General features: G+C 38.8%; 1 protein-coding gene and 1 pseudogene across 14 annotated transcripts; one reads left to right on the forward strand and one right to left on the reverse strand.

Annotated features, from left to right (window-relative positions):
- Positions 1-2,688: 2,688 nt before the first annotated feature.
- On the reverse strand, positions 2,689-227,138 carry MITF (melanogenesis associated transcription factor). Of its 13 annotated transcripts, XM_025376103.1 has the most exons (11): positions 226,872-227,138; positions 127,281-127,319; positions 86,875-87,124; positions 34,348-34,575; positions 33,214-33,297; positions 30,952-31,047; positions 23,095-23,212; positions 20,284-20,340; positions 14,588-14,663; positions 11,689-11,836; positions 2,689-6,185 (listed from the first exon to the last, which is right to left on the reverse strand). In XM_025376103.1, exons 3-11 carry the CDS (start codon positions 87,070-87,072, stop codon positions 5,784-5,786), a joined length of 1,407 nt encoding a protein of 468 aa, XP_025231888.1. In that variant the 5' UTR covers positions 87,073-87,124; positions 127,281-127,319; positions 226,872-227,138; the 3' UTR covers positions 2,689-5,783. The 13 variants fall into 13 exon arrangements, with proteins under 13 accessions (XP_025231888.1, XP_025231883.1, XP_025231880.1 ...); XM_025376098.1 differs by lacking the exon at positions 127,281-127,319 and having other exon boundaries at positions 86,875-87,121; positions 226,872-227,132; XM_025376095.1 differs by lacking the exon at positions 127,281-127,319 and having other exon boundaries at positions 20,284-20,358; positions 86,875-87,121; positions 226,872-227,132.
- Positions 18,628-19,179, forward strand: LOC112618709 (annotated as a pseudogene). Its single transcript, XR_003118115.1, has one exon. The product of XR_003118115.1 is annotated as a translation machinery-associated protein 7 pseudogene (transcript).
- Positions 227,139-288,358: the final 61,220 nt, after the last annotated feature.

Here is a 288,358-nt window from a genome sequence, read left to right on the forward strand (position 1 = left end):
GCATTTCCCAAAGCTAACTTCCTCAAAATTAACTACAATATAGCATTTCCCCACCCCAGCCCACCTCCAAACCCCCATTCCTCAAAGCAACTTCTGCAACAGCTTGTGGAACTAGCTCCATAAAGTGAAGTTTGGGAAACACTAGTTTCGTGGTTTCTATTTACATAGATTTTGCTGTCTGAATAATATGTAAGGAATTTTGAGTGACAATTGCACCCATTTGGATATATCTTCAACTGACTCCATAATTAGAAATTTAAAATGCAAATTTTTCAAAAGCAAACTGTCTTTACCATTTAGATGTGTTGCTGAAATTTATTTGGTTTTGTGTATACTCATATTACTTTCTAGTGTATCTGGTATAGGTAATAGGCTCAAAAGACCTACAAATATTGAACAGAAATACAATTAACCATGTCTACATTTTATGCTATATACAGGACCTTGACAATTTTAATATGGCAGGTTTACTCCACACTTTTTTTGAGGGAGGAGGATATATGCCTCTTGGAAAAAGCAGGATAATCAAAGCTTCTTCACTTACACTCTGTTCAGATGTGTATTATGGATTCATGTTATTATGGGTGCAGACATAAAGCCACTGCTATTGAGCCTCAGATGTGGCAGCAAAGAATTAAGAGATCATCACCACTTCTCTCTAAATATAATGAAAATCTAACTTTACAACACTCCTCTTAAAGGAGCTTTCCTCGTGCTACTTGGCTATGCATTAAATCTTGGCATACACAAAAAAATAAAAACAGGGTAATTCTAACAGTTCATTTATGTAGGCTGGATTAGGAAGATCAACTTCTCAGATGGTTTTCCAAAGAAGTCATCAAATGTAAGTACAATTGAAAATAAAATCCTGAAAAACATTTCAATATTGATAGGAAACTGAAGACAGGATATAGTCAAGACACCACTCTTAGCTGTATTATCAGTGTATATCGCAAAGGATTAAAAAGTTTAATTTTTCAAAAGAATATAATAAAGATTTCAGCTTCAGTAAGGCATGTTTTATGAAAATAATATAATTATTCTCATGGCAGAAGCATACATGCAGAATGTACGGTTTAAAACAATTTAAATTTTAGGTCATTTGTGCTGAAGTTATTTTAATGTGATACATTGAGTTTATTATTAATTCTCTAAAATATTCCTACCCTAGGTCTTACAAACAGCAAGGTTCCTTTCTCCAAAATGGCCTGGGGCTCCGTCCCCTGGCCGGTTTACACACATCGTCAATCTATGTTGTAATTCAGTGCTTTGCCAAATGTGGTGTGCATGTCACTGCTAATACAGGTGATGATTTTAGTTGGTCCAGAAAGTATTTTCCGTTTTAGTAATGAAGGTGATTAGTATAAGAAAAGCTATCCTTTACTGAGCATTTACTATGTGCTATCAAGCACAAATTCTAGTATTATTAACTCGAATGGTCTTCACAAGACCACTATATGGTAGCTACTTTTGAGGCACAGGGAGGCCAAATAACTTGTGCAAAATCACAGAGCAAGACATGGGCAGAGATAAGGTTCAAACCCAGGAAGATTAACTGAGAGGCCATGTGTGGTGACTGAACGGATGTAATTTATTTGAAAGTGAATTAGCTTAATAAAATTTTAAGAAATTAAGTCTGTGGATATCAAATGAAGTCATACACATTGCAGGCAAATGTCCAATCTTCAGGTAACACCATTATAACACGTAATTGTGTGTGTGTGGCGGTGGGGGGGGATGAAGGATCCTTATGGGCTGTGAAATGACTGTTTACTGGTAAATACCAGGACAGAAATGTGAGTGAAGGTATTTCTGCAGATCCCCCGGAGATGAAAACCCCCAAGTTTCAGCTTACTTGCTTTTGATTGTGCCCAGAATATTTTCTCTTGTTCCAAAAGGAAATCTTCCTACTTTTACATGTTTTTAAGGGGTCCTACAGTTGTACTTCTAGGGAAAATAAAAATAATTCCAATAGGCCTGAAAAAGAAAGGCCTTGATTACTGTATATTACAATTTAAGAAGAAAATTAAACTTAGGAAAAAGCTGACAGCTCAGGAGCATTACAGGAAGTTTCTTGCTCATTTTCTCCAGAGGTTAAACCAGAATATATTTTTTAAAAGGGCAGAAGTTTAAGGTCTAGCTAGGGAATAAAGACATGTTTTGTCTGACACTTTCCAATTCAAATCCAACATTTATCAAATGATTCTTAAGTAGTGTATTAAAAAAAAAAAAAAAAAAGCAACCAGGAGCTGGCAGCCTGGGTATATTAAGCTTTCATTATTGTAAATTTGTATTTTAAAAACCCAGTATCTTTTCTGTAAATATGCAAGGGTTTCTCTGACAATTTCTCTTTTTTAAAGCCACCTCTCACTGAAACATTTTAAATAAAACTCCTATATCTAAAATGAAGTCTTGGCATTTGGGAGTTTAAAATCTCCCCAAATTCAGAGGGGGATAAAAAAGCTGCATAATTATAGCTCATCTGAGTGTAAGTCAAAAAGTAATCAAAAATGTTTAAAACCAAAAAGTAACATCTTAGAGTGGCATTTTAAACAAAAAAAGTACTTACTGGCATTCTCTAAATTTTCATGCAATTTGTTATTCATTAAATCAGAAGAAAATGTGCACTACCATTTTTTGATAAGGCAGATAACATTCAAAATTGGCATTAACACAATAGGCCACCACTATGTGAAAAACCAAATGCTTTAATGAGGCTATCAAGAACAAGTCGATTATTTCATTGGATACATTAATATCGATCCATAATATACAGTGCTATGGACCATACAGAAATTATTGCTGCATCCAACAGCAGGTGACTATTATTAACATTACAGTACCAAGCATCTGCAAGAGACAGTCATTTGTCATTTTTATCAAGAAATAGGGCTGTTTTATACTGTTATTGACATCAACTTTTTCCCAGTGCATTTTTCAAAAATATTAATAAGTTCATTCCTTTGTGCTTTTAACTTCCTATGTATTGTATTTGTTCTTATTGCTTTATTGTTTAAAAACAACCAGAAAGAATTTTGTCATCCTATGTATGACCAGGTTGCTTGTATGCTTTTTGGCAAAGTCAGAAGGTTTGGTATTTCCATTGCCCTACTCAGAGGCAGACAGACAATTTTGGCATTTTGGTCACTCCATACAGAGGCCCAACCCCGAGTCACAATTCTGCACCCGGGAATGGGGGGAGTGGTGTGGATCATTTTCTCGTTACAAACAACAAGCCCAAACCACTGCCTCTTGGCTTAACTAGCCCCTAAAACGAATCCACACTCTATTTGGCAAAAAAATAAATAAATAAAACCACCCCCAAGATTGCAGCATTCTCCTGGGTTTGCTCACCTGCCACCTGCAGAAATTGTCTCTTAAGAGAAGGGGACGGGGAGGCAGGCAATGGCAAGGTTAGGAGTTGCGACAGTCAGGGCAGTGGTATAAGATGCCATACTTTCTTTCAACAAAGCTTTCTATATGGTTGCTAAACCATAGTCCTGTTCCCTTGGCCATAGGTTAGTCAATCTTGCTTTATTTTTTAAAACCCTCAAAATCAGCTAAGGAAAACTAACATCATAGCGTCACGATCTTCAACTTTTGCATCCAGTGCCCTCCCCCCCATATAAATATGAAGAGAAAAACAGACAATGCTATGATTGTATCAATGAACACTATGGTACAATTAGTTGTTCATGCAGATTTGCATCACTATTCTAGGAAAAGAGCAATACAGTTAAGGGGGTTGAAAGAATGGGAACTAATTTTCCCTACCCCCTTAAGTAATAAAGCTATAAAACTGATAGCATCACCAATGTTTCCAAGGATTCTCATTGCCCAGCGTGCGTGGGAACTATGCAGTTGATTATTTTCACTTAAACCATCCATTCACACATCTGACGATCACTCCTCTCTGAACCCTCCATCACCCATCACCAGTTCACATTTGACATTTAAACACTTTTTAAAAACCCTCCTGAATAAGGTTTCCTGATGAAAGAAGTTGGCACTCTGTCACTAAAATATATTTAATATTAAAAATATCTGAAGGAAAATTGGAAGCTCTTATATTGTCTACATAGGCACCATGCTACATGTTCCTCTTGACTATAGATACCATCGTGAAACTTTCCCCTACATTACAGTTCAGTCAGTGCTAGTCCAAAAAAGACTACTGCTATATTTAAGGCACTTCATTCTGAATGGATATGCTTTATGCCACTTGCTATTCAATTGTAGGCTGCTACTGAGAAATTCCATTCAACAGCCTGGCTCATAACACTATATGGCATCTGTATAAAACATCTAGGCTTGATACATGTAACACTACTGTTATTGCATAGGACTACACAAGTAGATAATGCACTGAAACTAACTTTACAACATTGCTCCTTGTTAAAACATTGTTATCAAGTAACAGTAATTTGCCAATACAGTATTTCTTTCTTAAAAATAAATTCAGCAAGTTTGCTGAAATAAACCCCAATTTAAATGACCAGAATGGGCGTATTAATGCTATGGTTATCGGTCTCCAAGAATATTGCTATTTTCATATCCTAAAAATAAATATGTAAGTTTATTCTTTCTAGAAAGCCTGGTTTTAACCTATTAATACTACACCTTAAATGTGTCCAAAAACAGTTCTGAGTGAGACTGTAATTTACAAAATATTCGCAAAGCTGTCTTTTAAACGCAAGACCTTGCATAAAAGTTTTCTTTCATGGGTGTACAAAGAATGCGGAAAACCACCAGTGAGTTGTAAAAATATCGAAAACTTGCCATTTGAAGATGCATATTCTTACAAATTAATACAAACATATTGAAAAGAACAATGATAATAAAGAATCTGTACAAATCAAATGAACAGTAAAACATAATTTAAAAATAAAAATAGTAAAGCCAATTAGAAATATGCCCAGTTCGGTTTTCTTATCAAAAGCAAAAATGAAAAAACAACAACAAAAAAGAGTAAAACATACTTTCAGTGCTCCTCAATAGTTTACTTTGAGAGGACATTAATTTCCATTTCAAAATAAAATATATCTTATGAAAAACTGAATCACACTCATTGATGAAGAAAACTGTAACAGCACAGAATAAAAGAGAGCGAGATTAGACTTTAAATTTCAGAGCCTTGGTCTAACTCCCTTCAGTTTCAGTTGGTATCAGTTATGTTTTCTAACCAGACGATCTTCATGAAAAGACTGCATTTTTTTTTTTTTTGTCTTTTACAGAATACAGTATTTCTTTAAATAGTTTGCAGTATAAAGACTAAACAAAGCTAGAGGGGTACTGTATCTTTAAGGCAGTACCAATGAATCAATACATTTATAAAATGGAAAAGGGTTAGTATGGATTTCTTTTCCTCTTTTTTTTTTCTTTTTGGTTGCTTTACATTCTTTCAATTAAACTTTACATTTAATTTCTAAGGAAGTCACAGGCATAAAAATCTCAAATCAAGTTTCCCCTGAATAAAAATGGACAGACATTTCTCTGACGCAAAATCCTCTTGCTCAGAAAGCTCAAGTCTGTGGTGAATTCAGTTCACAGATACTGCACACTTATTTGTACAATACTTTGGAGGCATTTGTAGTTGTAAAATAGAATATACAAGTCTGTTTCACAAAATTCTAAAAATAAAATATATCCTGGGCTATTGATAAAGCATGAAAAAAAATTTCATATTAAAGGAAAAGTATCAAGAAAACCCCCTCAGGTAAGTTATTAAATCTACGAATCAAGAAAGGAAGCAGTTTGTGCGAATGCAGTGCAGGGAGGATTCGCTAACAAGCATGCTCCGTCTCTTCCATGCTCATACTGCTCCTCCGGCTGCTTGTTTTGGAGGCTCCGGGGGACACTGAGGAAAGGAGTGGATCAGTGACACCAACGGGAGAAAGAGTGTCATCCATCAGGATGTCTTCCAGTTTGGATCCCATTTTCGTGGGGACACTATAGGCTTGGTTGGCCTCGGTCCCAGTTCCGAGGTTGTTGTTGAAGGTGATGGTGCCATCCGTGAGATCGAGAGTTGTTGTACAAGTTAGGTCTGCGTGATGCTGAAGGAGGTCTTGGCTGCAGTTCTCAAGAACGGGTTCTTGCTTGATGATCCGATTCACCAAATCTGGAGAGCAGAGACCCGTGGATGGAATAAGGGAAAGTCCATGAGCTCGAGCCTGCATTTCAAGTTCCTATAATAAGAGTAAAGATAAAACACTGAAATAGGCAGAGCACAGAGGACTTTTAAGCCCGTGAAACCACTCTATCTGATACTGTAATGGTAGATGCATGTCATTAGACATTTGGCCAAACCCACAAAATGTACAACACCAAGAGGGAATGTAAAGTATAGACTTTGGAGGGAAATGAAATGTCACTGCGGGTTCATTGATTCTAATAAATGTGCCACTCTGGTAGGGAATGCTGATAATGGGGAAGGCCGTGCATGCTTGGGGGAAAGAGGTGTATGGGAAATAGCTGCAGCATTATTTCAATTTTACTGCGAACCAAAAACTGTCCCAAAAAATAAAGTCTATTATTAAAAATCAGATACTTGGAAAACAATAAATCCTCAAAATAAAAGTTTTTTTGTTCTTTTAAATTAATAAGCTCTGTATGTTCTAAAGTATAGTAGAAGTACCACTGATAGTATATGAAATAAAGTTTTAGGTGTTTTATAGATTTGACTATGTATGAAAAACAGAGAGAGATGGTCTCTCGCAGATATTAATGTTCCCACTGAGGATAAGTTAAAAAATACAAAAATGAAGTTTTAAATGCAAGCTGATAAAAATATTATTTGGGAGGCCGAGGGGAGTGGATCACCTGAGGTCAGGAGTTTGAGACCAGCCTGGTCAACATGGTGAAACCCCCGTCTCTACTAAAAATACTAAAATTAGCCGGGCATGGTGGTGCGCGTCTGTAATCCCAGCTACTGGGGAGGTTGAGGCAGGAGAATCATTTGAACCTGAGAGGTGGAGGTTGCAGTGAGCCAAGATCACGCCATTGCACTCCAGCCTGGGCAAGAAGAGTGAAACACCATCTCAAAAAAAAAAAAAAAAAAAAAAAAAAAAAAAAAAAAAAAAAAAAAAAAGAAAGAAAGAAGAAAAACGAAAGAAAAGAAAAAAGAAACATATTCAATAAAGAGTAACATAGTTTCATGGTCCTTCAGCTTTCATGGTCCTTCAGCTGTGCACTGAGGTCCCCATGGGTGCTGCAATGAACTCACAGAGCACTGGAGATAGCCTAACATTTCAAGGGAAATGGCAATACTACCTGAGAACTACTAAACTCAAGATAGTTCTCTTTCAGCATCAGACTGTGCTATACACTTTTCAACCACATCATATCATTGCAAAGTTGGGCTTGTGGCGGTTGCTGTGATGAAAGAAAAACAAGTTTCGCATGAACATCACTGTGGACTGGGCAACAAGGGTGGTGGTGTCCAGTCTGATTCCAAGAGACTTTAGAAGTTGTGCAGTGCCCAACAGGCACAGACATCCAGTTAGTAAGTAATATGGTTATTTAATAACAAAATAAAAATGCTATTTTCCTTTTAATTTATATGTTTTATTTTTTCAAATGGCTACCAAGTTGTTAAAACCTAAATACTTAATAAGTTGTTTGGACCTAACAAAAAGAGTAGGTATTTCTTTTGGTCTAGGGGGATGGTAAAAAGCTTGCTAAAACACTAAGAGTGCCATGAAGTTAAAAAGTTTTGGTAGCGATAGCAAAAGCTGTGAAAGTTCTATGCAAGTAACTAAAGTTTTAGAAGCATCATTTAACCCATTTCACGATGGCAAAGGGAAAGTATGTTTTTAACTCAACAAGTAAGTTCTCATCTATAAGATGAACAACTTTTTTCCTTTCCTTCCTCACATACATTCCTATTATTGGCTAAATTGTGTCCTGGAAAAAATTTGAATGTTGAAGTCCTAACGTTAGTACCTTGGAATGTGACTGTATTTGGAGATAGGGCCTTTAAAGAGGCGATTAATTTAAAATGAGATCATACTGGTGGGCCTAAACCCAGTAGGACTGGTGTCCTTGTAAGAAAAGGAGATTGGGACAGATGCACACAGAAAAAAGACCATGTGAACACACAGGGAGAAGACGGGCATCTAGAAGCCAAGGAGAGAGGCTTCAGAAGGGACCAACCCTGCTGACAACTTGATCTTGGACAACAACTAGCCTCCAGAATTGTGAGAAAATAACTCTTGTTTACCACCCAGTCAATGGCATTTCACTACAGCCGCACTAACTGAGTAATACACTTACTAAATGCCATTGATTCCCCCTGTATCATTGCAAAATGCCTTCCAAGTAAGCTCTTTCTCTTTTTCCTTTCTGAGTATATCTCTAAAATGAACCATAGAGACTTTAATTGATTCCTGATAAGCATTCTGCTTCTCCATTCCAATGCTATCCCTTCTATGACTGTGAAACAATAATATGTAGCAAGAGAATATAAATTTGAAGCAAGTCACCTTTCCTTATCAGAGAGGGGAAGGACTCTCCACATGACATGGCCTCTCAACCTTTGCCCACAAGCTGAGAAACATATGTGCTTGAAAAGCCATGTTTCAGTCTAAATTCAAGGTTTTTAGATCTGCAAAATCCTTCTTTGGATGCGATATGAGTAAAAGCCAGGAGCTTGAGATGTCACACAAGTACCTTCAAGTTCCTTTAAATAATCTTCAGAAACACAAGTTTCTTCAGGCATCATTTGAAAGCCCTGGGCTATTTAATAAAATGGCAGTTTCACTGATATTAAGGATTCATGCTCTTTCTTCTGTGAAAACTTCTGCGTGCATCACTTAAGAGTGAAAATGAAAGAAAGCCCTTAGGCCCATACTGAAAACATGGACTCTTGTAAGTCTACACCAACATGCTAATAAGAACAGCACCTCCACACATGCAGATTGTCTTTTCAGAAAAAGAATAATAAAGTTGGATTAAGAGAGGCAAACATCTTACTCTAATCCTTTGTTGTCTAATTTAAAATATTTATCAGCTGATTAAAGCATTACTCAGATTTCTAAATAAGGTGATAAATCTCATCTAGAGAACTCTGGCTTAATTGCATTGCAGAACTTTCCTAATTAATAATGTTTTCTGTGATATGCAAAAGTTCTAAAGGCTGCCTCACATCGTCATTGGAAGAAAATCAAGATATCGTCACCATGGAATTTCCAATGCACATATTTCACAATATTCGTATTTCATATGAATATACATGTTTGGAACCCTAAAATAAAACAAAACCTAGCTACTCTTTCAAAATAGTTATTACATTTTAATACTTGTAGAAGGAAACGACACATTAGTACAAGCTGCTTTTTCTGTTTGTTTTTTGATACGGAGTCTTGCTCTGCAGCCTAGGCTGGAGTGCAATGGCACAATCTTGGCTCACTGCAATCTCCGCCTCCCGGGTTCTCCTGCCTCAGCCTCCTGCTCCTGAGTAGCTGGGATTACAAGCATCCACCACCACGCCCAGCTAATTTTTTTTTTTTTTGTATTTTTGGTAAAGAGGTTTCACCATGTTGGCCAGACTGGTCTCGAACTCCTGACCTTGTGATCCACCCGCCTTGGCCTCTCAAAGTGCTGGGATTACAGGCGTGAGCCACTGCACCCAGCCACAAGTTGGTTTTATTTTTATTTCTATTTTTTAATTTTTTTTGAGATGGAGTCTCACTCTGTCACCTAGGCTGGAATGCAGGGGTGCGATCTTGGCTCACTGCAACCTCCACCTCCCGGGTTCAAGAGATTCTCTGCCTCAGCCTCACGAGTAGCTGGGATTACAGGTGCTTGCCACCACATCCAGCTAATTTTTGTATTTTTAGTAGAGATGGGGCTTCACCATCTTGGCCAGGCTGGTCTTGAACTCCTGATCTCGTGATCCACCCGCCTTGGCCTCCCAAAGTGCTGGGATTACAAGCGTGAGCTACCATGCCCGGCCGACAAGCTGCTTTTATAAATAGGTAGACTACGTTCAAGAAATTAAATACCTATGTTTTTCAACCTCTGTTGAAGAGACAGAACATAAAACCAACAACCAAAGCCAAAGTAGAGGAGGGGAGGGGAAAGGAGGGCTTTCAAATTACACACAACCTCTCCTTCACTACCCAGAGTCCTAAAATGCACTCCAACAGGGAAGTGGCTTCCCACCTCCCCGACCCGCAGCTGAGGAATCGCTGCAGTGAATGAGAGATGTGAAATTTCAAAATATAAGCATTCAGAAGACTGGAGACCATTATTATAAGTGAATTGCTCTGTTTGAAAAGTTCAGCGTCCAGGAGGAACACCATTAGGTGAAACACAATGGTCTCTAGGGTGTCATACTTCTCACTGCTGTTTCGTAAAATAACTCCATGAATGGTTGTACTGGAAAAGTTGAAAGACAACCCTTGCTTTATGGCAAAATCTAGTAAAAGGTGGGTCAGCCTACTCAAGAAGAAGGTACGGTGTCATTGACTCTTACAGATAGGTTTTGTTCAAAGTCAGCAAATTAAAATTACCCTCACAAACCCCCTTTGGTTCAAACAGGGAGTCTGTTTTTGAGGATCATTTCAGAGGAAGTCGTGCCCTTTCACCCAACAAGAGAGGCCGAGCACCTGAGAGAAGTTCCAGGAGCTGACACTGAAGAGGAACTCCCCATCTCCCGTTTACACTGGTGCATGTACCCACTGAACAGGGTGACGCACAAATTGTACATATTAATAAAATGAGTATGTCTTCCTCTAAGGGTGTATAGTTTAAGTTAAAGATATATGTTACAATTCCACTATTTATAACTATCTCCAGGAATTATGTCCTTAATATAAGATCCTCTGGGTGTCCCCAAGTTCCTTATAAACATAGACTTTGATCATCAACTGCTTCCTAGACCCTGCAAATACTAAGGCATCTTCTTATTTAACATGTATAGTCAGTGCTTATGTTTTTTATGTTCTACAAAGTCACTGTGAACACTGAATGGGTGAACAACACTGAAGCACTGTTCCCAGGGCAATTACAGGTTAGGTTCCTGTGAGACCCCAGTCACGACACTTAATCTTGTTATATGTATATTTCTGTTGGAGGTCACCTTATGTAATATATGTTGTTGACCCGTGAATATTAAACTCACAGCCAACAGAACTGTAACTCATGCCGGAAAGAAGCTTATCCAACACCTGTGTTTTCTCTGTAAGACACATCACGGCCTTCTTGCCCTCAGGAACTCTAGACATTGCTTCCGCATTATGCTTGGGGGTCATTTTAAACAGCGAAATCACCAACAGAAACAATAATGTAGAAAGCACTGAACAGACCACGAAAGGAGCACTTGTTTAGAGGATGAGAGCTGAAACAAGAAAGCAGTCAGCCAGCCTCGGGCAGGGTCATTCGACCTCACCTGGAAATGCGTGCCATGGGTAGCTCAAACTTGCCACTCTGCACATGTCTGAGAATGACTGTGGGCACGCAGCTCAAACTTGCCACTCTGCACATGTCCAAGAATGACTGTGGAAGTGCCACAGATATTGATTTTGGGGTTACAAGTAGGCAAATTCACACATACAGAATCCACAAATAATACGGACTGACTGTGTTAAGATCATGTAAGTCAACTCCCCTATGGCTCATTATATCCATCTTTCTACTGTCTTGAAGTTGGTAACAAGCAGTAAACTTTACACAACTCAGGCTGTGTACCTGTATTCTGAGCAACAAATGCCGGTTGGCGTGCTCCAGTTTCTTCTGTCGGTTTTCAAGTTCTTTGGCGCGTTGCTGTTCTCGTTGCAACTTTCGGATATAGTCCACAGATGCTTTTAAGATGGTTCCCTTGTTCCAGCGCATGTCTCTGCAATGGAAATGGAGGAAAACAGACGTTTTTAGGATTTGAGGCTCAATGAAAATTCAATATTCAAAGCATTCCATATCTCTTTTTTTGAACTTAAATTTTTTTTTTTTAATTTTAATAGTTTTGGGGGAACAGGTGGTGCTTGGTTACATGGATAAGTTCTTTATTGGTGATTTCTGAGATTTTGGTACATCCATCACCCAAGCTGTGTACACTGTACCCAACCTGTAGTCTTTTATCCCTCACCCCCATCCTACCCACTCCATCCCTTCCCCGCAAGTCCCCAAAGTCCATTGTATCATTTTTAAAAGCATTCAATTTTGAAAATGAAATAATCATACATTAATAATAGCTACCATTCATGAGTGTTTGCCACGTGCCTAGTGTTGCCCACCCAGTTTGTACACATTGTCTTACTTAACCCAGACAAGCACCTTGTAAGATAAGAGACTTTGTGCACATGTTGAAACAGAGACAATTCAACTTGTCCTAGGCCACACAGTACCACATGGTAGAGTCAGGACTTAAATTTAGGTCTGTTGATTACAGTTTCCTTAAACATTATATTAAACAGTTATAGGTTTCTAAAACTATAAAAGTTAACTCAGAGTAAACGATGGTAAAACAGATCTGTGAGATCACACTACTAAATTGTTTGTGGCATAAACTCAGCATCCTTCTATTTTTTTTTTTTTTTCATCAAGAATTATCCCAAGCATGCTATCTAGCCTCTCTCTATCCATTTCCTCATCTACAAGTATCAGGTGGAATGGGTGAATAGAGGGTCGTTAAACAAGTCACCAAGTAATTGATCCTCATATGGGTTACATTAAGAACAAAACAGAAGTTCTCCCATAAGAGGGACAGTTCCAGCCCCCAGAGAATTCCCTGGGGTTGGTCCCTGGGTTCTGAACACCAAAGATGGCAACCCAGGGGAACGTCCTGAGATACCCAGAGTGAGCACAGACTTAATATTCAGAGCTAAGATCAAAGTAAGAGAAGTAACTTTAGCAGCCAGAGAGAAATGTAATTAAAATAAATGATGCTTCACGTAGCCCAGCAAGATGAGAAATCAGAATTGGGATATGTGAGGGGTCACTCAGTTTAAAAGAAGTGATTGTTTCAACCAATTATCTTGGGTTTTGCTTCCTTGTGAGATCCAATCAATCAATTATGCTTCTGAGTTTAAGAAAGGGTTTTCAAACTTTTTTTTTGTTCAGTAATAAGAGGGACTCTTTTTTCACAGAATACTGTATATAGATCTCCATTATATAAAATCAACAAAAGCAGACTTGCTCTGGTGGGAGAAAAGGTACTGGGCTGAGACCCCAGTCTATGAGACTGCGTCTGCATAACAGCCCCAAGGCACATTCTAGAAACCTGGTGTGGGAAAACCACCATATAGATTATAGTCTGTTTTATCTTAAAACAATGCCTACAATTAAAGATCTTTATCAGTTCAGATTATAAACCCGCAAGTATTCTAATACAATGGGGAAAGAAGATATGCAAATAGAGGCTTTCACTGCAGCCCCATAATTTCATAGTATGTTGCTAAAGAGATTCACATGCTACAGTTTAAAAGAATATGCTAAAAAGTGAAAGCTGATAAAGAACAGGAAAATGGGAATTCAATTTCAACTATCATGCAAGACTGACTATAGGAAATGAAGGTCACAGCCCTTTAGTAGGATACATTTGTGCTGTAGAACTGAGAATCTGAAATGTTTCGGGTTTGAAAATGCCTTTCCTTGAAACCTGGGAAGGCAAAACATTGAAGATGGAATTGTGCTTGTACATTCATCAAAACCACCTCACAATAGGTAATGGTTTTATTTTATTTTGTTACAAATTCTCTAACAATAATGTGAATAGCAAATTTAATAAGCCTTGCATGAATAATACTTGATTTCATCTTTACATTTTATTAGGTAGCTAAAAGGTCATATTCAAAGGCTAATTTCACAGAATGCCTGTGGGGGCCATTAAAATGTATATTTTCTAGCCCCTTGCTTCAAATGAGCCAATTTCTAATGGATAAAAACTGTGTGTTTGTTGTCCTATGTGCTGACGTTGCAGGTAACTATAGGCTGGTAGGAAAGACTTGAGAAAATTATCTTTACAGCTGTTATCTCTGAAGGGGGCAGGGTGGATAAAGAGAGACCAAAAGCTGAAATCCAAATTAGCTGACCTGTATTTAATAAGAGGATTAAAACATTACTTTTTTTCCCCTACAATGGTAAAACATACACAGAGCAGGCAAGTTTTCATAAAAGCAATTGACCTTTCTTTGTCTGTTGAGTATCATTAAACTTGAAGTCTCTAATGTCCGTTCATCAGTGCCTATTTAGAGATGCTGTACAAGTCGAAGAGCAGTCAACAAATCTAGCTTTAACAGCTATTGAAAGTTCTGTTCTGCATGAATCATTAAAGGAAATATTTTTTAAGCTCAGTATTTGTTTGCAAAGAATTCTTAGGTTTCAGAAAGTCACCTCCTCTCAGAAAGCCACCTCCTCACAACCAAAGCATCTAGTGTCCAAAGATCATTTGTACAATTCAATGCTTTTGTCTTGAAATTTTAGTTTGATGAGACTAACCAAAAGAAAGGTGTAAGAATAATTTAGGAACAGAACCAAAGGGAGAGGAGAGACTTCTTTACTTTAGTTTTTACAACTGCATTTTTTACAACATATGAAAAAACATTCAGGTCCGAAAAATATATGATGCAGATTAACACGCAATTGTACTCACGGATCATTTGACTTGGGAATCAAAGTACCTAGTTCCTTAATGCGGTCATTTATGTTAAATCTTCTTCTTCGTTCAACTTCAAGAAAAGAGCACAGGAAAGGGCTATTAGTAACAGTACCATGTATGCATTTAGCATATCTCATTAAAGGCATGTGCATATTAACTTCTCAGGTCATGACAATGGAAACCTGAACCTACTTTTCCCCTATTTTTACTATGTTTTTGGTATTGCAGTTAAAAATGAGCTACCTTTCTTTATCATTTCCAAAGCCCTTAGATACATACGATTTCTCATTTGCTCCTACAGCAACCCCGAAATCAGTTACTATCCTCAGTTACAAATAATGAAATTGCCTTGGAGATACCGTTATTAGGGACTTGGCAAGGACATCCAGCAATATCTGGTGAACAGCCCAAATTCTAACCTAGCCCCTTAGAGCAGAAGTCAGCAAACTTTCTGCAAAGAGCCAGGAAGTTAGTACTTGTGGTTTTGTGAGATAAGTAGCAAAATTGAGGATATTATGCAGATATTTACTTAACCAGAGGGAAAACAAATTTCCACACATTTTTTACTGACAAAATTCAAAATATAACATATGAGTACAATTTTTCGCAAGGCAAATCTAATGAAAACCATTAGAATTTACTTGTCATGCTAAAATTTTCATTGTATATAATTTTCATGTCACTTTTTTTTTTTTTTTTTAGCATTTATTTATTTATTTATTTATTTATTTATTTATTGAGATGGAGTCTTGCTCTGCCACCCAGGCTGGAGTGCAGTGGCACGATCTCGGTTCACTGCGACCTCCATCTCCTGGGTTCATGAGATTCTTGAGCCTCAGCCTCCTGAGTAGCTGGGACTGCAGGCACACGCCACCACACCTGGCTAATTTTTGTACTTTTAGTAGAGAAGGGGATTTCACCATGTTGGCCAGGCTGGTCTCGAGCTCCTGACTTCAAGTGATCTATCCACTTCAGTCTCCCAAAGTGCTGGGATTACAGGCGTGAGCCACTGCACCCAGCCTTTTTTAACCATTTAAAACTGTAGAAAACATTTTTAACTCATAGGTCACACAAAACACCCATGCTCTAGCCTAGTGCTACCCAACAGAAATATAATTTACATATGTAAGTTTAAGTTTTCTAGTAGTACTATTTAGAAAGTAAAAAGAAAGAGATGAAATTAACATTTTATTAAATCCATTATATCCAAAATATTATTATTTTAACAGGCAATCAATGTAAACATTTACAAATTAAATACTTAACATTCTTTTCTTCATTCTAAGTTTTTGGAATCCAGGGCGCATTTTACACTTTAATTTTACATCACAATTTGGACCAGTCATATTTCAAGGCTGAGTAGGCACTGGTGGTGAATGGCTGCTGTACTGGATAGCACAGCCCTAAAACTGAAGTCTAGTATTTTTAGCTATACCATGAATCTTCACAGCATTCCTATTTTATAAATCTAGGTGTAAGTTCAACTATCACCTTTTTAAGGGAGGATGACATAATAAGGCATATGAGATGATAAATGTCTCTAATTAATGTAGTCAAGCAAATAAATTCCAAATAATTTGAAGTCTAACAAACTGGATTGAAGTTGTTAATATTTACTCTAAATACCATAATGTATGTTTCTTTTTGATCCACTAATAGTCTGTACACTTAGATAAAAAAATGTGATTCCCTGCTTTCCCAATATAAATTGTTTTGGCTGAGGGATTATTCCAATGATGAAATCCGTTTTATATAATATGAAGTCCTACCATTAGACTTCTATAAAATAGAAACCCTAAGTGATGGTCAGTGGTTTTGGAGAAGGAATTGTGGGGTCCTTGATCCAGTAGCTAACCTTCCCCAAAACTCTTAAGTATGTACTTTCTTCTTATTTTTTTCCAAGCACATAATAATCATAAAATTCCTCTAGCCCCTCTGGCTCCTTGCTATTCCTCACGCAAGCCAGATACGCCCCATTGGTGGACTTCATATGGCTGTTCCACCAGCCTGGAACATTGTAGCTCCAGATATGTGAATGGCACTGCACTCACCTCCTTCAGGTAGACTCAGATTTACCTATGAGACTTTCTGGTCATCCTCTTTGAAACTGATCCACCACCTCCCATGTCCATGCTGACACTATACTCCCTTGCCTGCCCTTTGACTCCACGAGGAACTTTCTGCCATCCCATATTCATGTATCCCATTGATCTATTTGTTATGTTTATTTGCTGTTGCATACCAAGTAACCGTGTGCATCTGGCACATAGTACGCTCTCAACAAATATGTGTTAAATAAGAAACAAAACATTTAGAGTGGAATCATACTAAAAATGACTCTGCATCTTTTTTTTCACTCACCAGCATACAGCTGACATCTTTCACTGTCAATATTTACGTGTACTACATTTTGTTTTTAGTTCAGTGACTTCCCTTTCCAATCATTTATTAGAAAGATGATATAAGCTAGTAAAAAATTTTAAAAAATACAAAGGTATATTAAAGAAAAAGTAAAAGCCAAGTCTTTATACCATCCAACATCTATATGCCTGGGCAAATTGTCACTGATAAGAGTGATGTCTAGATAGTCGCCCAAGCACATATACATCCATATAAACACATACACAAGCACGTCTCTCCCCAGTGTGTTCTTTGTACACAATGGGATATTATATGTATTATTCTGCCCCTTGTTCATCTCACTCGGTAATACGTGATAGATGACCCCTAACTCAAAGGCTAGTTTCTCAGGATGGGAAACTCATTTTCTGGTTCACATTGTAGAAAAGTGCCTCACACAAAACAGGGGCGCTCTTTCTCTCTCTGTCTCTCTCTCTCCCCCCCATATATATATATGTGTGTGTGTGTGTGTGTGTGTGTGTGTATACGGCTGAGTGAATGAGTGAATAATAAATGAATATATCCTTTTGTACATTTTGGCAAGTATTCTTACAAAATAAATTCCTAGAAGACGAACAGCTTGACCAATGGGCTATCTAACCTTGATTATTAATTCCCAATGGTTGGATGAGACTTTTAGCTTGCTTCATAGCCTTCAGAGTTTGAGCTGATCATGTTTGCACTTTACTGACAACCTTGACCTTGAGAGTTCAGGTGCCTGATGATAGGTATCTATTGTTTTTGACAAGATCCAACTCAGTTTTCCACATTTCACTTAAGTAGTTTTGGGTAATGCCTAATTATCTTGTTTCTAAGGTGTTTTAAAAGAAGAAATATCTTAGGGTAAAATTACTGAGAAGCTGGAGGAGGCCTTGGAGATAACAGTTTATCTGTTTTGGTTAAAAGAAAAGGAGAGCAAGGCCGGGCGCGGTGGCTCAAGCCTGTAATCCCAGCACTTTGGGAAGCCGAGGCGGGTGGATCACAAGGTCAGGAGATCGAGACTATCCTGGCTAACATGGTGAAACCCCGTCTCTACTAAAAATACAAAAAAAAACTAGCCGGGCGCGGTAGCGGGCGCCTGTAGTCCCAGCTACTTGGGAGGCTGAGGCGGGAGAATGGCGTGAACCCGGGGGGCGGAGCTTGCAGTGAGCCGAGATCGCGCCACTGCACTCCAGCCTGGGAGACACAGTGAGACTCCGTCTCAAAAAAAAAAAAAAAAAAAAAGAAAAGAAAAAAAAAAGAAAAGGAGAGCTTCTTACACTTGACATGAGAACTGGGGAGGGGTGTAGCTCTTAAAGTAAAAACCAGCTCCCTCAGGACCCAGCAGTTCCATTTCTCAGTTCCGTTTCTAACCTAGAGAAACAAACTTTCTTGTACACAAAGAGACACATATAAAAACGTTCACTGTGGTATTGTTTATAACAGGGAAAAACTAGAAACAACATAAACACACAGCAGTTTGGAAGTTACTAAATATCATACAGTCACACTGTAAAATACTACGCAATTAGTTTTCAAAAAGTAGATAGGTCTAGACTTCTAACAGCAAAAGGTCTTCAAAACATACTGCTCAGTAGAAAAAAATCGACATAAAATGGACAATATGACATCGTTTGTGTTAAAACACAGAAATCGGGCAGGCGCCATGTCTGGCCGCGAAGGTGGCAAGAAGAAGCCACTGAAACAGCCTGAGAAGCAGGCCAAGGAGATGGATGAGGAAGATAAGGCTTTCAAGCAGAAACAAAAAGAGGAGCAGAAGAAACTTAAGGAGCTAAAAGCGAAGGCCGCGGGGAAGGGGCCCTTGGCCACAGGTGGAATTAAGAAAACTGGCAAAAAGTAAGCTGTTCCTTGTGCCTGAGGAGATGGTGACCCTTTATTTCATCCTTATTTGAACATCTATATTCCCTGCCATAACATCTTTTGCCACCTAAAGCTGGAATTAAGTGTTGTCTTGGAGCTGTTGTACATTTAAGAATAAACTTTTGTAAAAAACAAAAAAAAATAAAAAAAAAAATCTTACAGTGGCTCATCATCTCTTTAGTTGTTTTCACTAAGTCATTCCTACCATAACTGTGAATTTAAAGTAAAACCAGCTCAGAACCTTGCCAGAGTCTGCTCTTTGGTCCTTGTTCTACCCTAAACTTTGTATCACCTGAAATTAAACCAACTCGTTTGAAAGGAAAAAATAAAATAAAATAAAATAAAACATAGAAATCCGTACGATTTATTTTCTGTGTGCGTATGTCTATATTCTTAATACACAGAAAAAGGTCAGGAAGAGCAATGCCAAAATGAAACCAACATGCATATTGCTGGGGACTAAAGGAGAACTCTGGCCTTATTCTATCATTTTTATAAGGAGAAAGTGTTTATATATGACTCACATTCTTAAAAATCAATTCAAGAAACAGACAACATGAGGCCATGAGATGAGAAATTCACACCCGATTTCCTACCTCCAAGCTCAATCACTTTATTAAAAAAAATCTGTGCAGCTTGTCTTACTGGCTTATATTAAACAAAAATTAAAGTATTCTTAGGAGATAATTTGAAGATTTGATCAAGAGTAAATTAAATGCGTAAAAAATATTTCAAATGCTTTAGGACTATTTTTTTTTAAGTCATGAATAACGTCAGAAATGTAGGAGGCTACCTCATCCATTTACTCCCCTTCAGATCTCTCTTTCTTTCTTTCTTTTCCTTCTTTCTTTCTTCTTTCTTTCTTTCTTTCTTTCTTTCTTTCTTTCTTTCTTTCTTTCTTTCTCTCTTTTCTTTCTTTCTTTTTCTTTCTTTCTCTTTCTTTCTTTCCCTCTCTCTCTCTCTCTCTCCTTCCCTCACTCCCTCCCTCTCTCTCTCTTTCTTTCTTTCTTTTTCTTTCAAATCTCATTGGAGAAGATGCTCCCCTAATCCCCTTTTGTTAATAAGTTCCTGTGTGAGCAACACTTATAATTGGGTAGTTGGGGATCAGTTCTCCCTCTCACCAAAAAAAAAAAAAAAAAAAAAGAGAGAGGGAGAGAGAAAATAAAAAACCCACTACTATAAACAAGAAAAATAAAAACTCTTCAGAAACTGAAAATAACTATATATACAAAATTCAATTTGATCTGAGATAAAATATGGGGAAAATATATACCTTGGTTTCTGTCAAATACAATTTTCTTCCAGAAGAGATAATTTTAACAGCTGTAGAAATCAACTCTCCTCTACAGAATTTCTGGGAACATTTTTGATATATGGGGGAATATTAACTCTAATATCAAATGTCATGAACACAAATAAAACCAACTTACTCAGGTTGTGATTGTCCTTTTTCTGCCTCTCTTTGGCCAGTGCTCTTGCTTCAGACTCTGTGGGAAAAATACACGCTGTGCACGTGAATGAAGTCATTAGAAGTTGGAACTGTTTGAAGTTGCACAAAATGTAAACTACAAAATATCTCATTTCCCAAACATATGGAAGCTTATCTGACTTGACTCTAAGTAAAAATACGTTTTTTTAAAACGATATCTTTTTAAAAAGCTTGCATGTTTTCAAAAGCAATATATATCAAATATACAATATGTAAAAACTGGGCTTCCACAAAATGGTAAAAAAAAAAAACTCGGTAAAAATTATCTATAGCACACTGTAAACATATATAGATACTAGCAAGAAAGATATCGATAACTAGAAAACTATGTCAATTTGCTGTTGATACTTTATTATCAGGGGTCTGATATCTTTTCTTTTCAGGCCATAGAAGCTTTCAGTCCTTTTTTGATGCCTTTGTAACATGCTGATATAAAAACTGAGTAGAGGCCCAGCATGGTTGCTCGCACCTGTAATTCCAGTACTTTGGGAAGTGGAAGTGGAAAGATCACTTGAGCCCAGGAGTTCAAGACCAGCCTTGGTCTTTACAAAAAATAAAAAGTCCAACATGGTGGTGCATGCTTACAGTCCCAGCTACGGGAGGCTGAGGTGGGAGGATCACTTGAGCCCAGGAGATCAAGGTTGCAGTGAGCCGTGATCATACCACTGCACACCAGCTCAGGAGACACAGAGACACCCTGTCTCAAAAAAACAAAACAAAACAAAAAAAACCTCCCAAATTGGATCTATCTTCTGACTAGTTCACTAGTTCATAGAATGAACTCATTTTTTCAGAAGTTGGTGCCAGATTCTGTTAAAACCTGCTGTAATGAAATCATCTAACAACTTAGGAACAACTATTTACTAGCTTGAGTCTATACAAACAAAATAGGAATAGACGCACTCGGTGGCAACTCCAATTGGAAAGTTCTATTTGCATAGCAACTCTTGTGAGATCTCTGGGATAAGAGACTGCTTTTTGCCTTACAGAGAACAAAACAAAACAAAACAGAATTAAAAAAAAAAATGTTACTTGACCAATCTTGGGATTCAGAAAGCTCTGTTATTTCCTTTTCAGAAGTGATAGCTGAAGCATTACACTATCATAATTTAGAATTTTATCTCAAAATAGAAATCATTTTAGCATAACTTATAGCAACTGAAGCATATATATACACCATATATATTTATTATATGGGTGTTATGTATGTATATATGCATATATATATGCATACATACATGTATATATGCATATATATGCATATCTATGTGTGTGTGTGTGTGTGTGTGTATATATATATATAAAACTCAGAAGTTGAATTCTTTCAATTGTGATGGTCAATCCAAATCATTTTCTAGTTTTTTTTTCCTCACACAGAAGCATGACTTATATACCCTCCACTTCAATGATTCCTAAGTTGTTGTTGTTGTTTTGTTTTGCTTTGCTTTGTTTCGAGACAGGACTCATTCCTCTTGCCCAGGCTGCAGTGCAGTGGTGCGATCACAGCTCACTGCAGCCTGGAACTCCTGAGCTCAAGCAATCTGCCTGCCTTAGTTTCCCAAAGTGTTGAGGTTACAGGTGTGAGCTACTGTGCCTGCCCGACAATTCTTGCTTTTGCTGTTGTTGTTGTCTTGCAGTAAATTTCCTTTTTGGTAGGGTAACTAATTGTGTTTTGGCTTTGGATGGTTTTTACTTATTAGTTACTCTTTTCACTCAAATCCACGGTTTTTAAAAAATGTCTTTCTCCTGCTTATTTTCTGAAAAAAAAATTTTTAAGACACCCTTGACTGGAACAGGAATTCTCTGTACCAAATCCATATTCCATATTCTCAGTCTGTTCATCCAATCCTGCAGGATGCAAGGATCAAATAATAAAAGGAGGGGTGGGGTAAGGGCCATAAAATTCACCATGGTAGAATGCCAGTTCTAATATAGTTACCGCCATGTTTTAATGACCAAATAAATGCCTTCCCTAAAGCATTAAGCAAAGTAGAGAAATAGGTAATTTCACACTTGCCTTAAGAACAAATAATACCCATTGCTCCATTTTATAATTTTTCCCCCCTGTGTAATAAATCTTTTGCACACAATACAGCAAAAGACAACAGGAGGCATCTGAAGATGTAGGAAATATGTTCTCTTGCTATCCCAATTGTGGGCTCGAATGTGTTCAAAGGAAAATTCAGATCTGGGTTCTCAAACTCCAATGCCTCTAGGGGCTTGTAAGAAACATACATATTGGGCCGGGCGCGGTGGCTCAAGCCTGTAATCCCAGCACTTTGGGAGGCCGAGACAGGCGGATCACGAGGTCAGGAGATCGAGACCATCCTGGCTAACACGGTGAAACCCCGTCTCTACTAAAAAAATACAAAAAACTAGCCGGGTGAGGTGGCGGGCGCCTGTAGTCCCAGCTACTCGGGAGGCTGAGGCAGGAGAATGGCGTAAACCCGGGAGGCGGAGCTTGCAGTGAGCTGAGATCCGGCCACTGCACTCCAGCCTGGGCGACAGAGCAAGACTCCGTCTCAATAACAACAACAACAACAACAACAACAAAGAAACATACAAATCAGGTAGGGTGGAGACAGTTACAGCTGAAAGAGTTGCCTACTATCCCCAGTGCAAAGGGGACCTTCATCATAGATACAGTGATTGGTGACATGTAGTAATTGTGGCCCCGATTCCCAGTATCTCAGGAGATTTTCAAGGATCTCCTTGAAATCTGCAGTAAGAGGTACATTTGTTAGGTGTTTACCTGTGAGCTCCCTTTTTATGTTGGGGAGGTTGGCTGGACAGGAGTTGCTGATGGTGAGGCCTGGTGGGGGCAGACCTTGGTTTCCATAAAGATCAATCAAGTTTCCCGAGACAGGCAACTAGAGAGAGACCAACAGTAACAGAAATTAACTGTTGAACAATTCCCACGTTTTTTCAGATAAAAAACTATGATCCTACTCTAGGATTTATTTAAGAAAAATTATTTGATACAAAAAAAATCATTTTTAAAATAGGAAAATATGAGATGTTTATTTTTTCATTCGCTTGCAGATATGAAAAGAGAGTCACAGGATCTCCTCAACTAGCTCCCTTTGTGGGAGGAAAGTACAGTCTCACACCCATAAAATGATTACACTAACTAGCCAGTGGGCTTATTTTGAGCATGGAGACAATGAATAATGTGGTGAATGCATTATCTAGTACAACTAGTAGCATACAGAGGATGTTCAGGAAATGTTGGCTATTATTGTAAAACAGGATTGTATATAAAATGACCTTTTCACCAAATAGGACTTTCCATTAAAGTTAATTTTGTTCCTTCCTTCTCGTCTCCACCTCTTCTTCTTTTCCTTTTACAAGGAAAAGCAATGAAAGTTTTTATTTATTTGTTTTTAAATTGGAAAAGAAATGATTTCCTTAATGCTAGAGGGAAAAAGCATTTTCTTGAAATTGAAATTTTCCACAAAGCCACAAGAGGGAGCCCACAGACTTTAAAACAGAGCAACAATTTACACTTTAAAAAAAATTAAAAAAATAAAAAGTAAAAGAAATAGTTAGCCTTCCCCAAGCTAGCATCAGAGTTTTTCCTCTGGTTCTGAGTGGGATGTTTTAAAGCAGCGAGCTCTCCTTTGGTTGTGTATGTGCATTTCTTGGTAACTAGCTGGTTGCAGCAGTTTATAGGCCTGTTTTTGTAGAAAAGGCCCAAATGGATCCCCCTTCCCACACCCTGAAATACAGTTTGAAATAGTAACTATGGAGAAATCATTGAGTGACCTCACTCCTTCCACTTGCAGACATGTACCGTTACTAGACTGATTCAAACAATTTCTATAACCATGATTACTGGGTAAGACTTTTATGTTGTTTAGCCCTCCCGTTTCTTGATTACACATTGAATTGTATTCTACATCTGAGAAAAGTACATTCAGAAAGCATTTAGGTGTGATTAAAATGTTTAGTGACTGAGAGGTATCTAGTAAAAACTGTATTCAACAGAGTACCTTGTATCCTCTCAAATGACCACTAACATACAGATGAAAATATCCCACAAAATACGATTCAAATGTGCTTCCCCTCATTGGTAGCCATTGCATCAATTTCTGGGATGGCTTCTAAACATATACTCTATGAATTAAACCCCTAGCTAAAGAGATTTGGGTGGGAGGCAATGGACATGGAATAAGATACTTCTTGACGGGTGAATCAGACACTGGCTCAAACAGGACTGGGGTGGGCAGGGAGGACAGACAAACCAGCAGAATACAACTCCCTCTTTTGCTCCTTTTTGAAAACAGCATTTATAGTATGTGCATAAAACCTAATACACATACCCCCATACACATGCACAAAAATAGACATTGTGGTCATTTAAAATGCCCTTGTATCGTATTTCAAGGCCCTTTAAGGAATTGATAAAAAGTGACTTTGATTATTAGCTATCATTTCACTAAGTGGTTTTATTTGAAATAGGTCACCTTCTCAGGGTCAGCCTTGCTCTGTGTGTGTGTTTAGTTTTATTCTTGTCCAATTTAACGCAAAGTGAAAGGCACTCACATGTTTCAAAATAGCCCTGTAAAGTACCAGAGAGACTAAACTTATACAGTTGTCATGATGTCTGGTAACTCCTTGGATTCCAAAGCTTTATTCCCCTATCTTTTGAGAATTTCAGGTTTTGGGAAAGCTTCTGGGTTTTAACAAACCAAGAATGTGACTTGAAAATTCAAAGCAATAAGCTAAAAGAAAAATTATTCCCCTTGCTCTAGAAAGGCAAATCACATATATGGTTTTCATATGCAAATTGTATGCAAAACTCACTGTGTTATTATGAAGATTTGTTAGGGATAAATAATAGCAACTGATACACATCTCCAAGTCATTGATAGACCTATGTGGAACAGACATCTAATTCTAAGCTTCTTCTGGACAAGAACATATTTTCTAACTATATTCTAAAGAAGAGATATGTACATGACTGAGAGAGAGAATGCTTTCTGCCATAGACAGCCAGATGGACAGGGTGGGGGAGACAAAGAGCAAAGTGGGGGATACCTAGTGAGAAATGGATTGAGACAGGTGAAAAACTACAGAAAGGACTGCTGTGATTAGCATCGATTGATGACAGTGCACACCAATAAGGGAAATGAATTAAAATCCCTACAGCAAGATGCCTCATTGGGCACTCTACTGAGGTCAGACATCATTACTTCCAGTTGAAAAAGCTTATAGCCCTCTATCTACTTCTCTGAAAGATTTCCTGCTTCGGCGGCTTTCCCCATACTTACTGATTAGGAGCGGGAAGCAGAAAGCATGCCAGAATATTTTGCTGGGGGTCATCTCATTTTTTGGGTGCCTACTTTGGGCCAAGCACAGAATTAAAATGGCACTTTGTGTATGGCATCTTACTGCTTTTTACAGAAAGAAAAGCCAAGGTTTGGCCATTGCCAAATGGAGGTTTTTGGTTGGAGGCTCAGGTCCCATGTTAACAGCAGAACTGGGGGTGGGGAGAGTATCAACATGCTGATATTAACCAATTAGAAACTGCAACTTTCAATTCATCTCCAATTAGATCTGAAGAAATAAAAACCCTGCCGCTTATTAGCCAAATGTGGATACTCCAATCTACCGATTAATGGTGCAGAACTTTATAGCCTGTGCTTAGGAGTCAGAGATCCAGATTAAAATCCTGCCTCTTTGCTAACTTGCTATGTGATATTAAGCAAGTTCTCTGAGGCTTAGTGTCTCCAATTGAAAAGCGACAACCATTCATCTCACAGGGTTTTCATAAGATTTCATAGAGATAAAGTAGGTGAAACACAGTGCCTGTTACTTCAGTGATCAGTAAGTGGTAACCACTATGATTAACAACACGTATTATAATTTTCTAGGGAGTACTGGATTCCCACTTTACAGTTTTGACAGGTGAGCTAATGTTCACTTTGATCAACAAAACCACTTGCCATGTTAATTACTAAGTACATTGTCAACGATTAGACAATTTTTACCAGACTGCAATACAAATCTAGGAACAGAAATCAGGGAATCTGCAAGGCTGAGGTGACCAGTCATTATTCCAAGTCAGGGCTTCTACACTACAGCTGATTTTGTTTCCCCCGGATCAATGTCTGGAGGTATTTTCAGCTGATGCACCTGCAGGGTATTTGCTGCTGACATCCAGTGGGTGAAGGCCAGGGATGCTGTTAAGCATCCTAAAATGCACAGGACAGTCTCCCACCACAAAGACTTATGCATCCCAAATGTCAACAGTTCCACAGTTGAGAAACTGTGTTCTAAATGGTGGTGTATATTCTTTGTATCAACAGCTCTTATTTGCTGAAGCTACTAAAAGGAAGGTTGATGGAAATAATTTAAAATGTGTCTCCTAGTCATGCATTTTAAAGAAAGGATTCTGTGGTTGGTTCTTCTGCATTAGAAAACTTCCCCCATAAATATAGTTAACATCACAATTAGGTCAAAATAACACCTTTAAGAGCTAAGAAAGAGGAAGAGACTTCTTCTATTAACGTGTATATTTCACATCTTTGTTGGGTTTTTATCCAGGCCATTTACCTAAATAGCAAGATTTCACTTCCAGAGCACAAACTGCACCATGGACAGACGAAAGCCACAGTCTAATTGGGACAAAAAAACTGAAGGAAGATGCGGCTGGGTCTATGCCCCCATATTGGTCTGAATTGAGTTCTTCAATGTTGTGCTCCACCAAAATGAATATTTTCCCAAGTAAATGATAATTGTAAAATGTTATTATTTTTTCTCTCTGGATGGTCCCCTTCTCCGAATATCAATTGAGCACTGTTAACACAAGTAAACTGGGACTTTTATTCTTTGTTTTTGATAGTACAAGAGGGCCCTTGTGCTCTCAGAATAGTTATTTCTAGACTTCAATTCCCTTAGGACAGTTTCCTTTCTAAGTGTTCCTTCCACTTTATTTTTTTCTCAGTAGTTAACTTGAAATAAAGCATTTCAAATAATCAAATAAAAGAAAAAAAATGCCTAACATGAAGAACATTAAATTTAAACTTTACTGTGGGAAAAAAATTAAAATGTTAATAGGTTATAGTAGCTTTGTTACTTAATTTTGACAACTAAAACCCAAGTTCATCAAGAATAAGAGCTAGTAACTAACTTTTAGTGAGAGCTTATCAGGGCCCAACTGTTCTAAATGCTTTTTGTGGATGACCTCTTATAATTCTCCCATTAATTCTATTGCAGTAGATGCTATTATGATCCCCATTTTACAGACAAGGACACAGAAGCAGAGAGGTTGAATCACTCACTCAAGGGTATGTATTCAGATGTCTGGTTCAGAGTCTGTGCTCCTAATGTTGAAGTTACATTGCCTTTCCCCTAATGGCAAAATGCTGAAATAGATTTGTTGAAAGAAGACTCTAATGGAGCCACATTTAGCCTTTCTAGCATGGGGAAATAGAAGAGAGGTGGATGCCGGGATAAAGTCAGTGACTTCTAAGGGTGGCTGCAGGGGACTCCTCTCCTGTCTGGGAGTTAATTCAACTCTGCCCAGAGGATCTTTCTTATCTGGAAATTTCCTTTGAGATGGCCTCTCTGCTCCTGAATTGTCCTTCTCCCCTCAAGGGCTAAAAGAGTCTCCCCCTTCTAGACTGGTAACTCCCATGAGAACCCCCCATGAGAACAGGAAACATACCTTAGTCACCTTTGCATCCACAGCACCTTGCCCGGTGCTGCCCACCTATTAGGCATATTAATAAATACTAAATTAATCTTTAATATAGTTTAGGAGCAACCATATAATGAAGGAACAAGGCCTCAACGCTAATGTAGATGGAATGAAGAGGTATGAGGATTCATTCTACTTTTTTATTTTTAAATGTGTTTTTTAGAGACAGGGTCTTCCTCTGTTGCCCAGGCTAAAGGACAGTGGCATGATCATGATTCATTGCATCCTTGAACTCTTGGGCTCAAGTGATCCTCCCATCTCAGCCTCCTGAGTAGCTAGGACTACAGGTATGTACTACTACCCCACCCAGCTAATTTTTTATATTTTTTATAGAGACGGGTTCTCTCTATGTTGCCCAGGCTGATCTCCAACTCCTGGTCTCAAGTGATCCTCTTGCTTCAGCCTCCCAAAGTGCTAGGATTATAGGCGTGAGCCATGGGCCCAGCCAGGTATTCATTCTAAAGGACAGAAGCATATATGGGGTCATAACAACTGTCTTCAGAAGGGTTGGTATGTGAAAAAGTTCTCCATGAAGCAAACTACGACTCATGCTGCAATTTACAGCGTTATTTACTGTGAGGGATATTCTGAGATAAATATGTCTCACAGATAGCTAACATAGAGCTGGATACATTATAGGGGCTCAATGAAGATCAGCTGAATACACAAATACTATCCATATTATTTGATATTATAATTAATAAGTTATATTTAATAATTTAGAATACAACTTGTGTTTCCAACGCTAAATACTGTAGATACTTTATCAAGTGTGTTAACCACATGATATAGGTATATTTAACAGCCCCATTTTACAGATGGGGAAACGTAGGGTTTCAGGAAGCTAAATAACATGCAAGGTCACAGAGGAAATGGCAGATTCAGGATTTGACCCCAGATCTGGTCAGAAATCTCTAAATCCTAACCATTGTGCTTTGCTATTTCCCTAGTGAGCTAGTACAGATCCTTTTTTGGAGGCTTTCAAGAAGCTGGATGGCTTGATTTTTTTGTGGAGAATATGAAGGAGATGCAAGAGAAGGTCAGGCCAGGCATAGTGGTGCATGCCTATAATCCCAGCTACTTGAGGGAGGAAGATCACTTGAACCCAGGAGCTCAAGATCAGCCTAGGCAACAAAATGAAATCCTGTATAAACAAACAAACAAACAAACAAACCACAGAAAGCAAATGGATTGAGTACTAGGTTAGACCAAATGACATCAAAGGTCTTTGCCATTACAAAAAAAGTCAATGATTTTACAGAATCATATCAATTCTAACAGCCCACTTGAGGGTGCCCAGGGACCCATTTGACACCACTAGCAAAATGACCACTCTTATGGCAAAGTTCTTTTGAAATGACTGGGCCATTGCTAATTAATGCTGCTAGAGCAATGTAACGTAAATATATGTCTTTGGGTATATTTATAAATTCCCCAGGGCATGCTTCCCCAAGTGTTTCGCGCATGTTCGTCCTAAGATTCTGACTGCTAGACAAGTGTAGTTGGCCTCATGGGATGCACCAACTTGTAAGCAGAAAGGTTCCACAAAAGCCAACCAAGGATTCCAAGAGGTTGGGATAGTTTGGCAAGAAAACTTTTATCAAAATGGCAGAACACCTGGTTCTTCCAAAATCAGGGTGTGGGTTTAAATGGGTGGAAAGTAGACAAACTCCAAATATCACAGAAGAAGCTTGAGGTTTCAAGGGAAGTCCTCACCCCACATGAGTTCAAGGCAGTGAACTTGAAGAACTGGACCGAGATGGATTTAAAAAAAAAAAAGTGCTATTATAAGACTCAATTTTCTGAGGATTCTGGTGTAACTAAGTAAGTGCTATTTTGTCCCCTGGCCAAGGGAATTTACTATTGGAAGTTAGTCGTATCTTTAAAAACTTTCATCATGGTAAAAAACACATACGATAAAAGTTGCCATCTTAACCAGTTTTAAGTGTATGGTTCAATAGTGTTATGTATGTTCACATTGTTGTCAAATAGATCTCCAGAATTTTTCATCTTGCAAATCTGAAACTCCATACTCTTTGAACAACTCCCCTTTTCCCTTTCCCCTCAATAAATATTGGTCTTTAAAACACTAGTTATTAAGAATATGATAGTCTCATAGCATTGCTCTCAGAGAAAACAGAAAAGGATTGGAGAAGGCATTCAAAGACCTGCCAAGCAGGCCTGGCTCTGATACACCCAAGCTATGTAATCTTGCATAAGACCGTCTAACCTAGTTACAGTTTAAAACTGAGGGCAATGATACCATCCGAACTTGACTCACAGAATAATTGCAAGGAATAAATAAGATCTGCAATAAGACTTTGGTGAAACAGTAACATAAGGCTAAAATGTAAGGAATGAAGGAAAATAAACAATATAGGCAAGTCTCTAAATTACAGAGAAAAACAAGTAACATATAATAGCAAACAGGACCATTGTTTATGAACTGAAGTTGGAATAAATTTTGCTGTTGGATAAGGGTAACCCCAATGTCCCTCTATCACCTAAGAATATGAAAAAACCTTCTTGAAAAACTGCACAACCTTTTTCAGGCTGACTAGAGCACCATTGTGAATAGTGCAGTTCATAATGGTTCCCTTGGCTGCAGTGTACTGGGTTGGGCATTAGATGTCAAGGGAATTGGAAGGGATAATGTCCTATCAAAACTGCTCTTGGACTCCAGGGAATGTAGAGTTTTATCATGGGCTTATTCATAAACTCATAAAAACTTCTTAATTTCTGATGTCAAAGTCACTTATTTGTGATCCTGAGATAATTCTCCATTTTACTATTAATACATTTCATCAGTGAACCAGTTACAAAGATACAATAAAAGTTTAAGAAAAAAGAAGAGAACCCTGGAAACACCTCAAGATTTTCTACTTCAAAAAAGGTTACCAATACCGTATTCGCCATTTGCAAAGCAGGATCCATCAAGCCCAAGATTTCCTCATTATAACTTGATTCTAGGCTAATGATGTCATCGATTACATCATCCATCTGTAGGAAAAAGGGCAACAGAAGAGAGACAAAAATAAATAAAACTATGCAACATAACCTAAAAAGAGACTCATGGTCTTTCTTTACCCAAAGCAATAATGGTCTTTAGTTAGATTCTAAGAAGTAACTGTCCTCTTTCCACTAAAATAAAATAGTATTGAAGACCATTAACACTAATGGGTGATGAGAATAATACTTGTAGCCAGCATTTAATGAGTGATTATGAGTTGCCAAGCACTGGGTTCAAGGATTTTCATAGGCTAAGTTTTTGCCCTAACGAAAACCCTATCATGGCAGGTACTATTATTACAGCAATTTTCCAGGTGAAATAAATGAGAAGCAGCTCACCCAAAGTCACACACTGAAGAAAGACTGGAGCCACGATTTAACCCATGCTTTCACAACTATGCTAAACTGCCTGTCCTAAACAGGAAAGATGTACCAGAGCACTTCATCTTGAATGACAGCTGTCATTCTACTTTTTCCCCCCAAAGACGATGGCCCATACCCTTTTCTTGCAGAAGGAAAACACAGATGGTAATTCTGCCCTTTGGTTCCACAGGGAAGCGTGGACATTGTGTCTTGCAGGCCACTGGCTATCCCTGCACCCATCTTACAGTGACTTGTAAAATAAGTTTCTCCTTGTACAGCTGCCAGTGTGCTTGGTACTCCCCAAGGAGTACACCAGGCCGAGGTTATCATTACAGTCATGGAGCTGACATTCCCACTAGATCAATTTTATTTCTGAAGTACCAAAACATCAGTTATGATAATAAACAACAGTGATTACATGTGCATTGCAGCAGTTGCAAAGACAAGTCTGTGAAAACATTTCTTCATAAACACCTTATGTATTTGAGCTAGTTGGTATGTCTGTGCTTGGGTCTTAACAGTACTTCATAGTTACACAATGAAATCACAGAACTAACAGGGATGCTCTTCTATCTCTTTTGCCACTTCCATTAAAGAGGAGAGACTCCAACATTCATGGGTTTGAGTTGGAATCCCAGTTCTCCTACTTTCTAGATTGGGGCAAAGCCTCCGATCTTTTTTTTTTTTTTTTTTTTTTTTTTTTTTGAGACGGAGTCTCGCTCTGTCGCCCAGGCTGGAGTGCAGTGGCCGGATCTCAGCTCACTGCAAGCTCCGACTCCCGGGTTCACGCCATTCTCCTCCCTCAGCCGCCTCCGATCTTTTAAAGCCTCAGTTTCTCAATCTCTAAAATGGGGGTTAATAATATTTACTGTCTTATGGATTCTTGTATGATTTCAGGACAAACTGTACGGAGTGTTCAAAGTACCAGGAATATAGTAAACACTCAAAAAAGGAGTCTTGTTAAGTGACCCCTAAGAAAAAAATAATTGGCCAGTTTTGAATAACTACTATCCACTGTTTGTTAGATTCTATTTCTATTGACACCACTTTTATTTGTTTTGTTTGTCTTTATATGCAAATAGGTTAGGAAACTTATGAACAAAGTTTCCTTGCCATTTTTAATTTTGTTCTTAGAAAAATAAAATTAGTGGGTTTGATGTAATAGCATTTTTAAAATAATTTTTTTCTCTCATGACAAAAGTAATGCAAGTTGATGACAGGAAATATAGAAAGGCAAAAAATTTTGTTGCTTATTATTCTATATCTATATACATGCATAGATATATAAATAGATATAGCATAATTTATATATCCATTAAATAGGATGTAATAGAAGAAACTTTAGTTACTTGGGAAAGCATCCATTACATATTATTAAATTAATATAGTTTCAAAATATATGCTCGAGATACCATTTAGGAAACAATATCTAGATTATACGCACACATCTTGGTTTTACTAATACAAAAATTGCTAACCCACAAATTTGTATAACATACATTGATTATGTTAAATTACATATTTCGTATCTTATTTATTAAAATTTATGTACTTCAAGAAGTTTTTAATCTTTGGAGCAACTTAGGGGAAAACCATATTTTAGTTTATTCTTCCTTGTCATTATTTAATCATGAGATACTATGAAGAAAAAGGCACTGTTCACAGCTTTCTCTATAAAAAAAAAAATCAATGGGGGAAAAAATATCCTTAAGTTTTCAGGAAGGTGTGATCCACCACAAATATAGATTCTAATTACAAAGTGTTACATCCTCAGGCTGCCAAGTCATTCAGTACCTGCATACAGGACGCTCGTGAATGTGTGTTCATGCCTGGGCACTCGCTCTCTGCCCTGTTTTGCTCTTCAAACTTATAAAACCCCTGCAAAAACACAAGCAAAAACAGCCTATAACTTGGATTTGCAAATGACTTTTTAAATGACCTGTTCACACAAAGCTGATGGCACAGCAACAAGATGAACTAAGCTTTCAAACAAAGTGGAATCTGACCAAGAGATGAAATAATGAAGGAAGAACTTGTGTCAAATCATCTTGCTAGATGACAGATTTGGGTACAGAAAAATAAAGCAGTTGGTTTGGGCAAAGGGGCAAAGATTTTAGTCCCTCTAGAAATTAAAATCAATCCAACTTTAGAAAAGTTGCCTCTGAATTTGCATAAACACTTCATAGTACATAGTACAGTAAATCCCACTGAGATGAAGCTCATCATCTCACAATTCGGAAATAATGAGCATTAAATCACAACTCTCAGGTATTCATATGCTCCAAATTTTGATGCACCAATTAGCTTGAAGGTAGTTTGAGTCTTGTCTCCAATCCAGCCTTTACCAAAGCAGATTTAACGGGCAGCAGCAATTTTATTATTGAAACATAATGTATCCAGCAATTAAACCTTTGCGTTTCCGTTAAAGTCTCATGTGCTATATGATTCAAATCCATCCATGCACATTCCATGCGTTTTCCCCCCAACTCAGGGAGAAATAAAAATAATATTCCAGACATTCACAACAAGCGGAACTTCTAAACCGCCTGTCCCACACCTCTTCTATTTTTGCTTTTCCTTTTCCACCTCCCCTTCTCCTCTCTCTTCATTTTCACTGCTTCATAAACTGAAAGGCATGGAAGAGAAGAAAGCACTCAGCTAAGGAAGAAGAAGCAAGTGGCAAAAGTGTCCTCGCCTCCACGTTTCACTTGGAGAGGGCCAGGTCTCCCGTCAAGTGCCGTACACCAAATAACCCAGTGACGGGGACAAGAGGCTGGAATGCCACAGCCATGATGGTGAATCAGGAACAAAGGCTGGTAAATGTGACCACAAGGACAAACTAGAGTCCACAGTTAAGTGTGGGAATCATATTCAACAGACAAGTTATTTAGCATAAGAAAACAGGAGAGGAGAGGAGACATGAATTACCTCTTTTTCACAGTTGGAGTTAAGCGTAAGCATAGCCATGGGGCTGTTGGGTGCGCTGCTCCCCGGCACCGGTGGCATGACATGATCGCCAGGCTGGTTTGGACATGGCAAGCTCAGGACTTGGTTGGCATGTTTATTTGCTAAAGTGGTAGAAAGGTACTGCTTTACCTGCTGCCGTTGGGCTTGCTGTATGTGGTACTTGGTGGGGTTTTCGAGGTGGGTCTGCACCTGAACATAGCCATGGAGGGAAAAGAAGACAGCGCTGTTATTTGTGAGTTTCAGATGGCTCTTCTTTCAGGCACAAACGTGAAACTGACCAGTCCACCAACAGAATAAATTATTAAGCCTTTGTTATGTACCAGGCACTGTGCTAACGGATTTTGATATTACTGAAGTTTAAAGTCTAACTCGTAGGATTTGGGGTAATACTTTGCCCTATTTTGTTTCCCTGCTAATTAACTATACATCTCTTTCAAATCTTCTTCTCATATCTGATAACTAAAAGTTTGAAATTATCTTAGGGCAAAAACTTCCCCAACACACATGAAAAGGTTTATTAAGAACAAAATAAAAATGTAGAAGAAGGGGCATAACTCAGTTTGTTTCACTTTCCTTGGAAAAGACAACAGCTTTCTTTTTAAAACATACACACACACACACACACACACACACACACATCTCCTTAAGAACCAACTGTGTAAAATGGCTGTAGAAAATAAATAGAAATCTTCCAGTGATTAAATCAACCAGTTGTGGATTAATTCTCCCACTTCCATTTGGACATGATTATTCAACATTTTAATTAAGAAAAAACTCAACATAAAAAGCAATTCTACATTAAGTAGTTTCTTTCAAATGCATAACACTTACACGTATGTGTTTTAAAAGACATGACTATTAACAAGTCAAGAGGATGTTTTTTCTGCTTTCCTACAGACAGTAATTTAGAATGAGAAATACTTTTCCCCCAAAAACAACATTATTCAATTTTAAGTCACTTTTTTCCTGATAAAGACAATTTAATCTTATGAGCAATGAACAAGAGCTGATGAAGACAGTTTAGCAACACACTAGGCAAAAAAAAAAAAAAGAATCCTACTAATATTTACTTTGTTCAAAACTACATTGGATTACTTCTTATGGCATCAAACAATAAACAGCATTAAAAGAGTAGATTTGTACTTATTGAAAACAGTATGTTTATTACAAAAAAAGTGTATTAAATCAATTTATTACATTATATTTCAAAGACTGAATATGAGTCAGAATAAAGCTCACCTGATAGTGATTATATTCTAGCATTTCCAGCATAACAACGCTTTAGGTGGCCCCAATCCAATGAGAGATGGTAGACTATCCCTCCCTCTACTTTCTGTAATTCCAGTTTGAAGACGGGCTGGCATAGAGAAGGCACTATAAACAAGGTATCCCGAGACACCACCGGAAACTTTATCACAGAAGCCCTGCTTATAATAACCTAAGCTAATTAGTTATGCATGAAAAAAAAAAAAGTTCACACAAGGGCCTTTTTTTTTTTGGAAGCCCTACGAGTTTGCTCTTAAATGTTGATATCAATTTTTCCCCCTGGCTTGACGTCATGCTTTTTTTCATAAATATAAAAGAACCTTTTTAAGTGACGAGCTATCAAAGTCAAACTCACTGTCAGATCAAGTCCAATTCACTATTCATCTTTAGTTCCAGTAGTATTAATAGACAATGGTATTTCTCTTTCAGCAATAGGTTAAGAGCAGGATGCCCCTTTGGAGGAGACATCATCTAAAAGCTACTATTACATGAGACTTTTCCAATGGCCGAATAACTGCCACTTCCGACTGCAGGATGACTATCTTTTAGTATAGAAGAGAAGAGACTCTGGGCTGAATGTTCAAGTTCAACAGCCTCTTCTTGCATCCTGGTTTTAATATGCACCTTATTCTTAGCTACGTAGATTTGTAACCTGCCTATTGACCTCACATCAGGAAGACCGGGAACTATCCTAAATAGAACATAGCACACACAGAAGTGGATGTATATTTGTGCGGATAATAAGAACTAAGTATCTCCCCTATTTAACTCTCAAATGAAAAAGCATGAGCCTTTTTGCCAAGAATTTTTAAATATTATTCTTAAGACTACAGAATAATGAGTTATCATATACACAACCGATACGTTTACATATTTATTCCTTTATTTATTCATTATTGACTGTTACGTGCTAAACACTGTACAAAGCATAGAATATACATTGTGAACAAACAGATATAATTTCCAGCTTTATGAAACTTATATTCTGGGGTGAGGCAAAAAAAGAAAAGAGGCAAGCAAATATATACCTATAAATTGTGATAAATGCTTAATATCTACTGTTGACAAATGTTAAGCATAAAAATTTGAAATTCAATAATGTTGTCTAAATGCCCAGGATAATGCAGTCCATCAGGTGGCCAATCTCAAATTGTTTCAAATGACTGATTTAGCATGTACACAGAGGTTCACAGAGACTTTGCTTTAATAAAGGGTCCAGACATGATAATGATGAGGACAATAGACATTACTAAAATAAACACAAAATGAGGGCAATGAGTGGAATGTGCTTATTTCACTATTATACTTGAAAAGAGATTCACGTTTAAAAATAAATGTTAATTTACTGGCAGATCCTAATTCTTTAATGAATCCGAATATTATGCTTTGGTAAAGAAAGAAGCAATTTGCTTTCCAGGTGGCACTGTCAGTGAGGTCTTTATTACATCCAGGTTTGGGTAAGCAGAATGGGATATATTTGGCTCTTTTACTGTTAATAACTTTTTATTTTTAGGTTGAAAGCAGATGGCCTATAAACACTATGCAGTCGACAGAACATCTCCAGTTGTTTCCAACCCAAACACCTCAAACAGGCAACATAAATGAGGAACATGAGCTATGAGGAAGGTAATAAGGAGTAGTGAGGTCTGTGGCAAACCAGAGGACACACTGTTCCTAGCAGGAACAGCAGACAAAAGCTGCAGCTGATTGTGGACATGTGGGAATACGAGTCCAGCCTAGCTCAATCTCCAAATTTTTCAAGGGTGGCTGGCAATCCAAACTTCTTTTTTTAGTAAAATCCTCCAGGTTTAAAAATCTGATGCTCAACTGTTTTGTGTTTCACAGAATACAAGCCTCAGCCCACAAACCACTAGAAAATAATCTCTATTTTACACTGTCTATAAGGATGATCTTCATATTTACATTCCCTTGGAGATAGCCTAGGTTATGAGAAGTTAGTGTCCGAATCCAGCCTTTTCCTGGTGCTTCTTTGACAGACAATGTGCCTGACAACACAGTCAGCAGAGTTCTTAACTTGAAACCTGGGTTCAAATTCTATCTTTGCAACTTACTACCCCTGTACCTTCTGCAAATCATTAACTTCTCCAGGTCCTCATCTCCTAGCATATTGAATGGGAGTGACAGGAGAGCTTGCCTCATATGTGTGTTTTCCGCATTAAATGAGATCATGTTTCTAACGGCTTTAGCACAATATCTAAAACAGCAATTCTCAAACATTTTTGTCTTAGGATCCTTTTACACTCTTTAAATTTACTTTATTTACATAGATTATGTCTATCAATATTTAGCATATTAGAAATTAAAATTGAGAAATTTTGAAAACACACGATTATGCATTAGTACATATCTCACAGGATGTCAGAACAATGACATCTCAACACGACATGTAGCCTTTGGAAAACTCTACTATATACTGGTGAAATCAGAGTGAAAAAGGAAAACAATACCTTAGTGTTATTCTGAAATAGTCCAGATCTGGCAGAACCCCTGCAAGGGTCTTAGATACAACCAGGGCCTTCTGATCACACTTGGAGAACCCCTGATCTAGAATGTGGTTGGCATTCCAGCATCATCACTGCACCAGCAGTGTCACTCCCCACTGTGGACAGGTGGTGTGTGACATAGCCTCTATATGTCCACTTCCCTCCCCGAGAAGATGCTGGAGAAAGATACTAACCCTGCCCGAACTCCCTCATAGCATTATTATGAGGCTCTATAGTCCTTTGCCAATTTAAAGAGCCATATAAATGGCTCTTTATATGGAAAATTTTCTGTCTTCAGCCATCCTTATTCATAGCTTTTTAGTTAATAACTTTGCTTTCATTAATTTTTAAATAGCCAATCAAACAAGTATGCAAATAAGAACATACATGTAGCATTAAAGAGGATAGAAACATCTTTATGATTTCCTGATAATGTTTGCAGGTTTTTGACCTTCCAGATGACTAACCACATTAAGGAATTCAGATAGCAAAAGTTGAGTACTGTCGAACATCTGAAGTACAGACGGTAAAATAAAGCTAGAATACTTTACCATAAAATATTATTTATTGATATAACTTATATTTCATATTAACTATGCTAGCTATCTGAGTTAAAGGGCAAACACCCAAAGGCTTTGCAACTTTTATTCATTGTTAGCGCTCCTATCATTTCACTCATTTCCTTTCTTCATTCAGATCTTAAATTGATAGCAAGAGAATCGGAATGGATCACCTCCTAAGTGTCACACTTCAGCTTTACCACTTCCTGGGTAACACTGACAGGTTATTTTCCATCAGTTTCATTCTAAAGAGATCCTGGAGCACATCACATGTCAGTTTAAGATGGTGGCTGTAGATACTACCATCTTGGCTGACAACAGAATTTACTGGGGAAGAAATACCCCTATCTAGATATCCACTGCTCTTCTATTCTCTCTACTATTTGTAAACCAGAATTCGAGTAAAAGTGAGTGTAGATTCTTTTAATCCTTTTAGTTTGCTTATTTATTTATTATATTTTTAGAGATAGGGTTTTGCTATGTTGCCCAGGCTGGAGTGCAGTGGCTATTCACAGGTGCAATCATGGCACACTACAGCCTTGAACTCCTGGGCTCATGGTATCTTCCCACCTCAGCCTCCTGAGTAGCTAGGACATGCTTCTATACTCAAATGGCTTTTTTTTTTTTTTTTTTTTTTTGAGATGGAGTCTCACTCTGTCACCCAGGCTGGAGTGCAGTGGCCGGATCTCAGCTCACTGCAAGCTCCACCTCCCAGGTTTACACCTCGAATGGCTTTATAAATATTTTTTTAAATAATTCAACACAATGTTCAGATTTATCACTTATGTTTAGAGAGATAATGTGTTCTTTTGCTCAATCAGTTTAAAGAAAACTAAAGGGATTAACCTTTAATCAATTGTTATCTACCACCACACTACTATTCTTTTCATACTGTTTTTAAAATGGCAATCCATAGAGAAAGTCAGTTATGTGATCATATTTCCTGAAAAAACTGGTAAAACAGAGAAAGCTTTCTTAAATAACTAGGATAGTCTTGCATAGGGTCACATCTGATTAAGTGGCAAGGTTCTTTTCAGTCCCACAATTACATTACCACAAAAGAAAACAAAAGCCCAGAACACATGTCCTTGGACATATAATCTTGTTTACTGTACAATCTGTACAAAGGTGTCCTTAACAAGAAGTAAAAACAACAAGGGTATGAATCTTGACCTAAAGGAGAAGAATCAAAATCAGATGCAAATGCAAAGCAAAAGAGTCTTAAATAAAGAAAGGCTCAAAATGGCTATGGTTGACAAACCCAGTGCTTTTTCTCTACAACAGGAGTCTGTCTACCCCTCAGCCTAACTCGGTCTGCTGCCTGTATGGTCTATAAAGTAAGAATGGATTTTACATTTTTAAATAGTTGCAAAAAATGAAAAGAAGAATATTTCATGACACATGAAAATTATATAAAATTCAGATTTCAATTTGAATAAATAAAGTTTTATCGGAACACAGCCACACCCGTTAGTTTACATGTTGTCCAGGGCGGCGTCCTTGCTGCAATAGCAGATGTGAAGAGTAGCAACAGAGTCTGTGGGACCCCCAAGGCCTAAAATATCTACGCCGTGGCTTTTTATGGAAAATGCTGACCCCTGCTCTCTAGGAAAGTTTCACCAAACTAGAATTGAGCTTTCCTACTCAATAGACATTTTAGCAGATTTGAAGGAAAGAATGGGGTGATTTTAATAAAAAGAAATAGTATAGGTATACATAATTTTACAGTTGCTTTTCCAACTACTGTCTTAACTGGACGAGCATCTTAATTACCACCCCCCCTTTTAAAGCTACAGAAATAGAAACTGAGAGGAAAACTAAACAACTTGCCAGGGTTAGAAACCAGAGCCATGTCTCCATTATTCTGTGCATAGAGGTGAAATAGAGAAGCACGCTCTGCTGTGGGTCAGTTCTGATCTAGGGCTTTAACTGAATAAGAAGGGAAGATAAAATTGTGTAAGTCCAGAGGTGTATTCACATATTCCAGGTGTGCACAAATAAATACATATAAATTTATATCGCATATTTATGGGTCTGTATACTTTCACACTACTTCCTGTCTTATTACTTTGCAGGCTTCTGAATTCAGAGAATTGAGCTGTAAATACATATAAAAGAAAAGGATAACAAATGTACTTTTCTGAAAATTTGATGTTAAAATAGAATAGACTAGACTAGCCCTACCAAAAATTCCCAGCAAGTCTTTTATCCTTAGCTAATGACGTATAAAACAGCACGCTTATTATAAACCACAAGATGGGCATACTTTGATTTTAGGACAAACAATATTTAGTAGCCTCAGAAAGAAAAGATGTTATCATGAGAAAATCCCTAATATATATATTATTTTTTCTCCCTCAGGCTAAAATAAGCTAAAGACCATGATAATAAAAAGAACATGTGGTTTTATCTCAGCCGAATAGACGTAGGAGGGATTTAGGAGTGGTAGCCATCTGCCTACAGAGTATTGATAATCGGAGAATAAAACACGACTTTCAGAATCAAATTCCTATGGGAAAAGAAGCAGCAAGGCCAATACACTTAACCCATCACTCACTTTAAGAGAAAACCATTTCTCTTAAATGAAGGTCTCAGAAGACATTATGAGTGAATATGTTACATTAAATAGCAGGATGTATTAAAATATAAAGAACGGAATTAGTGCTCATTCTCTCAAACTTGTCTACCATGTACCAGATGCCATGCATTTTATATGTACTCCTAGCTTATGCCAATTCAAAGTAACAGTAAGAAAGATATGTGGAATAACCATATAAAATAAAATAAAAGTAAAAATGATATGGGGATAATCACATAAAATATTCTTGAAAGTCTCGACACACAGTTTTCTTTTGCTTTTAAACTGTATCATAACTTTCTGATTGAATACAGAAACAACTATTGAAGAGACTTGATTTTGATTCTTTTAACTTCTTACTTTGAGCTGTTCCCATCTGAGAGAGTATACTCAATTGTCCTCTTGCCATTCACAGAAAATTAAATACAGGATTGGGAGCAAACGTTAATGTGTATACAAATCACTTGAGGATCTTGTTAAATGCGGAGTGTGATGCCACAGGTCTGGGCTAGAGCCCAAGATTCTGAATTTCTAACAAGCTGCCAGGGGATGCTGACCCAATCGGTCCAGGGAACACGCTACATCCCAAGCAGCAAGGCTTTAATATGTTCTCAACTGGACTGCTGCCTTCATCAAAAGTTGTATGTTCACCATTCAATCAACAAATATTGCTTCAGCACCAATGAGATGCCAGGCAACTATGCAAATCTTACACAGTGTGTTTAGGTAAGGGCCTCATAGAGTATGACACTGACGCCCAGGCCTGAAGTTGGTGAGATGAGCCAGGCAGATTGGCAAGAACAGCATCCCAGCCAAGAATACAGTCCTCAGGTGTGAACAAGTCTTGGTTGTTCAAAGAACAGCAAGGAGGCTCTTAATACACGTTATTTACTTGGCTTTCAATTTACCACACTTGTCTGGTTTTTCTCTCACCTTCTTCTTTTCTTCTCACTCTCCTTAGCTAGCTTTCTCCTCTTTTCCCCCCTAAATGTCAGGGTGCCTCAAGGATCAGAGCTTGATGTCATCTATCTACACTCACAGCCCTGGTGATCAAACCCAGTCACATGGATTTAAGCAGCCCAGAACAGAGGTCTCTGAGAACCCGACTCATCTCCACTGGCCTACAAGATGGCACCATTTGGAGGACTGCAGACATCTCAAGCTCAGCATGTTCATTCACTCTTCCAAATCAGCTCCTCCCACGGTCTTCTGCATCTTCACAGTTGGCAACTCCATTTTTTTCTATTAGGTTGAAACATAGGAAATTGCCATTTTTGGGGGGTAGGTCAAAAAATGGTCTTCCTCTGGCTTAACCTAGTTGCTCATTCTACAAACCATGGTCATCTTTGACTCCTTTCTTTCATACCCTGTATCCAACCCACCAAGAAGTATTGTTTCCATCTTCAGAAAATATCCAGAATTTGATGGATTTTCACGCTCCCCTGTTACCATCTGATCCAAGCCACCATCTCTTCAAACTTAGATGACGGAAAGCTTCCTGACTCTTCTACCTGCTTCTGTCTTGACACTCTGATGGTGTATTTTCAATACAATGAACAGGGGGATCTTGCGATATTGTCAGATCAAGTTATTTCTCTATAGAAACTAAACCAAAACAAACAAACAAACAAAAAGAAAAACCCCACCTCTGTAATGGTTCCCTACTCATCTCTGAGAAAAAAAAAAAAAAAAAAACCAAAGTATTTGCAATGGCCTAGAAGTCCCTATATCAATGCTATTCACAGTGCTTATTAGAACGGCACATTCCAGGGCCCCAAACGAGAGCTAATGATTCAGAATCTCTGAGCATGGTGTTCAGAAATCCACACTAGCTTGTTAGTTCTCCAGGTAGATTCTACAGACCCCTGTCCACTGTGCCTACTTCTCCCACTCCAGCCCACCCCAGGAGCATTATCTCATTGACCTTGTCTCCTATAACTATCCTGGACATATTCACATATCCAGCCCACACCCTACCAGTGCTCCTGATCCTCCCTCCTTTGCTCTGCTTTGTCCAGAACACAGCTTGGCACACAGTGGGCACTCAGCAAGTATTTGGTACATCAATGAAGCAATATGGAGCCAGTGTGGCTGGCATGCATGGATAAAGGGCAGACCCGAAGAACAAGGGGCCACACTGTGTAGGCAGGGGTTGTATGCTAAGAGTCTGACCACCTCTGGAAGCGTCCTAAGGAAATGGAGTGTGACAGTCCCTCAGTCTTCCTAAGTTAGAAAGCTCTAGAGGAACTAAGTCTTCAGGCCAGGCAGTTGAGTCACAGCTTGCCACTCTACTTCACATGATAAAGCTTCCTTTTCTATCAGGGGCTGCCCAAAGACCGCCAATTCTTACAGCTCTCATCTAGCAGTAGAACAAGCCAGCAGGGCCCTGTGGGTCTCAAATGCCCGGCCAGAAGCCTGAGATTTGCTTTCACCTCTAGCTGTAGACCCCTTGATAAGTCACAGTTATTCCAAGGTCCCCAAGCTGGCAGTCCATGGACACAAATCACAGACAAATCTGTTCACATAGACAGAATTTAGTGTTCTATGAATTTGTCACCAACGATGAAAAATGGAAAGTTTTCAAACCAAAATTTGGTTTCTGGTTTCTCAAACCAGAGTTTGGATTTCTCTTTTCTGGTTGATAAATCAGAAGATCTAGTGATACCAAACTGCACTATTGGGCCAGCAACTTATCAGAGTTGAAAAGCAACAGAGTTGAGAAGTAGCTTCTCCTTTTCAATGAGCACTTACTCTTCATTTTGCAACACTCCCATCACTCTTTATTCTAACACTAACAACCAGCCTGCTTTATTCATCAACCCATCTGATTCCTGAAGACTTTTAAATCTGCAAACCCCTACCTTACCCATTCACACTTCATATCCCTGAACATGGTTCTAAATCTGACAGAATGATGGTGGCACAAGTGTATTCAGAAAGCTACATTAAATGAACAATCTCATATGAGAAAATAAAATAAATTGGTAGAACTGTAAAAAATAAAATAAATGGATATAAACTTTAAAAAGATACATACATGCCTATGCAGCAATGGCTCTTTTCAAGAACTTTTCTAAGGATATGATCAGATATGGGACAAAGATTTAGGTACACAGACGTCTATTAGAGCATTATCTCTAACAGAAGCAGGTGGACTACTGCCTAGGGCATGCTGCCCGTTTTTGTCAACAAAGTTTTATGGGAAAACAGCCATGCTTTCATATATGTATAGTTTATGGCTGCTTTCAAGCTATAACAGTATAAGAGCATAGTTGAGTAATGGACCTGATGGCCCCCAAAGTCTAAAACACTCTGGTTTTTTATAGATAAAGTTTGCCAGCCATTAATTTCTAATAAAAAATTGAAAACAAGTATCTAATAATAGGCCATGGATTAAATTAATTATAAAGGAGCCATATAGTTCAGGCTTTTCAGCCTCAGCACTATTGACACTGGAGCCAGATAATGCTTTGCTTTGGGGATGATCTGTGCACTGCCTGCTCTCTCCCAGCATCCCTAACCTATACCCATTATATGCCAAGTAACACAGCATGTCCCACTCCAGTATGACAACCAAAACTGGCTCCAGACATTGCTAAATGCCTTCTGGGAACAAAATAGCCCTCAGTTGAGAACCACTACATATAAACGGATCCTGTGCAGTCATTACAATCCACATTTTATCCAACAATTTTTTGTTTATTTCTTGTCTAGTACACTACATTGAATTTCATACATCAAATTTATTTATTTATTTTGTACTTTAAGTTCTGAGATGCATGTGCAGAATGTGCAGGTTTGTTACATAGGTATACACGTGCCATAGTGGTTTGCTGTACCTGTCAATCTGTCATCTAGGTTTAAGCCCCGCATGCATTAGGTATTTGTCCTAATGCTCTCCCTCCCCTTGTCCCCCACCGCTCAACAGGCCCCGGTGTGTGATGTTTCCCTCCCTGTGTCCATGTGTTCCCACTGTTCAACTCCCATGTGTGAGTGGGAACATGTGGTGGTTGGTTTTCTGTTACTGTGTTAATATAACAGTATTTCATGAGAGGGAAAGTTCATTAATGTAAATGGGAACATACAGCAGGTTAAAAACACTATATATACTGCTATCCAAAATTGATTTTTAAATGCTATTTCTATACATGCAAAGCCAAAAAAAAAAACTAATGACAAATTATTCAGTCAGGTCTCAACAGTGACTATCCCCAAGTGGTAAATTCTCAGTGATTGCTATTTTATTATTTTTCATAACTAACATGACACTGATTTTATAATTTAAACAAGCTAGACATTCCATGAGAATGAAAGCCTACAGATCTGGACAAATAAAAATATATTCAGGCAGAAGTCCTCTACTGAAAATTTTGCAAACAACAAATAAACCCACGAAGTGGTTACACAATGGTGAAATACATATGCCTTGTTTCAACTTTTTCTTGAACTGTTTGATCACATGGAGAGGACTTCGTTTTTTCTGAGATTTTTGGTCTAACATGCAAGCCTATACAGTTTGCATTTGTATAATATTTGACACATTTTTATGGTTTTGTAAAGGGCCACAATTACGTGGTTCAAGAGTGCCTTTATAATGGCCCATTGTCAGGACCATCCAGATCCCCCCTCCTCATGGGAGCTGCCAGTGCAGCATTCCACACGCTAGAACTTTTCCACGTGCCCCAGTTTAGCCCTGCCTCAGAATCGCAGACGTCTTTTTGTTGTAGCATTTCCCCCCTCAAATGCCCCCATTGTTTGCAGTTTATCGGGTATTAGAGATAATTACAGCACAGGCAGAACAACTCCTTCTGTAAGTACCGACACTCTTAAGAAACTGGCAGTGGTCAAGTTTGTCAGAGATGAAAACATTGCCTTGGGCCTAAGCAAAAGGTCAGAAAGCCCCTAGGCAGAGATGAGAGCTGCTGAATGCTACTGGTTTGAAGGTCAAGCCCATAGAAGCTAAAAACTGTCAAAAAGCAGCCACCTCATAATAACACAACTTCAGGATCTATATCATGAGACTCAGGGTCCATCTGGTTTTTGAGAAACTGCATTGTCTTGGGAAATTCTTAAAACTTGCCTTGTAGATTATGTTATGATGAAATTCAAGATTGGAATTAACCTCACCAACAACAGCAGCAGCTCGGGAGTGCTTTCCATGCACTGTGCTGAGAGCTTTGCATGCAGGTTTAATGTAACCATTCCCACTTAACAAACCATTCATTCATTCAACCAGGATTTACTCAGCACTCGTCTAGGTGTTACAGACTGAGCAGCAACTAAAGCACAGGCCCTGATCCCATGAAGATCATATTTAAGGTGGGGAAGCAGAGACAAACACAGAGTAATGAACCAACAAAGGAATAAGAATCTCATACAATGAGAAGTGCAATGCAGACAATAAAAGAGAAGAAAAGGCCATTGCAACAAAGCTATTCTAGAGGCAACATGTTGAGCGGAACCCCAATGATGAGAAGCCAGCTGTGGTGAGGCACAGAGGAGATTAGATACTGAGGTAGGAAGCACAGTCCAGCATATTCGATGAATAAGAGCGAGATCAACAACCACAGAGCCAGCACTGTTGGAGTACTGACAAGGTCAGTGAGTGCCCTGAAGAGGATGACTGAGTCAGATGTTGTAGGGCTTTGCAGGCCATTGAAAGGAATTTGATTTGTAGTCTCTACTACTTGTAAGAAGCCATTCAGATGTTTTCATAGAGAATCAACATGATCTGATGAACACTTTAAAAATGCCCTTGGCTTCTTCTTGGCTTGCACCAAGTCTAACTTAAAAACAGCACAAACATTAAGAGACTTTCTTATATAATGCTCTGAAATGCCTCACACCACCATGAAGAAGTTGTTATAAATGGTGCACACAGCTATAAAATACTCCACATATGCCTGCTTGGGACACATAGCTAAGAATATGACCCACTGTCAGAGTACAATGGAGAGAGGTGGTTTAGTATTGCTAAACATCTGAATGGAATTTCAAATAGATCTGAGTTCAAGTCCTGGGCAAGTTGCTTAAATGCTTTGGACTTCAGTTTTCTCTTTACAAAATGGGCTTATGGATCCTACCTACCCAATAGTTGCTGGAGATGCTGATACGCTTAAGTGATGAGATGCATGAAAAGTACTTGGCACATAGTAAATGCTCAATAAAGAATGTTCTCTATGATTGTTAGCCTTGGAATTTTTGCTTTCACATCCAAGTGGATTAGTGTTAAATCATATAGCTCACATTCTCAAAAAAAACATAAAGCCACCAAGAAGGAGAGGAGAGGACCTTAAAAGGTGAAGGAAATATTCAGCCTCTTTCCTGTATCCTTTTATCTTTTTCTCTTTAGCTAACTCAGACATCACAGATGGATTGTGAGAGTAAGAGACAAAGGGGAAAAACAAGAATGTTAGAGCTGGGACACCTGCAGGCCACAGTCTCATACAGAAGGCTTTCGTGACATCTTTCCTCTCATACTTCCAAATGAGCTGGCTCAGTCAATGGTTCTTTAACTGGGTTTTAGGGAAACTGTAAATTCCTGAAAATTGTATGCAAACTTTTGACTGTACAGTTTTCTGGAGAGAAGTTGAACAAACTACGAGAGATATTTAAAGATGAAATTACGTCTAGGATTTGCAAGTTAGAGGGAGGTATCCGTGAAGCAGGGTGAGCCGAGTCAATAACTGTCGAAGCTGGGTGATGAGTTACACGAAGGGTTCATCTATTATTCACTCTGCTTTCGTATACATTTGAGACAACCTGTACATATTCACATAGTGCACACACATTTATGTATTCGATATTTTACTTTTACTTATTTATGTCCTCTTTCTCCATAAAAGGAAAAGCGTTATGGTAGCGAGTTTATTAAGCAAGCACTTAGCGCATCTATCAGCCTATTACAAGTATCAAATATCTGCTTTTTAGCTTGCTATTCTGGACCTTCGCCAGCTATTTTGCTCTAAGGGATCTAACTTGGTGTTGCGTGAATTGGTTATGGATTCAGGATGATTCCCGCGATTCTTCTGTGGCGTTTTCAGCACAAGAACTCAGAGAAACATCGCGTTAACAAGCAAAATAAGCTGGATTTGCCCATGGAGTGCTCTCATTGATTCAATCAGGAATGTGTGTTTTAGCCACAAAGGAAACATTTTTTGAAAAACTTGCACAGAGGGTACAGAACTGAATTCATATCGACTTTTTCAGATCAAGAAAATCAGGACTACCTCTTTCAAACAAACTGGCCAATGATTTACATGGATGTCATCTAAAACATGTAATCACCTAAAACTTAAGCTTATATAGGTATTTAGGTGGAGCTTTATTTTTCTTCACTATAAAAAGTATATTTGCAAAAAAACACTATGATTTATCATACTCTACAAAGCAAATTCTCAGAGATTTAAAATTTTTTGAAAAGCTATAAAAATCTGTAAAGGGAGGACACACCTATACCAGGCCAATATACGTGCTTTGGATAGTCCCATTTGGATTTGTGTGATAAAAATAAGGGATAATGCATATAAAGAGGAAGAGGACAGACTACTTCTTCGGAGAATATAGGTAGGAATTTTAAAGGAGGTAGGAAAAGGGGAAGATATAGAGACTCCTCATAATTAGGAAAAGAATTAAAAAGTGAAAATAGGCTGGGTGTGGTGGCTCATGCCTGCAATCCCAGCACTTTGGGAGGCCAAGGCAGGCAGATCACTTCAGGCAAACATGGTGAAACCCTGTCTCTACTAAAAATACAAAAAAATTAGCCAGGCTTGGTGGTGTGTGTCTGCAGTCCCAGTTATCCCGTTACTCAGGAGGCTGGGGCAGCAGAATTGATTGAACCTGGGAGGCAGAGGTTGCAGTGAGCCAAGATCGCATCAATGCATTCCAGCCTAGGTGACAGAGCAAGACTCCATCTCCAAAAGAAAGAAAATCAAGCAATTACTGAGGGCTATGTTATAGGTAGTTTTTCTGAAAGTTTTCAATGGATTCACTTATTTAATCCTCATTACAATCCTACGAAGTACCGAATGTTATTATCTCCATTTTCGGGATGAGGAAATTGAGGCTTACCCCTCAACACTTTGTGAAACACTACCAAATTGTGAGTTATGTATAGGATTCATATATTCAATGTAATTATTTCTGGTTTTGAAACTGTTCAGAGGGTCTATGTAATCACTATTTCTTCTGAGTATTTGTTTTTGTACCTTATTATAAATAAGGCTTCTCCTGAAAATTTGGTCCTCAGGTGGGTGGACACTGTTGTTAAACCAAAACGCTACCCAATTCCAAAGTGAACAGAATCAGCCCCTCAAGCCAGCAACGGGTCAACAAGGACAGGACCTAACAACGGAGAAAGTCAGTATGGACATTTGTTCTGGGAAAACTGCCTTAGGACTTTGACTAATTTAAGGGTTGAGGGTTTCTTTCTTTCTTTCTTTCTTTGTGAGAAGGATGAGATGAGGGGGCTGGTCAGTCGGGAAACAAACAGTCTTCCAGACTCAATGGCAATTTTTGTTAACCAAAAGCATCTCAGTATCATGAGATTTGTAAAGGAAAGGTTAAAATATTGTATGATATAGTAATGTCTTTTATAAGAAAGAAAATAGGCCACTGTACCACTGAAGTACCAGTTGTTACATACTCAGTTGTGAACCAGTAACAAAAACGGGAAGAAGAGAAATGCCAAGATTGCCCTTTTATTTAAAAATCCACTATATTATGGGCTTGGATAAAAACAAAAACTAAAAAGCAATGGCGGTCAGGCACGGTGGCTCACGCCTTTAATCCCAGCACTTTGGGAGGCCGCGGTAGGTAGATCACGATATCAAGAGATCGAGACCATTCTGGCCAACATGGTGAAACCCTGTCTTTCTAAAAATATAAATATTAGCTGGGCGTGGTGGCACATGCCTGTAGTCCCAGCTACTCGGGAGGCTGAGGCAAGAGAATCACTTGAACCCACGAGGCAGAGGTTGCAGTGAGTCGAGACTGCATCACTGCACTCCAGCCTGGTGACAGAGTGAGATTCCGTCTGAAAAAAAAAAAAAAAGCAATGGCATAGTCAATCCCCAAATCTCTATACATTGTGTGTTAGAAAAGAAAGTGGGACCTCAACATGAAAGAAAATATCTCATTTCTGTCATCAAGGGGCTTACAACTGAAGGGGTAGGTGGGGGAAACAGGAGGGTAACCCACACAGAAATTTACATTAAGGTGCTCCTGCCTATTATGGGGGCTCTCTACAGGCAGTTTTGCCCTTCAAGGAATTTTAGGCAATGTCTGGAGATACTTTTGGTTGTCTTAACTATGTGAGGAGTGGGTGCTGCTACTGGCAGCCAGTATGCAAGAGTCCAGGGGTGATGCTAAACATCCTACAATGCACAAGACAGACCTTCAAAACAAAGACTCTTTCCTCCCAGTGTCAATAATGCCACAGTGCAGAAATCTTACCCTAAGAGAGGCTGTGCCAGTTTCCTTCCCGACTCCTTTCAGTGGCAGATTTCAGAAAAGGCAAAGAAACTAGTCAAGCCCCAGGAATGGCACAGGTATCTCATGAACTATTGACATGCTTCCTTCTTACATCTGACATTCATAGTTATCAAGACTTATTTCACATCTTGTCTTGACACGCAAAGGAGATGTTTCTAGCTAACTGGCAGGTATGGCAGACGTCATCTTCACTGTAAATAGCCTAATTCAATACTCAAGAATTCATACTGATTTGAGTTCTGGATAGTCGCACAGACATGAAAAGCTATGCTATAAATGGAGAATGATCAATTCAACACAATAATGATAAACTATGCCCTAAAACCATACAGAATGAAGCTGAACAATTCTAATGAATCAAAAAGCACACTGGGAATCTGCTTTTGGTGTTTCTGGGTCATTCTGAAAATCAACTATAAGTGCATTATTCATATCTGAGAGTGTCACTTAAAATTCTCTTATGTCTGATAAAATAGTAAATAAAGAAACGCTACTATACTTGCAAACAAAACCAGAAGTTGGCTATTGCTTAGCTTACATAAGCTTACATAAGTTTCACATATATCCTCCTTACTCTCTCAAACTCTCCATGATAAAACAGCAAATCAGCTGGGTGCAATGGCTCATACCTTTAATCCCAGCACTTTGGAAGGCCCAGGCAGATGGACTGCGTGAGGTCAGGTGTTCGAAACCAGTCTGGTCAACATGGTGAAACCCTGTCTCTACTAAAACTACAAAAAAATTATCTGGGTGTGGTGGCATGCACCTCTAACGTGAGCTACTCGGAAGGCTGAGGCAGGGGAATTGTTTGAACCAGGGAGGTGGAGGTTGCAGTGAGCTGAGATCGCGTCACTGCACATCAGCGTGGGTGACAGAGTGACACTCTGGTTCAAAACAACAACAACAACAAAAACAACAAAACAGCAGCAACAACAACAACCAAAAACAGCAACAACAACAAAAAAACCCCAGCAAATCATTTTTCATCTGTTCATTTCCCACAGTTAAAAAAAAAGGAGTTACTTCTTTCCAATATGTTTTTTAAACTTTCCAAAGTCATTTGTTCATAATTTTGTAAATAACCCATAGACTTTTATTTTCTAACTGCTCTTAAAGTATGATAGAAGTGTGCCCAATGCTCTGAGAGATGAGGCAGGAGGCACATCGTGCTATTCTTTTGTATTTATTAGAAATTTTCCTTAATAAAGGGTTAGAAGGAAAGGAAAAAGTGTAAATAGCTTTTAGATATATACACACACATGCACATACATGCACAAATGTTGTCTTGGGTGTTTACAAAAATAATTCAATCCTAGTGGCTTCAACGGCGAATTCTTTGCAGTTTTAAGATTCTAGATCTAGTTTTATGTTACTATTTGCCTCCCTAGAAAACTATCTACAAACCACTTAGAAAAACAAAAAAGCTACAGTAGTAGAACTAACATTAAACAAGATTGTTCCTGCAAAGTTCTTGTCTCAAATGATGCCCATGACAGGTAAGTGAAGACCCAAATGATCTTAAATGAACTTAAATGGGCTCTTACTTTTAGCAAAATGGCAAGTGGTTTCAATCGCCAAGGTGAAGCTTTCTTGTATTATGTGTATTATGCAATTAACACTTTGGAAAATGCAGTGTGGTCGCTGAATTTGAGGGTTCTCTTCTCCTCCTTTTTGTATTGAAATATGGGATGATGCAGTTATACCTTTACCACTGAATATGCTTACAAAGTCAACCTTGGATATAAAAGAGAACGAAAGAGAAGAGACAGAGATTTCTTGAAATAATAAAAATGACTATGGAAAAACATAAAGGATAAATAATGCAAAATTTTGTATTCTTTTTCCCTAATATAGAACATGATTATTTACCTAACAACAAGCCATGCCAATTTCCATATTCAAAAGAGTTATTGGAGAGTATGAGAATAAGTTGTAACAATTCTCATCTTCTCCCTTCAGAGAAAAGAAAATGAGAGAGGAAGGTTAATCTTTATTGATCATCTCTTACATACAAGGCATAATGCTCAAGCCTTTTCATGCATTAATATTTCTTGATGCTCACAATGAATGTAAGTGCTACCACTAGTCTCACTTCACAGATGAGGAAACCGAGGACAGAGGGTTACATAACTAGCCTGACGTGACTTGCCTGCTCTCATATAACCTGAGATCTGAACTCTGGGGTGCTGGACTCCAAACCAACCAAATATGCAGGATGCATCATGGCTTCATTTCTCAGAGGTAATCAATGCACTGCTATGAGTGATATGGCAAACATACTTATTTTAAAAGTCCCAAAGTTGTTGTCACAAAAAGGAACATACGAGAGAAAAACCACAAAGGAAATTTTATTGAATTAATCTTGTCATCCTTAATACCAGGAAAAAACAACAATTTTATTACTTTCCTTAGTAAAAATATAATGTAGGCCAGGTGCGGTGACTCACACTTGTAATCCCAGCACTTTGGGAGGCTGAGGCAGGCAGATCACTTGAGGTCAGGAGTTCAAGACCAGCCTGGCCAACACTGTGAAAATAAAAAATTTAGCCGGGTGTGGTGGTAATCCCAGCTACTCCTGTAATCCCAGCTACTCAGGAGGCTGAGGCACAGGAATCACTGGAACCCGGGAGGCGGAGGTTGTAGTGAGCAGAGACCACGCCACTGCACTCCAGCCTGGGTGACAGAGTGAGACTGTGTCTCAACAAAAACAAAAACAAACCCCCAAAACCCATAATGTACATGACTGGAGAACATTTAGAGAAAAGGATGAGCCAAAGGAAGGAGCAATATATAACAATCCCATGCTGAGAAAAAAACTCTGACAATATTATGGTATTTGTCTTTCTATTGATCAAAGTGGAATTTTAACGTGGTCCCCAATCATGTTACATGTTAGCAGAACTGGAGCAAAAGTTGTCTTATTAAAAAAACAAAACAAAACAAAAAACAAACAAACAAAAAACAAAAAAACCAGTCTCTATCTTTTCTAAAGGAGGTTTTATACATATTCCTAAGACATAAAATGTATCAACCAACCTGCCCACCAAGATCCTGAAAGATTATATCTGGTTTAACCTCTGGGAGTACGGTTCAGATTTGGATTATTAATTTAAATTACATTTTACTATTCTTGACTCTTTATATATTGTAGGATCCCAATTCCAGGGAACACCTGCAGCTATAAATAGCCCTTTGCTAGATAGCAAGGGATAGAAATGGAATCATCAGTGGGAAAAAGAATATAAGGAATGTTTTATAAGGAGAGATTTAATGCTGAAAAATCCTACGCTTTTCCCCAAGCCTTCTAATTTTGCTACGCTAATTCCTCTTCAGCGTCATACCGTGAATGAACCACCCTCATTGAAGAGCACAATCATAAGTCAGGCTGACTTTAAGGGCTAAAGATGTCAAAAAAAAAAAAAAAAGAAAAAAAAAGAAGAAGAAGAAGGAGGCAACTGTATCAAGTCAAATATCATCATATTTCAAAGTCAGGGATGGTAACCAATACCTAAGAATTTCCCAGTCCCAAGTCCTCAAACCATGCATACTAACCTTAATGCCAGTAACTTAAATATGCACAAAAGAGACTTTTCGGTCATTATTCCCAGAGCCAGTCTATTGTGATTTTTCAGATACACCCATACACATCCATTTCCAGACTATAATACCACCTGCTTGATTTAAGCCTCTAAATGGCAGGCCAGATGTCCTTCTTGTTTTTCTTGTTTTTATACCCTGTTACTTAATATGCTGCCCATCATGCACTGGACATGTAATATGGACACTTACTACAGTGTCCAACATATATTAGACATGCACTAAACATATGTCAAATGAACAAGTAACAATACCAGAATCTTTTTACTTTAAAAAACATTGAGGACCACGTTAACAGTCATATGACAGTCATCAGTTTATTATGATATATATCATATTACCTTGTTTAGATACAGGATATTTATTATTAGGTTATTTATTTGTTTTCCTAGAATTAAATTAAAAAGCAGTGCTATTTAGCAAACATTTGCTCAACAAACCTAGCTTGCCTACATATAATGTCTAAAAATGTTTAAACAACCCCAGATTTAACTCATTCAATTCCAAACCTGTAAAATTTCATATCAAAAGGAGAATTGTGTCTGTGTTTAAGTCAATTAAAGAAAGGCATAAATCAAGTATGCTAGTTTCATTATTAAAGACTCAAGGGTTGATAAGATTTCCTTCTGTGTTCTTAAGCCCCAAATACAACATTCAGATGTCGAACATTTAGATGTGAACATACTCATAAAATTATGTTTCAAAATAATGAAAATTTATCAGTAATCTCTGACAACAGAATAATGGCAAAATAAGTCCATTTATTTGAATTATTATGTGATTATTTAAAATGATATGCATATATAGCAACATAAAAAGCTGACAATGAAAATAAAATGCAGATGTAAAAGTATAAAACCTATGATTGCATCAATGTAAAAACATATGAATAGGAAAAAGACTGGGATAATTTTATTTTAAAATAGTTTTGTATCAGAACAATGGAATATGATGATGTTTTCATGTTTTCTGCCTGTCAAACTTTCTAGCATAATTATTGTAATAACAATTGGGCAATTGCTTTGGCTGCAGAGTCAGCCTCCTACTCTAGAAATGAGAAAATGCAGGTGTTTCTTTGCCAGCCTCCCTTGCACCTAGGGAATGAACATGTGACTGAGGATCCACCAATCAGGTGTTCTATACTGGACTCAGGTGCTAGAGATAAAGGATAAGGATAAGGGACAGGGACCATAGGAAGTGGGCAAGGCTGTGGGAAGTCTGAATTATTGGTGCAATAGAAACAGAGAAGCAGGCTTCCATTGCTCTCCAGACCAATTCTGCAGTGTGTCTGAGGTACTGCTCCTGGTTCCAAGCCTGGTCTTCTTACTGCCTAGCAACTCTGCAGGTAACCCAATATCCTGTCAATAAATTCATTTTCTTTCAAAGTTAACAGGAGTTGCTTATTGTTGCTAGCTATTACAAACTCTGATATAGGGTTATGGTTTTATTAATCCTATAAATACAGGTATTAGGTTATAAATATATATTTTTAAAATAGGTACATATTTAAATATATATAAATATGTGTACATACAAATATATTTATATATATGAAATGACAATATCATTCATTAATTTTCATGTATTAGGATTTCTTTATACAAATAAGAATTATGTGGTGTGATTTGTTTTTATTATGCTTATGATATATATTCTTGTGTTTAAAGGAATTCTAGTATAGGCTCTGGTTTAGAAAATAATTTTACAATATAGAAAATCTCAAATGAATGCATTCTCTTAGATTTCTTCCCATTGCAAATCACTGCAATGAGATTCTAACATTTTTCTCTAGGCTATATCTTACAATTACATGTAATATGTGGAGACTGGTAGTATCTCTACTCAGCTTTAGAGAAAAGTGTGATTGATTTATTATGCTTAATACCTATTTCTGAATCTACGTATTGCACAGTGATTGACCTACAGAACACAAGGGTTCCTTGTGACATAAAGGAATACACCTCTCATAAGGTGTTTACATTTCATTAGAACCTCTGAAGAACCTACTAAACTACGTTTTATATCTCCCCCTTGTGCTTAGTGGAATACATTACTCATAGCAGACATTCAATAAATATCTATTCAAATGTTGACTTTATATGAACTGTCCTGAATTGCTCATTATTTTTAAAGGTTGAGCCCCTGACTTCCTCTGGAATACATCTGTAGAGTATAACGGGCTTAATTGCTAAAGGAAAAAAGTCAGACAAAATGAGGTCATGGGTTGCAAAGGAAGCAGTCAGGCTCAGGATTCCTCTTCTTAATCTCCTATTTTGACAACCAGGTAACTAACACAGCCCATCCCCCTGAAGAACTACCCAGCTCTTGGCAATCACCCTTTCTCAAGTACTGACTCATCCAACACTGCACAATGATGACATCAGCCCAATGCTCCAGGGGGGACAGGTTAGTGTCACCACTGCCAACTCACAAGTAGATGAAGTATCCCAAGCCAGAAGAAGTAATAATTTGTGGAAGGACAGACAATAACTGCATGATGAAGTGGCAGGTTCATCTCCTGTGGAGTTTTCCCTGCATGACCCAATTGAAATATCCTCTTCTGAAATACAAAATAATTCCTCAAAAACAAAATTGTTCAGGCTGGGTGTGGTGGCTCATGCCTGTAATCCCAGCACTTTGGGAGACCAAGGGAGGCGGATCACCTAGGTCAAGAGTTTGAGATCAACCTGGCCAACATGGTGAAACCCCGTCTCTACTAAAAATACAAAAATTATCCAGTTGTGGTGGCAGGCGCCTGTAATTCCAGCTACTCAGAAGGCTGACGCAGGAGAATCTCTTGAACCCGGGAGGCAGAGGTTGCAGTGAGCCAAGATTGCACCATTGTACTCTAGCCTGGGTGACAGAGTAAGACTCCATCTCAAAAAACAAACAAACAAACAAAAAAGGTCCATTCTAATAGCATGATTTAATGGGCATATGAACCATGTGTATGTGACTGCCTGTCTAGCAAAGAGGTGGTAGATGAAGGCAACCACAGCAGAAATAAATGTAACAGGTCATGAAAACAACTTCTACTGAGAATAAGCATTTTGTTAATTCATATTTCAAAAAGGAAGAAAATTCCCCTTCTCATTTAAAGTGCCATAATCCATTGTGTCACAGTTAATAAAAAGCACAATATCAAATCTAGACTGCATTTCTGAAAGTCTGTTACAGCTTTATGTCATCTTGAATATGGGAAGGTTGAGTAGGCATCACCACCAAAACAAGTCAAGGGCCTTCGTTTTATCATGCTATTAACACGTTCGTTAGGATGATGTAAAATGACTGGCTTAGTTTACACACCCATGCAACCAGGGTACTACCCGGCTCTCCCCTCCTGTCCGATGAGCCGTACTATTATTTATATCTGAAAAGAGTAGACTGCACCATCATAAATGAGATGCAGTCAGTCACCGTGTGTGATGATCAGGCACCTCAAGGGCTGCAATCTGAGTCACCTTCATGCAAACTCAACTGTGCACCACTGTCACTGCTCCATTACCTGAGCTTTCTTTGGAGTCTTAGAAAAACCTTAGATTACTAACACAGGGCAAATGAGATCTCTCAAGGAAGAATTCATCTCCTAAAGAAAAATAGTGGTATAAAACATGAAATGCAATATATGACATGCTTCCTTCATATCTTTAGGCGGAAGTGTCATTCAGACATCAGTAATACTACTAACATTATATATTAAAATGAGAAAACAAGCTCATCAAAAAATCCTAAAAGAATAAAGACAAATATAATGAATACAAAAAGCCCCCACTCCCTACTCTCTCTTATCTCTACTCTTTAATCAATTTTAGAGTTTACATGTATTCTCTGCTTTATTTATAGGCTAATTCAAATAGAATTAAATAAAATATAATTATATATCTATATACATCCATTCAAAACAAACATCTGGTTACATGATACATATTTTTCTGTAGCTTGCTTTTTAAAAAATAATGATACATCCCAGACAACTGAGCAATTACTGTGTTTTGGGGCTTTGCTCTCATACATTTAAAATGTCCGTGGAGAGGTGACTGGTCTGAGGAAAACCACAGACTACTGAAAAAGAGAGCCAATGATCTAAGCTTAGGTAAAGCAGATTGTCTACCCAGACTTAACAGTGCTCAAAATTACCAGGGACAGACAGGTCAGGCCTCCTGCCTGAAATCCAGGGTGATTTCAAATAGAAATTTTGGCACCATAATATAGGCCATTTGACCAGGATCTGAGAGGAATACTACATCCTGCTTATGGATTGATTTCATCCACATGATCTCAAAGTTGTCCATCATGAATCTCTCTCCAACAGAATATAAATGAAAAAAGAGTTGTTTGCTCATTTGCTTGTTTCGCTGCAATATACCTGGCACCTATAACAATGCCTGTTACGTAGATACCCAATAGGATTGTGCTGAATTACACAATGAATAACTGGTTCTTTTATTTATTCAACCAGTTTGACACACAGAGCCCCATCTCTAAAACCCACATGACCTTTTCATCCAGTGATTCAGAAGCAATCATAGACAGGAAAGTTTTGGACATACAAAGTAGGAGTTCCAGAGCTCAATGGACTACTTCAGTTATATTTCAAATTTGAATTCCTTTCACTCTTTAGTATCAAAGGTATTGTAGCATAGTGATTAGGAATACAAGATTATGGAGGGAAAGGGGAGAGGATCAAACACTAGCTCTATTACTTCTGGTTGTATAGCTTTGGATAAGCTGTTAAACCTTTCTTCAGGCAAAACAAGGATTTACGGTGCCTACCTCACATAGACAATGTAAGTACCACATAGGACAATTTATATAAAGTATTTAGCAGAGTGACCAGCATATATTAAGTAGCCAACAAATAAAAGCTGCTATTTTTGTTGTGGATGTGTGGTCAAAGAAGTAGAAAGGGAGTGTGTTGACAGCTCCTATTTTCATTCACATCCAACAGTCTATAGATTGCTAGTCTCCATTCTAGATGCTCTCCATTTGGGTATATTATACAATAAACAAACAAAAACCCAATCATAGTCCTGGACAGATCCTACAACCCATTTCAGAATCTACCAGGTTTTAATCGGCCTTGTAACAAGTACTATGAAGTCACTTCCTAAGTGATAAATAACTGCAGCATTAAAGACCATATAAAATAAGACTTAGAAATGTTAAAGATTATACAAGTACACTTGCATATAATTCATCCCTCTGCTATTTGGGAAAATTCTGAAATCCTTCAGACAAATCACCTTCAGAGAAAGACAACTAGTAGAATGACAAATCATGGCACTTATTAACCAAAGTAATAAAGCAAAGTTTCAGTTTTACCTCCAATGATTGACATCATATACATGACTATTTACCCAATATATAATATTTTACTACAAAAAACAACAAAAAATAATTTGGAGGTCAGACAACACTTGACTCCAAGACTTACTTGCAACAGTAATCAAGAGAGTTTGGTATTGGTGTCAAGGCAGAAAAATAGACCAGTGGAACAGGACAGAGATTCTAGAAATAGACCCATACATATAATCAACTGGTTTCTGACAAAAGTACAAAGGTGATGAAAGGGAAAAAGGATAGTTTTTTCAACAAATTATGTTGGAACAATTGGTCATCCATATTTTTAAAAAACTTCAATTCATGTTTTATAACTTATATAAAATTTAACTCAAAATGAATCATAAAACTTAAAACTATAAAATTCTAAAAGAAAACACAGGTAAAATCCTTATGACCTTGGGTTAGGCAAAGCATTCTTAAATATGACATTAAAAGCATGATTAATTTACAAAACCAATGAACTTGGCTTTATCAAAATTTAAAACTTCTGTTTTTCAAAAGACACTATTAATAGAATGGAAAGACAAACCACAAACTGGGAGAAAATATTTGCAAAGCATATGATAGATCCAGAACAAATAAAGAACTCTCAAAACACAGACAAACAACCCAATTAAGAAATAGGGAAATGATTTGCACACACTTCACCAAAAGAAAATACAGAGATGGCAAATAAGCCCATGAGAAGATGCTCCACATCACCAGTCATTAGAGAAATGCAAATTTAAAAAACCCCAATGAGATAGTATTACACACTCATCAGTGTACAAAGCTAACAAAAAATTTTAAAGTCTGACCATACTAAGTGTTGGAGAGGATGTAAGGAAATGGAACTCTCATACATTGCTGGTGAGAATATAAATGACAAAACTACTTAGGAAAGCAAGTTTGGCACTTTCGTTAAAAGTTAAATATATGTCTACTATATGATTCAGCTGTTTCACTCCCAAATATTTACCCAGGAGAGATGAAAGAATGAATCTACACAAAGACCTGTACATAAATATTCATAGGAACTTTGTTTGTAATATTCTAAGACTGAAAAAAAACCCCAAATGCTGATCAAGAACGGAATGGATAAAAAACTGTGGTCTATCAATATAAAAGAATATAGTTAGCAATATAAAGGAATGAGATATTGATACATGCCACAAAATGGCTGAATCGCAAATTAATTATGCTGAGTGAAAGAAGCCAGGCCTCTCTCCCAAGAAACTACAAAAGGTATGAATCTATATTTTTTAAACTCTGGAAATTACAAACTCATCTATAGTGACAAAAATCAAATCCATGGTTGCCTGGGGACAAAGGAAGTAGGGCCAAGCTGGAAAGGAAGGAGGGGTTACAAAGAGGTACAAGGATATGTTAAGTTTCTTGATTGTAGGGATCATTTCACAGAGGTATAATGTATCTAAATTTATCAAATTATACACTTGTAATACATGTACTTTATTGTATGCTAATTATGCCTCAGTAAAACTGTTTTAAAAAATAACAAGAAATACCTGTTATCGAAACTGTACTATGAATGTGCTGCACTAACATTTCCAACAATATGCATCGTCTCACACACTCCTACCAGCCTGTGAGCTAGGTACTCTTTATTCCCATTTTACAAAGGAGCAAAGAGAGAAAAATCTCATTTGTAGACTAAATTTTTTTCTCTTGCTCTATGAACTCTGCATCATACTGACCACTTAATACATACCTGGGACTGTCTTAAGAGCCAGGAGCCTGCAAGATGTACAAGCCATATGGTCCTACACATTACTTATGGTTTATAAGGGTGAAAATAACTAATGGGAATACAGAGGATAAATTGATACGGACTATACATGGAATACAAGCCAAATTCTACAGAAGGAGTGAGTGGAAATGGAGGAGAGAGAGGTAGAGGGACCAGGAGGGAAAACCACAGGGCACCTCCCATGGAAAGCAGTGTTTCAGTGGGTCTTATTGGGTGGGCAGGATTTGGCCAAGAATGGATGCAGACAGAAGGACAGACCAGTAGAAGACACATGGAGGAAATTATGAAGCATTTCTCTCACTAATTGTCATTCTAGTCAGTATCTGGTATGGGCAAATTCACAAAATCTAAATATGATAAAACACTTCAGTTCCTCTCTCAGTCTTCAGTATGGTTAAATGGTGAGGCTGTTAAAATGCAGTGAAGCATCAATTTTTAAACTATCATTTATGTTTTGTCTCTTTTGTTCACTAGTGTATCCCCAGTGCCTAGTACCCTGCTTGGATAGTAAGTACTAAATAAGTATTTGCGAAATAAATGAATGGAAATCCCAGAGAGTGCAAAGGGAGGGAATAATTAATAAAAAATTATGGGTGATACTGGTTTAAGCTAATCATGACGATACCTTGTTTCTAGAGGTGTTTATTCAGAATTTGTGGTAAAAATTATAGTAATAATGCCAGCCACTGACATGTGTCGAGTGCTTACCGTTTCTGATGCACAAGCATGATCTCATATACTCCTCCGACAACCTTATATTAGTATTAAGGTTATTGCCTTTTTGTCAAAGGGAAAACAGAGGCTCTCAGAGGTTAAGTAATTTTGCTTCCAAGTTGCACATCCAGCGCATGGGAGCAGCAGAGTCAGAACCCAGGCAATCTGATTCTAGCACCTTCTGCTCACTTGCTGCTCAAACGCCCACCATGCTGACGCAGAGTAAGAAGCTACGATTTCTAGAAGTGACCTGGGTTTCTGAATTTTAGCTCCAGTAGATACTGGAAAAGACTAGTGAGTCTGAATTGGCTGGCAATTTAACAATATTCCTCTTGCTGATTTAAAAAAAAAAAAAAAAAAAAAAAAAGGACAAATTAAGAAAAAAGCCCCCAGTGACAAGGCTGTTGCTTGGCATAAGTAAAGAAATTAGCTGCCCTTAGACAAGATGACCCTACCTGCCTCATCACCTAAGATATCTGTATGGTAATTAAAATGGATCCAGGCTCAATGTCTCCCCTGTCCACACTCTCTTACCTACACCACAGCAAGAACATCCATCTCCAAGATAGTTAGTCAGGCTCAGAAAAAGGTCTCACTCAGGTCACAGAACAGAGGACAACCAATAGGCCAACTGACAAGTCATACCCATGACCTTGAGCTCATTGGTCTAATGTTCTAAACCAGGCTATGCTTACCATCTGAACTAAACAGGGAGTTTTTATAAAAACACAGATTACAAGGTGACTCCTATACTCTAGGACTAGACCCAGCTATTCTTATGTTTAAAATCTCACCAGAACAGTCCAAAGATTAGCTAATTTGAAAATCACTATTCTCAATGACAAACTCAATCCACATCACAGAGAAAAATTGTTCTTATGATACACATTGCATTTTCATCTCTATGGTTTCATAATAACTAAAAATAAAACCCATACATTGTCGTCTTTTTAATTCCCAAACTCTTTGAAGACTTAGAGACCATAGCTTATAACCTCTACAAACAAAATTGAAATAATAAAACATGATAGAAAATAGCATTATTGCATTCTTCTAATTACTGTATATTTTTATAAAACAAAAATAATACAAAGTAATTTAAGATTCAAAAACAAACCTATTTGGTTTTTTTTCCTGTGTTTTAACTTCAAAAAAAAAAAGCAGACATTAAAATGTTTCAGAGGCACTTCCCTAAATATCATGGGCTAACAATAACCAAGGCAAAGGCAAGTCAATAACCAAGTCAAAGACAAAGAATTGAATGTCTTACCATCTCAGTGTCCCAGAGGTTATGGATGTAACTAAAGACTGCACAGTAATTAAAAGTAGTATTTTTTTGTCTGAAGATCAAACCAGCATTCTAATGTTTTAAAAAAGGAAGAAAAGAGCCTCAGGCTGGTTTTCAAAGGGTTCTATTCTATACCAGAATAACCTATGAGCTATCTATTTATCCCTTCATGTGGAGGAAAATAAAAACCATCCATACAAACCCACTGGACAGCTAGGTCACTCAAAAGTAAGAATCAAAGGGTGGAGAATGAGTCACGAATTAAACTGTAAATTTATTCAAGAAGTATTTATGGAGTTTGTCATATGTCCTTTTAATATTTTAGGTGCTGGGGACCCAGCAGTAAACCAAATAGATATGTTTTCAGGAAGTTCAAAGCAAGCTTCAAGTTATTTAGTATGGGGTTAGTTGTCATGGCCTTATGAATTTACATAAATGGGAAAAATACATAAGGATGCAAAAGAGATGATAAGGATTATTCATCGCTGGAGAAACAAAAGAAAAACTAAAGAAAGGATAACTACATAAGATGAATGTAATTCTTATGTACTATGACTCACATATAAAAAGTCTCAAGTCAACTCATGGTCACCTCTCCATTTTTATTTTCACCAAATATTGGGGACATAATCTCGAATTAAGGTTCCATTTCCACTGCCAGCTGGAGTGCGGCCACAGCTCAGTTTCCAACGCAAAGCACAAAGCAAACCACATTACTACTACCCATTGCCCCCAACTTTGCCTGACTAAGCCAGCTCCCTCTACTATCCCCCTGCAGGCCCAGAATAGCAGACAGCTTCCAATTGCAAGGGTGACACATGCTGGGAGAAATGGGTCACTTAATCGCCTACACTACATGGACTCTTGATGACATAGGGAAGAGAGGCCATGCTCAGCACACACCATGTCATCAAGGCTCAAAGTACTGCCCAAGTCTTTGTGTGATCTCTGAATTAGACAGGGAGGGTCATTTTAAATGCCTGCTTTCAGAATTCACCATATTAATTAATGTCATCATCTGGTTGCAATCTATGCAGAACTGTGGTGATACACAGAGGGGAGGACCAACTATTCTAGGTCTAATATGTGATTAGACCATGGGCCGCTGGGAGAAAAAATAAGCAATAGGAAGTTTCCATGGGCTCAGATTCTATTCACTCTAAGAGCACTTTAACAAAATCTTAAAGAAAATTGAAGTGTGGGGGTTGAAGGAGGCATAGGAGATGAACAGAAGGATAGAGTCAGGGTGACAGGGTTAAAAACTTGGGTTAAGTTTAAAGGATTATGCTTAAACCCATGAAAATTATCTAAATCTTGGCAAAATGGAAATAGTAAAAATTGTTATAGAAAGTTATTTTTAAAGCCAAAACACTTGCATTATTAACAACACATTATATTTAGGAAAAGGGCTCTAAATGAAGTTAAATACAACTAATTTTAACACTGATAGTAACAAAGTTGACTTAAAATGTATCTTTTTTTAGAAAAATCACATTGACTTGTTATCCCTGATTATTTGGTTAAAGAGCCATTCTTTTTATCCAGCTGGTCCAGGAGTGTACTGCTTGAAATTACAACCAAAAACCAAGTCACAGAAATATAAACAGTTATACTGCAGCAACCTTCCTCCAAATGGCTCAATTCACTTAACACATGTCTCATTCCATCCTCACAGGTGTTTTGCTTTGTTTTGGTTTTTAATTGAAAACATCTTTTCTGGTAAATGAACATAGAACAGTTTCTGGTGCTCAATCTGTGTTAAACCTATTTTTCCTCTCTGGTTATTACTTTACCAGGTAAATTCTTCTGATTTTAATACTTAACAAATGCAAGAATTTCATGAAGTATGTAATATCTCTAAAATAGACACGGTATATCACTACTCTATCCATCTACCTTATTTTTTTCCTGATTGAGCATTGCTCCTCATCCTTTATTTGCCTTAAACATGTTACTTTTGTTCTTGAACAAATAATTTTGTCAAATATTCCCAAAGTATTCAAAGCAGAACTTCTTCTTAATATATTTACTCCTGCTGCTTTCTCCTTAATGAAAAAAGGGCTGGCTGCAGGCTTCTGTCTCTCCCTTTTTATCCTGTTCTATCAGGTTTTGTCAACTCTAGCTCGAAAAGAAGGTCACTGGTTTACCAAGTGTCAGCCAGTGTCACCTCATGAGTCAATCAGGATGAGCACAAAGAACAAAGACGTGGGAGGTGTTTGGTTAAACAGGGCCGAGAAGGAGGAGAAGGAATTCAGGTAATTATACCACACGTGTTATGCAAAACTAATTAAGGATGTGCTCTCCAAGCAAAAGGAAGAGAGAGTTGGTTGGTTCAGAAACAGGAGAATGTAGGCAAGAACCACAGGGAAGTATCACAATTTTTTAATTCCATGGAGGACGGTTATTATTGATGCAAAAATAAACAGTGTGCAACAGGATGGCTGAGGTGTGTGTCAGCTGGGAGCAGAGGAGAGGGTCACCCACTCTCTGTGATTAGAAGTGTGGCCAAGAAGGTTACTGTTTTCTGCCTCCACCCCCAATAGGGCCCACCATTACCTTCCCTGAAAATCTATTATTTCCCCACTCCCTCCCCTTTGGCAGAAATCAAGTCCTCCTAATATGCAAAGACTTCTTTGAATATTAAGGGGTACCCAGCAAGTCAGTTATTCTTAGCAAAGCTTTCTCTGTTCATCATATCTGAGGACAGAGTGGTGTATAAGTGGAGAGGTGTCAAAACGGCTTTTATAGAGAGAGGTCTCTAAAACACTTGCTGTATCATGTACCCTGGCAGACCCCAATGACAGACATCACTCAGAGGTAACTCCAGCCTAAAGCCCTTGAAATCATTTCGCTCAGAAGTTGCCTATGCTTTTTTCTTTTTGCCTGCAATTGTTTTAACCCAGAAATTCGTGTCTCCTGAGGTTACAGCTTATGCAGTCCTTAGAAGCCATTATTCTCCCCAGCAGAATTTTTTCCAAGTGGGTTTCAGGAGAAACCTTCATGTTCTTCTGCCAAAGCAGGTATAAGCTGCATCTGAGCTGGTGGTTTTCTGAGGAGCTTAGATGACTCCACACTCAGAAGAGGGAATGACAACCACTGGAGATGAGAATCCTTCTTAGGGCCACACACCCACGTTGGTTCAGAAAGGTCTAACAGGTTTACGCTGTCTCCACAAAGAGCAGACTATACTTCTTAAAACCCCAGTGTGGCTCCCCTAGCCTATACCTTTCCATGGCTTCCCATGGCTTCCCATTGCTCTTAAAATAAAGACAATAATCCTTAAGATGATCTTAAGGATTAAGTCCTGGTAACTTAAACCCTGGGCCCCTGGGCCCCTGGCCCCTGCCCAGCTTTTGCCCCTATATTGCACAATTCTCATCCCTGCTCTTCACGCATAACCACTCTGGACCTCACTTCTTATTTCCTGGAGCTTCTAAGCTCTCTGACACTGCAGGGTCTGAGCATCTGCTTTTCTCTACCTGCTGAACTTTTCTCTCACCACAGCCTTCACAAAGCTAACACCTATGCTTCCTTCAGCTCCAAGATCACTTAGTTGGAAAACTGTTACCTGCCCAAACACTTGCCCCATCCTCTGCTACATATTCCCACAGAACTTTCTTTCTTTCCTTTACAGTGCTTACTGTAGCCTTTAGTGTTCATTCATCTTTTTGGGTGGCGGTAGGGAGATTGTTTGACTAACTACCCACCTCTCTACTTAACAGTAAGCTCCAGGAGAACAAGGATCTTGTGTGTTTTCGCCCACCGTTAGATCCCTAATACAAAGATGTTCAAAACCTACTTGTTGGGTAAATGAATGAAGAAATGCTTGTTTTCATTTCCTCTTCCCATTCATTCAACAAACTGCCAGCTCCAGCCCTTCCCCTCCACTCTCCCAAACCTGTTCTTTCCAAGGTCACAGTGATCACACAAAAGACCAACCCAATAGACACTTTTCAATCCTAGACACGCTTGCCATAACCTTCCATTTCAAAAACTACCAACCTGGTTCTCCAAGCTTTGTTCCTGTTTTTTTCACACTGCTTCATAAGTTCTCTCCCTCTGTCCTACTGGCTGCTTCATAGGTTCTCCTCCTCTGTCCCACTGGCATGTTCCAGAGTACTTCTCAAGGATCACATCTTCTCTCACAGCCCTCTCACTGATGTATACAAAACACTTCTTTAACTACAATACTTACTCTATTACTGAGTCCCAAACTTGCAGCTCCAGTTTAGACTTGGCTCTAGAAGCAGACTGACTTCCCTATCTTGATCACAAGACCCCATGCCTATCTCTCCAGCCTCAGTCCTTACCATGATCCCCTTTGCTGTTGCTCCTCCAGCAAGACCAACTTTCTCTTTGTTTCTTGCCTGCTCTCTCCTGCCACAGGGCCTTTGCACATGCAGTGCTTGCTGCCAGAAATACTCTTCCCATATCCCTTTTAAACTAAAGTTCACTCACTCTTCAGATCACAAGACAGGTGAACACGGTAAAGCCTTCTTGGACTCTTTACATCACATCTTCCCATTGGCGGCTCCCAAAACTCTGTGCCCCTCTCCTGTCTGGTACCTGTTGAGGTTGAAACTGTGCATTCATTTCTGTGATTATTTAATTAGCATGTATCTTCCCTGTTAACAGTGAGTTCCACAAGGGCACATGAAAATCTGTTTTTCATTGTATCCTAAAACCAAGAACATGCCTTATACATTGTTGGCACTCAATAAATACATTTGTTTTGTGTATCAACTCCCATTCAACATCTTTGTAAGAATCAGTACAGAATAATAATGACAAGTGCAAGCTGTGACTCAAGTAGACCTGACTTCGTGATTTTATTAATTCATTCATTTATTTATACATTAATTCAATAAATGTCAATTTATGAGGGCTTACTATATGTTAGACACAATGCAAAATGCCCAGGATACAGTAGTGAAGAAAAGAAATATGATCCCAACTTTCAAAGATTTGAATCCCAGGTCTACTTATTAACTATGCACACAGACCAGCAGTCAGCAAACTTTCTCTATAAATGTCCAGAGAATAATTATTTTCAGCTTTGTGGGTCACAAGGTCTCTGCTGTACTCCTTACATCTGTCACTGTAGTGTGAAAGGAACCAAAGACCCTATGAAAGTGAATGAGGTGACTGTATTCTAATAAAACTTTACCAAGAAAGACAGTAGCAGGATTTGGCCCATGGACATTGTTTGTCAACTCCCAACATAGACCAATTTCTTAAGCTCTACTATGTTCAGTTTTTCTTCTATGTAAAGCATTATAGTATTATGCCTTCTTCTTTCTGTCTAACAAGGTTCCATACACTTTACTTCTTAATTTTCTTTAATCAGTGCTTTCTTCTTATGTCTTCTGGAGCTAACACTTTCATCACTTATTCCCCAAATCATTTTGATCGCCTCCCTACCTCCAACTGCATTCCTCCAAAACCAATGCCACCATCTCCACCAGCTCCCAGAGAAGTCTACCTTAACAACCCTCTTCTTCCCTAAAAGGAAAAGAAGACATGCTGTTGATGGCTACCCAATCCCGACTGCATCAGACCCAAGCTCCTGGCCCCTGCTCATCCATCCAGCATCAGTTCCTAATACCCTCCTAGTCCTACCTTCTGCTACCTTGCATTTCACTGCTTCACACCAAAATCCAGAGTATGCATTATTGCTTCATTTCTCTCCTTGTGCCATGCCCCCTTATCCTAGTCTTTTGGGTATAACCCTACTTGTTCTTCAAGTTTCCACTCAACACAAACCACTACAGGGATACGTCCCTCACCTTCTGAGGCTGAACTGCAATGTTAGAAGCATTCAACAGTACTAGCTAATACTGATTAAGCCCTTTCCTACTTGTCCTTCAAGACTCCAATCAAAGCCAACCAGCTCAGGAGCTGTGCTAGGTACTTACATACATAAATTTGTTTAATTACAGCTCTGAGGTTGGTTCAGGTGTTTCCGCTCTCACTCCATTTCTCACACACTATGAATAACAGGGCATATTAAGAAAAAAGAAGATTGGGGGCAGATCCCCCCAAACCTATGCACCTTTATAACCGGAGCACGAATAACAACAATCAGTAAACTCTAATTCAACACCAACTGGTTAAATTTCTACTGGATTCTGCAGCTAGCATCCCAGACAGCCTTAAACAATGGGGCTCCTGCTTCCTCTCTCAAAAGGTAGACCATGGATAACAAGTATAGATGCTTCTAATGTTGATCCTTTTTAAAAAAATTAAAATCTGATTTCAGAGATAGCCTTCTTTATGAATGTCCTGTGTTAGCACAGACAGTAGAGTCTCTGCAGCTGCTGCCTCTGTAGTCTCAACTTCTCCAGAAAGCACAGCCCTGTGAAAAGCCAAGTAATGCTTTATCTGGGGCTAAGGCTTTCTCTTTAAATACGATAAAACTTGTCTTTGACTACTTCAAGCATTAATATGCTGTGGGAAATGAACCAAAAGGATTTTCATGTTATACTGACATGATTTTCTTATTTGCCAACAACATGGATGGTTTTCATGTTAAGGAAACACAGCGCAACAGATGAGGGAACTAAGGTTTAGACTAAGTCACTTGCCCAAGTTTATCTAAGGACAGAGCTAGGATTCAAAGGAAGGCAGGAAGGAGAAAGATGGAGGGAGGGAGGGAGGAAGGAAGGGAGGGAGAGAGGGATCGAGGTAAATAGGGGAACGGGGGTGTCAGCATCTATAGAGGTATTCTCCAAGGATGGAAAAAGAGGAAAAGTTGAAAGATCACTGAAAATGGAAAGCCTTTGAGAGAAAAATTGTCAAAACACACACACACACACACACACACACACACACACACACACTCTCTCTCTCTCTCTCTCTCTCTCTCTCTCTCTCTCTCCCCCCCCATATTCTCTCTTAAGGAATGAATTAAAATTAAAATTAATATATAAACTGAAGGAAAGTGAGCAAAATATCTATAGAAGTGAATCACATTGTAAATCCCCCTTCTCCTGTCCTATACCCACTGACTGAACATAAAAAAGCATGCTTAGCCTTTATTTGTTTTCTGCTTCATAAAGGAAAGAAAATAAAGAGATACAGAACATCCTGTGACCAAAAATTGTATCAGAGATAAATTTTAATATTAGGGATTTGGCATACTTGAGAACTAAATATTTAATATAGACTTTAAGACATTTGTGTAAATAAACACATGGCAGTTTAGTTGACATCCTCACCATCTATTCTGAATAAGTCTGTGCTCAATCTCTACTCAAAAGACCTTCAGAAAAGTCTCAGAAATGCAGCAAGTGATAGCCAGAATTAATATTATTATAAATTGGCAAAACACACTTAGACAAAATAATAGCATATGTAAAAAACAGGCTTTTCTCAACTCACCTGTTGCCACCCTCAAGGAGAAACTGTTGACTTAAACTATAGTGGAACTTTAAGTATTATATACACCGATGTTCTTTATCATTACAACTGGTTTATGTATCTAACACTTAAAATAAACCTACTGTTTCTTTCAAGGGCTTTTAAATTCCTTTGTCACCTTGATCTTATCACAAATGAAACTTTAGTGGTCTGTAGGTGGGCGATTCTCCAGGAAAAAGGAGACGATTCACTGAAAGTCAAGGTTAGGAGGGAAGTCTGAGACTACTCAGATGGGGAGACCTACACCCAGAAAGGCAACTTCCCCTGGTTCATACTAGGGGTCCATGCAGAGGCATGTTTGATTTCATGGTTGCAGTATCAATTGGGAAGTAGTGAACTTTGCAAGACTGGTTGGAGAAAATGGCCTCTGGTCTTATCTGAAGATAGTATATATAATGGAAGTAAGATCAATGGTTTAATAGCAAAAATAAAGGTCAGCAAGTAGTTGGTACTGACTACAGAACAGTCAAGGTGACATGTTTCTAAAAGGTAAAAAATATAAATAAATAAATAAATAATAAAAAATTAAACTTGTACCATAAATTACAAGAGACTGGGGGTGGAGGAGTTAGGATAGCACAGTACAGACAATACAGTCTTTTTTTTTTTTTTTTTCTTCACTCTTGTTGCCCAGGCTGGAGTGCAATGGCATGATCTTGGCTCACTGCAACCTCTGCCTCCTGGGTTCAAGGGATTCTCCTTTCTCAGCCTCCCAAATAGCAGGGATTACAGGTGCCTGCCACCAAGCCTGGCTAATTTTCATATTTTTAGTAGAGCTGGGTGTTCACCATGTTGGTCAGGCCAGTCTCGAACTCCTGACCTCAGGTGATTCACCCACCTCGGCCTCCCAAAGTGCTGGGGTTACAGGCGTGAGCCACTGCACCCAGCCGGCACAGTACAGTCTTACACCAAGAAAATTAAATGGACATATCATGTAAGGAAGAAGTCAAGTAATTCCAAAGCAAATGAGTCAAAACACTTACACACTAGATAAAAATGATTATGCAACTTGATTAGCAATGAAAACACTCTGAACACAGATCATTTGTTTTCATCAGTTGACTGGTTCTGCAATGTAGGCCCTGTGGCTTAGGGGCAAAAGGCTGTGATCAAATGCATTTTGAACCTTCAAGTTGCCCCAAAATAATAAGGCTTTCAAAAGTGAACAGTTAATAAAATCATATATGGTCACTCCTATTTAACTTGAATTCTACAAAATTGTCGACTTCTCAGCTCATAAGCGAGAGTTTAATTTCAGAATCAGGAAACATTTTGATAGCCTGATGTCTATTAATTTTTCTTGAAACTTTAACCCCAATTTTTACCACTTTCTACAGAATTTTCTATAAGTAAGGATTTAACAGCTGCCTAATTTGACTGTCAATCATTAAAAACAACATCTAAGACTTTTCTGTAGTGGGTGTAATTTGGGATAAAGCTAAAAACTGTGGCCAAGCATCTCATTACTCCCTATCCCCAAAAAATTACTGTTAGGGGATTCTACATAGCCAGGCAGTTTTTAAGAATTAAAATTCCTTGCTGCTGCAATGTAATTCAACAGTAATTGATGAAAAGAATCTTTACACATCCCATGCATCTCTAGAGAAATTATTTCTAGATCGTAGGTAGAATCAACTTTCCTAACCTTTTACCAAAGCATTAACCTTTTAGTCACTTCTCAAGAACCCATTATGGGGCTCAATTACTGTGGACTGTGTGTCTCTGGTTGAAATGCTGATGAGAGTGATCGGCATTAAAAAGTATTGTGCCTGGCACAGTGCTAAGTGCTGTGCAAGCATCATGTCACTTACTCTTCAGAGCAACTTATGAGCTAGGGACCTTTACTATCTCTGTTATGCAAACAAGGGAATTCAGGTTGAGAAAACACATGAATATCACCCATCTAACTCCAGAGCCCATGCCATTCAACACTGCAACCGGATAGCAGGTGTAGGTATAATCAAATGCCTATGGGCAGGAGTTTTTTGAATGAATTTTAATTGAAAAATGCAAACCCTAACAGAAAAGAAAGGTAGGTCTAGGAAACAAGGTTCATGATCCAGTGCAGAAGTCCTCAGGGGATATCTTAGGGTGGTTTCTCCTATTCTCGTCTTACTAGGTGGACTGTAACTATGAAAGGGAGGTAAGAAGGTGAGAAGGAAATCAGTATCTGCTGGTGGAAGAAAAGTGCGCTTCATGGCTATATATCAACCAGATCTCATCTAAGGCTGGACTTGGTCAGCGTGCGTGGCATGCATGTTAAGGACTCCAGCATCAGAAAGAGTTGATCTTTCCCGCGGAGCTTCCTAAAATGACCGTTTGTTTTATTTCACCAGGCAGGGCAGGCTGGCCACATGCGCTGGATATACTGCCTTCAGGCAGAAAACTAATACAAAAAAAGAAAGGAGAAAGGAAGAAAAACACTTTCTCTTGGTGTCAATGCCCCAGTGTAAAAGACAAAGCCAAGACTATAGCCACGTCAGTAGAAAGACCTTTGATGTCAGAGACAGACCATCAAGGGCCTGCTGCTTGGGAAATTATAGATGTCAGGGGTCTGCAGACTCTGAAAGGACCGTTTTGTGCTGCCATTTATCTAAAATCCAAAGTTTTAAAAAAAGTAGCTTCTAAAAGTAGAATTTAAACAACTCTTGATAGCTAAAACACATTTCCTAAAGAAAAGTGGCTTTTTTCTTTACAGGAGCTGACAAAGCAGGGCACAGACAATTTTTATGGCAGTAAAAATACTGTGTATGATACTATAATGGTGGATACACGTCATTACACATTTTCCCAAATTCATTGAATGCACAAAACCAAGAGTGAACACTAACATAAAGTTTGGACTTTGGGTGATAATGATATGTCAATTTAGGTTCCCTGACTGCAGCAAATGTACCACTCTGGGGTTAGAAGCTGTGAATATGTATGGACAGGGATAAACGGGATATCTCCTTATCTTCCAGTCAATTTTGCTGTGAATCTAAAGCTGCTCTAAAAAATAAAGTCTAAAAAACAAAAACTAATATTTTTAAGTAGCTTTCAATCATTTTTAAAAGTCAAATATTTCAAGGCCCTATTTGATTACGAGTTGTGCTTTGGTTTTTGTTGATCAGGAAAATGCCTAAAAATAAGAAAAATAAATGAAACATAGAGCTCTGATATCAATTTGTACTTTATCATAGCAGCGTTTACATTTATTAGTAAAGGAGATCTATGGTACATATGTGACATATGCATTTAATTTACAAATATTTGTGGACAAATGGATTCACTGACCCTCAGAGTTCCAGGAAAGGCTCAGTGCTAAAGCAAGTCATTTTAGAGTTTCTTATTGTTTTCTTATCCTCAATTCACCTCCTCAAGACTTGACAGAATTAACCTTTTTTTTATCAACTTTTCATAAGTATATGCACATCATAGAAAGCACCACGTGTACAAAATACCTAAATAGCCACAGGTATTTTGCATCTTCCACTGAGTAACTCAAGGCAACATTTCCTTTGCCCGTCTTACTCCTCCCCTTTCTTCTCAAAGTGCTTGCTCACTGTACCACTGCTGGATATTTGCCATAACTCTTCACATGTTAAAGGATCTCAGAGACTCTACAGTAAAGAAATTTATTTGACTTTATTTGCATCTGCATTTCCCAATTTTTCTTACATTTCTTACAAATTAACCTCCAGGTTTCTACAGCAGCGATTCTCAAACACGAGCATACTTTAGAATCTTTCAGAAGGCTGGTTAAAACACAGATTAATGAGCCCCACCCGCAGAGTTTCTGGTTCAGTAGGCCTGCGAGGGGAGGCACAGGGAATCTGTATTTCTAACGAGGTCCCAGGGGATGCAGTGGCTACAGGTTCCAGACCACACTTTGAGAACCCCTGCGTTTCAGAATGCTTACCACCATTTGAGGTTAAGTTCTAAACACCTTAGCTTCATGTCAAACTGATGAACAGAGATTTTATATAAAAATTAAATGTCTTGTCAGAACGTTCAATTTGTCTTCCCTCTCTATGAGACATTGGGAGTCCCATGTGTCAATAAAAATGGGCACAATTACCCGTATTCATAACATTGTATTATGAGTTTTATCAAGATTCTTCTAATTCATTAGTTGAAAAATTCTTTGGGTATGTGATTTTAAAACAAACCTGGAAAGCTACTGGAAAACTGAAATCAACTTTGCAAAGGCCTGAACGTTTATTAACTTATATTAATGGAAGATAATAAGAAAATATTGAGATAAATAATACAGACTCAGAAAATAGATCTAACTCCAAACTAAGGAAATCATGAAATCTGACAACGTGACGATTTTTCTTTCTAGAGGTCAGAGCATGGTTAACATTTTTGCTCCCTTGGCTTTCTTGCTTTTTGTAATTGCACAAGAATGCGACTTTATAGGCTCTTAGTATTATATGAAGAACGCATTAAATCTCTCTAACACAGTTTACTAATTCCAATATAATTGACTCATTGTTTGCATTAGGAATGAAAAGGTGACTAACAAAATGTAAATTATCACTTAGGTATTATTTCTGGTTTAATAAGTGGTTGAAAATTACTATCAAAACAGAAAACTTGGGTATCTAATGAATTAGAAAAGAACTGTTTCAATGCATTATGAGCTGTGCTTTAATTTCCTAAAAATACACTGCAAGTTAACTAAGAAAGAAAATTGCCTAAGAGACATCAGCACAAATAAAAATCATATATAAACCCCACCAAAAAAACATAGTTTTCAATATCCTTCATGTTAATTAATCTATGTCCTTCATGTTAATTAATCTATGTAATGTATGGTAAAGAACAACTAATCTCCTTGTCCCCTAATGTCTGTCCCCTAATGTCTGTTCCACACCAAGAACATTGATTAAATGCTCATATATTTGCAAGATTTTAGACATCTTTAACACGCCAGACAGGTGCCATGTAAGTGTGATATGTGTAGGTTTGAAAAGAACCTGTATTGAGAGTATGAGTAAGATGTGTGACTAACAAGTTCAGGGCTGTCACCATGCTCAAGTCTGAATGGAAGGCTACTGGCAGAGATGAGTCAGAATGCCATGTTACCGAGGGTGACTCGTTGCTGCTTTCTCCTATAAGAGGCTGTTTTTGACAGGAAATGTCAACCATACATAAGATATATCAGCTAACATGGGGTCCAAATAATGAGCAAGAAAATAATGACTAATTTTTTTTGTGAGTTTTCTTTGTGGCGGGCAGTAGGAAAGCAGTAATACTGTGTAGGTATAATAGCAGCATATGAAGATGGCAACTTAGAGACGATAATAATTTCTATATTTGTGTGATTAATAATTGTAAATCACTATGTGATTTATTATTACCAACAGTAGAGCAGAATCCTTTCTCAAGCACTTTCCATCTACTTGGCACTGCGCTAATGCCTTCGTTCTGTGCTGTCCAATGCAAAGGCCACAAGCCACATGTGGCGGCTGAGCACTGGAAATGTGGCTTGTTCAGACTCATTCAGACTGAAATTTCATATTATTTAATTTAAATCTAAAGACATATTCAATTTATTTATTGGAAATCTTTTGAATATGTTTGAAACAAGTTAGGTATATGAATCTAACTTTTTCAACTATACATTTTATAAAATCTAAACATAGGTCAAACAAATTTTCTGATGAAAATTTAGTGTTCAAATTGGGGATGTGCTGGAGGTATAAAATATACATGCAATTTTATAGACAGCACAAAGACTTAGGAAAAAAATGTGAAAATATCTTGTTAATAATTTTTACACTGATTACATGTTGAAGTGATATTTTAGATATGTTAGGTTAAATAAAATACATTAAAATTAGTTTCACTTTTTTTTTTTTTTTTACTATTTTTAATGAGAGTACTAGAAACTTCAAGTTTATGTACTTGGTTCATATTCTATCAGACTGCACTGCTTTTGTGAATTATCTCATTTAACTCTCGCAAAAACTCCCCAGGGCAAGTACCATTACCTCCATTTTATAGATGAGGACACTGAGGCCCAGAGAGAACAGGAAACGTGCCCAAGTTCACACAGTTATGTATCAGAGACAGCCTAATCATGGAGTTTCAACAGGGACCCTGGTTAAAGTCTCATCTCAAAGCATAATGAGGTTCATCAGTTAGCATTAATGGGAATCTGGCATCCAAATTATAATATACTACAGTGCTTGGATACTAAGGGTAAGAGGCTGAAGTCATAAGGTTCTGTGCTTCTCATAAATTCAATCTTTTAAGATTAACCTGGCTGCCATAAATATCACCAAACATTTACTAATGCCAAAAAAACAACAACAACAAAAAACAAAACAAACAAACAAAAAAACCCAAAGGCCATTACTACAGCCTGTCCTACCAGACGAAGGATTCAAATTAAATTCCATCAAATCACACAGAGCCAATACACTTTGACAAGCACCTCACATCCCAAATCTCTGAGAGCCTGGATTTTTTTGTTTTTTGTTTTAAATTTGTTCCCCCTTTCTCTTCACCAAGACAGAAAAGAAAGCCCAGTAAAATGCTGAATGGGGCAAAAGAAAACGCAACAAAGTTAATGGGGGGCCATAGATGGCCCTTCAGAATTTGTAAAAACACAAAAACAAGAGGGCGCGTTTCCATCGCTGCACAATATTGCTTTTGTTTAAGAGCCAAGTCCCAGTCTTGAAACGTGTGGGTAATAAATCAGCAGGCATTATTTTAAATCAACCGGTTTTATAAAATAAGCCAAGAGTTGAAAGAGGCAGGACTAATTACCAACATTCCTTGATGAATTACTTAGTGGCGTGTGCTAAGTCAATGTACGTCTACGGCTTGATCCCCAATTTTATCCCGTACTTATTTCCCAGGAGGTAAAAAGAACATGTGGCTAATTAAGGCACTGATCTCCACAGCCAGAAGTACTCAAGGTAAGATTTCTTTCAAAAGAAAAAAAAAAAAAAAAAGGTTCTTTGCCTGGTACTTATTAATCTAATTTTTACTACTTCACTAGAAAAACAGAGCTAATCTTGTCACCTTTAGGGCAGTCTGAACTACCAAGCAGTGTTCAGAAAAAATGTTACATATTTGTAATTTAGCCAATAAGAATTTCTTAAGCCTTTCCTAACCGGCAGGAATGTCTCTGGTTTGTCACTTCCAATTAAGTCTCAACAAAATTTCCAGCCCCTAAATTTTAATTATACAAAACCCAGGGCCAACAGGGGAGATTACAACAGAGTTATGCATGGTAGTAAGGTAATAGAAGCCTGAATTTTGCTTTTCATTTTGGGCCTCTTAACTACTTTTAAAAATTATTTCCTGACAGGGTGATTCAAATCCTTTTGCTCACTTTTAATTTTCAGGATCCCTACACCTTGTTATCTTTCTTCTAGGAAAGACCACTAGAGTTACAAAATGTGTCTAAGTCTAGTAAACTGGTGAGTTTACACCTGACAGAAGAACTGTGCTCCTCAAAAAGTTGTGGGTGACTCTTAAAAAAATGCATTAGGACATCATTTACATAAAGAATGCATGCCTATGCTCTCCTAGTAAAAATCGTAATAATAATGATAAAGCCTTTGACCACCACCACTTCCAATCCCAATACTCATTCCAGAGACAGCTGGTAGAAACAATGGTATAGACTCACCTACTACTCCCTTTTCTAGGACATTCCCTATTTTTTAAAAGAGTAATTAAAACAATTTCTTTTTTAGGACCGTTCTCTCCTTTAACAGTCCTCTGCTTTACCTGATTCCTATGCTCCAATTCTGATTCATTTCCTTTTCATAAAATTATAAATTACTAAACAAAAAACATCTAACTTTATAAATAAGATCTGAATAACTGTTGTATTATCTGGAGCTCATTTTTTTTTTAAGTTCAAGCTGATCCTCAAAGAAGTCAATAAAAAGAGACACATTCAGGGCAAGAGCCAATATTCTAGTACTGATTGCAGTTATAACCTTGGGTGAAGCCAGTGTACTGATTTACATATTTTTAACACAGATCACACCCACTGATTTTAGTAGAACAAAGTTAAAATTAGATTTTGCTTACACATGTCCACAATCTCTGTTCAAAAGCGTGCTTACTGAAGAGTCTTTTAAAGTAAGTGGTCTTTCAAAGCTAAGTCCTTTCTTTAATTGTTGGGATTAAATAGGTAATATTTGTGAAGGAGACTCATGACCTTTTCAATATAATAATATACGATTTATCACCACTGACATTTACTTAAAAGCAAATAGAAAAACAACCAGAACTGAAGTTCCAGTTGTTAAGTGCTAAAATATGGCAAGAGCTCTAATATTGCAAGGTGTGTGGGGAAAGAAAAACTAAAAATGCAACCATAATTTCAGAAGAAAATTGATACCGAGTCTACTGCATTATTTCAAAAATCATCTAAAGCAATGCAAATATATTACTGAAATACTCAGCATATGAATTGTAATAGCATGGACCACCAAGATCTTTAGAATATAATTGACTTGAGTTATGATTTTTGGATGTTGTTACAGAAACTTTCACTGTAGTGCTTTTTAACCCATAATGATGATTATCAATAAGGCATAAATTACCATGGGGGACAATGTGGCCAGGAAGTCCTTTTATATAATAAAAACACATCCAGTTCTTTCATCTGGCATACAGTGGAGACTCATGAGGATATTTTAACTATTCAATAGGGAAGCCCCTGACTAATTCAAATGCTTAAGTTCATGTATCTTTCTGTTAAGCCTGTGAGACTCCTCTGTAGTTTCTCTTTGACCTCCCATTTTGCTCTAATATATTCTGTTACTGGTGACTCTTCAGAAATGTTTAGAGCATGTCCTTACAGTAGGATGTGTGGTTATAAGCAAATAAGGTAGTGTGTGGAGTCTATGTAACCAGGGACCAGTGATAATCTCTTTAAGCCTCAGTTTCCCTATCTGGAAAATGAGGATTATCCTACTTGTTTCCTAAGGTTACTAAAACAATAAATGAGCTAAAAGACATGAAGTGTTCATCCCACCATCCAATTCACCTTATAATTAATGTCCATGTTGTCAAGGAGGCACAATTGCCTTTCCTCCTCCAAGGTGCTTCAGGTAGTGTCACATTCACATCAGTAATTCCTACAAAAGTTTAAGCTATGGATTGAAGCTCTGTAGTAAACATTTGCTACAAGCCCCAAGCGACCGTGTCATTTGAGAGGCTGAACATTGCTATCTCTCCGTCCTAACATTTCTCAGGTCATTCCCTCCAGGAGAGGCACTACCACTAGCGGATCATGGAGTTCAACTACATGAGTTCAAATCCTGACTGCACCACCTACTTGGGTGACTTTCTGATGACCTAGTTGACCCCTCTGTGACAGTTGCTGCATCTGTGAAATGGGGTGCTAATAATAACTACCTCACAGAACAATGGTGGCATTAAATGAGTCAATACAGGTAAAGTTCAATGCTGGCACATGCTGATCGTGATTGTTCTCATAACAGTTCTCCTGGGGAGACACAGATCAGACAGAATATAAGCGTCACATCCATAGGAGCCTCCATAAATGGTCCCTAAACAAAACATAAAGAATTGGGAAAGATGCTAGTTCCCCCGCAGGAATGTTTCTCAATCTTTTATTCATTAGCATCCCAAGAAAAAGCCTTTTTAGACATTTTTCTCCTAATTGCTTCTCTTTCATCCCCATCACCATGAAATTTTAGAAGACAGATATACTGTTTATTGGTTTATGTACTGTGACTTTGGAGGTTTACAAACCTTTGTAACATCTAATACTTTTTTGCCCTCCAACAATCCAGTTTTGTCCTCCTTGTGGGGAGCGACTTCACCCCTGTTGAGGATGCACGTTCTACTGGTCTCATGACAATTAAAAAAGAAATTTACCATTCAGAGCCAGATGACACTAGGCCCACTCCAATTTTTAGCCCTCACTTTTAGGTCGCAGACCTTAATATTTTCCTTATGATACTGCCTTCACCTCCAGCAGTATGGAATTACAAGAACTGTGTAAATGAAAGGAGACTGCACCTATTAATATAGCCTCCTCTAACAGGAGAAAATAAGGAGGAGCCTAACAGGTGTCTCTTCTCATGGAAACACACAGGATGAATTCAGTGACTGCAAAGGGGCTCATGGAGAAGATGGCAAAGATTCTCCTACTTAAAGAGAGAGCGCCATGCTGCACGTCAGCCAGCATTTCATTACTAGCTACTAGTCAAGTGTCCACCAGGTACATCAGACCCTATCCACAACCTGATGAAATCGAACCCAGATTCTGCTGTACAAAACCTGGATTCTGTTGTACCCCTCAGTTACATGAAAATGCCCTTGTGGTCAAAAAGGGAGAAATCATTTCCATTTTGTGCCAATATTGCCCAATAAACATGTAATTAGAGCTGAAGTTCCAGTGCTTCCAGAAACTGGGATTAATTCACAGGCTTAGTTGTATAAAGCCTGAATATTTTGTTTCAGATAGTTGGTCTCATGGATCTGCTCTTTTAAGTAGATAAAACCTAAAAATTTAAGCAGAGGACTTTCTTCAGCCAGCATTTCATTACTAGCTGCTAAAAGCAGTACAGACAGAAAAACCAAGTCCAACATTAATCCACAAGCACTTACTGTGATTCTCGCACTTATTGTAATTCTTGCACTACTGAGCCTGTGTTAAGTTTGACTTGACCAAATAAGACAACTCTATGGAGCGCTTTCTTGTGCCAGTCCTGAGATCACTAAATCCTCACCTGCAAGTGTTCATAAAGCAGCCTGGGAAGCAAAGGGGCTGCCACTCAGTGCCGTGCAAGCTGGTACATACTTATACACTGAACCAATTAAACTGCTCTCAAGACGCAGGGTGAGAAGTCCTCACTGCACCTAGGGAAGAGTGGACCTTGAAGCAGGATTCTCAAAGATAGAGACAGCCCAGAAGGAAAATAAATTATATTTCTTTTGTTCCATTTTAAAACATGAACAAAGAAAACTAAAGGGTTTATGTCTACCTGATAAAAACTGCCTAATATATTTCTTCAGACCTTGCTTCTATAAAAGGCAACTGATGGTAGGGTTAGAAAACAGAAAATAATAGGAAGGCTGTACCCTAAACTGTTAACAGTAGCTCCTTTCAGGGAACATTATGGAAGGGAGGCGGTGGTAGGCGGGGTAAGATTCATATTGAATTATTCTGCTGCATTGTTTAAATCTGTTAAAAGTTAACAAGTATTGTCTGCAATTAAAAAAAATCAGTAACGTGAGTTTTAAAGAGCGAGAAAATTACCTTATGTGTGACACTGAATGATTCAGATTCTGAAGGGAAATGAGGTTTCTGCGAGGATGAAGAGCTGTTTGTTGACCTGAAATCTGAGTCCCTTTCTCCCCCTGAATGAGGATGTAGCCTTGCAGACACCAACATTGATTCAAAAACAAAAGGACACTAATGTTTATAAACGATCCCTGAAATCAAGGCTGACAGGTTGTTTGTGTAAGTCACACTACAGGGGATGTAAGTATATGCTGGTCCATGTGTGAATGGACTATGCTATTAGAAGAAATCTCAGACATAGTAGGTCTTCATCTTATGAGAGTACCACCTCTAGCAACAGATCCCCTAACTGAGGGGACCAAGGCAAGCTGATCCGAGACACACGACATCTGTTCTGGCTTCTTGCAGCCACCATGATGCTATTTAGGGTCTGTATTCCTGGCTAAATGAATCAGAAACAAAATATAGGGGTAGGTTGTGGGAGAAGTCCCTTCTGCCAGTGTGTAGCCCTTCAATCCACCTATAACTCCACAGATATTTTCATGTTTCTGTGTTATACCTAAAAAATAAATCACATCTTGAAAATTCGACTCCATGCAGATTTCATAATTTACAGCAAAAGACCAGTAGTTCAATCATTAACCCTTCCCCTCACTAGTGAAATACGAAGTGTCAGTTGTTGGAAGAGGGTGACAAGGAGCAGGACTTCCAGCCTACCTCGCTAGAATCTCAATCCAAATGAGAGGCAACTTTGATGAGATAACCACCAAATAAACGCCCAAGTAAATTAGTTTACAATGTAGAGGGTCCCAGAAAAAGTGCTTCTGTATTTGACAAAACAAACAGCAAGCATCATCACTAATTACAGAGCAATTTGCGCAACTCTTGAGATGATTTGGAGAAAAGGAAAAATTTAAAAATAAATTCCTTCCAAGTACTTAAGAAATGCCCAAAAGTAATAAAAAAATCTTTTCTTTTTAAAATTCATGTAACCTTTCTCTTAAGCAGAACAGAAAAATTCACTGGACAATCTGTTCCAGAGAAGATTTTGACTTTGCCTTCAAAATTGTAAATTTCAAGGTGAAAGGAAGGGAGGGAAAGAGAGAGGTAGTAAGGAATCCTTGGCAACTCCCTTCAGATTTCTAAACAGAGAAACATTTTCAAACTGTAAACTATGTGTTCAAGCTTTCAACCGTCAGAGCCCATGTTGGGAAGGTAGTAGGGGAAGAAATCCTGATGAACTTTTCAGTCCAGGATGAGAGCGACCAGTGCTTTTATAATTCATCAAAGTCAGAGAGACAAAACCATGAAAACAGATGCTTGGTGACCACGCAAATGATTAACTTGGTGGTTTGTACCGTGATGCTTTAGCTATAAGGCTGAACTCATCTATAGGTCTGTCCCCTGTTACTCTGTTTTTGTTTGAAAAAAGCTACATCAAATTTCAAACTTCAGGTGTGTATGACTTGCATGCCAGCAAAACTCACTTGTGGAAGAAACTGATTCCATTAATGGTTCTTGAAGACTTTTTTTGTTGTTGTTAATTCACAATTCAAATTACAGGGTGTGTTCACCATTACAAAAAAAAAAATGCATTATGCACTCCAGGTGTTGGTTAATTTATGGTAAAAGAGCATCCTTAAATTACAATGCCCAATTGGGTAAGGTTGTTCTTAAAAAACTTGGAGAATATCTTTACTATGTAAATATACAGCAATAAGACTCATGATTCCATGTCCCCCAAATGAAAATCAATATGAGGGAAAATTCATATATTATTAAATCAATATAGAAACCAGAGGCTAATCCTACAGAGATTCATGAACTTACTCACTGCACAATAACCATACGTTGAGGAATGAGTGATGCAGATTTTTGACCTCTAACCCAAAATCTGACTAGTCCTAAGTTTACCAGATGTCAATAATTTTTAAAAATGCTTTATAAAGCTTCATATTTTAAATTTAACTCTGCCAAAGAAAGGGATTAACCTGAAAACACTGCTTTAGCTTTTCGAAATCAGTCATTCATCCAGATAGTAGAATGCGGGTAACTTAACTGTGTGTGTGTATGAAAACTAAACTATGACCTTTTTTCTCTCAGGTTCTTACAAACAACTTGGGAGATGGAGAGATTTAACCAGATTCTCTAGTGCATGCAAGTGTGACTAATTGTATACATCTACCTCCACTGAGAAGCAGGCATGTTCTGTTTTAGCAATTTAAATCTTTAAAAATTAAATAAATTTACTCAGGGTATACTATGAGAAAATATTTATTCAGTATGATTTGTATCATAATGCATTCAATTAGTATACTTGACAATACCATTCTTTGGAAATATATATTCATGGAGAAATAAATGGTCCAACCTTAAGCATATTAACTGTTTTACTATTAACCACTTACTTCATAAAACTATGCTTATGATTTTAAAAACTATAAAAAAGAAAAAAAACCTTTCTCTCAGTTACCTTTCTGTAATGTTTCATAATACTTTTATACACAAAATTTGGAAAATAAGCCAACTATTTTTATGAAGTCCTAAGTCTTTAAGTATCTGAAGCAATCACTTATATGATATTCTCTTTTAAAATGTTGATTTTCTTAAAATATTGTCTTAATGAAATCATGTATTCTTATTTGTTTCTTCATTTAAGAATACTAAAATTTGTCTAAATAGCTATCAAACCTAATCATATAGCTATGGCAATAATTCTTTATTTTTATTTATATGACATAGTTTACTAGTTTTTATAACTGAAGTATAAATAAGCAGAAGTTAAATAGACATGAACTATATTCAGTATAAAAGAGAAATTTACCTAATTCTTATTTTTAGTTAGAGTATGTCATCCAGTTGTAACAATTTATTTGTGCTTTAACTTTGGACATTTTTCTGGCGTACATAAGTTAGGGGCTGTATCAATCCAGTGTCACCAGGACACAGCAACATATAAAAATATTGGTATGTTATTCAAACAACTTAATGTAGGTTTTAATTCTAATCATTTTCAAAAATAACATATTTACAATGACAAAAATATTTAGAAACTATGCTCATTTTTAAGATAATCTGGAAATGATGTTTCAACACATTTTCATTTGGGTAATTTCCTCTCTATCAGTTGTAGCTGCCTTAATAGGAATACTGATTTTAATAAATACTTTTTGACATAGTATCAAACGTTACCTTCAGTTGGATGTAAACCATTACTAGCCCAAATCCATGTCAACTCTTCTAAAATTTGTCCTTCAGATTAAAAAGGTAAACTATTATGATGAATAAAATAGACATATTTCTCCATATCTTGTTACTATTTAATTCATACAATTTTAAATAACCTAAGGTATACACAATAAATGTCACCCCTGCAGGCATGAGATAACAACTTAAATCTTAAATAATTCTTAAATCTATAAAAGCTTAAATAGTGATCACATCAATTTTCACCCAAGCAGAACAGAAAGATTCAATGCATCATCTATTCCAGAGAGAAAACCTTGAGTTAATAGAGGGGTAAAAAAAAAAAAAAAAAAAAAAAAGAGTAAAAAATCCATGAACTGTGGCAATATCCAGAATTTCAAACAATCACATTGGAGTAAAACTTTATGTTAAACTATTTGGATCTTTTTTCCCTAACCCAATTTCAGTTGGTTTCTTCACCTGAGTTCCATTATTTCATCACTACAGTTTAAGTCTTTGCAAATAAAAAATAATTGACTCTTGATTTGTTTTTTAAAGAATCTCTTTCCTACTTCCTGGTAAGGTTCACAGATTGATTCCTAATTATAACACATCATCTCTCTATTTACTTTAATAGTAAACTTTAAATAATGGGAGATGTTTTTTCTGTGCACATGAATGAATCCAAAAACCAATAACGAATCACCGGTCTGTAAAGTTCATTGTTTAATGAACAGTAACACTTGAGACTTTCCAGAATTAGGTAAGCAGGTAATAAAATAAAAAAATAAATTAAAAATAAGAAAATTCCCCTACTTTCCTTTTAACTTTCCTTGAATCAGTCATATTTAAGAACTGAAATGTTCATTCTTAAACAAGGAGTATCTCCCTATGTGATGTGGAAGACACATGTGTGAGATGGAATTCTATTCTTAGACTTGTTACAATTTTCCTTAGTAATTAGGAAGCTATATGTCCCTAATCGAATGATGCTAACAAGCTCCTGCAGTTTCTACTCTAGTAAGAAATCAAAGAGACCCAAAGCAGGCAACTCACTGCAGTAAAAGGATTATGCAGTCTGGTTATTAAAGCGCAGAAAGCTCTTCTTCAATCTTGTATGTGAAGAGCTTTCTAAAAGAGTTAAATTCTACAACCAATATTACATACTAAATAAAAAGAACAATGAAGAGTGGCTATGGAAGGTATTTAAGAAAAAAATATTTAAGATACACAAGTTATTAGAAGAGGCCCATCTCAGATAACTCTTGTTTTGAAACTTTCTCAAAGAAAGATGTCATTACGACAAACAGGTATGCCCACTTGCAATTTCTCATGGAACATTGACTCCCACCAAATATTGAATTGTACCATTACAGTTACAATGCGTTTGCAACCTTCTTTTAAAATATAAAGCCACGTAGGAATTAAGGGAGTTGGAGTTTTCAAGTATAATTCTGATGGGTCAGTCTAACGAAATACACGTTCAGATAAACAAAATACCTAGCAAATGGAAAATGGAAGAGTTTGGTCCAATGAACGAGTGCGACACTCAACGTACCTTAAGGACTTCCATCGGCACCTGGGTGGCAGAGGGAAGGGTGGTGGGCACACTGACGTTTATGGCTGGTGTCTGACTCACGGGCACTCTCTGTTGCATGAATTGGGCCGCCTGCAGCTTCTGCTGCTGCTCCCTGCGCTCCTGCTCCTGCATCTGCTCACGCATGAGTTGCTGGCGTAGCAAGATGCGTGATGTCATACTGGAGGAGCTTATCGGAGGCTTGGAGGCCCCAGGATGCTCCGCGGAACTGCTGTGGGAAAACCAAAAGGCATACAACATTTAGTTTCCTAATGAGACCCTTCGTTTGCACTTTGGGGTATCCTAAATTGCATCAAACTATAAAATGAGTCTGTGCAAATATAATCAAGTCACAGAATGGCACTCCACATAATTGAAAATCAAGAGGTGACAGGATTTAAGTCATTAGTAGTTGAATTAAAATAAGTCAGCTTGATTGCATCTACGCATTTTTATCAGGCGGCTTATCTTTTTTTTTTTTTTTTTTTTTATTTTATGCTGCACACTACTCATCACCACCAAATATAGCGCCACCATATGCACTGCCAAGAAGCAAAGCATCTTAATGGCACCCAAATTTTCACATTTAAAAATAAATTGCTTGATTTGCTTTTTTGTACAACTGAATCTAACCAAATAACTACTCCTACATGTTATCTAAGTTCTTTGAAGATGCCTAAAATGTTTACTAACAAAAATTGATTAAAAAAAAGGTGAGTTTTGCTAAGAGGAAACTTTTCTAAGATACGATAAGTAAAAATAATTAATGAAGGAAGCATTTGGGCCAGAAAGTTAACACTGAACTCGACCTCAGTCTTTCGGCAAAGGGGCAGAAGACGAGCTGGTCTGACAAGCCAATACTTCTCTGTCTGGTTTGCTTTGTGCCGTCTTTTCTTCTGATTCACCTTGGCATGCCCTCTACTACGTTACTATGCGTTCTCTGTGTGTTCCCCATGAGGACTACTTCTAATGGTTTTGGCACACACTCTACCCAAAATGGTTTGAAATTCTGAAACCCTACTCACAAATCAAAAAGAAAAGACTTCCTAATTTTCCTAAATACGGTTTTTGATAACTTATCTTGCCAGTTTTATGACATCAAGTTATTAAACCTCTCTCTGCCTTAGTATCTGGAAAAGAAGGAAAACAGGAGTTTTTTTACCCACTTACCATTTATAAAGGTGGGAGGTGTTCTTTTAAAATTTCTATTGTATTGTGTATATTTTAAAGCCCTATTTCCTAGGGATTTTGGGGGATTAAATAAAACAAGGCACATAAATCCCCTAGTACAATGAGTACCATGTAGTACTGGCTCAACAAATGTTTGCTGTCACCATTATTATAGCTAGAAAATGTTTCATTGTTTATCTCTCTCTCTATCTCTATGCATATATATATATATATACACACACACACACACACACACACAGATTAACATACACATACATACATATATATACACACACATGTATATATTAACGTCTGTGTTTAGGTCAACAGTTCAAAACCTTGGCACCTGGGACAGAAGAAAAGGAACATTTGAGAAAATATTCACTCTTGAGAAAGTCATGCTTCAACGTAAGTATCTGTACTTTGAACTTCCTTCTTTGAGCATAAACTCCAGTATTATCTTTTACCTTCTAATAAAAGGCAAAATAAAGCCTTAAATATCATTGACCATCCTAATGAACTCCTTAAAGGCAGGAACCTTCAGGCTCTGAAGGTAACAAAACATGCTAGGGGATGAAGAAGTGTTGGTTTTACCCTCACGCTATCCCAGAAAAACTACACAATAACAATTTAACAGTTCGCTTATTTTCACAACAGGAAATTAGTTCAGTATATTGTCAGAGAATCATAACGTAACATGATGCAACCATTAAAACTAGTGTAAAAATATATTTACTGATTTGAATAAAACTACACAATATAATGAACTTAGAAAAGCCAGATACAAAATAGCATTTAAGGTAAGATCCAAGGTTCTTATTTTGTTTTATTTTTTAAAATTTTTTAAAAAAACTGCCCATGACAAGAAAAAGCATAAGAATAATGTTACTCTACACCATTGCTGGTATATATTAAAACAGCTTAACTACGTTACCAAAAAGCTAAAAATTGTTCATGCAATTTGATTCAGAAATGTGATGGACAATTTTCCTAAGTAAATAGCTTAAATGTGCAAAAACTGGTATTACAAGACTGTTTACAAATTGCAAAATATATGAATAATCAAAAATTTGTCCCACAATATGAGAATGGTTAAATACATCATCATACATGAAGTTAATAAAATACTACCTATTTTTTTAAATTGTGCAACTACAGAACAAAGTGGGACATGAAGGTAACAAGAGGGAATTGAAAAGTAGGATTCAAAAGTATATTTACATTCTAATTTAAAATAAGTATGGTATATGCATGTACACAAGAATGCAAAATGATTAGTAGGGAATGTACAAAGATAATCATAGTTGCCAGGGTGAGAATAGAATTACAGGTAAATTTATCTTTCTATCATTTTACTCCCCTCAACTATAAAGAAGTCATAGTATTTTTTCAGTGGCAGAATATATGCCTCTAGACGCTAATTTAAGAACATGAAGAAAGGACTTGAGTGATCGAAATCACCATTTGGCTAGAAGAAAGGAGACAGAATCCAACATAGACAACATTTTGACAATACGATGGGAAAGTGGTGACTGTATCCAGTATATTGGCAAACTTGGAAGTGCTCAGCATTCCAGAAAATACAAACCCTCTTTCCTTCATGTTTTCCTACATTTTCTACAGACACATACAAACCGAACAATGTTAATACCTTGCTTATTATTTAATATCATGCACTCATCCACATATTAAGGACACCTGGCCGTTATTCTCACTCACTTAAAATAATCTATTCACTTGATACAGCTCTACTAAAAGAGCATTTTAAAAATGTATTTTCTCACTTTAGAGTATGTGTTCAAAGCTCAAATGCACCTTCCTGAGCCAAGAAAAGAAGGAGAGCTGTGATGAGGGGCATGGCGGGTGGTGGAGGGAAGCTGGGGGGAACAGTTATTTTAAAATAAATAAATAAATAAATAAGCGGCCTTACTATTCAAAGCCTGTCAGGTTAAAACATTCCCAGAGAGACTGATCCTTTTGATAAAAACAGGAGCAAACCTTTGTGCTGTAGCAAATGCAGCTGTGGAATAATCGCACTAATTAGCTGCTCAAGACGAGTCATTGGCTGTGATACGGAGGGAAGAAATCCTTTCAATTAACAGTAAAGCATTCTTAAGACATCTTAAATTAAAATTTCTAGTTATCAACCGCACTAAGTCTTCATACGTGAAAGTCGACAACAATATCATTTAAAGCATTTTCTGAAATATCCTGTCTGAAAAAAATACGTATGTTATGAAGTAGACCAGCATAAGTAAAAAGAAACCCCGCTAAAAAATATAGCAAATATATTTTTATATTTATATAAATATAGTACAGCTCAGTTAATTGACAGTGTTTTAATAAATCTTCCCCTCAAAAAATCAAAAGTGCAAAGGAAGCATTAGAGTTGCCTCACGGCACACACTCCCTGCGGGGTATTTCCACATTGTTAAAGATGACTCCCAGATTCTCAGCTTTGCTCTCAATCTTCTAAACATCCCTTTCTCTTAGAAGTAACTGAATCTGCAATTATCACCTTCTAGACAAAAATGAGGATCTCTGCATGTCACAATGTTAGCAGGACAAATGAGCATAATGTCTTAAGCTCCAAATCGAGGTTTATGTGAGAACATTACGAATGGCAACAATGCTTATTTTTTAAAACGAGGACATGATGCTGAAGCTACTAATGATACACAAGGAGAGATGTCCAAATGGATTTCAAAAAGCTAACTGAACTCATCCCAGGCCATGAAGCTGAGTCTTTGCTAGATAATCCTAATTCCATGAGTCTGATTCCTTTTAATCATATTATGTAAAGGTCATTTATTCAACAAATAGTTATTGCCAGGTGCTGGGAATACCTGGTTTCTAATCTCATAGAGTTTAAAGCCACAGTCACATAACTCTTCTGAAATGCCTTAAAATTAAGTCAATTACCTAGATTACAGAACTGTGATCGAGTTCCACATGGGAAGGTAGGCATCTCACCATCAGAAAGCACCCTTTGAAAGCCGATGGGCAGAGAGACAAATGCCTTAACTGGCGTGTACCGGCATCGCTGAAGCCAGGCACACAAGTCTGCTGAGAACCGGGAATTTGTCAGCAATGGCTCAAGGAGGAGGGCCACCGACTGGACTCAAGTGCTAGCTCAGTCACTGCTGAGCTGCACGACCTTTAATGAGCCACTTGACCTCTCTGGGCTTTTCCAAAACCCAGCATTTTAACGTGCTGCAGGGATTGGGTCAGTTAATGTTCACTAAATTAAAGTGCTCAGCACAGTGGCTGGAGGTATACAGACAATAGATGGCCACTAAATGTGACCTGAGTTCCTACCTCTATGGCGGAATTTACATTCTTAACCTTCAGAGTCTCCCTCTTCTCTATGATGGTATAGGTATTTTGGACATGGGCTTTGAACTATCTGACATATTCCTAAATCCCAATAGTTTATTCTACTATCTTCGTCAGCCACCTAACAATATCAGAAATTCCATTAAATTCAACGCTCCAGCATCCAAACATCTGTCTACCCACCCCTCACCTTTGACAGTGATGCCAATGTTCTTTTACTGTCTCATAGGGACTGGTCTTTGGTCTCAATATCACAGTCCTCTAAGGCAGTTCTCTTGTCATCGGTAGAAACCTAGAGACGCTAAAGGAATGTTATACTTTTCGTTGCATTTCCTTTCTTCCACTCCTCAGGCAGAGTCCAGCTCTGCTGTGCAGTAACCTTTGACTGTTAGTCTATCTCTGCACTTCGCAATACATCTGCCTCTCAGCACTGTGGTGAGGATTAAAATTTTTAATAGATATAAACAGCTTAGCACAATGACTGAAACACAGTCCAATAAATTGGAACACGGTTCAAAAATCAGTGGTAAAAATAATAGTATTAAACCATGAACATGCTTCTTCTTTTGGATACAAGGAATCTACTTTTTATATGCCTATGTACAAGTTTGGACCACAGAAGATATGTCTTGTAAAGTTTAGGCAATATCCATTTAAATGAGAGAACTCAAAAAACTTTTGCAGGGATGGAGAGAGAAAATTTATTCTGCAAATCTCTCATGAGCCATAAAGTAGGAATTGTAGCATTTTTCTTCAGTAAAAAATAATCTTCATTATAGTCATTTGGTTGATAGAGCTCAAAGCCTAGTATTCATTTGCACTAATAGAGCTCACACCCTAGTATTCGTTTGCAATTTATTTATGTTCAGGAAGCACAGTGGTTGATATTCACATACACAGTGGAGACACAGGAAGGTTCAACAGTATTAACCTCCTGTGCAAAGGAGAAACCTAGGTCATGGATGGGTTAAGCTACAGGAGTTTCAAAATGCAAAAGGTTAGCTGAAAAAAACAAAATTAGCTGAGAACTTTGTCTCAAATAAAAATGCCCAGCCTCATTCCTGGAAATTCTGATTTGTTTAGGTAAGTCCCAGGAATCAATAGGTCTACAAAAATTCTGCAGCCAAATTCTGACACTTGACTGATTCCAGTGTTTAGAAACTAATTGTAAAATACCCAGGATCACTTGTCTGCATAGTAGGAGAGCTGGGACATGAACCCGAATCTCTAATTCTTAGACCAGAATACTTTCTTCCTTGTCTGAGAAAATTTGCATTCCATTTCTCACCTCCAATCAGCCTTCCCAGAAGTCTGAAGAGTCCTGATACTGAATGCAACATGTTGGATGGGATAGAAGGAGAAAGACTACTCACTCCCGCCAAATAGGCTATGAGACCAAACAAAAACATCTATCCAGAAACTTCCAACGGCCCTTTATGGGTACAGCACAACCGCTTCATCATAAATGAAAGGAACTGAGAGGTTGAATCTACAAGAACTGCCCCCATCCAGTCTGTTCCACCAGCAAAAAGAAATTCTTAACAATCGACTGAAAGTGCCACCAACTGCACAAATCAGAGTTGGTAAATGGCTATATTTTTTGTAAATGGTAGTCTGGGTGTCTAACATTTCAGAGTGACTGGCACTTCTGTTATCTCAAACTTTCCATTCCTTCCAAAGTGATTCAGGATGACTTTTTCACCATGTATGGTGGAAGAAAATACTAATAAGAAACTATATCATCCGTTGTACTTAAAATAGCTGGGAGTGTAACCCATGTAAATGTGAAAGTACCAGATATCACAGTTTGGCTTCACACTGAGATCTTCTGGACTTCTGTCAACACCTAACTTGGGTTTTAGTCATCAAGAAAAAGAAATCAAGATCTGCCAAGATTCCACCTTTTCGGGGGTAACAAGAGCAGCTCAGATAATACATACTCCAGGTCTCTAGCATAGCTAAAATACAAAGGGTAACAAAACACAGCCTGCATGCCCCATGCGAATGCTTTCTAAACGCCAGGTGCTGCTAGACATGTAGGATATCATGGTGTCCTAACTGGACAATGCTCCTATCTCCAGAGCTTTGCACATTTCATGGTACACAGGGAGAAAAGCATTCTAAAAACTAAGAACCACCAATCATATATAAGTTAAATTCGGAAGTCTTTTCTTTCTAACACTGAGACCTCAATTCGCTGATAAAAATGGGAGATGTTTCATATCCATTCAGGATTCTCCATATTTTTTTTAAGCTGGACCTTCGATAGGTACCAGGAAAGACTAATCTCAATGACTGATTAGATAAAAATCAAGGAGAACCTTAATAAGGTTCCAAATATATAAGTATTCTCCAAAAATCCATACCAAAAATGACAACCTGCTTGCAGGAAGAAAAAAACTAAAACATCTCTTCATATATATTTTATATCATCATCTTTATTTTTTATTTTTGTACATGTTATATAATATATTAGTATAGTGGCACATGTACATAACTCATAAATCAAATTAAAATGTGTTGAGAAGGTTTTCTTGAAAGAAATTAACTAGGAAGAAGGATCAAAAATGTTTAGAGACCTTTGTAATATATGAACAATGCTCTTCTAGGCAATTTTCATCAGCAGATTTTAAAAAAAAAATTTTTTTTTTTACCAAAGTGTTTCCCACTTCTGTATACTCCAACTAAGAGGAATATCAAGTTCTTACTAAAAGATATTTTAAACTAAAGATATGAATTTTGCCATTTCCTCATTTTATGACCACAACTGATCTCCATTTTCCACAGATGCCACTATGGGTTGGCACACTCTTAACACTCAATTCCTTTCAAGGAAATCGCCTCTGAGAGCCAGACCATTGAAAGGTTATAAAGCAGATAAAGTTGAAGTGCCCCACACTCAAGTTTTCTGTTTTTCATATCAAGCTTCCTTTCACCAGACTGTACTCTAGAATTCTTGCTTACTCTGTCCAACTATGGAATCCCATTCACATCTAACTGCCATGTTTTAAAGGGCTTTGAAAAATTCATCCCTTAAAGTAATTAATATGGCATGGCAAGGTGCTCCACTGAGAGTATTTTAAAAGAAAAACCAATTTTTAAAAATCCAACACAATGACAAACTAATGACAGAATTCATTCATGAATGTGAAAGGAACTGGAAGGAACTTTTTAAAGGTAGAAAGCTCTTATATTTGTACTCAAATAATTGTCCCAATCACAGGGCATGCTCTGGCTGTTTTTCTAGACATTATAACAGACCAGAGAAAATTCAAAAGCCTTAGACCACCATCACTTAACAATCACTGCATGTCTAGCACACGTCCACCAAGATGCAAAGTTTCCAACATTGTGCTGAAATCAAGACAAAAGTACAAACTGTAATCTAAGGAGCAGTGAATGGGTGCACCTGTCATGGTTTAAGAGGCAACCTTACACATAGCAGTAATGATTTATGGTGGCCACATGGCATTTATGGCTGCCCAGCATCCTGTCCCACTTGTTTGGTAAAGTACCTGATTTAACCTTGAAGAACCAGCCTCCTTCACTTTCAGTTCATGAGGTTATGGTGTTGCCACTACCTCCAGACATGGAAGTACAACCCTGGTCAATCAGGAAATCCATCCTACTGGTCACAAAGACTAACCCAGGAATGTGCTTGTACCCCAAGACAATCAAGTAAGAGTCATCCCTATGCCTTTAACTGAAATCATTAGGTTAAAATGACTCTCTTTAAACTAAGGTTTGAAAAGCTGGTAGGATATAAATCTGGAACTTCCTGGATCTATCTGAGAAGAAAGCCAAACTGGAGAAAACAGTAAAGAAAGAACAGAGGATTAAGGAGAAGGAAGAACAAAGAAAGAGGGAGCCAGTGTTTATATGACATTGAGCATCTGTATCAAACCATCCCTGAAGTCATGATAGCCCTGGACTAACCCTGGACAATGACTTCACAAGGGCCAAACTTCATTTTTTTCTTAAGCCAGTTTGATCTACCCTGGGATACTACAGTTGGTTTTGTAACATTTAAAAAAATATCAGTAATACTGGGGAAAAAGTCAAAGTTTCAGCCTAAGACCTACAATTCATAAAACCTAGCACCCATCTATTTTCCTATTTTCTGTTTATTTTGGCTAGGCACACTCCCACTCATAGCATTTCCCAGCTTTCCAGAGCTAGACAGGCTACATGCTAAGTTTCGCCAATTAGATTTAAGTAGAAATCAGAAGTGCCAGTCACTCTGAAATGTTAGACACCCAGACTGCCATTATATATATATATCTCTCTCTCTCCAGGCGGGGGGATCATGAGATCAAGAGATTGAGACCATCCTGGCCAACATGGTGGAACCCCGTTTCTACTAAAAATACAAAATTTAGCTGGCCGTGGTGATGCATGCCTGTAGTCCTAGTTACTTGGGAGGCTGAGGCAGGAGAATCAGTTGAACCCAGGAGGCGGAGGTTGCAGTGAGCTGATATCGCGCCACTGCACTCTAGCCTGGTGACAGAGTGAGATTCCATCTCAAAAAAATATATATATATATATACACACACACACACACACACAAACACACACACACACATATATACACACATATATACACACAAACATATACACACATATATACACACATATATACATATATACACACATTGGGGTGTGTGCATATATATCCATTTACCAACTCTGATTTGTGCAGTTGGTGGCACTTTCAAAACATTTTTAAGAATTTCTTTTTGTGGTGAAACAGACTGGCTTTTTTCTTTTTTTGCCTTTTTTTTTTTTATTAATTCAAATACAACTGACCATGGCAACTGTACTACAGCATAACATAAATTAAAGATCAAACATATACATCTCCATGCTGGTTCTAGGTGAAGAAAAATAGGAAAGAACAAAGATCTTCAGGAGTCTTCTAAGACAACCCCAAGAACACCACGGAAACTGTTTTCTGGAGTTCTACGTAAGAGTCCATTTCCATATAACTTAAATTTTACATCTTAGGAGACTGTGGGATCCTCAGCTGGAGAAGGACACGGGGTGGGAGGTGCTGTGAAGCGGTCATACGAGGGGGAGGGGCTTCATACGACCCACTTCATAGTACCTCCTGAGGGGGAGGCAGTTCCTATAGATTCAGCCTATCGGTTCCTTTTGTTTATGACAAAGCAGTTGTGCTGTACCCACAAAAAGCCATGGGCAGTTTATGGAGAGATGTTTTTGGGTGGTTTCATAGCCCATCTGGCAGGAGTGAGTAGTCCTTCCCATTTGATTCCATCCAAAACACTGAATTCGGTATCAGAAGGGCTTTTCGGACCTCTGGCCAGGCTGACTGGATGAGGAACAGAATGTGAATCTTGTCAGACATGGAGGAAAGTGTTCTGGCCTAAGAATGAGAGATGTATGTGGGCTCATGTCCCAGCTCACCTACTTAACAAACAGGTGATCTTGAATGTTTTAGTATTCATTTCCAAACATGGCTGAGTATCAGAATCAGCTGCAGAAAATCTCCTTCAAATGATCCCCTTCTCTAAACCCTCTGCCGCCATGTCTCCCGTAATCTGGCTGCACTGGCTGGAGCTTCAGAAGCCATCCTGAGCCATGAGAATGAGGGCCAGATTCAGGTATGAAACTGATATGTGCCTGGTCCTTCATAACCTGGTCCAATCTGCTCCAGAAGGGCAGAGATTACATGTTTTATTTTATTACATGTTTTATTCACATATTGTTTCCCCAGCACATAGTAGAACAAAATAAATATTTGTTCAGTGGGTAAAGTTGGTGTCTGTCTTCTAACAAATACTCTACCTCATAGAATCAAATAGTACTAGAACCTTAGAGTTGGTGCACCCTTATTCAAACCATTTGCTTGAATCATCCAGGGATGGAGAACTCTGGACTCTAGGGATCTACAGCAGTTCTTTAATTCTAAGAGGAACTTTCCCTCCACATGTTAAGATTTCCCAAGTCAGAAGAGATCATATAATCAATGAATATATTTTAGTAGAGTTTCTTTCTCCCCCAAATAGCTGGGTTTTTTTTTCTTTTTTTTTTTCTTTATTTTGAGATGGAGTCTTGCCTCTGTTGCCCAGGCTGGAGTACAGTGGTGTGATTTCAGCTTACTGCAGCCTCCACCTCCCAGGTTCAAGCAATTCTCCTTTCTCAGCCCCCCAAGTAGCTGGGATTATAGGCACACGCCACCATGCCCAGCTAATTTTTGTATTTTTAGTAGAGACGGGATTTCACCATGTTGGCAAGGCTGATCTCGAACTCCTGACCTCGTGATCCACCTGCCTTGGCCTCCCAAAGTGCTGGGATTACAGGCGTGAGCCACCATGCCCAGCCAATAGCTGTCTTATAATCAATAGTGAATTGAACTCAGGGAAATACACCTGATAGACAAAAACCATGGCATCAGGACCAATCATGGCCCCTCAAAAGCTCAAATGAGTTATAGTTTGGTAATTCAGAAATCTGGGTATAGATGAACCCCGCTAGATAAAAAAAGCAGAGTAAGAAATATTGATTCATTTAGTATCTTAAGTGAAAATCCACAGACCACAACAGATAATAGCATTAAGCCCGGGAGACAAGATCCCTGGGTCAAATTCCTAGTCCTGTCACTTCTTAGCTGTATGACTTGGGCATGGTTTTTCACCTATCCAAGCTTCAGTTTTCTCAGCTGCAAAATGGGGGTGGAAAGAAGTATCTTCTTCATAGAGCAGTTGTGAAAGTAAATGTGTTAATACAAGTACAAAACTTAGCATGGTTCCCACAAACCATGTGGACAATGAGTGAAAGTCAGCCAATGAATTCTTCTAAGTCTGTGTTTTAATTCCTGAAATGGTATCCTCTGAACATGTTAATATCTAAAAATTAGTCAAGGCTGACAAGTTACTTTCTAGGGAGCCAAAATTCTAGAATGCTGCCTTCTGCTATCATGTTCCTTTTCTTTCCTAGAGGAAAATACAAAGCAATTAATTAACAGTGTGTGCCCTCCTAAAAGAACACGCACAGAAAAGTTAATGGGCAATAACTCAGTGAATAAGTTTTGTCAAACATGTTTGTGAAGAATTTCATTCTGAGAGTGTATAAGGGAAGCATGCTCTTATGACAAACACATTAGTTAACTAAAAAAATGAAATTCAAAATTAAGAATTAATTTGGCTGTAAATTCAGGTTTGACATTACTACTGTTCTTACGCTGCATCAGAATAGCAAGTTTCATTTGTTCATGCCATTCATTATTAATATTAAAAAAATTAGTAAGTTATAGAGTATATTCTTGTAGAGAATGAATCACAAAGAGTAGACATCATCTCCCCAGCTAGCATCTCATTTATAAGGCAAACATTTATCACATTTCTAGCATAGTGACATTTTAAACACATAATTACATATACTTTGTTCATAAAATGCTCTAACGTTTTATAGAGATGAGTAATTAAGCTGTTATAATGACATAAAGAATGAAAAAAATCTAAAGTATCCATTAAAACAAACTACAGCAGAAATAGGAGCTCGAGAAATTAGAAATCATTTTTAAAACTACCTTTTATAAGACCTTTTAAAGATGTATCCACTGAAAATGATGAACTTTAACCCACACTTAAACTTATGGTAATTATATATATATATATGTGTATATATATAAAAGAATCAAATTCTAAAAATAGATCTGTTACATCTAGTATTTTTCCATTATTCTTGCTGTCTTTAAACACACCTTCACAAGCTGCTGAACATAATGCCTTTCTGACTTAATCAGAACCTCTCCCATGACCCAGGAACGTTCAGTAAATAATTATTAAGCTCCAGAGGTGGCTTTTGCATAAGTTGATTTGCTTGAATGCCTATTCACTTGGGGACACAGCTTTCAGTATTGTTTTCAAATCTTATCACCTAACAGTGAAAGTAAATGTTAAAGGAGGTGGGGGGAACTATCCTCTGTTTAGTTTTTCTCCATTTCTTTGAAATTGCCATTTTTTAAACTTGTTCTACATTTATATGCCAGGCAGACAATTCTGATATTTGGATGTCTGTTTCCCCCTCCAAGAGAAAAAAAATCAATATACAAGAATGCAAAGAAGATGTTCATTAATGCAACTGTTACCATTCCACAGTTTGGGGGGGAGGGGGAAAAAAGGTCGGTGGGGGAAAAACCAAAAATTCAAAGTGTTTACAATGGGAGAGTTTTGACAAATGTTACTACTGTATTAAGCACACTGTTTTCCTGAAGAAAATCCTGTTTTATTCATAACAAAGCTGGGCTGCAGTCTATCTTGCAATCATAAATCAAGCTCTGCTCTAACTCAGCTTTTTCAAGCAGTCGGGGTATTTTTGTCATTATGAACTTAAGACCAGCATTCAATTTTAAAGGAGAGGGCAAAGATATTGGGTTAGCATTTCTATCTATCACCACCACACCCACCCCCAAATTAGTTGTTATCTTTGTCATAGCCACCTACCAGAGGTTACAGCTGAAGCTGATTAAAGCCAGTCAGAAGTAACAGCTTCAGTATTTTTAACTCCCAATAAAACCTTCTCATCCTCTATCCTCCCCCTTAAAAAGGAAAAAAACTGCTCCTCTTAAGTGGTCCCGGGATTATTTTCAGAATAAAACTTCACTTACAGATATAAGCTTTCAAAGGAGCATGGCATGAACATCTGAACTCTAAGCGCCTCCATCTTTTTTCCTTTAAGGTGTTCTGCAAGCCCTTGGCGAAGAGTGAAAGTCAAAGTTAGTTCTGGCACTGGCTGTGTCACTAGGGGTGGCTCCTGATAAGGCCCTGGAAACTCCAATCCAAACACAGCTCTGTGCTAGAACGGTGCCTGGTGTCTGTCTGCAACAGCAGACCTGTTTAATCCAGTACCTACTGTACCTGCAGGACAAAAATGCTGCCTCACACCACAAAGGGGGCTACTCAAGTACCCAGGCACAGCCAGGGAGGCAGCCCAGCAGCCAGGCAAGCACCTCGGGAAGCTTATTTGGCCTTATCCAGCTCAGGTACTGGCTGAGGCTTGCAGAGACTGCACATTATTAGAGAACTTAAAAGGAGAGGTAATTTCACATACCGGTGAATTGTTAACACTTACTGGAGTCACAGAATCTAGGAGGGAGGACTGTGGAACTGCTTGTGTGCCCTCTCAGTTTGGGAGATCTCGGGCATCAACTCATCGCACAGCTCTAGGTGTTTTGCATCTGTGCGCAGGCATTTTTGGAGCTTGATAATTGAATATGCCCCTCCTTGCTGACAGGCTAGAGATCCAAAACAGCATTCCTTACCCTCAGACCCCAAGAATATTAGAAGGGTTGTCCTTGCCTGGTTCTGGTGGAAGTAAAACACAAACTGCTTCTAATTATGGCCACCATCTTTCAGGACACACAACTTGTTAGGCCATAAACTGTGGATTCTTAAGATTGTCATCCAATCTAATTCTGAACACATTGGTATACAAGAAGAAAAAACAGCAATACATGTTCTCAAAAAACACTTTAAAATGCAGCCATGACAACATCAATATTGTCAAATATTTATGGAGCTCCTACAGGATGCAGTGCACCAAAGATGCCCTACAGAGTTATGAAAATATTGTATGTATGTTTCTCCCTACACACAATTCAAAGGTCATAACAAAGACATCTGACACTGACTAGCTGCATACACTGGGCAAGTTACTTCACCTCTCTGTGCCTACATTTATCTCCAAAGTAAATGGCTGGAAAATAATGCAACCTCTTTTAGCCATAATCAAACTCAAATTACATGATATAATGAAATTATCTTTTTTTTTTTTTTTTTTAACTTCCCTGTAATACTAGGAAATATCTAGCCAGGAGTCTCAGCCAAACTATTTCTGGTTCTGTTTATTCTCTGCTCATTTTATTCATTCTTTCTTTCTTTTGTTCAATAAATATTTATGGAACACCGACTGTGTCCCAGGCATTGTGTAAATTTGTGGAGTTTACAGTCTAGTGGGAAACACATACTAATCACATAAATATATAATGAAAAATGTCATAACTGCTGCAGAGAGGTGAAAAAGTTAAAATTTAAGAGTCAGAAAAGGCTTTCCTTAGGCAGGGACTTCTGGTCTGAGATCTGAGTTGAGGAGAGGAGGAGTATAGAAGAAAAGCTTTCCAGGCAGCAGTAACAACATATGTAAAAACTATGAGGTGGAAAGTTGGCAGGCAGACTCACTATCACTGAAGGACATAGTATGAGGGAAAAGCATGGTGCCCGTGAGACCTACACAGTGACCAGGGCCAGACCATGAAGGATCTGGTAGCCCAGGGAAAGGTCACTGATTCTGTTTCAAGATGAACAAGAAACCACTGAGAGATGGCAAGCAGGGGAGTGATGAGCTCAGATTTGAGTTTTTAGAAAGGTCTCCCTGGCTGCTATGTTGACAGCCAACTGGAAGACTGGCAGAGTTAGCTACTGCAATAGTCCTGGTAGGAGGTGATGGTAGCTCATGGGAAGCGGGGATGTGCAAAGTGGAGAAGAGCGGGCAGATTGCTCGTAAAACTAAGGACCAATAAATAGGATTAGAGGAGACAATTCATCAACAGCAGTCATTGAGCACTTTCTACATGCCAGGTACTGTGCCGGGTTCTGGGGTAAACAGATGATTAAGATGTTACCCTAGTTCTCTTACTAACCTATCCCACCTCTCTTTTCCTGCCTCTAGCAGTTTGGCATGGAAATCAAGAACATGGATTCTGATGTTTATTGATCCAGGTTCAAATCTCACCACTAACTAATTCTATGACTCTGTACAAATTTACTAAACTTTCTGGGCCCCAGTTCTTTCACCTGAGAAAGAAGAAATAAGTGACTACCCATAGGTTACTGTTAGAACTGAAAGAGATAACAAGTAATATGTTCAGCATTGTCTCTGATGCATAACAAATGCTCAATTTTTAAAAATCCTCTTACAATTACAATCATGGTTAGTGCTAGCTGTCCTGGATTAATATTGACCAATCTAGAGAACCAAGGGAAATGAGACAGAGTGAAAAAAACAAATGAAAAATCAAGAAAGTAGAGGAGCAAGAAATAAAGAAAAGATAGGGAATAACCGTATCAGAAACTTTAAGGGATTATTTTCTAAAAAATCAAGCCAGGGACGGTGGCAGATGCCTGTAGTCCTAGCTACTTGGGAGGGTGAGGTGGAAGGTTTGCTTAAGCCCAGGAGTTCAAGACCAGCCTGGGCAACGGAGTGAGACCCCATCTCTTAAAAATAAATGTTAATGAAATAAAATAAATATAAGTTCAGGACAGATTCTCTCTCTCACCTTAGGCACTATTTAAAGCTAAGTAAAGTTACAAGGCACTCGGGTACATTTTAGAACTGAAACTCTGATTTATCACATGCTTACACACAGGGAAAACCTGTACCCACCACAAGTTCTCAAATGTTGATCCTGAAACCAATGGTATCAGTTCCAGCCATTCCTGAAGGGGACATAATGTGGTGCCAAATGTTCCCCTGGCAGGTTCAGCCAATAACATCACCTGACTTTTTATGTTGGACAATCCACCACCTCAAGAAATATTTCTATTGACAAATTACATCAGTACTTTAGAAAGATCTAGCTTACACTACAGTTCTAAGGGAATCTTCTTGGATACAGCAATGAAATGTTCACCAGCAAATGGACCAAAGATTGACTTAAATATGAACACATGCCACCATATACAAAATTCATGAAATGTTACTTGCATTTCCCAGCACTAAAATACTACCCCTCAAGTCATCACCCAAATTAACAAACACATGTCTTCTGGATGTCAAGAACCATGTCCGTTTGGTTTAATGTTGTATCCCTAGAACCCGGTAGAATAAACAGTCCATGGTTTGATGAATATCTTTAAAATGAATCAATGTAATGTGTAAGCAACTGTCTTGGGCACATCTATACTACTCAGATGTGTTTCCTGAGTTTGTATACATACATGTATGCATATGAACACACACACACACACACACACACACACACACACACACACACACACCCAGAGGGAAAGAGAGAAAGAGAGAGTTTCCCAAATCCTAAGTTTAAACACAGACTAAGAATTTGTAGTGGAGTTGGGGAGGAAAAAATAAGATCAAAAAAACTGAGCACAGAATGCAGAATAAAAACATCACCTGTATTCCAATGCTTCTGAAATAATAAGTACTACTCTTTGTCCTAAATTGCAGCACATCAACTACAGTCATCACAATTCTTACTGACCCTTTAAAAGCTGAACCTTAACTAAAATGGGATTTAAAATAATGAACCATCCAAGTGACAGCCAACTTTTTCCTTGGAAGCTAAACTAGGTTTCAGAATCTTTTTGGAAGGAAAAATTCAATCACTACTTTGAATGGGTTAGAAAAGAGATAAGGGATTTTACTTGTTATCCTGTCCAAGACTTAGCTGAAGAAAAGTAATGCTACTGTTTTATCACAGCTCAGAATTCTTCTTATTTTATTTAGGCATTAAATGTTTTATTGCCCACCCCAAGCACACCATATTTTCTTATAGTCTTTCTTTTGATAGTCATTGTTCTTTTCAGTAAACTCATACTTCACTCACCAGCCCCACAACAGTTAACACTTGAGAGCTTACTATGTGCCGGGTCCTATATTGGCCCATGAACTACACACAATTTAAGAAGCATCTACTTGGTCTTGGAATGTTTCATTATGATCCCAGCCAATGGTTCCCAAACCTGTCTTCCTATCAGAAGCACTTGAGGAGACTTCTCCTTACCCTACCTCTTTAAAATAAATACAGGAGATTTAAGAAATATAAAGGTCAAGGATCTTTCCCCAAACAAATGAGTGAGTGAGATTCTGCAGGGGTATGGTTTGGAATTCTGTGTTTTTAAAAAATGATTCTCATAGAGGTCTGAAGTGAAGTCAAGTCTAGAAACCATTAATATATAACATTATAATATATATAGCTATATATAATATTATCTATGTAAATGGTCTGTTAAGAGTGGCAGGAAAATACTCAAGAATGGAAGCTCCTTTTATTTGTTGAATAAAGAAGTTACTCATACATTTTAATTCTTTAAAATATCCATGTGGAATGTTCAATGAAAGCCTTATTGTGGGGTAATTAGAGTTTCATCAAAGTAGTAATAAAACTCACAAAGTACTCTCAATGGTAACACACACATCTCTTTTCTCCACATGGCATCACACTTATGTTCTGGGAAAACTCAGATGCCACCGAAAGGCCCTTTAATCCAAACATTTATTAGTTTTCCCAGCATGTGTGTGAGAGGCACTGTTCTCAGTGCCATGGGGAAGACAAGGATGAAGATGCAAGAGGCTCTGCTTTCCAGGGGTTCATTCCAGAGAAACCCAAGACTCACACGCACATGTCAATGGGAAGAAGGTGCAGGGAGGACAGAATGCTAGAGCCTTCTTCTCCCTCCACTGCAACTCCTTCCCTGGCCTGGCCCCTCCTGACCTGGCAGGTGAAGTTTTGCAGGTCTTACATTTCTTCCTCAGAGAGATCTTCCCAGACCATCCTTCCTAAAGCAGAAACATCTACGTTTGTTTTGTGCTCTTGAAGCAAGCTTTTTTCTTTTATAGCACTTAATCCAACTTGTAATCCTTTTATTTATCTATTTGTCCTGTGTTCTTAAGGGCAGGTTCCTTGTACTTACCTTTTTCTCAGTGCCTGGCACATAGTAAGTACTCAAATATTTGCTGGATGGGTGGACAGATGGATGGACAGAAGGAAAGAAGAATGGATGAATGACTGACAAAAATGAAAAAAGGTCAGATAAGGAAGGATCTATGAAGTATAATCTCAGGATAGCATTTAATTAATTATGAAGAAAGTCAATAGGCATAAATGGGATATACAACCGTATACTCTTTATTTGCAAGCTTATAAAGGCTGAGCACAACTTACTTACATGGATAAAGTACTGGGGTACAAATTTGCAAGGAACTGGTCCAGCAGCTCTAATTTGAAAGCATTACAGCATGACTGAAGAAAACTTTTAATGACTACCTACTTGCAGAAATAACTGTGCAGTAGCACTCACTCACGTTTATCTCTTTCATCCTGTTTCTATTTTTTTCTCCTACCAAGAACACATCTGCCTGTAACAGTGATATTACAGCATCCTCTCAAAGACAGTTCATTGTCCCTGGAAACCAAGGAAGCCCTTCAAGGTTGAAAAGGAAAATAAGAACTAAGATGACCCCACGTAAACCTGATTGGGATGCAGTCCAACATTATTAAATAACTGTTAAGATGTTTATACAAACATCCGGAAGGAAAAATTAAATGTTTTTAAAAACTGTTTCAAAGAATCTGTCCAGAGGATAAAAATATAATCTACAAAGAGGCATCTCAAATTCTGTCTAAAGTGAATTTTTAAGCAGTTAACAAACAAAAATACATAAAATATTAGCTTGACTCTTTCAATTAATATAATAATCAATACAACGGATTAATCCCTTACCTTAAACTCTTTGATATTCTCTCAGTGTTCATTTCAAAATAAATACTTGTTCCTGCATTAAAGGTTATTTAGAGGCTTTCCTTTGTTATCTATAAATGGCAACCAGTATTTGCAATAAGAAAACTACAATCTAGAATATAAACAGAGTAGGTGAGACAACAAAAAGTTGGAGAGAACACACTGATGAGATTATGCTGCTCTGATAATATTTTTAAATGAGAAATTTAGTAAAAATGCAATTTACTATCTTATCAAGGTAAGTAAACAGGAAAAGATAAGGCCGTCGCCAGTGTGGGGGGCAAAGTTATTCACAAGATGACTTCACAATAAATAAAATCTCCACATCAGGACCTGAAAATCATGGAGTTTTAAGCTCTATTTATGGGTTAACTTTTTACTCATTTAAAAAGAAAAATGTGGACATATATTTTACTGTTAGTAACTTTTTAAAGTTACGAAATATTGAAGGACAATAAGAGTATGAGTGTCTCTGCCTATCTTTTAGGGGTGTTGTGGATTGAAACAGGAGAGTGCGTCACCATCATCTTCATCTACAACATCAGTTTCTTTCTTCTTCCAAGCAGGAGTCAAGATATTATAATATTTTAAAGCAACATGCAATTCAGCTGTAGAAGTGGCCTCCATGGACCACCTTAGCTAAGCCCACAGCCGCTGAGATGAACCCACCCTTCCTTTGATTCCATCTCATTAGGAGATCCCAGGACATCAGCAGTTCCATGGACCATCTAAATCCTTTCTGGTCAAAGGAGGAGCTAGAAGAAGGGACTGAGATAAAGAAGACAGGGATATTCTGTCATCTAGATTTTGTAGTCTATTCATATAAATTAAATGTTTGCATTCCAAAGGGTGAGCAGAAGGTAGAGAGACACTGTTTCTTGCAGACAACGATGCCATTGTGGAAGGTGGTATGGAGCTCACTGATGTGCAAAAACTCCAATTTGTATAAGATGTGGTAAGGATCCAGGGCAGTGGTTTCAACCTGTGGGCAGCAAACTTCTGAGAGGTCTACTATTTAATAAATATGTCCCTCCTATGGATATAAACATGGCACCACTTATCCAGTTGGAGACAGGATAGTGTGGTGATTCAATGCAGACACGCACACCACCCTTCGTATCCTACCCTTACTCTGGGTAAGGCATTCAACTTACGAATCTCGAGATCTGCATCTATAAGATGGGAATATTAATAATACCTATTTCATAGATTAATATTATGATTGAATGAGATAAACTATGAAAAGTACTTAACATGATACAGGAAAAATGGCACTCAATGTGACACAAGGGATGAGGACTCTATTTCAAAACATTGTTAAGTAATGAAAAGTTAGCCCTTAGAGCCTTAAAGAACTTTAAATTCTAGGGCAAATAAAAGTTATTATTTAGAGACAATGCTTAAGGTAGTTTTGAATTTTGATATCTTAAGATGTAGTACAGATTCAAAATACATGTAAGTTCAGGAAAGGTATAGATAAATTTGTGAATAATATATTCATAGTGCATAGCTAAATATTGGTGCTATCTATAACTTCTGATAGTAGACAACAAACTATGTCTTTTCAGTGGTTGTCTTAGCTACAAACCAAATTCTAGTCCAGGAAACCTTCTGCTCTGATTCAGTGTGTAAATTATAATTTTAATTTATATTTTTTCTTTTTTTTATTATACTTTAAGTTCTAGGGTACATGTGCACAACGTGCAGGTTTGTTACATATGTATACGTGTGCCATGTTGGTGTGCTGCACCCATTAACTCATCATTTGCATTAGGTATATTTCCTAATGCTATCCCTCACCCCGCCTCTCTCCACAATAGGCCCCGGTGTGTGATGTTCCCCTTCCTGTATATTTTTTCTATGTAAACATACCCAGGAGTCATGCAGGATGTCATGTATTTAAATAAGTAAAACTATAAAAACTCAAACCTCTTTATGCTAAATAAATCATCTTATGTTAAATTTTTGCTAACAGTCAAATTTCCCAAACTTTCAAAGCATCTCAAAACTTACTCTCATACTAATGACATCCTGTTACAGTTATGCTGAGCAAACAGGATTTAAATTGAGAAAAATAATATTTGCACAAAAATCCTTCCTGTCTGTTGATTAATCATAATAAACTCTAATCAATCATAATAAACTCAATACACATTAGCTTTCTGCATCTAATTGACACTCTAGGGAGTCTTACCTATAATCAAAGTATATATTAATGTTGATAGTAAAATATTCAAATAACCAATATTTTAAATTAATAGTCTGTGTAATTCCAATGAATATTACCATGAAATAATATAAAAGACAAATTAAATCCTTACTTAAAAAATTGTCATGTGTTCTTAAAAAAAAGCCTAAAAAGCTACCAAATTCTCCCCTTAACATTTACTACATATTAATTACATGCCAGATACAACAGGTAAGGCTGGTAATACAGATATAGAGAAAAATATAAACCCTAATTCAAGCTTATCTTGCTCCTAATATCAAGCAATATTGGTTCATTTTTAAAGGATGTTAACAAAACCATGAATAAAAGAAGGAAGAATCAAAATTATTAAAATCCATTCATTCACTAAACAAATATTTATTGAGCACCTACTATGTCCCAAGCACTGTTCAATAGGCTTAGGATGCATAAGTGATATATCATGATTATTAAGAGAAAAATGTTTTGGGGTAACACTGAATGCTCAAATTATTTATTAATTTAAAAAGACAACGTGAAAATTGCATGCATTTGCAACGTTTAAACACCATCTACAATGATATTCCCATTAACAAAGATGTTTAGTTTCTACACTTGATCTAGATCACTGCATTTTCATTTCTTAGTGTGTTGAGAAAGAAACGTGAAAATTCGGAAAAAAAAAAAACCCATGAGATCACGTCTCTGCCTTATGTGAAAAAAGAGAAGGGAGGAGAGAAGAGACATGGAGAATTCTTTATCATATTGTCACACTGACAACTGTATCTCATATTTGCATATCATACCTCATGTTTATTATTAAACAAATCTTTTTTTATTTAAAGAAATAAACAGGGGCAGGGATTGAGATATGAGTATCTTGTGCAAAATCAAGAGGTTAATATGCCACAGATCTGGAGTTGGAAACTCCAGAGCCCACACTTTCCTCTCTATGGTTCTCTGTTCCAAGTTTTTGTAATCTACCCAATGAGCACAAAAGCAAACTAATTCTAAAATTAGAACCTTGCACTGGAGTTGCCTCTTTACTTGTCTGTACCCCACACTAGATTCTGAATTCCATAAAGGCATGAACCATGTCTGTTTAGGTCACTACTTCATTCTTTCACCACATACAATTCCAGGCACAGAGAAGGCACTCAATAACTATTCATCAATAGGTTAAATGATTAATTAATTGACCATAATGGCTTCTCTTGGCCACCTCTAACGATGATCTGACTTAAAAAAACAAAAACAAAACAAAACAAAAAACACACACAAAAAAACAGAGAATGAAGCAGACTTCCCTGAATTTTTATACCCAGCATGAATTCAATTAATGGAATTTACTAGAAAGAAACAATGTTTGTCCTCAAATAACTTAATCTAGTCAGAAAAGAGACTAAGCAAATATGAAATTACAAGGAAGAAAAAAAAAGTAACCCAACATATCAACACAATTTATACTTGTTAATAGAAGAACAAAGTTCTCAAAAAAGGAAATAATTATTCAAAAAGTCTTTCTAGGGGAAACAAGGTCTTTGGAAATTTGGGGGAAAATGATAGAATTCCTTTGAGAAACATGGTAAATCTTGAGCAAAGCTTCCCAAAGTGTGGGATACGAGATGATCTCAAATCGAGATGCACAGACTTCACATTAACTAACCATGGAATCACACAGTGAGAACGGCCTTTTCAAATTTCTTCCATCTAAGGAAAGTCTCTGGTTGATGCTAATACATCTTCAATCCCTCAACACTTGCCCTTTGTTCACAATACAGCTCAGACCTCAGACACCCACCGCTCCAGACAATATACCTAGCAAGAATCTAACAATTTTCTTTCAATTTCATTATATTAATTTTAATACCTATTTCCATTCGTGGCTTCCATGTATTATAACATTTCCTTTAATACCTATAATATTTAAAGTTCCATGTGGTTTTTGCAAGCAAAAGTAATGAAGTTAGCATGAGAATAGTTAAAATTTAGGAAACACTGATTGAGAGATATAAAGAATGTGCTAGAAACTTTCAGTGGAAACAAGATTAAACACAGCCCGAAATAGTGACCCACTCTATTGTGGTGAGAGGCTAGTAGCTACAAAGAATTTCACTCTGATAAAGAAAACCATGTAGGGTTCTGAAATCATAGTAAGTGAGCCCAGCCCTAATCTCTCACTAACTGTGGGAAATGAGCATGACTCTCAGATATGATTCCATACAGAAAAAGTGGGAAGCTGGCCAAGTAGGACTGAGAATATCACAATGGAAGTTACACGCCGCGTTTGTTGATAGTGCCTGTAAATAAGACCTCTGCCCGAGGGGGAAAATAAAGCAAGGCTGTCAGAACAAAATGTCAGGCATGCTAGAGGTTGATGCTTCGATATATAGAGACCTCTCCTCTAATGCTGTGAAGGTCACTCTGGCCTGGGTTATCTATCTCCTGGAACATAAATTTAGCTTACAGTCCAGTTTTGTTTTGGTTGTTATCTAATTTCATAACGAAGTACCAAAAGACATTCCTAGTACAATTTTTTCCCCCAGTATTAGCTATATAGTACTTCATACACTAGATGGAGCCAGCTTTATAATGCTTTGGGATTCATGAGCAGGTTTTGTGTTGAACTTGAAAAAAAATCATTACACAAAGTTATGGGAGAGCTGTGTGCTAACTAAATATACTTTAAATGTTTTAAATTTTCATTTGAGAGGTCAAAAGGCCCTATCATTTCAGCATTTTCTATAACTCTTAAGCTTAAATTAATATCAGAATATCAGTAATACTATAAAACATGTATTTCAAATATGTACATCTTGTAACTCATTGGCATTTAACTTCTTTATTAACATGTATTTATTATTATAGATTTTTTAAACTGACAATTTCAAAAAGATACGTGCTTTTTTTTCCTTTCCTTTTCTTTTTTTTTTTTGCTTATGGGAAATGGAAGCAATTTTTAAATGCAATGCAATAAGCATGATCATCTCACTAGGACTTGTAAAGACTGCCTCTGGATTAGGAGGGGTTTAGGGCAAAGAGAGTCACACGTAGGCAGAATGTAGACCATGAGAGCAGAAAAATAGTCCCTGGGGGCGGGGGGTAAAACTGATAATGTGCTTACAACATGAGAGGGCTGGTCTCCAGGACCAGTAAAAGTCCACTACCAAAAGACAAAAGAAAAATACCACTGCTCACAGTCACCAACCTAGGGTTGGGATGGGGCAGCTGGGAAGTACTAAGAGGAAGGTAACAGCTATGATTCTCTCCAGTCAGTCATGGTAACTCAATGCCTTTCCATTGAATTTTAATACTTTGGAGCAGTAATTCTCAACAAGGGACAATTTTTTTCCCAGGGGCCATCTGACAGGTCTAGAGACATTTCTGGTTTTTGCAAACAGAGAAGCAAGTGCTACTGGCATCTAGTGAGTAGAGGCCAGGGATGCTGTTAAACATCCTACAATGCACAGTACGGCCTTCACAAGAAAATATATCTGGCTACAAAGGTCAATATTGCCCAGATGGGAAAACTCTATTGTACAGTAAGCACCTCTTTCATACAGAAAACAAAATACAGTCAGCCCCTCTGTATCCATAAGCTCCACATCCACACATTCTGCCAACCATGGATCAATAATATTAAAAAGCAAACAAAAACAATGCAGCAATAAAAAATAACACAAATAAAAACTCAATATAGTATAACAACTACTTACAGGTCATTTATGTTGTACCAAGTATTAGAACTAATCTGCAGGTGATTTAAAGTATATGTGAGGATGTACATAAGTTATATGAAAATACTACACCATTTTAAATCAGACACTTGAGCACCCATGGATTTTGGTATCCAAGGGAGTCCTGAAACCAATCCCCCAAGGATACCAAAGGACAACTGTAGTTCCACCTCATTGTAAACATTAAATTATTAACAAAAAATTTTAACTCTATGGGACACAATACATGATTTACCTCAGTCTATCACGTATGCCACAATACTAAAGTCAATGGGTCCAGGGATTAACGATTAAGAGGGAAGTGATCAGCCAGGCTCGGTGGCTCACGCCTGTAATCCCAGCACTTTGGGAGGCCAAGGCGGGTGGATCACGAGGTCAGGAATTCGAGACCAGCCTGACCAATATGGTGAAACTCTGTCTCTACTAAAAATACAAAAATTAGCCAGGCGTGGTGGCACATGCACCTGTAATCCCAGCTACTCAGGAGGCTGAGGCAGGAGAATCACTTGAATGTGGGAGGCGAAAGATGCAGTGAGCCAAGATCGCGCCACTGCACTCCAGCCTGGGCAACAGAGTGAGACTTTGTAAAAAAAAAAAAAAAGACGAAAGAGATAATAACCTGAGGAATAATATTAACACAATGCATCACTACACATCAGTGAACGTGAGTGATATGCCTCTATATGGATAAAATCAAAACAGATGTGGAATGAAAAAAGATGTCACATAGAATCTTGCCTTATGACCCCATTTATTTAAACTTCAAAGTATAGTTCAGCAATGTAGTCAAAGATGCTAAAACTATAATGAAAAGCAAAGGAGTGATTAGAACAAAAAGGATGATGGTTAACTAGGTAGGGAGTAAAGAGGAGAATGCCTCAAAGATGAGGCTTCCAGAGGTTTCTGTTTTTTTAAGAGGGATGGTGGGCACATGGTTATCCATTTTATTGGTCTTTATTAAACTGACAGGTATTACTTTATATATGTATATTTAATAATAATAATATTGAATATTGTTAGTAATGAAAAAGTTAAAAAATAAGGCATATAGGGAAGTAAAGAAATGGAGACAGCAAGTATAAACTACGCTTTAAAGACATTAAGGAGGATAGTAGTGAATTTTGACATAATTGGCTTAGGTACCACCAGGGTCAGAGGTATCTCTTACTCTTCCTTCCCCTTAGCCCTCTACTGAACAGTCACTTATCACATCTTATCTATCAACCACCATCTCTGTCTTCACAGATATTCTGACATGGTGAAACTCTGGCCTGGACTACTAAGTTGTTCTGACAACTTCCCCCAAAACATTCTACACCTACTACTAGATGACCCTTCCTAAAGCATTATTTTGCTGTTTTCAGGCAGCTATGGTCACAAAATTAATGGTTCATCACTATACAATGAATGATTTTTTGTTAAATGTTTTATTTAGACTAGCAATCAAGCACCAACTTATCTTTCGGGACTTATCTATTGTAATGATTCAAACCAATATAAACAACTTTCTCATTCTCTAACTCTAGCCGTACACTCTTGCTTGGGGTGTTCTCTTGCCTGGAATACTACTCTTCAGGCACTCACCATCCCTAGCCAAAAAACACTACGTATTCTTCAGTAAAATGAAAGAGAGATGTATCACCAAATGTTGGTGAGGAACAGAGCAAATGGAACATGCAGATGATGCTCCTGAGGGTGTAAATTCATAGAAAGACTTTTGGAAAATGGTTTGCAGTATCTACCAAAAGCTGAACATATGCATGCCTCATAACCTAGTAATTCCATTTCTTAGTCCAAACCAGACAGAAATTTATATGTGTGTTCACCAAAAAGCATATAGCAATAATGTTCATTGCAACACTGCTCATAATAGTGCAGAACTCTAGGCAAACCAATTCCCATCAACAGTAGAATGGATAAATGGTGATGTAATCATACAATGGAATATACTATGTGAATGAACTATTGCTACATACAAACAAGGGATGAATCTCACATACATAATGTTAAGCGAAAGAATCCAGATGTGAGAGTACATGCTGTATGATTTCATTTGTATGAAGTTAAATAATACCCAGACATGATTAATCCATGGTGTTAGAAGTCAGGATAGTGATTATACTTAGAAGAGGGGTTGACTAGGAGGAGGCACAAGGGTGCTAGTGATGCTCTATCTTAGAGATTGGGTGCTAGTTATCTGGTGAAAATTCCTCAGGCAGTGCATGTAAGATGTGCATACTTTTCTGTGGGAATATTATATTTCAATTAAAAGTTTACTAAAAATACTTTAAAAATCTACCTATTCTTTAAGACTATTCCTTGACAAACCTTCCTCACTTTCTTAACAATCTTCCTTGATTCCACCTAGATGCCTCTTTCTCCTCTAATGTCCCATAATGTAATTATAACCTTAAAATTACCTTAGAATTGTTTGTATATATCTGCCAAAAGAAATGGTTACATTACTGAGTGCATGGATCAGTATTTCCTTTAGGATTTCCCATAAATCACTGCATTATAGCAGCTCATCAATAAATATTTGTGAGGTTTAAATTAAATTTCTGGAATTTAAATTACATATATCAGCCTTTTCAAAGCAACCTTTGTGAGCATGTGAACATATTGTGTATATGCTATCATCTCCTTTTTTATTCTTTTACTTTTATTTAGATACACTAAAATTCACCTCTGTTCAAGTTTTGAGATGCACACAGCCATGTCACCACCAGCACAATCAAGATACAGAACAGTTCCATCACCTCAAAATACTCTCTTATGCTACTCCTTCATAGTCGAAACAGCCCCCATCTCCAATCCCCAGAAACCACCTATCAGTTTTCTGTGTCTATGTTTTGCCTTTTCCAGGATGTCATATAAATGGAATCATACAGCATTTAGACCTTTGAGTCTGTTTTTTGTCCCTTAGCAAGTGCATTTGACCTTCATCCACATTGCTACGGGTGTCGGTAGCTTGTTCCTTTCTATCATTAATTAGTATTCTATTGTATGGATAAACCATAGCTTGTTTATCCTTTCACTAGTATAAGGACATTCAGGCTGCTTCCAGTTTGGAGTAAATATGAATAAAAGGTGCAACCCATTTTTAAGATATAGCAAAAAAAGAAAATTTGCAAATGACTGAGCCAAGGTCACAGTTATCAATGATAAAAAGAAATGGTACATACTTAATAGCAACCTATGGGAAAGGTGTAAGTCAATATTCCTATGTCAATAAAATCCAGCTCATAATATATTTTCCATAAAGAGATTTTAAACTAACTTTTCTATATTTGGTACACATTAATGAGCCAGAGTTCAGAAGTATCCAACCAAAGCACCTCTCTAAAGATTCCTTCTTGCCAGTGTGACCCTGGTGACCGGACTATTATAAATAACTTTTATGTCTTGATCTATGTGTAACTATTCATCATTGCTGTGTAAATTGGCAATGACGCCTGATCAGCCTCCGCCTTTCATCTGACCTACTGTACTCATTTGGGATGCACAGAGAGGGTGGCAAGTGATGGGCCCAGCACTTGGGGGCTCCATGAGCATGCAAAGAAACGGGTTACTTAGATGATTATGCAGAGAGGGTAGCTACAGCTGCACTTATTTCCGTTGATTTAGATACAAAACAACATATGTCCAAATCCTCGGGGGCAGACTATCACAAAATTTCCATTAGCTGGCATTCTGGGTGCCTGTCTGGGGAGCCTGAGCCACTGTCTGTCCAGGGTCAAGGCCACGGGGAATGGAAATGCCCAAGAAAAACATTTTAGGGAGGGAGCTGCCTTGCACCTGGCACCTTGGTTAATGACAGCACATCGGTCCTAAGTCTTCAAGACTCAAAGGCGGCATGCAAACAATTTTTGCTTTGCAGGTTTTTGTTTCTCTGCAATAGTCGCTAGGAAAATCATGAGAACCTCATTCTTTGGCCCCTTTCAAAAGGTTCTTTAGTAATAATAATAATAGCAGCTAATTATGGAAGGTATGCTATGTATTCCCATGCTAAGCATCTTACATGCATTACCCTATTTTAATCTTTAACAACAACCTTCTACCTTTAATATTATTACAGTATCCCTTTTACCAATGAGGAGAACGAGACTTTGAGAGACTGTATCACTTGCCAAAGGGTTTGCAAAGAAGGACTTCAACCCAAGGCACAGCTGGAATCTAGATCCTATGTTCTTAAGCCACAGGCTGTACCACCTCATTGTCTAACTAGTAACTACATTCATTCATCCAAACACTCCAAAAATATTATCCTATTATATCCATCTAGGGAAATAAACATAAATAAGATATGCTCCTTTCCTCTGGGAGCTTATTATTTACAGGAGGGTGGGCGATCCTATAAACAATAACACCTTAACCTTTTTGGTCAAATACTTTTCTGGGATTCATATGAAAACTACAGACTCCAGAGAAAATTCACACAGGCATAGACACAAAAAACTCAGTTGACTGCTCAGACCACAGGTTAGGAATCCCTGGAATACTTAAGTAGCTGACTACAAACTGCATGGAGTTTTGATTAAGATAAGAACAAAATATTATGAGAATTCAAAGGAGAGACCCCAGGGTACAGAAGTCCTGAAGACTGAGAGGTATATAAGTCAGGCAAAGAAACAGGGATGGTGGACCTTCAGTGGAGAGGTACATGCTAGGAAAAAGAGCTAAAGAGGAAACAGGAGGAAAGCAGGGATAGGCAACAGGCCCCTGAAATGGTCCAAGCAAGAGTTTCCTACTTCTAGAAAGGATGTGGTGAGAATGAGGTATCAGAGCCCAGGCTCTGGGGTCAGACAGTACTAGCCTCAAATTCAAGCTCTTCCCATTTCTCATTAGCTATTCACCCAGGGGGAAATTACTCAAGCCCTCTAAGCTTCAGTGTCCTCATCTGCAAAATGAGCATAAGAACAGTCTCAACTTCACAGGCTGCTGTGGAATAATGCATAGATTAATGCCTAGCATGCACTTCGCACAGAACCTGAAGTGCAAGCAGTCAATCCACTGCAGCCATTATCATAAACATTATCATCGCCGCCACCACCACCTTGGTCACCAGAGCCTGATACGAACATGGCATCACAAAGGGAACTCCTCTAAAACAGCACCATAACTGAAATCCTTAATTTACATCCGGGCCATCCTGCTTCGTTCATAAACACGAGAGGTACTATAGAAGAATCTTTGCCCAAATAAAGTTCCAGTGCAAAAAAGCTCTCTCTCAGTATCCTTCCTTTGTATACTCACACCCTATTATTTATTCTTATTAATCACACAATAATGTGAGAAGTACATTCTAGAGAAGGGGGGAAATTATAGAAGTCTTTGGGATGTCTGTGGTGGGTTTGTTTTTGAACACCATCAGTGTCTGCTCTTTCCTTATATAAGGATAGAGACTGTGAGCCAAGCAGATGTTACATATGATGGTCATTGCCATCATGTTCACAACAAGCATCTGAAAACAAGTATTTTTGCAAAGCCCTTTTGCACTCAGTCTTTGTCACCACTCTGAGCATGATATTACCGTGCAGAAAGAGAAAAATGGTACAAAATATTCTACTCGATTCTTCTTCATTGTGTTTTCAGGAATCATTTATTTTAAATTCTTCCTGTGGTCTAAGAGCTAACATAAAAGTATCATACTGGAATCCATCCATGAGTGCTCGAGGAAATGTGTGGAGAATGTTGTGTTTTGATTCCTCAGCCATGGTAATAGACAGAACATTCACGAAACCCCTGCTCTTTAAAATATTCCATGGCCAGCCAATATTTGTCAGAGTGATATTGCCATAGAGTCAGCTCTGGAAAAATAAAGTCATGAGAAAACACAACCATTTTCATCTTCCCCAGAACGCTGGCCAGGATATCTGCTTATCTCTGCCATCTATGCTGACAACATCTACAAAAATCACAATGTTCCCCTCACTTGAAAGCACACAAATGAAAGGAAAGCGTAGGGTTCCAACAATTCTCCCTGAACCCAACAGACTGCTGTTACAAATTCGCAAAGCTTTCTTCCAGCTTTAAATTTGTTCTTCTGCAAGAGCATGGTAACAACTGAGTTCATTCTATCTACACTGAAAATAAGCAGAAGAAAACCTAATTGTTGATGAACAAGAATTTTTTCATGAAATAGAAAAGAAGGAAGGAGTTGAGGCTGATGGGAAATAATGTGGCCAGCACATCATTAAATGTGGAAGGAGCTCTTGGGCTATGAAGCATGTGGGATTGGGAAGATGGTAGTTAGGAAATACCCATGTGTTATCTGAATCAAAACAAGAATTCCTGTTATGAAGGGGTTCCCCAGTGCCTTTTAGAAAATCTGATATAAACTCTCAAGAAACTGAACCATGGCAAAGTCTTGGAGGAGTAAACAAGAAAACCAGAGAAGTGTTAGTTATGGAGTAGACCTTTCTCTCCATCTGACACCTGTTCCATGTGAAAGAAATGATTTTCACCAGAAAAGATTATCAGTCACTAATGCCACTAACAGAATCCATTGAGCCATTTAGTGAATGAATTCTTTTCATACTTCTGTTTCTGTAACTGCCAGTTATCCTTCTCTGTACGTAACATACTCTAGGAGTTAAAAATACAACCCCTGGAGTCAAACTACCTGGTTCTGCCACTTACTAGCTCTGACCTCATTTTCCCATCTGTAAGTAAAGACAATAACTAAATGAGTTATGCAAATAAGACATTACCAATAGATCTGGCCTTCCCGCCACTTTTCAGTCTTTTCAATCTCCTCTCGTTCTAGTGTGAATTTCTTAGGAAGGAAACAGGCAGAATGTGTGATGCCTTTCCAGTGTGACTCCAACACTGTCTTCCGAAAGAGCTTGAAAACACGTCCTTTGATTTTATTCACTCTTTACCAAATATGTACTGAGCTCTTAGTGTGAGCTCACAGTTACTATATTAGAAGTTGGGATACACTAAGGGAAAAAAACGGACACCACAACTCAGACACAATCCTTGCACTTAGTCTGGTTCCTACTGTCCCACTGTCCTTATAGCGGGTAACCAATATTTAGCTGAATTTAGAGGACTGTCTCCCAATCAGTGACACTAATGCCCTCAAGAGGAAACAAAGAATCCCAGGTCCCTTTCCTAGGTCATAATAATCCCCAGTTTAATGTGTAGATATGTCTTGCTAAGTGCAGAAAATATGGAATTATCATTAGAGAAATTCCTCGGGCACATGTTTCAGGACTTCTTTGTCATTAATCTCTGGGACTGTATTAAACAATCAGCTAAGATCCTACTTTTGAGATGCTTTATATTCCTTCCTTTTTTTTTTTTTTTTTTTTTTTTGAGAAAGAGTCTCACTCTGTTGCCCAGACTGGAGTCAAGTGGCACACTTTTGGCTCACTGCAACCTCTGCCTCCCGGGTTCAAGTGATTCTCACGTCTCAGCCTCCTGAGCAGCTGGGATTACAGGCGCACACCAACATGCCTGGCTAATTTTTGTATTTTTAGTAGAGACAAGGTTTCACCATGTTGAGACCAGGCTGGTCTCAAACTCCTGACCTCAGGTGTTCCACCTGCCTTGGCCTCCCAAAGCGCTGGGATTATAGGTATGAGTCACTGCACCCAGCCAAAACCATTGTTGTGTCCATCTGTTAACTGCACAAATATTTACCAAATGCTTACCAAGAGCCAAGGACTAGACTTGGCACTGGGTAGAAACTAGCAAGGCATGGTCCTTCTTCTACATAGAATCTTACCATTTTAGAGACGAGTTCCCAGACATGGTCCAGAAGGTCACAGTTCACACCATTAGGCAAGGCAGTATTTGAAGTAAAAGCAACGTCTAATACTAAATCCAGTATGATCTCTCCTCCGGGATTTTACTCCCATTGCTGCCCCTTGGTTCGCTATGCTCTTCCCCAGATAGCTGCACAGCTCACTCCTCATTCCTCAATTAATTTAGATCTCTGTTCCAAAAAAACAAACAAACAAAAAAAAAAACACACAAACACACACACACACACACAAAAACCTAGGCAGCAAGGTCTAACCTATCATCTTCAAATTAAAGACAAAGCCCTTTGGTGTTATTTTTCTTTATAGCACTTACCAACTCCCAGTAGAATGTAAACTCCAGTAGGGCGCACATCTTTGCCTCTTTTATTTACTGCTCTATCCCCAGCACCAGGACAGTTCTTGCCACAGAGTAGGTGCTCAATAAACATTCGGTGAATGAATGAACCTAGTGTTCTTTTTACCTACACATGCACACACAGAGCCATGACACTCCTGCCAAGGAAGCTTGCAACCCTAAGAGGGACATTAAAGAAAAGCCAATCCAGTAACTGCCAACGAGTAGAACATGCTTTGGCAGCAAGATCAGCTGGGGTGGTGGGCCAACAACGGGTTGCAGACCAAGAAAAATCAAGGAAAACAGGACAAGTAGCATTCAGCCTCAGTGTCATGGAGGCAATGGGGGAGGCAGGGAAAAGATGTGGTGAACTAGACACAAACACATCTAAGGGCTAACTGGGTCTAGTTGTGTCCTCTTATTTCTCAAGGAAATATGGAAATCCCAAATTGTATGTAAAAATTACTTAACTCTTCAGTTCTTAATGCAAAATCAGGGAGAGTCAAGCAATTTTAGGTACAAAACAACTGTATGTGCTGAATGTCTCATGTCTTCTCAGAGTCTCTGTGAGGAAATAGAAAAAAAAAGAAAACAAAGAATTGCAGAGCTCTGAATGGTACTAGAATCAAATAGACTCGAAAATAGGTCAGAAAAATAGCTGAAATCACTTTAAATTTACTAGGCTAAAAATAAAAATGAAATGATCTGGGAGAAAGAAGTCGTTCTCCTAATTTTAATATTTATATATTTAATACATCTTGCTTCTTTCTAAAAGAACTTAAAGCAATTTATGAAAAAGCACAGAACATCCCAAGATGAACCAACAATGGAAAATTCATATAAGTGGATGCAGGAAATAGAATGAAGGAAAGATAATTCAAGGAAAAAATAAAATGAGCTCAGGAACAAGATTAGTACACAAACGCAAATAAAAGCCCGCACATTTTCTAGAGGTGGGTCACAAATTGCTTTCTAAGCTGAGGGCTTACAGTTAAACATTTACAGGGGCCAGGCAGGTAAAATAAAAAAAGGTAAAACTGAAGAGTGCCTGTTCTATTTTAAGGAAAATGGCAATACTTTATTGAATCCCATGGTTGCCATAGAGACATGAGAGTGCAATGTTATCAGATCTGATTTTTCAATAAACCCCAGTAATTCAAACACGCTTGTGTGAAACCTTCTCAGCATCCGAATGCTGGCAAATAGTTTTTCTTTTTGTCTGAAAAAAAAAAAAAATGTTTAAGTTCCTTGTATATTCTGGATATTAGCCCTTTGTCAGATACATAGATTGCAAAAATTTTCTCTCATTTTATAAGTTGCCTGTTCACTCTTGTGATAGTTTCTTTTGCTGTGCAGAAGCTCTTTAGTTTAATTTGATCCCATTTATCAATTTTGGCTTTTGTTGCCATTGCTTTTGGTGTTTTAGTTGTGAAGTCTTTGCCCATACCTATGTCCTGAATGGTATTGCCTAGGTCTTCTTCTAGCGTTTTTATGGTTTTAGGTCTTATGTTTAAGTCTTTAATCCATCTTGAGTTAATTTTTGTATAAGGTGTAAGGAAGGGGTCCAGTCTCAGCTTTCTACATATGGCTAGCCAGTTCTCCCAACACCATTTATTAAATAGGGAATGCTATCCCCATTGCTTGTTTTTGTCAGGTTTGTCAAAGATCAGATGGTTGTAGACGTGTGGCGTTATTTCTGAGGCCTCTGCTCTGTTCCATTGGTCTATATATCTGTTTTGGCACCAGTACCATGCTGTTTTGGTTACTATAGTTCTACTATAAAGACACATGCACACGTATGTTTATTGCAGCACTGTTCACAATAACAAATACTTGGAACCAACCCAAATGTCCATCAATAATAGACTGGATAAAGAAAATGTAGCCCATATAGACCATGGACTACTATGCAGCCATAAAAAGAATGAGCTGATGTCCTTTGTAGGGACATGGATGAAGCTGGAAACCATAATTCTCAGCAAACTAACGCAGGAATGGGAAATCAAACACCACATGTTCTCACTCATAAGTGGGAGGTGAACAATGAGAACACATGGACACAGGGAGGGGAATATCGCACACCAGGTCTATTGTGGGGTGGGGGGCTAGGAGACAGAAAGCATTAGGAGAAATACCTAATGTAGATGGTGGGCTGATGGGTGCAACAAACCACCACGGCATGTGTATACCTTTATAACAAATCTGCAAGTTCTGCACATGTATCCCATAATTTAAAGTACAATAAAAACAAAAACAAAAACCTGTGTGGGTAAAAAAAAAAAAAAGTCTGTGGCCATAAAGAGGAAGAAAACATGATCAATTACATGACTAACTACATACATAAAATAAAAACCCAAAGTTGTGTAGAAGTACAGTCATTCGTGGTACTGAAACCAGAGAGACACTTCACCCAAGAGTCTTCATAAAGAGGACATTGTAACACCCACAAGACAGACACCCCATACAATAAAGATTTGTAAGGCTCTATCTTGTAATGAGATTCAGTAGGGGCAGAGGCATAATATTAAGTATAATCCAGTAAAACTAATTTCTGGGGGTGGAGGGAGGATGCACAAATTCTCAGGGATATCAAAATCTCAGAATAGAGATTTCTGCTGGTCTAGATTATTTCTGGTAGAGATTTTACAGATTTCCCTGAACTATTTTATAACCAATGACCCCTTTTGATAAATGTAAATTTCTCACACCTTCTTTCAATATTGACACCTTGGAAAATGATTTGTCAAACAACATACCCTTCCTTCCTCATTGTTGTTGGGTATCCAGAGAAACAAATGAACCTCTGTCCTTCACACTGCAATCCACAAATATTGGTTTTTCATAGTGGTATTTCATAAGTATTGAGTACCACTAGGTTCAAGGTTATAGTCCCTGGCAAGGACCTGGAGCAAGGTATTCTATAGGGTTTTCAGTTCAATGCCATTTGCTTTACTGGACAGCCCATCTGGCAGTGGAACTGAAAGTTGTAAATGCCAAAGTCCTTGGCACATCTCCAGACTCCAGCCAGGGAAGAATACGTAGGTAGGACTGAATGTCTCCACAAGAAAAATAACTTTCTGTGTCTGATCCGTGTCACAAACAAACAAAAAAAATAAAGTTTACACCACATGGCAATGCTCCATGGAACCCCTGAGGTGGCAACGGGGAGGCTGGGTTCTACACTGGGCTCTTGACATACCTAGAGCTAGTGCAGCTTTTCTTCATCCATCTCATACACAGTCAGTTCTGTTATCACATTGATTTTGGAAATGTAAATTTGTTACACAGTAAACAACTTGAGCATATCCCCCAAGAATTTCGGTTTGCTTGTGCATGATTCTGCCTTCAAGAAACAGTAGGTGAACACCCTGAAAACTACCCAGCTGCACCAAGCACACACTTCAAATGTCTACCAGCTACCTCAGTTTACTAAGAGTGTTATGCATCGTACGCATTCACTTGTGATGCTATAATTTTTGATCCAATTTCAGATAAGCTTCCTTCTACCACTTTATAATAACTCACCAGCTGCAACTCTTCTGAGGCTACTTCTACAAGCAAAATCCAGGTCTTATTCAAGGCAAAGTAGCAAGTTTGTTGTCATATTGATGTATTGCTTAAACATTTAAAGGGTGTAAATCCGTCTACTGTGTTTATTAGCTTCCTATCTTTTCTTTTTTAAGATGTCACTGATGAAATTTTTTAGCATTGTGCTTCTAGCCCCATTTTTCCTATACATTGTGTGTTGTCTACTGCATGATTTTGCAGTAGCCTGATGATTTTTTAGAAACACATATGTTGTGTTATAGCAGAACTGACTAACTGGGATTTTACACAAAATCTTATTTGAAAAAATGAATTTTGCTAGAATGTAAGTTCCACTCAAAGCTTCTATGCTGCCCAACTACAGACGAGACCACTCACATCATATATGATATGTATCATGTTTACTATTAATTCATCAATTGGAGATTTAACAAAGAGGTATTTAAAGCTTAACATACGTTGTGAAAGTATTATGCTTTGAAGAATGTATTCGCTCACTGTGGAAAACTAAAGGCAAATAAAAATGTATAAAAAACAAATTATTTATCATCTTCACAGGTAAACATTTTGATGCTTTTCCCTTCAGTCTTTTTTCTTTGTACATATAACGCCACTATCCCTGCTCTGTGCACAATTTCACTTGACCTACTTATCATAGCTTGGCTTTAAAATTGACCTGCCACTTCTAAATTAAATATGCTTTCTTTTCAGAGACGAAAAGAAGTACTGCCAAATTGACTCAATCATTGAACATTAATTAATTAACATTAATTTAAGATAGTGCATGCTTTCTGCTGAGCACTGTGCTCTGTGACACACAAATTAGAATATTCCATACTTGGTGCTTAACCACCAAGAGGACTTATTAAAGTTTCCAAATTTGGCACAGCTGCAACCTTTCTTACCCTTAAGATGAATTACTATTTTCATTCCAGTTTTAAGATTTGTTAAAAATATCAATTGTATAAATAGCACACTCAGAAAAGAAAATGGACTTGTATTATTAGTCTCCTGCAAATTACAGCTTCAAAAATTGCATCCTGTACTTTTTATCCATCACCTTTTCAAATATTGTACCACCAAAATTAATCATACAAAACGAAGCTGTGTTTGAACACTTTAAGCAATAAACATACACATTAAAGTGTCGTGAAGATTGCCTACTATTTTTCCCTCTTCTTTCTTCCAATAGTTATTTTAAGATCTGATTATTTTGCATGTGTGAATATGGATTTAAGGGTTTAATAAATTATATCGAAGATATATGTACTTAAGCCCAGTCTTGAATGTATTCTCATCTACAAAAGGTAAAATACGTCTGTCATTCCATAAGCTTAATTAAGTTTCTGAACTGGCAACACACAACTAGAAATAAAAAGCAGTTTAGGGGCCTGTGGTGGCTCACACCTGTAATTCCAGTACTTTGGGAGGCCAAGGTGGGTGGATCCCTTGAGACCAGGAGTTCAAGACCAGCCTAGCCAACATAGTGAAACCCCATCTCTACTAAAAATGCAAAACTTAGCCGGGCGTGGTGGCATGTACCTGTAATTCCAGCTACTTGGAAGGGTGAGGCATGAGAATTGCTTGAACCTAGAAGGCAGAGGTTGCAGTGAGCTGAGATCATGGCACTGCACTCCAGCCTAGGCAACAGAGTGAGACTGTGTTTCAAAAAAAAAACCAAAAACAAAAATGGTTTTGGGTTTCATCCTGAATCACCTTTCCATGACATGTTGAGAAATACTGACAAATGATAACAACAGGACAAAATCTGAAGAGGCTGGATAATTCACATACATAATAATCTGCTCTGAAATCATTGATAATTAATTTTCCTATCTCTTTTTTTTTTAAAAAAAAAAAAAGCTCTTTGGTAAGTCATTACGGAGGTTAAAGAATGGCAGAAGAGGTGCCAATCTCCACCACATTTTATTCTTCCCTTTCTCTCATTGAAAGAAACAATTGCCTTTTTATTCTAACCATTTCTGGATGGTAGCTGAGCCTTCCATCAAGATTCCTGTCCCTTTCAAAGACCTCTGTGTATATGTGACACGATGGATTAAGTGTTCCAGCTCACCCCAGGCAATAAATTTTCTCAAACCTCACAGTGGTTCACCTTATTGTGCCCACAGAAGTGTTCCTGGCACAGCCTTTTGAGAAGGGGTGAAAGCAAACTCCATCACATTTCTACCAAAGAAGATTTCACAGCAGAGGACAGAGGACCACCCTTGCAAGGAGGACCAGAAGTAAGGTCTAGGAGTGTAGTCTGGACTCACCCTTGGCAACAGAGACGTCTCTTAACAGTATCATATATTATCTCACATTCCATTCCATAATATACCCTTGCTTACATCAGCATTTAAAAGCCCCTAAATTACTGATCAGTTGAAATGGGATACTTTTGTACCCTTACCCAAAATATTCAAGAATTACTGGTGTCCCAGAAAAAGAGGCCACATTAACCTCCTACTTCACACAGCCCTTAGCACAGGCCTTCAGACTTGGGGAGGAAGGCTGTGGGGGGAGGGGGATGGGGTGCAAGTATTTATATGTGACGGAGCCACAGCACTAAGAACATAAGTGCTTTCATTTTTAAAGATCCTAATGTGAATGTTTTCATTTTTCAAAAAATTAACTGAAATTCCCTTACATGTTTTTTTGTTTGTTTGTTTTTTAAATATCAATTTCTTTCGTAGGTACTGAACATTAATGAATGAAAAGTCAGTTCCCTTCTGACCCCCCACATAGATATAACTACCATTCAGAATAGCTGTGGGCCACTGACATGCCCCAGCCCCTCATGGTGGCCTCCATGAGCAGAAGCGAAGTGGGTAGGACGGCTCAACCAGCCAATGGCTGGGAGGATGCAACTGAGCTCTTCCTTTGAAAGAGCACCTCAGAACTCCATTATTCATTACAGTATCCTAAAATAGACAAGAAGATAAAATCCTCAACTATGCTAGGCACCGGAAGAAAAAAAAAAAAAGTAGCCACAAAATGAACACTGCCTTTAAAAAGTAATTACGGTTAAACTTTAAAAAAAAAAAAAAAGAAAAAAGAAATTCACATGATTTGGTTCCTTGTACTATAGTTAATGAAAAGGGGCATTTAACTTCCAGTGGGAAAAGCAGTGTTTTTATCATTTCATCAGCGATTCCTACAAAGCTCACTTGTAAGAGCTAGGAGAATCTTCACTTTTTTATTCGAGAACCAACATTCTCTGGAGTTAGAATCCAGCGACTTATTCTCATGTCTAACATTCTCCCAAGTCTCTTTAAAGGAAAAAAAAAAAAAATGAACTTCACATTGACTGATGCATGACACTCTTTCAGTACAAAAATGAAAAAATGAAAAAATGTGCAGGTTGAAACCATTATTACATATCCTAAAGCATCAGTAATGGCCACTCAGCAAAATCTAAACCTTTTTTAAGGTCATAAACAAGCACATAAAGTGTGCTACACTAATTTATTGGAAAACTCCTCTTGAAAAGAAAGGGTCATGAAAGGCTGCAGCTCAATCATACTGCTCCCCACACTTCAGCCACAGAACTTACACACGACCTTTGCAATTCCCCTTGCAAATTCTTTCAGCACTTGGGCATTTGACTTTTAAAATTAGGGGGAGGTGAGGCAAAGCTATAAAAATCAACAGCAGGAACACCAGAATACGCTGAAATGTGACCAACGTCTTTCTTACAGAAGAAATGCAAGAAATACTGATTTACAGAATCGAATGCAGAGAGCAACTCGTCAGATCTCCATTACCACTTTATATTTTAAAATCAGAAAAGCAAAATAGACTTACCCCTGGAAGCCATCCTATAGGCTGACTCAGAAAAATAGCCTGTTGACAAGCCAAAAAACAGTTACCAACCAATGCGCCAGAAACTCACAGGGCCTAATCCTCACATCCACCTACTAACCCCTGCCACTACGTATGCGTCTGGCTTTTGTTAAAGAACTTCTGCAAACGTACAGTGGATGAGTAATCATTCAGACTTTGTAAAACACGCCAAATCCATCACTTATAACAGTTGTTTCATTTACTCATCACATTTTTGTGTGCCTCAATTTTTTTTTTTAGTAAAATTAGTGCTTTTGCTGATGTAAATTCCCTGCCACCAGGGCACGCACATATTGTCCAAAAGGCAGGAGGCCGCCGATTCTGTGTATAACTTTTTCTGAGTCTTTATCAGTTGCAATGTTGAACTAATGTGAAACGCATAGCCTACTTGACAAACCATCTTTTAAAATTAATATTACCACTATTTTCCTAAGTACAAGAACATTTCCATTCAATTCTACTGTATCTTCTTTCATTTAAAAAGACAATTTTTAAAATAATAATAATTAGAAATGCTAAAGAATATTAAACATAAATTCATTCCTATCTCCCCATCTAATCCATTCTGTAAGATAAAATCACTGCTGGCAATTTGAATGCACCTTTCCAGAACGTTCTATGTACATAGTATGCAAGTGTGTATACACACATACACACATGCATGCACACTTCAAAAAACCCTTGGGGACTGATGAGTCTTGAACATCAGAGTTTTCCAGATTTTATAGAGATAATAGAGGTCTTATACAGTATAGTATCTCTAATGAGATCAGGGCAACAGCTTGTAATCAAGTACATTAACATTTCTGCCAGGAAACATATGAATATTCAATTAAGTGGAATAATAAAGACTATAAATAGCCTTGTGTCACTTCAGGTCAGGTAATTATGCCAATGAGGTATCAGAAAAAAAAAAAAATCCTTCGACATTCAGGAAATTTTGGATTTCAGATTTGAAGATATTTCAGACCTATTATTTTTCTCCCAGTTAGATCAAGTTTTGGAAACTTTAACTATTTTTATTATAAATGTTCATGATTGGAAATTTTTTAAATACACATGAATAGAATTTAAGTCGCCTATCAAATCCTACTAGACAGATAATTCAGCTTTTATTCAGTCATATATTGAGTGCCTCTTGAGAGTACAGGCTCAGTACTCTGTAGGCACACTAAAAAATTAAAGCAAACACTACTCCTGTTTTCAAACAAGGTAGAAAGTAATACCTGTCTTAAAAAATCAGAAGGTATTGTGCTACTGAAGCTCAAAGGCAGTGTCAAGTGGACACATTATCTTTTAGGCTGCCCAGCACCTTTTAAGATACTTCCTGTGCTTGAAAAATTCCCCTTCTAATGAATGTAGAGGGAGATGGAGAGAGCTTTGACTTTAGAAGCCAAAGGTTCACTTTTCCAGACTCTCTTGTAGCTAGCATGAAGACATATGCCTTCAGGTTCTCAATCAGATATACCTAGGGCAAATAGTGTGAAGCTGTATGTACACTGGTAAGGAAAGATGCAGTTACATCTGGAAGCCCTAAGGGTCAGGGGCTTGGCTGTGTGGTCTAGTGGTCCACATTGGGGATGTCAATAGTGCAGGCTGCAGTATCTGTGCCCAGTGAGGGCAACATCAATATTTCCATTGGATCAGTTCTACAACATGCTGGGGGAATCAGTTCTGCCCAGTCAGCCTCTGGTTTGTTTCTCTGTCCTCCAGGGACCCAGAGCTCCTAAAAATCCTTTAATAACCTCTCTTTATGCTTAAACTAAGGAGAGTTCAGTTTTCTGTTGATACAACCAAAAAATCTGACTGCTACAAGGAAGAAATTTCATTTAACAAAGCAAGACAGCACAATGTACTGAAAAGCTGAAAAGAGCAGTTTCAAAATTTGACTGTTATCCTACCCTGTCCTAACTGACTCTGGACCCACAGACAAGCTTATTGAATTATTTGCTCATCATATCTATAAAATAATAAGATCCACTTTGTAAAATTGTTCAAGAGAAAGAAATGTGTTCTTTCATTGTATTCACTTGCTTGTTCATTCAAATATTTATTGAGCTCCTACAATATGCTACACACCCTACTTAACACCAGGTACTAGGGTTGTTGGATTTAGCATTTAAACCTACCAGAAATCTGATTAAATTTGAGTTTCAGGAAAACCACAAATAATTTTTCAGTATAAACATATCTTACATTTGGGATATACTTATACTAGAATATTATTTGCTCAATAATCTTGCAGGATACAAAAATTAACATTAAAAAATCAGTAGTATTTCTATATGCTAATAGTAATCTACCTGAAAAATAAATCAAGAAGATAATTCCATTTACAATAGCTACGAAGAAATAAGCTATATAGGAATAAACATAACCACCAGGGTAAAAGATCTCTACAATGAAAACTATAAAACAAGGAAGAAATAAATTGAAGAAGACACAAACAAATGAAAACATATTCCATGTCCATGAACTGAAAGAATTAATATTGCTAAAATGGCCATCCTATCCAAACCAATCTATAGCTTTATTACAATTCCTATCAAAATACCAATGACATTCTTCATAGAAATAGAAAAAAATCCTAAAATTCATATGAGACCACAAGAACACCAGAATAGCTAAAGCAATTCTGAGCAAAAAGAAGAAAGAAGCATCACACTATCTGACTTCAAAATATACTACAAAATTATAGTAATCAAAACAGCATGGTACTGGCATAAAAACAAAACACAAAGACCAATGAAACAGCATAGAGAACCCAGAAATAAATTATCACACCTACAGCCAAACGAATTATTACAAATGTGCCAAAAACACTCAATGGGAAAAGGACAGTCTCCTTAATACATGGTGTTGAGAAAATCAGATATTCATACGCAGAAGAATGAGACTAGACCCCTACCTCTCAACATATACAAAAATCAACTTAAAATGAAATAAAGATTTAAGGTAAAGCCTAAAGCTATGACTCTACTAGAAGAAAACACAGGCAAAATGCTTCACAACACTGGGCTTGGCAAGGATTTTTAAAATAAGGCCTTAAAACACAGGCAACAAAAGCAAAAACAGACAAATGGGATTATAGCAAACTAAAAAGCTTTGCAAAAGATCATTAACAGAGTGAAGAGACAACCTACCAAATGGGAGAAAAAAATTGCAAACTAAACATCTGACAAGGAGTTAATATCCAGAATAGCTAAGGAACTTAACAGCAACCAACCAACCAACCAAATAACTCAATTAAAAAAATAGAAGCTGGGTGCATGCCTGCAATCCCAGCACTTTGGGAAGCTGAGGCAGGTGGATTGCTTAAGTCCTGGTGTTTGAGACTAGTCTCGGCAACATGGCAAAACCCGGTCTCTACAAAAACTACAAAAATTAGCCAGGCGTGGTGGCATGCTCCTATAGTCCCAGCTACTTGGGAGACTGAAATGGGATGATGGCTTGAGGCAGGGGGTCAAGACTGCAGTAAGCCATGATTGTACCATCACACTCCAGCCTAGGTGACAGAGTGAGACTTTGCAAAAAAAAAAAAAAATGGCAAAAGACCAAGCTTAACAGACACTTTTCAAAAGAAAATATACACACGGCAACGGATACGAAAAAATACTCAACATCACTAATCATCAGGCAAATGCAAATCAAAACTGCAAGGAGATACCACCTCACTCCAGTTAGAATGACCACTATCAAAAAAACAAAAGAAAACAAGTATTAGTGAAGATGTAGAGAAAAAGGAACACTTACACACTGTTAGAGAGATTGTAAATTAGTACAGTCATTTTGGAAAACAGTATGAAGGCTCCTCAAAAAATTAAAAATAGAACTAACATATAATCCAGCAACCATTCTATTGGATATATATCCAAAGGAAATGAAATCAGTACGCCAAAGAGATATCTGCACTCCCATGTTTACTGCAGCACTTTTTACAATAGCCAAGATATGTAATCAACCTAAGTGTCCAACAACAGATGAATGGATAAAGAAAATATAGTATATATATATAGAACGGAATATCAATCAGCCATAAAAAAGAATGAACTCCTGTCATTTGAAGCAACATGGATGAAACTGGAGGCTATCATGTTAAGGGAAATAAGCCATACACAGAAAGACAAATATCTTATGATGTTACTCAAATGTGAAATCTAAGGGGAAAAAAAAGATGACATCATAAAAGTAGAAAATAGAACAGTAGTTACCAGAAACTGGGAAGGGGATGGGTGAGGAAAGGATGGGGACAGGTTAGTTAACGGATACAAAGTTACAATTAGATAGGAGGAATAACTTCTGATGCTCTATTGTACAGTATGGTGACTGTAGTTAAAAGTAAGGTATTTTACAAAACAGCTAGAAAAGAGATTTTTGAATGCTTTCACCACAAAGAAATGACATATGCATGAGGTGACAGATATATTAACTATGATGATTTGATCATTATGCAACATATACATGTATCAAAATATCAAATTATACCCATAAATATGTACAATTATAATGTGTCACTTTACAAAATAAATTAGTAAAATGAAAGTAATATTTGTTTTGAGTCACAATTCAAATTTCACTGAGTATCCATATTTAATCCGGCAATGCTACTGGGTGCACAGTAGTGCATGAAAGAGGCATGGCTATTGCTGTCACAGACCTTCAGTAATAGAGGCTGAGGGAATGCAGGTGGACAGGCAATAAATAGGCAAACAACTACATACAGTATAAACAGGGAAGCAACCACATACAGTGTACATAGAAAAACAATCACATATAGTGTAAACAGAGAAACAAGCACATACAGTGTAAACAGGGAAGCACCCACATACAGTGTAAATAGGAAAATAACCACATACAGTGTGAACAGAGAAACAACCACATACAGTGTAAACAGGGAAACAACCACCTATAGTGTAAACAGAAAAACAATAACACACAGTGTAAATAGAAAAGCAACCACATACAGTGTGAACAGGAAAGCAACCACATACAGTGTGAACAGGAAAGCAATAACATACGGTGTAAACAGGGAAACAACCACATACAGTGTAAATAGAAAAACAATCACATACAATGTGAACAGAGAAACAACTACATTCAGTCTAACCAGGTGTATAATCACATACAGTGTAACTAGGCAAAGAGTACAACTAGGCAAATAATCACATATAGTATAAATAGGCAAATAACTACATATAGTGTACATAAGGAAACAATCACATACAGTGTAACTAGACAAACTACATACAGTGTAACTAGGCAAAAAAACACATACAGTGTAAATAGGGAAATAACCACATTCAGTACAAATAGGAAAACAACTATATATGGTGTAACCAGGCAAAAAAACACATACACTGTAACTAGGCAAACAACCATACACAGTGTAACTAGGCAAACAACAATATACGGTGTAAACAGGGAAACAACTGCTTACAGTGTCATAGGAAAACAATAAGCTATGAAAGTGATCCACTGGGTAATAAGATGAAAATACAACAGGAAAGCATGAAGATAGGATGGTAAAGAAAGGCCTATCTGGGAAGTTAACCCTGAAAAAAACCTCACGTTAAAGGGAGTAAGCTACCTCATATAAATGTAGAGGATCTTGCCCGAGGCCTAGCACATAGTAGATGTTCAATTCTTTGGCAAGGCCAGAACCTGCATAACCCTGAGAAAAAGTGCCTGCTTCACTTTGCATCCTGAGAAAGAGGCCTCTTTGGCCTCACCCTATCCCAGTCCTTTCCCTTGAGACAGAGAAAGATGTTAAGTGGGGGTATAAATTGACCACCAATGGCTTCCTCCTTCTGATGGTCTGGCAGCCATCATCTGTCTACAACCTCCTGAGAGATTCTGAGCCAGAATTGTCCAGCCCAGCACTCCAGAATGCCTGACCCACAGAAACCATGAGAGTGAACAAAACGATATATATTGTATTCACTCACTAAGTTTGACCGTGATTCATTATGCAGCAGTAGTAACCAAGTGCTGGAAAGACCAGAGAGCAGCCAAAATGCTGAGCATTGTGGATGAAAGTGTAAACTGGGCTACCGACTCCGGGAGACTGGCTGGCTGTACCTAGGGAAGCTGAGCACGCGTACACCCTGTGTACCACCCCAGCTCCCACTCCCTCAGGCACTGTTCCACCATTGGTTCTTGTGGACTCCCACAACAAACTCTCCCTTCTCTGCTCACCAGAGTCTTCTACCAATTAGGCACACAACCCTCAGATTAATCTTTCTAAAGCTCACCTTTCACTGTGTCATTCTGCTCTTCAAATAATCTTCCATGGATATACTTAATAAGTATTTGCTGATTGATTAACTGTAAGATTCAAATCTGGGGAATTTTACTTAACTGGCACCAAGGGGTATATGAAACAAAGCAAACAACCCAAGCATTCAGAAATTTACAAGGCAGCTCCTTGAAATGCCCTCCACAAAAATGAAACTCTTGCCAGAAATCAAGATTGTTGTGAAATCCATATATAGAAATACGTCTTGAGGATCCAGATAAGTTACCTACTGCTATCTAGTCAAACGAATAATTGCAAAAGATACAGTATTACTATGACAGTGACAACCAATATCACAGCACACAGCAAATAACAGATTTTAAACCTGAAAGGTCTTCCTTTGCATGGAAAAGGAAAGAAAAAGGAACAGAAAAGAGGGCAAGAAAGTCAACCCTTAACCCTATCGAGAATTTTCTGCTAGTGCCCTACTCCATGTTGATTGTCCAGACCATATCATTAGTGATGATAATAATGGGGGGGACATAATTAATTGTTAACGGCTGCCATTTACTCCGTGCCCATCATGTGCCAGACATTACGCTGAGCCTTAAGATACTTACCTCTTCATCAGCATTACTGCAATCAATATTTAAGTATGGCACCGTGCTAACTGCTTGACACACATCATCTTGTTTCAGCCTCAGAGCAACCCTGCAAGGTTGTTTATCGTTATCCCTATTTAACAAGATGAGGAAACTGAGGGGTGGAGAAGTCAGCTAACTTGCCTAAGATCTTATTCACAAACACTTCGAGGGTCTAGGGTGAAGCAAGATGAAACAGCAAAAATCAATAAGAAAAAGATGAAAATGACTAATGGGAATATTTGTAATCTGAAAAGAAAATACAGGGATACATTAACAGCTAATTTATGGCAACATAAGACATGAGATTCATGAAACCATAACCAAAGGGATGCAGTATACACGGAGCAACCAGCTGAATTTAAGTTCCATGTTGTGCACACTGAAAGGGAGAGTCAGATATCATATCCGTTCATTCATTTATGGAACGCCCTTTTCATTTACTGAGCACCCATTATGCACCAGACAGGTTCAAAGTGTGGGGGATACGGCAGTGAGCAAAGTGTGGGGGATATGGCAGTGAGCAAAGAGACAAACATCTCCACTTTGATGAAGCATCGGGATGGGGAGGGAAATATGAATGATAAACCTGATAAACCAAATAACTAAGCTACAGAAAATGTTAAAGGTAGCAAGTGCCAGGGTTAAAAATAAGGCAGAACAAGAAGCAACCAAAGGGCCAGGATTTGGGGGCCAGGAGAGGAATGCAATTTTAAACATGGTAGTCAGGGTAGGCCTAGAGGGTGATATCTGAGCAAAGCCTTGAAGGAGGTGAGGCAATGAGCTCTGTGCATGGTCGCAGGCTGAGCTTTCCAGGAAGCACATACCCAGGTGGGCTCCTGTGCAGCACACTGGGCAAGAGTGAGGAGGCCAGCCCAAATGCAGCAGGGAAGCACAAAGGGGAAAGCCAGATTGAGTAACGGGGGCCAAACTGCAGAAGGCTCTTTTGGCCGCTGTACACCAATGATTCTTTGACTTTGAGGGTCATGAACCACTGGTAGAACCTGATGAAAGCAAGGGAACCTCAACCCGGAAAAGAGCATCTGCACAAAACACTGTCCTAATTTCAGAGGCTTAACACCTTCCTGATCCGTCCTAGACTCGCAGAACTGAAACATCGTCCAGCAGATCACATCATGGTCCCTCCTGCTGAACCAAAGAAGCACACAAATGGAACTCTCTCTTTAATGATATCCCTAGAGGAAACAGTGATACGGGGCAGTGAATTCCAAGGTTCTTCCACTGTCTGAGGCTCCTCTCAACCCACTGTCATCACCAAACTGGGAATGCAATCCTCAGGCATCATTGGTCCTAAGGGAGGTCACCTACATTTGTTACCTGGGACTTACTTTCATCAGCTCAAAACCACACCACTAGTGATGTTAACATTCATAGGGAGAACGAATGCATGCATTAGTAGTCCAAGTAGAACTAAATGACAGGTGGAAACAATCTATCATCTGACAGTTGGTGTTTGTGTGTGTGTGTGTGTGTGCATCCACGCCTTTGTATATACACAAATATATTTGTATATTTGAGTTATTTTCATATTAACTAAAATAAATCAAAAATTGTTTTGTTACTGCTGAATTTTCAGTGTTTGGAATAGTGTCAGGCACAAAGTAGTTCCTCCATAAATGATGGCTGAACAAATGAATAAATCCAAAGAATTACTTTGTGTGAATCAATCTAGAAAATAAGTGGATCAAAAGTCACAGTTAAATAGAATAGTTGTATTGGAAAGGTTAGGGGATACGGCTTAAAGGTTAGGGGACATGAATTTTAAAAGCTCAGTGCAATAGAAGCCACAGTGCTCCATGTCAAAATTCACGCCTATAGAATACCAGAAGTTATACCACTTTCTGTCACCATGATGTAGGTTCCTCGCCAATGCTTCTAAACCATCTGTGGCATTAGTTTGTTTGTCTTTTTAACTCCAAATCCATCACAGGCTGATACTTTTATAGACTATATAAAAGTGAATTCTTAGACAAATGAGACGAAAAACAAAACACAAATATGCAAGCCCAAATTTGTATTATTAGGTTCAACAGACCTAAAATTACTCTTTCCGATTGCCCTAAAGTTTCAGAACACTCTATTTCTATTCTTAGCATATTGTAGACCAGCACCACACAGTTCATGAAGAAGTCCAGTCCACGGGTCACACTTTGAGTGGCATGAATCTTAGTAAACACACACACACACACACACACACACACAGGAGATTCCAGTATTCAATTCAGATGTCAATGCTTTTGTTCTCTAGCTGATAATGAAAAAAATAAAGCTCTGCTTCCCATTAAATTTGTCAGACACTTATGTAAACCATGAAGGAATAAAATTAACAAGTTCATGATGCTCATGTCAGACTCCAGGAATATGTTCATACATGATTATACCTTACTTCAAATCATCCCAATATTTAAACACAGAAATTAGGGTCACATTATCACTCATTTTGTAGCAGGTTGTACATTTAGTGGACTAATTATAATCAGACTCATTTTACATATCAAAATACCAAGGTGATTTTACATTTATCTATTTATATAATATAATCTATATATTTATCTTCTGTATTTATATATACATATACACAGATTTAGAGAAACATTGTGTCAACTAGTATGGTAAATTTTTTAAAAGATACTAAAATATTTTATACTTAGGTAACAAGTGGTTTCCTCTATTCTAGGAATTAACATTATCTACTTGAGAATCACCCTATACAAGCTAAATAAAAATTGATTAGATATCACCTATAAATAAAACTGACATATTACTGGTCTAAGATGAAAACAAGTTGGCCTTTATTATTACTAAAATAGCTCCAGATTAATGAAGGATGCTCACTAATCTTCTTAAATTATTCTTCATCTTAAAATACAACCTTTGAAACTATGTACACATAATCCTGAAATCTCCGGTCAAAGCTCCTTAAGTTGGGGTGAGGTAATAATTTTCCTCAAAGTTCATCCAAATGTGCATTCCAGAGAAAAGCATGCTTGAGGCTGAACATGGTGTCAATACTGACTGATTCACTTACTAGCTGGCACCCATGCCAGTAATCACACCTTGGGCCAACTGTATAGAAAGGTAAAGATATACTTGATCATATTTATGACAAGAATTTTATAGAGGCAGAACTCAACTGTTACCTTGAAGCTGCACAGAGCTTCCATCACATCACCTGGCAGAAGGAATAACTATTTGTTGAATTATGGAATGCAACTCTTGATTCCTCATTTATCGCAGGGTGTGGAGGTCACTGCTGCCCAGGCTTACTTTTGTGAGAAACAGGAAATCATCAGGGTGCCTGGGCCACTGATTTGGAGCCTTGGTCTTCTGTATATCTTGTGCATTGCCAGTTTGCTGATTTGACAGTAAAGTGATGTGAAGGTCAAAAAAAGAGAATAAAGCTGTTGAATAAAACCGACAAGGGAAAACAAATTGGGAATTATATTCCAAAGGTCATGTCCACTGAATCAATGGAAGTGTTTAAAACATGACTGAGCTGGCCTCCGTGTCAAGTCCCTTCCTACTGATTGCTCTCTCTGGGAGGTTTATATTTCCCTCCCCATTGATATCAGGCTTGACGTGTTGTAGGCAAACAAATGTGAGTACAAGTGACATATGCCACTTCCCAGCAGAAGTTCTAAGAGCCACTCTGTGGTTCTTCCACTTCCTTTTTTCTCCTATTCAAGACAAATATGTCCCAAATAGATGATGCTTGTTAAACCTTTGTTTCAGAAGGAATTGGACAAAGATCAGAGGTACTGTCAATCTGTGATTTTTGTAAGCCATAAAATTTTGAAGTCCTTTGTTAATGCAGCAAAACTTAGCCTCTGCTGACTGATATGGTGGCTTTGTCTCACTGTGCATCCACATCTTGAGGAGAAAAGCCTGCACCACAGTGTCTGTTGAAGACTTGACGGTAAAGCTGAATTTTCTCAAGTCCTCACTAAAGAACTCAACTGGCAGTGGTGGTACTGGAGAAAGATGATCCTGTCCCCCTCAGATAGGATGGGTTACACTGGTGAGAGGCTGACAAAGAGCAATGTTAGCATTCAGAGGGCAGCATGAGAAGAGGAGGATGTAGGCTAATCCAATAGCAAAAACTGAGAAGACGACTCGGGAATGAATAATGTCTGTTCATTTATTCAGCTCCTGTCCCCAGTGCCTGGAATACAACAGGCAGGTAATAATTGTGGCAGAGAGGAAGGGAGAGGAAAGATAACGAATCAAACATTACTCCAAAGGTAAAGCATGTGCAGGCCCTGAGAAAATGAAAACCACTGTGTACAAGGAACCAGATACAAATAGTATAAACTTGGCTGATACTTTGCTACAATATATAAAACTTTAACTTAAAAAGTAATGGCAACTTCCATTATTTGAGTACTTATGTGTCAAGCACTGTGCACAGTATCCATCATTTTATTCCATTATTTCCCAAACCCTGCACAACTGGTATTAGTAAGCCCATTGCCAATGAGGAGCCAGGCTCATGAACATAAAGAACTAGACCAAGACTGCACAGTTAATGAGTTGTCTAACTTCAAGCTTGTGTCTTCAACCTCACACTTTGCTGTCTTCTAATGTCCAAAAAGTTTTAAAAAGTAATGAATATTCATAGCCTCATTGTAAATGCCCCAAATTTAAAAAGTCTCCAAATGTCCATCAACACTAGAATGGACAACTAAATCCTAGTAGCATTATATAATGAAATACTATATGGCAATGAAAATGAATGAACTATAACCACTTACAGCAATGAGGAAGAATCAATCTCCCAAACATAAAAATGAACAAAAGATGCCAAGCTCAAGTGAGTACCTACCATATGACCATATGGCTGGTTCCATTTCTATAAAGGACAAGACAGGCAAAATTAATCTATGCAGTTAGTAGTCAAGATAGTGGTTAACCTCAGGAGGGGTAGTGAATAAAGGGCACAGGAAGGAAGCATCTAGGGTGCATGTACCATTCAATTAGTTTACCTGAGGGCTGGATAACGAGAGTCCAGGTTGTCAATAAACCATCATGGTGTACACTTACAATATGTACATTCTCCTCTCTATATATTCCACTTCAATATATGTGGTGTAAAATTTTAAAAAGATGCACCTGCATAAGACATTTTCTGATCTACTCTTTTAATAGAATTAAATGAAATTAAAATTTCATTTAATTTTAAAGTATATATCATATCATATTTTTCCAAGCTTTATAAATCTTAATATATAAATATAAAGAAATAAATCATGAGAGATGAAAAAGTAAACAAAGTTTGGAGGGAAACAACCAGCTAGGAATCAGATCTGTTTTGCTATATTTTTGTGTTTTCTAACTAGGTGCACACTCTTGAGAACAACACACTTAACCTCACTCTTGGTCAATTTCCCCATCTCAAAAATGAAGGGATCACACCAGATAATCCTAAAGGCACCTCATTCTGGTTTTCCTTTTACTTCTGCATCATATGCCGGCCCATATCATAATGCTGCAGGATTCACACAGAAAAGGGGAACAAAAGAACAACCGCTATGACCCTATCACAAGATATGAGGGTGGAAGGAAACAACACTTGACAAGCATATTTAATCAATTTAGGATTATCAATGTAGATATTATGACTTTGCAGACAATCCCCAGAAACTGAATTACAACTCATCCACTAGGTCCCCTCAGCAGCCTTGTTGTGAGAACCTGAAGCTCCCACAAAAAGCAGAATGGTCAATTTGTCAGACAAAACCTTTCATGAATTTTTTTTTACTCTAGTATCATCAGAACCACTATTCTCCTCCTCCATTACAGATAATGGCAAACTTCCAGATTTTCCTAAAATTGGTTCATTCAACCAGAAGAGTGCAGGGAAATATATAATAGCATATACATTCTGATTTCACGCTCCTTTGAACAAATCCATTAGATTCTCTTTCAACCACTTGTTTTTTGCAATGCAAGCACAGAACCCTATAATACTATTGATGCGACCATATATTAACCCAGGGTCCAATTAGGAGAGATGGTTTGTCATTTCTTCTACTAAACTTTCTCTTTTCAAACTACTGTCCAAAAATAGAAACTTTAATAGAAGAAATTACTAACTATAACAAGACTCAGCTAGCAAGAAGTAAAGAGAACCTTAAAGAACCTTAAAGAATATAGGAATGGCAGAGACAAGGAATGGACATTAACTCTAAGACAGAGATACAACGCCCAAGGAAGAGCCTTTATCCCCAGGGCTAAGAGCCAGATCCCTGGAGACAGGGAAGTTGCCGTGGTGCTTCAGTGGTGGAGCTTGCTGGAATCCATCCTACAGGGTTTCAGGGAAGCTGTTCACAGGGAGGTGTCCCACCAGAGGCACCTGCTACAAAACAGCCCAAGGAGAGGTGCCAAAGGAAACTGCTGGCTACCAGGTGCAGCTGTGGCCACTAGGCACTGCAGGAGCCAGGCACTAGTGAAGCCAGAGCACTGGAGGAACGTGGTGCTGGAGAAGCCACAAGTGCTGTGGGAAACAAGCACTGGAGATGTCTCCAGTGCTGTAGGAGCCAGGTACTGGAGCAGCCATGGATGCTGCAGAAGCTACATGAGCACGCACGCCAGATTTAAGAAGGAAAATCCCTTCTTCCTGTGACATCTCTCCAGCACCCTCTCCTGCCAAACCTTAACATCGTACCATTTGAAGAATTCCGGTCCATTTTCACAGAGCAGACAATAAAGGGTGAGTTTGACCTGAGAGGCAATAAATTGATAATCATCACAGAACCTACAGGAAGCAATTGTAATAAGTTCTAAGAATCCAACACCCCATATGCATGCCATTGATATTGACATGTTCTTGTGAGAACTATCCTGGATATGGATGATGAAACTGATTTAAAGGGGAAAAAATTCCCTTATCAAGATACAAGAAAGTCTGGAAATAGCCAGAATAATAGAACTCCTTTTGGAGTCAAGTGCAGGGCTCTTGTTTCCTGGGGTACATTCAAATTGTCTTATTTTCTCTATATTCTGAGTTCATACCAAATCACTTTTAGTTGGTCTTAATCTGGAACAGCCATTGACAATACCAGTCTTCTGACAAATGCTGACAGACTTTGAATATCAAATCTCTCACTGAGCTACAAATAATATGGCTCATATTTTGACCTTTGCCCAGCCATTTACATGAATGTGGTAACTGTTTTGTAATAGGATAACTTCAAGCCTGCTTGTATTTGGAATGTGTGAGTCGTGGTCTTTAGTCTAAGCTCTGGTCATTCTGCTAACCAAAATACAGGCTACAGGGCATAGTTTGAACCACAAAAGAAATCACAAGCTACCACTCAGTATACTTAGAGAGCAGGATTAATAATCTGGTAGTATCACAAATAATCCTTACAGAAAAGATCCAAAATAAAGGAAACAAGCAAACATTTGTCTGTAACTTACTTTGGTGCAGATCACAAAACTTTTAGAGAATGTCAGATCTGAGGGAAGATTCTGATACTAAAAGAAATAAAATAACTGTAATCCAGAATACATATTTACCAAAAAAGGGGGAAAAACCATAAAAGACTGTTGTGGGCCGAATGTCTGCATCATTCCAAAATTCCTATGTTGAAGCCCTAACCCTAATATGATGATATTTAGTGGTGGGACGTTTGGGAGGTAATTGAGTTTAGATGAGGTCATGAGAATGGGGCCCCCAGGATGGGGTTAGTGCCCTTATTCGAAGAGACATCAGAGGGCTTCTTTGGCTCTCTGAGGATACAGCGAGAAAGCAGCCATCTGCCAAACAGGAAGAGACACCTTACCTTATCAGGAATCAAATCTGCCAGCACTTTGATCTGAACTTCCTAGCCTTCAGAACCATGAAAAATAAATATGTTGTATAAGATACCAGTCTGTGGTATTTCATGACAGCAGCCTGAGCTACTAAGACAAAGACTAAGGATCAAAATCCAACTATATGCTGCATACAAGCAACAAACCTTAAGTCTAAAGACACAGAAAAACTGATTTTAAAAAAGGATGAGGCTGGGCACGGCGGCTCATGCCCATAATCCCAGCACTTTGGGAGGCCGAGGCAGGCAGATCACCTGAGGTCAGGAGTTCGAGATCAACCTGGCCAACATGGCAAAACCCCATCTCTACTAAAAATACAAAAATTAGCCAGGCGTGGTGGCAGGTGCCTGTAATCCCAGCTACTCAGAAGGCTGAAGCAGGAAAACTGCTTGCAGTGAGCCAAGACTGCACCACTGTACTCACCCTGGGTGACAGAGTAAGACTCTGTCAAGAAAAAAAAAAACAAACAAGCAAAAAAATAATAATAATAAAAAAATTTAAAAAATAAAAAATAAAACAAACAAACAAACGAAACCACGAAATAAATAAACCTTGGAAATACCAAACTAAAGCACTCAATAATACAGGGTTGAGTAACGAATTTCAGTTGGGGCAAAAAGACTTAAGGAAAGAAATAAAATTAAAAATGAGGAAATGACTTGGGGAAAGCAAGCAAGTATTTTGTGTTTGTATGTGGGTGGGTGAATTCAAAATCTGGGAAATAACTTAGTCACCATTCCATAGCGCAGTTCAAGGAGGGAAGCACAGAAATTGCTGTTATGCTCTATCTCATACTCAGCTGGTTTGCTTTCCTGGTAATTAAGTTTTTCGTTTCTTGTTTCTGTTTGGGTTGGTTAGGTTTGGTCTTTTTCTCTCGACAGGAATGCAAGCTCTGTCACTTTTGAAATATGCCCTCTAGTCTGTGTTTTGGTGTAATTTTTTAAACTTCATTTCCCCAGTGCCTATGAACACTGCCAGGAATGGAATAAATACTCCAGAAATATTCACTGGGTGAATTAACAAAATTCAAGAAAGAAACTTTTTATCTGATTACGTATCTAATAGCAAAGGTGACACAGCAAGCACATTCTAAACCAGGGGCCAGCAAGCTTTGTAAGTTAAGGGCCAGATAGCAAATATTGCAGGGTTGGCGGGCCAGGTATGGTGTCAACCACGTGTTCTTTTTCTGTTTGTTTTTTCAACATTAAATGGTAGGGGGGAAAGACAATGTAAAAATCATGCTTAGTTGTAGGGGCATCCAAGAAGAGACTGACAGGCCAGGTGTGGGTTATAGTTTGTAGACCTTTGTGGTAAAATATCATCTATAAACTCAAAAGATAAGAGCAAAATATTTTTGAGAGAGAGGGGCTATCAAGAAAATCCAGTTTGGGCTGGGTGTGGTGGCTCATGTCTATAATCCCACCACTTTGGGAGGCCAAGGCAGGTGGAACACTTGAGCCCAGGTGTTCTAGACCAGCCTAGACAACATGGCAAAACCCCATCTCTACTAAAAATACAAAAATTAGCCAGGCATAGTGGCCTGCGCCTGTAATCCCAGCTACTCGGGAGGCTGAGGCACAAGAATCACTTGACCCCCTGAGGCAGAGGTTGCAGTGAGCCAAGATCACACCACTGCACTCCAGTCTGGGCAACAGAGCAAGTGAGACTCAGTCTTAGAAAACATAACAAAATAAAATTGTAAAATTAAAAAATGAAATCCAGGTTGAACTTTCACTTTTTGGTTTTCTTAGTTTTTTTTTTTTTTTTTTTGCTATTCTAAATGAAGACTTTAGGATCCTAATATTAGCTTTGATGGTTATCCATTTATGAGTTTGTTTGTTTTTTTTTAATCTAGGTCTAATTTGACCCTATTGAAAGAAAAAAATAAATTCAAGGACCTGGAACAATAAAATGCAAAGTGAGCAAGTTGCAATGCTGTGACAGAAAAGCCGACTTGAGTCGAAGTGTACGGTTTCTGCCATCTCTCATTGTTTCCCATACATCCTACCAATTAGATTTTAAGTTTCAGCAACCTCATTAGTTTTTCAGGCTTTATGACTCAAGCTTAGGGGGTTGGGGGTGGATGGCAGCAACCCACAAAACAAAGACTTCAATGTCTCTAAAAGCTGAGAAAATTCCAGCATTGTCAGGGCAGATACTATTTATAACCCATTTAATGTGTATGCTCCTGAATGCATTTTCTACGCAGAGCATCTGACCTACACTTCTGAATTCCTGGCTTCAGCAATGGAAGTGAAGCAGCTAAAAGTCCGACGATCAAAGGGAAAGAAATGAACTCCTTGCTATTATTATTTTATAATATCCAGCATCATGTGACAAACAGAATTAAAGGGTTCCTGTTTTTGACTCACCTTTGTCAAGAAAGTGCCTCACTGCTATGAGCTTGGGGCTCAAATTGCTGGAAAATGTGGGTTTGGAAAATATCCTACAACTAGGCTGAAGTTTTTTTAAAAAGTTGTGGAAAATCTCATTTAACTTTTTTCCAGAAAACACACACACACACACACACACGAGTAAATGCCAAAACATTTTATTGAATGTGTATATATGTGGCCTACACACATTCTATTTGTATGTTTACACTTTTTTCTTATTGCACCAGAGCAGGGCTCTACAGGAAGCTATCTTATCACGATGCTGCCCAAAGTGCAGAGTGTTGGGCAGGCCAGCATCACAGCAAAACTTCTATAATGATTGATTACAACAGACTGCAAGCCCTGCACATTACCTCCATTCCATTCATGGATCCCAACCAAATTAATTTTCTCCTGTGCCAATTCTATCACATCCCCTAGGTTTACAAAGAAGTTTTACCAGGCCATCAGAATCCAAAAAGAACTGAACATTTTTGTCCTGGCAGAAACTTAGAGTTTAAAAATAAAACAATGAGAATAAATTTTAAGCTCTGTAAAGCTCTTAGTTTCTAGAAATTTCTTTTACAACGGAAAAAAAAAATCCTACTCTTGTTTTCATTGCAACATTTAAACTGTAAGTTACTAAGAAGCTAACTTAGAAATTCTAAGGTTTGGATTCCATATCTGATCTACTCCAGAATAAACAGTCACATCAAAGTGTAATCTGGACAGAGTTCCATGAACATCCCTGGTAAAGTTTCTCTCAAAAGCAGCACTGTCCAATAGAAATATAAAATGAGCCACACATGTGTATTTCAATTTTCTAGTAGCCACATTAAAAAGAAAAATAAAATGAAGCAGGTGAAGTCAATGTTATTACCTTATTTAACTCCAAACATAATTCAAAATGAATCTATATTAAAAATTATTAACAAGATATTTTACTTTCTTTTTTCACACTAAATCTATGACGTCCAGTGTGCATTTCACACACACAGTACGTCTCAATTTGGGCTAGCCACATTTCAAGGGTTCAGTAGCTACCATATTAGACATCAATGCTATAACGCTATCTTTTATGTTTTTATTTATTTGTTTGTTTTTTTGAGACAGAGTCTTACTTGTCACCCAGGCTGGAGTGCAATGGCGCAACCTTGGCTAACTGCAACCTCCACCTTCCAGGTTCAAACGATTCTACTGCCTTAGCCTCTCAGGTAGCTGGGAGTACAGGCATGCACCATCACCCCCAGTTAATTTTTCGTACTTGTTTTTAGTAGAGACGAGGTTTCACCATGTTGGCCAGGCTGGTCTCGAACTCTTGACCTCAAGTGGTCCGCTCGCCTCAGCCTCCCATAGTGCTGGGATTACAGGTTACAGGCATGAGCCACCGCACCTGGTCTCATGGTTTTTTGTTTGTTTGTTTTTAGTTCACTCTTCCAACCCAGAAAGTTCTAGTTGCAATGGCATGGCTATTATCAGGAGAAGAAGATATTCTGAGAAGTGTTTCAATTTCCTGGACAAGTTCACACTCCGTCTCTGATCTCTGGCACAGTCACACTTCGGGCCATCTGTTCTAATGGAACAATGCCTTTCTGAAAGAATTTACTAGCTTCCAGAACCAGACATGCAACCACAGCAAGAAGATTCTTCTAGCTTAAGCAGTTCCAAATTCTGAACTTCTGAACTTCATTTTTCCCAGGTGCTGCATCTGGACATTTAGCAGGGCTTAAATTAGTTACCATTTTTTGAGATCCTGTCTTTGGAAAGAGGGCCAAAAAAGCAAAGCTGAATCTTTTTTAGGATGGGCCTTTGAGGAAGAAGGTTATAGAAAACACAAGTTAACATTGGAGGAATCACTCTGCCCTTTAGATGGCATTTTTAAAAACAAATCAGGACTTAAAAAGCCCCTTTAGTGTGAGGCTTTATTCCCATTCTACCTTCAACTCAACAACTATAGTTGTTTTTCCTAAACCATTATAGGGTTATACGTGCATGCACATTTTTCTTCTTGAAGGTGAATCTTATTAAAGTTTTAACCTATTAATCAGATAGAATTGAGGAACACTGAAGCACACGATTACTGCTTTTCATTTTAAACACTTCAGTCCTCTTTGTTTCCATACACGTGTATTAGTAACAAAAATTTTAATTTATTTAAAGAAGGAATTAACCTGTTAATGTCCATGGGACTCTAGCATTGCTTTCCTTGTGAGTAAACACTTTACTTCTCCGATTTAAAAATATACCTTTGACCATAAATCCTCTCAATATTTTATGAAAATGTTCATTAAAATATTCATAAAAGTTTTCTTTAAATCTAGTATTTTCCATTAAAAGTTTTAAGTATCTAGTGAGCACATATTCATCAGAAGCCCAAACTGTACTTAATTCATGTTTTCATTCAACAAACATTTATTTAGTGCTTATATTATAAATGCTATATAAGTGTTACAGAAATGGAGATGAACATGGTTTCTCCCTAACAGGGCCTGAAGACTGGAAAGATGGGTATATGAGTAATAACAGTGAGGATATGAGCATTAATATTGGAGGATTGTAGAAAGCATACAGTAGTGGAACTTACTTATGTGGTTACACTGGGATGCTGAAGCTAAGATGTGACTGATGTAGTGCGTTCCGCTAGAAAAACTGAGGGATAGGGATGGAGTTAAAAAGAGGAAAGGGGAAATCAACGCCTGCAAAGGAAGCAAGAGAATGAACAGGACACCTAAGAGGAAACAGAAAAAGGATAAAATGTCTAGTACAGCTGGATAACAGAAAGAAAGAAAAAAGGAAGGTGGGAGAAGCAACAGGGGAAAAGGGGAGGCAGGTTTCCTAGGTCCCCTTAAGTTGCATGAACTTTGTCCTACTAATGAGAAGCTATCTAAAGGTTTTAAGATTTGATCCACTAAAAGGGGAACAGATTAGACTTAAGAGTATAGACTGGCCCAGGAAAAAGTCCCTGCATTACAGTATTCAAACTTCATACTTAGGTAGACCATCAGCGAAGTTTTATCCTAACAATATCTAATGCATATATGTTTACAGAAGGAAGGTGTTCTTGACTCCTAAGCATAACTTTACTTCTGATGTTGTCCCGGAGTAAGACACAATGCAGGATATTACAATCACATTACTGAAGATAACCCCAAAAGGCTTGATATTGATCAAACATGAACCAAGCCCCTAGAGCCAAAAATTTTAATTCCATTACCAACTTGGACATTATTGTTATTACATGTATTTCTCAGCTAGGTATCAAACATATAGAGAAATAGAAAGAAGACTATAACAGATACCTATATATGCACCATTCAGATTTTAAAATGTTATCTGGATTATTTGACTCAATTTTTTTCAGAAATATAATATGATGTATTCAAGACTATTTTGCATTCTTGCCTGCTCTCCCTCCCATCTCTTTTCTCAGAAAATAATTGTTTTCCTAAAGTTCATGTTTCTTTCCAAACCAAGTTTTTCATGCACACACACAGACACACATACCACACACACATCCATCCAGAGTATATGGTAATGTTCTACATATTTTAAAATTTTACCTGAGTAGTACCATTGTACACACAATACTGTAACTTGCATTTTTAATTCAACAATTTCTCAAATACATACATTAGTACTAATGAGAAGCTAGCTAAGGGTTTTAAGATTTGATCCACTCAAATGTTAACAGATTAGACTTAGAGCACAGACTGACTCTGGGAAAAGGCCCTGCTTTTGAGCGGGTAAGAAAGGTTGTAAAATGATGAACCATTTCAGGTATATCAAAATATCAACTAGAATAAAAAATAATAATAAACACACCTATGTATGCACCACACCGCTTAAAAAGTAAAACATTAAAGATATAATCAGGTTAACTTTTAAAGGCATTTTAAATACAGTCTTCAGGAGCTTTGTATCCCTAAAGTTATATGAGTATTTTCAGAAAAAGCATCAACTCTTCTGGTCACCACACCCGGAAGTCATCAATGAATTTTTCTGTAACTTCTGTGACTGTTCTGCAAGCAGTGAAAAGGAAAAGCGTTTAAGCTCTCCTTGATCCTATCACATTTGTGACAATTAACTGCCACCAGACTTGCAGCACTTTCACTTTGTAACATAACAAAAACATTTTCTTCTATGTAACATCCTCACTTATAGTGAAAATACAGACAGCTGAATACCACCACCACCACCATTGATATCATCATCATCATCATCATCATGAATGAGCCTTAATATGTGTAAGGAACTATACTAAGCATTTTACTTGTACTACCACAAATAATGCTCATAAACCCCTATGAATTAGGTACTACCATGCCCATTTTACACACAAAGCAGCTAAGTCAGAGAGATGTTAACTAATTGCCAAAGATCAAAACTTAGAAAATGCTGGGAACCAAATCTGAAGTCCACATGTCTGACTCTCAAAACCCTGGTCTTACATAAAAATTGTAAGAGTAAATTATACCTCAGCCACGAAAAGCAGCTGGTACCAGATTATTTCTCCCACTACAATCAACTAGAAAATTACACAAAAATATATGAAACACGAGTTTTCGGTTATTAAACAACAGTTTACAACTGTGGTTTCCAAAGGAAGAAAAACAAATGAGATGAGCAGTGTGATCACCTACGCTTTCTGTCTAGAAATACTTTCCAGATGGTAAAGCAGAGAGAAGGAACCTGAGCAGCACAGAGGAGTCTCAATGACATGGGAAGAAATGGTTTACATTTGGGGAGAATGAGATGGTTGGAATATGCAGGCCACAGTACAACAAAGGAAGAGACCTAGAAATCTTTCTAGGGGTGTCCTTGAGTCTTTGGCTGAATAGCACTGTGCATATGCAGAGGGTGAGATGTCACTGTGCTGGGCAAACAGCAACTACTAGAGAAAGAATGACTACCAGGAAGAGAGCATCTGTAGTGAAGCTATAAACTGAGCAACTTTCAGAGCTCATCAAGGGCTGGGAAGCATTCAAGTTCCAACCTGCAAAAGTGGAGAGACTTCTTTAAACACCAGGAGTGTTCTGCAGAGACCCCAGAAAGACCACACTTGGGTGTAGGGCTAAACTAAGCCTATAGTAAGGCTACTTTAGATCTACTCTCAGAAAGTTTAAAAACAACTCTCGAAAGAATCAAGCTGATCCCAAGTAAATGAACTGCCTGCCAGGACAAAATTCAACACTCCTTACAAAATGACAAAATCCAGAGACACACAGCATAACATTCACAATGACTAATGTTCAATAAAATACAGTTGACCCTTGAATAATGTAGGGGTTAGGGATGCCAACTCCCCCACCCCACACACAGTCAAAACTCCACATATAACTTTTGACTCTCTCCAAAACTTACTCAAAGGGGAATAGCCTTCTGTTGATCAGAAGGCTTACCAATAACATAAATAGTCAATTAACACATATTTTGTAGGTTACATTTATTATGCACTGTATTCTTACAATAAAGTAAGCTAGAGAAAATAAAATGTTATTAAGAAAATCACAAGAAAGAAAAGATATTTACTATTCATTAAGTGAAACTGGATCATCATAAAGGTCTTCATCCTCATCACGTTCGTGTTGAGTAGGTTGAGGGGGAGAAGGAAGAGGGAGTTTGGTCTTGCAGACTCAGAGGTGGCAGAGGCAGAAGAAACATCACGTACAAGTGGACCCGTGCAGATCAAACCTGTATTGTCCAGAGTCAACCTTATTACTAGACAATGTGGGCAGGAAAGGGTTAACTCAGTAGGCCTGAGTTGTTAGAACTCTGCACATTCCAGAGAAAGGTCTATCTTCAGGACTGGCCCTCATTAACTCCTAGGAGATAACCTCTGAGGCCTTGGAATATTCTGTTTCATTCAGAGTGTTTTTGTATGTCTGAGGTCTTGGGTCATACTGTATTTATGGTAAACATTTGTTTTTGTATGCCTGAGGCCCTGGGCCCTGCTGTATTTACGGTTAGCATCTGTTTTCATAAACCTGAGGCCCTGGACCATACTGTACCAGTTTACCAGAAAAGTTTATCCTCACATTGCCATTTAGGACAAACACCTGTTTTTGCCCAGGGAGAAAGGAAGAGCTGAAGTCTTAAGTAGTTGAGGTCAGTCACACAGACATTATATGATCTCCAGTAAAATCCCTGAACATCAAATGCCAGTGAGCTTTCCTGGCTGGTAATACTTGGCCTTTGTTGCCAGGAGAATCAAGCAAATCTCCATGTGACTCCACTGGGAGGGGACACCTGGAAGCTTGCACCTCAAGTTTATATGCCACAGTAGATTAATAACTGGAAAGCCTCTTTGGTATACAAAGATACCAAAATTTCAGACTACACACACACACACACACACACGGCAGTAAAGCTGGCAAGTTAAAAAAAAGATAGAATGGGGCCGGGTACTGTGGCTCCTGCCTATAATCCCAACACTTTGGGAGGCCAAGGCAGGAGGATTGCTTGAGCCCAGGAGTTTGAGACAAGTCTGGGCAACATAGGGAGACCCCGTTTCTACAAAACATTAAAAAATTATCCAGGCATAGTGGTGGACATCTGTAGTTCCAGCTACTTGAGAGGATGAGGCAGGAGGATTGCTTGAGCCTGGGAAGTTGAGGCCACAGTGAGCCATGATTGCACCACTGCACGCCATCCTAGGTTACAAAGTGAGATCAAAATAACAAAAATATATAGAATGAGAGAAGACTTATTAAATGAATGAATGAATGAATGAATGAGTCAATACTTAAGTTGTACCTTACAAACTATACCAGAAGGCCGGGTCATCAGACACTGTGAACTCATCACATTTGGGAAGATGGCCAAAAGTTTATGGAGAATTGATTAACCTGTTTCCTACTTGACCTGAGAATACTGCACTGGCAGACAGCTGCACTTTTTTTTTTTTTCTAAACAGGAAATAGGTTGAAAAGGAAATCAAGAAGCTGCCCAGTGACACAGTGACCTGACCAACAGTATATAATGCTTTCCCTAGTTCCCATGAGCCAGCCACACCACCATTTACCCCACGGACTGAAGGGCATATGAAACAATGACGAACCATATTGTTGATAGGCATCTAATATCCTCCAGTGACATCTAAACACCTAGTGGCCCTCCATTAAGTTCCCATAGATGCTAATGGGTCTCCAGAAAATAATGGATTAGCAATCTTTCAGTGCCTAGTTAAGTCCATTTCACAATTTTATCTAAGATCCTTAAGTATTCTCACTTTCTGTTCATAACACCAATTTTTTAAAAGGCACCCTTTAAATTACTGACATCAACTAGATTTAATTCAATAAATGCTAATCAATTTCAGTTGTTAAAAAGAACGGTATTGTATACTCCATTCATAATTTACTGAAAATGAACTTCATGCCTTTTAAAGAAATCTCAAACATACAGATGCTGCATAACTCCAGAAAAGCTAATGATTCAAGAGACTTGTGGTCCAATGTCAGATCTACAAGTAGCAGTGATCTTCCTTTTCCACTAAAGCAATATGTAACAGTTTGGAACACAAGGAAAGCTGGCCTAGGTCTTTCTAGCAGTAAAATCTACCAAAAATCCTTATACTTTTGCCTATCACATAAGCTGAATTTGTGACTCTGAGAAAGGGAATGATATTAATGCCCAAATGTACTGAGAATTGCAACAGCACTTCCCAGAAGGAGACTTATTCCACTTGGTGTAAATGCATAATGGAAGCAAAAGAGCGGAAAGCTTTTGTGCACATTCTACCTACTGACAGATCCAATCTTTCTTTGATTTTACCTTATCTTCCCTTAGCTACCTGACTGTGTCAATGAAAAGTTACCTTGAAGAGTAACATCAAGGAATGAGAAAACCTTGAGTCAGGTTTAATGTCAGTGTCCAAAAGTAAGCCATGTTCACTGCCAGGCTAATTTTCCTCAGTCCTGAATGCTTGACACCCTTACTATTCCAATTGTATAATTGTATAATTGGAATAGTACATTGTAAGTACACTTATAATGGTATATTGTAAGTGTACATTTGGGCATTAATATCATTACCTTTCTTAGAGCCACTTAAAAATTTGGTTTATGTGAGAGGCAAAAGTATAATGATCTTTGATGGATTTTACTGCTGGAAAGACCTAGACCAATTTTCCTTTCCAATTGGAAATTTTTCCCATTGCCCAATCCACTATGTAGGAGACAATAAAATGATTTTAGGATATGCCAAGTGAGGACAAGAAGGCCAACCAAGCAAATCGTTTACATGCATGCCCTAATACTTGTTCTTCCCTGAATGCAAAGAAAGAAAATCAGTAACTTTATCACGAATTCATAACACAAAGAACTATGTCACCCACATTGTGAGCAGAGCCTCATGAAAAAATTGAACTCTATCTAAAAATATATATTTGAAAAACTGAGACAATTGAGGCAGCAAATAATTAGAAATTCTGAGAAAGAAATAATAACCATTGGGAGAATAATAAAGCTGCGAAAATTAAAAGTTGACAAAAGTAAAGAAGCATTCCATTTAGAATTCAATGAATACTTAAAAACTTCGCCCCTCAGCCATGTTTTATGACTCAGTTTCTCTTCTCTCCTAGCTCTGTCTCTGAAAGCAAAGAACTCAAATCTCACATTCTCTAAATGTCTGAGGGGATACGAGATGATCTCCTTACGGATGTGCCGTTTTACCTTTTCAAGGCATTTCTACAACTATAATCTTTTTTTTTTTTTTTTTTTCATTACCCCGGCCCTATAAGACTGCACCACTTCCATTTTAGACAAACCTGGGAGAGTCAAGCACCTTGGGGAAGGTCACTGAGCTATTTTGGGACAGAGCTAAGACTATAACTTACTGTCTTCATTCTTTCCACAACATCACACTCTTTTGCTTATTCTCCTTACCCCATTTCTATTTTTAGTACTGCCCCACTGGTTACTGAAAAATTTCTACTAATCTAATGTTCTACTCAAAGCATCTGGGGTTGCATAAGGACAGAAACCCACTGAAGAAAGTACAAGGAAGGAGGAATGATAAGGAAACAGCAGGAAATCTTAGTTGCCCAAGGACAGAATTAAATACAGGTGGGCCCCTGAGGACTGGAAATGGAACCAGGTCAGGGACGAAGCTCTCCTCGCCATCTCTCTGTCTCATGGGCCATCAAGCTGCATCCCTGTGGAATGTGCATGTACCTTGCCTCACACACCTACTCTAGGATTCTCTCTGTGTACACAGTCTCCCTCGGCTCACACAAAGACCAAGGCAATAATCAAGCTCTCCCATCCCTTCCTTGTCATTCTGTGTTTCCCAGACGATAATGACATTTGCATCATTACTCAAACTCTCTCGAGAACGAGTTAGCTGTATGTTTGCCAGCTGAAGATCTGGCAGGCTTTGACTGAATGTTCACCACTGGCTTGATCAGCTGTGGCGAAGGAAGGGAACAAGGCAGCAGGCTGGAAACCATTCTGGCAAACAGATAATTCATATATTGGGGTATTAAATCAATACCCTACAGAGCAGCAAAATGTTAATATTGGCAGGCATCCTCATTGCATTTAACTAGACTTTGTGAATGAGAATACTGAGGTCTTTGTGGTACAGTGATTGGTCTAGGGGACAGAGATGCACTGTGGCAGTCATGCCTACAGTCCATACACCTGGGTTCTCAGAAGCCATATATTTTGCTCGGAAACCTATCATCAAACTTGTCCAATCCACAGCTAATGCCATAGCCCTTCTCTCATATCAAGCTATGTACCTTGATATATAAATAGCAAATCTATCATTAGCCATAACATGTAAATACTCGTAAAGTATTTCAGAGAGTCTCAATCCTAGCTGCCCAATAGAATTACCTTAGGAGCCTTTAAAACAAATACCAGTGCTCACCTTAGACCACTATCAGAATCTCTGAGGGCAGCTTCGCAACGCTGGTATTTCAGTATTTGAAAAGCCTCCAGGGTCATTCTAATGTGTTGTCCGAGTTGAGAACCACTGCTTTAGAACCTTAAAATTAATGTGCAGAATATATCTACAGAACTTCTTCAACATCTCTATTTTAATTTGAAGTTAAAACAAGAGAAGACCTGAAATTATTTAATAATATATTTTAGATTTCAAAGTTTTATCCAAATTTTAGGTAGTGACAACTAGAGCTACCATTTATTGATCATCTATCATGTGTTTTACAAATATTAGGTAAAATATAAGCTCCATAAAGGCCAAAGACTTGATTTTGTTCTCTGTCACTTCCAATGTTTAGCACCAGTCCTGTGTACACTGCAGATGCTTCGTAAATATCTGTCAAATGAACAACTGCATGAATGATCTCATTTATCCTGCACAGTGGCCTCTGAAGGTAGGCATTATTATTTCCTTGTCACTGATAAGGATTTTTAAGCTAAGACTAGTAGACAAAGCAATATATGTGCTCTACCTATCACACAGATAATGTTGAAATTACATGTCTTTCAGGGAGTTAATCAAAACTAATCTTTTGATAAAAGATCAAAACTAGTATGTTAAAAAAGTTATTTTAAATTCTATTTCTATTACTTAATTTCCCAAGCTGAGCACACTGCCATCAAATAAATCCCTGGACTGCCCAATCTCACACTGGACAGCAATCCAAGAACCCAGCTTACAGCAAATGCAGTTTGAACTTCAACAACCTATCCAATTCAGTGTGAAAGATTTAAGAAATGAATGGAAAAAAATTAACCACATTTAAGATAAAATATGACACAATGCTTTATAAAGACATGAATTGGCAATCAGTAATCAAAACTACCTGCATCATCCCTGAACACTGGCCTCAGTCATTCTCAGTATCAAATGCTGCAACAAGATATCTGTATTAAGCTTTTGAAAAATAACATCCAGTTTTTCTGGCCAGTCAATATCAGGCTCAGGACAGAGGACCAAGGGTAGATGAGCGTGCTTAAAATGAATATTCAGCTTAGGGCACATACAAGAAAACTGGAAAAGAAAGAGCCAGTAGGTGAAAATGAGAATTTCTAACAACATCCTTCCTCACCTCAAGCAAAAAAGACTGCTAATGAAAACAGAATCTCTAAGTATAAAACTAGAGTTGAAATTTCATAATTTGTCAAGATTCAAGAGAGAAGCAAAAGAAGAAAGACCCATAAGAGAGTCTCCGCTTCTTGTTTAATTGAGAATATTTCTGGAAGAATGTTCATGGTATTATCTTTAGAAACTTAGAATGCCATGATGCTAAAAGCCACGTAGATCAATAAAGGTAGAATGAATGACACAAGAATCTAAAGCCTACAAAAGAAGCAAACATTTCATTACTTGGCTAACATTTACATGTAAATACCATTGTCAGCCTGATGCTATGTTATATGCAATAGCAAGTCTTCTACAAAAAAAAAAAAAAAAATGTACTTGGTTCATTGCTGTTTATACACATTCATGTGACCCTGTAGGTTTTTGTTTTTAATTCATAACCTTTATTACATCATACTTTAACGTGAGCAACAGTCTTTTTTTTTTCTTTTTTTAAAATTTATTTATTATTATTATACTTTAAGTTGTAGGGTACATGTGCATAACGTGCGGGTTTGTTACATATGTATACTTGTGCCATGTTGGTGTGCTGCACCCATCAACTCGTCATTTACATCAGGTATAACTCCCAATGCAATCCCTTTAAACCATCAAAGATCAAAAGAGACAAAGAAGGCCATTACATAATGGTAAAGGGATCAATTCAACAGGAAGAGCAACAGTCTTATAAAAGAATCATGTGATCTACCAGTTGGGCCCAATGTCTAAGATGCAGGCTGGTCATAGATAAAGCATCTGGAAATCCATACCTAATCCCTTCAAGGCACCAGGGTATTATTTAGAAGATTATTGTTCTGGCATCCTAAATGATATCTTGGACCTGCTGTCCAAAAGGCTAATTGAGGAAAGATCAGGGTAAGAAATCAGTGACACAGCGATACTGGTTGAGATCATGCTACAGTTCAACTCTTGTATAACAACTTAAAACTCTGTACTCTCCCCCCACATTCACCCCATTCCTTATCCTATTTTATGAGCAATGCTTCCATTTTTATTTATAAAACAGGCTGACCAGACACAACAAAACTGTAATATTATTATAGGAGAGCACAAAAGAATTTTAAATACCCTTCCTTCACCATAAGAGTCTGTTTCCAAGTCCTGTTGAGTTTTGCTCCAAAATATCTCTTAAACTTATCCATATGCTCCACCCCACTGTTACTACTCAAAAGTCATCATAGTCTCCTACTTGGATTAATGCAAAGCCACTGAACCACTCTCCCCAAACTTACTTTTGTCCCCAGCTCCACTTCACCCTACCCATTCCTGTTCAATCTCTTCTCCACACTACAGCCCAAATGATCCTTCCCCAAAGCACATCTGATCATGTGATTCAACCATCTAAAAATCCCTCCCCCTCACCTCCTCCACTAAAATCTGTAATGGCTTCCCATGGCAGTTAGCATAAAGATCTAAACCCTTCCCAGGGAGGTCAAGGTCCTGCAGGGTGTGAACCCTACCCAGCTTCCTAGCCTCTTCCCCCACCAGGCTCTGCTCTGATGTCCATGAGTGAGTCTCTCTGGTCTTCTGGCAATTCCTTGGTCACACCACACTCCCTTCTCCTCTACTCCACTCCTACTCTTTTTCCAGATCTCAGTAAACACTTTACCTCCCTAGGGAGGCCTTCCCTAACCCATGGCCAGATCAACTCCCCTTACTATATGCACTTTATCGGTTTTTTACAGCTGTAAATTGGTATTTACTATCTAATTGTTGGATTTGTCTACGTCTCCCCCATTGCCTGCAAGCCCCGTGACAGAAACTACGTATGCTTTAATTACAGTGACCATTCATCTCAACTTTTCTGAGACAGTTCCAGTTTATACCTGCTGCCCTAGAGAAACTAAAAGTGCCCCCCTTGACTCTCAAAGGCATATAACTGAACTAAGCCTTGTATGGTTATTCTGGGTTTAGTTGATCATTGAATCCCCTGTAACTATTTTTACAGCTATATCAAGTAGTCATTAAAATTGATTGAATTTTTAATGAGTACAAATCTTATAACAGAAAACTCTAACTATATACATATTTATATATTATATTTTATATATTTTTATATTATATATTATATTGTCTATATTTTTATATTTTATATATGTATATATAAATACATATTATGTCTCATTCCTTATGCCATTTTCTGAATGATGCTCCCATTTTTATTTATAAAACAGGCTGACCCATTAATGTCTATATATTATTTATATATATATTTTATATAATTTTATATATATATATACCAGGCAAAAAGCCAAGATCAACCAAGTAGCTTTCCAATCTACCAAACTGCTAAACAAAGAGAATCATCAAATATAAAACCAACTCTTAACAGTCTCTGGCATTTGCAATCATGAAGCTTAGTTACCAACTATGCCACACTTTAGATCAACTCTAGAGAAGTTGCCATTGTGTCCGTGTTACTCCAAAATGGGTCATCGGAAAATTAACTGCTTTGATGAGGTCAGTGCCTCAAAGGCTGTTTAAAGAACATTTTGACCCAAATAAAGGTATCAAAGTGGTTTATCCACCACAGAAGTTCAGCAAAAAGTGTATGCCTTAATAACTTCACTTAGTAAAAACAAAGTGATATTTGTATATATGTTGTTGTAGACAAGCAAGACTCATCAAATTCAACCATAAGTGTAGAAGAAATGAAATTACATTTCCATTCATTAATTGGGTTCAACCAACATAAAAGGTCTTTGTTCCACAATTGCCTTTGAGAAGGGAAATGTAAAATTAAGCACAGCTCATGAATCTGCTTTGGGCATTAGCCAATATTTGATCATTAATTCCATCAAAGCAGTAATAGCTTAGGCGAACTATTTTGTAACTATAGTTCTGAATTCCCCATTAATCAGATTAAAGAAGTTAAGAGATCCTCAGGTTGCCAAGACCAGAAAATAACATCCAAGCATTCCTGGGGTTGGGGGCAGACTATCTCATTCTTAACATGGCTCCAGAAAGCTATAATGTACCACAGGAATTGTAAATAAAAGAGAAGTCAGGCAATAAGACCACCAACCAACATGATAGGTGAAATCACGTAACTTAAGAGAGAATATGGCCTAACCCAGCCAGAATATCTGCTTGGAGGGCTACCCCCGCCAAGAAAAGGCAAACCAGTTTAGTTATTTTCCTTTGGGGTGAAAATTCTGAACAATTTACGCAGCCAAGATAAGAATCTTCAACAGGGAACTAGACAGGAAAGAATGTGTAAAACCATCTTCAAAAGGAAGCTGTGCATCAGAATTTCCTTGCATTACTCATTTTACTGGCTTGTATTTTTTTCCTGTCTTTAATTACACATGGAAATAAACTAACAATAATTGTGGTTTTCATTACAAGTCAATAGGCTCACAGAGTCTTAAGTGAAACAGCTCAATCTTTATCAGAATCCTGTTATTTATTTTAAAAGCCTCGGAAAGAATGGAGGCAAGAATTAAATCCTTTAGTGGACAGCACTGTCCTCACCAGGCATCTGACACTTTTGTCTTTCATCTTTAGCAAGAATTATCATCCTCATAAATTGCTGCAAACCCACCCTAAAAATTAAGCGGAACTGTTACATATGGGTTCTCAGTCTGAGTTCTTAGTATTGGAGTTCAAGGACCCACCTCTAAAGGTCCATAAATCTTATGATTATATGCATGAATTTGTAATGGTCTAACTACATTTTTCTGGGGGAAAGGACCTTTATCTTCAAATTATAAAGTGGCTCTTGATCCCCAAAGTTTAAAAAACTTTCTTATTATTAAATGAATTCCCCATTTGAAAAATCAACTCTTCGGTTAAAAAGTAGTAAAATGGGCCAGGTGCAGTGGCTCACACCTGTAATCCCAGCACTTTGGGAGGCCGAGGCAGGTGATCACTTGAGGTCAGGAGTTCAAGATCAGCCTGGCCAACATGGTAAAACCCCCGTCTCTACTAAAAAAATACAAAAATTAGCCAGGCATGGTGGTGGGCGCCTGCAATCCCAGCTACTCAGGAGGCTGAGACAGGAGAATCACTTGAACTCGGGAGGCAGAGGTTGCAGTGAGCTGAGATCACACCATTGCACTCCAGCCTGGGCAACAGAGTGAGACTCTGTCTCAAAAAAAAAAAAAAAAAAAAAAAAAAAAAAAAAAAAAAAAAAAAAATTGGCTGTGCTAACAGATACCATGAACCCAAAATCCGCTTTGCAAAGTAGATTTTCACATAATTAGTCTATATTAAATGGACTAAGTTATAATAGCGCTATATCCATTCTTCTAAAAATGCATTTTTGGCCATGCATGGTGGCTCATACCCACAATCCCAGTATTTTGGAAGAACAAGGCAGGAGGATCACCTAAGGCTAGGAGTTTGAGACCAGTCTGGAAAACATAGCAAGATCTTGTCTCCACAAAAAAATTTTAAAAATTAGCCAGACATGGTGGCACATGCCTGAAGTCCTAGCTATTTGGTAGGCTGAGGCAGGAGGATTGCTTGAGACCAGGAGTTGGAGGTTACAGTAAGCTATGATCATGCCACTGCACTCCAGCCTAGGTGACAGAGAAAGAACGTGTCATTTAAAAAAAAAAAAATGCATTTTTTCACTCACCAAATATTTATCGAGTGTCTGTTACATACCAGGCACATATTAAATATTAGAGCATTGTGAACAAAACTAACATTCTTCCTGCCCTTGTAATACATAGCGGAAAAGATAACAACAAATAAGCAAATACACAGATGATTAAAATACATGAACACAAATGTTCTTAATCACTGCAAAAAAACAAAACAAAACAAAACAAGAAACCAGCAGGTAGCTGTGATTTAGTATAACATGAGATGGTCAGGGAAGGCCTCATTCTTTTTGCTCCACCCAAGGAAAAAAATCTTTAAAAATTCAGAATTAGAGGGGAATTCTGAGGCGTGGAATACCTTTAAAATATCAAAGTTACCACTAAAATTTCAGATAAAATTGTAAATGGTCATCAAAATATTAGTTATTTTTAAATTCTAGTTTCCTTCCAACCGAGAAGAAAGAATTACAAATGGAGAGGAGGTTAAGAAACATGTGGTAATAGATCAACTATCTTCCTACCTTAAATTGGTTAGCTAAGAAGACAAAGGGAAATTGTAAGATCAGAAAAAAAGTTACAAGGCAAAATTATGTATACTTGGTTCTTGTTAGTTTAAATAGAATGAGCATGAAGTGTCAGCAAATGATTCCTACAACATGTCTCCACAATACACCCAAAAAATGACAAGCTTTACTCAAAAACTAGATTAAGAACCATTAGCAATACACAAGTGTGAAAGAGCTGTGCCCTCTACCTATACCTTAATGTGGTTTTATGGCTCTAATAAGCAGAACAAAGTTATTACATAGCCTTTCAAATTCAAGGAACAGGATTCAGCATGATGAAGTCTAAAGACGGCATCACGCTGACCTTCCACAAGACAGCCAACACCCAGATCTTCCTTCACTCAGAGCTCCCTCACTGAAGGGTCTCTGCCCATCCAGGACTCTGAGAGCCTGCAGAGATGCTCGAAAGAAGAACAAAAAGAAGTTGAAACAATACATGTTAGAGTCAAATAAAAACTCTTGCTTTCATATCACGAAAGCAAACCACATCTTGAAACTACCAATTCTTAACTGCACTTTCATACATAAACTTTCCAAAATTCAAGTAAAAAGAATAAACACCCTAATATCAAGTGTATATTTTAAGAGATTTATTCATAAAAATGTAGTAAATGTTGGGCATGGAAGAATTACAGAGAGAAAAGGTAAGTGTTAAAGAATGTGGAAAAAGAGGGAAAAGCCAGAATAAAAGAGGGCACTTCAACCCCGAAAGGGTGCAAAGGGTTCAAACAGATTAACTATTGAAGAAAAGGTGGAGAAAGGGGAGGAGAAAAGGGAGGGAGTAAAGAGGAAAGGGGGTAAGGGAGAGGAAGGGGAGGGAAACGGGGGAGAAGAGATGGGAGGCGAACTGAGGAGAGGGAAAAAGAGAAGAGAAATCTAACAAAAATTGATCAAGAAACAAAATTTACGTTGTCTGTCATAACAACTGTTCATGTATTTTTAGTACTTCAGAAAGATCATGGAGTTGGCTGTCCCATGAGTCAAAGAATTAAGCTATTCGGATATTTCATATACAATTAAACTGTTCAAACATTTCAGACTACAAAGGAGTGATCAAGGAAACTGTTTTGTGGTGTTGAACTGCAAGTTCTTCCATAAGCACAGCACAGGATTCATTTGCTTCATGGATTCTTTCTTCTATTTAGACAAGAACAGAAACGAAGAAAAAAAAATGAACAGTCTAGCTCATTCGCAGTGACTATACACTTCTAAAAAAGGGACTTCCCAACATCAAGGAAACTGTTTACCTCTTCCTCACTACGGGAAAATTTGTGGTTAATTTAAAAAAAAAAAAAAAAAAGAGTTATTGGATCAATGGAGTTCATAAGAATAATAATAGCAGCAGCAATTCTTGTTTTTTCCTAGGAGGAAATTACAAACTGTTGAGAAGCAAGGCCTTAGATGTATCATTTTGAGATGTATATGTGTGTGTACACACATGTGCTTGTTTCCTGTCATTGAAGAAATTTCTACAATAATAGACACTTTAAAAAAATAGATTTACTTTTATTCAATTCAATCTTTTTTGTATAGGTCAAGGCTTTATTTTTCTTTAGGGAAATTAGGTACTTTATGACACTAACCACAAAACCCAGCAAACTATTTCATACCAAAATAATTATTAAAAGTAAACCACAGGGCTCAGGAAATGTCCAAGGAAGAGTCTTCCTTCCCCAAGCATTAACCTCAATTCCAAAAGTCCTCAGAGACACAGGCAAATACAGCTCCTGTTTCTGAAAGGATTTTTACTTGTAATGAAATGATAAAACTGCCATTAAACATAGGGTTTATGGGCCGGGCGCGGTGGCTCAAGCTTGTAATCCCAGCACTTTGGGAGGCCGAGACGGGCGGATCACGAGGTCGGGAGATCGAGACCATCCTGGCTAACACGGTGAAACCCCGTCTCTACTAAAAAATACAAAAAACTAGCCGGGCGAGGTGGCGGGCGCCTGTAGTCCCAGCTACTCCGGAGGCTGAGGCAGGAGAATGGCATAAACCCGGGAGGCGGAGCTTGCAGTGAGCTGAGATCCGGCCACAGCACTCCAGCCTGGGCGACAGAGCCAGACTCCCGTCTCAAAAAAAAAAATAAAAAAAAATAAAAAAAAATAAAAAAAACATAGGGTTTATGAAAAGACAGACAACAGAGTTTCTTGGGGGTATACCCAAGAAGATGGGAGTGTACAAATGTATTTGAATAGTCAATGAATAAATGAACAAATATCAGTGTGAGGCCTCCAAATACATAGCTTCATAAACTGGACTTTTGTACACTGAAGCATATTTTTCATTTCTTACGTTTCATGTCACAAATGTTATCTTTCATTTCTCAGTAGTGTTTGGCTGGCAAAACAGAAACTGCATAAGAATACAGACTGTGGACTGGGCACAGTGGCTCACCCCTGTAATCTCAGCACTTTGGGAGGCCAAGGCGGGCGGATCACCTGAGGTTGGGAGTTTGAGACCAGCCTGACCAATGTGGAGAAACCCCATCTCTACTAAAAATACAAAATTAGCTGGGCATGGGGGCACATGCTTGTAATCCCAGCTACTAGGGAGGCTGAGGCAGGAGAATCACTTGAACCTGGGAGGCGGAGGTTGTGGTGAGCCAAGATCGTGCCATTGCACTCCAGCCCGGGCAACAAGAGTGCAACTCTATCTTAAAAAAAAAAAAAAAAAAAAAAAAGAATATGGACTGTGTACTAGCACAGAGTAGGTGCTCACTAAGTGTTTGGAAAGTTAATGATAATATTCAATACACAAATGAATGATGAAAAAAGAATGGATGGCAGTTCCCTCACACATCACCTCAGTTTCCCTGTACTTGGCTTGCCACCCACCCCATGACAACGTATTTGAGTCTCAAGCCATCAGAATATCACCTGAAGAGTTAAAGAGACTTGTCAAAAACTAACTTTATTTCACTCCCTGGATTCTTATGAAGGAATGGAATAGTTTCAGAGAGAACATCTAAACACATGAATCAGAAAAGAATTTGAATTCTGCTCCTTGATCTGGCAGGTCCATGACTCTAGGCCAGAGTTTCTCAGCCTTGGCACAACTGACATTTGGGGCTGGATCATTCTTTGTTGCAGAGGCTGGCCTGTGCATTCCAGAAAGTTCAACAGCACCCCTGGCCTGTACCCAGGAGATGCCAGTAACACCCTGTACTGCCAGTTGGGACCACTAAAAACAGCTCTCCAGACATTGACCAACGTCTCCTCGGAGCTAAAATCATCCTCAGGTGAGAGGCACTGCTCTAGGCAAATCTCTTCATTACTTAAGCCTTGTTTTCTCATATGAAAAATGTGTGTAATACCACTTTCCTCAAGTAATGGTTGTGGTCATTAAATTACAACAATAACAATAATGACAATACTAACAATAATAAGACCAATGTTTATTGAGGGCCTATTACCTGCCAGGCACGGAATAGAGACGAATCACTTGATTCCCTCCAGTTCTCACAACAATCATATAGACTGCAGTTCTCTTACTCCCATAAGCACCCAAATAGCAGTTGTCATAGCCAAAATTCAAACTGAAGTCATCTGACTCCAAGGCCCTGAGCGCTCCACCATACTCTATAGCTTATTTTCCAATGCAGTTTATCACCCAGTAGGCCCTCAACAAATACCTGTCTCCTTCAAACACTTTTCTTAATTTTCTTTTCCCAGAATAATCAAAGTTTGGTATGCCTTCCTACTACATGGAATCTAAAATGGTCTCTTAAAGTCCCCATGTAAAATATATCACAGTTGCCTCTTTCAACCTTATCATTAATGACTCCCTGCTGCCTGATATATGCAGCAATGCTTCACAAGCCTCCATATCTCCATATCTCCATATCTCTTGGCATCATCTATATTCAACTGTTAAGTTCCTAGAAATCAGAGATCACAAATAAAGTATTCACTACACATTTCTGCGTGATGATGGTGACCCTGGATATAAGAAAACTATACTGTTATTGATTTGACATTGTCACAGTTCACAATGAAAAAGTCATATTCAGAATTTTAGAAGGATTTAAGACTGCTGAACTTCAATCCAAGTTGAGTAATTTTATTTTTTTCAGTACTAAATTACATCTAATGAATGGGAGGAGAGGGAATCTATAATTATTTAAGCTTCTTAATTCCAGGCCTTTAGTCCTGATATTTTAGCCACTTGAAACAATGGAATACAAAATGAGCCTGGCTAATGTCAGCCAAGCTTTTTCTACAGGGTTTCAAGGATCTTACAAGATTAGTCTACAAATGAACAACCTTCACAGTAACAGCATATAAGGAATAGCATTTAAAAGTTAAAAAAAAAAAAAAAAAAAAACAAGTTACACAGGGAAAAGAACAAACCAGAAAGAGGAATTGTTATTACCCCAATTTCCTTTTTGGACTTTTATTTTTATAATGAGAGGTTTCTATAATTTATACATAAGAATATTTACTTGAGGTCTCTTTTAGTAGAATAAATCCTAATTTGTAGGCCATAACTGCCTTTTTCTGGTTCAGTCACTTTCTCTTAGCATGCTGTTCCCCAATTATAAAGTAGTATTTCAAATTCTATTTTAGATTTCCTCTGTGCTAGAGAGGGTCCATTCAAAATTTAGAGCTAATAAAAATGACAAGAACAATATCCACTTTTTTTTAAATGGAAGGGGGGAAGGAACTAATTAAGGCCACTAAGAGACACCACAAAAGAATAAAAGAGACACAATGACCATTTCACAACATTAGGATGGCTATAATTTTTTTTTAACTGAAAATAACAAATGTTGGCAAGGATGTGGAAAAACTGGCACCCCGACACATTGCTGGTGCGAATGTAAAGTGGTTTGGCTGCTGTGAGAACAGCATGGCAGCTCCTTAAAAGATTAAACATATCATGTGATCTATGGTATGTTTAATCATGTGATCCAGCCATTCCACTCTTAGGTAAATACCCAAGAGAACTGAAAACATATGTTCACACAAAAACTTGTAACGAGAAAGTTCAGATCAGGCAAAGGTGGAAGCAATTCAAATGTCCATCTACTGAAAAATAGATAAACAAAATGTGGTATATCTCTACACTGGAATATCACTTGTCCATAAAAAGGAATGATCTTTTTATGGTCATGCTTTTCAAGGCTGAATCTTGAAAATATTATGCTAAGAGAAAGAAGCTAGACATGAAAGGCCACATAATGTATAATCCCATTTATATGAAATGTCCAGTAGGCAAATCCATAAAGACAAAGTAGATTAATGGTTGCCATGGGATAGGAGCGGGGGAGTTGGGACTAACTGCTAATAGGTACAAGGCTTCTAACTGGGGTGATGGAAATGTTTTGGAATTAGATAATGGTGACAGCTACACAACATAGTGAATATATTAAAAACTACTGAAGTATACATGTTAAAATGATAAATTTCATTTATGTGAATTACATCTCAATTTAAAATTATGCTAAAAGAAAAATGTAGAGACGGAAAAACACTAAATTTATAGATATCTACTTAGTTCCTCACCCCTTATAACTACACAGCACCTGACTGTGATCCCAGCATAAGTTTCTTAGTGAAAACCCCCCTGCTCTCTTCAGTGACACGAACAACAAAAATGAGAAATCAATGCTGGAAACTTTAAACAATGAGAAACAGTTTACCCTAAGAGCATACTAAGGAGATAACATCAGAGAGTAGAAAACTATAAAAAATAAAATAAAATAAAATAAAAAATAGTGGATTTTTGACCAAAGAAATAAGACAATGAAAGAAACTGTTTTAAAGGCAGGGGGCATTTGTCCTAGGAAAGGAAGACAAAATAAAGGCTAAACTGCTATTGTGTCTTTGCCCGTTTTGGGTGTATAAGTTTGTCTGTGTAAATAGATAGACGTGGCATCCTATGGGTAAAAAGAATATTGTAAATCAGACTTAAAAACAACAACAACAACAAAAAAGAGCTAATGTGACAATGCTTAAATCAGAGAAATAAAAACTGTAGCAAAGGAAATACATGCCCAATTTTCTGTCAGGTCACTTCCCAGTTATTTCCTCTTTCCAACACTCCACAACTATTTCCTGCTCAGCTTCTTCCTCCCTCCCTGCATTTCTTCATTTAACCATTCGTCCTCCTGCACAGACACACCATTTTTCCTCACTGAGGTCCCAAATCATTTAGTGAGAAACTTCTCACTATGCATTCTCCCAGGGACGAACCTCACATCCTATAACCTCCTCTAGCTCCTCAATTGTTGCCCAGATATTTTATACTATCATCAGATTATCATCATAATCATTCTTTCATTTATTCACTCACTCCCTCAACAAACGAGTGTGTTGGGGAACTAAAGAAACATACCATGGTAATCCAAGTCTGACGCTCTCTCTGCTATACCAGAACCCTAGGGCATCAGAGTCAAGGATGAGATATAGAATTAATCAAATGATCACATAAATAAATGTCAAAGGACAAGCAAATCAATTAATTAAGTACAAGGCAAAATGAAGGTGATGTACCAGGACCTATGAGTGTATTAATAAGGGGATGAGTAGGAGAGTGAAAGGGTCGAAGGAAAGGTGGAAAGAGGTCAGACTGCTCCAAGAAGAAAAAGCAGCATATGCAAAGGCCCTGTGCAGGCAAGGAGTATAATGCATTTGCAGGAATAAATGAAGTCCACTGTTGCTAAAGCACTATGGGGAGGCAATGTGGGAGACCAGGGAGGTTGGCAAAGGCCAGACCATTTGGGTCTTTATAGAAACACAGGGGGAAGGGTTAGAGGGCTATTGCAATAATCCGCAGAGAGATGACAGTAGCTGGGCTATGAAAACAGCAGTAAAAATAGAGATGTGGACAAATAGTCTAATCATAAAAACGATAATAACAACTACAATCATAATAATAGCAGCAGCTATCACTTGCCGAATGCTTATTAAGTGCCAGGAACCATGCTATGCGCTTTAAATATATTGTGTTTTCCTCACGACAACCCCAAATGATAAATAGTATGACCCCCATTTTGCATGTGACAAAATCAAGACTCCAAGGAGACTAAGTGACTTAAATTACTTGGCCAAGACTGTGCAGCTGACATATACATACAGCAGGAATTCAATAAAGTTGATCTGCCTGGCTTCCACTAATACAACATGGTTTCCTCACTATAAAAATAATAAGAACATCAGCTACTATAGAGCCAAGAACTGTGCTAGGCACATTCCTATCAACTGAGCTTTTAATCCTCCCAACTGCGTGATGTAGGAGGCATTATCCCCACTTTACAGGTGGGGAGACTGAGGCAGAACCAGATCAGTTACAGGCCTAAGCTGGGTACATATATCCCAGCTTAGAGTCACAGTACTGGGATTCAGATTCACTGAAGCCAACAAAAAGTTCTGGATGGTTTTTCCTCTTCAATTTGGATGCCAAATAATTAAAAATGAAAACTATGAGTCACCACTCTATCTGTGATCAGTTTAAAGCCCTCCATAAAAATCTAAAATGTGCGTTGCTTCTGCAACCAACGTTTATATTTTTCTTGTAATCTCTGACCCACAGCACTCAGGGGTCCCAGATTTGTATCAAATTGGCACTGTTACCATGTTACCATGGCATTGACTGCAAAAAGATAAAGATAACCTTGGTTATAGATGAAAAACATTGGGTATTTCCACCAACATGGGTGGAAGAAATGACTCTGACAATCAAGTCATCTTGGGGGATCGTATTATTCTTCACAAAATGTACAGTAAAAGTGTCAGCATTTTAAAATCAAGACTGAAAATAGATGTTGCTTTCAACCAAAGAGGACAATATCAAACTTTGAGCAAGAAACCAGAAAAGAGTGAAATGGGCTCTCTAAATTCTTACTCCACCATCACACCTCTCCCCCTTCAAAATCTAAGGCAGCAATAATATTTTATTATTTATTTATTTTTTAGCCCACCAAAATAGAAAATCCTTCCTGTCTGGCCAAAAGAATTCTCTTCTTTTCTGTAATCTATTCATTCCCAAAAAATATTTAATAAATGATCTTTAGCATAACAGTAGATGCTATAATAAATCTTCATTTATATGATTTGCAGAAATTTCCATCCAGACAAAAAATAAAATACCTCTCTGAATATGTGCAATCTGAGAACACAGGTTAAAAAAATCAAACAAACAAACTCCTTGAGCACAAAGATTGGTATTTTAGATTTCCTGTATCACCCTGACCTTCAGCAGCTGGGATAGGTGTAATACAATTTTCCATCCATATGGGGCATTAAAATGGCTTGAAGGGAGCGAATTAGAGGTATACTCTCTGGACTAAATTATAACACAAACCTCTGCATACTCCCATTAAAAATAATTTATAAACTTAGAATAGTAGATGTTCTCCTTGCTAATGTATTTAGCTTATATTAGAGTCAGAAAACCTGCAATAAAGTCTCCTATAAAATGGGTATGATTTCTGCAACCTTTATCATACAAACACGGTCTTGGTGCTTCTGCTCTAACCACTTAACCCCTACACATCACTTGGTGGTGGCATTTGCTCAAGTATTTTGAAATGTTTAGTTTGTTGTCAAGGCAATAGATATGGCCTAACAAATCACTCTGTCCCAGGTTATGTTTCATGACTATCTTAGAAAGACAGTGTTTGTAAGCTTCACAAACTGCTGTGCATTCAAGCAGCTTTAAAGGTTTTACTACTTGCAAAACTATTTAAGAAATTTCTCATAGGCACTAAAAGAAAAAAAAATCTTTTCAGACTAGATTCTCTTTTCTAAATAAGAAAGAATGCTTTGCCATATTTATAAAATGAATACAAACTAAACACAATCTTCAAAAATAGCAACAGAGGCCAGGCGCGATGGCTCATGCCTGTAATCCCAGCACTCTGGGAGGCCGAGGTGGGCAGATCACCTGAGGTCAGGAGTTCAAGACCAGCCTGGCCAACATGGAGAAACTGTCTTTACTAAAAAATACAAAAATTAGCTGGTGTGGTGGCACATGCCTGTAATCCCAACTACTCAGGAGGCTGAGGCAGAAGAATCATTTGAACCCAGGAGACGGAGGCTGCAGTGAGTCAAGATCGCATCACTGCTCTCTAGCCTGGGCGACTGAGGGCGACTCCATCTCAAAAAACAAAAACAAAAATAGCAACAAAAGATTAAAATTTTGCTTCATAACAATGGATTTGATTTATGATGTAAAAGACCCCTATATAAAATGTTGTGGTATGCATATGAACAAAAATAAATCACAGATACTCTAAAAATGTGTATTGTATACTTATATTTTTTAAATACGTGCCTTTGATATAAGATTGAATATATATTAGCTTAGTAGGAGAAATATTTTGAAAATATTTGCATGTTGTCATTAGATTTATTTTTTATCTTGTATTTGCTGAAACAAGGTTTCACTCTGTCATCCAGGCAGGAGTGCAAGGGTGCAAAGAGGACTCACTGCAGCCTCAACCTCCCAGGCTCAAGTGATCCTCCCAACTCAGCCTCCTGAGTAGCTGGGACCACAGATACACACCACCACGCTCAGCTAATTTTTTAAATTTTTGTAGAGATGAGGTCTTGTCATGTTGTCCAGGCTGGTCTCAAACTCCTGGGCTCAGGAGATCCTCCCACCTCGGCTTCCCAAAGTGCTAAGATTACAGGAATAAGCCGCTATGCCCAGCCTAGATTTATTTTTAAATAACATAAGACAGTTCATTGTTTTTTAAAAACCAAATGCAATATTTATATCAAGAGTGATCACATAATTTTCTGTATGTTTTTTAAAAATTAGAAGTGTTCTATATCAGGTTCTCTTATAAACAGGCAAATATTAATTTTAATGCATATTTCATGGCATCTATTAAAATACACTAGTTTGCAAATGAAAACATAATACATCGCTTGGGAGAAAATTGAAATTGTAAAAGAAAATCTATTTACAACAGCATCAAAACATTTAAATAACTAAGAATAAATCTATCAAAAGATGAGCTAACCATTCTACTCCCAGGTATTTACCCAAAAGAAAAGAGTACATCATCCACTGAAGACATGTACAGGGATATTCAGGGCAGCTTTGTTCCTCATATGCTCACCTAGGAAAGAACCCAAATGCCCACCATAATGAGTAGAAAGAGTGAATCAATTATTCATACAGAGCCTACTACACACACAGCATCAAAAAGTACAAACTACTGTTCCATGTCCCAGCACGAATGTATTTCAGATATACTGTTAGACTAAAAAAACTAGTCACAAAAGAATAAATACCATTTGATTCCATTTCCATGGAGTTCAAGAATAGACAAAGCTAAGTCAGAGTGACTGAGGTCAGACTAGTGGATTCTTTTGGGAAGTGCTTACTGGCTAAGATGGGGAAAAGGGAATCTTCTACAGCGCTGGAAATGTCCTAATTCTTGACCTGGGTAGTAGCTACGTGGGTGTGTATCTATGTATAAATAAATAAACAAATCACAAATGCAAAGCAGCCTGGATGACACTGCTATTTTTTTTTAATGCATGTGAATTTTAACGTGTTGCCATTACCCTGATGACCAAGCTATCATGACTAAAATTTCAACCAAGGACATGAGAATTGATTCTCCAGCATCTTACCTTGCCATTCAGGCACAAGAAGGGAGATGCATTTAGTTTATAGCCCAGTCCATAGGATCATCAGGTCATCTTTACAGTCATCTATTTGGAAAAGGCACCAAGTCAAACAACACAAGGCCATCTGACTTTTTGTAAAAACAAAAAACAATGCTTTAATAAGGGGTCACATTTCTGATGAAGGGCCTGACGCGCAGCTTTGTCCAGATACAGTAACACCACACCTATTTAGTTAAGCAAACCAACCACAATAGCCACCTGTAAATGTGAAGAAACTTAAAGAACTATATATATAGCTCACCTTTTCACAGAAAAAGATTATGGAATATGTGGAAACAGCAGATTCCCTCAGTGATCTTCCCAAGGGGGCTATTTTGCTCAAGGCCAGAAGTTGGTGAGACTCTGTAGAAAAGATACTAGGAGAGGAAAGAGGTGGGTGGCTACCTGGATGCCACTGCCTCCTATACACTTCATATAGCTGGGGTGACAGGGGTGGGACAATGTGCACCTCGTGAACTGCCCAAATCCCAGTCGAAGAAAATGATGTCAGACACAAATGGCATTCCTGCCTCATTTGAGTAGGTGTCACCCCAACCACAGCCAGAAAATATTCCAACTGTCTGATTTAGATAGCACAGTTTATAAACAAGGACACTGTTGTCTATGTGCCGTTATGGACACCAAAATGGCATAAACTGAAGATCATTCCCGTGCCAGCTTGTACACAGGAACTAACTGAAGCTCACTATTTGGGGCCCAATACTGAGATTCACTTCTAATGCATGTGACATTACATTCATGTTGCCAAGTGTTGATAAATATATAAAGAAAAGTAGTGCTGTTCCACATAACTGGGTTTTTAAATATATACCTTATATACATTATAGGAGTGGTTCTCAACAGGAGCAATTTTTCCACCCAAGGAACATTTGACAGTGACTAGGGACATTTTTGGTCATCATAACTTGAGCACTGGGAGAGGGTGCATGCTATAAGCATCTAGTAGGCAGAAGCCAGGGACGCTACGTGTTCCACAACGCACAGCACACGCCAAAGAGTTATATGACCTAAAATGACTAAAATGCTGAGCTTGAGAAATCCTTCACTATACAGCAAAGATAGCTATAATGCAAAAATTCCAAGAGGTAAATCAGCAAATTAGACAATCTGGCTGTGTGCAGTGGCTTACGCCTGTAATCCCAACACTTTGGGAGGCCGAGGCAGGTGGACTGCTTGAGCCCAGTAGTTCAAGACCAGCCTGGGCAACATGGCAAAACTCCATCTCTACAAAAAATACAAAAAATTACCCAGGTGTGGTGGCAAGCACCTACAGTTCCAGCTACTCAGGAAGCTGAAGTGGGACGATCTGCACTTCAGTGTGGGCAGCAGAGGGAGACCCTATTTCAAAAAAAAAAAAAAAAAAGCCAAAGACTTTAGCTCATAAAACAAGAAGAAATTTTAAAGTAATAAATCAAAGCAATCAAAGCAAATGAAACATTTAGAAACGCTTTAATTTTCCTCTTCAAATATTACACAGGGTAAAGCTTTAAAAATATGTATGTGTAATTAAAATATGCAACGCTATCTTTTTAGTGGGGAAGAGGAACTTTTTAGTGGCGGAGAGGAATCAATCAATAAGGAATTTTGTGAATAAACTGTGATAAAACTATACTATTAAAAAACTGGCCATTAAAAATAGTGATTTTGAAATAAATGTACTGATTTGGAGAGATGCCAGGAAAATAATGCCAGGGAAATCAAGTTACAAGATTCTGTACACAGAACAAGTCCACTTTTGTAAAAATTAGAAAACCAAACTTATCAGATACATATCTTATTTGCATGGGTTGGGGAAGGATTGTTGATACAAACCAAACTCTTAATACTGATTTCTTTAGAAGAGTAGGATTAGGTATGGTAAGTAGGGAAATTAACCACATTTTATCTATACATTATCATTATTCTTTTGGAATTTAAAAAATCATATAATGAAAGCTTGAGCTTAAAAAGGGAGGGAGGGAAAAAGCAGAAAAGGAAGGAGATGAGAGGGGAAAGAAAAAAAGAAAGGGCATCACCGTAACAGCACATAGGAAAACTTGAGTCTGTTGTTCCTATTTTTACCAGTGAGTGCTGCTGTTGACCAATTTAATGGATAAAAGCAGCGAAATAAAATTGGAGAAAGCAACCCCAAACATCTGGCTCTTTGCTCACTATCAGACCCTTTCAGCTAGCAACACAGTTTGGTTCAACTGGCTTTGTTTTGTTTTGTTTCTCTGATCCACTACTCATCTTTGAAAATTCTGCATCAGATAGTGATGGAATCAACTAGTCATATCTCTTTTCAAAAACAGAGGCACCAACTGTGCTAGATGACAGCTTCACTTCTGGCAAGTACAGATAAGGATTCAGCACATCCGTCTCCACTTGAAGGAGCAACTCTCAGGGCACAGCAACTTAATTATCCAAGTTTCATTCCCAGAAAGTTCCCTGAATACCTCTGCTCCACCAGTCTTGGAAACTAAGGCCTCCTCTACTGTTGTTCACTATTATTCGAAGCGTGAAACTGAATTTTCCAAGTTCTACTGCACCAATGAAATAGACCCAGCATGAAACATACAGGCAGTTCTAATAATGTCTCTGGCATACACACTTAAATGCACACACACGGATGCCATGCAGTGCATAGCTTTGAAAAATGCACAACTGCTGCATTCTGTTATTTTGCCTCTGCTTGCCATCAGATGCCACCAGCCCTATCTTGAAAAATAACAGAATAATAAGATTTAAAAGATAAAAAACTGGGCCAGTTCGAACTTTCATATACCCAAGGTTTTTATATTTTGCATAAGTAGCCATTATCTTCTTAACTTGCCATGAAGAAGTCTCGGGTCTCTTGGGTCTCTAGATTCCTTTCTATTGACATGCATTTTCTTAGAGCTTGCACATAAAGAATTGCAAAACATGGCTGTTTTTGCTTGCAAAATAATGATTTATTACCACACTATTAATCTAGTCCTAGTAAAATGAACTCAGGAACATGTATTTATCTTTTCTATGTTATGACACTCAAACAACCACCACCACCACCACCCTGTTAAGAAGAAAACAACTTGGAGAGCTCTTCAGCGGTCGTGGAGTTTTCTTTCATCCCAGACTTGAATCACAGTTGCGGAGGCCAGATTTCACAATCCCCCCTCAGGGACTGCAAGCGCTGGCGCCAATCACAGCATTTCCCTGATTAGCAAACTGGCTTTAGACCCTTCAAAAACTTTCACATTTGAAATTTAACACATCTATATTTAGAACATGACTTGCAGGACAACATTTGCTGTATGCAAAATGGCAAAAGAAAAAAGGGCATTGGGACTATATTTGTTCCTATAGAAATACAGAGATTATAACACCAGGACCTCAAACAGAAGCAGAAACCTAGAAATTAGTGTCTCTAATAAAAAGTTAGTGTGGGGGCTCACAGAGCATCCACCATCTACAGTCTACTATTATTGGATGCGTTTGGAATTAAGAAGTTTAATATCTTTTTTTGTTATCATACTTTAAGTTCTAGGGTACATGTGCACAGTGTGCAGGTTTGTTACGTATGTATACATGTGCCATGTTGGTATGCTGCACCCATTGAAAGAAGTTTCATATCTTAAACCTACAAATACTGTGGCCAGGAAGTTAGTATATCTGCATGAGGACTTGGATCTTGTATAAGAAATTCGAGAGTGAGAGAAATGAATCTGAATTTCATGCCCAGGCCTGAAATGGGGGTGGCTACTCCTCAGCTCCAGCCATGTTGACTGGACAGACTAGCGACTTGGAGTTTCCAGATTTTCCAGTTTTCCAAGAGAAGCAAGATATAGGGGTCTTGATGTGAAAGTTCCTAATTTTTAAAAAAATATTGACCACTATTTCACACTTGTCGAAAACTGATTGTCCATGGGTCACATTCAGCCTGTGGCCTTGGGGTTTACAACTTCAAGTAAGATGTTGAAATACTCAATGAAGTAGTAAAATTAGTACCAGGTGATAAATGCAAAATGTTTTAAATTGTGGTAAAAAAACAAACATGTTACATAAAATTTACCATCTTAACCATTTCTAAATATACAGTTCATTGATGTTAATTACATTCACATTGCTGAGCAAGAGATCTCCAGAACTTTTTCATCTTGTAAAACTGAAGCTCTATACCCATTAAATACCAACTCCCCTTTCCCTACTATCCCCTCCCCCTAGCAACCACCGTTGTACTTTCTGTCTCTATGAGTTTGACTCCTCTGCATACCTCATGTAAGTGGATTAATACAGTATTTACCTTCTTGTCACTGGCTTACTTAACTTACTATAATGTCCTAAAGATTCATCCATGTTGTAGCATGGCATATGACAGTATTTCTCACTTTTTAATGCTGAATAATACTCCATTGTATGTACATAGCAAATTTTGTTTATCCATTCATCTGCTGATGGACATTTGGGTTGCTTCCACTCTTGGCTATTGTGACTAGCACTGCTATGAACATGGATGTGCAATGATCTATAAGACCCTGCTTTCAATTCTTTTGGATATATATATGCACACACAAAACTGGGATTACTGGATCACATGAGAGGTTTGTTTGTTTGTTTGTTTGTTTGTTTTTCTGAGACACAGTCTCACTCTGTCGCCCAGGCTGGAGTGCAGTGGTGCAACCTCCATTCGTTGCAGTCTCTGCCTCCTGGGTTCAAGCAATTCTCACGCCTCAGCCTCCCAAGTATCTGCGACTACAGGTGTGCACCACCACGTCTAGCTATTTTTTTTAATTTTTAGTAGAGATGGGGTTTTGCCATGTTGCTCAGGGTTGTCTCAAACTCCTGGCCTCAAGTGATCCACCTGCGCTGGCCTCCCAAAGTGCTGAGATTACTATTTTTAATTTGTTTATGAACCTCTATGCTCCTTTCCGTAGCAGCTGTATTGTTTTACAATCCCACCAACAGTGCACAAGAGCTCCACTTTCTCCACATCCTCAACAACTCTCATTATTTTTCTTTAATAGTAGCCATCCTAATGAGTATGAGGTGATACTTCTCTGTGGTTCTGATTTGCATTTCTTAGATGATTAGTGACATTGAACAATTTTTCAAGTGCTTGTTGGTCATCTGTATACCACTTCTGGAGAAATGTCTCTTCAAGTCCTTTGCCCATTTTTTAATCAGGTTATTTTATTTTTTGTGATTGAGTTGTGGGAGTTATTCATGCATTCTGGGTATTAACCAATTAGCAGATATATGATTTGCAAATACTTTTTACCATTCTGTAGTTTGCCTCTGCACTCTGATGATTGTGTCATTTGATGCACAGAAGATTTTAAGTTTAATGGAGCAGCATTCATCTGTCTTCTTTTTTTTTCTAGCACCTAGAAGACTGTCCTATGTCAATTTTTTCTTTTGTTGCCTATGCTTTTGGCATTACATACAAGAAATCATTGCTAAGTTCAATATCATGATATTTTTTCCATGTATCTTCTTCTAGGAGTTTTAGTTTTGGGTCTTACATTTAGGTCTTGAATCCATCTTGAGTTAATATTCGTACATTGTGTAAGATAAGGGTCCAACTTCATTCCATTGCATCTATCTAGTTTTCCCAACCCCATATGATGAAGAGACTGTCCTTACCTCATTGAATCATCTTGGCACCCTTGTTAAAGATCATTTGACCATATATGCAAGGGTTCACTTCTGAGCTCTCTATTCCATTACATTGGTCTATTTGTGTGTCTTTATGTCAATACCATACTGTTGTGATTATTGTAGTTTTGTAATGTGTTTTGAAACCAGAAAATGTGAGTCCTTCAAATTTGTTCTTCTTTCTCAAAATTGCTTTGTTTATTCAGGTAAATGAAAATTTTTGGTGAAAGACTTCTGGGTCAAGTTTTTCCAAGGTCCAAGGTAGTAAGTGTTCTCTTTCAATCTACTAACAGTAGTAGTATACAGAAGCACTAACTGCAGAAGAATTTATAGACATAATGCAACTTTCCAGAAATTTTAAACTTAGCATTAGGTGTATAGCAGATTCAAAGTATCATGGCTTTTCTGAGAGAGAAAATAGTGGTTAAGAAGACAAGTCACAGAATGACAGAGATCTGGGCTCCAGTTTTGGCTCCACCACTGCCTGTCTATGCAGCCTTGTGAACCTTATTTAACCTCAGTTTTCTCATCTTCAAAACAGAGATAATGACAGCACCTCCTTCACAGGGTTGCTGTGATGAATAAACAGAACAATGCAAATAAAGCACTTAGCACAGTGCTTACCCAGCACACAGTCAGCACTCAGTAACTTCTGGCTACCACCACCATTCTTGTTATTTATGCCTTTCAATATTAACTATTTTATTTTTATCAGTGGTGTAATTTTTGTAGGATAAAACGTAATGTTGGATACTTAGGATATCCATGTGAAAACAGATATCTTTTATTTATTAAAACGTGAAGCTCAATGTCAGAAATAAGGAGCAGTCGTACTGAGATCAAGAAGAGAAAAAAAGAAATAAAGTAAGGGTAATTTATACTGCCCTAATGAAACCTCACACTGACTCATCCAAAAGGCATTTGGAATACAAAACCACTGGCCAGATACAGATTCAACTTAATGCTTTACAAATTTAAAAACCAAACACCAAGACTTTTCAAAAAACTGAAAGAAAGAGAATCCTTCAATTTGGTCTAGTCTAGCCTGTACTACTAAGAAACAGAGAGGAACTTGCAACCAAATCCTTTACAAGTTAAACCTTGATCTAGTCGTTTATTCATTAAAAAGCCAGTTTCACACATAACTGCTAACATGAGAATACAAGAAGACTATCAGGTCAATTGTGCCATGACTCTCAACTATTTAAACTTGCATCCATTCTCACTTTGGAAACTACCCTGATTTTCCTCTAGGTTTCATACCTCCTTTGGTTAAGTCCAGTCCCCCTTAGAATTCAGGAGTGGAACATGGTGCTGGTGTCTATACTAATCAGCCTAAAACCCATTCCTTCATCACATGCACTGGCTCATGAATGGACATGACTTAAGTGTGGCCAATAAGAAAGGTTTGAGCTTCTCCTTTGCTATCGTGGAAGAGGTCCCAGAAATACCTCTCTCTCTCTCTGTCTCTCTCTCTGTCTCTCTCTCTCTCTCTCTTTCTCTCCCTCTCCCTACATGGAGGAGAGAATAAGCAGCCCCAGGAGTATTTGGCAGACATCTTATCATCACGAAGTGGAACCAGCAACAGTCTAAAGGTAATATAACACCATGAAGGCAGAGTGGATTGGATGAGAAACCAGGTACATGATGATAACTCTAGGCCCATGGTCAATCCAACCATGACACTCAAAGCAAGTCCAAAAGGATCTGGACTCTTCACCTAAATGAATGAATAAATCTCCTTTGTTGCTGTAGTTGGACTTTCGGTCATTTCCAACTGAATGGATTTTTACCTAATATGCTCCTCCACCCCTAATTTTAAAGAAATTGTTTTTTAATGACAGCATTTCCATGGACGTATGCCCCAGATAACTGGTCTTCAAAAGGATAAGTCCATACAAGCAAACATAGTCTCATTTTCCACAGTCTTATATAAAATCTATAACAATGTTACTCAAGGATTGTCACCAGTCATCTCAGTGCAACCCATAAGAACTTGAAGCTATGTCTCCTGAGAGCAGTAAACACTTTTTAGATACATTTCCTTTCCTCTCCTGAGTAAGCTAAGGGTATTTAATCTGTCCTAAAACGATATACATTCATTTTTCAATGTTAACTAAATTGAAGGAACTCTAGGTATTTGGTATGACATTATGAAGACCTTGAACTTCAAAAGCTTCTTTCTTCTACAGAGCCCAAAGAACTTCATACTCATTTACTGTCAACAATCCCATAAAGCAGACAGAAGCAGGGATTCATGCCCTAGAGGCAACAAGATGAAGCCACTCACAAAGGTCACCAGGCACTGGGCAGTTGCAGAATGAGAAAACCATCAGGTCAATTGTGGCATGAGTCTCAACTACTTAAATCTGCATCCATTCTCACTTACTTTGGAAACTACCCTGATTTCCCTCTAGGAGTCAAACATCCTTTGGCAAAGCTCACTCCACCTTAGAATCTAAGAGTGGAACGTGGTACTTAAAGCATACGCAGGAAGCGCTCAAGAAGTGTTAGGTGCTACAGTGCTTTTGCTGTTGTTCCCCAAACAGATGTTAGAATGTACAATTTCCAGTTTATTTGATCTCTGAACCTTCTTTTTCCCCCATTAAGCCCTATATGGCATTATTACCCAGCTGACCTTTAAACTCCGGTTCTTGAACTATGTTTCATATCCCTCTTCCTCCTTCATCCACGGTACAAATCACCCTGGATGTGTCTACCTGTCCATCTTTTTATCTCTAGCCCAACCTTTCTACCTTTCACCTCCCACGATTTCTTTTTTTCCTCCCTTGACCATTCAGTAGATGGACATGGTCTCAGGCAAAAGGCCATGCTCAATTTCCCAAGGATGAACTTTCTCAGGTTGTATTTTCCTCTCACTCAAAACCTCAACTTATAAAAATAAGGAAGGATAATCTTCAGGTCATGGAGCCTAAATTACCAAGCAAAAACCGGTTCTGATGTGATTGAAGGAAAAAGCAAAGCAAAAAAAGGCAGTAACAACGTGTGTTTCTGTCAAAGAGTGTGGTACTGTGGTTAAATGCATGAATTTGGGCACCCAAGCAATCAGCATTCAAGCCCCACTTGTATTGCTTACTGGTCATGTGACCTCGAGATGAGTATCTGTAAAACTGACATGAAAGATGGTACTGAGCTCACAGGATTGCTCTGATTTAAATGAGATAGTGCACAGAAGGTACTGAGCAGAGTGCCTGGCACATGGGAAGCATCAATAAATGCTCACTACTGCTATTAAATTACTGCTGCTGCTGCTTGCTGTTATTTCAGGACACCACTGCCGCAGCACGCTGTGACTCACTGCTCCACTCAGCTTGCCTGCCTCAGCCCTCATGAAGAATGTTCAAGCGCCCGCAGGAGAACCTGAATTATGCTCAGCACCACACAGATCAGCCCAGCTCTGCAGCCAAAAGTTCTCCGCTAATACAAAGCGTTCGTGGAAGACACAGCAGAAAGACAATCATCTTGTGCTATTAAAAAAAATCCAACTGCAGCACTTTGACAAAGAAAACAAAGAAAATAAACAAAAGCCAAGTAGCTGGCTGCAGGGGCCCACAGTCCAGGCCAATCTCTCCAGACTGGGACACAGGACCCTTGAGATTTCCCTGGGGATCTTCAATGAAACACAAACCTTGGATCTGACCTTCAGAAGACATCACCACAATAGTTTCTTAACTTTATGACACTTAGATCATCATTTCCCTACTTTAAGAAGTCCTTTTAAAGAAGGATCTGCCTCTAAAATCATTGCCTGGCTTAATATATCTTCAGGGAGTCTCTATCCAAGTCACCTGGAAAAGTTATAATCTCTAATAATCCAACTAGTTATCTACCACGGATTAGAGTGGAGACTAGCTGGCTAGTTCAGCTTCCTCCAAAAAGGAATTTTTCCAGTATGGGGGAGGGGGAAGGAGGCAGGGAATTTACCTTTCAGGAATATCTTCAGTTAAAAACTTTGTGTTTTTAAAAATCCATTAAAGCTTCTAGCTTTGTAACTGTTTTCTATACTAAAAGATCTCAAAATCTTCGACACTAAAACTCAGGGAGTCGTTACTACCTATTCTGAGATCACAGAGAATCCTCAAAATGTTTTCTCAAAGAATTTGCATGCCTCCCTTCTCTTACCCCAAAAAGCAGCCTCTATAAACGTTAGAAGTGTTTGCACTAAATTCTGGGATTTATAGTAAGGAGGAGTATTAAGCTGCTTCTGAAAAGCATTGATTACAACACCCACTAGCAAAGAAAGCCAGAGTTACCCTGAGAAAAGAACAAACAGTATGTTGTTCCTTCCTGGAGATCTGCTATGGAAAATAGTGGGTATTTAAACAACAACAACAACAAAACAAAAAGCAACTCTTCCCCAACAGCTCCTTTTATACAGACCACAAAGGAAAAGATGGATTTGTGATATTGATAACATTAACAAAAGCCTTTCATCGAAAATAAAATATACAAGCCATTAAAATACTCCTTAAAACAGCTGTCTCTAATATATTTGAAAGGGGAGGAGGAAGAGAGGAAAGAGGAAGGGAACAAAAAAAGACAAAATTAAATTGAATCTTTATCCCCATGTTGACACATTTCAGACCATGGTTCTCAAACTATAGTGGGGCGAAAATCACAAAGAAGCTGAGCGACATGAAGATTTCTGAAAACCTCAAATCAGTAGAGACAGCTGGAGTCCAAAGACACAGGAATTCCTATTTTTAACACACCCCCAGGTGACTCTGAAATGGGTAACTCTTAAACTACACTTTGTGAAACACCACTTTTTGACATACACATACACACACACACACAAATATTCTAGATAATTTAAAACATCCTTTATCAGAACCTTGCAAATAAGTATAATAAAGTATACCATTAAACTTCGGGCAGATATTTCAATTAGAGTAAGTAGGTCTTTAGTCACTATCTGTGGTGCAGAAAGCAACATAATCCAACCTGGCATTTAATAAAAGAGAAATAATCTCCTTTATTAAATATATAAATTATATATGTATCCTATATATCATATATAATATAAATATCTCCTTTGAATACACACACACACACACACACACGGCTAAGTATTCTGTATTCAAATAAAGCCCCTTACCTTTCTTTTCTATTTGTTCAACATAAACTATCAGTCAAGAATAACTAGGAATATTAGAAGATTCTATCACATTGTTAGAAATCTAATACTTTACAGATGAGCAAGAGAGACAAGGAGCATCCAAGCAAAACATAATTTCTGATATCTCAACTTCCCCACAATCTGTCAGAGGATACTCAGCTCTCTACTTCCAAACCAGTATTGTTCTCAAACCTGGAAAAGAACCTGTCTGTTCACATGCATTAAATGAACTGGAATATCACTCCAATGGAGAATCAGAATGTCCACCTCCTCTAAAGGATGGAATAAGGTCAAAAGGTGTTTATCAAAGGAACTGGTCTGTTCCTCTCACCCTACAGTACATTATACTGAAAGCAGTAAAAATTAGATGAGAATAATTTTCCTTATCACTAGTAGGAGGTTATCTGGTGATGTTTAGGACTCTATTCTCATCTGTGTTAAGGAAATGTGTTACTTTCTGTGTTCTCTTAGGCATGTGCAAAACAAAAACACTCATTTAGAACATAATCCCCTCAGCATTTGCCATTTGTAACTCCAATTAAGAGATTAAATATTCCTAGATTTACTGAAGTAGATAGCAATAAAGGATATTCAAAATTTATGAAAGGTCTGATGGTTACTTTGAAAGAAGTAAAAATCCTGAGAAATAAGTGTAGGTACAGAATAATCAGGGAATGATCTAGAAGCAAGAAACGGCTTACAATAAAACAGGCTTTGAATAGAGAATACTGCCACGTGCAAACATCGCCCTAAAAACACACCCTCTGTAATGCTGCTTGGGTTTAGAAATCAGACAGGACAGGGTTCCAGTCACAGCTTATCACTTAATTAGCTTTGTGACTTTGAGTAACTCACGCAACCACACTTAATCTCAGTGTTCTCATCAATTAAATGGAAGAATAACAGCAACTAATAGACTTGTTGTGAAGATGAAATTAGATAATGCATGCAGAGTCACTAGCCCGTAATAAGCATTCAATAAATGTTAGCTACTATTATTCTATTATAAGGGTCAGGTGTGTGGGTATAGGGCTAATTTGGCCTTGGCATCCACTGATTGATAGAGGTGATAAACAAAAATTAAGAGCTTATGAAGCCACAGGTCAGGGGGCCAAACAAATAATTCAAAATGGCTCATGACTTATTTAAAAAGTCAGCTGTACAACCACCTCTTTAAATTATTACAGCAGACTGAGTTTCTTATAGGGCAGGGCCTCTGTGTACAGCCACTCAGACTGTGTACTGCACAATGCCAGGGGCTGCCATTCCTAGACCATGATCTGAACATGCCCTCTGCAGTTGTACAATGTTGCAAAACTGTCTGGAGTCTATCAACTACCTTCTGGAGATGTTGACCCCTAAATCTTTAGTGTAATGAACTGTGTTAGTGTCTGTTCCAAAGGAACTTAAGAACTCATCAACGAGACAGGCAATCTATTCTGGATCCTTCAGGAACAGAGCTCAGTAAAGGGGGAGAAGGTACATTTAGGAAAAAGCATGCCAAGCCTTCAACAACATATGCTATCCCTAACTATGTTGGAATCACTCGAATTCAGAAAGCCTGAACAGCAGGGAGATCAGACTAGTGCCTGCCAAGACCTGTTGCTGTGTCTAGGAGGTACAGGGACTGCTTGGGAACAGAGATCTTGTAAAACACAGAGCTTTCACCCTTTTCTAATTTGCATAAGCAGTAGTTTCAACCTTTAGGGCTGTTAAAATCTAATGAGAATTTGATGAGAGTTAATGGCCCTTTATTGGAAAAATACACTATACTCCCACATTGTGTATACATTTTCAAAAGTCTAAGCAGGGTTGACTTCACAGGCATGAGACCTATGCAGGTGCACAGGGCCCTAGCCGTGGTTTAATGCTCTGCTGGTGTTGTCTTTACAATCTTAACAAGGGGCTCCACATGTTTATTTTGTACTGGGACCTGCAAATTTTGCAGCGAGTTCTGAGTCTAAGGAGCACAAAAAGTGCCATGATAAAGTACATTTTAATTGCATGTATTCAGGCTAATAAACATTTGGAAGTCTTATGTATCAGATTTTATTTGAGGGGCTCTTTTCTGAAAAGATACATGATTATGGACCCAACATTAACAACCTGGTCATATATTTGAAAAGAACAGGCTCACCCAAAGCAGAAAAGATCTGTCTTATCACTTAATAGTACTATTTTTTAAAGAACTGGACACCAAATAGCTACAAATGAATTATGCTTCCAAAGGAAGCCACTGTATTAACAACCAGGTTTCTCCAGTTACTACTCTCACAGTTACTACTTAAAAAAACAAAAACAAAAACAAAAAACCATATTATTATGTGGTTTTCTAAAAACCTCAAAGTAACATGAGCTGCTAAGCAGGAGAATTTGCTATGTCCCTCACTCACCTTTGATAAACAGTGTCAACAATATCTAGACATCTTGATTTCAGTGGTAGGTAGTCTCCAAAGATGATCATCAATGGACAAGGCCTCCTATCATTCATGCTCTGTGCAGTCCCTTCCCACAGTGAATCTGGGCTGGAGCAACTTGCATTAACTAACAGAAAGTGGCAAGAGTGATGTGCTAGCAATTCCAGACCTAGCCTTAAGGAGACTAGTAGCTTCTATTTATTCCCTCTTGAAACAGTCTATAAGGAGTTCTGAGCTAACATCTAATTAGTCTAGTTACCCTACTAGAGAGGCCACATGGAGAGGCCACAGGAGGTCCTGAAACCACTGGAGAAAGAGAAAGCTATAGCCATCTTAGAGCCCAAGGCAGGCTTCAAGATGTCTCCAACTCCAGCCACCATCTAATGGCAACTCCATAAAAAAATCCCAAGCAAGACCAGGAAAACTGCTCCCCAGTCAATGATCAGAACTATGAGAGAGAAAACAGTCATCTCTTTAAGCCGCTAAATTTGCCCAGTAGTGGATAACTGAAATAAGCTCTAAACATTCCGTCAAGAAAACAAAGAACCCAGGGGGTGAATCTAGCTCACAGATGACTGCTCATTGGCATGCATCTTCTTTGTAATTTTATATTAGGTAACATTTAAAAATTGGGAGATTTCACAAAGAAATTTAGATTTCTGGCATCTAAGAAATCAAAATACCAGCCACACTGGACCTATAGTCACAAATGGTAACAACCAATGGTAGAATAGTAGTTATCCCTCTAGACAGAACTCACTGTCTTGTCCAGCCTAACATAGTTTCCACCTGGCCCATCTTCCTTCAGTTGCATTCCCCTGTCTCTATTAGGTCATCTTTTAACCCCTTTAGTACTTGTCAGACTGCATGGCACACAACTGACCCTCAATACCTCTTTGTTGAGCAACTACACAGAGAATCAACTTCTCTTATCAGTCCCACATTGCCAAATATCTCTTCTTCCCAATCCTATCCTTGTGCCCCTACTCTGAGATTATTGCAAGAGCCTCCAAAAGGTGTCCTAGCTTCCATGTTCTTTTTCCATTACATTCTAGCCACAGCTACTAGGACAACCCACTTAACACAGACTTCAGCATATCATGGAATTCCCTTCAAAAGACTTCAGTTGATCTACCGGCTGTGAATTATACTAAATATTACTATTGGGTGACACTGGATAAAAGATACGTGGATATCTCAGTAATTCTCACAACTGTGTGTTAATCTATAATTATATCAACATAAAAAGTTTAATTTTAATTTTAATTGTATATATTTTTGACCCACAAATTTCACTTCTATCAACATTAAGTTTCTGTGAATTTTTAAGTCTTCAGTTGCTCCCCATCACATACAGAACAAAGTTCAAGCTCACTCAGCCAGACTTTCAAGGGTCTCCTCATTTTGACCCTTGTCAAAAACAGTAAATCCCTGAAATCTTCTAACATACTTTGCACACTACATGTGTGTGATAAGCCTGGGGTCATCCTCCATTATCCTGTAAATCTTCTGCATTCTCCAACATGGAGTTCACAATATCTCCCAGCAGATTTAATCTTTCCCTATTCCACACTCCACTATATTTAACTTGCACCTTCAGTGTGTCACAGTCACCCTTGTTTCAGAGGCATTTTTGTATATGTTTGTTGTAAGGATGTAAAGACTGTCTCCTGCTCTTATCGCAACTTCACCCAATTTCACAGAACAAACCAGTTCAGAGAAGTTAAAGAAAATCACACAGCATCGAGGTACACTTGAGATGTCTCTTTCCAAAAATCTCCACACCTTCTGCTATGCCTCAGAATGACTGTTAGCTAAAACAGTCACTAACAATTCTGCAAACATTAGGTGGTGAGACTATCTTGAATTAAACTGCAGCAAAGGACAAATATTTGCACTTTAAGATACCCTGAATAATGTTACCTTCAAAAAGAGTGAATAAACATTTCCCTTCTGTAGTTTTAAACACAGAATAATTATATTCTTCCCAGATCAAAAGTCATAGTAAAGGGTATGACGTTTTACATCATACATTCCCTGCTTTTACTTGCACATCAGTTGGCGAACACCAAATGGAATTTTCCGCACTTGCTTGGAACCCAAAGAGGTCCACTGAGAATTTTAGTAATAAGGAAGATTTGGAATAAATCTGAGAGAAAAAAATGCTTTTTGCAAGTTGAGAATTTTAATCTGGGAAAAATGTATTTAACATATTTTAAAGACTACTCAGAGCTATATGTGTTAGAAGGTATCTAAGAAAAATACGGTCAAACTTCAAGCACACTTCATATTGTATATGTTAATAAGAAATTACAGCTTGTTCTCTCTTCTTGATTTACACTCTTCTTAAAGCAGTTGTGATGCCCAGAGGAGCAGCAGCCATCTTGCAACCATGAGGTGACAAACATTAGAAAAATGTCAAGACAAATCATTGAGATGCTGGTTCTGACATCATGGAGCCACTAAAACAATGGCAGTGATTACAGAGTCCTGGGCTCTTGTACGGAGATAAATAAGTCCTATTTGTTTACACAACTGTTAATTGGCAATTTGATTTCATGCTTGAAAATGCAAACCTGACTGAAACAGACTCTACCCCAAGAACCAGACTCGTTCTAAAACAGTCAAATGACTATACCCATGTACTATACCCCAAATACATCCATCTACTATACCACATATAGGAAGAAGAATTAATATTCATCCTCCCCAATCTGTTTTATCTCACATGAGCCTCATCTCCATGAACAGTACCATTGTTCTACCCACCTGCCCATGTAAGAAATCTAAAAGCGGCCGGGCGCGGTGGCTCAACCCTGTAATCCCAGCATTTTGGGAGGCCGAGGCGGGTGGATCACGAGGTCAGGAGATCGAGACCATCCTGGCTAACATGGTGAAACCCCGTCTCTACTAAAAATACAAAAAACTAGCCGGGCGTGGTGGCGGGCGCCTGTAGTCCCAGCTACTCGGAGGCTGAGGCAGGAGAATGGCGTAAACCCGGGAGGCGGAGCTTGCAGTGAGCCGAGATCGCGCCACTGCACTCCAGCCTGGGTGACACAGCGAGACTCCGTCTCAAAAAAAAAAAAAGAAAAAAGAAATCTAAAAGCCATCCTTCCTTCCTTGCTCTCTCTTACCACTTAAGTTCAACCAATCACCCACCCTATGATTCTCCTTCCCTAATATCTCTCAGCTCCACCTCCTCTCCATCTCCACAGTCCAGTCCAGAGCAGCCCCATCTCTTGCCTACACTGCTCCTTATTGTTTTTCTTTGTCACCATCTCCTACAATATGTTCTCTGTGGCACTGCCACAGTGATCTTTCAGAAACACAAATAGAATGCCCTCCCTCCCACTTAAAACCTTTCTGTGCCTCTCTATTGGCCTTCGAATAAACCCCATCCTTCTTTTTGTTGTTGTTGTTTTTTTTTTTTTGAGACGGAGTCTCGCTCTGTCACCCAGGCTGGAGTGCAGTGGCGGGATCTCGGCTCACTGCAAGCTCCGCCTCCCGGGTTCACGCCATTCTCCTGCCTCAGCCTCCGGAGTAGCTGGGACTACAGGCGCCCGCCACCTCGCTCGGCTAGTTTTTTGTACTTTTTTAGTAGAGACGGGGTTTCACCGCGTTAGCTAGGATGGTCTCGATCTCCTGACCTTGTGATCCGCCCGTCTCAGCCTCCCAAAGTGCTGGGATTACAGGCTTGAGCCACCGCGCCCGGCCAACCCCATCCTTCTTACCATGGCTTAAAACGTACTCCATTCTATGACCCCAGTGATACTGAACTTGAATTTATCTTCCCTTCCAGGTTCCAGCCTTCCAACCATGCCATACCCTTATCAGAGATATGCACATGCCTAGAGGAAGTTCCCCCATATATCTTTGACGGGATAACTTGACTTGTCCTTCCAGATCATATAATCTAGGAATTTCATCAGCACTTCCATATTTTGATGCGACCATTAGCACTTCTCTGCACACCTGACTTCTCAGTGTAAGCTCCCACCCTTCATTAAAACACAGAGAACTTCAGGACCAATGCTATTCAAAGCTCTGCTTTTCTCAAACATCATTTGTAGCTCTGTATTACAATCACTATTTTTTCTTCCCTATTCACTTGAAACAAAAAAGGAAGTTGAACTTAAAGATCTATTGCAAAACAACACACAGGTTTAAATATGGATATTGTAGCAACAATGACCCCAATGACTAAAGTAGAAAATGTTACCATCACCGGAATCAAGACTTATTCATTTCCAGTGATGCCACAAACAAGATATAACACTGAAATTTAGACCCTGTCAAAACTTTACGCCATGAACATAATCTCAGTTAAGATAGGAAATAGACTTGACTTAAACACAGTTTATATGACTTTAATTTTTTTTATTTTGGAAATTTTAGTTCCTGATGTTTCCTATGAGTCATTTTCCATGAATATAAAACTGTCCACCCAACACTGACCCTGACTAACTCTGATCTTTTGTGATCTACAAAATTGCAAATGCATGATTATAAGACTTTTACTGGATATTTTTCAATTTGCTGAAACAGCTCCATTTATAGAAATGTACCAACAGTAACATTACTCTCAACATTATTTTCTACATATTAATCCTTTTCATTTCCACAGAGTGTTTGTGGAATTCATCTTCAAATATAAGTTCTATATAAGCCAGAGGCATATCCACAGTAGGACTAAAAATAATAGAAATAATCATAGTAATGGTAATAGCAATTACAAGAAAAGTCTTTGCTATATCTACAAATATTGAGTATTTTCCATGTTCCAAACCCTATGCTGAGCACTGTACATATGCATTATCTCACTGATTTCTCATAAAAATTGACATTATAACTAGAATCATCCACATATTACAAAAAGAGAAAACTGAAGCTCAACATTAAGCAACTTCTTCATGTTCACATACCTGGTACATTATGAAGTCTGGTTCATGAACCCAGACTATCTGTCTGCAAGACCCAGGCCTCTTAATGACAACAACAAACGTATATATAGCACTTACCATGAACCACAAGTTGTTATCAACACTTGACACATACTAACTCAGTTAATCTTCATAATAACCCTATGTAGCAGGTATTATTACTATCTCCATTGTGTGTATGAGGAAACTCAAACACGCAAATGTCAAGTAACTAGCCCAAGATGGCTTCCCCATGAGTGCAAGTCCAGGATTCAGAAGCCAGGCCCTCCAGAGGCTGTGCCCTTAACTACTATCCTATGTAGTGTACAATAATGTGCTGGACATTGTGACACTTTCCATATATTATCTCATGAAATCCTCACAATAATTCTGAAGGTACCTGGTATTTTTATCTCCACTTTACAATTCTGAGGCTCACAGAAGTTAATTCAGCAGCCCAGGGTCACACAGTTAACAAGTGCCACACTGGTGAATATAAAGTAGCAACTTCTAAGTTTCACTCTCCCACTTCCCTAGTTATTTTCCTAAGGCATGAGTGTCTGGGAAATAGCATGCGTCAGAGTTTCCACCTCTTTAAAACTGTTCAGTTCATGTAATTTAGGGTGTGACTATTCATAGATACCTTTGAGCTAATCTTCGGGGAGCCAGTGTAACCGCAATGCGCGCTGCAAAACAATGCACGCTTTCTCTGTACGTTAAAAATGCCAACCCAGCTTGGGAAAAGCCTATCTTTTGATATGAGCAATTAGGGCAGTTTAGTTTTAGAAATAAAGAAAATCCACTGTTGCTGCTTTTCTTTTTTACACACAGTAGGTAACTCTGCTCTTTCTTCTAGAAAGAGTCCCAGTCAGTTTTCTATGCCTATCCTCTTAAAAATTCCATTACACAAGCCAAAACAAATCTCTCCAAAAAAGCATCAGGAATCCTACTAACAAAAAGTGATATTTTCTCTCTATTCATTTTTAATAAAAAGAATGGGGGGATCTGAAGGGCATTAAAGCTCATTTCTGTAAACAGAATTAAGAACTAAAAATGCAACTATTGCAAAATAAATTGACAAATCACAGCCCCACATGTCAAGCCTATACCAATTAAAGAATGTTGATTTCTGTATATCATTGGGTTTTGTTTTTTGCCGAGACAATCCTTAATAAAATCCCACAAGGCCAGAGACTTGGTGATGTTAGAGACAAGAATCACATCTTCTGCATCCTCAATAATACACAAAATCAGTAACAGTTTTTACCCTCAGCTGAGACAGGCAGAGACATTTCACATAAATAGGTCAGATAAAACCAGTCTTCTTTTCAGTCATTTGCCCTTTCACTTAGGGACTCATACACTGCCTATCTGTGTTAGAGCCTGGCTTAACCTCTGAGAATCAAATGGGAAACAAAACAGCTGTGCTCCTTGGCCCTTTGGAGTAGGGAAACAAACACTGAACATACAGATGAATATAGAATAATTATGTAAGCAGCATGAAGGATAAGATTAGGAAACCATACAAGAAAAGCATGGCAACCTAATTCAGATGATGGGCAAGGAGGTGGGTTAGGAAGCAACCTTTAAGTGGAGACTAAAGGATGAGTAGAAAGAAAACAGAAGAATGGCAGGAAAATGTTCAAGATGGCAGGAAGAATGTGTGTGAAGGCCTGAGGTGTAAAAGAACTGAAAGGAAGCAATGCAATGTGGAAGTCAAGGGCTCTTGGTTCCTGTTTCCAGCTTCACCTTCTGAGCCTCAGTTTCCCCTCCAGCTCTAACAGTGCTCACTGGCATGGTCATTTGCCCCCTAAGCATTACCACAGGACAGCTGAGGTGCTAACATGTCAGCCTCCTCCTTCTGAGAGCCATGGTGCTGGTAACCATGGTAACTTTCCTCAGCAGCAAGGCCTCTAGCACCCCACTCCCCAACACACACAGGGAGCCTCAGTTGAAGGGCCAGTCTGGGAAACTGGCAGCCCTCCTACCTCTTGGAAACTTGTTTCCAGAATCTTCGACCTGGAAACTTATAATACTCCTAGGCTGCCCAAGAAGCCAGTTAACAGAACACAAGGAATAGATTGTGTCAGTGGATAAAATGACTAGGGCTCCACCTGACTCCCAACAGAGTTCATACTGGAGGCCTGAAGACAAGGCAAGACTAAAGCCATATTTCTCCACTGGGGAAATAGAGAAACTGACTAGCCATCCTGCTACCTGGGGTGCCAGTCTAGAAGGGGCATTATAACATCATAGGAAGTAGAAGAAATATTCTGGTGGAAAGGAGAGGACGAAGATGTCCAAAGGACATTCTTGAATAATAAAAGACAGTCCCTAAACCATCTTCTAATAAGAGTTAACTACCAAACCTTGGTGTGCCAAACATCATGATGCAAGTTTGGGGCAGAGCCAAATTGCTCAGGGCTGTAGAATAAAGCCTGCCAGGCCTCTGGCACCTCCTAGCATGTATGGCACTAGGTCTAACTGGTTGTTGAAAATATTAAACATTTTTAAAGAATACTGGTATGAAGATGCACCTGAATATTAGTCTGCCTGTGCTCCCATGGGCCTGCACCTAGTCATGGCTTCTGGCCCTCTTTTCTGCCATTAACACCACTTTGTAGGGTACTGTCTTAACCAGGACTATCTCCTCCATTAACAACACTTTATGAGGTACTGTCTTATCCAGGAATCTCTTCTCCTACTCAATTCCTTAAGAAGCTGTGTCTTATTTATCACTGTATCCCAAATAATAGCTCAGTGCAATACTCTATGAATGAATTCTGTTTTCTATAACAAAAAATAGTATTAAGGCTATGTGATAAAGCTTATAATCTGTGTTTACCCTTACCATTTAGTCTTTAAGCAACCTTTAACATCAATATATAAAAATATTAATGCTTCATAGTTTTAAATTTGAGATGTTTATGGAAAAATGTTTAAGTAAATAAAGTGCAGAAAGATAATTTACAAATCTGTGGTCCAGCTATGCATACTCAAGGAGAAATGTAATCAGCCACACACATGAAATACTCATAGGAAGGCAACTAATCCAGGGTAACAGTATCAAAACCTGGAAGGTCATGAAAAATTACCCAACCCACAAGCATTGTTTTATAAGAAGGAATAAAATTGAAGCTAAGGACGATGAATTTATTTGCCCCTACCTAGTGACAAAGCCATGGTTTACATGATCTCCAAATTCATGGATCCCTGTTTTCCCCCACCACACTGGGCTGCTACCTGAATTAATCATATCATGTACTCCTTTAGCTAGCAATCTGCAATGACTCCCAATTTTTAATGAGTAAAAGGCAAAGTCTTTACAAACCCTTACAGGGTCTGCCTCTGCCCCAATCCCATTCCTTCACTGACCCTACCTCCTGCCATTCCCGGAACTCCCCACTTTGCTCAGCCTGGTCCAGCCACTGTGGCCATGATGCTGTTGCTGAAGTAGTCACACTCCTGTCCAGATACTACGTACTTACTCTTCCTTCTGTCTGCTGTGCTTTGCCCCCAAATACTGGCGTGACTCCCTCATCTTCTTTGGGACTTTTCTCAAATGTCATTTTCTCAGTGAAGCTGTCCTTGTCCACTCAATTTTAAATTACAAGTCACTTCAAACCCATCCATGCTTTATCGTTCTCTATAACACTTATCCGCATTTAGCATATTATGCATTTTACTCATTCACATATTTATTTCTACATCTGCTGACCCATGTAAGTTCCATGAATACAAGGATTTTCAACAGTTTGGTGCCCTGCTGTATTCCTCATACCTAGACAACTTCCTGAAACATAGTAAAACCTCAATAAATATTAGCTCAATAAGTGGTTGTATGGATTGATGGATAGAGTTCAAGAGTGGCCCAAATCCAGAGAATTCAAGAGCTGTGAAATGTCTGATAGCATCTGGCAGCCCATAGGAAGCAACTGGTGGCATGGGTGTCATCTACTATCACTATGTACCCACTTTTAACTGACACTCACTGATACTCTGCATGAAAGTCAGTAAACTAAGGAATGAAGTGACATAAAGACCTGTCAAAGCAATCCCTTTTGAGGCTGCATGACTCTCTGGGTTAAAGAGTGAACTAGCAAGTAAATAATTTTTTATCAGAAACAAGATGCTCTCACATGCACAGAAGTGGAAATCACTTCTAAATTGCTTCCCTGAGCCCCTCAGCTTAAGACAGAAAAGGATGGTTTACTTAGATTGGACATCCCAAAAAAGAGACTAGATTTCAAAAACTTTCTGGCATGAACCAACATTTGCCATTAGGTCTGAATGGCTGGCACAGCTGAGCCTCCATGCATCATTCTAAATATAAAACATGAAGCTTCAATTATAACTTAATGACAGATATATAAAGGAAGATATTAAGAGTGGCCAAAAATAAGGCAGTGGGAACCAAGGGTAGATATAAAAACTACATAATATTTGGCCTGGCCATCAAGGAAAAAAAATTAATAACACTCAGCCAGACCCAAACTAACATAAGCAGTATAGCCTCTTTCATGTTTAAGAACCCAATAAAGATTCGCATCCAGGCTTCTCTTACCCCACCAGTACCTGAAATAGCAAAAACATCCACAAAGAACAACTTGTCCAAATTTAAAAGACATACATCAATCCTAATTGATGAAAATTAAAAACCAACGATCTCTAAATGAATCACCAATTTCCAGTCTAATTTAGAGCTTTATAGCCCAACACACACGTAAATGGAAACACAGAAAAGTTTTCCATTCCCAATCTTAGCAATCCCTCTCATGCATCAAGCATGCATCGCAATGGCAGGCTACCCAATCCAATTCTCTACACACATCTGTTAATCAACATGAACCCCATGTCACATTTTAATTCATTTGCTAGAGAATTTGGGATGATTCAAGTTCTGAATGCTGGTGCCATTTTTAAATGGCATTAATTTCATATGGAAGTATTTCAAAAAAGCAAAAAAAGAAAACTACTATAACTGTTGAAAAATATTTTAGCATTTACTGCAATGGTAACGCTTACTTTCCAGTACTCTCAATTTCCACAGCTAAATTTAAGATGGCTATAGGTCTTCTCTTAAACTATGATGGCTGAAGCAGCTATGTGTGTGTTGCATCCTATCTGTAGAATCCTCCCCATTCACTAATGACACACTGCTGGAGAATCACTTGGGACCATTCAAAACCATTAAGGCTATTAACTCTGACGTGGGCCAAGTCTAATAAACAAGTGTCATCCAACAGGAAATGAGTTAAGCTGGCTTGTAAAGTCATTTAAGCAAATACTCTAAGTCAGAGTGCCTGACAAGATGCTTCTCATGGAATTCTTTTGCTGTTGATTTTGCCCAATTTAAATCAGAGCTCATTGGAAGTGTTCATTTCAGGAACAATAAAAATAAAAATAAAAAAATAAAATTCCATGTTTAAATGGAGTGACTTTCAGTTGGTTTAAGTGACCACCTAAAATAATTCCTAAATGTTGCCCACGTCTCTCTGGCTGTCTCATACATAGCAACAGCAGGTGCATGATAAATAGTTAGGAAACCAACATGGAATGAATCCAGGTCCACCTACATAAAATCAAGTTTCTGATCTGGAAATTCTAGATCATAAACAGTCACACATGAGAGAAGTGGTTGCGGTCAGTTACAGTGATGCTGTATATATTTTGGTCACGTCTAAGTAACACATGCATTTCAAAATGTGGCCACCTCCGGGTACTTGTTAATGCTAAGCCCACACCTAGAACATTTCATTTCCCAAATGAAATCATTCTTATCTTTGAACAGTTCTCTCACATAGTACCTTCAAAGAAACCTGTCCTAATAAAAGCCATTCCTAGTCTACTTGGCCTCCAGATTTAACCACTTCCTACATTCCACCATACTGGGACCTGGCTTTACTAGACTTCAATTCTGACCTTATTTATCTTGCCTTTTGTCATAATTGCTTCTTGCTTTCGTGCTCCATTAAACACTAAGGTTTTTGAGAGCAGGAACTCAAAAACACTTTAAATTCCTCTCTCTTCATATGCAGTTGCTTTTGCACAGTCAATACTCAGTAAATGCTGACTGAATTGAAAGGATCTCACTCTTAGAATGCAATTCTCTCAGAGTCTCCAACTAGTCTAGTAGCTTAAAGACCAATCCTACTTAAAAATTAACTTGAATTGTAAGTACAACGAAATCACTCCAAGTTATTAACCTAACCATTGAAGTGTTTATTTTCCTACTTGGAAAACCAGGTCAACCATAGGGACCAACCTACCCTGGATAGGTGACTCTAAAAGTAATGAGGTAATTTCCTTCAAAAATGACAAAGCTTTCAGGATTCTCTGGAATGCATACCTACCCACTAATGTGTCACCATTAATCATTCCCTTTAGGTAAAAGCAACACTAGAATATTTCAGAATTTTCAAGCAACATCATACTATATACTCAGATATCAACATAATCTCAATTTGATGGTCCTATGGCTTACATAGGTAGAAGGAATTAGGAGGCAGATTTACCAAAGACACTAAGAAATCATTCTTCAAATTTATGAAATTATTACTATACTTATGCCCCAAGGATGTTATTCACTGCATTTGTATAAGCATCCACATATCCCTATCTGAGTGAAAAAATGAACGAGGGCAAAGGAGTATGTTTTACTACCAAACTAGCATAGCTAGATTTAGCAAATACTGAATGTCCAGCTGAATTGAATTTCAGATGAATAAAGAACCTTTTTTTAGTCTAGCTATCCCACGAAATATCTGGAACAAACTTATAGTAAACAATTATTCTGTATCAGAAATCCAAATTTAACTGGACATTCTGGATTTTATCTGGCAACTCTGCCCCAAATTCAGAAATTGCATTATTGAGTCTCCAATTTAAAGAAAGAAAAGGCAGTGGCACATGCCTATGGTCCCAGCTACTCAGGAGTCTGAGGCAGGAGGATCGGTTGAGCCCAGGAGTTCCAGGCTGTAGTGCACTTTGCTGATCTGGTGAGCACCATGAGTTCAGCATCAATATGATGACCTCCTGGGGGGCCACCAAGGTGCATAAAGAAGGGTAAACCAGCCCAAGTTAGAAATGGAACAGGTCAAAACTCCTGTGCTGATCAGTAGTAGGATTGCACCTGTGAATAGCCACTGTACTCCAGTCTGGGCATCGCAGCAAAAAGAAAAAAAAAAAAAAAAGAAACGAAATCACATAGCAATGAATATACTTTGTGAAGCCCTAACTTTCAGAAAGAACAAAATAAATAATCAAAAAATAATAATATTTTAGAAAGCTCAATATAATGATGGTAGGAAAAATAGTTGAGTAAGATATGAGTGCTAACTAGGTGCCAGATTACCAAGATGAAAACCCTATGTGTGCACAATCTCATTTAATTCTTGCCACATCCTTATGAGGTAGGGACCATTATTATTATTATCATCATCATTATTGTTATTATTACTATTATTATTTTACAGAAAAGAAAACCAAGATGCAAAGAGAACAAGTTGCTCAATGTCATACAGTAGTACAACAGAGACTCAAACCTTGGCAAATTTAACAAAGGACTTACATGCTTACCCACTACCTCATTTTACAGGTGAAGAGAGAATCTTAGTGATTTGACCAAACTCACACAGCTACCAATCAGTGCAGCTGAGATTCAAACCTAGAACAGTCCTACTCCAGACTTTTAGTCTCAACAGGCTATTGCCTCTCCAAATCATGCAAAATGGGACACACGCCCTCCCCACCTACATCAGCTTCAATTATCATCCTAATAAATTTGAATGCTTCATCTTTAAAACACTGTGCTTGAACTTACAATGGCTTCCTAGGAATTTGTATCAAACCCATTCAGCTGAATTTTGACTCCATATTAATATAAACGATTCTGGGTTGGATAGGGAATGTGGGGAAGATTTCTATTAGGGGGAGGAATTTGTTGTTACTGCCATTTCTGTACCAAAACATCTCTTTAAAATAAGCCACTTATCTAGTATCTACCAGTCTTGCTGCCTCAAGGCAAATTCTTGCTTCTGCACACAAATTCCAAACACCGGTAATAACCTGGAACACAGATAGAATGGCTAATCTGAAGCAGCCACCAAAGCCAAATTATGTACGGAAGACTTTTCTTCTTGGATCAGGAACTCAACAGCCAGGATTCTTCCACGTAAAATATCAGTGTTCAGAAAATATGCAAAGTTATCTAGAACTTTTCCTGGAGCAGATTTTCTTATGGGAATCCTCATATGCCTTATTCTAGATGCTTGTCTACCTATGGAGTGAAGACAGGTGGTCTTTCATTAGGGGAGGAAGGTGTGTATGTGAGCACATGTGTGTGTGTGTGTACATGCAAGTATGCTCCATATAAGACACAGACCTTGACGTTTATCTTCTTATCTAACTTTATCCTTCAAAATTTCCTATAGAAAGCAGAGAACATGTTGTCAGACTATAAATTAACTTCAGGAAAGGAGGGGAATCTATGGAGAGCATGGACCCTAAGAATTTTGCTCATGTACCTTATAAAGACTACTTAGTAATCAATCATTTTCTTTTTGCTTGATTGTGGGCAGAGGCCATATCTACTTTATACACGATTGTATTTTCCAGGTGCTTGGTACAGAACAGGCATCCACTTACATGATGAAGGAATGAACAAGCAGTCACTTTATTGTCAGCAGTAAGCAGTTTACACATAGCCTTACTTTTTTCCTCATTGTCCTTGAAGTCTTTAACAAGGTTTTTACCCTCTTGCAATCACAACCTATCTTCAGGGCTGAACAGTGCATGTGTATCATCGTTCCTCACAAAGACAGTTCAGCTGGAACCATCCTAACTGGCCTCTGTGACACCAGCCCTGGCCGCCCTCCAACCCATTCTTCATTTGGCAGCCAGAGCACTATTCCTCTGCATGAAGCTGGCCACACTCCCTGGTGCTCCAGCCACACTCCATGCTAAGACTGTCTCAGTGCCACACTATGCTGCACCTCCATGCCTCGGTCTACCTGGAATGCTTTCCTCTCATCTGCTTGACAATCATGTTTTGTTTTTGTTTTGCTGTTGTTGTTGTTTTGTTTTGTTTTGTTTGAGGTGGAGTCTCGCTCTGTTACCCAGGCTGGAGTACAGTGGTGTAATCTCAACTGACTGCAACCTCCACCTCCTGGGTTCCAGCAACTCTTCTGCCTCAGCCTCCCAAGTAGCTGGGATTACAGGCACGCACCACCACACCTAGCTAATTTTTTGTAATTTTAGTAGAGATGCAGTTTTATCATGTTGGTCAGGCTGGTCTCGAACTCCTGACCTCAAGTGACCCACCCACCTCAGTCTCCCAAAGTGCCAGGATTACATGCCCCTCCATCTTTTGTCTTTAAAGGAATAACTACAGACCTAGCATCATACTTATGTCACTGTGAGTTACAAGAAGGCAGAGCCCATGAATTATAGGCTGGCCATTTATCAATAGCATAGTGCTGGCATACAGGAGGTGCTCCATAATTGTGCCCCAGATGGAGACATGTGCTTTGGAGAGTAAAAGTGAAAAACTCTGCTAATCTAATTATATATTCATATCTTACTCCACTGGAAGAATAATGTCTAATAAGACCCATTCATTAAGTTCTATCTATTAATATATCTGCTAAATCTACCAGAAAAATTATTGAATGGAGGGATAATGGTGCATGCTGTTGTTGCTATTGTTTAAATGAACATCTGCTAACCAAGAAACATCATATAATATTGCCTATTTGTAATTGGGTTTCAGGGACCAAAACCAAAAAGAGAAGGTACAGTAAGTTTTAACTCTTGTATCTATGGTGAGTCATGGGAGCCTGATGCACTAAATTCAGAAGGGCCCAAGGCTCCTCCTGGGTTCACAGGAAAGAGCAAAGTGATAGTTGGCAACATGTACCATACTGCAGCAGAAGGAGGGAGCAACACAATCCCACATACTTATCCCTGATCCCGTCTTTAGCCTTCATTGTATATGGCGGGAGACAGATCCCCAGGGTCACATGATTAGGCAGCAGCACAGTTGGGTCTGCAACCAGGCCTCCCAAAACATACATTCACTCATTCATTGATTCAACATTTTTTGAAGAATTACAAGGTCCAGCATGATGCTATTTGCTGGAATAAGATAAAATGATAAAGAGGCCAGGTGTGGTGGCTCACACCTGTAATCCCAGCACTTTGGGAGGCCGAAGTGGGCAGATCACTAAAGGGCAGGAGTTCAAGACCAGCCTGGCCAACATGGTGAAACTCCATCTCTACTAAAAAAAAAAAAAAAAAAAATACAAAAATTAGCTGAGTAGCTGAGTAATCTCAGCTACTCAGGAGACTGAGGCAGGAGAATCACTTGAACCCAGGAGGCAGAGGTTGCAGTGAGCTGAGATCATGCTACTGGGCGAAAGAGACTCCATCTAAAAAAACAAAACAAAACAAAACAGAAACAAGAAAAGAAAGATAAAATGATAAACAAAACCATTCATGGTCATCAAGCTAGTGAAATATACAATTCATTTAATGTATACTCCAGTTAAGTTACAATCTCATGATACCCTTCCAATTCCTACCTCGTTCAACTATTAAGCTTCCATTCTCTTATATCTAGTGACATTTTCTACATAAACTTAAAAACTCTTCTTAAAAAGATACCTCATAGCCCAAACAATTCGACCAATTCATAACTATTTTTCCTTCCCCCTTTTTATTCTATTTATCAAACTTTTAAAACTCACGTTTAACCAAAAACTCCAAAATGACATTTGAAATATTTTCCAGATAGCTATACCATTCCAAAATCTCTATTAAAAGAACTTATCATTGCAATATTAGAAGGAAATGTTGGCTAAAGGTATATGGATCTTATAATACAAATTTTCCTGAGACTGAATAATCATAACTTATCCTCAGGAACGCAAATCAGTGCTTAATAGGTCTTACGGTAAGGAAATTATATTTGTATTCCTAATCCAAACCTTAACTACTAACAGTTAAACTAAATCCACTCGCTTATGAAAGATAACAGCAAAGAATCAGTCACCAGCTTACAGCAAATATTCCAGGACATATGAGCCTGGTCTGCAATTCTTCAGTTTCATCTTATTTTTCTTTTTAAAAATGAGGGAAATTAATTTGTGGGAAAATTAACCAGGAAAAGAGATTCCTCTGAAATCTTAAACAATTTTGTCAAAAAAATTTTTTCACAGAAAGTAAATGATCCAAGATGGAAATATCTATAATTTTCACTAAAGAGTTTCTATTTTGACTCTGGAATAAACATATGACTTTTCAAATTCATGTTGGTTTGCAAAATTCCAAACACCAAGTAAGCACTCATTTCCATAAAGTAAAAAGACACATTCTGGTCTTATTCTAAACAGGCTACCAGAAAACAAAACTAATACTGTGAACAAACAAATCTTCACTAAAACTCATTGAAATAATCCAAATGGTTTCCATTCCAGGGAAAATAGTAAGTCAGCAGTTTGCATATGGCTACCTTTTCTAAATACACAAAATAAGCAAAAACGCCACCAGAGGAAAGTACGAATGCTGAACCCTTTCTATTTCTGTTTCCACGGGACTGCAGTTCAATCAATACCGCCCAGCAGCACCCAACCATCCCGTGTGCACACTTCCAGGTGGCTTCCAGCGTCCAGCACAGGAGCCCCGAGAACTCCCAGGAAAAGGTTCATGGAACCGTCACTCAAACCACAAACCAAGTGATAAGAAAGCCTGAGGCCAGACTCCCACTGTTAAAACAACGAGACGCAAGCCAGAAAAATTAATGTGTAGAGGGCTGGAGCAATCAAAATTGTCACAAATAACACAGATCCTAAACAAGAAAATGATGAGGACAGAGCTAAGCATTCCTTAAAGGAGTAAAGGCTCCGAACAAACGAATAAATCAATCACAATCTTTCACATAATACCAGTGACGGCCTGGAGTTGGAGAAAAACTGTTGAGTAAAAATATTCTATATAAGGAAACTTACTTAAGGGAAGTATTCAAAACCCTTCACCCAGGGTAGAAGACAGTCCAAAGTGCAAAATCAGGAGTGAGACTCCTCTGTCTGGGGTTATTAAAGGACACATCAGAAAAGCATCTTAAGCGCTACATAATTTTCGAAATATAACAGAAAAAGGAAAAGGAAAATTGCTGTTTAAACTGAAAGACAAAGAATTCATTTCCAAATCCCTATCCTCCTACAGTACTTGAAAAGACAATAATTAGTCAAGAAAATAGCAAAATGAGGAAGTGGTATTCTTTTACAATTTCTGTTAATCCCCACCAGCTGTAATTTAAGAAATTCAGTGATATCAGCATTTATGTTTGAGCCAGCAGAATGACAGAAGGACAACTGCAGAATCATCTGAGAGGAGGAAAAGAAATCTGGGGACCACTGGAAAATGCATTTGGAAATGTGGAAAATTAATGCACTTTGCAGTGAATCACTTCTACAGCTTCAAATACCAACACTGCCAAAAATAACATAAAAAGTGGAAAAGGAAGCATAAGCACTCCAAACCTAATCAAATGATCCAGTGGAACTTCTGAAAAAATGTTCACTGAAACAAGTGAACTGAACATTTCTGAAAACAAACAGAAAGCAATCTAGCCATTTATGAACAAGAACCAAAGATCTGATATGACATAAAGATTGACATCCCTTAAAAAACATGCTATATAAGAACCTGTAAACTGAGGTACTTTGGTTATCATCTGTTTTACCTTCTTGAAAACAGGCACAGAGTCAATTCCCTGGTTTCCTTTTCACACAGAGAGAAAATAGCTCGTGGGAAAACCACCGAAGTATTTTCAAGGTGTCCCATTTGACTTCAGAGATGGAGCAGAATAGGTCTGAATTCCCAAGATTAATGCCAACCATTAGCTTTTACTTAGGTCAGAAGCAAAAGGAGAGGACAATCACATCAAACTCGACTGACCAAACGAGCTACAGAAGAGAGCTGAAAACACTCACCAGGGCCGCATCGGCCCTTTGGCGGAACATTGAGTCCACTGAACCGTCTCAGAAAGGAGATTATTACAAAGATGCGATTGCAGACGTTCTGCCACACGCTTACGTGCACCTTCTCTCAACACTAGGAAGGCTAAATTAGAGATAGAGTGATAATTAACAGGATCCTTGGCAGCAGGAGCGGGCTTCTTTAACAAACCAGTAATTGCAATTGCTGCCTACTTAAAATGACAGGGAATTCAGCCAGGAAGGAGGGAGGTGCTAGATGGTAATCATAAAAGGTAAAATAGACTTTACATCAACAGATTACTTGGCTCTCATTCAAAACTACCTCTTTATCTATAGATTCAGTTAATAACAGTAAATAAATTCAATACCTTACATATGAAGACTAGAGATCAATAATCCTCTCAAGGAAAGGACGCAAGGACATCTGATGAAAATCTATGTCCTCCTCCCCACAAATCTTCCAACCCCCAAAATGTCATCAATTACTACTTAAACCATGAAAATAAATATCAATTTGCATAAGGTATCATATTGGAAAAGAAGCTACTTCCCATAAGTGATATATTTTAACTTCGAGTTCTTTTGAAAATACCCAGATGTGAAATTTTTAACAGCGGCCATAAACACTGTTTATGCCCCTTGTTCTGACATCAAAGCCTTTTCCTTTGTTGGTAACCTCTCCAGAAGAGAAAAGGTATTTAACTCAGAGGTTGTTTACCAGGACGACTGAGGATTGCTGGCAAGGTAAAGAGCAGAGTTAGCACAGGGTGTCCTGGTTTAAGCCTCCAACCCCAGGAAATAAGACAGCCCATCAACCTATTAAACTGATTATTAAACATTCATCTAGACACTATTCCCAGAAGACCAGTACCCACTACACATTCCTCAGCAAGAAGCAAACCAATGTACCTCTAACATCTTTAGATGCTCAGACTCATGTAGAGATGAGGATTCAACCTTCTGCTGTAGGGAGATGACTGTCGAGATAAACCAGGGCAGGAGGCCCATAGTTTCACAATGACTAATGCTGACCAAAACTCTTCATAAAGTCAGCTCCATAGGTAAAGACCTAGTTTGTTTGCTCAGGAAAGCCCTGACTCTCTGACAGAGCTGCAAAGAATTCCCTGATGGTCCTCCAAGAAGAGATCATTACAAGGCTAAAGGCTTTCAATCAGACCTATGATGCGCCCAGGAGTCCCTGTCAATAATATCTCAATGGAAATCTTAAACATGTCTTGTGGTAATTAAAGACACATGCAAGGTAATGAATCAGGGTTAGAATCACTGGGAACTTGGATGTTTACACTTTTCTTGTTATGGATGGGAATCAAGTCCTTTTTTTTCCTTATTATTGTTTTTCTTTCTCCTCTCTCATTAGTTAAAAGTAAGAATGCTTTTACATTCATTTTGTGAATCTCTAACTCATCACTGGTAGAACCCACTAAATATATGGCTCACCATGAAAGCCATTAACTGGGATTTTTATAACTTCTTTTTCTCTGCTAGATCATTATATCCTTTTATTGAAAATATTTAACTCAATACTTTGCACTGACTAACGCTCTTAACACCCACAAGTCAAGGCAGAAGTTATGCTCATTACACAACATTATGATGTTTCAAGACCTCTGGCATGCCAAAGATAAACAGTCCAGAATGGAACAGACTGGCTATATAAATTTCTGAAGACACACAAAAATAGCAATCAACAAGTCAGGTTAGGAGAAAAAAGAGAGAGGGAAAAAGAGATGAGTGAAAAACATCCAGATGTTATGAGCTACATGCTCATGTTCAGTAGTAGAATACAAGGATGGGTATGTAGAGAAGATAACTTGATGTCATCAAGTAGCAACATTCGAAGATCATCAATAAGAAATAAGGAAAATCTACCACTTACTTATATACCACACCCTTGTGAATGATCAAGTATCCACCATTCCATCTTCTCCTACCTTTCTTGGAGCCTTCACAGCCCACCTCATTTCCTTCTTCAGAAGCAGCTTTAGAAACAAAGGACTATGCAGACAGGCATGAGGTGAGCACCTTTAATAGACATAACTATTTGTTTTGGATTTGGATGTTCAACCACACCCTGAGTCTTCTGCCTTTACTTCATAAGAAATCTAGTCTCCTTCCCATTCAAAAATCAACATAAGTTGTCACCCCGATCACTCCTGCCTCTCCCTCCAAATCTCTGAACACCAAAATACATGGAAACCACTGCAGCATGGTGAATAAGAGAGTGAGCTTTGAAGTCAGACAGTCCTCAGTTTGAATCACAGTTCTACCTTATTTGAGTAACTTAAGATATACAAGTGACAGAAGACAAGCACAAGTTTCTTCATTTATAAAATGGGATCCTATCTACCTCATACTAGAATTATATAAAACACTTAAATACCATACCCGGTACACAGTAAGATATACTATGTTTATAATTCATCTAGACATAAATTTATTATTAATTCCTGATGTTTCTGTTTCTTCACATTTCTAACACAGAAAGAATTTTTTAATTATATAGGTACCTTCTTTAACCCCAGTATAATACATAAGAATACTATAGAAATATATAAAAGGTAGGCTAAAGCACTAACACAAGACACAGCCTGTAAAGATGGCTTTAAAAATGCTAGATGCTACTGTTATTATTATTGTTCTTTGTGTTTTGTTGTCACTAAATTGTGTGATCTATCTGCTACGTAACTTGAAACTACAGAACCTACTGAAACCAATTCTTTTTCTCCTTCTTTCTAAAAGAATTCCAAGCAATCCCAACAAGTTAATGTTTACAATAATGACCATTCTGATAACTATAATATGCTAATTTTCAATGCTTGCAAAAGTCAAAATCATCACCTTTATCATCTAGGCCCTGAGTAAGCTGAGCCTGGTTACCTCAAAAACTGCCTACGCCAGAATTTCTAAGCCATCCTGAAGTAGGAGACTACCAGGACTTATTTCCTGGTTTCAACAAGATGCAATGAAGAAACCCACCAGAACTAGCAAATGGCACCCAAGGCAACCTCTAGGTGTCCTCACTGCTCATCAGCATAAGACACTCCCAGCAGTGCTATGATAGTTTACAAAAGCCATGGCAGCCCCCAAAAGTTACCACCCCTTTTCTAAAGATTTCTGAATAACTTGTACCTTGATGTGCACGTAATTGCAAGTGGGTATAAATACTGCCAGTCTACAGTCCATACACTGCTACTCTGGGTGCATGCCTATGGGTTAGCCCTGCTCTGCAAGGAGCAGCTACTCTATTGTACACTGTTGCTTCATTAGACCTGCATTCTTCCACCACCAGCTCATTCTTAAATTCTTTCCTGAGCAATGCCAAGAACCCTCCCAAGCTAAGCCCCAATTTGGGGGCTCACCTGCCCTGTGTCAATCCTACTGCTTTTTGCTGGATTTTTCAGCAATGGTCCCATAATCTCTCTGTGGTATTTTCCTGGGTCTCCACCCACACACTCCATCTTATTAAAGAATGATAAAAAAATCTATCAAAATTCTACCATATCTAAGCAGTGAAGCCTCAGTCAACTTTAAAGATCTCGAAGTGATAGGCCATTTTTATTGGGCAAACAAACTGATAAAAGTTAGAGATCAGGGCTGGGCACAGTGACTCGCGCCTGTAATCCCAGAACTATGGGAGGTCAAGGTGGGAAGATCACAAGGTTGGGAGATCAAGACCATCCTGGCTAACACGGTGAAACCCCGTCTCTACTAAAAATGCAAAAAAATTAGCAGAGTGTGGTGGCAGGTGCCTATAGTCCCAGCTACTTGGGAGGCTAAGGCAGGAGAATGGCGTGAACCTGGGAGGTGGAGCTTGCAGTGAGCCAAGATTGTGCCACTGCACTCCAACCTGGGTGACACAGCAAGACTTCGTCTCAAAAAAAAAAAAAAAAAAAATAGAGAGAGAGATCAGGCACCTGGAAAAGCTTTATTAATGTGGCTCCCTCTGTAATCCACAACATCTGAGCAGATAGTGTTTTAAAAATGTTTTCCCCAGTGGGTAAGCTTTTTAGTCCAGAGGAAGAACTGCTAGAGAAAAATAGATGCAAGAAAACAGTTATTAATATAGTCAACCCTCATTATTCATGGATTCCCCACTTTCAAATTCACCTACTCACTAAAACTGATTTGTAAACCTAAAATCCATATTCTCAGAGTTTTACAGTCAATCACATGCATAGAATAGCAAGAAATGTGAGTCTCTCAACATGCACATTACCAGTCGAGGTCAAATAAGGTAATGGTCTGCCTTCTCATTTCAGCTCTCACATCATATTGTAAAAAAGTGTCCTTTTCACAGTCTATGTGGTGCCACACTTTTTGCACTTCTGTGCGTTTTTGTTGGTGACTCTTCTATTCAGTATGGCACCCAAGCTTAGTGCGAAAGTGCTGTCTGGTGTTCCTAAGTCAGTGAGGTTATAGTGCTGCTGGCCAGGAGTTGAATGTTAATGAATCAACAATATATGGTAAATAATGTGTCTTTACACAGAAACAGACATAAAACAAAGTTATGTATTGATAGATTGATTAAATGTTGCGACTGGAGGCTCTAAGGAACTTATCCTGTATTTCCATAGTGGTAATCATTCAGTATTAGCTGATTTGGTATTAAAATAATGAGAATTGACTGTATTTTTAGCAGTCTGTATCTTTAGCACCAATAGCAGTAACAATCATCACCCCCACTAACTTTTTTTTTTTTTTTTTTTTTTTTTTTTTGAGACGGAGTCTCGCTCTGTCGCCCAGGCTGGAGTGCAGTGGCCGGATCTCAGCTCACTGCAAGCTCCGCCTCCCGGGTTCCCGCCATTCTCCTGCCTCAGCCTCCCAAGTAGCTGGGACTACAGGCGCCCGCCACCACGCCCGGCTAATTTTTTGTATTTTTAGTAGAGACGGGGTTTCACTGTGGTCTCGATCTCCTGACCTTGTGATCCGCCCTCCTCGGCCTCCCAAAGTGCTGGGATTACAGGCGTGAGCCACCGCGCCCGGCCCACCCCCACTAACTTTGTATTGAGAATGTACATACGCCAGTCATTTTACATATTATCTTCTATAATCCTCACAGTTATCCCAAGAAGGAAATGCCATTAGCCCCGTTTTATAGGTAAAGATATGAAGACTCAGAAACACACGACAAGGGCCCATAGCTAACAAGAGAAAAGGTAAAATAATTTCTTACACATTTTCCTGAAAGGGTTTAGCAAAGTTCCCAAAACTTACTGACCCCTTCTAACACACCAGAAACACTTTAGCCATCTAGGTCATTCTTTATTCAACAAACATTATTGGACGCACTCAGTATCCTGGAACCTTGAGAGGTCCAGTGAACTAACAAATTCCCTGTTCCCATGGGAACTAACCAATAATAAAATAAGTATTACTGGATTGGGCTACTGATACGTAAGAAGATATTTGGTTTATTAAAAGACACATTATTTTAAAAATAAAGCCTATTAAAAAAGTGACAGCTAAAGGCCATCTTCAGTGAATACCAGTTAAAATGTATATTTCCAGGCTGGGCACAGAGGCTCACATCTGTAATCCCAGTGCTTGGGGACTCCAAGGCAGGAGGATCGCTTGAGGTCAAGAGTTCAAGACCAGCATGGGCAACAAAGCAAGATCCCCACCTTAGGAAAAAAAATTAATTAGCCAGGCATGGTGGTGTATGCCTGGAGTCCCAGCTACTCGAGAGGCTGAGGCAGGGGAACTGCTTCAGCCCAGGAGTTTTGAGGCAATAGGAAGCTATGATTGCATCCCTGCACTCTAGTCTGGGAGATGAAGTGAGACGCTGTCTTTAAAAAAAAAAAAAAGTAAATAAAATGAAATATATTTCTGAGTGTTGGGAAAGTGTGTGTGTGTGTGTGTGTGTGTGTGTATGTATACATATATATAAAATATTTATTTATATATTTATATATATACTTTCTGAGTGGTGGAAGAGAGTATACACACACACACACACGCACACACACACATATGCCCTAGGGTAACTGATGTAACCACCAAGCAAGTTCTTTCCCTCTTCCAGAAAGACCTCTCCTGGCCTTTGATGGTCTGATCTGGGATCCACACCATCACTCAACAGCCATCTATTTGCCAAAGGCAACAGTGGTTCAAGTTTGACCCTTCCTGCTCCCCATTATCCTCAGCTCAACAAATACTTATTAAGCATCCTTTTATACTACAAGGCAAGGAAAATTTGCCCGAAGATCCTAAAATAATTCTCAAACCATAACTCTGGGAAAACAAGAGTAAAAGTCAGATCTCTTAATGTCCACCCATTTAGATACTCAAGAAATATACCTATTCTGAAAATGTCCCAAACTGTTTTTTTCATCTCTGATAGCTGGTTCTTCTCCTAGTTCAGGGTGTCCTAACTCTCAACACCAGCCTACACAGCAGATTTATTCTGTACTCTCACTAAAATGCAGAGTTCAGAAGCCCATCCCACCATTCTACTTCTGACCAAACCTCCTCAGCTGTCTTCTCTCCTGTGCTTACAGTTTCTTTGAACACATAAGCACTCACTCTAAAGCACCTACTTCTATCTGTCTTTTTCTTCAGTGTGTTTGTCTTTCTGTTTCAATCACAGAAAGAGGAGAATTTCATTTTTCCTCTTTTCTTATAAAACTCTGGATGGGAACTGTTTAACCAAGAGTCAAGTTTTGGTTAGTAAGAATACTGAAGAAAGTCTGAAAGTGTTTTGAAAAACACTGCCTTGAGAATCCTACATATGTTTGTATGAATATATATATATGGATTCTGATAGATTATGCATTCCTTTAATTGGTATTCAAACTTGGTAATCTCATTCCTATGCACACAGCAGCTGACAGTTGGAGGAAGTGGTCTGGAAGACTCCTGGGTTGCAATCCAGTGCTAATACAGGTTTAAAAACTTGCCACACAATCTACAGAATGGGAGAAAAAAATTGCAATCTATCCATCTGACAAAGGTCTAATATCCAGAATCTACAAGGAACTTAAACAAATTTACAAGAAAAAAAACAACCCCACCAAAAAGGGGGCAAAGGATATGAACAGACACTTCTCAAAAGAAGACATTTATGCGGCCAACAAACATATGAAAAAAAGATCATCATCACTGGTCATTAAAGAAATGCAAATCAAAACCACAATGAGATACCATCTCACGCCAATCAGAATAGCAATCATTAAAAAGTCAGGAAACAAGAGATGCTGGTGAGGCTGTGGAGAAATAGGGACGCTTTACACTGTTGGTAGGAGTATAAGTTAGTTCAACCATTGTGGATGACAGTGTGGCAATTCCTCAAGGATCTAGAACCAGAATACCATTTGACCCAGCAATACCATTACTGGGTATATACCCAAAGGATTATAAATCATTCTACTGTAAAGACACATGTACACGTATGTTTACTGCAGCACTATTTACAATAGCAAAGACTTGGAACCAACTCAAATGCCCATCACTGATAGATCGGATAAAGAAAATGTAGCACATACACACCATGGAATACTACGCAGCCATAAAAAAAAAATGAGTTCATGTCCTTTGCAGGGACATGGATAAAGCTGGAAACCATCATTCTCAGCAAACTATCACAGGAACAGAAAACCAAACACCGCATGTTCTCACTCATAAGTGGGAGTTGAACAATGAAAACACCTGGACACAGGGAGGGGAACATCACACACCAGAGCCTATCGGGGGTTGTGGGGCAAGCAGAGGGAGAGCATTAGGACAAATACCTAATGCATGCGGGGCTTAAAACCTAGATGATGGGTTGATGGGTGCAGCAAACCACCATGGCACATGTATACCTATGTAACAAACCTGCACATTCTGCACATGTATCCCAGAACTTAAAGTTTAAAAAAAAAAAAAAAAAACTTGCCACATAAACCCCAAGAATTTGAGCATTGACTATGTGGTTAGAATTTTTTCAGCTATGGAGAATCAAACTGTTGCTTATTTTCTCAACAGTGATAAGGCAATAAGAGAGTCAATACCACCTGCACAGATAAATGTTTCTGTGATGAACCATTTCTTCCATTCTTATGCAAACTTCTAAGTTCTAGTAGCAATGACACCAGCAGTTGCACAAAACAGCAGTAGGCAGAGAGCAATAATCATAGTAGAGGAGGAGGAGAAGCAGTAAGGTGAGTAGCAGCAGCTGGTATCTACTGTACCCTTACTACAGGTAGCATCTCATCACCTTACTGAATCTTCGCAACTATTCAATGAGGTAGGCACTCAGTTGTCCAAGTTAGTCAATGACTAAACTGTAACTGATGAAGGTATCCACATACATGTGGAATATAATGGAAATCTCTCCCCTAAGAAAGATGGATACTATTTGGACTAACCCCCCTTTCTGCTTTTTTTTCCCCTTTATGCTTTCTAGTGACCAGTTAAGCCACAGTTTTCCGGAGAGAAACTGTGTGACGATCAAGAAAAGCAAACTATCATATTAGTGTCAGGGAAAGAAAAAACATTGAAAACTTAGATCCTAGTCTCTAAAATGGCTATATATTGCTAATACCAACAACAACAACAACAACAAAAAACCTCATAAGGGTAAAAGATATAAATATTTTGAGGCTCAAGAATATAGGGCCTTATGGCTTATATTGGATAAAGATAACTATATAAACAGGCTGCCAAGTCAAGTGGGAAAAGATAAGGTAGGAAGTGACTATGGCCAAGGCTGAAATATGACCTTTAGGAATTAGAGATGTCTATGTTGAGACAGCAATGCTACACAGCCTTGGTATTGTGTAACCCCAATTAGTGTATCTCATTATTTATTCCTCCACCTAGCTATAGTCTACAATTATGATGAAAGGAAACACGTTGATAAAGATAAAAATTGTTCTGGCAATAAAAGTAACACCATGCTTGTAAATAGCATGTGCCAGCCTTAAATATTGTCCTCTTAGGCATCCCACCTTTCACCACTATTTGACCTGTATCAACTCCCAAAAATCTTAATGTTGATTACCTAACTTAAAGGCTATTTAGCCTCCTCCCTCCCTTACCCTCCTCCCCCCCATTGTTCTATGGATCTTCTCCCCCCAACTCCGACACTGATTGCCTTTGAGTCATTTTTTTTCTTTATTAAGGTGTTTAAAACTAGAAATTCAAGTGAAAAACCTTGTTGATACTGTGAATACATAGGTAATCAGAATGAGGGAACTAAAAGCCAGGCTTTGAGCTGAGCACTCTACCCATGTATTTCTTTTAATCTGTACAATTACCCTGTCACTTAGATCACATTATTATGCACTGTCCTCTTTTAGCCTCTGCATTAGTCCATTCTCACACTGCTACAAAAAAAAAAAAAAAAAAAAAAAAAAAAAAAAAAAAAACACCTGAGACTGGGTAATTTATTTCCAAAACAAAGAGAGATTTAATTGGTTCACTGTTCTGCAGGCTGTACAAGAAGCATGATGCTGACATCTGTTCAGCTTCTGGGTTGGCCTCAGGAAACTTACAATCATGGCAGAAGGCAAAGTGGGAACGAGGCATCTCACATGGTGGAAGCAGGAGCAAGAGAGAGTGACAGGGGGCCAGGCACAGTGGCTCACACCTGTAATCCCAATACTTTGGCCAGCCAAGGGGAACGGATTTCGAGACCAGCCTGGCCAACATGGCATGATGGTGTGCACCTGTAATCCCAGCTACTTGGGAGTCTGAGGCAGGAGAATCACTTGAACCCAGGAGGCGGAGGTTGCAGTGAGCCTAGATCACACCACTGCACTGCAGCCTCGGTGACAGAGTGACACTCTGTCTCAAAAAAAAAAAAAAAGAGAGAGAGAGAGACTAACAGGGGTAGTGCCACACTTTTAAACAACCAGATCTCATGAGAACCATGAGAACTCACTACCACAAGAACAGCACCAAGGGGGTGTTGCTAAACCATTCATGAGAAACCACCTCCATGATCCAATCACCTCCCACCAGGCCTCACCTGCAACATTGAGGATTACAATTTGACATGAGATTTGGTGGGGACACAGATTCAAACCATATCATTCTACCCCTGATCTCCCGAATCACATATCCTTCTTCCTTCTCACATTGCAAAATACAATCATGGCTTCCCAACAGTCCCAAATTCTTAACTTATTCCAGCATTAACTCAAAGTCCAAAGTCCAAAGTATCATATGAGATAAGGCTAGTCCCTTCTGCCTATGAGTCTGTAAAACAAAAAACAAGTTAGTTACTTCCAAGATACAATGGGGGCATAGGCATTGGGTAAATTTTCCTGTTCAAAAAGGGAGAAAATGGCCAAAAGAAAGGGACTATGGGCTCCATGCAAGTCCACAACCCAGCAGGGCAGTCATTAAATGTTAAAGCTCCAAAATAATCTCCTTTGACTCTATGTCTCACATCCAGGGCTCACTAGTGCAAAAGGTGTAATCCCAAGGCCTTGGGCAGCTCCACCCCTTTGGCTTTTCAGGGTTCAGCCCCCACAGCTGCTCTCAAGGCCTGGCCTTGACTGCCTGTGGCTTTTCCAGGCTGAGAGTGCAAGTTGCCAGTTACCATTCTGGGGTCTGGAGGATAGTGGTGCTTTTCTCACAGCTCCACTAGGTAGTGCCCCAGTGGGGACTCTGTGTAGGGGCTCCAGCCCCACATTTCCCTTCTGCATTGCTCTAGTAGAGTTTCTTTATGAGGGCTCTGCCCCTGCAGCAGGCTTCTCCCTGGGCATCCAAGTTTTTCCATACATTCTCCGAAATCTAGGTGGAGGCTCCCAAGCGCCAACTCTTGCACTCTGTGCACTTACAGGCTTACTACCACATGGAAGCCACCAAGGCTTACAGCTTGTACCCACTGAAGCAGTGGCCCGAGCGGTACCTGGGCCCCTATGAGCCATAGCTGGAGCTGGAGCAACTAGGATGTGGAGAGCAGTGTCCCAATGCTACACAGGGCAGCAGAGCCCTGGGCCTGGCCCAGGAAACCACTCAGTCCCCCTAGGTTTCTGGGCCTATGATGGGAGGGTCTGCGGCAAAGTTCTCTGAAATGCCTTGGAGGCCTTCTCCCCATTGTCTTGGATATTAGCACTTGGCCCCTTTTTACTTAAGCAAATTTCTGTAGCCTGCTTGAATTACTCCCCAGAAAATGGGCTTTTCTTTTCTACCACATGGCCGGGCTGCAAATTTTCCAAACTTTTATGCTCTGCTTCCCCTTTAAATGTAAGTTCAACTTTAGGTAATTTCTTCGCTCACACATATAAACATAGGTTGTTAGGAACAGTCAGGCTACATCTTGAATACTATGCTGCTTAGAAATTTCTTCTGCCAGTTACCCTAAATTATCACTCTCAAGTTCAAAGTTCCACAGATCCCTATGGCAGGGGCACAATGCAGCCAACCTCTTTGCTAACACATAACAAAAGTGACCTTTATTCCAGTTCCCAGTGAGTTCCTCATTTCCATCTGAGACCTCCTCAGCCTGGAGTTCACTGTCCAGATCATGACCAGCATTTTGTTCACAACCATTTAATCAGTCTCTAGGAAATTCCAAACTTTCCCTCATCTTCTTGTCTTCTTCTGAGCCCTCCAAATTCTTCCAACCTCTGCCTGTTACCCAATTCCAAAGTTGCTTCCACATTTTCAGGTATCTTTATAGCAATGCCCCATTTCTTGGTACCAATTTTCTGTATTAGTCCACATTGCTATAAAGAAATACATGAGGCTGGGTAACTTATAAAGAAAAGAGGTTGAATTCGCTCATGGTTCCCCGGGCTGATTAAATCATGGTGCTTCATGGTTCCACAGAAAGCATGATGCTGGCATCTGCTCAACTTCAGGGGAGGCCTCAGGAAACCTGCAATCATGGCAGAAGGCAAAAGGGGAGTGAGGCATCTCACATGGTGGGAGCAGCAGCAAGAGAGAATGACAGGGGAGGTGCTACACACTTTTTAAATGACCAGATCTCATAAGGACTCACTATTATGAGAATAGCACCAAGGGGATAGTGCTAAACCATTCATGAGAAACTGCCTCCATGACCCAATCACCTCCCACCAGGCCTCACCTGCAACACTGAGGATTACAATTTGACATGAGATTTGGTGGAGACACAGATCCAAACCACATCAGCCTCTGTTGAAACAGAGGCCACAAGAAAAATTTGCCCAAAGATACATATATAGCCAGTAATGACCAAATTGGAATTTAAGTTCAAAACGGTCTTACTTTGAAATTTAGACTTATTAGACTGGTTAGAAATCTTAACCAGTTTACAACAAGAACAGATCAGGGCTTTTTCTCTAAAGAATGTCAACATGAAGGAAAAAAAAAAAAAATCAAAATGCTTGGGTCTAAGTGGATGAAACACAGGGGTAGGCTGAATTTTCTGGTAAATAATGAATCCAGAAATTTTCTTTTGGCTTGTGTTACATGACATTGGCCTTGCCCTTCCCTCTCACAGTCTGTACCTCACGATCAGAGAAGTGAACAGCTTGGTAAGATTCAGAACAAGGGGAACGATTCCATTATGTCAGGACATCCTCATTTGTGACAAAACAGATGCTGGCTGGTCACATCCATTCCACCTCTCTGTTTTGGAAGCTCCCACACTCTACAAACTGTCTGGAATTCATTAAGATGGGAAAACAGGCTGACAGTAGTATTTCAAATTTTATTCAGCAGAAGTTTTGTGAAAAACAATTTGGTCATGTGGACATGCCCAAAACCACCATCAGCCTGTTTCTCAACCAAATCTTTCAGTCAAGTGACTGCAGTATGCTTCAAGTTTCACACTTTTAGAGTGTAGATTAAAATACAACCCCTTTTTGAGATTTGGGCCAGGGCTCCTTATGGCAGTAAAGCTAGGTTAACTCTAAGTCACTCAGAGATCACATTATACAACCAAGAATCCTATCCATGGAAGGCTTGGTTAGCCCCATCTTTAGACTTTTCTGTTATTTAACCAATAAATTCATTTTCTGATTAAACATGGTAAATAGGGGCATTCTGTCACCCAAGCCTATATATTATTTATATCCCATCTCTATGCAATGCTTTCTATCCCAAGTCCATTGAGCAAATCACCCCCTGAACACCATCACCACCAACTGCCACGATTTTCAAAGTGTTGATTCCCAGACCAATAGTTTCAGCATCACTTAGAAACATGTTAGAAATGCAAATTCTCAGACTCTACCCCAGACCTTCCAAACAGAAACTGTTGGAGTGTGTCCCTGCAAATCTGTTTCAATAAGCCCTATAGGGAATGCTGATGCACACTCGAGTTTGAGAACCATTGCCCTAATGATTTTACCACAAATCTCATGTCTCCATATTAAATACTGTTGTATTGCTATTTTGGAATGAAAAATTCCCCAGATCAGAATACATTTAGTTAAAAAAAAAAATGGAGTGTCACTTGTATTGTCAGGCCAGAGACAATCATTGGTAATCATTACTCAATGGTCTTTAAAAAGGAAAAAAAAAAAAAGGAAAGCTCTATAGTTTCCTCTAGAAAGTTAGTTATCAGATCTACATTACTGATGTGGTAGTACCCAAGAAAATCCTGGGACTCACTTTGAACAATGTGCACCCCCATGAAACCAATCCCTGTGACAAGGACATGTAGCCAGGCCTGCATCAGCTTCTCCACTCCTGGAGGCATGAAATTTATCTGTTTAGAAAGATATCAGGTATATGAACCCAAAAGCGAGAAAGAGGGGTAACACTAGGGAGAGACTACCTCAGGACAGCAGACTGACATGTGGTATCATTGACTCCCAAAAACAAACCCCAATTAATTGTCCTTGTGATTCAGCTCCCTGCCGTTACATCATGCACTTTAGTGATTTTGATACTATGACCAAGTAAGCACCATCAAACTCTCTCATTTATTGCTGAATCAACAATTTAAAGCTTCCATATATAATCAGTATTGTTAGAATCACCTTCCAAAATCCTATCATTTAGCATTTACTCATCTCGCATTTGCCTAGATAAAAAATATTATTAGTGTGTACCTACCCAAAGACTAGTGGAAAAATTACCACGCTAAGATGATACAAGGTGCAGTTCCAAAAAGTCTACACACCGATTGTTTAATACACCGTAAGCCAGTGACCGACCTCTTACAAGTTATCCTCCAAGCATACTTCTTTGCAGCAAATGGACAAATCTTTATTTGGAATGTGACCAGGAATCATGCCAGTTGCTTATATTTTTAGGTATTGCTTCACATAAGCTATTGTAAAGTCTTCATTTAAAAATAAATAAATGGAATTTTCAAGAATGCATATTTGGGGTCACCCTCTTCCCTTGAAAGTAAATGACCTTAACTGGCCAACACTATTTTAATGTTTATTCTAGGCGCTCTCTGCCAAAAGCATTATGAATTAGTTACAAAGAGTTCTTATTGGCTGAGGTGCCAGGATCCTAAATTTAGATGGTGCAACTATGCAGGCTCACTAATACAACAGAGCAAAACTAATACTGAAATAATACCTTTCTACCTTTTGCTGAAAAAATTCAAATGCTAAAAACAAAACAAAACAATGACAAAAATATACCTAGACCTTTTGATGGAAGGGAATGTTACAATTTGACCAATGACATACTTGTGTGTTGGTTCATGAACTCAGTTTTAGAGCACTATCGCTACGAATTTAGGACACACTGCAGGCAAGAGGTACAGTGTGGCTGCATCTCAGTGAGGTTCTCTGGTAGCCTTCACCAGGATTGAGCTAGGTCCTGAGTTAAACAAGGAAATCATCTTTAGGATTTCCATGAGCATTTCCTTTCACCGAATTTCAAATATCCAGCTGTAAAAATAAAACGTACGTTTTTGAAAAACATGCTTCCTAGAACCAGTTAGTATTTAGGAACATTTTATGGTAAAGGTACCAAAGTAAATATAGCATTCCTGTCTGTCATTTCATAATTTCATATATAACCACAGCCACCAGGCTAAGTGAAACCTCTCTGCCTCAAGTCTTCTTTCCACTGAGGCAAGTCAACCTTCCCAGAAGGAAACCTACTCTACAAATATAAGCTATGCTTTCTCCCAACAGTGGGGACAACCACTTTTCCAATGATGCCCTTAATCACATGGGAAAACTGATGAATGTGTGTGAATGAGTCAGCAAGTTACCCCACTTTGGAGAACAGGCAAGGGTGGGGAGGGTGAAGACCACAGATGCCGTCCTGAAATTGCTCAATGAGGCACAATTTCTTATGCGACAGGATTCTACCAGTGCCCTCTACAGGGCATGCATTTAGATTTAAAATATTTGCTCTCACACAACCCAGGATTTTTCCTTTTGAAAGTCATCACTCTGGCCCGGCATCGTGGCTCATGCCTGTAACCCTAGCACTTTGGGAGCCCAAGGCAGGTGGATCATCTGAGGTCAAGGGTTCGAGACCAGCCTAGCCAACATGGTGAAATCTCACCTCTACTAAAAATACAAAAAAGTTAATCAAGCACGATGGTACACATCTGTAATTCCAGCTACTTGGGAGGCTGAGGCAGGACTACCGCTTGAACCTGCACAGAGGTTGCAGTGAGCCCAGATCATGCCACTGCACTCCAGCCTGGGCAAAAGAGTGAGAAAGAAAAGAAAAGAAAAGAGGAAAAAGGAAAAAGGAAAAGGAAAGAAAAGAAAAGAAAAGAAAAAAGAAAAGAAAAAGGAAGGAAGGAAGGAAGGAAGGAAGGAAGGAAGGAAGGAAGGAAGGAAGGAAGGAAGGAAGGAAGGAAGGAAGGAAGGAAAGAAATCATTCCGTGGGTACTTGAATCAAAGAACACAGTTACTAAAATCCAAATGCTTTGAAGATTGTTTTTAAAGAGGTCAAATTAAATACACGCCATTTCCTGTGGATGTCAAAGTTGGTGAACACTGGAGGTGGTATGTGGGAGGAGAGCTTCTTCTTTTTTGTTTCTGCACCAACACTGACATTTTCACAACAGAGTGGACAGGAAGCATGATCTCAGGACTGAAACTCAGGACTAGGAGTCAGGAGTTCTACACTGGTTATTTGTTCGTGGTGGGCGTGTATGTTTTGTGAAATCAATCTCAGGCTTTCCTTTTCAATCTTCAATTACTTGGGCCTCTCCTTAACACCAAAAAAAGTAATTAAAAATCCAGCCCCAAAAAACTATGGTCAGACATGAATTATGTCAGGACAACAACAGTCAGGAGAACAAGGGATGACATCAAGTAGGCTGATCCTAGAGGAAAGAAAGGATAATAAAAATAACAAGACCCATCTCCTCTTTTAGTCCAGGGTTAGGTTTATAAAGACAAGCATGAATCTCTGACTCACTCAACATTAGGAAAACATTTAAGACTCAGTTATAAACACTTATAACAAAGATTAATGTCTGTGTTTCTTTTTCCACTATTCATATATTAACTTCAGTCCTATGGGTAGCCCTGAACACCTACTAAGCCTCAAGTCTAATATTAGCTGCTTTACAAACATTACCTTTTATCTTCACAGCAGCCTTGCAAGGTAGCAACTGTTCCATTTTATAGAAGAGGGAATTGGAGTTCAGAAAGGTTGGGTAACTTGACCGAAGTCACAGAACTAGTGAGTGGTAGTGTCTGGATTTGTGCCTTTATGTCAGATATTCAGTCTTGCTTCAAAAATCACTTATTCCAACAGGTCATTCCTGGTCATCCAACCTAATAAAAAGCCCCCTTCTTTCACAGGCACATTCTACCAATAATGCTCTGTTTAATTTGCATAGCAGTTAGCAAAACTCATCTTGCTCATGTATTTGGTTCATTGCTAACTGTGCGCCACCTCCAAGATGTATGCACCATGATAGAAGGAACCCATCTGCTTCTCCACTGGAATCCCTATGGCTAGCACAGAGACTGACATTCAGCACCCAGTGCTTGAGAAGCCCCCAGAAATGTCCGCCATTAAAGATAAAAGCTTCATCACTCTGAATCCCGGTACAGGGGTCTCAGGTGAACACTCTAAAGGTATACTTCTTTATCTTCACAGCATGCATCCAAAGCCACAGGAGGGAAAGATGAAGTGAAGAAATAAGAAAGCCACACTGTAGAAATGGGGTAGAGAAATAAGCTTACCATTGAGAAGCCAAACCTAGTCCTCCTCCCAAGATCATCTGCAATAGAATAGGAGGTGCAGAAATTTTAACAGAGATCCCAGACCTCCTTGTGGGTCTTCTCGACCTCGTTTGTCTCAATAAAGATGCAGACTTAACCCTTGGTATAATTCCTATCCTCGGAGTACACAATGTTCACTAGACTCACAAAAACCTTCTTATAAACTGCAAATTTGCCTTTACAATATCAAAAGCTTGTGGTGACTGCATTTAGTATCTTTGACCTGTCTTCATGATTATTTTCTCCAAATAATGCATACTTGGAGTGTAGTCAAACATATTTTTATAATTTATTCTGATTAGACAAACCCTCAGCAAAGTACATTTTATACCTCACACACACACACATACACACACACACACAAAACAAATGAAACTCTCACTTATTGTCCTTGAAAGATGACAAAAAAAAGTAGCCAAGGATTTTTTTTTTCCTATTATTTATCCTAATACTGCCAGTCCTAAAACAAAGCACTTGGAGGGGGAAATTTAGTAAGTTTGATTTGTCCCAAGATACATTTTTTTACACTGAGGTCCTATTCCTGACAGTAAGCACATGTGATCTGTTCTAAAAAAAGGATATTTTCCACTTCTTGCACAACTGGAGCAGATATAAACATCAGCCTGTGCAAACTGCACTGCAGAACTCAAAGGGAATTAAACATACATCAACTTAAATAAAATCTATAAATAGTAGTAATCGTGAAAAGGAACTCTCCAATAACAAACAAAACCAAGACTGAGAATCCCACTTTAATCAAGCATTCCATCTAATCATACCACAAAACGAATCTACATAGTTAGATTTGAACATCTGCAGGTTGAGGCACCTCAATCTTGTCTACTTTGCTTTGGATGCATGATTCTATACATGTTTTAGTTATTCTTAAGAGGAGGGTAAAAACTGCTATTATATTAAAATTCTACTAGAAAAGGAGGAATTAATCTCATTTGCTAACAGTGCTAGGTGCTATGCTAAACATATTTATACATTTTTGCTTAGTTTTAAAAGTTCTACATGCAGGGCATGGTGGCTCATGCCTGTAATCCCAGCACTTTGGGAGGCCGAGGCGGGTGGATCACAAGGTCAGGAGATCGAGACCACGGTGAAACCCTGTCTCTACTAAAAATACAAAAAATTAGCTGAGCGCGGTGGCAGGCGCCTATAGTCCCAGCTACTCAGGAGGCTGAGGCAGGAGAATGGCATGAACCCAGGAGGCAGAGCTTGCAGTGAGCCGAGATTGCGCCACTGCACTCCAGCCTGGGGGACAGAGCGAGACTCTGTCTCAAACAAAAAAAAAAGAAAGTTCTACCAACCCTAAGAGGGTGGGTTCTATTGATCTCATTTTACAGCTTAAAGAAATTGAGACTCCAAGAAGTTAAGTATCTTGAACACAGATGTAGTGGTTAAGTGGCAAAGCAGTGACCACAGACAGCACTTAAGCAGGGCTCCCTCTAAACTTGTCCACATGCATTGCAGCCTCTCTGCCACCATGAGGTATCATCAGGTGCCTAGAGACCACAAACAAGAGCTTAAAGAAAGGTTAGAAGTTTAAAAGGCAAACGGAAACCCTAAACGTCTACTTTAGGATCATGCCCTCCAAGGTGTCTAACATTTTATTTAATAGTGTAGAGAAACACACTTGACTATTGTTTCACTTTGAAGGCCAAACTCAAACACTCCTATTTGTCCACAAAACTGCCTCCCCAGATCCCCTTCCTCTATTAAATGCCCCCAATTGCTGATGCCCACCCCGCCACAGGGACCACACTCTGCCTTGTATAATTAGCTGGATCCATGAGTTCTCTCTCCATCACCACACAGGGAGGGCACAGTATGATGTATCTTTGAATTTTGCACGATCAACCAAGCATAGTACAGACTAGAGGACACGAGCATGTGGTTACAGTTATATGGCCTCAGTTTAAATCCAGGCCCCACCGACTTGGCATACCTCAGTTTTCTTCTCTGTAGAATGAGAATAATAAACTAATACATACACCCAGGGTTGAATTAACAGAGTTAATATTCAGAATAGTACCTGGCACATAGGAAGCACTAGATAAGTGTTGTTTTTAAAATTATAATTAATATCATTATTGTTTTTATTTATTATGATCACCTCATGCAGATTTCACAAAGATTAAGTATGTTATACACACATAGAAACACTTAGAGCGGGCTCACACGTAGTACATACTCAATAAATGTGACCCATCATTATTAGTTATTAATGTGCACATACTAGGACTCAATAAATATGTGTTGAACATGAATTTTTATAGATACACTAATGTCACAATTGTCAGTTTTTTTAACTAGTATAAAAGAATTGTTATGATTAAATGAAAACTATAAAGTGCAAAATATTTATCTGAACACTTCATTAGAAGAAAAGCAAAAAAGGAATTTACTAACATTGAAAGAACTGTACTGCATAATAACGCTTGCCTTAGAGAAGACAACCAGTCAAGCAAATGCAAACACCTTCCAAAATGCCAGGCTCACTGCTAGGTAATAAAGAAAATAACAACAAGAACATCTGCTAACATTTACTGAGCACTTACTATGTGTCAGGCGCCATGATATTTTTCCCACAGTCAATGTAACACTTATATTCTTGAGACTCCTGGAGGCAGGCCCCTATTTGCCAGATGAGGAAACTGAACCTAGACGTCACCCAGCCTGCCCGAGGTTACCCAGTTAGTTAGGGACAGACACTGATGCCAGAACAAGGCTCTTTATCTCTATGCTAGTGGTTCCCTGCAGATTGGACAGACCAAAAAAAAATAAAAAATCAAGAAAACTCTCAGAAATCAAAAAACGATTGACAGTTTTGTTTTGCCAAGAATGGATTATTATGTCATCAAAGAAAGGGCATTTTTTAATATGAAGACAGGAGAAAAACATCTCAGCATAAGTCCAAGAAATGGCAGCAGCCTTATACCCAAATATATGTAGGTATGTGACACAACAGTCTTTGTCTTTCTCATTTCACCCCGAACCTTTAAAAGTTCACACACCTTTGTGAATCAGCACTTGGGGATCACTGCTATATCCTGTATTGCCATGATAAACCTAATACTCACTTTCATTCCCATTTCTAATTTGCAGAAAATGTAGTAACAGCTGTCTAAATAGTACTAAAGATTTAAGAAGAAATTGGAATTAAATTAAGACAACTGTGAAGTCTGTCCAGGAAAAGGACATTAACAACTACAAAGCCATGTGCACTGAGTAAACCAAGCAAAAGGACTATGAGCCTGAAAGATGCTACTATGTTTTAAAATGTTTTTAGGTCCAAAAGACCTGTAGAGACTTCCTCTGCTCCCAGGAGCTCATTCAACAGTTTCACATTTGTTTCCCTGCCATGACTATGCCTATGTGAATTCTGGGCTCACTCTAGACATTCAGCGCTTTTCCTCTGCCCCTCACCATTCAGATCTCGTTCCCAGGAGAACACACGAAGGTTTCTCAAACCTTATTGGAGGAAACAGCGTGCAAACAATTCATTAAAACCTTTTCCCATAGTGTGTGTCTTCCCATGACACAGCCTTAACCACCAATATGACCAAAATGAGATTCACATAATCTAAATCCAGCAACTTCAGATTCCTAAAGGCAAGGATGTCTGGGTTAGAAATGAAACATGTCCTTCCTCATGAAAGATTTGAATATCTGAGGTAAGTCCCAATGAACAATATATAAATTCCTCTTTGGAGAAAGTCTAGTAAGTATCTATTTTAAAGGAAACACAATATTCATTGCAAAAACAAAAACCAAATGTCTTACCTTGAGGGGGTTATGGTATTAAGGAAGAAAGCAACACATACTCAAACAAATGTTTATTGTGTCGCGCATTGTTCTAAACCAGTGGTTCTCAAATGGGGGTGACTTTGCCCTCCACGGGACCTCTGACAATGTCCAGAGACGTTTTTGGTTGCCATAATTGATAGAGGCAGCAGTACTGGCCTCTAATAGGAAGAGGCCAGGGATGCTGCTGGACATCCTGCAATGCATAAAACCATCCACAACAAGGAATTATCTGGCCCAAAATATCAATAGCACTGAGGTTGAGAAACTTTATTCTAGGCTCTGGGGACACAAGAGTGAGCAAGGAACAAACAGAAAACCCTGTTCCCTTGGAGTTTGCAGTCTAGCGTGGAGAAACATATACTAAACATAACATATTGGAAAATTATACAGTAGATTATAATACAAGCCCTATGGGAAAAAATATATAGCTGGACAAGGAAGACAGAGAGCTTGAAGGAATGGCAATCGCAAATGCTGTGGTCAAAAAGGGTCACACTATCAGTGTGATGGGAATGATGTTTAAAGAAAGAACTATAAAGAAAATAACAAGAACAACATCTGCTAATATTTCCTGAGCACTTACTATGTGCCAGGCACCATGCCAATATTTTCCCACAGTCAATGTCACACTTAATGTTCTTAAGACTCCTGGAGGTAGGCACCTACTGGTTGGTGGAGGAGTGAGGACTGGGGCTGTCTGGGCAAAGGATGGTCAAGGCAAGTGCAATATACAAATGCCCAGTGGTGGAAGGGCCTGGGGTATTCCAAAAACAGTGAGGCGATCAGCCTGGCTGCAGCAGAGGGAGGTAGGAGGCAAGCAACAAGAGATAAGGTCAGGGCTGACATCTTAAGAACCTCGAATTTTACTGGGAGAAACTAGGAGCCATTGGCAGGTTCTGAGCAGAGAATGACAGGATCTGACTTGATGTTCAACACAGGGTTGCTCGACTTCAGCACTATTAACAATTTGGGACCTGATAATCCTTTGTTGTGGGGCTGTCCTGTGCACTGTAAGATGTTTAGCAGCATCCCTGGCCTCCACCTACTAGAGATGGATAATGATCCCTTCCATTGTAACAATCACAAATGTCTCCAGACACTGTCAAATGACCCCAGGGGGCAAAATCACCTCCAATTGAGAACCACTTTTAACAGGAACATTGTGGCTACTATACTGAAAATTCACTAAATGTGGATATTGCAGTTTAAAAGACTACTGCAATAATCCAGGCAAGGGCTGATGGTGGCTTGGACCAAAGCAGTAGCAGAGGAGTTGGTAAGAAGCGGGCAGATTCTGGACATATTTTCAACTCTAACAACTCTGGACAATCCAGAGAAGACAGTTGATAGGCAGAACGGCTACAGCAGTCTTAACATATCAATTTCAACTTTTTCCAACAAAGACTTATAAGAAGTGAGGTGCCCCAGCAAAGACATAAGACAAGAAGCAATGAGAGAGAAGGCCCTGAACAATGTGTAGCCCTTTTAAGTCACACAACAGATGTCGACGACAATACCTTAGACAACTGTGGAAAACAGTATAGAGAAATGTTGCCAACTCCATATATTTATTCACAGATTTTATTTAACTGGTTTATTTCAAAGAGCATGTGTGTGCTCCATATACAAGTTTTACAGCAACTTTTTTAATTTAGCCTTCCTTTCCCTGCTGGTTCAGGCCCACACCTGTTTCTAGCATTAACGTGTGAAGCCATTTCTTCCCACATACCCACATTTTTCCTTACACGTGCCTGCTAGCTAGCTACTGAGGACATTCACCCTTACAAGTCTTTTTTGCTGACTCTGAAAAAGAACAGGCCCAAATCGTCCAACATGAGTTTCACGGCACTCATTTGGGTTTTTCCAGATGGTATTTTCCTCGCTCTCTCAAACTGATTTAATGTTATGTATCAGCTACCATCAGAAATGTTCCAAACAGTCCGGTTAATTTATTTCTTTCAGGATTCCACACACACACTCATTCCCTCATTCTGGCCGTGTAAGCATTTGCTTATAGAAGCAAAAGCAGAGACTGCCCAGTAAAACACTGGTCCCTTCAGCCGAATGCAGATAAAGCCCTGATGAGCATAACCAACAATACCCTTCACACAATATTACTCAAAACCCCCAGCCCCCAACACACACAATCTATGCTCACACACAAAACAGCCATTATGAGGAAAAACCACCAACTAAAGGCTGGTTTTATACGTCGAACTGCTTAGGCGGTTTCCTTCCAATCTGCCATGAAGCATCTACAAAGAGGCTTCTTCAGCAATGGCAGTCAGTAGGTCCGCTGTTCCCAGATTTTCTTCCCCAACTGGGATAAAGAATCCTGCCACAGCCCTGAAGGAAATAAACCTGGTTGCACTTTCCACTAGAAAAAGAACCAGCCCAGTGCTCGCCAGAGGCCAAGATTACACCACCTGGCTCCTCATTCAGTTGCCCTGCTCCACTCACCCTCATTTCAGGACCCTCTCCCACTCTGCCGGCCAGACCCAATCACCCAGGCTCCACCCACAGCGAAGGGCAGGGCAGCAAGGTACAGCCGGGTGCAGAAGTCCTGCTGGATCCTTCCAATGATAGCCTTATCCCAGCTCACAGCTTAGAGGGGTGTAAATAAACCTTTCTCTGCTATTCCAGCCTCCATTGACCATGTCCCTTTTAGTAACCACCGTAAATGAGAAGTACGAGGTGTCCAGAGTGCCAGCCGGACAGACAGAACGGAAGACACCCAATCCATTTCGACAGACAAGTGGGAATGGAGGCAGCAAAAAGGGTGGCTCAAAGGAAGTGGGCACTAGAGGGGATGGGGCATCACAGCAGTGGATGTCTTCACTCCTCTCCTGAAAAGTTTTTGAAGTCCCCAGCGAATTAAACACGTGTCTCTGCCAAGCGGGGTACACTCCCAGTAACCCCCAAGACCAAGGCTCATTTCCCCTCTGCAGGGAAGGCCTGGATTTGAATGGGATTTCCAGGGAGTTTAACTTGGACTAGGGGACACGCCCACCGCTGCCCTGGCCCCTCCCGCGCCCGCTTGCAGCGGTCTGGAGGTGAGAGGCGAAGCCCAGAGAAACCTCACCTGCAGGAGCCCAGGGACTAATTTCCCCACAGGGACCGGACTCCCAAGAGGTGACTCCAAGCTAACTAATTGCTTCCCTCCAATGTCGCATCCTAACCCACCCAAAGCTCTCCCTCTCCGAGCCCTCAACCCGCTGGGATCTTCAGAAAGGGGGTTCACTAGAACTTTCTCCCCCATCCCACCGGGACAGCGTCCCGGCCCGACGCTCCTCCTCCCCCACATCGCGCCAGATCGTTCCCCAGCCCCCACTCAGTCTCAGCAGCTGGCATCCCCAGCCGAGGGTCCCTGCGCCTGGACGCTTCGTCCCCGACGACCCACAGCGCCCTCCGAAGTGCGCTCCATCCGAGCCTCCTAAAGGCGCACTTGGGCCGAGCGGGCGCGGCCCCCAACTGCGGGGGGCAGTTCGCCCTCTGCCCCGGGGCAAGGGCACTGGGTCCTTGTCCCAGAGCTCCCGCGATCCGCTCTCCTCGCCCCAGAGTGGCAGACGCAGTGGCCCCCAGCCGCCTGCTGCGCCTCTGTCCAGCTGTCAGCACTCACCTGCTCTTCAGCGGTTGACTTTTGAGTTCGTAATAGGTTTTGGGCTCTTCATGAAACTCCTCCCCGACTTCGAAATCCGGCACGATCCCCGATTCCGACTGCATGGCTCCTGCTTCCCGTCCTTCCACTACTGGAAAGTGAGAACAGAGCCCGGGGGCGGACGGAAGGTAGCTGGGCCTGGGTCCCTCGAGCCGTGCGCCCCAGCGCAGCGCCGAGCTCTGCCCGCTCGCCGGCTCGCGGCCACCCGCCCCAGCGCGGGGAGTTTACACTCGTACCCGGGCGGGAGGGGCCGGCGGCCGAGCGCCGCCTGGGATCTGTAGTTCGGCCCGGGTGGGGCATTCCCAGCTCGCCTGTGGAGCCTCTACCATGAAAACTACAGCTCCCAGAAGGCTAAGCGGGGGGGGAGAGGCAACGTGGTGGACACCGCTAGTGCAACTCCTGTTTGGATTCATTGTCAATGTCAGCAGCTCCTCTCCCTCCTCTCTCCCCACTTGCTTCAAGGGTACAGAATTGGCTACTTAATATGAATAAGAACGGACACAGACTGCTCTTCCACCGTCACTCCCACCTCTCAGCTCAGACATCTGCGAGGGCACGCCGAGTGCTTATTTTAAAAATAAGATAGTCAAGGGTTTTGGCACGAGAAAGTTTTAGCATTCGAGCCTGTCTTAAAATAAAAGGACTTCCTATCAGCCCGCATGCTTCCCTGGGCTGCTGCGACACATCAACTTGTCCTCGGATTGGAACAACGAGGAAGAACTTTCCTTCGCTTTGTAATGAAAACGTTATTGGAGAAATTGTTCTTGTGCGTTCCTTTTCTAAAGTCTGGACTTTTACAATACTATTCATCAGTTGAATGGCTCTTTCCCCTTTATCCAAGTAGCCACTTCTAATCTAAAGCAGCAATTGAAAGATTCGGTTAATTTAAAAAGGCACAAAGTTACAGACAGCGTCGTTGCTCTCTGCTTTTAATTACTTAGTTGACTGGGAGTTCAAATGAGGTTTTTCCTAGCATTTCAGCACTGACGATGTACAAGTGTCGACTCCTTCCCGAGCTTCCCGGAATTCACTTCGGGAAGAGAATTTTAAAACTCTCTGTTGTGGCTCATTTGTACTTCTAGTTCCTTTCCTCTGATTAGCTCCAGTAGGACGTGTTCCTTCTTTTTAAAAGTGTTTTGAGGCATCAGGGAGGCAGTATAGAGTTACAGTGGCATTTAAAGGTATAAGACTCAGAGTTGAAATCCCCAGCCCTTCTAAGAAGAGCTGTGCAATCCTGAGAATGTCACTTGGTTCCTAGAAGCCTCCATTTCTTCATCCATAAAAGAAGAGATTGGCAAACCAGTTTTAGAAGATGTTGCAAGGTCAAATGTAAGAGAAAGTGATTTGCAATCTATAAAAACCCTTCTCAGTGGTCATTCTTTAATAGGTCTTGAAGTTATTCCTTTCAGATTAACATCTCATCTTGGTGTTTGGCCTTTTAGAATTAATAAACAAAATGACTGTCCTAGGAGAAAACTCTAAAGAGGCTACAGTGACAACTGGGCACCTTCCAGGAGTTACCCCTTTGCATGTCTTGCCTCCCACTGAAACATTTTAATTTCACATCCGAAAAGATCTCCAGTAAGATGGATCGATGTTAGGGCTGGAGTTCTCAAAGAGATTTGGAAAAAGTGCAGAAGGCACACTAGGTTGCAGTAGCAATTACCAATTTTTCAGAATAACAATTGATCCCCAACATACGACTTTTAGGCCCTCCCCTGGAACCATTAAAATAAGTCAGAATACCTGAGAACACACATAAAGAAAGTGGGAGTTTTGTGCTCATAAAAGTGGGATCCTAGATTCCTTAATACATGGACTGTTGGAAATTAGCTGTCAAAAGCAAACAAAGAAAACTTGTTTCCTTCATGTTCTCTGGCAGAGAAAGAAGATCAAACATGAAGAAAACATGCAGTCTAGACTTCTAATCTCATCTGGGCTCTCAATTATCAGTGCTTGGAATATGGGAGGAGGGGTTGTCATAATAACTTACGGATGTTACAGACATTTAAGGGGTATGGGCCAGAGACACTAAACATCTTGCACAATAACAAACTTTCTTGTCCAAATTTCAGTGGTATGTATCCCCATTGAGAAACACTGGAGGCTGCCTAATCTTTGGGCTCACCAGAAGTTTTTTAATCTGAGGGAAGCTATGGATCCTCTTCTTAGAAAATACAGATAGAAACAAAACTGTGCATAATTTTGTTCAACTGACCCATTGAAGGCTATCACAGACTTTATGTTACAACTGCAGTTTATAACTTCTTTAGATCTGCAATGAAACAGTCTACCCATCACTTATTACATCAAATAGTGACCTTCCAGACCCAAGGGACTGACCTCAAAGGAAAAAAAATTCAGGAAAACCAAGACCCCTGAATTCATCTCCAACTAAGTAAACCCGGAAGAGAGATCTCCGGGATGCAGACCTCTGAGCTGAGGTTGTCCTGAGGTTCACACAGATAGCTGTTATTTTTTTCTCCTATACATTTTCTTCTGGTCTCATCCTACTCCTTGTTCAGGAAAACTTTTGTATTACACATGGCTGGGTTATCCATTACAATGCAGTCTGCTACCCAGTGCATTCTGATTCCTTTAAGACTGGACAGGGGACCTTGACATGACTAGAAGTCCTCCTTAGGACTTCTCTGCTAGGGCAATAGGAGAAGACTGTTTGCTTTTAAAGCCTAGTGCTAGAAGGAAGAAAATCTGGAGCTACTTACCCATGGCCACTTAGGGAAGCTAATCTGAAATGGAAGAGAATGAGATAAGATCAACAAACGAATCAGAGACAAGCAAAGATAAAAAATAAAAAGTATGACAACATTGTTTCACTTCCTTGTTCCAACCACACCTGAAGTCAGATATCCTTGGACTTTTTAGATATATCAACAAAAAAAATTCCTTTTTGCTAGAACTATTTTTTTGGTCACTTGCAACCACAAGAGCTTCGCGTAATCACCATAAAAAATATTTCACTCCTTTAAATGGATGATTTTCTGTGGATTGCTATACCATTAATCCACATAACCAAAAGCTGGCCACCTGATAGATGTCCCCTGTAATCCCTCTTCATTAATGAGTTGAGCCCTAGGATTAGGTACCACTTTGAAAAATAGATGATAACAGTCAATAGATCCATACATTTAAACTAAATGTATTAAATGTATTAAATCTATTAAAGGTACAAAAGCAATGACTACAGATTATAATTGTTAGTAATATTACATGTATTTATGTAATACATTACTTTTTACATACACTTGTCACATGCATCTCTTATTTGAGCTCACAAAAATCCTTCAGAGATGGATAGGCAAGGGTTCCCAATTTACTCCATACTAAATATGTGCAAGGTATGGGTATGGCAATGTTTTAGGTACCTGGAGTACAAAAATATATTTAACTTCCTCCCTGCCCTCATGAGGCTTACAGTCCACGAGTTAAGTCAAGGCTTGTAACACAATGAGAAACCACACATAAAACAGCAATGCTAAGCAGCAGATACCCAGTGTATGATTTGTACTCTCATATCCTCTTAGCTCAACAGCTATTTTTGGTGCACCCACTCTGTGCCAGGCACATTGTGCCCTAGGTATGGGGAAATAGCAATGATGACACATATGTGGTCCGTGCATATGGGACATGGTCCTTGACTTTTTAGGAAGAGAAATGGGCAGGATTTAATGGATAACAAGAGCGATAAATAAATACAAGCGTCTAAGAAAAGAGCAATCACTGAGGGTAGGAATATTAAGACTTCTGGAGGAGATGTGACTAAGCTACATCTTAAAAAAAAAAAAAATCTAGGGTATATGAAAACTAAATGTAATCAAGCCCCTAGATTTAACCACCAATTCACAGGGGAAAAAAATGCGAGAGAGGAACTTGTCAATAACATCACAAAAATAGAATCAGACAACACAGAGATTTAGAAATTCTGTAAGACATTGAGAAATTCTTCAAAAAGTAAATAGCATGAAATAAAGGGGAAGGAAGAACTGGTAAAGGTTTTAGAAGATTTAAGAGACACATTAGGCATGTGAATTATATCTCAATAAAAAAATAAATTAGAGACTAGCCTTGGGGCTCATTCCTATAATCCCAGCACTTTGGGAGGCCAAGGTGGGAGAATTGCTTGATCCCAGGAGTTTGAGACCAGCCTGGGCAATACAGAGAGACTTCATATCTACTAAAAATTATAAATAAGTAGACAGGAAAAAAGAGACATGTCACTGAAATACCTTATGTGGACTTTATTTGGACCCTGATTCAAACAAACCAATTGTAAAAATTCATTCTGGGCCGGGCGCGGTGGCTCACGCCTGTAATCCCAACACTCTGGGAGGCCCAGGCGGGCGGATCACGACGTCAGGAGATCGAGACCATCCTGGGTAACACGGTGAAACCCTGTCTCTACTAAAAAATACAAAATAAATTAGCCGGGTGTGGTGGCGGGCGCCTGTAGTCCCAGCTACTCGGAAGGCTGAGGCAGGGGAATGGCGTGAACCCGGGAGGCGGAGCTTGCAGTAAACAGAAATAACGCCACTCCAGCCTGGGCGACAGAGCGAGACTCCGTCTCAAAAAAAAAAAAAAAAAAAAAAAAAAATCATTCCGGGGAAAACTAGGAGAGTTTGAACATGGGCTGGAATTGAATGATATTTTTAGATTATTGTTAATTTGTATTAGGCATGATAAGAGTGTTATGCTTATCTCATTTTTATACTCTGTTAGAAATACATATAAAGTATTTATGGGTGAGATGATATGATGTCTTGGAGCTGCCATAAAATACTCCATCTCCTCTCCTTCTGTCCCCAAAAAGGCATGGGAAAGGAAAGATGAAATGTAAATGGTAAAATGTTGAAGCCAGGTGACAGGTTATGGGAATTCACTGTACTATTCTCTCTACTTTAGTGTCAGCTTGAAAATTTTCATGATCAAACGTTTTTTAAAAAATAAAGTAAGAAAAGAGAGAGGAAACTATCACAACAGTTTATTAAATGGGTTGCAATTTCTGATGAAATTAGATTAAAAAGCATGTCATTCAAAAAGAGAAAATGGACATGATGAAGATACAGAAGCAGGATTGTGTCTGACATGTTTGGAAATAAAGAGCCAGCAGAAACTAACTAGGGTGTATTTCAGCAGAAGGGAATCTTCAAAAGTCTACTGAGTAGCTCACCAAACCTAAGGAAAGGCAGCAGACTCTAGCTTATAAGCCATGAAACTGGGAACAACTCCAAAATCTATGCCATAGAACTGGTCTAGTGAAGGCACACCCACACCACTACACCTCCCACCACTATTGTGTCACTAAACATCATAGCTTGCACCTCCAATACTGCACACAGGACACTGTCAAAATGCTGCTACCACCGTCCACCACCAAAATGGATTCGGCAAAGTCCTGGCTACTTCACCTGCTTATCTTCCAATCCAGTTGGTGGTTCTAGGTTTTGTGCCCAAGCCCTAACTGCAAAAGATGCTAGCTATCCAAAACTCTTTCTCTATTTTAAAGACTATAAAATTAAAAAAAAAAAAAAAACCTATTTTGCAGCCTCCCTGGCAGGAATATTCAGTCATGTGTCCAAAAACCCAAAAATCTTCCCATTCCCCACCCTTCTTAAACACAATTCAACTTTTGTTTCTGTTATTTGAAATACATTGTAATGAGCACAGGAATGAACAGTAAGGAGGCTATCCAGTTATCTAAAAAGAGGGTGAGATAGGTATACATGAAGAAAAATATAAATAACAGGAAAATACCAATGAAGCAGGATGATGGGGTTGGGGAGAGGAGATGATCAACAGCGCAGTTTGCTGCACCTGCTTTCTATGTGTGCCAGGGCAGTGGGATTAATGCCAAGGCATGGGCCCTGCTCCCCAAAAATAATTTAAGCTACACAAAGTTTAGACACGAAACATGTCAAATAGGAAGGTAATTAATTTTCAAGGCATAAATCTGTTTAATGGATTTTTAGGGTCTTTTAACTTTTTGGATTATGGATTTCTCTGACACTCTGTTGAAAGCTGCAGACCTCCTAACCGGAAAAAAAAAAAAAGAAGTGCACAATAGAAATTTCATTTGCAAGTTCAGAGGCACCAAGAACCACCCTGTGGTCTACTGTGGCTCCTCCTGGAGTCTGTGGATCATGAACTGCTAACTTCTAAATATATTATTCTTGAAATATATGTTCTTTTCTAGAGCCACTGCAGAGGGCAAGGGGGCAAGGGAAGAGTGTTATATTGTGCGAATCAGGAGAGGAAGGTGTTGTGCCCTTCTCAAAGTGTCATCCATGAGCCATGTCCATGAGAATCACCTAGGGTGCCCATTAAAATGCAGAGTTCCAAACCCAGAGCTAGAACTATTAAATCAGAATCGCCAAGGGGTGGGGATGAAAAATCTGCATTTTTAGCAAGCTGCCCAGCTAGTTCTTATGCATGTAGGAATTTTAGAACCACCACTTTAAGGGATGACATCGAACCAGGCGGAATGAAATCACAACAAAAATGAGAAGAAGACAATTTGAAAACAATCCAATGTGAAGTTTGAAGAGCTTGGATCTGAATATAAAAGGCCAAATAAAGGAAAGGACTGGCTGTGCTCTGCAAGGTGACTTAAACGAGTTAGAAATGATGTTCTGATAGGTCTCAAGAGTAACTCATTGCAATGGAGCAACTGTGAAGAGTCAACAGGGTTCAGAAGTCAGCGCTGAGCTTGAGGGTGGCTTTACCTTGTTTAAAACAAATCAGTACCTTTGTAGCTCATGAGACCCAGCCCGGCAGATGGCAAGAGATGGTTGTCACCCCAGGGCTACTAAGGCAGGAGCGAAAGAGGGGTTGGACCCTGATGTAGACTTAGAGACTCCAAACCTAACACTGAGCAGTAACTCAGTGGTACTGAGGCTCATGCTTTTAATTCTTATTCCAAAGTGTCTCACAGGATTGGAGCAAGAAGGAGAACACAAAATATTTCATGACATAATATAACAAAAGAAGGAATATAAACTTCAAAGTGGGCATTGCTGCTTCTCTGTCGTCCTTTACACAGCTACCAAAGCAACATTACTTGATTTTATGTAAAATATTCTGAATAAACTTATTTTTATATTAGAAAAGTAATAATATTTATTATTTAAAAATTAGAAAATGCAGATAAGTGAAAAGGAAAAAAGCACTCGTAATCCTACTATTCAGATATTTATACCTAGTCATATGTAATTCAATATGTTCATATATATGTATAGATATATAAAGAAATATTCAAAAGGCGATCACACTGAATATACAGTGTTGTCATTGACTTTTCCCTGTCTTGAATTTATTATGTGCTTTTCCTTGTCTACAAATTTATTTTACTATTTTTAGAATATATAATATTTTCCACTATATACACTTACTAGAATTTATTTTTTTAATCTCTGCAATGTTGGACCTTCATTTCATTTCCAAGATTTCACTCTTATAGGTAAAGATAGCATCGCTATTTTCCTAGTAGCTAAGTCCCATTCACATTAATTTCCTAGAAATTGAATTGCTGGGCCAAAAAGCACTTCTGTTTTTGAAACTTTTGTGAAGAGGTATCTTTCTAGAACACATATCTCACCTTCCCCTTTCCCTAATTGAAACCTTTCAGGATTCCCATTGCTAAAGAGTAAAGGCCAAGCTATTTAACCCTGGATACCCAACTCTCCATGTCCTGGGTCCACCCACCCTCCCTTCATCCTCTCAGATCACCCCCTGAGTTTCATATTAAGCAACTGCAATAACCCCAAACTGCTTCAAGTTCTCAGAATTTGCCAGCCTGTTTTTCTCTTCCCCTTTGGCCTAAAACAATTATTTAGACTAAAAACTCAATCAGGCCTGGCACAGTGGCTCACGCCTGTAATCCCAGCACTTGGGGAGGCTGAGGTGGGCAGATTGCCTGAGCTCAGGAGTTCGAGACCACACTGGGTAACATGGTAAAACCCTGTCTCTACGAAAATACAAAAAATTAGTTGGGCGTGGTGGCGCACACCTGTAGACCTAGCTACTTGGGAGGCTGAGCACAACGATCACTTCAGCCCTGGAGGCAGAGGTTGTGGTGAGCCGAGATGGTGCCACTGCACTTCAGCTTGGGCTACAGAGTGAGACTCCATCTCAAAAGACAGAGAGAGAGAGAGACAGAGAGAGAGAGAGACAGAGAGAGAGAAAACCCAATCAGGTGTTACCTTCTTCAGGAAGCCTTGCCCAACTCTACCAATCTTCACCAGATCCCCAGGTTGGTTTTGGACCCCATTCCTAGATCCTTCACATACACTGTCTGTAATACACTGGATTATAATTATCTACATAACTTTTCATACACATCCACCAGCACCATCACACATATACCCAATACACCCCTACCCTTGCCCAGACTGTGAGCTCCTACAGGGATGGGACCATGCCCATGATAGATACTCAGTAACTGTCTATTGAATGAGGGAATAAATTAGCTGTAAGTAAAAGAAAAAATGTTTTCTAGCAAAGTCACATTGGCTCCTTTCAGTAATAACAAAGATAACGCACATGAAAATGGGATTTTGACTAGGTTTTCCATAGTGTTCATGTGTAACAAATAGGCAAATATTGATTGAACAAAATAACTAACTGCTTCATCACTAGGGCTGTATCCTAGCCTGAATTGATTAATCAGAGCAGAATTTAGCCTGTGTCCCAGTGGCATTCCTGATAAGGAGCTGAGATATTTTCATTAAAACAACAGACAAGCATGTTAAGACTTGCTGTTGGGTGATTTGGATAAATATGCTGAAAAGTAACTGAAAGAAGCATATTTAGCACTTATTAAGGTTACTGAAATAAGAAGCACAATAAGCCAAGATGCAGATACACTTCCTGTGGTGAAGTTTACAGGGATAAGCCTTAAGGGATTTGACTTTCCCTTCCATGTTAGTGCAAAACGTTGTCTGAAAGTTTTAAACGATAAGCATTCATTAATTCGGCTACAGATGAAAATACATTCATCTCAATTTTCCGCTGGAACCCGGTAAGGAATAGGTGCTCAATGTACTGCTATTGAATTGACTTGCCAGAGTAATGTGTTAAAATAGCAAGATTCAGGGGTTAAAGGTCAAGAAGTTAGAAACACAACACCTAGGGACAAATGAAGAAGGAAAGTTACCCAGGACCTTACCTCTTAGAGATGAATTAGAGTGGACACCAGTAGACGGTCAGAGGACTAATGAGTTAATACATGTAAGGTGCGTAGAACAGTGTTTGACGCATAACCAGCATCATCCAAGATTTTTGCAAAATAAATAAATCTATCTGTATTTTTTATTCATTTAAAAAGATATCTGTTTAGGACTTACATGGTACTAAACATACTGGTGCCAGTCACATACTGAGAAAGACTAGTTAACGGACCCAGCTAAGGATTTTTAAAGTTTTTCCAGTTTAGGGCCAGGCACAGTGGCTCATGCCTGTAATCCCAGAACTTTGGGAGGCCGAGGGGGATGGCTCACCTGAGGTCAGGAGTTCAAGACCAGCCTGGCCAACATGGTGAAACCCAGTCTCTACTAAAACTACAAAAAATTAGCAGGGCGTGGAGGCGGGCACCTGCAATCCCAGCTACTAGGGAGGCTGAGGCAGGACAATAGCTTGAACCCAGAGACAGAAGTTGCAGTGAGCCGAGATCACGCCACTGCACTGAAGCCTGGGCGACACAGTGAAAATCTGTCTCAAAAACAATATAAATAAATAAATAAATAAATAAATAAATAAATAAATAAATAAAAAGTTTAGTTTAGGCAAAAATAGAGTTTTTAAAGGTATACCAATAGTCTGGCCTCCTTTTCTGCATCAGAAGGGCCCTGGCTCCAGCATTTATTGGCTGTATGACCTTGGGCAAGATATCTAACTCACCCTAATTCTCAATTTTTTAATTTGTAAAAACAGGTTAATAGAACCACATTAGTTGTTGTGAGTACTAAATAAAGACAGAAATGTAATTGTCTGGAACATATGAGAACTTTGGCTAATTTTATATTATTTTTAGAGAAATGAATACTTCCTTTTTCTCATGTCATTTTTCTTTTAGTTTATTATTTTGAAATGACCTTTCCTTGAAAATTATGAAATATATCACACTTAAGGAAAACTGCATAAAACATAAATGTATTCTTTTACAAATAATGATCCTTGCCCACTCACAACTTCCTTCATCCAAGAGATAACCACTTTTATGGTAATCATTCCTTTTTTTGCTTTTAAGTTTTAACACTTAAGTGTGCCTCTCTAACCAATATAGTTCATTTTTCCCTATTTTTAGATCTTTTTCTATAAAATTGTGGTAGTCAGTTTCCACAATGGCTCCAATGATCCTGGCCTGCCGCCTATTATTTTTCCACATTGAATCAGGGCTAGTCTGTGTGACCAACTTCAAAGGCTAGGTCATAAAAAGTTATTGAGGTTTCTTTCTAGTTCTTTCCATGTGTTTACTCCGGCAAGGACCAGTAGAAAGGTCAAGCGGTCCTGTGAAGAGGCCCATGTGGATAGGAACTGATCCCTCCCACCAACATCCTGCACCATCTTGCCAGCCTTGTGACTGAGTGACCACAGAAGGGGATCCTCCAGCCCTAGTCAAGCCTTCAGATGTCTGCAGCCCAGATGACATTTGGCTGTAGGCTCATGAGCAACCCTGAGCCAGATTCGCTCCAAACCACTCCCAAATATCTGACCCACAGAAACTATGAATAATAAATGATTTTTGTTGTATCAAGCCAAGAAACTTTAGAATAATTTGTTATGCAGCAATAGATAACTATCCAGGAGTTATACTGTATAAATTCTTTCGTATCTTTATTCTTTTACTCAACTTTCTTTAAAAAGATTCACCCATGAAACCGTACATAGGTTAGTTTATTTACTTTCATTACCATATAGCATCCCATTGTATGGATATGTTTTGGCTTAATTTTCATAATCATTTCTGTATGCAGAGGAAATTCTTAACCTGTAGGGCTGGAAAAGCCGTACTTTTCTATTTGTGGGGCAGATCTATGCAGATGTGGGAGGGAAAGAGGGATAAATGGCTTTGGATCACCTTTGAGGCCAAATATGCCATCAGTATTTTAATAATTCAAGTATCTTGAATCACCAAAACAATAATGTTTGGAATGATGCTTACGTCTTTCCACTGCCAACATAGTTGGCATTCTGAGTGACAGCCTCACTAGTCCTTACATATGGTCCAGAATAGTCACTGGGCTTCACTCTCTCTCAAATAGAAATCAGAAGAGGGTTTCGGGTGGAGATACACACTCTCTTCCGGGATAGATTTTCCTCTGACTGATTAAATTAACGCGAACATACTGAATGCCGCAGACTTAGAAAGTCATGTTTTCTTTACATTTGAGCTGTTCAGTAAAGCAGGAGTTCTGAGTAACTTCAGTCCACAACCAACTGGACAGCTCAGCTCTTTGCATTCTGTGGCTGTTTTGGTATCACACAGGTTAAGAAAATGGGACTGCAAATCAGTTACCTGGTGAAAACAACATTAAGAATAAGAATTCCATTTCTAGGAAACTACACCACAGAAATACTCTCACTGTGCAATACTCAAGGTGCAAAAATGTACATACAAGAATTTCCATTGCAATATTTTTCATAATATTGAAAAACTGGATCCATGACATGAGGACTATAGATAGATTATGATGCTTCCTTACAACTGAATTCCATGCAAGTGTTTAAGAAGGAATGAGATTGAGTTCTATGAGCTGACATAGAAAGATGTCCAAAATAAATTTTACATGAAATAAAAAAGCATGTTATAAAACAATATACATCAATTCTATTTTCATTTAAGAAACAAGCAAGCTGGGCTCAGTGGTTCATACCTGTAATCCTAGCATTTTGGGCATTTTGGGAGGCTGAGGTGGGCAGATTGCTTGAGTTCAGGAGTTCGAGACCAGCCTGGGCAACATGGCAAGACCCTGTCTCTATAAAAAATACAAAAACTAGACAGGCGTGGTGGTATGTGCCTGTAGTCCCAGCTACTCTGGAGGCTGAGCTGGGAGGATCACTTGAACCCAGGAAGTCAAGGCTGCAGTGAGCCTTAATCATGCCACAGTACTGCATTCCAGCCTGGACGACAGAGCAAGACCCTGTTTAAAAACAAAAGCAAAAATAAAAAAACTTGTGTGTGCAATGGTGTATATGGATTAAACCATTAACAGCTACCATTGGGGTTGAGGAGGAATTATAAAGAAATTTCACTTTCAAAGTTGTACTTTTTTGTAACGTTTGATGTTGTTGCAATGCATGCATATGGCTTTTGAAAGCAGGGGCAGGGGAGGAATGGGAATTTTTTAATATGTCACTTAGATCAGTGATAAAAATGGCAATGATTATGGTGAGAAAAAGTGATCAACTATATACTTAACCCTTCGGATTCTCTTTAGTGCTTGCTATAGGATCTTCTTTTAACTACTAAATTATTTCTACCACCAAAGAGCCATAAAAAACAGACAGTATAAAAAGGCTGGGCAACAAGTGTATATTTTTCTCCAAACTCATCAGATTGTATACATTAAATATGTATAGTTTTTTGTGTGTCAATCATACCTTAATAAAGTAGTTTTATTTTAAAAGGCTGAACAGTAAGTGCTCAGGGCATCTATTTTCTGTACTACTCTTTATTACCATCTATTTTTCAGTTTCACAAATAATACATGTTAATTTTAGAAGTACTAGGAAACACTACAATAAACAAGAAGAAAAAATTATTTATAACTGACCCACCAGAAGGAAATGACTTTAGTATTTTTTGGACAGTTGTCCAAATTTATTTATTTATTTATTTATTTATTTATTTATTTATTTATTTATTTGAGACGGAGTCTCACTCTGTCACCCAGGCTGGAGTGCAGTGGCCGGATCTCGGCTCACTGCAAGCTCTGCTTCCCAGGTTTACGCCATTCTCCTGCCTCAGCCTCCCAAGTAGCTGGGACTACAGGCACCCGCCACCTCGCCCAGCTACTTTTTTTTGTATTTTTTTAGTAGAGACGGGGTTTCACCGGGTTAGCCAGGATGGTCTCGATCTCCTGACCTCGTGATCTGCCTGTCTCGGCCTCCCAAAGTGCTGGGATTACAAGCTTGAGCCACCATGCCCAGCCCCAAATTTACTTTTAATATAACTATACACATACACACACACACATACACACACACACATATATATAGATACACATGCACACACATACACAAACTGTTCTTTTCAAAGAGTAAATACTGTATGCATTGTTTTGTAACCTGTTTTTCTTCAGATAATATATTTTGAACAGCTTTTTATATTAAAAATATATAATGATTATGCCTACACAGTATTTCATTACATCAAGAGTATATTAAGGGACTTCAGAAAGTCCATAGAGAATACGTATTATGGAAAAAATGTGTGGATTTCAAAGTTCTTTTTCACGAAAATAAACTCGTACTAACTTGTCATAGCATATCTGAATGGGATCTAGTCTAAGGCACTAAGAAAGATATGACAGTTGGAAAAGAGTTCCTATAAGAGCAAGATGAATTCTGCTAAAACTGAAGCAAGAACAAACATCAAATTTATGGTAAAGTTTGGGTGGAAGAATGATGAAATCACTGATGCTTTATGAAAAGTTTATGGGAGCAACACCCCGAAGAAATCAGCAGTTTACAAATAGATAACTCATTATTAGATGAGAAGAGACCATGCTGACGATGAAGCCTGCAGCAGCAGACTATCCACATCAATTTTCAAGGAAAATAATTCATCTTGTTCATGCCCTAATTTAAGAGAACTGACGATTACCAGCAGAAGCAACAGAAAACCACAGACATCTCAATTGGTTCAGCATACACTATTCTGACTAAAAAATTAAAGTTGAGCAAGCTTTCCATTTGATTTGTGCCCAAACCATTGTACCTAGATCAGTATCACTATGATCCTAGAGACAAAGCACAATCAAAGCAATGGCTACCAAGAGGTGGAGGTGGTACCATCAAAGCAAAGGTAGATTACTCAAGAGCAAAGGTGATGGCAACAGTGTTTTGGGATGTTTGAGGCATCTTGCTTGTTGACTTTCTAGAGGGCAAAAGAACTATTGTTCTTTGAGAGTGTTTTGAGAAAGTTTTGCGAAAGCTTTAGAAGAAAAACACTCAGGAAAACTTCACCAGAGTGTCCACCATGACAGTGCTCCTGCTCATTTCTCTCATCAAACAAGGGCAATTTTGCAAGTGTTTCAAAGGGAAAATATGAGGCAGCCACCTTACAGTCCTGATTTGGCTCTTTCCTCCTTGACTTCTTTTTGTTTCCTAATATTTAAAAAAAATCTGTAAATGGCACCAGTTTTTCTTCAGTTAATTGTTTAAAAAAGACTGTATTGACATGATTAAACTCCCAGGACCCCCAGTTCTTTAAGGATGGGCTAAGTGGCTGATATCATTGTTAATGAAAGTGTCTTGAACTTAATGGAGCTTGTATTGGAAAATAAAGTTTATGTTTCTTATTTTTATATTTTAATTCCATTTTTCATTAACTTTTTGAAGTCCCCTTATATAAAATGATTATGAACCACTCCTGGATTTATAGTTAGTACATTTGCAAATATTCAAAACATTTATGAAAACTTTAATGCAAAACACATGTGGATTTTTCTAGAAAGGGAGCTCTTATCTCCTTGGATTCTCCTGGGGTTCTATAATTAAACGAAAAAAGAGTTGAGTCACTGGATGATATGGTTGTGGAAGACACAGGGTGATTTATCTAACCAATCCCTCTTGATCATCTTGCTTGTTTCCAATTTTCATCACTATAAACAGTGCTATAAGTAAATTTAGGAGTTTTCAATTTTGCTATTTAGAAAAACATGAAAGGCACAAAGCACTGAGATATCACTGAGTCTCCACATGTTTAAAAATAGACAAATGTGCTGCAACTCAGAAGGCATTCCTTTAGAGGCATCAGAGAAGAGATTAGAAACCCTCAGGCACTTAACCCCCACTAGCACAATTCAGCAAAGCCTGTCATAGACTGCCAAACTCAAGATGCTGATCAGCAGAAGAAATGCAGAAAATTGAGAAAATTATGAGGATATTCTCATAATTGAGAACATTGAAAGTAACAGAAAGTAAGAGAGAAAGATGTGAACACGGAGAGAAAGGAGGAAATTAGTGCAGTGAACATCAGTTTTTGATTGGCTCAGCTTTTATTTCTTCTTCCCTTCCTCTCCCAAGAGCACCTCCCTTTGCCTGTGGGGAACTGCCCAGCCCCTATCCCAGGTGGTATTGGTAAAGCTGTCCATCAACAGTACCCAACTCCTTCTGGTCAGAGGAGTAAGCTGCTGACTTAAGCTAGACCAATAAACCTATCTCAGCAAGCTGCACCTCCTACTAAGAAGCCCTGGGAGAAAAGGCTGTTGGAGCTGAGTCATCCAATAGCAGCACCCTACAAAACTGACTTGGGAGTTCCTGCTACAGAGATCCTCCAAGGACCCCTAGTTCCTACCCTTCCCAGACATGATTGTTCAACTATTCCTTCTGAACTCTAAGCTACACAATATTCTTCCAATTAATTCCTTCTTCTTATGTAAGTTAATAAGAGTCAGCATCTGTAGTTTGAACAACAACACAAATTCGAATACACTTAGAATTGGATCCATAGGTACAGTTAAAACATAAGGCCTACTTCTTGACTTTTCCTTGTTCTTAAAAATAAAAACACAAACACAGACGCTAATATTACCAAAAAATTTCGCTCAGGTCTCACAACTGTTTGTGATAGAGGAGGGACCCGACGCAAATATCATCTTACTAGAATAGAGAATTCATGAGGGCAGAGACTCTGTCTTGGTTAACAGTAAATACATCCTCCCTATAGCAACAAGGAGCACACAATAGGTTTTCAATAAATGGTTGTTATTAATGTTTTATTGTTGTTGTTATTGTTTCCTGACTTAAAAGCAAGAAGAAATATCCAAGATGTACTGTCAAATTAAAAGCAAGTTGGAAAATACTTTGTATTATATGGTCCTATTTTTATAATTTTTGTGATTTGAAAATGAATATGAATAGAATGTGAAAATGTACAGTAATATTTATAATTGCATTACATAAAAAATTATCTGGAATTATATTGCCCATCCCATCTGTTAAGAGTAGATATCGCTGGCAGGAAAAGAGAAATGGGCAAATTTTCTATACTTCAATGTTACTAAATTTTTGCAGTTCAAATTTATCACTTCTGCAATTAGGAAATGATTTTTTAAATTAAGGAAAAGGAAGGAGGGAAAAGAGAGAAAAAAGAATGAAAAAGGGAAGGACTTAAAAAGAAAGATACAGAAAGGGAAGAGGAGACAGAAGGGCAGTGCCACTCTCTGGTGGCACTCTGCCATGGGCTCTTTATTACAGTGACCATCAGGCCTGTTCAGCAATATTTCCTTTTCCTCCATTCAGGCACATGGTAAGATAGAACTTCCTACACCTTGAAGGTAGGCCTGGCTATGTGTCTTGCTTTGACCACGGAATATGAATGGCATGTGAAAATGTGAATGTGCAATGCATGTCACATCCAGGCAGAAACCTTCAAGAGCCAATGTGCGATCCATCACATTCTCCTTCCTCATCCACCACAATCACTGATGCTGGAAACTCCTTACAGCCTGGGTCCGTGAGTGAGGATGACACGGAACAGAGCCCCCTCCCCCATCAACACATGATGAACATGGAGCATACATGAGAAATAAACCTTTATTTTAAGCCACTGATTAAGAGAGTTAATTTTTACATATTTAGAGAGATATATCCCCTTAACTCAGCTTCCCAAATATTAACATAGCCAGGGAACATTTGTCAAAAATGATAAATTAACACTGAAACAACACTGTTAATGAAACCCTAGACTTAATTCAGATTTCACCAGTTTTTTCATTGATTTCCTTTTTCTGTTCCAGGATCTAAATCAGAGTACCGCACTGCATTTATTCATCAAGTATCCTTAATCTCCAAAAGTCTATGACAGTTTCTAGGTCTTTTCTTTTCTCTTTTCTTTTCTTTCCTTGTCTTAAGTCTTTTATTTTCTCTTTTCTTTTCTTTCTCTGTCTCACCCTTCCTTCCTTACTTCCTCCCTCCCTCCCTCCTTCCCTGCCTCCCTCTTTCTTTCTCTCTTTCTTTCCTTTTTCTTTTTTCTTCCTTCCTCTCTCCCTCCCTCCTTTCTTCCCTTCCTTCCTTTCCTTCCTTCCTTCTTTCCTTCCTTCCCTCGTTCCTCCTCCCTCCCTCCCTCCCTCCCTCCCTCCTTCCTTCCTTCCTCTCCCTCACTTTTTTTTTCTCTCTCTCTCTCTCTCTCTCTGCCCCTCTCTTTTCTCTCTCTCTTTTTAGTAACTTTAAAAGTTTTGGGCTGGGCACAGTGGCTCACGCCTGTAATTCCAGCACTTTGGGAGGCCGAGGCGGGCAGATCATGAGATCAGGAGATTGAGACCAGCCTGGCCAATATGGTGAAACCCCGTCTCTACTAAAAATACAAAAATTAGCCGGGTGTGGTGGCGGGCGCCTATAGTCCCATCTACTAGGGAAGCTGAGACAGGAGAGTAGCTTGAACCTGAGAGGCGGAGGTTGCAGTGAGCAGAGACCATTCCACTGCACTCCAGCCTGGGTGACAGAGCGAGACTCCATACCAAAAAAAAAAAGTTTTGAAGAGTATGCCTCAGGTATTTTACAGAAAGTCCCTCAATTTGGGTTTGCCTGCTGTTTTCTTGGAATTCGTCTGGGATTATGGATTTGGGGAAGAATACCATAAGGCAAGGTGCCTTTCTTATCCCTACATATCAGAGGTACATAATATCCACCTGACTTACTCCCTGGTGACGTTAACCTTGATTGATTGGTTGAGGTGGGGTCTGCCAGATTTCTCCCCTGTATAATTACCATTTTTCTTCTTTCCATAGTCTGTTCTTTGGAAGAGAGTTCACTTAGGCCAGATCACACCCAAGAGGAGAAAAATTAAGCTGTAGCACTCTGTTGATGTATGAAAAAAAATAAACCAAAGTGCTTTTTGTATCCTCTCACTCTCTAACAATCAACACAAAGACTTCTGTGACCTCTGGTCTGGTCACCAAGAAGTGTGTGGAGATATTTCCCTATCAACAACCAATGAATTATTCAGTGGACACCAACTGGGTGTGCTCTAATTCAATTCAGTTCTGATACTATCCACCTGGAGATAGCATCAGATCCTATAGGTAGAGAGCTCAGTTCCCAACTTCAGGTACCAATGGTAAGCCCCAGGTTGTTTTACCTGTGTTTCTGATGACCAGTTATATATTGGGGTTCTCATAGCCCCCTCCTTGAGTTCAATTGATTTTCTAGAGCACCTCACAGAACTCAAGGAAATACTTACTTGTGTTTCTCAGTTTAGAGCATATTGTAAAGAATACAAATGAAGAGCTGCATAGGGTGAGGTACGGGGAAGAGGTACAGAGCTTCTTTGCCCTCCCTGGGTTCTCCACCCTCTAGGAACCTCCACGTGTTTAGCTCTCTAGAAGCTCTCTGAACACAGCCCTTCTGGTTTTTATGGAAGGCTCATTACACAGGCATGACTGATTAAAGCTTTGGCCACTGGTGATCAACTTAACCTTGCTCCCTTCTCCCCTCCCCAGAGGTTGGGGATGGGCTGAAAGTCCCTGCCCTCTAATCCTGCCCTGGTCTTTCTTGTGCTCAACCCACATCCTGAAGCTACCCAGGGGTTGCCATCCACTAGTCAACTCGTTAGCATAGACAAAGACATTATTTTGGAGATTCTAAGGATTTTAGGAGTTCTATGCCTCCTAAACCTATGAAAATGGAGATGAAGACCAAACATACATTTCACAATATCATGGCCACCATCTTGGTTACTCTCTCTTAACTCTGAAGAAGCTAGCTGTCATGTCAGGTAAGCCACTCTATAGAGAGGGTCATATGGCAAGGAACTGAAGTCTCCTGCCAACAGCCACATGAGTGAGGTTGGAAGTGCACTCTCCAGCCCAGGCTCACATCCCAACTGCAAACTCTTGAGATACCCTGAGCCAAAATACCCAGCTAACCCAGTCCCAGGTTCCTGACCCTCAGAAACTGTGTAAGGTAACAAATATTTGTTGTTTAAAGCTGCTACATCTTAGGTAATTTGTTGTACAGCAATAGATAATAAATCCACTAGGCAACACTCTCATCTCTTTTCTTTGGCTTTTATCTCCAGATCTGGCTTATTCTTTCCTCTCTTTACATTTAATTTGTCTTGAACTTCATGCCTTTGGCCAAAATAACTACTTACATCTCCCCAGGTAACATCTCGTTGGTTCAAGGCTCCAGACCACACTGAACAGAAGTTACTCAGTTCCAAATTCTAGGGAAAGAGAAACTAATTGGTGCTGAATGGGTCACGTAACTGACTGCTCTGGTCCAATTAATGTGGGATGAAGGCAAGGTGTACACACATGGCTGTCTAGGGTCCACTCCTTGTGTGTACAGAAAGGGGTAATTCTCAGAGGGAGAGGGTTAACACGAGCCTGGCAGATACTCCACCAGTACCCAGCTCTCCATGTCTGACACACTTAAAGGAGTGAAAGACAAGACATGGGTCCCATATTAGGAACTGGTAGTGAGATAAGAAGTGTGAACAATGAGAGGACCTCTTCACTGTCTTCTGAAACAGGCCAGACCTACATTCACATGGCTGCATTGATTCCATCTAAAAATGGCAGGAAGAATAATATTTTTACAAATAAGGGGTGACTTCAGGAGACAAATGTTTGAAATGCAGCATTATGTTACAAACAATAGAATTCCTAGCTATGTAATTCCAGACCCCATGGACATCAGGGATATTTTCAGGTCAACATCCAGTAAGTCTTTGATTTGTTTGCCGGTAAGGTGATAGCTCTTGCAAAGATTGGTTTAAAAATAAATATATCATGGCTGAACTCCTTGAGGCAAAGCATGAACAAATGGAGTGTCAGGATGAGTTAAAACCGGGCTTGGAGGGAGTTCCTGTAGAGTTCCCAGTTGGTGAAGAAGTATAGCTCACTTTACTAGTTGGTGTCCAGCTATAGCAGGATGTTAATAGCCAGTCTTACTGAAATCCACCCCTCTGCTATGAAGCAATGGAAATGGCAAGACCTGTGTCACCCAGTGATACTCTACAAGCAGATACAATTTCTGACACTGAAAAGATGAGCTAAAATTAGCTTTAATGTAAGAGCTGCCTCTGATTTTCAATTGCTTTGATATTTTAATTGAGATACAATTATACACATGCAACTCAGAGTGACTGGGAAGGTAGTAAAACAATTACATAAAATATTATCCAAAATTCAGAATCCATTACCACCAAGGGTCATGTGTAAACTTTTATTTAAATGCTGACTTAAAATGTCCTTGAGATTAAGGATGCAACGTGGATCCCTTTCAGCTGCAAAGTTATCTAGATCAGTTCACAGCTAGCCTCCTGCTAATCATTCCCTCCAGATCCCAGAGAGAAGGCTGATCACATTGATAATCAAGATTTGCTGAAACAAAACCACATACACACACAAAATCTTCTGAGTCATCAAGTTGTAGCTGGAAAACATTAGACACAAGTTACAGAGTTCTGAGTTTAAAAATACCCTTTATACTTTTAAGTCTGTTCTCTTGAATTTGACTATGGAGTTCCAGTGCTCCTCTTCTCACAGCTCTTCAGAGAAAGAATCACATTCCAGAAGCAATAATACATGTCTATGATGAAAACAACCATCTACAGAAAGGAAACACCCAGTAAATGACATAGTATTTACCCCTGAGCAGTTACATGGGTGGGCCTTGCTAGTCATGTGCCTTTTTGCTCTCTGCTTCAGTCCTTAGGGAACCACATTCCTCAGGCTCTGTTGCCCTCGGGCTTCCAGGTGATTTAAGCAATAGGAGGCACTGGTTCAAGACTGAAAGACAAGAGGAGGCCAGAAGCCAGAGGACTTCTCTCCCACCCTGCTTCATGCGGCAGAAGCCATTTCTACTCTGTAGCACCATTTCTGCAGGACAGCCCCCTCTTCCTGATCCCAGTTCCTGCCTGACAACCCATTAGGATTCCAGTTTCCAGCAGATGGCCCCAAATCCTGGGCTTTCATAACTTATATCTCTCTCTGCAGTCCTAGGGTCGGTACTAGCTTTCTGCTATTGCTAATTTCATGTCCTCTGTTTCAGTTTTCAGCTCTTTCTTCCCCCATGTAACCCATTTCCTGTATTAAATTCCCTCTGTTTGAGACACCTGGAGTAATGGCAGATGTCTTATCTTAACCCTAAATAATACAGGGACAAGAAATTAACATGCACACATTCAAAAGTCCACAGTAACAAATCTACATAATAAATGAGTAAATTGGATAATCCAATATATGTTCACAGACAGCAGAGGTCAGAGAGACCTAAAAATTGAGCTTGCCTGTGATGCGTTACCGTTTCCCAGTGTGCCTCTCTTCAATATCTTGATCTTTCGGCTTCGGCTTCTATAAGTAATAGAAAGTAAGTAATAAGTTTAAATAATAATAACTCTTTTCCTCTTAGTATTTTCCAGTCAAATTTCTGAAAGAGCTTATTAAGTTATGTTGTTCTTGGCATAAAATGCTACTCACTCTGTTTATTGGTTTCCCTCTCTCATGGATCCAATCCCTCATGGTCCCTTCCTTAAGGACTGAACACACCAATGGTAGCTGAGATTGAGCATTAACTCTCCTGTGAGGGGCCTTTAATCTGTTATCTCATTTAATTCACAAAATAACCTGATAAGCAGTGTGTTATTATCATCTCCATTTTAAAGTTGGTGAACCTGAGGCTTAGAAATTAAATATTCTGTCTTTACACATGGTTGTCTATTGCTTCATCTTCTCTGAGGATTGCACCTTCAGTGGCTCTGTCCCTATTATAAGAGCTGGGGACAGGCGGCCCAGGGATTGGCAGCTCTAGTAGATAATGAGGACAGTGGTGGAGAGGCTATGGAAGGAGGGAGTCAGGAAGGTCTTGTGGAAGATAGGCTACGGAAGAAGAGAGTCAGGCTATGGAAGGTCTGTGAACCTCGGCCAGGAGGTATATTTAAACATTCATTAGATTCTCCATTAAGAGAATGATATTATTACGAGGCATAACCATTTTAGTTCATGGCAATTGATTCAGTTCTAGTTTTTTTTTTTTCTTTAATAGAAAAGGCCTTGCCATACTTCTATAAGGATTCAAAGACCTTCTCTTGTTTAAAATAAACGCAATATCAATACAGAGCTCCGTCTCCACATGAGCACTATTATTTGAGGCTCATGGATAATTCCTATCATTAAAAAAACTGAATAATCACACCCACCAAAAGTAAACACCATTACCATCTACCTCCACCTCCGTATAAAATGTACAGAAAAACAATGTTGTTTACTTTTACTGGATGCCCTAACTACAATCTAATGTACTGCTGTGATCTTGCTGTTACGTTGAAACGAGTACATATCCAATTCTTGTGTAGAGTGATGAGTAAGACTGTCTTCCTATACAAATACCTGCTAAGGTTTTTTGTTTATGTTTTAATTGCACCTGTTCAAAGTTAGGAGTTCTGGGGTTTTGAATGAGTCAGCAAAAAGAAAATTTGATTCCACAATCCACAGTCCCCCCACCTGACATACAAATCTACACACCCGCCCCCCCCATACACATTTATACAGGTGCATGCTTCAACTTGACACTCTTATTGGAAGGCAGAACATGCAAACCTGCACCTCTCCCCAGGAACGAGGGTCTGTTCTAGAGAGTGAAGGAAGAAACGAAGGATTTAAAATGTACAATCCAGTGAGAATCCACCCAGCAGCGCAGGCCAACAGGAGGCCAAATGAAGCAGATTAAGGAGACGGAAGGCCAAGCGGGATGGCTCATGCCTGTAATCCCAGCACTTTGGGAGGTCAAGGCGGGTGGATCACTTGAGGTCAGGAGTTTAAGACCAGCCTGGCCAACATGGTGAAACCCAATCTCTACTAAATATACAAAAGTTAGCCAGGCATGGTGGCAGGTGCTTGTAATCCCAGCTACTCAGGAGGCTGAGGCAGGAGAGTCACTTGATCCTGGGAGATGAAGGTTGCAGTGAGCCAAGATCACGCCACTGAACTCCAACTGGGGCGACAGAGTGAGACTCTGTCTCAAAAAAAAAAAAAAAAAGAAAAAGAAAAAAAAGAAGAAGAAGGAAGCCACTGGGCCACCACGGGCATTAACTTGGAGCAGAGCATTGCTGCAAAAGGATGGAGTCCTAGATTGGAAAACAGGAAAATGCACTTTCATACTTGATATATATCGAAAAAAAGCACAAGGGAAAACAAGTGTCTTTTCTTCCCACTGTAAACAGAAAGTCTTGTCAAAGTGTCAGGGGTCAATCTGAGCATTGTTGGTTTAGAATTCAAATGCAATAATGTGTCATGTAATAACCATGAGACGGAATTCTGAGAATAAATAGAAGGTACTTCTAAATCTGGGGTAGTTTCAAAATTCAAATTCATTTCCTTAATTTCCAAAACTCAAGCTGTTGTGAAGAGAACACTGCTAGAAAATCTAGTTTAGCTCCAACTCTGCTCCCTTGGGCACATTGTTTGATCTCAACTTATAAAATGGGTACAATAATCCTCGTTTTACACACAGTGAACATTTCCAGTCCATATGCACTGGTACGTCCCAGCACGGTCCCTACTAACTTCCCCAGCCACCCTTCCTCACTTCTCAGAACCCCCAGATCTGGTCCTCTCTAGCAGCAAAGAAGAAACCTGGCCCTGCTGGGAGCTGCTAAGATCTTGCTCCACTGCCAAGGCCAATGTAGGTTCTGATTGGGTGTCATGCTCACAGTAATACTGGTTACCAAATATTTTGAACATCACCTATACAGGGTGGTGGTAGAGATGAAATGGCATCATATAACAGGGCATGGTTTAGAACCCATTACACACTCTATATGTGAAATGTACTGCCCTAGAGAAAGGTGCTTGTGGTGCAACCTCACACCCAAGAGTATTTGCTATGTTAGGCTAAGCACGGTGGCTCACAACTATAATCCTAGCACTTTGGGAGGCCAAGGCAGGTGGATCACCTGAGGTGAGGAGTTTGAGACCAGCCTGGCCAACATGCCAAAACCCTGTCTCTACTAAAAATACAAAAATTAGACAGGTGTGGTGGCAAGAGCTTATAAATTCCAGTTACCCAGGAGGCTGAGGCAGAGGCAGGAGAACTGCTTGAACCCAGGGGGTGGAGGTTGCAGTAAGCTGAGATCATGCCACTTCACTCAAGCCTGGGAGACAGAGCAAAACTCCATCAAAAAAAAGAGAGAGAAAGAAAGAGAGAGAGAGAAAAAGAAAGAAAGAAAAAATTTTAAAAAAGAGTATTTGTTATGTTAGAAGAATAATTTGGATTTTTAATTTCTAGCCCACTGACATCTATTAATAAGGCATTTTTTTCCATTCTGCAAAGTCAAATAAGACACTATCCCTGTCCCAAAGAGCCGAATCTAGTCCTCAGGCCAGTTTGCAGAGAGGAGACAGGAGCCAACCTCAAAGAGCTCCCCATGACCAAAGTGGAACAATTTTTTAAGGTTTTTTGAAACAGCAAATTATTTTTTGGAAATAATTTAGAACAAATAAAAAATACACACAAACATCTCTATGGGATCTATTTGTTCTGCAAGTTGCCTCTTCACAGAACACTGTGTTGAAGATCTGCTCGTGTGAACCATAAATGGTGTCACATCACTCTTTTTTAGTCTTTCATAATATTTGTTAGTATGGCTGGATCATAGTTTAGTCATTGCCTTAATTAACATCACTTAAGCTATTCTCCGTTTTTGGCTGCTTTAAGATTTGCTGCGCTGAAGACCTTTGCACATTGCCTCCTTAGGTGCTTCACCTAGGTGAGTCCTGAGTAGTGAAGTTACAGTTCACAGAAATGCCCAATTCAAGTCTTCACGATGCTGCCAAAATGCCCTGCAGAATAAAACGACAATTCATACTTTTATTGCCTATCTGCCCATATTTTTGCCTGCATTTAATGTTAAGAGATATCTGTTTTTACCAGTCTATTGGGTGAAAAATTATATCTACTTCATTTGGGGGAGGTAATTTTGTTATTGTAAATATATACAAAATGAATATGGTGTATGTATATATGTATATACATACAATTTGAATATTAACAATCAAACATCCAAGTACCTACCAATCAGCTGAATATTGATATTACCTTAGAAGCATCTTGTGTGACCCTTCCCTGTCATGCAGCAATGATTCATTCATTCTTGTTCATGTATATGAATATAAGTTGGAACAATTTGAGCAACAAAATAAATAACTATAGTATTGGGTTGTAACCCAAAGAGTAAATGTTTATGCACCCATACTGATGTAAGTAAATGATAGAATAAATAAAAAAGTGGGAGAGAAGGGCACATCTTCCTATTTGAAGAATTTCTAACAATGTGTATGGAAACTCCCCCCTCATAGCTAACGACCTCTCTATTGGATTTTCCACTTTTGAGACCCTTTTACAATAGGATGCATGGTATTTGAGGGTATGTGTGGGTGTGTATGGGTTTGTGAATGGGTAAGGGTAAATAAGAGTTCTTACGTGTGAGGGAATGTACATGTGAGAGGAGCTGTGGGTACCTGAGAAGGTGTGTTAGGGTGTGCCTGTGTGTGTGTGTGTGTGTGTGTGTGTGTGTGTGTGCGTGCTGGAAATTGTCAACAGAATTTTTTTTAAAGCAAAATTGAAATGTACTGTTCTTCCCCTTATGATAGTCTCTATGGTAAATTGTTATTTGGTTTGTTGATTTCCTTATAAAAATTACACCCTTCAGGTGAATGCTTTACATTTTTAATGTATGTTTTCTTAACTTTACATATGAACTGTAGAACAACCACTTGAGTGAAGTAGGAATTGTAGCATGATTTTCTTTCTGCTTTTGTAGCTGTGATAAAATTAATACAGTTAAGGCTAATGAAAGAAATTTCAGGAGTCACATATTTGACAAAAATAATGATTAAGAGGAAACATATATTAAACTTTTTATATATAACGGTTAGAATGACACAATAACTTCAAGAACTGGGCCTCTGCCAAATCTTTTTCCTTATTTTCAGTATTTAAACAAGAACAACAACAAAGCACCACCACTTTTCAGACAAATCCTGAATCATCCTCCCAAATGCAACATGCTATTAACTCAATTGTTTTTATTACAATAGAGTTAGGAATATACTCCAAATGAAACTTGATTAAACAACTCCCAGGGGAGGGAAATACTTTGAATTTCCAACGTGGTATTTGTCTTTAATTTGGTATAGATGATGGGAATGTGGTCAAGCAGGTCCCTGAGATGTACACATGTTCATTAGTGCTGATGGGAGGGATGCGGCCAAGGCACATAATAAACGTGCAGTCCTTGAAGTGTTAGATTATTTGGGGAAGCCAGTTAGCATCTTGATGATCAACGTCTTTAGCATTTGTCATTTGGGGAGCTCTTATTTTTCAGTGTCTTCCCACCATTTTTAGCTGGTCTTGATGCCACCTTTTGAAAGCAGAATTCTTCTCTACAAATGAATAAAATGATAGATTAACTACTTGAATATAATTACCCGGGTGAAAGAAAGAACTAAAAGACTCTTGTTTTGTTTCATTTTTGTTTTCTTCTTTTTAATTTTAATTTTTAAAAAATATAGAGTGCTTCATGGTCCAGTTTTAGTATATGTACTGCCAAAGTGAGCACTGAAAGATTTCTTAAGTCCTTTCTTTATTTCGCTTACATTCAAAAGGTAAGTTTGGAAAAAGCATGTGGTGTCATTTAATAACCAATGGCAGAGTCGTTTGGACTTTGCTCTAGAAATTTGATGACAAAGATGACTCTTCTGCCAAGTATTCTGATTGATCACTAGAGTGTACTTGCTGAAGACCTCTGCTGGCAATGTGATGTTGAACTAGTTGAAACATATGATCTGACACAAAAGCACAGATTAAGCCAAATATTCATGTTCTGATATGGCCTCGTGACTCATGATGCGACCTCAAATGACTTATTTAACACAGCTTCTTTATCCGTTCAATGGGTAACAAATTCATACTTCAGGGTATTGAAGCTTAATTAGTGTACATAAACCAAACTTGGAATCATCCTCGTGCTACTTTTTACACAGATTTGGAAGCAGAGAAAGACACAACTCACCACATATTTGAGTTAGAGGACAGAGAATCTTAAGAATATTATAAGTACCTCAAACCAAGTTTACTGTTTACAATCATTCATGTTTTGACAATTGCATCAATGGGACAAGCCTTCAATGGGAATCAACGACAAAGATGTATCTAAATGAACAATGTTTGCCCCCATGGGCACAAATAATGCTTTTCATTAATCTAAGTGATTAAGCCCATGGGGTTCTGTAGAGATGATATCAGGAATGAGTTCAAAATAGGCAGTCCTTTATGTAATGAATCTGGGGAAAATAGGAACCAGAGTCTAAAAATATTTTATCTAGCATTGGAAGCAAATCTCTGTTTCAGGAATACCAGATAAAGTAACTGACTTCTATTGGCTGTTTTCTACAAATGTCTCTCTTTGAAATGAAAGGGATTGCTCATTTCTTGGGGGGGGGGGGAGCGGGTGTGTGTGTGTGTGTGTGCGCGCACGTGTGTGTGTGTATTTATTTGCATCATACACTGTTGAATCTGCTAATGCTACAATTTCACCGTGAGCACCCAGAGGTCAAGAACTCTGTTTTTAATATTCACTGTCTAAGAATAAATACTTAGTCGGTACCTATTAATGGCTTTTGTTGTTAGTGCAGTAACTAATTGTAGCTTCTAATGTAATTACTGATTAAAACAACTTTGACTGAGTCATTAAAGAGAACAGAAATATGTTGGATCAGCACCTCGGAGTCCTTGACAAATACACAGGAGGACTCCTAAAGGTCTTCTTAGCTCTTGATTCCAATTCCTTCCCTTTATCTCATTGCCCAAATTCAGGCAAATAAAGTTCCTATCTCACTCTTCCCATCTAGATCTAGCCATTGGCCATGATAAATCTGTAGGGAAGCAGATGACCAACAATGCCAGTCTGTCTGCTACTGCCTAAGGTCTGGCCCTGGCCCACTCTCCAATGTCTCAATCTTCCCTTGTGACTCTATGGTCACACCTTTGATTTAGATGCAGGGAAAGTGAGCCCCAAAACTGGGACTTAGCCTGGGAGGGTTCTTGGCTTTGCCCAGGAAATAATTCAGGTGCAAGCCAGGTGGTGTCAGACAGCAACTTTTATTGAAGCAGCAGGGTACAGCAGCAACAGAAGTACTGCTTCTTGCAAAGCAGGGCTACCCCATAGGCAGCGTGCCCACACTAGCAGCTCAGATGCGGTTCTTCAGTCATATTTATATCTACTTTTAATTACATGCAAATTAAGATATGGATTATACAGAATTTTCTAGAAATAGGGTGGTAACTTCCAGGTCATCAGGCCATTGCCATGGAAAGGGGCACCAACTTCTGGGTGTTGCCATGGCAATGGTAAATTGACATGGCACAGTGGTGGGTGTGTCTTATGAAAAGCTGCTTTCACCCTATCCCTGTTTTATCTAGTCCTCAACTTGGTCCAGTGTCCAAGCCTTGCCTCTGGAGTCAAGCCCCACCCCCTACCTCAATTTCAGGTATCTGGCTCCACTGGCCCATCTGAAGCCTGTTCAACTCTCTTGATTTCCCAAGGTGGGATTTGGCAGCCATAAGAATGTGAGCCACAGACTTCCAACTGCAGGAAGTATAATTGACTAAGACTCCTAGCTTCTATGCTGTGAAGTGCATCACTGCTTTTGGGCCAAGGCCATATTTCTCATCACCAGTGATTGAACACGGAATACTGAGGCAGGCCCATTCCTGGGGGCACAGGACTCCTCTAATGGGTGGCATTGGCTTCAGGATTCCCTGATGGACTTGCTAAACATTCCTGAGAGCTGCACTTAGAACTTCCCTTTCTTCTTCATTAGGGGAATTAGGGGCAGATTTGCAACCTCTCCATTTTCTCTCATAGACATTTCGCCTAATCAACTTATGCACATTCAATCCTGTCTTTGCATCCGGTCCTTGTTCCTCAAAGGACCCAAACTAACATAAGGAAGGTGGGCTTGCCTACAAGGGATGGCAAATTGTATATAGGGATGGCAATCCTATGAGGAGCCCTCCAGAGTTGCCCCTTTGTCCCAATGGTATGGCTCTTAGAGCCTTGTGTTGAGAAGGATTCCAAGGTCACAAGCATTTTGGCAAATGTGCTACCATGCCTCTTTTCTCTGCCCACAATGGACATTTATTAATTGATCATATCTATGTATGAAACAGAGCAACGCTGAGTTAGCAATGTCTGCCATGGGTACAAGGGGTCATGGTAGAACAGAAGGCAGGTAGCTGACATTATGGTTCAAACCTGTCAGCAGAACCGAAGTGTGAAAGTGGCATACCATGATGGTTTGAGTCCTGGTAAACTTCATTCCTTTACCAGGATTCCTTTGTCCAAGTTTCTCTAGCAGTCCCCAGGGAATGCTTGCATGTTCCATGAATCTGTGTGGTTGATGCATACCATTTTCATCACTCACCCAGTTCTGCATCTTAGCAATCCCCACTCACCACTACCACTACATAGCAGGCCATTTCCTACCACTTCTAACTTTTTTTAATTAAATAAGCCTTAAATTTTTTTAAAAAATGCATACACATGACTTTAAAAGTCTAACATACTCAAGTTAGTACTTGATGGCTTATGATGAAAAAGAGTCATTTCTTGAACGGTTTTTCACTTCTGCTCCCCAGAAGCAAGCCCCCTTAACTCTTCTAGTTACTTCTCCTAATATTTACTTTCATGTTTCTAAAATTGTGCATACACTTCCATTTCTTGGTTCATTAATTTAAGAAGGTATCCCAGGCTTCACTACACACTACATAAAGAGGCTTCACTACACACTACATAAACATCTAGCTTACTACCATGTTCCACCATTTCCTTTTTCTTAACATTCCAGCACAGTCATTTGTTTTACTAGATCAGTAGTCGACACTCACGTTAGTAAATGATAATGCAAACATTACTCAGCTCACTAGAATTATGCCTCCTTTTGTGTACAAACATATATTTCTGCAGGAGTTAATAGTTATTATAATTAGTTATTTTTTATTATTTACTATTATTATTATTTCTCCTGGTTCCTAGAGCCCTCCTTGCTCAGTCCTCTGTCCTCCTGATCCTATCTGGGCTGATCTTTCTCTTAGTTTGCTGCACGGCTGCATTACCAGGGTTGTCTCTTTGCCAATCTTCAGAAAAGCATCTATTTTCCTACATCTCATGTCTCCCTCTTTCTTGGTTTACGCTTTCATTTTGGTACTTTTTTTTATACTCAATTTGCTGTTATTCTTCCTTGTATCACTTTACTCCAGCAGCTTGAGAAAGATAAAGATTTATTGAGTACTTGCCTATATGAATATGTCTTTTTTCTTTTCTTTTCTTTGAAACAGAGTCTCGCTCTGTTTCTCAGGCTGGAGTGTGGTGGTATGATCTCGGCTCACTGTAACCTCTGCCTCCTGGGTTCAAGTGATTCTCCTGCCACAGCCTCCCAAGTAGCTGGAATTACAGGGGCCAGCCACCACTCCTGGCTAATTTTTGTATTTTTAGTAGAGATAGGATTTCACTACGTTAGCCAGGCTGGTCTCCAACTCCTGACCTCAAGTGATCCATGTGTCTCGGACTCCCAAAGTACTGGGATTATAGGCATGAGCCACTGTGCCCAGCCTGAGTATGTCTTTATGCCATCCTTCCACTTATTTAGACAGTTTTATACTTCTAGAATGAAATCTATAACATAGGATTAAATATGAACCTAAGCTAAAAGTATTTTCCCCCCATTATTTAAAAAAGGCACTTTTCTAGATTCCAGTGTTGCTGTTGAAAAATTTAGTATCATTCTGTTTCCAGCTCCTTCGCAGTTGATCTATTGTTTTTCCTCTCTGGTAGCCTTTCAGATCTTCTTTTTATTTCTTAAATGCTGACATTTCACCACAATATGCCTTGATATGTTCTTAGTTTGGGTTCAGAGACAGAGACTGTTGTGCAGGAAGTTTATGAGGGTCTGCTCTTGAAAGCAACGTTTGTTAAGGGATAAAGAAAGCAGGATTGGGCAGAGGGAGAAGAAGTTAAACTGCAATGCAATTGCAACAGAGACTTCAGCCAATCCCATGGTGAGTTCTGAACTGGAGCAACACTTCGGAATTGTCATACCTTAGGCAGATGGGCTGGGCCTTTATATTCTCTCTTCCCCCTTTGACCAGTCATGGATTCAGTCTATCCCCCAAAACAGCATATCTGTGGGTGAGGCAGCACCTTTAGGTCAAGGGCAATTGCCCAAGAGAAAATCATTTGAGAAGCATCAGCTACCAATATGCCCCTGATACGAGGGAATCCTTAGTCCTGTAGGGAAATCTGGATGGCATACGAGAGTATCCACTCTATTATGGGTCTTGTTTAAATCGATGTGCTGAGCTCTTTCTGTACTCTTACAATCTGAACAGTTATTTCTTTCAATTTTGATTTTTTTGTGTGTGTTTATTCTTTAATAATCTCTTTTCTTCTTTTTTTCTATGAGTCATATTTTGTTCTTCCAGGACTGATCTTCTAATCTTTCTTCTGATATTGATCATCTCTTGATCACTTTGATTTACATCTTGAGATGTTTCTTCAACTTTATTTTCCAATGTGCTTGTTGTGGTCATCCAATGACATTGTGAGTCCCAAGAGATACTATTGAGGTACCAACTACATCTACTATGAGGATTAATAACTTACTTATTGTTTGTTGTCATTTTGTGGGATTTTGGGAGGAAGAATACATAAACACATGTGGTCTATCTGGCATTTTGAGCCAGGAATCTTTAGTTAAAGGCTGTCTTTACTTAGTCTTCTGCTGTTCCTTTTTGAATCCCTTCATTTCAAGTATAATCAGAGAGAACCTACTCAACTCAAAATAAAAGCAGAGATCAGTTTGTAATGTTTAGCAAGACTTTATCAAAGACTTGGGTAATGAAAATGCATTCTCTTATTTTTTATTTTTATTTATTTATTTTTTTGAGACGGAGTCTCGCTCTGTCGCCCAGGCTGGAGTGCAGTGGCCGGATCTCAGCTCACTGCAAGCTCCGCCTCCCGGGTTTACGCCATTCTCCTGCCTCAGCCTCCCGAGTAGCTGGGACTACAGGCGCCCGCCACCGCGCCCGGCTAGTTTTTTGTATTTTTTTTAGTAGAGACGGGGGTTTCACCGTGTTAGCCAGGATGGTCTCGATCTCCTGACCTCGTGATCCGCCCGTCTCGGCCTCCCAAAGTGCTGGGATTACAGGCTTGAGCCACCGCGCCCAGCCTGAAAATGCATTCTCACACAGAGAAATTTAACAAGAGATGTTAAACTTGGCTTTTCTCAGAGTTCATAGGTTCAATTCATGTCAAGAGGCATCAGTTGAGTGTTTAATTAATCCTCACTTTGGCTCATGTTTCATGGAATTGCTCACATATTCTCATTCGGGGGCCTTTGGGTACATCTCTTTTGCCTATGTCTGTAAGAACCAAAGAGAAGAAAAGATCTCCTTTTACTACTAAAGTCTTAGGCTTTCCAATGAAGTCCTTATTTTTAATCTAGGATGGGACTCTTTCAAAGTTGATTGGTGGTAGGAATTTCCATTCTCTCCATAGCTCTAAGGGCTTCAGTGGGGCCATGTACTTCCCAAGGTTGATTTTGGGAATTCTTCCAAAGAACCACTGTCAGACATCAACAGTTCCACTAAGGGAAAGTGCAAACAGTTCAAGAGATTCCTCTTCTCGTTCATTTTGACAAGGAGGTCTCCACATCCTTCCTGCCATTGTATATTCTTGGTTCTCTTTCTTCAACATATAATGGTTTAAATAATAATAACACACACACACACACACACCACACACACCACCAAAACTGCAATAACACATAGACATCATAGGAATCAACCTTCAGAGATGAACGTTGTCACTGAGTGAAATAGTCTATGTTCTCCCGCAGAGCAATTGTATTCTTCAAATCACAGTTCCTCTAGAAAAGGGTTTTCTATCACATTTGTATAACCAACTTTTTTCCCCAAAGAGATACGTAGTCTCAAAGTAACATTAAGAATTTATCTCCCTCAAACAGAAAATTGTGCCGTTTGGGAGAATTGTGATTACCAGATTTGTTTTCCTGAGTACTAAAACTTAATGTTTATAGTCAGTGACTTTGAAGTCAGTCGGTAATGGGTTCAAATCCCAGCCCTGTCTCTTCCTAACAGTATCCTTGAATAGTTATTTAATTTTTCAGTGTTTCAGCTTTCTCATCCATGAAATGGGAGTAGTTAAAAGAACATACCTCAGAGAGTCATTGCTAAAATTACATAAAGAAATTCATGTAAAAAATCTTCATACATTTTTTGCCTACTGAAAAAATAAATGTCCAGCAAATATTAACTACCATTATTAACTAAGAGTGTGGATGCATTTTACGTTTCACGGTTATAACTTGTTGAATAATTTATGTGTTAAGATGGGACACAAGTGATATAAACTGGAAAGTTCAGGCTGTTATATGGAGACTATCAATTTAAAAACCTCGAAAGTCTTCTTTGTCAAAGATCTCTGACAAAAATAAATAAAATAAAAATTTAAAATAAGCCTTGGAAGAGTAAGCTTTTAGCTCTGTTAAGATGGCCTCCTTATTTGGCCTGAGTTCCCTGTTTCAGTGAATTCAAGAGAGGGCCCTCCAATTCTGCAGCTTTGTTCTCTTCTCCTCCTGACAGGAAGGAGAGGCTTCAGGAACCCTTGGCCAATTTAAAGCTTGACCAATTTAAAGTTGACAATTGCCTGCCACTCTGCACTGTTCAAAAGATGAGTGATAATGAGATGCTTCCTAATTACCAGGGTTTCAGCCTTGTCAGATTACAAATCTCTTTATGAGATGTAGCTAATTGGCACTGTCAAGGAGAGAAATTTAGAAAGACCTGGATAATAAGCAGATACTGGATTCAGTTAGGATGAGTATTTTCTATTGCTTCTGTTCTTAGCCCTCTTGCATAATAAATCTTCCATCTCTTGAAAGGAAGGAGATTGTGTCCTTTCTCCTCCAACTTCAATGGTGTGTTGGTAAGAAGAGAACTTAGTGTAATATTATCTTTACTACTCACTGGAGGGTTTCTAGAACCTAAACCTGAAATTACATAGATAACATCTCAGTAGATTTGTTTGTAAGGCTTAATACCATGTTTTGCGAAATGAACTTGGGTTTTTAAAATGAAAGACAAAGTTTCAAATCCAATCCTGCTACTTATCACACATGGGAATGTGTGTGGCTTATGTCACTACTCAGAGACTCCATTTCTTCAATTGCAAAACAAAGAAAAGATCAGTTACTTCACAGAGACTTAGATAAGGTGAGTTAGACAAAACCATATGCATGATGATCAACCATAATAGGTAGTCAGTAAGTTTTTTTCAGAAATGAAAAAAGGAAGACTCTTCTTAGATAGATTTATGAAAAATAAAATTTTCAGGCACTTCTTTTCCTATGCTTTGTTGCCATTACAAAGCCAAACAAGTACATTTGAAGAAAAACAAAATGAAAAAGGTGCTTACTTCATGTTCCCACCACTATCATAAGACATTCATCTAAAGCTCTCTGAAATGTATCGCTCAGATACTTTTGCATATGTGAGTAAGCAGGTCCAGGAGTGTATGGGACACACACACACGTACATATCACACTCTGGATTAATAACCTAACCATTCTTCAATAGAAATAATACTATGCAGGAATAATACTGTGCAGACAATAAAAAATAGATAATTCTGTTTATTCGGATATGATATATGATATCAAAAATATTATTAAGTGAAAAGCGGCAACTGTATACGTTTTCCTGGCTTTAGTAAAAAAAGAAAAGAGACACAAATACTAGTATATACACTATCTCTGGAAGAATAAACTACAAACTGGAAACTCTGAATGCTTCTTGGGGAGCAATGGAGAATTTGGGGGTCAGAGGGAAACTTCCTTTTGTAGAGTTTGAGTTTTTATTTTTATAGATGCATGTATATTTTGTTTAAAAGAGAATGAAAGAGAAAAAGAGTGCTGAGACGACTGGTAGACTATCTACATCTTTCTTAAGGAAGCTCTTTTGGAAGTGCTAAAGATCCCAGTGTTGTGGAATTTCAGAGTTGGGAAGAAATTTAAGATTACCTCTAGCAGTAACTTTAATCATAGCCACTTATCAGAATCACCTGGAGAGCTTGTTAAAGTTACAGTTTTGAGAGTCCTATCCCAGAGCTCCCAAAATAGAATTTGGTTGTGTGTCAGAAGGCAGGCAAATGAGGAATTCATGTTTAAAAGTAACATCCTTGCTCTCTGATGTGCAAACAGGTTTGGAAACCACTGGTCTAGGGCCAAAATCTCAGTTCTTATCCAATTTTTCTAAATCCTCCTTAAAATATCTTAAGGTGTCACACCACTGCCTGGAGCCCATAATTGGAATTGGTGGGGGCAGAAGTGGCTGGGGCAAATGAAGCTTCAATTGGTAGGCATGGCTAGAGACACACACATAAAAGGCCTGTTTTCAAATATTATACATTATGGAAGACTCCTGGAAATTTCTTTTCATAAAGAGATTCTGCCTTTGAAAAGATTTTCAAATTATTGCTCCATTTGTAGGAAAATACTCCTATGACATCTCTTGCAAGTGATGGTCCAAACCCAGTGGACAAAAAACCAAATTTTTCTTTCTACTTTATCTTCCCAAATATATGTGTGTATAAAAATATGTATATATATATGACACCACATGATACATATACACAGACATCCTGCTATAGGAAGACAGATTTCTTCATGTATATATCCTCCACCATAAAGGAGAGCAAACTTTTTCCATAAAAAGCAAGATAGTGTTTTAGTTCTTTTTTTTTATTTTTTAAATAGAGATCAGATCTCCCTATGTTGCCCAGCCTGGCCTCTAACTCCTGGCCTCAAATGATTCTCCTGCCTCTGCCTCTGGAAGTGCTGGGATTACAAGCATGAGCCACTATGCCTATCCTAGAGAGGATTTTGAAGCTATGCAGACTGTACAGTCTGTCTCACCTTCCCAGCTCTGCCCTTATAGCATAAAAGCAGTCATAGACCATATGTAAGTGAACAGACATAGCTGTATTCCAATAGAACTTTTTTTATGGATACCAAAATGTGAATTTCATATAATTTGTATGTGTCATGAAAAACGATCTTTTCCATTTCTTTCTTGTTTGTTTGTTTGGGGACGGAATCTCACTCTGTTACCTAGGCTGGAGTGCAACGGCGCAATCTCTGCTCACTGCAACCTCCACCTCCCAGGTTCAAGTGATTCTCCTGCCTCAGTCTCCTGAGTAGCTGAGATCACAGGCAGGCACCACCACGCCTGGCTACTTTTTGTATTTTTAGTAGATACAGGGTTTCACCATGTTGGTCAGGTGGTCCCAAACTCCCCTACCTTGTGATCCACCTGCCTCGGCCTCCCAAAGTGCTGAGAATACAGGCATGAGCCACCGCACCCGGCCTTCCATTTCTTTTCTACCATTCTTCACTTAGACATACAAAAACAAGTGGTGGACTAGAATTGCCACCCTGAAATAATTTGTTGATTGCTGCTCTACCATCTAGTTTAAATAACATGTTCCCCCCTTCTTTGATATTCTACAAAGTTATTCCTCTCTCTTAGCTACAAAGTTCTCATCTTTAAAATGAAGTTGTTATTGGGCCCATTATAACAGAAACAATTACATTGAATGATATATGTCTGATACCCTCCCTCTTCATATACTAATACATATATATTCTGCTGTTATTATTAGTCTGGATCCTAATTGCAAGTAATAGAAAAAAATTTAAACTGGCTTCAACAATAAAATATGTTTGTTGGTTTATGCAGCTGAAAAGCTCAGATATAACTGCATCCAGAGGCTTAGGCAATGCCATTGTATAGCCTATCTTCTTTTTTTTTTGAACAGAGTCTCATTCTGTCACCTAGGTTGGAGTGCAATGGGCCAAATGCAGCTCACTGCAGCCTCAACTTCCTGAGCTCAAGTGATCCTCCTGTCTCAGCTTCCAAAATGGCTGGGACCACAGGTACACACCACCATGGCAAGCTACTTTTTTATTCTTCTGTTTTGTTTGTTTGTTTGTTTGTTTGTTTGTTTTAAAGATGCAGTCTCACTGTGTCACCCAGGCTGGAGTGCAGTGGTGCGATCATGGCTCACTGCAACATCCACCTTCCAGACTCAAGTGATCTTCCTGCCTCAGCCTTCTGAGTAGATGGGACCACAGTCATGCACTGCTGCACCTGGCTAATTTTTGTATTTTGTGTAGAAGCAGGGTTTCGCCAAGTTACCCAGGCTGGTCTTGAACTCCTGGCCTCACGTGATCCACCCACTTCAGCCTCCCAAAGTGCTGGGATTATAGGAATGAACCACCACACTGGGCCTATTGATTATATCCTTAGACAAGTTCTCTTTAGCGATGGCATCTGGCAGCTCCAAGTTTACATTATCTTTAACACAAGTTGAAAAGGAAAGGAAGCATATCTCTGCCAGATGCCCAAGCTAAGTCTCAGAATTATCTTTGAGTGAACCTGATTGGCTTCATTCAGGGTATGTACCCATCTCTGAACCAATCATCATGGTCACATGGATGTGATACTTTGTTGACTAGGCCTTAGTCGCACATTTACTCCTGGAGCAGAGGGTGGAGGGACAGTGAAATCAACTCGACTCAAACATATAAATTGAAAAGTGTGGGGAAAAAAATGGTTTCCCAAAGCAAAATCAGGATGCTGTTAACTGATTAAGAATGGAAAGTGAACAGCAAAACTTACAAATGTAAACTTCAAAGTTCTCACCCACAAAATCTGATATCATCAAGAGTCTGGCCTAATTTATTTCCAACTCCAGGACAATGGCATAGAGATATTTGTATAACTGATGATTCTGTTTTTAGAGCTGATGGTTTTATTGGATGTTTTTGCAATGTTTCAAATAACTGTCTTTTCAGTTATTTATGTTTATCTCTCCAGAGAGAAATTACTTCAGAGAATTAGATCCCTAAGGTTTGATTTCTCCCAGGAGACCTAAGGCAGACAATGCTCTCCTTTCTCATACCACTTCTTTATTTTATGTAAATTCCTTCCTTCCAACAATTCTACTAGAAGCTATAGGTCCAACCACAGAAAGTTTAAATTTGCTCTTTCTTATCAACTACCAGGCACCCAGCTGACATTTTATAATGACCTCAAATGCTGCCTTAACCACTGTCCTTAATTAGGATACATTCCATCATCCATGATGGCCTAATCTTTTTCTTCAAAAATTTCCCTGCTGACAGTCCTGGACCAATGTCTGAGATGCCATAAATATACAAAACAATACCCCAAAAACTATAATCGCTAAGCATGGCAATGTTGACTTGGTCTTTCTTTAAAATCGCTGCCCTTTTTTTGTCTAGTACAATGTACCCTATCTTGGTTCTTTTCCTGTCATTCCGACTGATCTGGGTCTTCCTCTCTCATACTTTCTCTCTTCCTTTTTATCTCTCTTGGAATCATTTTCCTTCTTCTATTTCCTACTCATCCTCCCCAGACTCATCACTCTTCTCTTACTATACTCACCTTTTTATTGATTTCATTCATTCTCACATTTCAGTGATCACTTGATTCATCCCCAGTTATGAAAAGCTTTAATTTATTGAGTGTTTTCTGTTTACTGGCTCCTCTCAGTGGCTCTTGAGAGGCTGCTCACATTACTTAAAGTTTACAATTAGGATTGATGATTTACTGATCATACAGTTAGTAATTAAAAGAGCTGAAGTTCAAGCCTAGTCTGTCTGATTTCGAAGTCTATTCCTTTTCCATTATACTTCACTATCTTTATTCATTCTCTTGTTCTATTACTCAGCATGGATCTCTTGAGAATCTGCTTTGAACCAGGAATAGTGTATTAGAAATCACCAAAAACCCAGTCCCTGTCATTAAAGAGCTCACAGTTCTAGTGAAGGACACATCATCCAATTTCATTACAATGTCATTGCTACGACAGAAGCAAACATATCTTATGGAATTACATCTAAGGCCCAGATTTCTTGCCTGGTATCCATATCCATGTTATCAAGGACCTATTGAACATTTTTATTTGGATATTGTTTCTATTACCTATTACTGACTAGCGTAACACCTGAAGCTTAGTGGCTTAAAACAACAATGATTTATTATTTTCCATCAATTTTAGGATTGACTTGGCTCAGCTGAGTGGTTCTTCTGCTGAGGTCACTCCTGTGTCTATCTTCAAGTAGGTTTTTGGCTGTGGCTGGAACATGCAAGATGGACTCTCAGAGGCCAGGTGCGGTGGCTCACATCTGTAATCCCAGTGCTTTGAAAAACTGAAATGGAAGAATTGCTTGAGGCCAGGAGTTTGAAAGTAGCCTGGGCAACATAGTAAGACCCTGTCTCTACAAAAAAAAAAAAAAAAAAAAAGAGAGAGAGAAAAAAAAACATGGACTCTCACAGACCTGCTCTCTCTGCCTGTGACCTCTCATCAGTCAGTGGTCTATCCTGAACTTCCTTACAGCATGTTGGCTGGTTCCAAGGGGAAAAGCCTCAATGCACAAATGCTCATCAAGCCTCTGCTTGTACCATGTTGATGTCTCATTGGTCAAATAACTTACATGTCCAAGCCCAGAGTCAATATGGGAGGGGAATATCACATAGCATGACTACCAGAGCCATGGATCACTGGGTGACACTAATGTAATAGTCCTCCATAAGAGGTCCAGTTATCACCTCCATATTTTAGATTGAAATCACCATGTCCTGTCAAAACAATCTCATATTAGTATTTTTATTTCTGGTATCACCATTCTTGAAACTTAGGAGTTACTGTCATCTCTGACATCTACCATAACTACCTCTAATTAGTTCCCGATTTCTTTCCATACCCTCAATAAAATATTTCACTCTTTTCCCTTCCTTTTTCATATATACCACTACCTATTTTGTTCAGGACAGTCTGCTAAGTTAGAGCATCCCAACTGTGTGCTGGTGTTCACTACTGTGCTGTAAAAGGGTTATAGGTGTAAGAAGATAGTAATCCTCATTTCAGGATTTTGGGGTGAAAGTTTACAGCAGCTGGAGTCTCTGGGATGGTCACCTTTGGCCAGGAGTTGTCTTGTCCGTCTGCCCCAGTGAGCAATGCATATATCAATTTTTGTATGTGTCATAACATGAAAAATTTGGAAAACACTATCATAACTAAATTTCTTGCCTTCTATTCATCTCCTTTACAATCACCAGGTTAATCTTCCCTAAGTATCACTTAATATCTTACCCTTCTTTCAATAGCATCAGTTGCCTATTGCACATAGTACAAGTTGGCATTTAAATATTTCTTCCATTTGAATTGAAGTTACTTTTCAGCTTTTTGCCCACTCCTCCACAAAAAGCCTACCTCTACCAAACTAATCTAATTAACATCTCCTAAGAATACCCTACCATATTCTGCCTCTCTGCCTTAGAGCAAGCTTACTGTCTTGAAAAACTTTCAAACCCCAACCATCCTTCACATCCATTTCAAGTTCCTCATCCCCTATGAAGGCTACTAAATTATTCCGACCCAGGGTGATGTCCCTGATTTTCCTCTGACCTCCAAGAAAGTATTCCCAAGAAGACATTATCTATAGCTTCACACTGACCAATATAGTAGTCATTAGCCTCATATGCTTATTTAAATTTAGATCATTGATTAAATAAAATTTAGTTTCTCAACCACACTAGCCACATTTCTAGTGCCCAGTAGCCACGAGTGGCTAGTGACTGCCCTACTGGATAGCAAAGAGATGGAGCATTCTCCTCATCTCAGAAAATTCTGCTGAACATGTAGATCTATGCCATTTATTTGGCAGTTCATCATTGTTTCTGACTTTGGACTGGCTTTTCAACAGCCAATTCTCAACTCCCTTATTTCTTAGTTGCCTCCTATGACAGAGCCTGAAAAACCCTGACCTCTTTTTCTAGACTTCTTTGAAACTAGTCCTGCTCTTGTGACTCAGCACTGACCAACGCAACCTAAAGGTATGCTTTTTGGGAGGGTTTCTGGACAAAACCTCTTTTATATGATAAAAGGGAGAAGTGTGTGTGCAAGGAGAGCTCTCTCATCAGAATATCCCTAATCTAATGTGAGGATGCCTTGTCTAAATCTACAGCGACTGTATTGTGGCCATGAGGAAAATGTCAAGACCATCCAGAGACCTACTCAGAGCCCTGAAAGTGATTAAACCACTGAATCAACTCTAGGACTGCCTACTTTTAAATATCTTAGTATGTGGTTAATCATATTAGTTTATTATTAAATCGTCTGTTAGTTAGCTTTTTGCTATTTGCAACCCTTGAACATTCCTGCTAATAAGATCATATTGTTAACACAGGGACCAGGTATTGGACTCACTACATAGCCCCTTTCTGAGTACAGTCCCATTTCCCTGACCTTTGTGGTTACAGGGACAGGGTTTCTTTAATGGTGATTGTATAATTTCACCTTGGCCTCCTGGCCACAGTTGGTTAGATCGGGACTGGGCATCTGACTCAAGCTAGGCTAATAAGCCCTAAGATTTGGAATTGAGACTCAGAAATCCCAGCACTTATTCATCTTTTCTTCTGAACTGGGGAAATACAAACTTTGGAGCTCTGGATAGTCTTGTTATGCCATGTGGACTGGGAAGCAGAGCAAGCTGGAATACGAGGAAATAAGAAAAAAGAAGAAAAGTGAGTTCAGATGGAGATGAACTCTTGGTTCTAGATAAGGCCTTGCACCATCACATTTCTGAAGTTTTGGGATCTACCTCTATGACGAGATTTATTATAATTTATTAGTATAATATATTATTACATACTTTTATTATATAATATTTTATATTATAATTTATAATTATTATAATAAATCCCTTTATTATAGTTCAAGTGGTGTTCCAATACTTTCAGTCCAGAAGAGTCCTAACTTTGATGTACTAACTACACTGTCAGTATGATTACCTATATTTATGCCTTACTTCTTCAACAACATTGCAAATACATTAAGCAAGAATATTTTCAAGATGTCCCTTGGACTTACCCATAGCTCATAGAAGATGCTCAGTAAACTCAAGTGAGCTGATTTTTTTTTTTCCTTTGGAAAATAAGTAATGAGTGGCTCCCAGGCTGGACCACAGGCTTGTGAGAATTTCTCTCCTGAAACTCTCCAATCTTAGCCTATGTGAAAAAGTGTGTCATTTTAACAACAGCAACACTTCATTCTATATTCGTACCTGAAAATTACACTAGAAAGGTGAGAAAGAGAGAAATATAGTTCTTCATTTTTATCTCCAAGATACATCCAAGGCAGATCAATTTTTAAAAATTAAACTGGTAGTGTGATGTCAGTGACAATTTAAAAGGAAGTTTTGGGTCTCATTGAAAACTTTGCCTAATCTAGTCACACTGAGACTTAAGAATCATTTGCAGTGTATGGTATATGCAGTGTGTGTGTGTGTGTGTGTGTGTGTGTGTGTGTGACTGCGTGTGTATGTTCCCTTTGATGGCTCATAATTAAAGATGTTTGAACTAAAATAGGATATTACTGAGCTTACTTTAGCTGTTTTCATTTGCCTTTTGTTTTCCAAATCATGCCAAAATCTAGGTCTTGAACCAATAGGAATTCTCATTTCATTCATTTATTTAACATCCATCACTGAGTACCCAGTAGACACCAAAGATCCAAACATAAAGAGGCCATAAACTGTTTCACTAACATTTTTAAAGTGCTACAATTTAGAAAAGATATCCTTTAACCCACTGAGCAATCCTAAGCTGTGAGCCTTGTTGATGTCCCCATGTTACAGGGGGTAGCTCTAAGGCTGAAAGTGACTTGCCCACAAGTGCACAACGAAGACTGGCAGAGGAAGTTCCAGAACTGAGAACTCAATTCTCTAAATCTTGGGTTTTTCCCTCTTTGTCTTGCAGGGAGGCATAATGGCATAAATTTACAAAACACTGGCCATGGCATCAGAGTCAGATTCCTAGGTCCGCAATGTACTAGATGTATGACAAAGGTGAATTTCATTATTTCTCTAAGTCTCTGTTCCTTTAGCTATAAAACGGGGATAATAACAGTACCTATCACCAGGCGTGGTGGCTCATGCCTGTAGTCCCAGCACTATGGGAGGCTGATGCAGTAGGGTTGCTTGAGGCCAGGAGTTCAAGACCAAAACTGTTTCTAAATAAGTTACTTACGGCAAATGGAACCAGCTAATCAATAAAGACTCAAGGGCCCGCTATAGCCCCAGTATTGAGCAAAGTCCTCTGGGAGATGCTAATCAAAGCAACACAGTGCTTAACTTTTAAAGACTTGATTCCTGGCTCCTTTTTGCTTTCCATGGGTGTTTGGAAAAATCATAATTTCTCTGCTTGATTTTTAATCTTGAAAAATAGGGATAATAACATGTTTTTCCCATGTCACAGGTGTTGTAAAAATCAGCTAGGATGATGTGTGTTAGAGCCATAAGTGGGCTAATGCCAATGTTAGCTATTGAAGGCAAGCAAAGGAGGGCATCTTCACTTTGCACAGAAATGTTTAGCTTCAGTGTATTTATACATATTTAAAATTAGGAAAGGATTAGAGGTCCATGTGGTCTCTACAGTGGGACAGCTACATGACTGCTCCTGCAGAGCAGGGCTACCCCACAGGCAGAGAGTAGCAGCTCAGGGGAGTTCTGCAGTCATATTCATACCTACTCTTAATTGCTTGCGGATTAAGGAGCAGTTTTGCAGAAATTTCTAGGGATAACATAGTAACTTCTGGGTTGTTGGATTATTGCCATGGAAAGGGGTGGTAACTCCCGGGTGTTGCCATAGCAATGATAAACTGACATGGCACCCGAGGGGGCATGTCTTATAGAAAGCTGCTTCAGCCCTTCCCTGTTTTAGCTAGTCTTCAATTTGGTCCAGTGTCCAAGCCCCGCCTCCTGAGTCAAGTTTCACCTCCACCTCAGGACCTCTAGTCCTTTCCTAATTTTGAAGACACAGTTTCTTTTCTCTTTCCACTTTCTTGCAACTCTTAGCACCTAGCATAATCAATTAGCCATAACCTAACCATTCTCTCCTGCTCTAGCTAGCTGCTTTTCCCTCCCACAGGATTTTATTACACATTGTCTGTACCTATCTGACCACCTTCTTGTTTCCTAGAGTATGAGCTCTGCAGAAACTCTCAGACAGTCTGGGTAAAAATTCCAAGTCTGTCCTTTAGTGGCTGTGCAACTAAGGCAAGTTACTTAACTCCTCTGTGCTTCAATCTATCACAGTTATCACCTCGTAGGGTTTTTACAAGGATAATGAGTTAATATATGTAAAGCACTTGGAACAGGCTGGTTTGTAGCTACTGGCTGCTTATCATGACTCAGCCTTCAAAAACCCCAAGAGGTAAGCATTATAAAACTAATTTTATAGACTGGGATAAGGATACACTGCTACTCTGGGAATTGTGAAGACACTGATTTCATTTATATTAGTTGCATATCCCCATAGGGGTTTTTAAAAAAGAGACTAAAGCAATATTCAGGTTTATTTATAAAGCTCAAGTAAATTATTCTCTAAGTATAATTAAGCACTTTTGAGAGTCCAATAGGAAACAATTATTCACCACTAAATGGTAATCTTAATAATTCAAGATAATTAAAAAAAATCTTCCTCTGACTTATCCTCAGGGAGAGACAGCTTTTTCAAACAGCTGAGAGATGTTCTGTAAATCTCAGGTAATGTGATTCCTGTAATTCATTATTTATTTACGCATAGGCAGGCACTGACTCAACAGGCAGGAGTTAGGCCATTACTTCATTACTGTCTCATTATTAATCTCATTACATCCAATATCTCTATCCTGGTGACAGGTCCCCAGATTTTCTGGAACAGCTCCAATTTTAAAGATCTTATTACTGTCTCCCTCAAATTATCAAAATATCCTTTAAGGAAGTGTCAATATGAGAAGCCCAAGTCATCTCCCAGATTGACTGGAAATGGAATCATCTCTATTTTTTAATTATATATGCATGGATTTTTTCTTGGAAAATATCCCCACCAAGTCCCATAGATAGTAGAGGTGATAAATTTGAGAGCACAGCCATGAAAGTTGTCTCAGTGTAGGGAAAACACCCAGATTCTGGAAACCGAGGATCCTGGGAAAGATTCTCCTCCTGCTGTTTTAGCTATGGGAATGCAGGCAAGTTGCTTAATTCCCTGGAGGTTCAGTTTTCTATTTGGAAAGTGGAAGCCCTTAGGCACCTGCCATTTGCTTTTTTACTTCAAAGCAAAATGTTCAGGTTCATCTACAGTCCACGAGCAAAAAAACAAAACCAAACAAAAAACCAAAAACCTGTGTTTTCATCTCAGACCAAGTCAGGAGTTCTTAGTTGAGACTGGGCTGATATTTATCTAGTAAGCAACAGTTAATAACAGTTGCCTTTCTGATCAGACTAGTCTGAGCTATTCTGTATGCTCATGCTCACACTGTTCTGAATTTGAAATATAGTGACTGTGTCCCTCTCTTCTCCTTCACCCCATGTCCAAGTAAGAGGGTTAAGATGCATGTGAGCTCCAGAGTCAGAGAGACCTGAGTATGAATCCTGACTGTGGTCTTGGGTAAGTCTTGTAAGTTCTACTGCCTTAATTTCCTGCTCTGTAAGGTAGGGACAGTAGTAAGCATGACTGAGCATTCAGTGAGCATCAAACTTGTTGTGGAATGCACATACCGAGTGTATGTTCACTGTTATTAGAGTGGGAACAAAAAGTCTTAAAGTCTTCAGCTATACAATGGAAATAAAAATACCCATCTAACAGGAGGATTAAAGGAAAACTTCACAATTGCTTGGAAAGTTCACACCTCTGAAAAGGAAAATGATAACAAAGAAGAAGAAGAAATGAACGCAAAATTAACTATTTGTCTCAGTAGTTAATAATATTAACTTAATCATATCAATGTAAATAAAGAATATTAATTTAACTAAATAAACTGTGATGGAACTATACTAATTAGGTGGGTGAAGGGGAAGGACAGATTGAAGACAGTTAAGTCCTCATCAACCTTTAAAAAAATCAATAATACTGCCAACCTTAATTAAGAAAGAGCAGCAAAAGCATATCATTTAGAAATGTGAATGCAAATGTGGGAAGAAACAGTAAAATGTGTTGTGTATGGCTAAGGAACAGGATAGGGGCCTGGCAACTGCTGTTTCTTTCTTTCTTTTTTTTTTTAACAAGCCTTTTAAAACCACATTAGTTGGCATTATATTAGGCTGCAAGTAACAACAATAGTAACAAAGTGTACACAAATAACAAGAGCTTGAACAAGAGAAAGTTTATTCCTTGTTCAAGTAAAAGTCCACAGGAGTGGTTCAGTTCTGGGAGGGAAGATCCATTTCAGCAGTGCCCAGGGAAACAAGACTCTCCTCAGCTCCCCATTCCACCACCCTTAGGGAGGGGCCCCCATCGTCACAGTCCAAAGCCACCCTCCTGTCAACAAGAGGGGAAAGGGAGAACAAAGAAGGCACATCAGGTGCAGTTTAGTTATCTCTTAGGGAGGGACCCTTGAGGCAACCATACAACAGTTCTGTTTACATCCCATTGGCCAGGACTTATCACATGCCCCTATTTATTTGCAAGGGAAGCTTTGATGCAGAATCTTTATTTAGGACAGCCGTATGCCTAGCTAAAAGATGTCTTACTGTGGGAGAACAGAAAAATGGATATGGGGGGGCAGCTAAAACTTATTCCCACAAACACTATTGACTTTTGCACTACTGTTGTAACACTTCATCAAAGTAAAACCTAAACACAAATGAGATACAGTACCATGTGTTATGTGGTGGGTAAGGGCTCAGGCTTTAGGGTAAGAGGGCTGGGGTGTGAATCCTGGATTATACACTTAGCCACTCTATGATAACCTCTGGGCCTCCATTTCCTTCCCTGTGAAATGAGACTAAAAGTATGACCAAGATCCTGGGTTGATGAAAATAGTTGATGTTAAAAATTGCTTATAACAGTTTCTGATGTGTGGTAAGCATTCCTAAAGTGTTTGTTGTTGTCATCATAAATATTCTACAATTATTAAAATAAACAAGTACATAAGCCTCAGACATCTAAGGAAATCCAATCCAAGGACTAAAATAACAAACAGAACAATTGAATCTCTAGGAAAGATTCAGAGAATCATTCAAGGAATAGAACAGAAGATTGACACATTTTAATAAAGAGCTTGATTAATAGTATTCAAGAAACACTGCATGTATGAAACAAGAAATTAATGCACCAGAAGGACCAACCAGACAGTATTGGATACAACTAACATATGGCCTCAGATTCTTTGGGCCTCACCAAAGTCAAAAACACACAGTAGATGTGTGGCCTCAGCCCCGCCTAACATTGCAGCAACTTCTTATGCTGTAGACACTTTTACCACCTGAGGCCAACCAGTCACACACCCATCATTCCTGGCTCCTTCCACTGTTCTGGAAATGGTGTGGGTTCTGGCTTCCTAAGAGGTTGCCAAAGGGATGAGATTATGACATAATTAACATTGGGGATGATTTAACTCCCAGTTGGGCAAACTAACTGGTGAGTGGTCAGGAAGATGCTGAACCACAGGAGACAGAATAAATATAAGTGCATTAATTTCATCTATTTGTTTTTTAAAAAAGTTAACTGGCATATTCTAAGTTTTATATATCAAAATAGGGATTTATATAGACTCTTCAATGCCCCAAAAGTAATCAGTAGAAAAAACATTAAAAACAAGAGTTAACAAAAATCGGACGTTGTTGGGTAATAACAAGCCAGCAAGGAGGGAGTAGCTGTTTTTCAAAACTGAGAAATCAAGAACAAAAAGCAGAAATATGTTGTTTAAAGTTATAACAGCTATTGTCAGAAAAAAAATCTGTTAAAAGAAATTATTTCTAGGTAGTGAGATTGAAAGAGATGTAATTTTCATATTATACTACACTTTTTTAAAAAAATTTACAATGTTCAAATATCACATTGATATAGCTTCAGATACAGATAATTACTTTTTTAATTTGGGAAGAATACATACAGACTCTCACGTTGTGGGGTTAAGATTAGGGAAAGAGATTTTGTTTTGGTTTTATTTCACCTAACATAATTTTGTATTGTTTGAATATTTATAATGATGATATCTTACATTGACAAATGAAGTGATTTTGGGAGAGACATTGATATAGCAATGTATACAATGCCTGCCATGCAGTGAGCACACAGTCGGTGACTTCTGTTCCTCATCTGAAGCAGTTCAGCACTGTGATTGAGGATTGAATGACATGGCGTATGTGAAGCATTTAGCACAGCACTCGGTATTGCTCAATGAAACTGGTTATTACTATCACCCTGTTGTTGCTGATCATCAGGCTTCTAGCTTTCAAATTCACTGAATCGAATCCAATCTGAAACAACTGGGTTTCACAACCCCATCTAAAAAGATTCCTTTCTTCTATCAATTTAGGGTCCAAAGATTTTCCAAAGACTTTATGGCTAATCCTGGTTCCCACATTCTCTTGTGATGTGCTTCTGAGCCTCTGAATTCTGATCTGAGAAATGGTGACATTATAACAAGATCAAGCGCAGAGATTAAAAGAAGGTTACATAAGATATTGTGTTTAACATATGGCACATAGTATTAAATCCTCAATATGTGAAAGCAAGTGTTGCTGTCATGGTTACAAAGAGCCATGCAGCCACATCTAGCTAACATCTTGAAATCAGGAAAGGGAAAAATGCCTTTACAAACAGTCCAAAGACAGATTCCTCAGACCTTCCTCTGTAATCGGGAAGCAAAAGCCGTCACCTTGCAAATCCCTTAAGGCTGTAGTCATCACTAGGACATGCTGCCTCCCTGTGGAATTTCACAGACACAGTCATGAGACAGGCAAAGCTTCCAGTTCAGAATGTAGATGCCAAAAGCCAGAATCAGAAACGTTCCCCCAGGCTTTCTAATTGTTTTGTTCACGTATTATCCATATTCAAGCCACAACTGTCACCTTTTCAATGGGTGGTAGTCAGGCTACCCTATTTATAACAGCAATTCACAACCTACCCATTCCCATTCCATTTCATGTCACGCTAGTTTTTCCCCCTTTTCATTGCATTTATCGCCTTTTAACACACTGTATCACTTATTTATTCTTATTGTTTATTTTCTGTCTTTCTTTGTTACTTCACAGGTGCAAAAATGATTTTTTTAGTCTACTTTGATCTCAAGTGACTATAACAGTGCCTGACGCATAGAAAGAACTCAGTATTTCTAGAATGAATGAATGCTTTCTCCTATAACATGATATGAAATAGTTGGAAACCTTAAAGATATTTTGTATTGTGCTGAACATATGCATGGAAGACCACAGGCCATGTTGTTCTTTTCTGACACAATTCAAATGCTAGAATGGGTATCATTCCAACAACCTGATCTCTGGTTCCTATACAGAAGTCCCAAGCACCCAACCAAACATTTCCTTCTGTACTTGATCAGCAACAAAAATGCAGTGGCATATACACGATGTCAGTTTTCACTTTCCCAGTAGATTCTGTATGTGTGTGCATGTATGTGACCCATTCAAGATTGTAAAGATGAATAAAATGTGGAAGGAAGACTAAACTCTTCTCTGATGATTAGAGGGTAAAAGAGGGAAGAACAAATTTGATGAATCTTCAAGTCCTTTATCTTATATTTTTAGCCCATGTGAAAACCATTTTAAACCAGGGATTTAAAAAGCCTGGTCTGAAATGGAATGGGTATATCTGAGTGAGAACTGAATCATTTTCTAGTCTAACATAGCCAATTGGAGCACGCCTGTAATGTGAGGCTCTGAAGTCAGAGCTGAGTTCAAATTCCACCTTTGACACCTCAGACCAGTTGCTTCAATTCCCCTGAGCCTCATCATCCTCACTGAGAATTAAATGGGATAATGAATTTGTAGTACAATCATTTGGTGTTCCCCAAACCCTAAAATTCAGCTCTTTGAGTCTCTTTACCTTATAGAAAATTCTGGCTCAAGTTCACCATCCCCTCTATACATGAAACCCAGGGATCTCTCAGTATTTTTAGTGGGGGAGTTGCTTTTCTTCCAGTAGCTTCTCTGATTTCCTGTTTCTTCTGTATCTTTTTCTGCCCCATGTTGAAGGAAATGTGGAATATTTCATTATCCATCCCTATAAAGAGTTGGTTAACACAAGACAATTCTGTGGCCCATGCCTAAAAATGGTTAGGGGCAGCAGAGGGTAATTATCTCCCGGCACAATACATCAATCAAGCCAACCTCCCTGCTATAGTTTGAACATCTGCCCCTCCAAACCTCATGTGAGAATTTGATGCCCAATAGTGGAGATGGAGCCTGGTGGAAGGTGTTTGGGTCATGGGGGCAGATATCTCATGCACAGGCTAATGTCTTCCTTCAGGAAGGGGAAGGTGTGAGTGAGTTCTCACTCTGTTAGTTCCTGTGATTGCTGGTTATTAAAAAGAGCCTGTCACCTTCCCCCATCTCTGCTTTGCTTCCTCTCTGGCCATGTGATGTGACCTCCGCACACACAGCTCTCCTTTGCCTTCTGCCATAAGTGGAAGCAGCCTGAGGTCCTCACCAGATGCAGACACAGGCACCATGCTTCTTGTGCAGCCTGCAGGACTGTGAGTCAAATAAAGTTCTTTTCTTTATAAATTTCCCAGTTTCAGGTATTCCTTTACAGCAACACAAACAGAGTAAGACACTACCTGTACTTAAAGTCTCATTCGATATTTCCCTGTGGAAATTTGTCACTGGACATGTCACCACTGGGGTCTTTCCCTTGCCACATTCCCAGACCTTGGTCACTTTTTCTTTCCTATAGTCACTTATCACCTCTTCCTAAAGGTTTGTGTTTTTAGCTCTTCAGCCCCCACCTTAACACTGCACCTACCTCTTTATCTCTCAAGGCTCATTAAGGGGCTCTGTTCTAGAAGAAGCCATCTAACCCAGGACCTTTGTCCTCTGGCACAACAAAGCAGCCACAGAGCCTATGACATCTCATCTGTTATTTAATATGATTAAAATCTCAGATCTGGTTGGCTACTCCCTTTGCTCTCCGTATGAAGAAGGAAGAGGTAGATATATTTGTCCTTCCACAGATATAACTCACACCAGCACCATTAGAAGAAAAGTTGGCTAGGCATGGTGGCTCACACCTGTAATCCCAGCACTTTGGGAGTCTGAGGGTGGTGGATTACTTGAGGCCAGGAGTTCAAGACCAACCTGGACAACATGGCAAAATCCTGTCTCTACTAAAAAATACACAAATTAGCCAGGTGTGGTGAGCATGCCTGTAATTTTAGCTACTCAGGAGTCTGAGGCACAAGAATCACTTGAACCTGGGAGGCGGAGGTTGCAGTGAGCTGAGATCACACCACTGCTCTGTAGCCTGGGAGACACAGCAAAGCTCTGTTGAAGAACAGGAAGAGGAAGAAGGAGAAGGAGAAGGAGAAGGAGAAGGAGAAGGAGAAGGAGAAGGAGAAGGAGGAGGAGGAGGAGGAGAAGGAGAAGGAGAAGGAGTAGAAGAAGAAGAGGAGGAGGAGGAAGAAGAAGAGGGAAGAAAGAAGACGAAGAAGAAGAAAGAAGAAAGAAGACGAAGAAAGAGGAGGAGGAGGAGGAGCTTTTTTTGTTACATTAGACTTGTATTAACTTTATTTCCTCTGCACTGTTTCTGGCACATAATTCCTTCTCAACAAATGATGGCCCTCATTATACGTTCTTCTTTGGGTAAGGTATTCACAGTCCTAAGAATAGAGGCAAAAAGCAAAACCATGTAGGGTCCTTACATAAGACAGAGTAAACAAATGGTGCCTTAGTTGGGTTTCCCCAAAGCAGGGCTTAAGATAAAAACTTGGATGCAGATGGTTTATCTGAGACCCAGGAAGCAGAAGGAGGTAGCGGAGAGGAGTAAAACAAGGAAAGGGATAAAAGCCAATAACAAGTATAGAATAAGCCAGTTACTGCTCTAGGCAACTGGGGCTCAATCACGTAAGGGAACTTCAGAGGGGCCTTTTGTATTGACTTCTGACTTGCATAGGTTGTGTTTGCCTCTGGAGTATATGAACCCCCTCCCACTCCACACTTCCATGTCTGTCCTGCTGGAAATGGAGTGACTTCTGCAGTTTTAGCGAAAGCCCTAAGACACAGTGCAGAGGCATTCAGGCACTTGAACACTAGAGACTGTCCACCACAGCTGCCACTGAGCACAGGGTGGGCTGCAGGGAGACGGAGCAGCCTAGGTTAGCATCCACGCTGGGGGCAAAGGCAAAAGCATTGAATCTGAGTCCCGACTTGGCTCCCAAATACTGTTTGAGTTTGAGTAAGGACTTAAGTCCTCTGTGCCTTTAACCATTTATTCCCTATTCTGGTAATGAGGAACAAGCAACATTTATTATGAGCACACACTATGTGCTAGACCATCTTCTGGGAATTCCCAGGGGTTATCTCTGTCTTCACGAGTACCAAAAGAAATGATATGTTTCTCCACCTACAGACAGGAAAACTAGGATCAAAAGATATATGCCCAAGGTCACTCAGCCACCAAGGAAAAAAATAAGCCTTGAATCCAGGCCTTTAAAACCTTTACTCCTCCATCACACAAGACGGGATGGGGAAACAAATCATAATCCAATTATAAAGGACAACACTCCTTGCAGAACACTGCCATGCAGAGAAAGCAAGAGTTCTTTCAAAATGGTTAAAGAGTTTTGCTGTACTCAGTAAAACTTCCTTCTTTCCTTATTACATACCCTGCTCAGGGCTGCAGTTCATCTTAGCTACTGCAACACCTGCAGCCAAGGAGCAGGTGGTATTTACTCTAGGCCCACTCGGACCGGAAGCCTCTACGCTGCAGGGTGCCCAGCCAGGGCCTGGCAGGCAGATGGACTGAGAATTGGGAGTCAGGGAGACTGGGAGTCAGGTAACTCATCTGCGGCCTGCAGCAGCTCCAATTTATCTTGCTCAGCTACACACACACACACACACACACACACACACACACACCCCAGCCATCTGCCTAACCTCCCCAACCCAATGGAGGGAGCTATGGCAGAGAGGATCTCAAATCCCCCTGTGTCTGTAACTTGACAGGCCACGAAGAACCTTCTGTTGGACCAGACTCGGAACTAGTAGAATTCATTTCATTTGGATGTTTCTCTGTTTTCCTAACTTTCCTTTTCAAGGGGTATTTTTATGAGTCATGTGCTGGCTTTTCTTCTCCTAAGTCATCTGATTTCCATTTAGATTTTGCTCCAGCTTCAAGATGCATTTTCTTTTACAGCCTTTTGAGTTGAACTTAATTGGTCTGGTACGGGCTCTCACTGAAGTTTTATGTTTCTGCTTGTTTTATAAGTGCCGGGTTTTTGAGATTCATTGAGTTTGGCCAGGTCCGTATTGTCTTGCATCCTTTCTTCCTCTTCACTCCTCACTCCCCTAGTGAGTTTTGCAATCAACTAACTTTAAATCTTCATAGCTATTTCACTTGGCTTGGGTTTTGCTAGTTGACTTTAACTGTTTAAGTATTTATTTCTCAATATGCTTTGCTTGTTCCTCTCTTGCTTTTGTATGTTGCTGAGGAGTGATGGCCTTTCAGCCTCCTAGGAAGAGGCTCTAAAAGTAAAGTGAGCATATGCCCTCATTTGTCTTGGACAGCCCTAGGTTAGCCTGTGGTTTTGATGTCCAGTCCAAGTATCCTTTTGAGAATGTCTCAGTTGGGTGATACGACATGGCTGCCCTATCTAAAAGTGTGTTTGCTTCACTGCTGTTGGCAGACCAGGATTTAATACACTTGGGTCTTACGGGTCCCAAGACAGAAGACATCCTATCATATGTTGTTCTCTATGGGTTTACCTACAGTCGGGGAAAATTCTTTATGTTCTCTTTACTTTCCTGAGGTTGTACGTCAGGGAAAAGTTGTTGATTTACCTTGTGGTTAAATTTAAACTTGTGATTGGGCACCCATGTAGAACTTGCCTTACGAAAGGGAGGGAATGGGAAAAGGTGGTGAGAGCTACAGCATTAGACCTACTGAATTTATTTAGAGTAACATTATGAAATTAAAGTGACAATGTTCTAGATTGTTTCAATATTTTCACTGAAAATACGGAATCCTGGGGGTTCCTCCTACCACTCGTGTATTTGAAAGTGTTTTGGATGGTTGGCATGGATTTGAATCCCAACTCCAACTGTTACTGATTGTCCAATCATGGAAAAATTGCTAAAGCTCTTCTAGCCTTCCTTTTGTCAACTGAAAATGCATCTAACAGATATTTAATCTCTCAAAATTTTGTGAGGCTTAAATAAAGGTAACATATGTATGGAACGAGAGAGAGGTGATGGTTGCACAACTTTTGTAAAAGCACTAAATGCCACCAAATTGTAGACTTTAAAATGGTTAATTTTATTTTACGTGAATTTTACCTCCAAAACATAAATCTGAAAAAGATAATGTGAAATGCTCTAATACACAGCAGGTGGTCGGCAGAAGTTCATGGCCCTTTCTCCGTTATTAGCAAAGGGTCAAGGGGTCTTTCCGACAGTTTTCAATGGGGCTTGATTGTCACGGGGCCAGGCTTCCCTCTGGGCTGGGCGCTGCACACCCCTGCTGCTGCTATCTGCATAGTTGAGCAAGTGAATGGTGCCCCCTGTTAGGTGGTGCCCTGACCCTTAGTTCACAAAGCTGGATGGTTGCACCAGAATCCCCTGGGTGAACTCATTACAGTGACAAAAGCACAGGTTCCACTCTTGGAGAATCAAATGCAAGAAGTCTGCAGTAGACCTCCAGGTTTTTATTTTTAACAGTCTCCCTGGGTATATCTTCCACATGCTCCAGTGTGAAGATCACCAACTTAGACACTTTTATCCCTCTGTGATGTTTTCTTTTGAACCAGACTTCAGTGATCACAATGAAAGCTTTTGGCAAATTCTTTAGGCTACTAATAATAATGCCTTATATTTGTACAATGCATCGAAGTGCTTTCTACCTGCCAGATCCTCACATGCGTTCTCTCCAGTTTGCTAGGCAGGATTTACCATTCCCATTTTACAGATATGGAAACTGAGATGGAGCATTTCATTCATGGTTCCATAGCTCACCAAGGGGAAACCAGAACTTGATTCCTCACCCCCTGACTTTCATCCACGGAGACCTTCCTTTCTCTGAAAATAAAATTATGCTCATTATTTGTCTAAAGCACCTTTACTTTTTTTGTTACTGCTTCTTGGAGATTTAAAAATTATTATTCTATCTCTCCCTAATTTTATCTTTGAATTATTATTTTCTTGCTCACATAGCACCATTATTCCTCTTCATTGATAGTACATTTTTTTTCACTCTTACAGAGCAGCCAGAGAGGGTGGCTCTTTGAGTGAGTGTACATCCATAAAATGAAAGCAATATGCAGTTCTTTTTGATTGACACCTTAAAAGAAAGGAAAGGGAAAGGGTTGCCTAATACATTGAGACATGAGAAAAACAGCTCACAGAGGAGCATTTGTGTGTGTGTGTGTGTGTGTGTGTATACGTGTCACAACAAAGTTTTGAAAGTACACTTATATATTCATGGAAGAGATACAAAATAAACTGCTGTCTGTGATGTGCCTCTGGGTAAGGTGAAAAACCATCCTGTTTGCTCAGGACTGGGGGATTCCTGAGAAACAAGACTTTCAGTTTTGTTTTATTTATTTATTTTTTTATTTAGAGAGGGAATCTTGCGCTGTTGCCCAGGCTGGAGTGCAGTGGTGCGATCTCAGCTTACTGCAACCTCTGCCTCCCAGGTTCAAGTGACTCTCCTGCCTCAGCCTCCCAAGTAGCTGGAACTACAGGACCCACCACCACACCCAGCTAATTTTTGTATTTTTAGTGGAGACGGGGTTTCACCATATTGGCCAAGCTGGTCTTGAACTCCTGACCTCAAGTGATCCACTTGCCTCGGCCTCCCAAAGCGTTGGGATTACAGGCGTGAGCCACCACACCTGGCCCAAGACCTTCAGTTTTAAAATTGGGAAGGTCTCAGGAAAATAGAGACGTGTTGGTCTCCTTACCTCTGGCTGTGATGATATTGGAGGTGTGGTGGCGGACGGGGCATGGAGCAGAACTGCGGCCTTCTCCTTTCTTCTTTAAACAACTTCTCTAGACTTCAGAGATTTATAGCAGTTGTTTTGACCATAAGGTTTGGAATCTAACTGCCCAGGTCCAGTTTAGAAGCTGGGTCATCTTTGCAAGATCCTTCCCAGCTCTGGGCCTCAACTGCTCATCTGCTAAAACAGGCTTGGTCAGAATAACTTCTTCCACAGAATTCAGATAAATGAATCAATTCATATACTGAGAATATTACTTGGCACATAACAGGTACTCAGAAGTGAAAGGTGTTATACCTCTGTGCTATTTGAATCTTTATAATAAACGGCATTGATAAACTCTATTATTTAAATCACAAAGGTTTTTGGTTTTAATTTCAGGAAAATAAAACTTATGAAAAGAAAAGCCCTCTGCTACCCTGGCACCATTCTTCTGTCTAGGCTGTAACTATGTCTTGTCTGTGTGTGCGATTCTCTATGTATCATCTGCTAAATATTTTCCACAGCTGTTCCTTCTTATTCTATTATTAAATAAATATGCTTGACTTCAATCTATCTCAGTGCTCAAAAAATAAAGCAGAGCCTCTCTTTTGTCACATGCAGGGTATGAGTCTAGTCCTCTGCATTCTTCTTATTTGCTTATTTAAACAGTTGTTTTTTTTTTTTTTTTTTTTTTTTTTGTGGTCTCCGTCTTTATTCAGTAGGATGGGATGTTTGGCCAAAACAAGCAAAGTTCACTTGATTTCACTGCCAGCTGTGGCACTTGCCTTGTCCTGCAACCCAGAGAGGTGCTTTGAGCAAGAATCAGCAATGGAAGACAATTAACTCATTCTTGCCACCGGGTCATGTTTACCCTTCCATTGTCAAAGCAAATGACCTGTTTGCTTAACCTGAGGTCCCTGGGTTAAGCCTGTTAGTAAAAGATGCCTACTTGAAGATGAGAAATATGTGAGAATTGTGAGTCTTGTGTGTCTTAAAAGATTCCTGCCTTCAAGTCTCTAGAAGTTTTCAGTGGCACTGAGGAATTTAAACTTAGGAAAGTATAACTATTTATTCAAGCTGACAAACATTTATTCCTTATAATGGAGCGGCAAACAAACCTTTATTTCATGGTTTTATTTCATTGGCTTTAAGACAGAATCAGTTACGTACTTGCACTCTTAAAACAACAGTCCTATTGTTGTTTTCAGCCAACACAGATGTTACCTGTGCAAACTGGTGACATTTTTCCTTACCTTTTCATTAACTTGATTTTTTACCTGCCGTTAAGGAGAAGGCAACAGAACTGAATGGTTGAGAATTCAAGTTCTGGAGACAGACTGCCTGAAATCACAGCCCAACAGAGCAACGTTGGGCAAGCTCTTTAATCTCTCTGTACTGCAGTTGCCTCATTTGTAATGATAGTAATATTTTATCTTACAGGGTCTTTGGAAGAACAAATGACATCATAAACATAAATGACTTAAAACAGTGCTTGGGCTGGGCACGGTGGCTCATGCCCATAATCTCAGCATTTTGGGAGGCTGTGTTGGGAGGATTTCTTGAGGCCTGGAGTTCAAGACTGGCCCGAGCAATAGCAAGACCTCATCTCTACAAAAAATTTTAAAAAATTTTAAAATTAGGCTAGGTGCAGTGGCTTATACCTGCAACCCTAGCACTTTGGGAGGCTGAGGTGGGAGGATAACTTGAAGCAGGAGTTCAAAACCAGGCTGGGCGACCAAGTAAGACCCCATATCTAATTTTTTTTTTTCCCCCAGACAGAGTCTCACTCCGCCACCCAGGCTGTAGTGCAGTGGCACAATCTCGGTTCACTGCAACCTCCACCTCCTGGGTTCAAGCAATTCTTCTGTCTCAGTCTCTCTAGTAGCTGGGACTATAGGCGCACGCCACCACGCCTAGCTAATTTTTTTTTTTTTTTTTTTTTTTTAGTAGAGGTGGGATTTTACCATATTGGTGAGGTTGGTCTCAAACTCCTGACCTCAGGTGGTCCACCTGACTTGGCCTCCCAAAGTGCTGGGATTATAGGCATGAGCCACCGTGCCCAGCCTACAATTTTTTATTTTTATTTTTAATTAGCCAGACATGTGGTGTGTGATTGTAATCCAGGCTATTCAGGAGGCTGAGGAGGGAGGATCGCTTGAGCCCAGGAGTTCAAGGCTGCAGTGAGCTATGATCATGCTACTGCACTCCAGCCTGGGAGACAGAGCAAGACCCTGTCTCAAAAACAAACAACTGAAGAAACAAGCACTAACTTCAACTATATGTGTATATGTCTTTATACTAGAGAGAGTGGGGATTTTGAAACTCTGTAACAGTGGTAGGCTAAAGTGTAGCCAGTTCCTGTTTATTTCTGCCCTTCTCCCTTACTCTGTTTTTCTGATAACCAACTTCATTTTTTGTAAGAACTGTCTCTGGTAAGCCTGCCAACCCCGGCACCCTGGGAACAGGGGAGTTCACCAGCCAATTAAGTCATTCCCCTGGATTTTACTAACATATGCTATGATAATGATAATCACAATGACAGTAATAATTAAAATAGCAAACACTTATAAAGCACTATGTGCCAGCCCCAGTTCGAAGCAATTTTCATATATTAACTCATTTAACCATCATGACACCACCAGGAGGTAGATGCTATGATTATCTCCATTTTAGAGATGAGATTCAAAGAGATTCAGTAGCTTGCTCAAAATCACGCATCTGGTCAAGTAGAAGTGTTAGGAGGTCTTTTTTCTTCCCACTACCCAATACTGCCTTGCCAGTTTCGTACGCCTTTCATCTGGGGTCCCTCAGCCGGTGATGGAAGCCTGGATCTGTAAGAGGCTGTCTGCTGCCTTCTTCTCCTGCCACGCAGTGAAAGGGTACCTGTAATAGGCGAAAATCAGGCCAGTATACAGAGGAGAGCAGCGACAGAATGAGGGGGAGAGACATGAACAGAGAGAGGGAAAGGTGTGGGGATAGAGAGACAGAATATCTTGACAACATTGTTTGAGTTCCTGAAATCAATCCCTAAGGTCAACCCTACCCCTGGGCTTCCCAATTTTTGTGAGATAATGAATCTTCTCCTCACCCTCCTTCTAAAAACCAAAGTGGTCTGATTCCATCCCCTGCAAACAAAAGAATCCTGATTAAATTAGGTAATAAAACATGGGTTTATTTTGTTCTGTTTTCCGTTGTGGTAAATACACATAAAATTTACCATTCAAAATATTGTGCAACCACCACACTACCTAGTTCCAGAACACTTTAATCATCCTAAAAGGAAACTCTGGACCTATTAAACAATAACTTTCCATACCTACCTACCCCTCAGCCTCTGGCAACCACTAAGCTCCTTTATTTCTCTATGGATTTGCCTATTTTTGCTATTTTATATAAATGGAATCATACAATGGGTACCCTTTCATGTCCAGCTCCTTTCATTTAGCATAGTGTTTCCAAGGTTCCTCCATGTATCAACACGTCATTCATTTTTATGTCTGAATAATATTCTTGTATGGATATACCACATTTTGTTGATTCATTCATCATTTGATAGACATTTGGGTTATTTCCACCTGTTGACTATTGTGAATATTGCTGTGAACATTTTGGGTACAGTATTTGTTTGAATACCTGTTTTTAATTCTTTTGGGTATACATGCAGGAGTGGAATTGTTGGCTCATATGGTAATTCTATGTGTAATTTATGAAGAACTGCCAAACTGTTTTCCACAGTGGCTACATTATTTGACCAGCGATGTAGAAACATAGCTATTTTTAGATGTAAGGCAAGATAATAAAATTACACAAAAGATCTTGTGGAATTTTTGGCTTCTTGTAAAGGTTTTGGGAGTGCTTTGCAGCACACACATGGATTCATGATGCAATGTTTAAGCATTTCCTTCTACAGAGTTCTCACCCAAGCTTTGCAGGTGGTATAAAAGAGAAACAAATTCTCTTTTATACAGTGCTCAAAAAGCTTGTAATAGAATAGAGGCTGCAATCAAATTGTCCCCTTGGTAAAAAAAAAATTGTTATACATAGGCAATTTCATATGATACAACCTAACATATAAGCAGTTATTAAAGCTAATATGATTTTAAGTCTTTGATAATACACTATTTTCATATAATTATATAGCCTAATATATATATTGAATTGAGGGCCCATTTTATCAGCCAACAAATATTTTTGCAGGAAAGGTATTCCCAAACTGTGCTAGATAGGGTGCAAAGCTCTATAATAGACCCAATAAATTTACTCAGTCTGATATAAATCTGAAGCAGTAGCCCCAGCCCCCAGGAATATTTATTAGTGACCACAAGAAGGGAAATTTGCTGAAATTTTAAGTGTCTGTCTCTACAGTATTGGATTAGAAGCTCATTTTTATTATTTTCTTCTTTTTACTCTTTTGTATCTTCCAAGTTTTTCTAGAATGAACTAGCATTACTTCAATTGTTAGAAAAAAAATTTTTTACAAATATGTTCACTTAGGCAAGCCATAGAAAGAGCAAAAAACCCAATTAATTTGTGGTATACCTAAATGAACATTTTTGTATTGTTAAGATAATCTTTTAAAACTAAAGGTGAATGTTTTGAGGGATTTTTTGTTCAGCCTGAATCTAATTGCTACGTAATTTCTTAACATTTAGTGCTCATGCCTGTAATCCCAGCACTTTGGGAGGCCGAGGCAGGCGGATCACCTGAGGTTGGGAGTTCAAGACCAGCCTGACCAACATGGAGAAACCTCATCTCCTCTAAAAATATAAAATTAGTCAGGCGCGGTGGCGCATGCCTGCAATCCCAGCTACTGGGGAGGCTGAGGCATAAGAATCACTTGAACCCGGGAGGCAGATGTTGCAGTGAGCTGAGATCATGCCATTGCACTCCAGCCTAGGCAACAAGAGCCAAACTCCATCGCAAAAAAAACAAAGTGTCTCAAACTATGGCATTGATATATCCCAGTTTCAAACATTTGTTTTTATTATCTCCATGTTTGCATATTTTAATATCTTCTTACTCTGATTCTCATAAAATTATTGCTTTCAAGAATGTGTTGACTCCAATTAAAGTCCTTAAAATAAATCAGACTGTGTAGACTAAGGTCTTGTTAGACACCATTAATGAA

Source organism: Theropithecus gelada, chromosome 2 (assembly GCF_003255815.1).
Source record: "Theropithecus gelada isolate Dixy chromosome 2, Tgel_1.0, whole genome shotgun sequence".
NCBI lineage: Eukaryota > Metazoa > Chordata > Mammalia > Primates > Cercopithecidae > Theropithecus > Theropithecus gelada.

Excerpts from the sequence above, each read along its gene's own strand:
- MITF (XM_025376094.1), bottom strand. The coding sequence starts at position 226,975 with ATGCAGTCGGAATCGGGGATCGTGCCGGATTTCGAAGTCGGGGAGGAG. Across the intron at positions 31,048-33,213 it reads CACGAGCGTCCTGTATGCAG|ATGGATGATGTAATCGATGA; the intron begins GTACTGAATGAC and ends TTTTTCCTACAG. Across the intron at positions 6,186-11,688 it reads ATTTGTTGCTCAGAATACAG|GAACTTGAAATGCAGGCTCG; the intron begins GTACACAGCCTG and ends CTCTTATTATAG.